The 288,358-nt window shown below is 41.0% G+C and overlaps 3 protein-coding genes and 1 long non-coding RNA gene across 19 annotated transcripts in view; 1 reads left to right on the top strand and 3 right to left on the bottom strand.

Annotated features, from left to right (window-relative positions):
* Window positions 1–3,472: 3,472 nt before the first annotated feature.
* On the bottom strand, window positions 3,473–51,882 carry mettl14 (methyltransferase 14, N6-adenosine-methyltransferase subunit). 2 transcript variants are annotated; one of them, XM_059646074.1, is made up of 12 exons: window positions 51,468–51,881; window positions 48,260–48,348; window positions 42,923–42,937; window positions 42,229–42,316; window positions 34,731–34,808; window positions 25,249–25,336; window positions 22,976–23,066; window positions 21,057–21,198; window positions 12,811–12,903; window positions 11,815–11,931; window positions 8,135–8,345; window positions 3,473–5,475 (listed from the first exon to the last, which is right to left on the bottom strand). In XM_059646074.1, exons 1-12 carry the CDS (start codon window positions 51,531–51,533, stop codon window positions 5,171–5,173), a joined length of 1,383 nt encoding a protein of 460 aa, XP_059502057.1. In that variant the 5' UTR covers window positions 51,534–51,881; the 3' UTR covers window positions 3,473–5,170. The 2 variants fall into 2 exon arrangements, with proteins under 2 accessions (XP_059502057.1, XP_059502061.1); XM_059646078.1 differs by lacking the exon at window positions 42,923–42,937 and having other exon boundaries at window positions 51,468–51,882.
* Window positions 51,883–90,679: 38,797 nt separating this feature from the next.
* On the bottom strand, window positions 90,680–103,531 carry LOC125459009 (uncharacterized). Its single transcript, XR_007248941.2, has 3 exons — window positions 103,352–103,531; window positions 95,601–95,899; window positions 90,680–91,275 (listed from the first exon to the last, which is right to left on the bottom strand). It is a non-coding gene; the product is annotated as an uncharacterized LOC125459009 (long non-coding RNA).
* Window positions 101,780–247,052, top strand: prss12 (serine protease 12). 3 transcript variants are annotated; one of them, XM_048544727.2, is made up of 13 exons: window positions 101,780–101,893; window positions 137,462–137,600; window positions 156,488–156,660; window positions 158,021–158,171; window positions 190,271–190,449; window positions 191,364–191,505; window positions 195,285–195,487; window positions 195,739–195,880; window positions 210,164–210,369; window positions 218,911–218,989; window positions 220,873–220,995; window positions 240,842–241,122; window positions 245,795–247,052. In XM_048544727.2, the coding sequence occupies exons 2-13, from the start codon at window positions 137,518–137,520 to the stop codon at window positions 246,100–246,102; spliced, it is 2,070 nt and encodes a 689-aa protein (XP_048400684.1). In that variant the 5' UTR covers window positions 101,780–101,893; window positions 137,462–137,517; the 3' UTR covers window positions 246,103–247,052. The 3 variants fall into 3 exon arrangements, with proteins under 3 accessions (XP_048400684.1, XP_048400592.1, XP_048400765.1); XM_048544635.2 differs by lacking the exon at window positions 101,780–101,893 and adding an exon at window positions 102,673–103,313; XM_048544808.2 differs by lacking the exon at window positions 101,780–101,893 and adding an exon at window positions 114,411–114,504.
* Window positions 247,053–281,016: 33,964 nt separating this feature from the next.
* Window positions 281,017–288,358, bottom strand: part of ndst3 (N-deacetylase/N-sulfotransferase (heparan glucosaminyl) 3) — a 989,735-nt gene continuing 982,393 nt past the window's right edge. For all 13 annotated transcript variants that reach the window (XM_048537072.2, XM_059646033.1, XM_048537017.2 and 10 more), the window contains 2 exons: window positions 288,034–288,136; window positions 281,017–283,798 (listed from right to left, as the gene is read on the bottom strand). In XM_048537072.2, the coding sequence (XP_048393029.1) occupies window positions 283,676–283,798; window positions 288,034–288,136 (226 nt within the window). In that variant the 3' untranslated portion in view covers window positions 281,017–283,675. The remainder of the gene's footprint in view (window positions 283,799–288,033; window positions 288,137–288,358) is intronic.

The raw sequence follows: 288,358 nt of genomic DNA, 5'->3' as shown, positions 1-288,358 counted from the left end.
TTAACATTCAGATAATCCCATTCCAACCTCACACACGTGCCAGTGATACCAACCTCAATCAACAGTGCTGTTTCCACAAAACGCCATCTATTCAGCTGTTACAAACACTTTACCCAAATACAGTACTACACAATCTCTGCACATTTTGTCTCTCTTCATGAATAGGTCACCTACAACATTTAGGAACAGCGCAGAACAGGTGAATGAGTCTTCATTTTCTATGCCTTTGGTATCCAAAACTGCTAAGTACATAGAGTATAACGTAATCCTTAATCTACCATACCATTGCCTACTTGCACCCTGTTCATCTTTCTTTGCATCACCAACAAATTTAGATATCTAGTTATTTCACTTCATCTGAAGCAAATAGTAAGCAGCTGACATTTGATGACATTGCTGACTAGCGATGATCCACTATTCAATGTCAACTTGAAAATGCTCCAGTTATGTCCACTTTCTGCTTCATGTATAACGTGAGAAAGAGAGCAGCTGTTCATTTGGAAAAGAGTAGAATATTATTTAAACAGTGAAACTGCAGAAAGCTGCAACAAAAATACTTGGGAGTACTTGTGCATGAAACAAAGTTAGCACACAGGTACAATATGTAATCAGGAAGGCTAATGGAATGGTGGGCCTGATGTCAAAGGTGGTAGAGTACAGGAGTAGGGGAGTCTTAAGACAACTGTACAAGGTGCTCATGAAAATTATAGAATCTCTACGGCATGGAAGCAGGCCATTTGGCCCCTCGAGTCACACAGACCCTCCAAAGAGCATCTCACCCAGACCCACCTTTTATTCCCTCCCTGCATTTCCCACCCTAGACACTATGGGCAACTTAGCATAGCCAATCCACCTAACTTGCACATCTTTAGGCTGTGGGAGGAAACCGGAGCACCCAGAGGAAACCAGCACAGACACAGTGAGAACATGCAAACTCCACATGGACAGGCAACCGAGGCTGGACTCGAACCTGGGTCCCTGATGCTGTTCGGCGGCCATGTTAACCACCGAACCACCATGTTGCCCCTGTGGGCTTGTTGAGCTGAATGGCCTGTTTCCACACTGTGGGGTTTCATGATGATGATGATGATGATGATGATGACCACATCTGGAGGACTGACTGCAGTTTTGGTCCCTTTCTAAATTTCATTGGAGGCAGTTCAGAGAAGATTGTTTAGGATGATCCCCAGTATGGAGGGACTTCTTTGTGAGCAAAGATTAAACAGTTTGGGACTCTTCTCACAAGTTTAGAAGAAGGAGAGGTGATCTCATTGAAACATACAAGATTCTTAAGAGGCTTGGCAGAGTAAATGCTGAGAGGATGTTTCCCCTCATGGGAGAGTCTAGGACCAGACGGCACAGTCACAGAATAAAGGGGTGTCAGTTTAAGACTAAGATGAGGAGGTTGTTTTTGGACCTTCTTGACATTGTGGGGCAGAGATGCTGTGTGTATTTAAGGCTGAGATAGATAGATTCTTGATCAATTGGGCAATCAAAAGATACAGGGAAAAGGCACAAAAGTGGACCTAAGGAATGTCAGATCAACCATGATTCAACTGAATGGCAGAGTAGGCTTCAGGAACCAAACAGCCTACTCCTGTTATGGTCTTAACATCCTTTATTCACCAAACAATGTAGCTACGGTCGTGATAAGGTCTTAAATTGGAGATTCCTATATTTAATGAGATGCGAATGAAAATTAAAGACAAATATTGGTGGAATCTACATTTTCCAATGCAATATTCAGAAAGTGAAACTGATGATCAGTGGCAAGAGATTGGAAAATATACCCATAAATGAACTTAATGGAGATGGGTCACTAGCTGTATGATGCCAAAATTATTTAAAGAACATAGAACATAGAACAGTACAGCACAGAACAGGCCCTTCAGCCCACAATGTTGTGCCGACCATTGATCCTCATGTATGCACCCTCAAATTTCTGTGACCATATACATGTCCAGCAGTCTCTTAAATGACCCCAATGACCTTGCTTCCACAACTGCTGCTGGCAACGCATTCCATGCTCCCACAACTCTCTGCGCAAAGAACCCGCCTCTGACATCCCCTCGATACTTTCCACCAACCAGCTTAAAACTATGACCCCTCGTGCTAGCCATTTCTGCCCTGGGAAATAGTCTCTGGCTATCAACTCTATCCACGCCTCTCACTATCCTGTATACCTCAACCAGGTCCCCTCTCCTCCTCCCTTTCTCCAATGAAAAGAGACCGAGCTCAGTCAACCTCTCTTCCTAAGATAAGCCCTCCAGTCCAGGCAGCACCCCGGCAAACCCCCCCCGAACCCCCCCCAAAGCATCCACATCCTTCCTACAAGAGGGCGCCCAGAACTGGACGCAGCACTCCAAGTGCGGTCCAACCAAAGTCCCATAGAGCTGCAACAAGATCTCACGACTCTTAAACTCAATCCCCCTGTTAATGAAAGCCAAAACACCATATGCTTTCTTAACAACCCCGTCCACCTGGGTGGCCATCCTAAGGGATCCATGTATCTGCACACCAAGATCCATGTATCTGCACACCAAGATAACTAAATATTTTGTCAGGAATGTGTTCTGAGGGAAAATGTGGATAGTGGGTCTATGCTGGTTTGTCCCATATATAGGGAATGTGTCTACATTGAGGTCGTCTTACTCAGAATCATGAAGCTGGGGTGTGGGGAAAGACAGGACTGTTTGAGTACAGTCGAGCACATCTGACTGTGTTAATCACAAAAAATAGCCTCTAGGTTTGAGTCCTGTCATGGTCAGCGAAGATCAGTGATCGTGCCCTGATTCCCTGCGTAGGAGAAAGCCTTCCTGATCTTCAACAAAAAAAAACAGAATTTTCAATTGAAGATTCCAGTGTATCAGAACTCCCCTCCAGTCTCAGCGATGAACAACAGACACTATACCCAGACATCACCGAGACACAGAAAGCGTCTTTTCTGTTTCAGTAGTGCACTCTCAGTGCCACGATCAAACAAACGGGAAGATTGTTTCTCTGAAAAAGAACTTCAGAGATAGAGATAACAAGGTGTAGAGCTGGATGAACACAGCAGGCCAAGCAGCATCAGAGGAGCAGGAAGGCTGACGGTTCGGACCTAGACCCCTCTTCAGAGACTGAGTCAGATTTACATTATTTCACACCTGGAGCCTGACTTGCAGTTTAACATTGATAATGGGATTCTCCAAATCTGCAGTTCCAAGATAATAAAATGTGAGGGGATGGTTCGTTTGAGTCAGTTTTCCATTTAGCTGGCAGATACTCCCCACTGTTGCGGGGATAAATAAATAAAAGCATTAACAGTAACACATCAAGATTAACTGGCTGAAAATATTTTTTCAATGGACATTTCATAAGAGTATTGCAGTCAATTTCTTCAGATATTATGGTATCTGGAACAAAGCCAGAGGATTCTGTAGGAAACTACCTCAAATTTTTAAAAACAATTTATTTAGTTTTTAAAAACATGCACTAGGTATTTGTCACCTGAAGATCAGGAACAAAACTGTCAATCAAATACTTGAACACTTGAAAAAAAATCTGTAACTTGGCAGTGTGGTAAACAATTGATCTGGTTAGAGTATGTGAAATAGCAGTTCATCACAAACTGATATGCCATAAATTCATTCTGGACTGCAAGTAAATACAATGTTTCAAGTATCTTTCAACAATCAAATTTAAATAACAAAGCTAACAATTCCACAATAGACAAAACATTAACTAAAATAAAGCACATGAAATTTATTTTATCCTTGACCAAAAGAGTCTCAGATACCAAAACTGCCTGATTGATCAGATGGCATACAAGGGGGAGCCTCATACAGATGTGGTGTCATCGCTTTACAAAATTTGAGGACATCAAACAGATTGCTCAGTTTTAACTTGACAGTTCTTGAAAATATTCATTTTCACTTAGTTTTTTTTAAAAATATTCAAAAAGGTAAAACCTTTGTATTTAAAATAAAAAGCTCGATCGATACTAAAATGCTTTAACAGGTTTTTACAAACTTGTGGCTGTCAGAATGATTTACTTCAGAAGCAAAATTAATTGAATTTGATAAATTACTGAGCCAAATGGCCTCAAAAGCTATGTGGTTATGTATTACTCATTTAGAATATTTTCCACTCAGTAATTTGCTTTTTTTTATCAATTGCTCTATAATGATCAACTGGATTTTAATTTGTCACCAGAGTTACACTCATCCTGCAATTTCTTTCTAGACATTGTACTTTGGGATCATTTTCAATGGAAGATATTACCATGAAACAGTTAACAACAAATTGTAATGGAAAATGCAACAGAATTAAAAGTTTATGATAATGAACAAATAGAATATTCCACTTTTGTTTGTGTCTTTAATGGAATTAAATTATATGAAATTTAACAATGCTTAAATTTTTAAGTCTGTTTATAAGTTGATGCTCTGAAAATGAAAGCACTACAACGTAAGGCACAAACTTCTCAATATCATCCATCTCATCTGAACCTGGCAGGGCAGTATCCAAAATCTGTTGAGAGCTGACGACAGCTTTTATAATGTGATCATAATTTTTCTGACATATTGTTAAGGTAATGGGTTAAAATAATTTTGACACCTATGAACAGAACAGAGAAGACTGGGGACATGGTCTTGGCTCCAACCTGATCAGGCAGAAGCTGACAGTGTCCGTTACTTGCCCATAGATAATCAATTACAATAGTTCTGAGAGGAGCTGCACCAACTGGCTGGGAAACTGACACTACAGTTACGCCATCTAATAAGATCAAGCCAAACTGACAAGGGCAAAACACAAATATCTTCAAAACAATGAACTCAAAACATTATTTTTAGCTTCTGGACTTTAAGTTTGTTTGACATTTTACAGCTTTAAAAGACTTGCAATGAGTTTTAAATTGGAAAACAATTTAAATTACTGCATCAGATTTAAAGACAGCTATACCGTACTTTGAGTATTACAATACATTTTTCGTGATGAACGTGCACAAACTGTTGCTTGTGTACACATTACCTGTGTAAGTTTTGTTCTTATGCAGGTATTACTCCCTGGTTAAATAGTATGTATCAAGTAGTAAAAAAAAATTGGAGAGCAGTAATTAATTCAGATTGTGATTCTGAAATCCTGCTTCCACTGTCATTTCAACTGAATCCCCTTTTGGCTACTGCCATCACCGAGCAAATCCTCTATGGGCACCTCCACGTCCTCGGAATCCCCCTCTTTCTCCTCTGAAATTTCCTCTGTTTCTTTCTCTTCCTCTATCTCCACGTGCAGCCGAAGGTCCACCTCTTCCTCCACCTCGAGAGGCTCCACCTCCCCTATCTGATTTGGATTTTGGAGGTGGTGACTTGGGGCGAAGTCTCTCAATCTCCTCTGTACAACCAGTCAGGTGCACATTAGTACCAGTGAAGTATGAGCTATAGACTTCAGCATTAAAGTTACTGTTTGTAAGACTAGGACCCACAGTCAGCCATCCTAAAAACAAGGGGAAAAATTAAAGTAAATGCAAACTTATCCCTAAAATGCAAAAAAACTAAAGTTTAAATCAATTATAAATACCAGAGTCAAATAAAAATAGTGTTTTAAAATGTCCAGGAATGAGAAAATATCTAGTTAATTGATCTTTAAAAGTTATGGACATAACTTTGAGACAAGGGAACCAACAGATAACAATCCAGAGTTTTAGAGGTAACATCAACATTTAACACAATCACAAGTCCTCTCTGTAACAAAAACAAAAGCTGCTGGAAAAGCTCAGCAGGTCTGGCAGCATCTGTGAAGAAAACAAAAATTAGGAGTTAACATTTTGGGTCTGCTGACCCTTCCTCAGTTCCCTGTCTCTGATCTTTACTGAGATATGCAAAAACTAATTGTGACAGAAACAGCATACATAATTCCAGATCCTAAATTACAAAATTGAATAGCATGAAGTTAGACAAAAGGCTTGTTCGCCCAGAGTTAAGACTGGCCAATGCAGTTCTGACAAAAAGTTCACCATGCTTAGAAAGGTACACTAAAATAATTCACTGGAACAGGTACTAGAAGTTATGTTAAATTTATAAAGCAAACACTTTAAAAGAAATAGGACAATTGGAACTGCCAATGTGGTATACTGTATCCATTGTACCCACTGTGGCTTCCTCTACATTGGGGAAACCAAGCAGAGGCTTGGGGACCGCTTTGAAGAACACCTCCGCTCGGTTCGCAGTAAACAACTGCACCTCCCAGTCGCGAACCATTTCCACTCCCCCTCCCATTCTTTAGATGACATGTCCATCATGGGCCTCTTGCAGTACCACAATGATGCCACCCGAAGGTTGCAGGAACAGCAACTCATATTCCGCTTGGGAACCCTGCAGCCCAATGGCATCAATGTGGACTTCACCAGCTTCAAAATCGCCCCTTCCCCCACCGCATCCCAAAACCAGCCCAGTTCGTCCCCTCCCCCCACTGCACCACACAACCAGCTCAGCTCTTCCCCTCCCCCCACTGCATCCCAAAACCAGCCCAGCCTGTCTCTGCCTCCCTAACCTGTTCTTCCTCTCACCCATCCCTTCCTCCCACCCCAAGCCACACCTCCATTTCCTACCTACTAACCTCATCCCACCTCCTTTGACCTGTCCGTCTTCCCTGGACTGACCTATCCCCTTCCTACCTCCCCACCTATACTCTCCTCTCCACCTATCTTCTTTTCTCTCCATCTTCAGTCCGCCTCCCCCTCTCTCCCTATTTATTCCAGAACCCTCACCCCATCCCCCTCTCTGATGAAGGGTCTAGGCCCGAAACATCAGCTTTTGTGCTCCTGAGATGCTGCTTGGCCTGCTGTGTTCATCCAGCTCCACACTTTGTTATCTTGGATTCTCCAGCATCTGCAGTTCCCATTATCACAGATACAATTTATCTTACTACTAGTTTGGCAGGTTAAAGGAGTATATTGGCTTCTCAGATTAAAATATGCTTAATCAAAAGGTACTGGACTGCTATCAGCAATACTATGACTGTCCTAATAGAAAGGTTGAGCAACTGGACAAAAATCTCGCAAATGAGGCAGTGTGTGAAAAAATAGGTAAAGTTGTTTCCAGGAAAAGTAAATGGCAGAGCATTACTTAAATGGAGAATGACTGGAATTCCAGATGCAGATAGATCTTGTTGTTCTAGTCCACCAGTTCAAAAAGTTGGTACACTGGAATGGCAAATAATTAAGGCAGCAAATGGGATGTTATCTTGATTACGGGAAGAATTCAACACAACAGTAAGAATATCATATTTTGTTAATATAGGAAATTGGCGAGCCCACACCTCAAATATATTTTGCAGCTTCACCCTACTTATTTAAAAAGATTGTGAAAGGCATTGGAAGTGATTTAGAGGAGATTAACTAGATTGATACCAGAATCAATGGATTGTTTAATGCGGGCAAGTTTTGAAAATAAATGTATTTTTGTCCAACATTTATCCCTTACTTAACATCACAAGTAGGGATTATCTGTTACGTTGTTGTTTAAGGGAGGTTGTTGAGTGCATATTGGCTGCTGTGTTTCCTACACAGCAAAAGCAACTATATTTTAAAAAATACTTGATTAGTTGTAAAGTGCTTTGAGATGTTCAGCAATCAAGAAAAGTGAGATATAAATAGAATTCGCTCTTTAGCTTTTGAATTTCCAACCCCTCCATCCATTTAACAGGTAATATCCACAAACTTTGTAATAGCTTCAATTATTGCAAGTCTTATTGGGCAGCATTTAATACCAATGCTATAACATTATCAGAATTATGAATAGGAAATAAATTTAATTCAAAGTCAAATTTGATTAAAGTACGTGGACTTCAAGCAGTGCTGTCGGATGTCTGAGAAGTTAGTTCATTTTTAACCTGATGATTAGGTAAAATGCAAGATCAAAATTGCTGCTTGAGTGGAGATCAACCATACAGAACACACCAGACCCTGGATCTGGAACTTCTTTGACCTGTTTGGTTCTACTGAATGAGCTGTTGCAGATACCCAGGAAAAATAATCTTTGAATGCAACAGTTTTTTCACCAACTATCTTAAAAACTATATAAAGCAACAGAATGAGCTCGATATTTCAGCACAAATATTTTGCCTTCAAAAGAAATTTTAACAACGTCCACACCTGGTCTTATTGTGCTATCCCTTCCAAAAATATGCAACCTTCTTCGTCCCAGACAGAAGTGTTCAATAATATGAAATATTTCCACTGGCTTTTCAAGGTTTCCAATCTCTGGCTCTTCTGTAATAATCAGATCAATGTCCACATTTGCATGAATAAAATCACCATCGGTACTTCTACGTACTGTTCCTCTGATCCCCATCAGGCAGTGTTCCTGAAAAATAAAATTCTCAATACATTAGAAGTTAGACATTTGTCAATGAAATATATTAGTGAGTTTATGCTGTAACAATGCTGCATATGGGTTTTGGGTATATTGAATTTTGTTGTCAAAATGGTTGTCTGTCTCCACAAATAAAATATTTCATAATTGACATATGTCTCAGCCATGAAAGTTTGTAAAGACCAACATTTCTCAGAACTTAGAAATGCAAGTACATCAGGGGTATACAGTCCATTCTGTTTGGTTTGGTTTGGTTTGATTTGATTTAGGCTTTATTGTCACATGTACTCAAGTACAAGAGTACCGGGAAAAGTATGTAATGTTCCCATATATGGTGCATCTTGAATACAAAGGTACTTAGGTTCAAAACTTGGGTACTAGCAGCAACATAAATGGACATATACTACAACTTCAGCCAATATATCCTTCCCGGATTTTCAATATTGCAGCACAGGAATACACTCCAGACAGAGCTCCTTTGTTTCACCAGTTCCTTTTCCTTTCTTCTTTTTCCCACTCTTTTCTGCAGTTTTTCTTCCATCATGCTATGCCCCAACTTTTAACTTCATAAACTACCCTACCCAGATGGAATGGAGAATGGTGGCAAGTTGGAGTCCAGCCTGGTGCAAGAGACAAGTTGGAGACCACGCTAGCACGGGAGGCAAGACCTGGGAGGGAGTCGCAGCTGGCGTCCGGAGTGGGAACAGGCAGAGACCAGTCTGACACGGGAGGTGATCCTGGAGGTGAGTCAAGGATTGCGGCCCGGAGCAGGAGGCAGTCCGAGCCCAAGTCGGCCTGGGAGAGGAGTCCAGAGGCGAGTCCAGGCAAGAAGCCGGCAGCAGGAGGTATCGAGGCCTCGTGTTCGGAAGGTTGGCAGGCACAGACTCTGAAAAAGACTATAACTTGAGTACTTTTAACGATGCTTTCAATTCTTATTCTGGACTTCGAGTAAGTCGAGTACTTTTTAAAACTTTGTATTCTAATGCTAAACATTTCTTTTTTAAAAACTCTTTCAATTCTGTAACAACAGTTAAAGTATCTGTACCTATGTCCCCTGTACGTAAAATCACATCAAAGAGGCAACATTACAAACTTTTTACTGCACTCATTTGAGTGCACACGACAATAACGCCTATTCTATTCTATTCCTGGAGTATGGTGCCTAGAATTCAAAGCTGTATGCAAAACAGCTCATAAGCAAGGCTGTGTATGACGAAAACATAATTTATTCCTGAGAAAGCAAAGGAAGTCCATCTAAAGCATTCAAATTAAGTCTTGACCTTGCCTTCCATGTCAGTATGAAGAGACACGGAATGCAACAATTTAATGATTTTATTAATTATGAAATACATAGTCCCTGATCTTCTCGTCAACACTGGAAAGGGTGCACCTGCTGCTGACCTATCATTTGACCTTGGAGTTTTTACAACTTTATGCCACCTCTGGCAAGAAATAAGTCGCAACGTAACTGCAAAGCCACACCAATTTTCTTCACAAACTGAAAACACTTCCCTCAAGTTCTGTCTTCAGTTCATTGACGTACATTGTTTCAATATGGTCATCACCTTCGACACCAAGCTTCCCTCACTGGCCACAGTTGGCGGGGTAGGGAGCAGATTTGAGAGTGCCAGGGCAACGGTGGAGTTGAACATTGCTGCAACTGGCCTGTGCTTTGATTTGCCAGCTAATTCATTGAACAGTCATGTTCTTTAGTAGAACTCTTCAGAAGAAGGGTAAAGCCTAAGAAAATCAGTGTACAAATCAAAGTGAGCATATACTACGAAATCCAGATTTCTTTATTTTCTATGACAGTGGAATCAGAAAGCTGGAAAACAAAGTAGCAGTCCAAGCAGGGGAAGTTTTGCAACCGGAAGTTTAATCTTCCAGTATAAATAGTGCTCGTGCACGAGTCACGGCTTCCTCTGTAGGCTGCTGCACATCAGTGCTTCATGCTAAGTAACTCACTGCTGTCCATTCCGGAGAATCTGGTCAGTATGTTGTAAGAATTCATCATGAAAAATTCTGCATTAGAATGATTTAAAGCACTGATTTTAATAATAATTAGCAGTCATCTACATACAGAAAACAGTTTCTGCAATGAGATATGCTTTTCACAAACACGTTAACTGAAGCAGCAAACTACTTTTACGTAGGTTATATATTCCAAACCAAAGTTAAAAGTATATTGTGAATTCTATGAATACACCAATAAAGAATTCATTTATCAAGCAATGTAAATTGATGTTAATATTTAACAAATCTAATATCATGTACCAAAAGCAGAAAAACTGCTTTGATTATTAAAATTTATTTTTCATTCATCAGCATACTGCAGTGAACACTTTCAACTAGAGTGTCATCTGTGTCAATTAGCTGACCTTTTGGTTTCATTGAAATCTAGTGAACTATGCTGACCATTAACAATACCTTATTTACAAGTAAAGATTTTGTTCGTGGTTTTTCTGAACAGAAAAACTTTTTGCCATATCACAATCGGGTTGATATTTTGTCTGTTGTGAAATTTTTTGTCCTTACAATCAGTTTGAAGTTTGATTTTATCCAAAATCGGTTTCCTGTCAGCATATAACAAGATCAGAGCCAACTGGCAGCCAACCTTTGTTATCCTGGGTCTTTTTCCCATGCTCCTTGTGATGGTTATAAGCAACGACATGTTCCTACATACCCACCCCACCCCACACCCTGCCCCCCCCCCAACCACACAGTAAACTTTTCTATTCTTCACTACCAAAATCCCAGCTGAAATCAATAGCTATTCATGAAGGAAACTGCAATTGTAAGTTCACAATCCAAAACCAATAGTCATGCACCGTTTCTTAGTTAGAAAACTGCATGAGATTTTTTTGCTTAAAAAAAAGGAAAGACATTTTACAATTAAACAATTTTTATAGACCGAAATCTAGTTCTTGCAATGCAGCAACACTTAGTAGTAGGATTCATGCAGAGTCAGACTTTTCTTTTAAAAAAGTACAATTCCAAAGCTAGTAGTTGAACTTTAATTGTAATGAACTTTAATTGAAGTTCAGAGGTATTACACAAGGTGTTATTAAGCTACAGCAGGAGGCAAAGGTTGAGGAACATGTTTGAATTTTACTGACCCTCTTTTATTCAATACTGGGTAGTCACTTTCAAGGCCTTTTCCATCCTTCCCACTTTGCATTTCAGTTAGCACAATGGCACAAGTGAATAACTCTATTCACAAAGCTATAATAGAGCTTCATAGAGCAAATTAGGAAAATGAACAGTGCCTTCCATATTATCTCACACCAAAGGCTATAGGAATTGGTGAGGAATTAGTTACCCATTCTGAACTGCAATTCTCTATGAAATTCAATTGAATAACAGAAGAAAAAACAGGTGCTTTTTTTGTATGACTGCATGGGTTCTGAGCAAACTCAATGAAAGAGTTTGGGCTTGCTCCCAAGTCAGACAAGACACTTGCCTTTGTTCGTTGGAAGACTGCCTTTGGGTCCAGGGTTTTCGTTTTTCCAGGATTATTCTTATTGGTTTTGATCCAACAAATATCTTCACAACGCCTGAAACCCCACTTGCGTAGGCACTAGAATCAATAAAGTGTGACTAATGCATAAAAATATAAAATCTCTAAAATCAGGGCTGGTAATCATAAACTACATACTCGAGTACATTTTGATTTCACTTTAAACTCAGGAACTTGCCAGTTTAATAAAATAAGACACCGTTCAATAATTAATTTAGCTATAATGTTGATAAAATTTATTGTTAATTGCCTCATATAGTCACAACAATAACAAAAAGCAGTTATATTCAAAACACAAGTATAATTTCACTACAATAAAAGTATAGAATAATGAAAATGATCTGGGGAGAAAGGAAAAACTGGCTTAAAAACTTCAAACTATGTAAGAATATTAATGAAAATTCTTATTAAAAGCAGTTCAAAAAATGTTAACAATTGCAAAACATGCTTCAGGGTTTATGAAAGGAAGGAGTCCTTAGGGCTAATAATTAAAGTGTGCAAACTTCTAACAAATGTTTGAATAGTGGAATGTTATTCCTTGCAGTATTAATAGCAGATTTTCAGAAAAGGAATTCTGTCCACTGAAGAGGACGTATTGCTGCTATTTATTAATAAAGTTGACGAGATATGAACTATCTTGATGGAAAAATTTGGCAGAAGAGGATTGCTTTTAATATCCAAATTAATTGAAAATGCAGAATAGTATGTTCCTGCTATCTTGATTTAAAAAAAACAAATCTGTTGATGAAAATGTTAGACAAAGAACAGCATACTAGATAGATTAGGGCGAATTGTGCACTCAGCTCAAAACTCAATACACTCCATCCATTGATGGCAAACAATTGGTCAGCAGTAAACCAGACATGTTTATCATCTGAATAGACTATTCAGTAAATGAAGGATCTTTCTGCTATAGATTGCTGTTGCTTTACAACTTACCACTCTTCCAAGGTCAAGTCCATCCCCAGAACCACACCATAAGAAGACAAATGACCTTGGAGCGGCAATTTCTTCAATTTCGAGCTTCATGATCTATAGGAGGAAAAAAGATTGCTATGAAGATGTTTCTTCTCGAGTTAAAAATAACTACTTGCAAGTAGTTTCTTCAATGTCAGAAACTAATTCTTCATTATTCATGAATACATTTTTAATTTATTTCCTTGCTGGGTACAGACTTGAACTCACCTCCTAGCCTTTTGTGGACTATTTGGTTACTTTTCTATAACCTGTTTCCAGTGAGTTATGATTTCCACTCAAGAGCATTTCTTTAATGTTAGCTTGTAGCAAAAATCATTTATTACAACACATGAGGGCAAAGGTATCTTTGCACAATGGTATCCAATATTGAAGTCTGATGTTTATAACTGTATGAGAGAAAGACAAAAATGTGCTAAAGTAAACATGTAACTTGACAGGTGTCAATCATGAGGTTAAGACAAAAAGAACCTCTTGATGTTCCCCTTGACTGTTTCCCATCAGTTTGCTGGAAACTCAGTGTTCTAGGATCAACAGTTTCACATTCTGCTTCCACGTTCCTTTGCCGTCGCGCTGGTCATCCTGTAGGTGACAATCGGCCAGGAGAAAGCAGTGTTCCGAGAAGAACGCCGGCTTGACATCAGTGGATCTGATTGAGAACGCTAGTTACTCAGCATAACTTAGCTTATTTTATTGCTACAAATCTTTCAGTTTACCATTGCATTAAAAAACCCATTAACATTACTAAACGATATTAGAACTCTTCTTTACCCTCATTTCATTTGTCGTGCCTCAATATTTTTATATGTATGTTATTTGTTCTCAAAGCAAATGCTAACAGCAAATAAGTGTGTGTGTAGGTTGCGCTAATTTCACTTCAAAACAGTATCAATTTGCAAAGGACTATTTTAACGAAAAACCTTTCCATATTCAAAACATACTTTAATATGAAAATTCCACTGAGGGTTTCTACGTGATGTGGCAGGGGCCAAACTCGTGACATGGCTGTAATCAGCATAGAAGCAGGAAATGTGGCCCACATATGTTCACCACCTGCAGCACTTCACTCGAGGTACAAAATGAAATAATTGTCTTTATGCCTTGAGGGACAAAGTCTACCTTGTTTCAATTACAGCACTGTCACAAAAGAGTGCTGCAAAATAAATATGTTGGACCGCCCTGCCAACTTCTAATTGCCATTCCATTCTAGTGGATAAACTAGAACAGAAAAGTCAAACACAGACCAATTTACAGTTCAGTGAAACCACGTCTCAAAAGGTCAGATGTTCTTGCTTTGACAACAGCATCTTTATCAGACTGCCAACCAGAACAGTTTCAGAGGAAGTATAAAACAGTGTTGCAACTCTGTCCCCAAGGACATTAAAAATCCAGCACCATGCCACATCAAGGAATTCTTGGACATTATTATAGTGAAGCTAGTAGAACTGCCAAGTTGCACAACAGGCACCTTTTTCCAGTTTAGTCATGCATGAGAATACAAAACTAATCTTAACTGAAACAGCCTGGCTTCTCAACCCACTGCCGTTCTCCAGTAAAGATTTTCCCTGACTCTAGTGTCTGCAGATTCAATCCACCACAAACAAATGGCAAAAATTTTCTCCCCAACAATATGGCTCTCAGGTAGCTGAACAGCTTCAGTCTACGTGATATAATCAGAGCCTTCAGACCTACAGAAAGTGGCAAGGTAGGGCACGCAGGGGTCCTTGTCCCTGCAATAAATTGATACCTAAAGCCTGAAGAAAGCTACTTTCCTCACCAGTTGATGTAAACGTTTGCTTTTAACCAGGAAGTCAGAGTCTTAAGTTGTGAATCAGTCCTTCTACATTTCCTGCATCAAGTGACAGTGCCTAAAGAAGAGATTAAGGAGCACCAAGTCCTGGCAAGCCAAAAGAATCATCTCAGCTAATTGTGGGGTCAGGGACTGTTGAACTAACCTTTCAGCTTTTCCTATTACTCATAACACCAATGTAGGTCTTCCTGTATATGTTTCTATAAACATGCATGTTTTTCTTTTGACTGAGGGGGAGGGGAGAAATGGAAGAAAAAATTATAAAGGGCTTACAGTTTAAATCAGGAGTGTTATATGCTAACAGTTCATAGTTGTTTACTTGTAGTAAGAATCTATTTGCTTTAATAAATAGTAATTCCTGCTAAGTACAGAAACTGGAATGGTGTACTCTTTCAACATGGACAGGTAAACTGGGCACTTTTGTATGCTTTGATAAGATCTTTAACTTGAGATGACTCCAGAACAGGAGGACTTGATTGCCAGTGCACCAACCAAAAACAAGACATGCTATAAAACTCACTAATTTTAGCGTTTACAAGCTAAGGCTAAGCAGATTTGCTTCCTGCTCGAGTGCAAAGTGAATATATTAACATGCAACTGCAAAGCTCATTTTCAAATATTAAGTGAAGGTTTTAGTGTGGAAGATTAGGTGAATGTAGACACCTAAACATATCAGATACATATTTTCTTATCAGCTCTGATTAAATAGGAAAAATACTGCTATTTGTTTTCCTGAATATTACTGTTTATAGTTCTTCTGATTCTTGGAAAATTCAAGTATCTCCTCAATTGTCACATGGGCTGTATGTGGAACTTCTGTTTACATCTTTGCATCCATATTTCAAAAAACCTCTATTTTCTCCTAAAGATCTTTATATACTGCCCAGTTTCTGAAGCATATGGAAAGCAGGTAAAACGTAGCATTTTCATTTTTAAACCTTGTCACAAGATCGTGCTTGATTGATGCTAACACATCCTTCACTTCCATAAAATTCATTCAGCTATCTCTGTCCTTCTTCTAACTTCTGCATCACAAACATAAAACTGCTGTATTCCAGAGTTAAATTAACCAAGGCGGGATTTTATGTAATAAGAGCTTGATGCTTATGCTTTAGCACACTAATAAGATTTATGCTATTCTACACTGCTGTTTTGATATTACCATTAAAAGCAGGTAACAAGGAATGATGTGGACATGTGCCTGTTTGCTTGATACTTTTTTTATAATTTAAAAAAATTTCTTCTTTAAAGTTCTGCTAGTACAATATTTCAAAACCAACTGAATTTCAAAGTCACTGACTCAAGTGTCAGTTTGTGTTTAGGTACAAACTAGTAACCTTGCTCTCTTCCATTTACCATTAATGTAAATCATTGGTAAAGCTACAGGAATTTGTCAAGCAGTTGCCAAATGAACCAGTAGGTTCAGTTTACCAACGCTTCAGGTAGATTTGTGCTTCCGCCCCCACCACCCCCCTACCTTTGAACTTGGATGTTGATTTAAATCAAAGAATAAGGAAAGTAATTTTTTTTTTAAAATCAGGAAAGTAAAGCAGCAAGTGAATTAATAAGAATATTGCAGCAGCGCGACTACACACAAATGTTGGTTTCACCAGAATGCAGTGGAATTTGTGGTGTGATCATTCAGAGAGATGGGGATAGTTTATGATAAAAATAACTAAAAATAAGAGCTAAAGTAGTTTAGATGAGTAAGTAACAGTAGAAACCTTAAGAATACAAGTTTTATAGATTAAACAAGATTGACTAAAAAGCAAACTACAAATAGTAATATCAAAACACAAAACGCTAATTAAATAATACATGATACAGATGCAGGCAATTGATATTCTGCAACTGCAGTACTTAATGAATGCTAGTGTGGTCTACAATGACCACATCCGACATGAAACATTTGAAATTCAGGGAATTTTGGTTCAGAATGATAGGTTAGGGTCTGAGCTTTGCATACTGCAATGCTGTATGGAAGGACAAGGTGATGGCTATCTAGACATTTTATTCTAAGATGCAGTCACTCTCCTTCAATCAAATACATCAGATATGGTCAGGAATAAGGTGGTGTGACTACGACTGAATTCGATATGGGGACCCAGAAAGCAGGACTAGAGGAGCCCTAAACTTGCTCGACAGGTGCAAGGTTTGTGCAGCCTATGTGGTTAAGCATAAGGGACTCACGAAGCGTGAGTAAACATATCACAGCATTATTATGCAGAGAGCATTCCAGTACAGAGGTAAAAAGGAATGCAGTAACATTTAACATCGTACTTATGAAAGCAGATTCTGCTGTCTTCAAGAGAGATTGTCTGCCCACAGCCTATGTTGGCTGTTCAGTTCCAAGGCTAAGGACTTCTTGGGACTAGAAAGAAACTTGGCATGGGAGGAGAAGGTCCAACAATTGTGGCCCATGTACTGTTGACAGAGATATAATTAAGATGGAAGTTCTTCTGAGGGAACATGAGTGGCTAGGGGCTAAATTAGAAAGTAGAACTACAGAAGTTCTCTGGGTTATTATGTGAGCCATGAGAAAATTGAAAAAGGACCAATTAAATTTAATGGTTGAAAGCACTGCTCAAAGATTGGTGTGGGAGAAATGGGTTTCAATTCATGGGGCACCGAGATTTAGGAAAGGGAAGCTGTTCTATTCTGTTAGCTTTACTTGAATTATACTGGGTTCCATGTCCTCATCAATTGAATAACTAAGACAACAGATAGGACTTTACACTAAATAGTGGAGGAGAAAGTTTTAGTGTGTGGAAATTTAGAAAGATAAAAAAAGAAATAACAAGGTAATAGTGCAGGATAACACTATGGTAATGGTAACAAGGAATAAACAGGAGTATATATAAATAACAGTATGTCAAAAAATAGGGTCAGAATTGGCAAAATGGTTAAACAAATTTCTAGGCTCTTACTTGAATGTACACTGCATTCAAAATTAGAATAGTTGAAGGCACGAATCAAAACAAGTATGATCTGCCAGCTGCTACGGAAATACAGTTACAAGGTGACCAAGGCACATTTAGTGACACGTGGCATTTCAGAAAAACAGGCAGAAAGAAAAAATGTTGTGGTCTCTCTTGTAGTAAATATAGGATCAATAGGGTAGTGAGAAATTACTGTAGCTTGCAAGACTGGGGTAGAACCTTTGTGAGTCAAAATTTAAAAAAAATCACAGCCAAAATAAATCACCGATAAGAGGAGCTGAAATACTCCCAAATAATTGTGACACAGTAAGACAGAAAATCAAGAAACAAATGAGGTATTGCAATAATCCTGGGTGGTTTTATTCTTTACACTGATTGAGAAATAAAGCTGGTAGGGGTAACCTTGAAGACAAGTTCAATCAATATATTGTTCTAAGAAACAGTGTTTCAAGAAACTAACCAGGAAACAGGATAATTTAATTTGATAATATTTAATGAGGCAGAATTGATTATCTGATCAAATAGCAAAGTATCCTTTAAGGAAGAGTGACTATAAAACAATGAATTTCACTTCAATATGAGAACAAAAATCTTTGTTCTAAAACTAGTGACTAAATTTAAAGGTAATTATAAATTAAAAAAAGATGAACTTGGCTAAAATCGGCTGGGAAAACAGTTTACAAAACAAAAGCTGCTTAGATAAGAAGTGACAGATTCAAAGCAGCAATTTCATAATTCTCAGCAAATACATATTAAAAAGAGAAAATCTCCAGAAGGATGAATCATCCATGGTGAACTAAAGACGTTAAGTATAATATTTAATTGAAAAAGAATGTTTACAATGATGTGAAGCTTAGTGATAGCTCAAAGTTTTGAAGAAAAGAAATAGAATCCAGCCAAGTATAACAGAGAGAGAGAAAATAATAAGAAACATAAATCTTCTGGCTTTGTTTTTGTAAGTATATAAAATAAGTAGTGTAGTCAATGTAAATGTTAGTCCCAGACTGAAGAGCACAGCCCAAATGGAGTCACAGAAATGGAGAAGGGGGTTGAGAAACATAAAAACTATCATACAGTAGATGGCTTTAAATAGTGATAGAGAAAATGGTGCAGCTCCTATTCCAGTGACATGGCACACAAAAGCAGATGAGTGAGCTTGGAATTTGTGCTACAAGCCGCAGTCTCGCATTGGTGCTGCTCAGCTGAAAAGCCTGACATGGATGCAGTTTTTAAACAGTCATGCATATCTGACACCTTGCATTCAAACCGCTTGAAGAATCCTGCGATCTGTAGACTTTAATGAAAGCCTCGCCCAAGGAGATGCAAGGCAATCAATAGGATTCTCTCACAGAGGAAGCTGACAGAGGGAATTTTCTGAGACCTTGAAGTCTCAAGGTGATTAAAGAGCTCTGAAACTTCCTGGAATTGCTCTTTCCCAGCTCCTCCTTCAATCAAACTCTCCATCCCTGGCTTGCCCATCTCCCCAAATGGATCACTGTTCTACATTGTTCCCGATTGTTTGCTCCCCTTGCCTCTTCCTTCCTTGGTTTGGAGGCTCAGCAAGCAGCTGCTATTCCACAACACTCACTTAGTCTGCCATAGGGCTGGACATTTCACTGTTTTGCAGCTCAATAGCCTTTGAACAGAGAAATTTAAAATTAAAAAAGGTGGGCAGAGAAGGAGAAAAGGCTTCACCTGACAGGGATAAGGAAGTGGCGGTGAGTAGGTCTAAAAATCACAAAATAAATGTAGGGAACACCTGGAGGTTTGCACAGCCAAAACAAAGAGTTAAAGGGAATAAAGCTCATGGTATATCTCCAATCCACTTACAGGACAATTTACACCAGTAACTATCACTGTAATGCAAGAATACTATATATTCAGGGTATGGGCTAGGCTAAACCGCTTGAGATTTTTGGTTAGCAGTCTGAGCTTCTGTGGATGCTGAGGACATCCCTACCTTGCCTTTTTTCACTTTACCCTCTCAGACAGAGATATTGTTTCTGTCTTGCCTTGCCATGGTTGTCAGAGGCCTCAGTCAAGACAACAGGGAAAAGTGTTTGCACAGGGAGTCCAGGCATTCTTGGTCAAGGTCAAAAATGAAAATTGTTGCAGAAACTCAACAGGTTTGACAGCATCAGTGGAGGGAAAGCAGAGTTAATGTTTTGGGTACAGTGGCCCTTCTTCAGGTCAAGGACAGCCTCTGATATCACTCGAGGGGTGTGGGCACAGTGAACCAGCCAGTCAACGTAGGGATCCTCTCCTCATTAAGGATAAGAATTTGAGCAGACCACCACCCATTTTAACTCTTTCTGCACTATTTCTAGTAGGAACAGATTTCCTCAGGAATAACGGGGGAGCAGCTACTAAATGAGGAAAAAGTGGGTGGAGCAGCTGTTACTTTTGGTGCAAGTGAGGCTGGCTCACATTGTTCTCACCCCTGGACTTGTATCACAGGCTGCCCCTGACCCGAAGAAGAGTCACTGGACCCAAAATATTAACTCTGGTGCTAATGAGGTTGCACTGCGATGAGTGATTAGGCAGGAAAGAGAGCAGTGTTAATGGTGTTGGAAGTTGCGTGGGTGAGAGCAAGTGATGTTGCAGGCAGTGGGAGGTTACAGTATGAACATTGGTGGGGAAAGTCAGCGTGGTTGCAGAAATAGAGTGAGCGAATGTTATGGAAAGAAGATGGCAGCAATGTGGAGAAAGTCGTTGATCTTCTTATATTGCTGGGCATGCCCCCAGGCAGTGGAGAGAGCTTTAACTTAAGTGGCGACCCTGGAGTAGACCGCATGCACAATATTGCCTTTTCTGAAAGGTTTTAAGAAATTGGAGGCATAGTTTCAGGATAAGGGCCATCTGTTTCCAGTTAAGATGAGGAGCAATTATTTTCTAAGAGGGTTGTGTATCATTAGAATTCTGAACCCAAGAGGGCTATGGAGGCTGAGACATTGTATATATTCAAAGTGGACGGAGACAGATTCTTAAGCTTTTGAATTTCAAGGGTCATGAGCAGCAGGAAAGTGAGTTGAGGCCAACATCATATCAGACACAACTTTAAGTTGGCAAAAGGTTGTTCAAACTCCTGCTCCTATTTCTTGTGCATTCTTTTAAACAGAAATTAAACTATTTCCTGTTTATGCATCTTGTGATTTATATGCATGTGCTTCAATACAGGTCAACTTATTTCTTCATCCTATCAGATTTTGTTATGCTGTTTCAACTAAACTACTTCTTAAAGTTAACCTGGTATACAACAATACTTTAACACACATATTTACTAATGAACAAGTCTTAATGGTTTGAAATGGCTTTATGTCCAAGTAATTAACTGCAAGTTAATTCAGAATACACAACCTTCCCCAACTCAGTCTTATTTTACTTAAAAACATTTTCAAATGATAACCTGCTCTACAAAGATCATAAACAAAACAAAACATCAACAAATCTAGGCAACTTACATCATCCCATGTCCAGCATTTCTCAACAGCTGTTACTCCAGTTTCTCTGTAGTATTCTTCCAAAGGTGGCTCCACCAAAATAACGTCAAACTTGCACTTCAGCTCTCTGATATCAAATGTCTCTAGGTCAGCTGGTAAATACCTATTTACAAGCAAAATTGTCAACTTAATTCTAAGTTCATCTGTTGGTGGTACAGTGTATTTCCCCAGTGTAAACATCACAAATTTGGTCAGAATTGGAATGGACTTGCAGGATTTCTGTGCAAACATACCACCTGGTGTACAATGCACATACTTGAAAAGTTTAATCTTTTAGCCTCAAAATTTCAGATAGGCTGGGGGGGGGGGGGGGGGGGGGGGGGGAAGGAGGAGGAGAGAAAGAGGCTGGTGTGGTTAAAAACAGAACTATTGCAATGAACAATTAAAATTAAAAGAAAAAATAAGGATCTAAATTTAGCAGTCAACTGTGAAACAAAATCCGTTTGAATCTGGTACAAGTCAAGGAGATTTTCAGTTTTTCAGCAAAATTGCAAATAAGCAAGCTGCCAATCACATTTATTTATTCCAGACTGCAAAACAGGAGTTAACACGGATAGAATTTTTTTCACTTTAATTTTTAAAGTTGCAGAATAAATTATGAGAACATACTCAAGGAATTGAAGTGAAGGTCCAAGTATCTACCAGCTACACAAAATAATGCCTCCAATGTGTGGAATTCAACAGTGGAGAAAGTTGACATTCAGCAAGTCTAAAATTACTCTTTCAGATCACGTGATGCCATTTAGCTAACAATGAGCATAACACTGTTAAACATCCAGTTAAGCCTCATTTCACAAGATGTAATATTTTTCATAAGGGATTTAATGGCAAATTAATAACACAGGTTGTCAGTTCAATGATTTTTCACTAATAGCACTGTTGAGTGCTGCTTTTACTGAAGCATGGGATTATGACATCCTGAGGATGTTAAAGGAACTTTATAAATGTAAAGCTTTTTTTCTTTTAACAACCCAAAGTGCAAGTTGAAAATATTAAGTCCACAAGACATTGGAACAGAAGTAGGCCAGTTACTGAATCTGCTCTGCTATTCAAGAAATCATGGGTTACCTGAATCCTCAACTTCACTTTCCTGCCTTTCCCCATAACCTTCAATTTCCTATCTGATGAAAAATCTGTCTATCTCAACCTTGAACGTATTTAACAATACAGCCTTAACAGTTCTGTGGCAAAGAATTTGACAGATTCATTACACTCGGGGAAGAAATTCCTCCGTCTGTCTTAAATGGATGACCTCTTATTCTGAGAATGTGCCCTCTGGTCCTAGCCTCTCCCCACCAGGGGAAACAATTTTTCTGCATCCACTCTGTCATATCCTTTAAGAATCTTGTATGTTTCAATAAGGTTGCTTCTCATTTTTCTATATTCCAACAAATACAGGCACAATCTACTCAACATTCCTCAAAAGACAAACCCTGCATATATGGTAGCTGCCTAGTGAACCTCCTCTGGACTGTCTCCAATGCCAGTGTATCGTTCCTCAAGTAAAATACAGGGATGTGCTATCACATGACATTTAAACCTAGACGGTACAGTAGAATAAATACGGGGGACACAAATTTCCATTTCAGAAACTACTCCGCAGCAAAAGACCTTGTAACTTTTCATGTTTGAGTACAGAGATGATGTATTTTAACTGCACAAGAACTTTAACTCATTTCCCTACAGCTCTAAATGCATGGTAATTTGGACAGTGCCAATATTTGTGTGGATCATGTTGTGATTTTCACAACTCTGCAGCCTGAAGATCTCATGACTTCTTCACAGCAAAATCCTTATTTCAGCCTAAAATGGGAGCACTTTTCTTCACTTGTATTTTACATGAGATCAATCACATCAGAATTCCACAAAGCAGTACTCACATGGGGGGAGTGTTGGTTTGGGAAATTAGGTCATCCTTCAGTCTGATCAGTTCACGGAGTTTAGGATACTCTTCAAATCTGTCTGCCAGGCCTGTTGTGTTTTTTACGAAATTAAAAAAGAGTGAAACTTTTCCTAATGAATTATAGGTACTGACGTTCTAAAAATTCTTCATCAAATACACACCTGAAAATTAATATCATATGAAGTTCATTTCATACAACAGTAAAAGTAGGTTGAAATTTGAGTTGACACAAACTGAATGTTGGTAGGCTTCTCTGTTTAGAGCTGTTCCCTACAGTTCACGTAACATGTGTGTTTTCTATTGGTGTTATCCAAAAAAAAATCACACCCAGAAAGGATCATATTTAGCAAATCTTGGAGTGTTCAGCTCAGAACACTCTGTCCTTTTAGATGTTAGATCGCAGCTGATTTCTTTTTTCATTCATTCATGGAATGTGGGCTGGTTGGGCCAGCATTTATTGCCCATCCCTACGTGTCCTTGAGAAGATGGTGGCGTGCTGCCTTCTTGAACTGATAGTCAATTTTATGTAGGTTGATCCACAATGCCATTAGTTCTAGGAATTTGACTCAGCAACACTAAAGAAACAACAATATATTTCCAAGTTAGGATGGTGAACATAGTTTGGAGAAGAATTTGCTCAGTGTTGTTCTGATGTATCTAATGTTCCTACCCTTCTAGATGGAAGTGGTTGTGGATTTGGAAAGTGCTGCCTTAATGAATCTTATACTGCAGAAATTGAACATCTTGTAAATGATACACACTGCTGCTACTGTACAAATGCTGCCATGTGGAAAAAAGGTCCAAATCTGATCCGAGTCTTGTTGCATTTGGGCATGGATCTCTTCAGCATCTCAGTGATGAATGGTGCTGAACATTGTGGAATCACCAGTGAATATTTCACTTCTGACCTTTTTATGGAGGGGTCATTGATGAAGAAGTCGAATATGGTTTGACCTAGGACACTACCCTACGAAACAGTCATGGTGAACCCCCATTAGTACCTGCTTAAAACAGTAAACTGCTGGATCAGCAGTTTTGATCATGTCAGTAACTGGTCCTATGTGTCAACCTTAGCATTTCCAAATGTATTGACTGTGTAAATATTTACTTGTTGGACAGAACCTGACGACTAGAGACAAACGGAGATGCAAAAAGCCAGAGTTCAAAGGGAACAATCTTTTATTAAAACAAAGAAATCTACAGCACAGGAGCAGGCCCTTCGGCCCTCCAAGCCTGTGCCGATCAAGATCCTCTGCCTAACCTGTCATCTATTTTGCTCCCGAGATGCTGCTGGGCCTGCTGTGTTCATCCAGCCTCACATTTTGTTGTCTTGGATTCTCCAGCATCTGTAGTTCCCATTGTCACTCATCTATTTTCTAACGGTCTGTGTCCATTTGCTCCCTGCCCATCCATGTACCTGTCCGAATATATCTTAAAAGACGCTAACTTTTCTGCGTCTACCACCTCCGCTGGCAACGCGTTCCAGGCGCCCACCACCCTGTGTAAAGAACTTTCCACGCATATCTCCCTTAAACTTTCCTCCTCTCACTTTGAACTCATGACCCCTAGTAATAGAGTCCCCCACTCTGGGGAAAATGCTTTTTGCTATCCACCCTGTTTATACCCCTCATGATTTTGTAGACCTCAATCAGGTCCCCTCTCAATCTCCGTCTTTCTAATGAAAATTGAAATAACAAAAAAATGAGAAAGGGTACTGATTGGTTGGCAAGTTGTCTCTTGATTAGTCAAGTCTTAAGAGATGTAGATTGCTTAAGAGAGGTAATTTCCCCCAAGCATTTACTAAAATAATAAATGTGTAATATCTGGACAAATTCCTTTGCCTGAACAGGGCAGGTCTCAGCATATGGCTGTTGCTTTCAGCAAACCTAAGTGACAACCATACTTATGAGCTCCAACAGTTAAACTGATTGTTGCCTAATTCTTCGCAATTGGAGATTGTCCACAAGAACTGCAACAATCACAGAATAATATTTAATGCAGTCTTTATATACTGAATTTTGAAATCTATGGCTGTTTGAGTGCAGTCAATAGTGAGTTCAATGGTGGTGCTGAACTTATGGTCCCTGCTTGCGCGAGTCATACCCTTCTCCATCCCAAAAACCGGCTCTGTTGACATCCGAAGCAGGCATTCCACATCACCAAAGTTTGGGGAATTGGAAAGCCTACAAAATTAAACTCATAACTTTAATTTACAACCGCACAAACTGTAGGACTATTGCTTTAACTTACCAACATCACGAATAAAGTTTTGGGGTCTATGACCTGTGTCCACAAAATGCTGGCAGTAGTCATTATGTGGATTGAGGCTTTGTGTACCCTGATAGAAAAATGAAATGGATTAAATAATTTATACAAAAGGGAAATGCTGCAAAGCTGAAAGTAAAACCAAAACAACATGGATAACTATCTTAATAAAAGTCTACCAGAAAAACAATAAATTTAAGCAACATTAAAGACATGAGATAGCAGGGCTAAATTTGGAAATACTGCAATTATTTTTCAAAATAAAACCAGTATGGAAAGCATGTTCAGATCTAAATCAACACTTTATGATATTATCCATATAAGGCAACAATACCAGAGTATCGTTGCACATCAGTCACTGACAGTAAATATGCAGGTGCAGGGGGGAGTGAATGAGGCAAACAGTATCAAGGCCTTCACAGCAAGAGGATTCAAGTACAGGAGCAGAATGTTTCTGCTCCAGCTGTACAGGGCCTTGGTGAGACCAGATCTGCGATACTGCATACAGTGCTGGTCTCCTTATCTGAGCAAGTATATTCCAGCTATGGAGTAAGTGCAACAAATGTTTGCCAAACCGATTCCTGGGATGGCTGGACTGATGTCTAGAGAGACTTGACCAGTAAGGATTTTATTCACTGAAGTTTGCAAGAATGAAGGGAAAATCTCATACCTGACTAAATGCAGGGAGAATATTCCCAATGACCAGGGAGTCCTGAAGCAGAGATCACAGTTGAACGACACAGGGTAGGCCAATTAAGACTATGATGAGAAATTTGGTCACCCAGAGAATCTGTCCCAGCTAAATTACAATTGCACTTTAAACTGCAACTGTCCCGCCTTTGCCCGTCACAGTAATAGAAATTAGAGAGAAGGAACAGGTCATACAGTCCACTGAGCCTCTCCATTATCCAGCACAATGAAGGCTTCTATTCCAATTCAACTCTTTTGTTCCTTCCAGTTCCCTAATCTCTCGTTTCCCAAAACATCAAAAACCTGTCTCCGATGTAAATACATTCAACGACAGTGGATTCACAGCTCTCTGTCGGAGTGTTCCACAGATTCAAAACACCAAGTGAACAACTGTGCCCTCACCTCAGTCCAAGATAATGATTTCTAATTCCAAGACTGCAGCTATTTGTTCTTGATTTTATAATCAGTGGGAATAACCAGCATCTACCCTGTCAATTCCTTTGAGAATGTTATATGTCCTTGTTTATCAAGATCAAAACCATATGCAATATTCAAGGCTGTGATCTAAGCAAAAAGTTTGCACGTTTTCACAGACATTTTCATTCGAACCCTTTGATAAAAGGTCAATCTTCTTAGTTGCTTACTGTACCTGACTGCAAACCTTACGTTCCTTTTATTAGTAGACCCAAGTTCCTTTGCAAATCAATTTTTCCAATTTCCTTTAAAAACAAACATTCTGCTTTTCTGTCCTTTCATTCAAAAGTAATATCCTCACCCATCCACCATGGTAGTTCCACCTGCCGCCTTTTTGTCAACTCATTTGACTTATACAATTCTCTATACAGTTTCACTGCTCACAGCATATATTCCTTTTAGAGACTATTTATACAATCAACCTTTGACATCTTATCACTCATACATCTATCAGTGGCCTTGCTCAAGGTTCTTGTTTGTGGCTGAGGTACGTCACTTTTGAATCTTAGTTTAGTATTCAAACACTCACAGCCTGCATTCCTACTAAGTTTTGCACTGTAAGCAAACATGGATACAATACTCTTAGCTTCTTTGTTAAAGTTGTTAACATAGTTTATAAATTGCTGCAACCTATGGGCTAAACATCCACTATTTCCAGCCCATATCTTAGAAATTTCCTTCCATCTCTCGGTTTTGCTTTCCATACAATCAATTAATCTATGAGCCATGCTAAAATACTAACTTGTGTAACAATTTATTAAAAGGCACTTGAAAATCCCAGTCCACTGCATCAACAAGTTCCTCATTATCTACCCTAATAACTACCTCCTCAAAGACATGGAAGAAACAAGATTTTCCTTTGATAAAACTATCTTGATTTAGTCTAGTCATACAATTTTTGAATGTATTGACCAGGCTTCCTCAATAAAACATTTTCCAGAGTGGAGGTTGAGAGGCGACCTGATTGAAGTTTATAAAATAATGAAACGTATAGATGGAGTTCATGGTAGTTGTCTTTTCCCTAGGATGGGGGATTTCAAGACTGGGGGCACATTTTTAAGGAGAGGAGAGAGAATTACAAAAGACACGAGGGGCATTTTTTAAAATACAGACACTCGTTCACATGTGGAAAGAACTTCCTGAAGAACTGTTGGATGTGGGTACAATTACAACATTTAAAAGACATTCAAATAAGTACATGATTAGGAAAATTTGAGGAATTTGGACCAGGAGCAGGCAGATGGGACCAGTTTAGTTTAGGATTACATTCAGCATGGACTCATTCAACCGAAGTGTCCATTTCCGTGTTGTTAGAATCTCAGACTGATGATAGGTTAATTGGTCTGTACTGCCCCATTCTGTTTCCCTCCTTTCCTGAAAGTGTGTCACATTTTCTCATTTCCAATATGCTAGGGCCATTTCAGCATTTTTGGAAATTCATACACTAGTATATCCATTCCTTCTTTAGAACCATATGATTTCGGTTATTGGGTCCTGACACTTAGATGGGTTTAAGCGTCCCAAGTTTCTCCAGTATCCATTCTCTGATTCAGTTTCCTCAGATTTATTTTGTACGTTACCCTCCCTTTCAGGTATGCGATTAGCAGGTTTTTTTTCCCCACAGTGAAGATAGATGCAAAATATTTGATCAATGTTTGTGTCATTTTCTCATCCCCCAAATAATTTACCCCACCTCTGCCCCTGTTAGCCAACCTGTTTTTCACATGCTTTTAAATGCTTCATCTTCCTCTTACATTGCCCCCCACCCTCCCTCCACCTTTTAAAATTAACTTTCTGGTAGCCCCTTGCTGTTTTCTGAAACAGTCCCAAATCTCATGTAACATTATAAGGGCTCCTTTAATCTAATACTATTATTATCCTCAGTAAGCCACGGATGGATTTTTCTTGTTTTTTTCAAACAAAAAAACTGTTGAACATTGCAAGCTGTAAAACCAAAATGTTTTTCACTATTTAGTAAATAAGTTCCTTTTAGAGACTATTTAGCCACTCAACCCTTGCCATTTCACCGCCCATACATTTGTCATTGGCTTTGCTTATCATTCTGGTTGTGACTGAGGTCTGTCATGTTTGAAATTTAATATGGTTTTCAACTACATTATGCTTATTACTGAAGATCTGGTAAGTCTAGTTGAGAGAAAAGCACATTTAGCATTAATCCGAAGTTTCAAAAGGAAATTGGATAATTAGCTGAAGAGAACATATTTGCAGGGCTGGAAGGGGAGGGTGAGAGTGTGGGACTAGCCAAATTGCTCTTGTGGAAAGATATGCCTCTTTTAGTGCTATAACTATTCTGGTGATTTTGAAAATGACTTGGAGTTATTTTTAAAAATTATACAGTCAACTTTTATGAATATGCCCGGAGGTATTTTCAGCTGAAGTTAACTGCTCCTAATTTTGCTTCCTAAAACACTGCAATCTGTAAATTTTCCGTGCCACTTTTCCAGTGTTATTAGGGATCTGCACTTACAGTAGGTAACTTTCTTTGGGTATTCTATGTTACTCTATTCTATGCTATTCTATGTCCTCCATTCACGAAAGTGTTGGCACAAGCATTACTTGTCATTGTTAAGGAAGAAAAGCACCGAAACAATACCTCCAACAGTTTTCTCACACATTCCAAGCAACCTTGAATTAACGTGAATTTATCTTTATAAACAGAGATTACAAAGGATTTCTGAAGATAAAAGACTTAGATAAGTGTATCAATCTAAATCACATCTCTGAAAAGAATTCTATTAAGCAGCCACCTGGGGGAAACAAAATATTGAAAATCTGAAAATACTGCTCAATTTACATGTCCACTATCTGCATTAAAACTAAATACACTTACAATCAAACCACCATTGGATTACAATGAAGACACAATTACCTAAAGCAAATTCAAGTTTAGTGTGATTATGAATTAATTTGTTATTAGTTCTCCCACATATTTATAAAACAACATTACGAGTATGTGCTGAACCAACATGCACTGACAAACCTAACCCTATGTATAGAGCTAGGTGCTGACTATCATAAACATCTTTAAGTAAGCAAGTGAAAATAAATAGTCATTTCCTCAGGAGATCCTCAGTATCTCCCTTTTGGCAGGTTATATTTGCAGGTATTTAACAATCAGGATTAATAGCTCTTCCTTAACATCATTTTCTAGACTGGCAGGATAGAATGAGAATCACAATATCAGCTGGTGGGGATCTTGGTCAGATGGGTCAATGGGGCGAGTAGTGGCAGGTGGAGTCCCAGGTAGACAGGATAGTGAAGAAGGCATTTGCAATGTTTGCCTTTATTGGTCACTGCATTAAGTATAGGAGTTGGGAAGTCATGTTGCAACTGTACAGTCATTGGTCAGGCCACTTTTGGAATACTGCATGCAATTCTGGTCTCCCTGCCATAGGGAAGATGTTGTGAAACTTGAAAGGGTTCAGCAAAGATTTACAATGACGTTGCCAAGGTTGAAGGGTTTGAGCTATAGGGAGAAGCTGAATAAGCTGGGGCTACATTCTCTGGAATGTTGGATGCTGAGGGGTGGCCTTATAGAGGTCTATTAAATATTGTGGGATATGGACAGGGTGAATAGCCAAAAGTTTTTTTCCCCCCCAGGGCAGGAGTTCAAAACTAGAGGACATAGGTTTAAGATGAGAGGTGAAAGATTTAAAAGGGACTCAAGGGGCAACTTTCTCCCTACACAGAAGGTGGTGCATGTATGAAACCAGCTGCTCGAGGAAATGGAGAGGCTGGTACAATTACAACATTTAAAAGGCTCTGATGAAGGGTCTAGGCCCGAAACGTCAGCTTTTGTGCTCCTGAGATGCTGCTTGGCCTGCTGTGTTCATCCAGCCTCACATTTTATTATCTTGGAATCTCCAGCATCTGCAGTTCCCATTATCTCTAAAAGGCATCTTGATGGGTATATGAATAGGAAGAGTTTAGAAGGATATGGGTCAAATGTTAGCAAATGGGACTAGATTAATTCAGAAAATCTGGTCAGAATGCATGAGTTGGACCGAAGTGTCTGTTTCTGTGCTGTCTATGACAGAGTCTATGACTCTTTGCTTTGTTCATGTGCAGTCTGGCAAAAGAACTTGTCTTAGACATAGAATCTGAAGACTGAACAGCATTCTTTGGCACTAAGATCAGAGAAGGAAAAGTTAGTAAGACACAGAACTAAAAGCTCTTTATTTGCTTACTGGCAGTAATTATAACACATGTTAAGATGGTAAAGAAATTGCGGTAGGCATATACGAACATAATTCAGAATTCTCAACAAAACTTTACTTCATTGACAAAGAAAACTAGCCACGACTACTTAATGAAGAATGACATCAAATTAAAAGAAAAACCTTAAAATGCTACAAAGATTAGTGGTAGGCCAGAAGATTGGGAAGAGTTTAGAAACCAGAGGATGACAAAAAAAAGAAAATTAAGAGTATGAGAGAAAAATAGCAAGACATATAAAAATAGATACTAAAATCGTTCACAAATATATGGAAAAAAGATTGGGAATGAGAAATTAAGAATGGGAAACAAGAAACAGGAGAGATTTTGAACAAGTATATCATATCCATCTTCACAATATAATACACAAAAAGCAATCAAAGATGGTAGAAAATTCAAGGTGCAAACAAAAAAGGAGAAAGAACTTTAAAAAGTCACAATCACCATTGAGAATTACATAACTAACACAGTCAAGATAAATGTGTTTCATGCACCCAGATTATTCTGCACTGGACTTGGAATCTGCCTTCTGATTTCTCCCAAACTGACCTCATGTTTTCTTATATTAAACTCCATTTGCCAAGTTTTTGTTTACTCACTGAACTGATCTTTATCCCTTTGCAGATTCTTTATGCCCTCATTACATCCTATCTATTTTGTATCAGCAGCAAATTTGTATACATTACATTCTGCACTGTCCCCGAAGTCATTATAAAACATAGAAAGTAAATGAGGCTCTAAGACACATCCATGTAGCATTCCCCTCATTACATCTTCCCATTAATCCTGTGTGTCAACCAATCCTCAATCAACACTAATACATTATTCCCAATACCATGAGCTCCCATTTCATGCAATAATCTTTCTGCGGCACCTTAATGTCTTCTGAAAATCAAAATACACTTCATCTATCAGTTTGTCTTTATCAATTCTGCTTGTTATAGTAAAGACTTTAACAAATTTGTCGAACACGATTTCCCTTTTACAAAACATTTTCACTCGGATTATGTTAAGTTTTTCCAAAAATGTTCCGCTATTTGTTCCTTTATAATGAACAAGACTTTTCTCAACGACAGATATTAGGCTAACTGACGGACAGTTTCTGCTCTCAGTCTCTCTCCCTTCTTGCGTAGGGAATCACATTAGCAGTTTTTCAATTCATTGGAACCCTCCAATAATCTAATGAGTTCTGGTATATATTATCCAAAGCCTCAATTTCTGCAGCCACTTCCTTTAAAACCCTTGGCTGTAAGGCCTCCAAGATGTGGTGACTTGTCCACCTTTAGTCCCATTAGTTGTCGAATATTTTGTTTCTCACACTACTGTTACAAGATCTTTCCTCCCATTAGCACCTTATTTGTCATCTTTGGGGTTTGTATCTTCCACTATTAAGCCCAATGCAAAATATTAGTTTAAATTACCTGCCATTTCCTTGTTATCCAACCACAATTCATCAGTTTCATGCTCAAAATCTCCCGCACTTTCTTTAGCTATTCTCCTTTCACATACCCATACGAACTCTTGGCTTTATCAATTTTCTCCCTCCACAGGCAGCCCCCAGGTTGCAAACGGATTCCACTCTGTAGTCCATTTGTAAGTCTAACTGTGCGTAAGTCAGTACATAATGCAGGAAAATGTAAAACAGCTGTTCATTAGTACAAGAAATGCTCATATGCTTGGTCTTTAAAAATTACAAATGGCCCCATGCGGGGGTATAAGTATGAGCATTCATAAATCAGGGATCCCCTGTATTAGCTTTTTAGTCATATGCTGCTGGTTTTTAAATTTTAAAAATAGTCAATCTTCTGGTCTACCACTGGCTTTCATCAATTTGTTCCCTCTAGTTTTTGATTAGATACTCTCCTTGATCACCTTTATCTTTCAAACAAAAAACCTTCATTCTCATCAAGTCCCCTTTCTTGACGGTAATAATTTTTTGCTGAGCATTACGAAATATCTGCTTTGATATCTGTCACTGCTCATTCACTGAGATTCCCCTTAGTCTCTTTTCCCAACTCGTTTTAGACAGGTTTCATCATAGATCAGAATGAAGCAGTGAAATGAGCCTAATAGATAATGTTATCATCCCAGTTGACGTTATCACTTGTTAAGTCAGATAGATCCCTGACTGAAATCTGGTCTCATAGGCCATACTTTGCTGCACTTGTTGGTTTTAACGAGGCAGTCTTTTGCTGAAATACAAGGACACAATGCTGTAAACTTGTGCTTAACAATGACACAAATATATTATGCAAAAGAAATGAAAAAAATAGAATAAACCAAATTTTACATAGAACATAATTTTAAAGATCTTGAAAAACACAGCAAAATACAATCCTGTTAATCCTGATGAAGGGTCTAGGCCCGAAACGTCAGCTTTTGTGCTACTGAGATGCTGCTTGGCCTGCTGTGTTCATCCAGCCTCACATTTTATTATCTTGGAATTCTCCAGCATCTGCAGTTCCCATTATCCCTGTTAATCCCAACACCACTCCTTTCCGGTACTGACTCCAGAGCGAACTGCCTTCTCTAATCTATCAGCAGGGTTCGTCTTCACTGTACCTTCAACTGCCAGTCTTGAGAGAGTCGTCACACAACTAAGCTTGCCCTCCCACTCTTCAAATAACCCTTCCAAAAAGAGTTTTAACCAAAAGGTTCTGGTATAGAACTTCAAAACTAATGCCTGTACATTGAGGCAACCTATTTCTTAACATTTTGGAACTATTTCCTTTCTTTATGGCCAACTATTTTTCACATCCAGGTTCAAGTCAAGCACCAGTAGAACAAACAAAGAAAGGCTTTCTTCAAGCTATAGTAGTTTCCCACTCATTGGCCCCTTAATCAAAAACTATTCCAAAACTTCCTACCTGAAGCCTAATGTACTATATTCTTTTATGAGGACTCAAAATTGTTCCAATGTTAACAAATTCTCACAGGTCAAATCCCATGGTGAGAAATCACCATAACAACAGAATTAGTGAACAACTTCTCTCACACAAAAAACTCAAGCCATTAGTTCAAAATCCAAATCCAACAATAAATGATAATAAAACAATATGATCAAAATTCAAATCCCACAGCTCAAAAACTCTGCATCCCTCCAAATCTAGCCTCATTTGTATCTCAACTTTCTTTTCTTGCCACTGTGCTGTCGTGAACTTGGGCTGTAAAGTCAAATTCCATAACCTAAACTCTCATCATGCAAGACACTACTTAAAAGCTACCTCAGACTAATGGCTCAAGTGCCATTTATTTTCTAAATTTGTTCCTGTAAGAATGTCCTTTGTAACTTACAGATATAGGTGCCTCAAGAATGCAAATGACTGTCACAATAATTGGTGTTTTTATGTTTGAACAAGTGTCATGAAACCTAATAAAAATCACGTCTTTATATGGCTTCAATATTATTGTAGCAGAGGTTGAAAAATGAGGACAAAATGCACTGTGTCTGTTACTCCACTTCAGTCTGTCTGGAGAAGAAATTATGTTTTTGTATAATGAAACAGCTCCATGGCAACTTTTGTTCAAAATATTTAAAATTGAGATGTCAAAGCAGCTGAACTGATTTTGAGAAGACAAATCAGAGTTAGCGTTTCGGGTCCAAAACATTAACTCTTGATAGATGCTGCCACACTTGCTGAGCTTTTCCAGAAACTTGTTTTTGTTTCTGATTTACAGCATCTGCAATTCTTTCTAGTTTTTAAATTTTGAATTGATTTTGTATGATTTTCACTTTAAAAAAATTATGTTCAGAATTGGTACATATTTGTCACCAAATCGCCAAAGCAGCACTATAAAGGTTACATGTCATCCTACAATCACCATTCTCACAGCAGCTGGGATTAAAGATATACATGTTGGGTTGCCTGTATGACTCTCACCTTGTGAATACATATTCAAAACACCACAGAATACCAATATAGCAAAAATGGCTTTAAGCCATTACACACTTGTAAAAATAGGCAGGGAAAAGTATTATTTAAATTCACAAGTGTTTTCAGAATTTTGATAGCTTATAGCTTAAATTATTGCATAAAGCTCAAATAAAGTAACTGAAATAGATTTACCTTTAAGAATGTGCTGGAATCCTTATAAATTTCCTCATTATATTGCATTTCTGTTTCTTCTTCTTCCACCACTTCATCCTGTCAAAATAATTTTTGTGAACATCAAAACATGAAGATTCTAGAAACAGCTTACCCTTTAAAGATTTACTGCATTCATTCCTGCACAGTTGGAAACTGATTAGAATACAGTATCTTACTTTCATAGACTGTTTATAATAATTTGATCAAGATTCAATGCTGTCTTTGTTTTCATTTTTAAAGTAAAAATTCTTTGGATTGGGTTAAATATCACAATTCTGATCCCAAAGAACATTTCAAAAGTCACTCCATAACTATTTGGTCATGTCACTGATGAAGTGCAGACATGTGCATTCAGAGAGCACTAATGGCAAACCACAACTAGCTGAACCCAGGAAATACACTTGCCAGCGAGGTTATCACAACATTAATCCACCTGAGCTCCTTGACATAGGGAAGTCTTAAAGGGGATGCAGCTCAATAGTCTGGTCAGTTTTATGGTTCATTTAGATCAGCACTTTCCTAAAGTTGCTGACTCGCCACTGATGTAATCAAGTGATGCAATTTGGGCCACAAGTACAAATCTCAGTAGAAAATATCTTGCACACTCAAACCCCAGAAGATGTTTCACATATGCTTAATTGTTTAACTTCTATCATTAATTTGTAAAGAAGAAAATTATGCATTCATTAATAATATTTTTAAATACTCTGCTTCTAATCTTTTGTGCATTTGCTTCTTTTTGAACAACAGGTATTCATTTATTTAAATACGCATGCATATTGTAAGAGGAACAAATGGCCAACAGTCCCTAATAACTTATTTCATCAAATGCAAATACTTATTTCTGTGTTGACAGTCAGCAGATACAGAAGTGACTAACCCATTAAAGAGCAATGATTTAACAGTCTCAAATATATTTTATCCAAATCTGAAGACCAAAAAGAGAACCCAGAGACTGAAAGAAAACCTGAAAATAAATTACCTATTCTCTAAGTAGATATTATATATTAACAACTGTTGGTTTAATTATTTTAACCCAACAATAAATTTCAATAGCTTAATTATAAGCAATGTCCTTGCGAGCTGATTCAAGAATGTTCTATTTTCATGTCACAACATTGATGGGAAGAGGGTGCGAGAAATCAATCTTCGCCATTCCATGAGCCATCACAAACATATAAATGACCACTTAACCACCGAGACAAAGAAAATTCAAACCAGGTTCCATGAATCATCAAGAGAACCAAACTTAGGATATACCCTCATTAAATCCAAATGAGCACATATTCATTCACAAATTGGAAAAAAAAAAGACATTTCTGCAGAATAATTCTGAATAGAGAAAACAAGCAAAAGGGAACAAATTCTGTGGATCAAACATCTGAATCTCAAAAGGTGGAATGAGGTGACTTTCTCAATTCTTTTGAGTTTGGAGATAGCACACTGTTGATCGTGAAGATTCTCCATTTAGTAGGTGGTCAGTTGGCTCTAGATCTTTGCTCAAGTTAGAAATTCTTCTTTTTGAGAGTCTTTGAGTACTGTTTCTTTTCCATTCAGAGTTACATGTTCTTGTGTTACCTGTAACTGAACATCCACTTCCCCGATCAAACTTCTATTCTCTCACCTACATTTCCCAAGAAAACATATTGTTCTTGCACTTAGAAGAATACAATTTATTGAACTGTTGTACAATACACATGCCACACATGTGTTAGAGAACTGCCCGTTTAAATAGGTCAGTTGATTGGACAGATATAGAATCATGTGAAATTATGAGAGGCATAGATAGTTGGAATGTCAAATACTAGAGGGCGTATTTTAAGGTGATGGAGAGAAGATTAAAGGAGATGGGCAAGGAAAGATTTTTTGAAAATAAGAAACTGGTGGTAGGTATCTGGGATATGTTACCAAGCATGGTGACAGAAGCAGACATAAGACCATAAGAAATAGGAGTGGAAGTAAGGCCATTCGGCCCATCAAGTCCACTCCACCATTTAAATCATGGCTGATGGGCATTCCAACTCCACTTCCCTGCACTCTCCCTGTAGCCCTTGATTCCTTCTGAGATCAAGAATTTGTCGATCTCTGCCTTGAAGGCATTCAACGTCCCAGCCTCCACTGCACTCCGTGGCACTGAATTCCACAAGCCCACGACTCTCTGGCTGAAGAAATGTCGTCTCATTTCAGTCTCACATGAAAGCAACATTTAAAAGGCATCCAGATAGACACATTAACAGGCAGGAAATAGAAGGATACGGACCACATGTCGGCAGCTGGGATTAGTTAGAATGGGGTCATGGTTGAGACAGACAATATGGATTGAAGGGCCTGATCCTGTGCTGTTCTGTTCTATGTTCTAATGTAATGGAGATTGAGGTAATCTAGAAAGACAGAATGTACAAGTTATCATGTTGTGCTATGAAGAATATTTTGGTCATACATAGGCAATGGAAAATATTTGCTGAAATAATGCAAGAATGACAGACATTAGTCACAGGTCAAGAATAGAAAATCAAACTTCATTATATAAGGCCAAAAGCACATTCTACAGTAAAATATTTTATTTATAGATCATCTACATTAAAACAAGCCAAATCATTTCACCAGGTGCATTATGCAACCCAGTGACATAGAACAATAAGGGAATATTAGGCCAGATCACCAAAAACTTTGTCAAATTGGTGGATTAAAAAATGTCTTAAAGCCAGTGAGTGAGGGAGGGCCAAATAAGTGTCAGGAAGGAATTCTACAGCTTGGGGTCAAGGCAACTGATGGCCCATCAACAAATTGTACAGTAATCAAAATCAGGGATGGTCAAGTAGCCAGGATTGCTGTAGATTGGGGCATGGTGGAGATTATCGTGACAGGAGGGGATAAGAGCTTGAAAAAAAAAGGATTTTAAAACCAACTGTTCTTGACTGGAAACTAAAAGTAGGGCAGCAAGCACAGGGAAACAGGGGAATCAGGCTGGTAACAAGTTAAGACATGGATAGCAAAATTCTGAATAACCTTAAGTTGGAGCAAGGTAGAATGTGGGACAGCAGCTAGGACTGCATTGCAATAGTACAGTCTAGAAGTATGAATCAAGGGTTCAGCTGAAACAGGGAAAAGTCAGGTGATATTACCCAGATGGAAACAGTTTTAGCAACAGCAGAAACATGAGGTCAAATTTGAAACTGAAGCTATGACCGGACTAGTTTAATCTCAAGGCTAATATGAGGGAGGAGAATGGAGTTGATAACTAGGGAGTGAAGTTTGAAGCAGCAAGTATAAACTGCAACCATCAGTTTTCTCAAAATTCAATAGAAAATTTATGCTTATTCAGTACTAGATATCAGACAAGCAGTCTGGCAATTCAACAGTGGAGAATTTAAAAGAGATAGTGATGCAATACAGCTGGAACTCTTCAGTATAAGATCACAGCGACACATTTAGCAGGGGTGACGCGACTGTTTTCCTTATCCTACTTTGCCAATGACCACTACAAAATTTTAATTTTAAAAGAGATGATAACACCAAATATCTGCACGCACACATTATACTATATACAGTTCAGTACTACCAGAAACAAGTCAGCCAGGCTCCTTAATTTTGCAAATAACTGATTTACTGCCACAATAAATTATTCAGGGAAAGATTATTAAAAAAAATTGAAGAGGTACAAATGTATTCAATTACTCTTCAAAATTAATAGATAATGTTTTCCTGCCTGGAAAAAAAAGCATAAAACTGTGCAGAGATGTTATCTTAAAAGTACTTTGCCCAAGTAACAGTGAAACTTGGAAAGACGTGGTTCATAAAATGTTAGTTTACAGCCCAAGCCACTTGACAACACAAACTTTTGGAGCTGGCTTTTCTTCCTGGATCAGTTTGGCTGATTGAGTTCTATTTTCCTTCAGATAGTGGTACAGGATCAGTCTTCCTCTTGAAGAATCCTTCGGTTGCAATGAGGAAGTCTTCCAGAGGGTTTTCAAACTTTGATTAGATGCCTTTTGGAGAGAGAAACAGGGGAAAAAGGCTTCTGTCGACATGGCAAGTTCTCACAGTTTGTATTCAAAAATCAGTATTTTTACACCCATAAACTGATCTCTTCGTGAAACTGTGCAGACTTTGTGTCGATGCCAAGCAGCTTATTCTTTGAGGGGTAGTAGGAACTGCCGATGCTGGAGTCTGAGATAACACAGTGTGGAGCTAGAGGGACACAGCAGGCCACGTAGCATCAGAGGAGCAGGAAAGTTGACGTTTCTGGTCAGGACTCTTCTTCAGAAAAAGAAAGGGTCAGGACCCTTTCTGAAGAAGGGTCCCAATCCAAAACGACAGCTTTCCTGCTCCTCTGATGCTGCATGATCCTCCAGCTCCACAGCTTATTTTTTGCATTGCTAGTCTCCTTTGCTTATAAAAGGTGCTCTTTCCAAAAGATTCAAGGTACATGCCCAACTAATGACATAATAAATTAATATTTTAGATAATATCTTTATAACAATATGGAGTCTATTGCTGTGCTTTTGGACGTTAATAACCGAGGAGCAGCATAGACGAGAGATAACCACTTTGACTGGGACAGCACCAAGATTCTGGGACAAGCACCAGAATTCCTAGAAACAAGGCACTCCACGAAGCAGGTTATTAATACACACATGGAACTCGACCCCATATATATTCCACTCAAAGGAAACCTGGAAGTGAGGCAATCCATCTCAACGGACCCCAGAGTTTAAAAACCAGGCAGGAAATCACACCGAAACTTCATCGGAGGCTACGCTGAGGATGTTACCCAGCAAGATAACGAAACGTGTTAGGGAAAGATTGTGTATTGAAATATATTAAAGGCTGCAGGTGATTTGACAAGAAGGGAATGCTCACCTTCATCGTGGTTACCTAGTTGGAAGAACTGAAATACAGAAACTCCAGAAAAGATAAGAATTATTAGGGAGATGAAAACACATTGAAGGTCTTTGGAGATGGGACCCTACAGCAAGAGTCTGTTCGAAGCCTGCTTGATGAGCTCCTTTTTTTTTCATGAGCACTGTTCGCTAGCCAGCATTTACTGCTCATCCCTAGTTGCCCACGAATGGGTGATGATGAGCTGGTCTTCTACACAAACCACCATAAACATTTGCTCTCTATACAACCAATGTACTGCAACAAGGCTCTTTCAACAGAACCTTCCAAATCTACATGCTTTTTTTGCATAGAAGCAGAAGAAAAGTAGGCACTAAGCACTGCACCAGTCGCCAGTTGACCTTCAATACCATCACGAGTAGGAAATATGTAATTAGAATCATAGAATTTTACAATACAGAAGGAGGTTATTTGACCCACTGTATTTATAGTGGCTCCCAAGAACTATCCAGTTAGTCCCATTCTTCAGCCCTATTTCTGTAGGCCTCCAAATTCATCACTTTCAAATGTACATTCAGCTGTCTTTTGAATCATCCTCTGGAACCTTCCTCTATCACACTCCAGACAGCACATTCCAAATCCCTAACAACTGAGTAAAGAAGTTTTGCTTCATCGCATTCCCAGCTCCCTTGCTGACAGTGGTGATCCCAAGTTAGTGATACATTAACTTGTGGGAATAGAATATCATTCTTTACCATTCCAAAATTGTTCATAATTTTTAACACCCCAAATCAGGTCACCCTTTAATGCCCCAATGAAAACAAGCCCAATTTCTCTAATCTTTCCTTTTACCTAAAATCCCTCATCCCAGGTATCATTCTAGTATGTCTCTTTGAACTAACCTCAAAGTTGTACCATTGACCATAAGACCTTATGACACAGGAGTGGAAGTACGACCATTCAGCAAATCCAGTCCACTCTGCCATTTAATCATGGCTGATGGGCATTTCAACTCCACTTACCTGCACTGTCCCCGTAGCCTTTAATTCCTTGCGAGATCAAGAATTTATCAATCTCTGCCTTGAAGACATTTAACGTCCCAGCCTCCGGTGCACTCCGTGGCAATGAATTCCACAGGACCACCACTCTCTGGCTGAAGAAATGTCTCCTCATTTCTATTCTAAATTGACCACCTCTAAGTCTAAGGCTGTGCCCACAGGTCCTAGTCTCCCCGCCTAACGGAAACAACATTCCAGCGTCCACCCTTTCTAAGCCATGCATTATCTTGTAAGTTTCTATTAGATCTCCCCTCAAACTTCTAAACTCTAATGAACACAATCCCAGGATCCTCAGCCGTTCATCGTATGTTAGGCCTACCATTCCAGGGATCATCCGTGTGAATATCCGGTGGACATGCTCCAGGGCCAGTATGTCCTTCCGGAGGTGTGGGGCCCAAAATTGGACACAGTATTCTAAATGGGGCCTAACTAGAGCTTTATAAAGTCTCAGAAGCACAGCACCGAGCCTGTGCTGTCCCTTTAAGTGTCTTCTACAATATATATTAAGTCATATTTGCCTATATTGAAATTCATCTGTCAAGTGCCTGCCCATTTGGCCAACTTCTCAATGTCTCTCTGTAGCAACTCAGTGTTATCCTCACAATTCTCCCTATCTCATATCATCTACAAGTTTAAAGATTTTGCCCTCAACACCATCTCCAATCATTTAGATGAATAAATTCCAGAATAGAACAGAATCCCTACAGTGTGGAAGCAGGTCATTCAGCTCATCAAGTCAACACCAACCCTCTGAAAAGGATCCCACTCAAGCACACCCTCCTGCACTATTTCTGTAACATTGCATTTCTCATGGATAACCCAGCTAGCCTGCACATCCCTGGACACAACAGGGCAATTTAGCATGGCCAATTCACCTAACCTGCACATCTTTGACCTGTGGGAGGAAACTCTCACAGACGGGGGAAGAATGTACAAACAGATAAATCAGAAAAGGCAAGGGTCCCAACCTGTGGGGAAATGGCATTTTCAATTTGTCTTCAGTTTTAGTCCCTCTATACCTACCCTCCGTTTCCTATCTCTTAGCCAACTTCTAATCCACGCTGCCAAGGACTCATCAATACTAAATGTTTCTAATTTGCTAACCGATGTGCCATGTGGCATCATATCATCATCATCATCATCATCGCTGGATCAGCAATCCTGGACTTCCTAACTGCAGACCACAGCAGCATACCGTCTCAAGTTATGAGCAACAGATACTGGAATAGCCAGAAAAAACTGAACTCGCAGGAACAAATAGTTTTAAAAACAATACATTCCGTTTAGGTTAACAGATTGCAAACAAATGCAACTCTCAAAAAACAAACAGTATATTAGATTCCTATCGCAGTTTTAGCAGAATTTTAAATTTGCAGAGGAAGTCTTTATTCAGATAAACATTCAGTGAGAAGTTTCAGATGCTAAATTATAAATCATGTTTTGTTATAAATATTTTATAGCTTACATTCAATGTTTCCTTAATATGGAAGAGGCCAGGTAAAATAAATTGAATAGTCTGTGTTCATTTTAGCCAGGAGGATGGAAATGAAAACAAGATATTGCAGTGCTATATTTACTTTGTATTCTTCAAATTCTTCTTCACTAGCTTCCCCATCTTCTTGAAATTTACGCTTGGCGGTCGGTGCAGACGTGTCATATGTTGCCCTAGAAGCATCAAACAAAACAAGCTATGTTTAAAAATATATCAGTTGAAATAAATTATAAATGTAAGAATATTCCACTTACATGCACATGCAAAATATACTACAGAGGTAGTAATCAGTACAAGTGACCCAAATAGCTTTGCTAAGACTGTAAATTTTGCAAATGAATCACCTTTCTTATCCCTCCCTTACAAATTAATTTACACAAGTGAGCTACACTATCAAATATTTATCACACTCTGTAAATTAAAGCATGAAGCATAAAATAATCGTGCTACAACAAATTACGGAGTTTAAACTACTGGGGACAAATGGAGCTTTAATATGGGATGAAAAGCATTAATTCATATATAAAATACAATTACTGAGTAGGGCGGGGATAGAGGATACTTAACAATGCTCCACTTAAATTAAATTTAATAAATGCTATGATTTTCAGAACTCTGTCACAATCCAAAAATGCACTTGCAATTTGTTCAACCAAAAGCTTAATCTTAAATTGACTATGGATTTTTAAACTGATAATCCCGCCACAGGAGTTTCCCAATATTAAAGCTGCAGTCTCCATCATTCCATTGGAGAAATAAATTTTTCTAGAAGTACTCACCAAAAGAGTCTGCTCCTTTAAAAAAAGGAAACAAATATGTATCATAATCTAATATTGTTGTGTTTTGACTAAATTGGACTTCTCACTAAAAAGTGCAACTTTCAACTAGAAATTTCATAAACAAATATCTGCACACAAAGTTGGTGCATATTCTTGATGCACAATGACTGTAAAATAGGGAAATAGGAAAGGAAGCTTAATCCCAAATCTTTTATTAAGTGATCAAGATTTTTCTTTTTACACAAAAAGCTGATGGTGACAGAACTGTACTGAATTGTATAAAACACATTCAATTTGATAACTCGCTGCAAACATTTAGTATGTTAACTGCAGTTCCTAAAAAAAACTGTTTTGTTCCATAGGTAAATACGAAATGCTCAACGTCAAATGTAAGGCATTTTTAAGTGTAGCAGAAGAAATAGCATTTAGTCCTCCAAATACTACTACAAAAAAAGATGCAACATGCTCAGGAAAAATGATCCTCGCCTCCCTGACCTGAGTGTTTTTTTCATTCATGGTGTTAACTGGAGTGCTTTTCCTTGGTAAATACGAAATTGACCAAATTTAATAAAAATTATTGGGGGAATGCTATTTTAGTTCAACTGCAAAGGGACATAAATAATTGCACCATGTCAGATAAAGCAGCAAGTATATTTTGGAGCACGGAGGTAACGTGTATCATTAGAAAACAAAATATTTAGGTTTTATTTTAAACATAGTCACCAATCACTAATAGATCATAGCAAACAGCATCTCAACCCCGATCTCAATAAAGCTACCAGCAATATACCTATCTCACATTTTCTATACTTTACTCAGTCTCAAAACACAACTGTAGCTAAAATTTTGAGGTTGTCAAAACACATGACAATTTCAAACTTAACTTGCACAAAACCCATATAAAGAGAACAACACCTATCATTCTCGACTAGATATAGACACATTTAACTTCATTCCTTTGGGATTAATTACAATGCAGCATGATTTCCAGCCTCTTTATAAAACACTTTTAAACCAAGGGTAACCACACAAATGGTGGAGTCCTGATTTATACGATTAAGAACAAAAGGGAGAAGAACAATTATTCTTGCTTAAATATCATTCATTATTTAATTGCTGCTTCTTGTGTTAGTTCAGTCATTCACACTAGCAGCATTCCAAGCCCAACTAATGACTTTTGCTTACTGGTGCACTTAGACTGCACGCCATGTAGCATGTCATCATGCTATCCAAGCGTAACATGCACCGCAGATGCAGACAAATCCAATCTTTAATTTCACCGCATTTATTTTCCACATAATCTTGTAGTCATTAATCAGCAAAGAGTGACAAAAAGCAGAATTCTGCACAAGGTTATTCACTCTTTTTGGACAAATAGCAGCTCCGATGCTTCTCCTAGTCTATCTGCAAGCATAAACTTCTGAATCAAGTCTGACAACGTAAATGATATTAACAAAATTTGCTTACAACCCTACAGGAAACAATAAACATTTAAAACTGTAATAAACAGCACAAAAAAAAGAAAGAATAACAAAAGCACATCCTGGTTTGAATAAGTTATACTGGATTGGCAACGTTAACTGTTTGTCTCTCCACAAATGCTGTCAGACTCGACTTTCCCCAGCACTTCATTTTGAAGGTCCCAGAGAGCAATGTTATTTTGTTACATAAAAGTTGCATGTGAGTAGGTTTCAACAACATCCAATGTTAAAAAATACTGGGTATGCCAAACATTTAACATCAGCCGTGTTATCCAAAGATTTATATTCACTCCGAATATTGGCGCAAAAGTCATTATAGACCATTTTTGCCGAAATTGAGAGGTTTTCTACAGGTTGATCATCAACTTACATTTATATCAATACACTTCAGATAGACTGCCATCAAAAAAAGTTCAGACATCCTACAGTATGGCATTGTAGGAGATTATCTGCTACCTAATTGAAAATAAAATTGATAGTGAGAAGCCACAAGATTTGCCACTTGCTGTTGAGACACAAATACCTCTAGCAGCAACTACACAATGTCGTCAACTCTCTACCCAGAAAATATATTTACAATACACAAGAATTGTAGTTATAAATTCTTGTGACCTGAAATGACTTTTGACAAATCTGAACTAATGTATTAAGCTGCCAGTATATATTTAGTTCAAATAAGTTAGATTAGACTCAGTGCTATTATTTCATAGCTACTAAAATAAGAATTAATAGCTATTTAATGACAACATCAGGGTGGAGTGAGCAGTAAGTGCAATTTAATTAATATAGATAAATTTGATTTTATCCCTCCAGAAGTAGATTGTTTGGTCATGATTAATCGAAAAGGCAACTTTAGTCAAAAATTATTTTAGCACTGTCAGGAATTGCTATTATTGCTCTTATGAACTCTTTAGCTTCAGTCCAGCTTATCCCCATCAGCTCTTTACATCAAACAGCGCTTACCAGCTTCATGATAAATGTAATTTTGATCTATACCTTTTCTTCAATCTGTTCAACCTCTATGTATCTAAAAACAGATAGTTTTCAGTTATAAAAGTACTCACTATACTATTTCAAATGAGTGCAACGTTTGAAACTTGTGAGAATTTAAGAACAAAATACTGACAATCAAGTCAGTTTAGCAATTAGTCCGACTATACAAAGAAAATAGGTAACACTTTTCAGGTCAACTCCATTACGTGTTGGAGAGGAACAGGATTCGTCAATCCACTTACTGAGGAAATAATATTTTAACAAATTCTGTCAGTATATCAAGGGATAAATTTCCATCCAATAATGCAAGTCTTTTCACCACCCCCTTCACAATTAAAAACTGCTACCAGGGGACTCGGGCCCAATCCAGTCCCTAAAATGACTGTTCAAAAATCTTTCCTATGGGCAGCAGATGTGAGGGGAGGAAGGAGCAGATGCTGAAACAGTCAATGTCATGGTATACAGAAGTAGGTGTTTTAGAGATGTGCAATTGAAAAGTTCATCATATATTGGGCTGAGCCAGTATCAACTCAGTGTCTTGTTAAGGAGAGTCAACAGAACAAAACTGCTCATAATTTAATTGCACATAGTTTCACCATATCATTAAATGGTAAAAACAAGATGCATTAACTAATGCTGGCATTTGCATTAAGTGCATGCATATGTACAGTGGCGTTTGTAATTTAATAGAAAACAAAGTAGTCCAAGTGTAGCCTGGCTGTGTGCATATTGACACAATATAAATTTACAAGCCAATGGACTGGGATTTGCTGTGCTAAGTGGAGTAGCTCAGTATATCATTGTATAACATTAGAATGGAGAATATTGCATCAACTCCAACTGTTGTACTGGTGCCAACATATTGTTGTTCAAAATTAGATTGTCACCCAAATGGGAATGAATAGAATCTCTGTAGTTAAAACAGAATGCAACTCAGAAAATCTACACCACGTGATTTATTTTATTTTGCACCAGCATAGCTACAAATTCACTCAAAACAATATTTAGGACAGAGGCCACAGATCCCAGAGGCCACAAGTTTCAATCATTGGAAAATAAATATCATCCTTGTATATTAGCGATATTCTTGAGGTATAATAGAGGAAGTCCCAATTATTAAAAGAGGTAGATAAAATTCAAATATTTAAAAGAAAGGCACAACCTTCAGTTTTAGACAACCAAATATTTTATATGTCAGTTGTAGGAAAATAAGTACTAAATTATACAGATTAAATTGGTCAATTTCTCTGTTTCTTCACTTAAAAGTGTTTACAATTATAGAAACAGTAGAATAAGTTGACTCGATGAGTTTAGTTTATTACAAGATCAGTTTTAAAAATGTATGCCTTCCACTGCAAGAAAAAGGACTCCTTTAAAGACATGGCTTTGATTTTCTATCTCTGCAGGCCATAAAATATCAAAACAGACTTCAGTTCCAAAAGAACAGAGACAGATACCATAACTCTCAGCATTTCATAAAATAGCAATTTCATCATAACAGCTTTTCTCTCACACACCTAGCTCTTGGAATCAGCTGTATCACAAATGCCCAGAAAATGCTTTGAATTTTTACTTCATTCCACAGGTTAGAACCTGTAATTCTTACATAAAGATGAATATTCAAAACTGTAACAAGTTTTGCTGTAACTGTTGCTTTGTTCAGCCAACATTGCATCCTTAAAATCAATATTCAATTTGCCTCAAGCTTAGATTGTTTTCAATATTATTGTCTAGCTTTATCTGAAAGTAAAGTTTATTTATACGGAGCAGATCCTGTACTTCATACACTTGCATGGATTAGAGAACATTTGGAGCACGAATAGAAATAATTAAAATATGAAACATTGTTGTTATAATAAAATTATATAACTATACACAAGAACATTTTGCAAAAAAACCTTGAGTTTGATATACAAGCTAAAATAAAACTTGGAAATGTACTTTTTAAAGAGCCCTTTTAAACTACACACCTGGGATCAATAATGGTGGACTGATATGCAGCCAGCCACAAGAATTATATAGTTAACTGTGCCTCAGTGCCTTTGTTCTTAAAATGGCAGAGAGAAGATAGGAGAATTACTTTATTCTTCCAAAAACTGAAGGTATTTAATTGATTGGAAAAAAAAGTTCTCAGCAACTCCAAAGGATCAGATGACTATGTGTAAAATAATGCTGTGCAAACTAGAGTTAAGAAACATATAGTAAAGCCCAGCTAACCTGAGTTAGAAAGCCAGCCTGTGCCAGTGTGTACGCAAAAACACTTTAACCAGACTTAAAACTGACAGGTTAAGCAACACAAAATAAGAATTTTAGAATACATATCTGGGTTTCTGAAAGTTGGCAGAACAAGATTAATTCAATTACTTAATTAAAACAAATATTCTGGATCAGAATAAAATACCATAGGAGGCACATTAAAGCTGCAAGTCTTTACTTATATAATTAGTGATCTTAGCGGGAGACTTTCCCAAAGAAGGGAAGAAATACAGCAAATGTGCAAGAGGGGCATAACAAAGGGAACGCTACTTTGATTTTGTTGTTTGTCTCTCATGGCTAAAACAACTGAAAGGAGCACCAGCTGAGGAATAAAGGAATATCATCAAAAACAATTAAAAACACCTATATATCCCGCTTAAAAATTACACGGTATTTATCCAAGATGGTACAAGATAACACATTCAGTTGCTTTCTGGAATTAGTCTTTGAATATTCCATTGCAAAAAGGTTTTGCATTCAGATGAGGAAGAGGGAGTTTACAGCTTCACAGTATCTACAAAGTGTTTAACCAACTACCACAATCTCCTATTTTATCTTATTTGATGCAAAATAAGAAGGTTCAAACAACAGTTGCCTTCAAACTAACCTGCAAGTTTCCCTGGTTTCAGCGATCTCCCTCTGTTCTTCCTTACTGTTCAGGACTGCTCCAATATTGTCTGCGCTTTCAGCTCCTAGCTAAGAAGCAGAAAACTTTGTAAAATTTCACATTAGATTGCACAAAAAAAATCAAAATTCAGCAAAACACATTTTAAAAAGGACAGTCTACAGTAATATTGTATGAAATTTTAATTTATCACTAAACTGCAATACTTTTTTGGCACAATAGTACAGTGACTGGATTAACAGACTAGACATAAGAGGTCTGAACTAATGATCCTAAGATATCTTGAAATCCCATTATAGCAGCTGGAAAATTTTACAGCGTTTAGTAAAGTTCTATGCATAAAACATCTTTGTTTTTAATACAACCCAAGACACTTCATTGGGCACTGCATAAAACAAAGTATGATACACAGCTATGTCGGGAACCTGGCCAAAGAGTAAATAAGGAATATCTGAAATGGGAGAGACATGCTGACATTAATGGAGAAAGTTCCAGAGTTTAGGGCCTTGGCAACGGAATGCATGGCTATCAATGGAGTTTTTTTTCTTTATTCATTTATTCGTTCATGGGATGAGGGCATCTCTGGCTAGGACACTAGGTCAGTATTTACTGCCCATCCCTAATTTCCCAGAGGGCAGTTAAGAATCAACAGCATTGCTGTGGATATGGAATCACATGTAAGCTAGACCAGGTCAGGGTGGTAGTTTCCTTTCCTAAAGGACTTTAGTGAACTGGATTTTTTTTTCCTGACAAATGACAGTGGATTCACAGTCATCTTTAGATTCTTAATTCCAGATATTTATTCAATTCAAATTCCACCATCTGTCATGGTGGGATTTGAATGCAGCTTCCCTATACCATTACCAGGGTCTTTGGATTAACAGTCTAGCAATAATACCACTGCAGGAGTGATTAAAAATGAGATGTACAAAAGGCCAGGAGAGTAATGCAGATAACTCAAAGGGTTATGGATCGGATGAAGAGAAGGCAGAAAGAGCCAAGGCCATTCAGCGATAACAAGGATGAACACTGTAAAAGTTGGTTTAACTAGGAGCCAATGTTGGTTGGCAATGACAGGGTGATCAACAAGATGTCATACTAACTGGGAAATCTGATGACATTCAAAATTCTGCAGACACTTTACAGAAAGAACTTACAAGAGAGAATAGTCAAGCCTACTGATAACAAAGAAACGAGCACAGTTTCAGCAGATGTGAGTGGGGGAAGGGGCAGATGCTGAAACAGTCAATATCATGGAATACGGAAGTAGGTGTTTTAGAGATGTGCAATTAAAAAGTTCATCATGGGTTTAAACAAACCAAGGACAAAAACAGTTATCAGCGAGAGCAATGGTGTGTTTGGATTGGGAACGGAGTTTGTAGTCAGGACAGAAGACCTTAGTTTAAGTATCCCACATACTTCACTGGAGGAATTTCCTGTTTATCCAGGACTGGATGTTGAAGGAGCAGCTCACAGTAGATAGTCATAAGAGATGATGGAAGATAGAGCTGAGTATAGGAGCGGAAGCGAAACATTTATGTGCTTTCACATTATATCATCAAGAGGCAGCAGCCAGTACAAAGGGGAACAAAGAAGGATCATTAAGGAACACCAGCAGTAATGATTGGAGCAGGAAGAGAAACCATTCGAGTGGTTCCTTAGGTGCGATTAAGAATGAAACCAAATGACAGCAGGCACCACTCAACTGGATGACTTATCAAAAGCAGCAGATAGATTGATTCAAATTGAAAAAAGTACAGAGGAATTGAGCAGGTTTGGCAGCATCTGTAGAGATAGGAGTTGCACAAAAACACAGAAGGTGCATAAGGGAAGTCATTCAACCCCTCAAGCATGTTTCGTCATTCAACGTGATTACGGCTGGTCATCAAGTTCATTACCATAATCCCATCTTTCCCCCCATTTTCCTCGATTCCTTCAGCTACAAGCGCTATTTCTACCTCCTTCTAGAAAATACAATGTTTTGGCCTCAAACACTTTATGGTAGTGAATTCCACAGGCTCACCACTCCCTGGGTGCATTTGTAAAGGTTGGTGAGGGTCCTTAAGGACTTGCCAAATTCCCTTAGCCTCCTGAGGAAGTCCATCAACAAGTTTGCTGACACCACCACCATATTAGGCTGAATATCAAAAAACAATGAGATACAATACAGGAAAGGAACACAGTAATCAGTGACATGGTGCAAAGATAATCTTTCCCTTACTGTCAGCAAAACTAAAGAGCTGATCATTGACTTCAGAAAGCAAGGAGAACACATCTACATCAATGGAGGTGGGTAACAGCATCAACTTCCTAGGAGAGAACATAACCAACAATCCATCTTGGACTGCATGAATTCATGCAGCAGTCAAGGTGGCAAAACACCTCTTCTTCCTCAGAAGGCTAAGGGAATTCAGCAAGTCCTTAAGGACCTTCACCAACCTTTACAAATGCACCACAGAAAACATTCTATCTGAACGCATCATGGCTTAGCACATCAACTGCTGTGCCTAGAACTGTAAGAAACTACACTAAGTTGTGAATACAGGTCAGGCCATCACACAAGCCAACCTTCCATCCACTGACTCCATCTACTCGCAATGCCGCAGAAAAGCAGCCAACATCAAACACCCCTCCTACACCAGTTATACTCTCTTCCAACCTCAGAAGATACAACACATTAAACATATATATCAACAGGTTCAAGAACAGCATTTTTCCCCTGTCTTTATTACACAGGTGAATGGAACTCAAACTTCAAATCTAGTGTTAACCTTACTTTTGCACACCTTCTTTGCAGCTGTAACTTTGCATTCCTCATTCTGTTCAATCACCCTATGACCCTTGTATCTTTTAATGTTGTGATCTGCCGTAAGACACGAAAAACAAAATTTTTCACCTGTACTTAGATAGATATGACAATAATGAAATAAAAAACGGGTAGGTTCAATCGAAATTTCCGAAAGGGAGATGGACGGTTACGTGGAGGGTTACAGACAGAACAAAGAAGCCAGGTGAATCGCTCTTTTTGAGATTTAGTGCAAACACCGTGGAATGAACGACCTCCTGTGCCGGCCTCACCGAAGCCCGGCCTCAGATGTACCTAAACTGATCGCTCCTTTTAAACCAGGCGCTGGATCTGAAGTGCTCCCGGGAATACTGTCACCGGGGGTGTGAAGACAATGGCTCTCACCTGCTGGGCTAACAGTTCACGCCGCCGTTTCTGCCGCTCTCGGATCTCCTGCAAACGGCTGTCCATAGTCGGTAGCCCGCACACCCCACCCCCTCACCGGATCTGACCTTCCGTCCGCGCGACCAAGTTTCTACATCACTTCCAGCGGTGCACGCCACGACGTAACACCGCAGAGCGGGGCGGCCGTGGCGGTAAGCGCAGGGGCGGGTCTCGGTAAAACAGGGGCAGGGCCGAGTCGTTGTGGGTGGTACCACTTATAGGCAGAGATAATGGGAACTGCAGATGCTGGAGAATCCAAGACAATAAAATGTGAGGCTGGATGAACACAGCAGGCTAAGCAGCATCGCAGGAGCACAAAAGCTGACGTTTCGGGCCTAGACCCTTCATCAGAGACCCTCTTATCCACTTATAGGCAGACCGCGTATGTGTAAACGGTGCCGAGTCTGTTCGTGCGGAGCGGAGCGTGTGTGGGCGTGGTCGGGTGTGTGTGTGTGGTTGTCTGTGTGGGCGTAGTCGAGTATGTGTCGGCGCAGCAGGGTGTGTGGGCGTGGGTGCCTATGTGGGCGTGGTCGAGTATGTGTCAGCTCCCCCGGGTATGTGTGGGCGTGGCGGTATATGTGTCGGCGGAGCCGTGTCCGCAGATGGGTTTGTGAGCTGGAATGGATGCTGTTAAGGGCAACGCTTCCAATTCCCCAGTCCCCAACACCTCATTTTCACCATGGACGTCCAGTCCCTATACACCTGCATTCCCTATGCAGATGACCTTAAGACCCTCCGCATCTTCCTGTCCCGTAGACCGGACCAGTCCCCCTCCACCGAAACCCTCAGCTGCCTAGCCGAACTCGACCTCAGCCTCAACAACTTCTCTTTCGATTCCTCCCACTTCTTACAGAATAAGGGGGTGCCCATACACCTGCCTCTTTGTAGGTTATGTGGAACAGTCCCCCTTTCGCACCTACACTGGCCCAAAACCCCACCTTTTCCTCCGTTACATTGATGACTGTATCGACACTGCCTCATGCTACCCAGAGGAGCTCGAACAGTTTATCCATTTCCCCAACACCTGCCACCCCAACCTCAAGTTCACCTGGACCATCTCCAACACATCCCTTACCTTCCTGGACCTTTCTGTCTCCATCTCAGGCAACCACCTACAAACCGATGTCCATTTCAAGCCCACTGACTCCCACAGCTACCTGGAATACACTTCCTCCCACCCGCCTTCCTGCAAAAATTTCATCCCCTATTCCCAATTGCTTCGCCTCCGCCGCATCTGCTCCCAGGATGAGGCATTCCACTCCTGCACATCCCAGATGTCCTTGTTCTTCAAGGTCTGCAACTTCTCTCCCGGAGTGGTCGAAAATGCCCTCAACCGTGCCTCCCGCATTTCCTGCACCTCATCCCCCACACCTTGCCCTTGCAATAACCGCCATAAGACAATCCCCCTAGTCCTCACGTACCACCCCACCAACCTCTGGATACAGCACATCATCCTCCAACACTTCCGCCATCTACAATCCGACCCCACCCACTAAAGACATTTTTTCCACCCCACCCTTGTCTGCCTTCTGGAGAGACCACGACCCCCTTGTCCGCTCCACACTCCCCTCCAACCCCACCACACCAGACACTTGCCCCTGCAACCGCAGGAAGTGCTACACCTACCCTCACACCATCTCCCTCACGCCCATTCCAGGCCCCAAGAAGACTTTCCACATCAAGCAGACGCTCACCTGCACATCCGCCAATGTGGTATACTGCATCCACTGTACCCGTTGTGGCTTCCTCTACATTGGGGAAACCAAGTGGAGGCTTGGAGACTGCTTTGCATAACACCTCCGCTCGGTTCGCAGGAAACAACTGCACCTCCCAGTCACGAACCATTTTAACTCCCCCTCCCATTCCTTAAGTCGACATGTCCATCCTGGGCCTCGTGCAGTGCCATAATGATGCCACCCGTAGGTTGCAGGAACAGCAACTCATATTCCGCTTGGGAACCCAATGGCATCAATGTGGATTTCACCAGCTTCAAAATCTCCAATTCCCCCACTGCATCCCAAAACCAGCCAAGCTCTTCCCCGCCTGCCTAACCTGTTCTTCCTCTCACCTATCCCCTCCTCCCACCTCAAGCCGCACCTCCATTTCCTGCCTACTAACCTCATCCCAACCCCTTGACCTGTCCGTCCTCCCTGGACTGACCTATCCCCTTCCTACCTTCCCACCCATACTTTCTTCTCTACCTATCTTATCCTCTATCCATCTTCAGTCCGCCTTGCCCTCTCTCCCTATTTATTTCAGAATCCTCTCCCCATCCCCCTCTCTGATGAAGGGTCCAGGCCCGAAACATCAGCTTTTGTGCTCCTAAGATGCTGCTTGGCCTGCTGTGTTCATCCAGCCCCACACTTTGTTATCTTATATCAGTGATTATTGTAGATCTGCGTGTAGAGTATTTCAATGAGTTTCACAACATGAAATGAGCTTGTCTGTATTTTAATAAAGTTCAGTCTCATATACAATAAACATATAGCAAACAACAACAAATAGTTAATTGTAGGTCTCAATAAACCTCCAGTTTGACCTCACCTGGGGCATTGTGGATCACTCTGAACACTACATTTCAAGAAAGAGGCCTTAAAAAGGGTAAACTAAGCTTTACCTGTTTGCTGGGAAGGTTGGAGGATTTTGGTTTTGAGAAAAACTTGGTGCAGTTATGATGGTCCTCCCCAATAGAGATGATTATGATCTTAGGGGTTTTCAAGATGATGTGACGCTTGTTAAAATTGAACAACAAAAAACCTTCTCAGCTTGGTGACTGTGGTGCGCTTAATATCATTTCCAAAAGAACTAAAAAGAAAGAGGAGAGTATTTTCACATATAGTTGCCAAGATGTGAAATGTTTCACCTGAACATTTGATGCAGGCTTGCTCCTAATCAAACTTTCAAAAACTATCTCATAAACAAAAAAAAATTGAAGATGAGATAAAAGGTAATGAACAGAAAGTGAGGACCTATTTCAACAACCAACACAGACACAACATGTTAAACGACCTGTTTTTATGTTGCTATTTCTTGTGGGTTTTTGTTTGCAGTTTTAAGATACTGGTATCCAATGTTTTAACACATGCCACTGTTCATTTTTCATTACCTTATCGTTATTTTAAGTAAATGAGAATTTATTCTAATTGAACAAGTTGGGTGCAACATAGCAGTTAAGAGTGCAGTAGTGATGGGATGAGGAGATTGGCTTATGATGTGCGGGGCATGCATGTGGAATACAGTGAAACTGTGTTTTGTTCTCTTTCGTAAGTGAATAACCACCATCATAAAGATTGTGTCAGTAGGAATAAAGCATAGATTGCATAGGTTGTCAGTCAAGAGTCACACATCTGAATAAAATGTATTTGTTTTATTCTATGTAATCCCAAAGTTGTGTTGTTTTATAAGTGAATGGATCCTGTGGATCCAAAGTGATATTATCAATCACGTGGCGATCATAAGGTAATTAAATGTGAGAAAAGTAGCAAAAAAAAATTGTTTATACCTGCTCTTCCTGGGTTCATTCTGGCCACCATGATTTTTTGTACTGACTTAATTTTTGTCATGTCTCTGACCAGACTTACCACAGTTGAACTGTAATAAGTTTGTTCTCAGTCCTAATTCTTTGCTCCACTCCAGAAGTAGTGAGCAAGCACCCTCTGTCATTCAGAGTTTCATATGTTTGAGGTCCAGACATATCACCTGTATCATCAAGCGTCCCCTGCTTGTCTTATTAACCTCACCCATGTCTGGTTTGTCAGTGTAGCTGAGAGCCTTACTCCATATGGAATTCTGCACTGCTCCTGGAAGTGTGAAATGAGGAATATGCTGTTTTACAGCCATCAAATTGAGCTCCTTGCTTTGGAAGTCCATTTGCTTACCAAAACCAAAAAAAAAGTTCCAGGATAAAGATTATATTTTGTTTAAAGGAAAACTTGAAAACTTTCAAATGTACTAATAAATGAAACTTCTTGTTCAACAAACCAGATACTATTTTGTATAGTTGTACATTCCCTATGCGTAACAGATAATTATTGAGAATAGATAGCCTAAAAATGTTAAATCAGCAGTCATGGTATGTCTTGAATGAATAAAACACTTACACTCCCACAGCTCATCATTTGCCCAGTCAATCAACTAAATTCCTATTTTTAAAGCTATTTGATGTTTTCTTCTTGAGTACTCAGTCAAATTCTCCCGCTGTTATATAGTGCTGATGTTACATGTTTTCTAAAGTTCATGGCCCAATGGATTTAACTTTTATCTCCAAAGGATTTCTAATATCACACCAAGAGCATTGAAGGTGTAGCCTATTTATAGTTGCCTTACACAGGAGACCAGGCAGTGTAGGAGTAGCATAATAATAATATTGTTTAGCCTGTTTCTTGAGAGCAGTAAACTATTTTGTCAACTGTACAATGGCACTTGGTCTGCTAACATCAATGTTCTGGTAAAATGCAAATAGATCAACATTTGTGTGTCTGTTATTCTTCGAGTGGCTTATTTTATTTTCTGATCCATCAAAGCTTTAATGAATGCTTCCTTGGCTGAAGGCAGTGCCAAGAACACTCCATCCACACCATCCATGTAGGTGGCTAGTTTGCAACCTATTATAATCCAAGGACTGGATTTTTATAAGAGCATGTGATGTAGAAGCAAAAGCAGGACATTCAGCCTTTCAAATCTGCTTCACCATTCAATGAGATCATGAGTATCTCATAAGTCTCAACTTCACTTTCCTGCCTTTTCCCCGCAACCCTTGATTCCCTTACTGATTAAAAATCCACCTCAGCCTTAAGTAAACTTAATTACAGAGCCTCATTTACCCTCTGTAGAAAAGAATTCCATAGATTCACTACTCAGAGGAGAAATTCCTACCTACTTCTACCTTAAAATATGTAACCCTGAGATTCTGAAATTATGTCCTCTGGTTCTAGATTCTCCCACAAGGGGAAACAACCTTTCTATATCTACCCTGACAAGTCCCCTAATAATTTTTGTATGTTTCGATAGGGGCACTCCTCATTCTTTTAAATTCTGAGTATAGGCCCAACCTACTCAACCTTTTCTCAAAAGATAGTCCCTTCATACCTGATATCAGCCTGGTGAACTTCCTCAGGTCTGCTCCAAAAAGAGGCCCAAAACCATTCACAATATTTCAACTGTGGTCTGACTTGTGCCTTGAATATCTTTTTCTAGCAAAAGCTCCCTAATTTTACAGTCCATTTCTTTTTAAATAAGGGCGAACATTACATTTGCCTTTCATACTACCTTGGATGTTAACTTTAACTTTCCTCAATCAGTTTTTGACCTACAGAAATTCAGCAAACCACTGCTGTTTACTAGCCTTCAGAGATAAATTAAAATATTGAAATAAAAACAGAAAGTGCTGGAGAAACTCAGCAAGTCTGGCAGCATCTATGGAGGAAGAAACAAAGTTAATGTCTTGAGTTCGGTGCGGCACTGCTTTGGAACTGAATAGAGATAATGGTGACAGTTTTTATGTTATGGCAAAGAAGAAGGAGGAGCAAGTGCAATAGATATTCAGGTGCCAGAGCAAGTGACAAGAAGAGTGATGATGATAGTGAAGGAGTGATTGAGATGCAGATGGATGTTAACTATAGGTGCAAGTGGTGGAAAATAGGTAAGCTCTGCTTAGACACAACTCATAGCTACAAGACACCTAGGGGAGCAGTTTATTCAAAATAGGCACAATTTTCGTGCCCTGAAGTGTTGAACTCAATGGTAAGTTATTAAGCCTGTGAGGATCCAAAGTGGAAAATGAGGAGTTGTTCCTTTAGCTTGCATTGAACGTTGTCAGAATTTTAGCAAACCTAAGATGGAAATGTTAGCATGAGAGCAAGATGGTGTGCTGAAAGAAGAAGCAACTGGAAAGTTAGAATCATTTTTACGGACAGAGTAGAGGCGTTCAGCAAAACTACCAGCCAATGTTTGTTTGGTCTTGACAAAATAGGGGAGACTTGGCTAAAAGAAGAACGAGTCAAATTCTGCTGTTCTGGAAGGTGTGTTTGGCGACTTGGATAGTGAGGAGGGAGGAGGTAAAAGGAGTGATTGCGTAGAAAGGTACCATGGGGGTGAGGAACTGGTAGAAGTGATGGAGGAGTAGACCAGTGTGTCATGAAAGGAACAGTTCCTGGGGAGAGAAAGATGTTGCCTTGGTTGTTCAGTCCTTTGACTATAGGAGTCAGGAAGTCATGATGAGGTGCTACAGGACATTGTTGAGGCTTCTTCTGGAGTTCTGTGTCCTGTTCTAGTCATCATGTAAAGGATGCTAGAGAGCTAGAGAGGGTTCGGAAGAGATTTACTGCGATGTTGCCAAATATGGAAGGTTTGAGTTATTAAAAAAAGGGTGGATAGGCTGGGACTTTTTCTGTGGAGCTTAGCAGGTTGAGAGGTGATCTTATGGAGATTGATAAAATCATGAGATGTATAGATAGGCTTAATGGTATGTGCCCCCACCGCATCCCAAAATCAGCCCAGTTCATCCCCTCCCCCCCTGCATCCCAAAACCAGCCCAGCCTGTCTCTGCTTCCCTAACCTGTTCTTCCTCTCACCCATCCCTTCCTCCCACCCCAAGCCGCACCTCCATTTCCTACCTACTAACCTCATCCCACCTCCTTGACCTGTCCGTCTTCCCTGGACTGACCTATCCCCTCCCCACCTTCCCACCTATACTCTCCTCTCCACCTATCTTCTTTTCTCTCCATCTTCGGTCCGCCTCCCCCTCTGTCCCTATTTATTGCAGAACCCTCACCCCATCCCCCTCTCTGATGAAGGGTCTAGGCCCGAAACGTCAGCTTTTGTGCTCCTGAGATGCTGCTTGGCCTGCTGTGTTCATCCAGCTTCACACTTTATTCCATCATTGTTTTTGACATTGACCAGAAAGGTTACATATTTTTCACTGGCTCTTGTGGGGATTTCCACCACTCCCCCTCTTTTCCACCTCTACAAGTAATACCATCAGTCGATTTTCTATCAAAGCTAATGCACACTTTCTCACATGTTTATGTATATTCTACAAAATACCAAGTTAGCCACTTATAATAGTCCTGCTGATGTATGCGGTCAATGAGCCTGGTGGGCTCTGTTGGTTGGATGCAGCTATCAGGTTAAACAGAAAGCAGCACCAATTTAATACCCTGCCCATAGCACAATGAATGGGGGTGCATTAACAACAGGCTGTGCCCATTTTCAGGGACACTGTATGTTTTCCTTTCCCAATGTAGTAGTGAACGTTGAATAGCATATATGTTGAACTTATAATCCACTTGTTAAAACTAAACTTTATTATTTGTAAATGATGCTGTCATAAGTGATTGATTTTGAACTCCACCATTATATATTGAATAATTGTGATCAAAGTTGTCTGTTATGATATGTTGTTTACGCAACTTGAAACACTAAATAATTCACATTCTGTAAGGATCTAATTTGGCCTGTACTTAATACCAGACCTTGGCCTGACATCCAATACAACTCTCATACGTCAATGCCAAATAGACATGTGGGCTCCATTGAGAATCATGCACTCTTCTAAAAATAGCTGCATGTCTATTCGCAATGTTTCTTTGCTGGCTCACAGCCCTCAATAGTTTTTTCATTAACTTGGCTGCTGAGATAAAATAAAATCTTTTCTTTTAAAATGCATGCATACATGACATTTACACTTAGAGAATGCATTTTCTAGCTTTTTTAAAAAAATTCTCATCCTGTTTAAATACATAGACAGTAGGAACTGCTGATGCTGGAGAATCTGAGATAACACGGTGTGAAGCTGGATGAACACAGCAGGCCAAGCAGCATCGGAGGAGCAGGAAAGTTTGACATTTCGGGTTGGGGCCCTCCTTCAGAAAAGGGGAAGGGGATTCTGAAATAAATAGGGAGACAGAGGGAGGCAGATAGAAGATGGATAAAGGAGAAGATGGGGGAGAGGAGGCAGACAGGTCAAAGAGGTGGGGTTAGACCCAATGAAGGTGAATGTAGGTGACGAGTTAGGGAGGGGATAGATCAGTCCAGGGAGGACGGACAGGTCAAGGGTGTGGGATGAGGTTAGTGGGTAGGGAGTGGGGCTTGAGGTGGGAGGAATGGTTAGGGAGGCGGGTACTATCTGGGCTGGTTTTGGGATATGGTCAGGGGAGGGGAGATTTTGAAGCTTGTGAAGTCCACATTGATACCGTTTGGGCTGCAGATTCCCAAGCGAAATATGAGGTGCTTTTCCTGCATCTTTTGGGTGGCGTCATTGTGGCAATGCAGGAGGCCAGGATGGACATGTCGTCTGAGGAGTGAGGGGTGGGAGGTGGTTGTTGAAATGGTTCGCAACTGGGAGGTATAGTTATTTGTTGCGAACTGAGCATAGGTGTTCCGCAAAGGGGTCCCCATGCCTCCGCTAAGTTTCCCTGATGTAGAGGAGGCCATAATGGGAACAGCGGAAACAGTATGTCACATTAACAGATGTGCAGTTGAACATCTGTTTGATGTGAAAAGTCTTTTTAGGGCCTGGGATGGGGATGAGGGGGTAGGTATGGGGCCGGTGTAGTACTTGCTTCGGTTGCAGGGAAAAGTGCCGGGGATGGTGGGGCTGGCGGGGAGTGTGGAACGGACAAGGGAGTCATGGAGAGAGTGGTCCATCCGGAAAGCACATAAGGGTGGGAAAGGAAAAATGTCTTTGGTGGTGGGGTCAGATTGCAGATGGCGGAAATGTTGGAGGATGATGCGTTGAATTTGAAGGTTGGTGGGGTGGTACGTGAGGTTGAGGGGAATTCTGTTTTGGTTATTATTGCGGATAGAGGGTGTGAGGGATGAGTTGTGGGAAACATGGTCGAGGGCATTTTCGATCACTGTGGAGGGGAAGTTGCAGTTCTTGAAAAAAGAGGGCACCTGGGATGTTCGGGACTGGAATGCCTCATCTTGGGAGCAGATGTGGCAGAGACGAAGGAATTGGGAATACGGGATGGCCTTTTTACTGGAAGGTGAGTGAGAGAAGGAATATTCTAGGTAGTTGTGGGAGTCGGTAGGCTTAAAATGGATATCAATTTCCAGGTGGATGCCGGAGATGGAGACAGAGAGGTCCAGGAAGGAAAGAGAGGTGTCAGAGGTGTTCCAGGTAAACTTAAGGTTAGGGTGGGAGGTGTTAGTGAAGTGGATGAATAGTTAGAGATCCTCGTGGGAACATGAGGCAGCGCTGAAATAGTCATCAATGTAATGGAGGAAGAGATGGGGGATAGGGTCAGTGTAGGTACAGAAGTGGGATTGTTCCACGTACCCTACAAAGAGACAGGCATAGATTGGACCCATGCGGGTACCTATGGTCACCCCCTTCGTCTGTAGGAAGTGGGAGGAATTAAACGGGAAGTTGTTGAGGGGACAATGAGTTTGGATAAGTGGATGAGGGTGTCAGTGGCAGGGGACTGGTCGGGTCTGCGGGATAGGAAGAAGCAGAGGGATTTTAGGCCATCAGCAGGCCTGGGAGGATGGTAAAGACTCGGCAGGGCTGGGTGTTATTGTCTTGTCTCGAGATGCTGGCTGTGAAGGTGATGGGCGGAGCGACGTCGACCTGTTTAAATATATGGTTGCAGTTTGGTTTAAAGACATCAACAGCTTGATTTTATTCTAGATCATCACAGTTAATTAAGTGATACAAGTAAAGGCCCACTTACAATTGCACATGTTTGGTTTTTCTTTTTCTCTGTAAATGGAGAAATTTCAAAATCAGACATTTGCTCTACATGCAGTTTTGTTCAATAGTGGACCATGCTCCATTTTTACACTCAAGGCATAATATGCATGTTCTTAACATATGCGGAGCAGGTAGATCATGATATAGGTAATATCATCAAATCAGTGATACCAATCAGTGTGCAATAATGATTTAGTATCAAAGTTAATGCATACAGCCAATGGAGAGTATTAGCTGATGCAGAAGTAATTATAATAAGCCAGCAGTAAAACATTAGCTGATGGATAACCATCTTTAACTTTTAATGTAAGCTTCTCTAATGAATATTATTTGGGCTCCTGCATCAAATTAGAGAATTACATGACTATCCTACGATTGTCCTATTTTCAAAACAGTTTATCCTATTTCAGCTCCTCAACATCAGTTAAATAATACAAACTTGGAAGGGGAAAATAAATCAGCATTGTTTTCCAATTTTATTTCTGGATCTGTTTTGCCTGTACATGTTGGTGTATTATATGAGGCTAGAATATTTCCGTGAAACATGTTTCTAAGCAGAGAAAATTGAAAACAGATGATGTGCACTGGTAAATCTCTGAAATATCCATTTGTTTAAATTTAATTGAAACTAATATTGCTGTAATGTCTACTCTGATAGACAAAATGAAATCCTGGAAAAACATGATTGTTTTAAATTCAGGTAGTAGGCTTACATTGCTCTATGGTCCTGGATTTCATCTTCTTCACTGTCAACGTATATGAATAATATAACCTAACGCTGCATAGGATAAGCACCTATATGTAAATAGATAACATGAGCAGCAGTTTTGTAGTCTTGCCTTGCTGGCGTTCTCTCAAACTTAAAGCATGCACCCTCCAGCAACCTATATTTCAGTGGGTCCCATAAACTGTCATTCATATACACTTGATTTTTCTTGAAGATGTGGTACCAGTAAGCAATTCACAGCAGGTAGTACCGCATGAGATCACAGCAGTCCGTTTGAATTTTGAATTCTCTTCTGGGAAAACTTCCTATCTGGAAGACCATAACAAATTTGTGCATCTATCATAGCAATGTAATAAATTGGATTATAATCAACAAAGTAACAGGAGGCCTGACACAACTTTACTCGCTGCCTCACAATATCTTATCTGGTACCTGGAAGCTGTGTTGCTCCACTTACAGCTATGACAAATGGGAAAACACTATGAAAATCTAGTTTGTAATTACAAACAATTAGAGAACTACAGTTTTGTTTTTACATGGATTTAATTTTATGGTCATTTGTGATACTCAGAATATTTACCTCTAAATGAAGTTTACTAAATATAATGGTCACCTCTCTTCACACAGTGTTAACTGAGCGTCTGCTGACTGGGAGTCTTGCACCGTTCAAAGTATTACTGTTCAGATAAGATATTGTCAATGTTACAACTACCCTGACTAAAAGAAAGGGCTTGTTAGAATCATCGAGGAGTAGAATAGAATAGTTTTCATCAAAATTCTGAAAAACAAGGGCAGGGAATATATTTTTTGTGGTGACATCAAACTAGAGGTGACAATAATGCTGGATGATGTTCTGTGGAATGCAGAGGCTAGTAGGATGGAACCTAAAATGCACTTTGAACAATGAACATCAACTAGCCACAAAACGACATGACCCACTATCACTCGTATCCTTACATACAGATAAGGAAGGACACCACTTTGATTGGGACAACACATCCATCCTAGGACAAGCCAAACAGAGACATGCACGAGAATTCCTAGAAGCATGGCATTCCAACCGGAACTCCATCAACAAACACATTGATTTGGAGCCAATCTACCATCCCCTGAGAAAAAGAACAGGAAATGACATCACCAACCCAAGGAAACCTAACCAGATAAATAGAAAGCGGGACATAACACCAGCGCTTCGTCGGAGGCTCACTGATGATGTTACCTAGAATGGTGACGAAACATCTGAAAACTAACCTTCCAGCTCAGCGAGCAAACTCACATCCAGAATCTCAGAGAATGTTTTCTCTTCTCATCTCCATTCTAAGCTAGAGACCTGTTATTTTCAAACTGTGTCCCTTAGATTTAATCTGTCTGACAATGGGAAGCATCCTCACGGCATCAACAAAGTCAACCCGCTTCCGAATTTTAAATGTTTCAATAGTATCACTTTCAGTCTTCTAAACTTCAATGGATATGGGCTCAGGCTGGCTAACCTTGACTTATAAAATAACCGCCTAATTCTGGTAATCATATGAATTGACCTTCACTGAACTGCTTCAAATGAATTATATACTTTCTTATGTAAGGGGACCAAAACAGTACACAGTACTGTAGTTCTGCTCTCACCAATATTTTGTACAACTATAGCAAAACTTCCCTGTTTTATATTCTATTCCCTTTGCATAAATGACTACATTCCATTTGCTTTCTGATTACTCTCTGGAGTCACATACAAATTTTTTTGTGATTCATATACTAAGACACCCTGATATCTCAAGACAACAGAGTATTGCAATCTTCCTTGATGTAAGTAACATACCGCATTTTTATTCTTCATGCTAAAGAGGACAAGTTCACATTTTGCCACATTGTATCCCATCTGCCAGATTTTTTTTCCCCATTACGTAAAGGACTTATATCTCTTTGCAAACTTCTTATGTCCTTGTCACAACTTATTCTCCTATTTGTCTTTGTGTTATCTACAAATTTATTACATCTTAACATGTGGTTCTTTCATCCATTTCGTTGGTATTGATTGTAAGTAGTTGACAACCCAGTATTGACCCCTGTGAAATTCCATTAGTTATAACTTTCCAACCTAATAATGGTCGCTACGGTCTGTTTTCTGGTAACTAACCAATCCTTTATTTCACCTCGATTTTACTCACATTTTATATAATCATCTTGATGTGATACCTCATCAAATGCCTATTAAAAAACTAACGACAACACATCTATAAGTTCCCTTTTATCCACATTGCTTGTTATTTCCTCAAAGAATTCTAATCAATTAGATAAACATGGTTTTCCTATCACAAAACTACGTTGACTTTGCATGATCACTCTACGACTTTCTCAATGGTCTCTATTGATTCTACTATTTGCCATTTGATAGATATTACATTAACTTATCTGTAAGTTTCACATTTTCTTTCTCACTCCTTACCCAAATAGAGGAGTTTATGTCCATTTTGGAAAATCACAACGTATCTACTATCTTTACAGCCACTTCTCTTAAGAGCCTAGGATGCAGACCTCAAGTCCTGCAGACTTGTCAGTCTTTAGATCTCATAATTTTCTTATTACCTTTTCCCTGGTGATTGTAATTGTTATATGTTACTCCCCTGTCTCCGTTTTTAGTTTACTGGTACTTCTGGGATTTTTCTTGAGTCCTCTACAGTAAAGCCAGACATACAATGTCTGTTCAATTCATCTTCCGTTTCTTTATCTCTCATTATTAATTCCCCACAATCATTTCTTAGAGGACACTGAGAGACTTTGCTGAGCATTTTGGGAGAAGTTGGTGTAGTCAACCTGACCAATCAGTGGAGTGAGGAAGAACTCAGTGTCAAGGAACAGTAAGGCCAAAACATTACATTAATACAGTGTTTCCATCCAACCTTTCTCCTCTAATCAACAAAAAAAGGAGAGTCATTAAGAGAAACTGACGGGAATTTTATTGCAGCCAAGAGAATATTTTGTCGGCTTGTAAAGATTGCACTGTATTTTAAGGAACCTGTCAGTGTAGTTAGTCATTATAAGTACTGGCTTAGGTGGATACTGGGCTTCACTCAGATTCTTTAATCTTCCCTAGTGTAAAAGGGCAGAGAAGGCAGTTAGGGCAATGTGTGCACCTCCTGCCACATGTAGGAGGTCAGGAAGCAGTCTAGTGTCCCTGACAACTATGTCTGCAGGAAGTGTGACTGGCTGCAGATCCTCACACACAACATAGATAATGGGAACTGCAGATGCTGGAGAATCCAAGATAAAAAAGCGTGAAGCTGGATGAACACAGTAGGACAAGCAGCATCTTAGGAGCACAAAAGCTAATGTTTCGGGCCTATACACTTCATCAGAGAGGGGTTGGGGAGAGGGTTCTGAAATAAATAGGGAGAGAGGGGGAGGCAGACTGAAGATGGATAGAGGAGAAGATAGGTGGAGAGGAGAGTTTAGGTGGGGAGGTGGGGAGGGGATAGGTCCGTCCAGGGAGGACGGACAGGTCAAGGAGGCGGGATGAGGTTAGTAGGTAGGAAATGGAGGTGCGGCTTGAGGTGGGAGGAGAGGATAGATGAGAGGAAGGACAGGTTAAGCAGGCGGGGACGAGCTGGGCTGGTTTTGGGATGCAGTGAGGGGAGGAGACGAGCTAGGCTGGTTTTGGGATGCACTGGGGGAAGGGGAGATTTTGAAGCTTGTGAAGTCCACATTGATACCATTGGGCTGCAGGGTTCCCAAGCGGAATATGAGTTGCTGTTCCTATAACCTTCAGATTGGCATCATTGTGGCACTGCAGGAGGCCCAGGATGGACATGTCATCTAAGGAATGGGAGGGGGAGTTAAAATGGTTCATGACTGGGAGGAGCAGTTGTTTATTGCGAACCGAGCGGAGGCATTCTGCAAAGCGGTCCCCAAGCCTCTGCTTGGTTTCCCCAATGTAGAGGAAGCCACACCAGGTACAGTGGATACAGTATACCACATTGGCAGATATGCAGGTGAACATCTGCTTAATATGGAAAGTCATCTTGGGGCCTGGGATGGGGGTGAGGGAGGAAGTGTGGGGGCAAGTGTAGCACTTCCTGCAGTTGCAGGAGAAGGTGCCGGGTGTGGTGGGGTTGGAGGGGAGTGTGGAGTGGACAAGGGAGTCACGGAGAGAGTGGTCTCTCCGGAAAGCAGACAAGGGTGGAGATGGAAAAATGTCTTGGGTGGTGGGGTCAGATTGTAGATGGCGGAAGTGTCGGAGGATGATGCGTTGTATCTGGATAACCCACATTGGACAATGAGGGAGGTTGTGAATTTAGTCAACAGGCAAAAAGAAATATATGTAAAGTTATGGAAGCTAAAACCAGGCAGGGCTTGTGAGGAATATGAAGAAAGCACGAAAGTACACAAGCAAGGAATTAGGAGAGCAAGAAGGAGCCATGAAATGACCTTAGCAAATTGGATTCGGGCAATCCCAAAGCATTCTATGGAATCATTAAATAAACAAGAGGATAACTAGGGAGAAGGAAGGTCCACTCAAAGATGAAGGAGGAAACTTGTGCTTGGAGGCAGAGAATGTAGTTGAGATCCTAAATGAATACTTTGTATCGGTATTTACCCACGAATAAGGTATGGAGGATAGTGACATTTGCAAGGAGCATGTTAATATGCTTGGGCATTTTGAGATTAAGAAAGAAATGGTATTGGATCTCTTCAAGAGCATTAAGGTGGATAAGTCCCCAGGGCCCGATGGTATCTGCCCCAGGTTCTTGAGACATGCAAAAGAAGAGATTGCTGAGTCCTTGACTAAGACCTTTGTATCCTTGCCAGCTACTAGAGAGGTCCCGGAGGACTGGCAAGTAGCTAATGTTGTTCTGCAGTTCAAGAAGGGAAGTATGGGTAAGCCAGGAAACTACAGACCAGTGAGTCTCACATCAGTGGTTGGGAAGCTATTGGAGAGAATTCGTGGGGTAGGACTTATGCACATTTGGAAAAGCATGACCTAATTAGGGACAGTCAGTGTGGCTTTGTGCAGGCAGGTCTGGTCTTGCCAACTTGATTGAATTTTTCGAGAAGCTGACAAAGGTGATCAATGAGGGTTGAGCAGCAGATGTTATCTACATTGATTTTAGTCAGGCTTTCAACAGGGTCCCTCATGGTAGGCTCATCCACAAGATTAAGATGCGTGGGACCCATGATGACTTGGCTGCATGAATTTGGAATTGGCCCACAGATGGCAGAGGGTAGTGGTGGAAGGGTTTTTTTCAGGCTAAAGGTCTGTGACTAGTGATGTTCCACAGGAACACCATTTGTGATATATATAAATGACTGAGATGAAAATGCAGATGGGTAGGTTAGTAAGTTTGCAGACGATACAAAGATTGGTGGAGTTGTGGATAGTATAGAACATTGTCAAAGGATACACAGGTATATAGATCAGTTGCAGATATGGGCGGAGAAATGGCAGACAGAATTTAATCTGGGTAAGTGTGAGGTGCTGCACTTTGGGAGACCAAATGTTAGGGAAACGTATACAGTTAATGGTAGGACTCTAACAGCATTGATGTATCGAAGTATCTTGGGGTTCAAGTCCAAAGCTCCCTCAAAATAGCCACACATGTGGATAGGGTGGTAAAGAAGGCATAAGGCATGCTTGCCTTTATTGGTCGAGGAATTGAGTACAAGAGTCAGAATTTCATATTGCAGCTTTATAAGCTTTTGGTTAGGTCCCATTTAGAGTACTGCATTCAGTTCTGGCCATTGCATTACAGGAAAGATATGAAGGATTTGGGGAGGGTTCAGAAGAGGTTAACCAGGACACTTCCCCGGGTTAGAGGTATGAGCTACAAGGAGAGGCCAAAAAAACTTGGGGAACTTTCTCCTGAGGGTTGCAGGCTGAGGGGAGACTTGATATAAGTCCATAAAATTATGAGACCCATAAATAGCATTGATGGTTGGATTTTTTTTTCCCCAGAGTTGAGGGGAGGCAATGGCCTAGTGATATTATCACTGGACTATTAATTCAGAGACCCAGAAAATGTTTTGAGGACCTCGGTTTGAATCCTGCCATCACAGATGGTGGAATTTGAATTCAATAAAAATATCTGGAATTAAGAATCTGATGATGACCATGAATCCATTACTGATTGTCAGGAAGAACGTACCTGGTTCACTAATGTCCTTTAGGGAAGGGAACTGCTATCCTTACCTGACCTGGCCTACATGTGACTCTAGCAATATGGTTGACTCTGAACTGCCCTATGGGCAAGAAATGCTGCATGGTCAGTGAGAACCTCATCCCATTAATCAGTAAAGGAAATGACAAGTGTCTAACACTAGGGAGCATTCATTTAAGGTTTGAGGGGGAAAGTTCAAAAGAGACCTGAGGGGCAAGTTTTTTTACACAGGGTGGTAGGAGTCTGGAATGCACTGCCAAGGGTGGTGGTGGAGGCAAATACAATATGGGCATTTAAGGGACTTTCAGATAAGCACATGAGTATGCCATGTGTAGAGGCATATGGACCAAGGGCAGGCAAAAAGGATCAGCTTCTTTTAATGTTGTGTTTGGCACAAAATCATGGACCAAAGGGCCTGTTCCTGTGCTGTACAGTTCTATGTTCTATGTTGACCCACATTCAGTTTAATTATAACTTACTTACTTGTTAAAAACACTTACCTTTTGTTTATATATTTTTAGTTTTCATATTCCAATTTCTTCTTAATTAATTTTTATCATTCGCTTCATCGTAATAATTTTATCCTCGATGGAATATATCTTTGCTGAAAGCTACAAAAACCTCTTTAAATTTCTGGCACTGTATCTCTACTGTACTACCTTTTATGCTAATTTCTGACATCACTTTAGCACATGTGGTCTTCATACCCTTACAATTGGGTTTTTTTTTCATTTAAAACATCAGTATTAGACCCATGCTTCAATCTGAAACATCGTCAAACTGACGGCATAATTTCAATAATGTTATGATTCCTTTAAGCAAGAAACCTCCCTTTCTATAAGGACATTAATTGATCATAGCCATGTATTTGGAATAGACTGAAATCTGGTTGGGTCTAAAATGTGCTGCCTAAGAAATTGTCCTGAGTATACTCTCATGATCTCGTCTTTCAGGCTAGTTTTGTTGGTTTGATTCATACGGTCTATATATAAATTAAAAGTGCCCATAATATTACCATAACTTTCTCATACAGTTCCATTATTTCTTAATTTTAAAAAAACTGAAAGAACGGTGGATGCTGTAAATCAGGAACAAAAACAAAGTTGCTGGAAAAGCTCAGCAGTTCTGGCAGCATCTGTGAAGGAAAAAAACAGAGTTAATGTTTTGGGTCCCGTGACCCTTCCTCAGTTCTGCCAGATGCTGCTAGACCTGCTGAGCTTTTCCAGCAACTTTGTTTTTGTTACCATTATTTCATTCTGTACTTACTGTTTCACCATGCAGTTATTGTTAGTGAATGAATTAACCATGCTCTTAAGTGACTTCTGATTTTTTTTTCCCTATCTTCATTCTTGATCTTCACAATGAAGGTCATTTCTCACTACAAATGCAACAAGGTCATCCTTAATTAACAGAACCAAAAAGCCACTTTTTTTGTGGCTTCCTCTCCTTTCAAAATCTGAAATGACCTTGAAAAGCCAGGCCCCAGCCTCATCACTGTGCAACCACTAGTTGTGTGCTACCAACCAGGTTGTACAAGCCTTTACCTATTTTTCTAATCAACCTGTTCAGAGACATTATTATATACCTTTGGACCAAGTGGAACTTGAAACTGGGCCTCCCAGTCAAGGGATAGGAATGCTACCATTGTACCATATGAAGACCCCTAAAAGGAGGCGTTTAGACTCAGGAACTGAAAGCTGTCAAAGAGTTAGAGTTTGACAGAATAGTCATGAATGTAAGCGCAAAGGATTTGGGTAGGGGAAGAAAACAGAGTTAACATCGGAAGAGTTCAGTTTGACAGGGCAAGAACAGGATGAAATGATCGAGCTGCCTTGGTCATCCTGTTTCTAAACCTTGGATGGAAGTAGATGTAGGCTGTGTGGTTTTGGGATTCAAAAGGCCATAGAAGGAAAATCTACAGATTTTAGTCAGCGACCATCTAACTGGCAGCAATCCAAGGCAGGATTTTCATCAAGTGAGGGCTGTAAATCCCATTACCAGATATTAATCCTCTCGGATGTGTTCCCTGCAAACCCTTTGGGTGACAGGCCAGAAACGCCACCATCTGAAAATTCCTGCCCCATGATTTGTGCCCTTGTTTGACTAACCTGTGAAATCACTACAATAGAAAGATATTTACTGAATCATATTTCCTTTCTTGCCCTTGGCAATGCTATATTGAGCAATAGGCACAAATCAAAACACGAACATTTAGAAATACCAAATAATCCCACGACCAAGGAATGCTCATCTTGCCACTCGGCACCTAGCTCGTATTTCAACGCTTTCTAACGGGATTTTATGAATGGTTTTAAGCTGCAGCAAGTTAAAATATAACTGAAATACAAATTAAAAGGCAATATATCTTGGTGTTAACAATCTGGAAAACAGATCGGGAAGATCTAAAACGCTCAGAAAATCATAACAAACCTGATCAACTGACTTCAGTTTCTCCACAGGTTCAGTTTCAAGCGGGAGTATTTCCAGGCCTCTTTTCATTTACTTTACAGGACACATAATATATTCATGCAGTATCCATTGAAATTATAATGTCTACTACTGAAATGTTGCATATAAATTAGTTTTGATTAGTTCTTTCTGTGCAATAAAACAAACTTGGAAAATCAGAAAACATAGAAATAATGATGAACTTGAAAAACAATGTAAGCTTCTCAATGTGTCCTCATTTTCCCTGAGTATGATTCTCTCCACGACCTTTCACATTTTTTCGTTGTCATCCAGTTTTTATGGGGGCATCATTTTACTTCAGTTATGCAGTGGAAACACCAAAGCCATTGTTTTTGATTCCAGTTACAAACTTTGCACCATGCCTACAGATTCTATCCCTTTCTCAGACTCTGCTCAGATTTGACTAAGCCATTTAACTCCAAGATGTGTTTTCAGCTCCAGATCCTACCCATCACATTAATAGCTTTCCATCTTGGAAATCCTGCTCTGTCAATCTGTTTCCCAATTTTCTCCTAATAACTGGCACCTTCATACGAATAACCAAAAGTTGTTGAAAACTGCTGTCCCATCTTCTAATTGATATAGTTTAGCTCAACCAACAGCCTGTTGCAAATATCCTATCAAACCATCCTTGTTTTCCTTTACAGCTGTACTCGCCAATTAACATCACCTCCTGGTTCTCGTCACCGCAGTTCAAAAATTTGCATCCTCATACTTAAATTCTTTCATGGCGTCACCTCTCCTTATCTCTGAAATCGTCAACAGTCCTCCAACCTTATATATTTCTAATGTTTGAATGGATGCCTGTGGTGTATCCCTCGCTTTCCTTGCCTACTGTAGGTAGTCCTTCGCACAGCTGTCTATACCAAATATGTTGCAACTTGCCTCCATAAAACTCTCACTTCCTTTGTTTCCTTTAAGATACCCGTGAATGCTCATGTCATTGAACGAAATTTTAGCAACACTACTAATATCTCTGTTAACTTGACATTGAATATTCTCTAAATCCACTTTTGTGGAGCTCCACAGAATCCATAGAATGCCTATAGTAAGAAAACAGGCCTATCAGCCCAACAAGTCCACCCCGCTCATCAGAATGTTTCTTTCAATGTTAAGGGCACTATATTAATTTTCACTGTTGTTAACTTTCCCACTTGGCATCATATTCTTCCATTTCTTTCTGTAGGGCTCAGGGTATAAGTAGGCCATTTTGGACTTAGATGAGGAGAAGTTTCTTCACACTGAGGATTGTGAACCTGTGAAATTCTCTATAACAGAACGCTATGGAGGTGGAGTCACTGAATACTTTTAAGAAAGAAATGTTTAGATTTCTTAAGGCTAAAGGTTTCAAGGAGTTTGGGGAGAGCAGGGGAGTATGGCATTGAGATCGAAGATCAGCCACGATCATGTTGAATGGGACATTCCTGCTCCTGTTGTCTAATGATTCCATGAAGGCTTCGTATTAATTTTTTGAGGACTTGAGCTTTGAAGGATTGTGGATAAATAGATTTATTTCAAATTCTTTGGAGAATATACCACAGGGTTCCACATAATTACTGATCTTGTCAACTTGAACTCACCTCAGGCAAAACGCATGGTTAGTTATATTTCTGGGAGAGAGCTGGTTTTGCTTGGAGACTGTTTGGATTTTCAGCTGGGGAAGTGGAAGACCACTGAAATAGGGAAATTTCTGAACTCAGCTCTTCTGTTTCTGAAATAGAAAACTTGCCTTAGTTTCACTGTGGTCACTGGTCCAGCTGCTTCACATGAGGAGGCTCTTGTCTGTTGATATTTCCTGAACAATTGCATTTGTAAAGAACCTCAGTGACAAATGCATTTCTTCAGCAACAATTGTCTGTGTGTGCCATAACATCAAATCAACAGCCATCTGAGTATGTCAAACCTGATCCAGTTTGCCCTCAAAAGCTAAGCCTTATTGATCAAATTATCTGTTGACTTGTAATTAATTGTGCAAAAAGAAATTTGATTTTGTTTCTGTTTCTATTGTGTATGCTTGTATGTTTGTGAGTATATTCTGAGAAATCTAAAGGTTATACTTTCATATGCAAACTATGTATGTTAACTTTTGACAGTGACAAATTTCCAACATTTCAAGTGATATTGTAATCTCTTTGGATACCCCTGCATTGCAGATTAAAAAAAGTGGCTCATAAGGCTCTAGGACCTATGTCCAATAACGCATAGACAAAGAGTTGCAAACGGTCTTTAGCACCTTTCCTTGCATATTCCAGGCAGGGAAACAGACATGTCTGCAAAAGGTCACTTTTTGCCAAGAGGAGGGATGTTAACACCATAAGATGTAGTAGTAATAGTTGGCTAATCAGCCCATCTAGTCTACTCCACCATTCAAGCATGGTTGATATATTTCTCAACCCTGTTCTTCTGCCCTCCTCCTGTAACCTTTGATTCCCTAACTAATCAAGATGTTATTGAGTATTAAATGCACTCAATATTTCAGCTTCCATAGCTTTCTGCAGCAAAGAATTCCAAAGATTCACCACCCTCTGGGTGAAGAAATTACTCCTTATCTCAGTTTAAAGGGGTCATCCTTTCACTTTGAAGCTTTGCCATAGGGTCCTAGTCTCTCCTACTGGTGGAAACATCTTCTCTACATCCACTCCACCCAAATCTCTCAGTATTCTGCAAGTCCCAATGAGATTTTCCTTCATCCTTCTAAATTCCTCCAAATACAGACCTAGAATCCTTTACTCCTCCTCATATGACACCCTTCATTCCCAGGATCATTCTTGTTCAAGCCGCTTCATAACCTCTCCTTGATAAGTTTCTCCCTGTTTGAAGTTTCCCTGACACTTTATATCTGTGACCTTCCATGTTCTTCACACAGGATTTTGACAGTTAGTGAATATATATCCACAGTTCTTTTTTTCTTTCTAGCAGTCCTCTTCTTAAAAAAAAACTAAAATCTTGGAGTTAAAAGTAAAGAAAAGTCTATAAATACTTCAGTGTTCTGAATCATTGCCTTGCTAACTGTGCTGTATATTGGTGAATGTAAATTTTAAGTTACGGCTCTGCCAGTGCCTTAGTGCATGAGCAAGGTGCCTCCACAGCCACCAGGTTGGCAAAACTACAAGACGTTTAAGACAAAAACAAAGTACTGTGGTTGCTGGAAACCAGAGTTAAGAACAGTAAAGAGTCGAAAATGCAGCAGGCCAGGCAGCATCTCTAGAGAAAAAGAGACTTAATTTTTCATGTCAATGTCCTTTCAGTTCTGATGCTACTTGGCCTATTGAGGTTTTTCTAGTTTTTTCTTTTACTTCTTATACCAAAGAAGCTTGGTTTACTCTGGACATCAATTTACCTGGGCTTAACCAACTGGAAACAGTCTGTTTAGCCCAATTAATCCATGCTGGTGTTTGGTAAAATTTACACTCAAATCAGTGTAACTGCACTGATTTAGGAACTCCTCCTCCAACATTACCCTCCCAGAAAACACCCAGCAAAATCCTATTGTGGAACTTATCTCAAGGATGGAGTCACCGTAAAACAGGTTGTAGCACAGGATCCAATCTTCCTTTCTTACAATGCACCAATATTAATCAAATTAATCAAGGGGAGGTGATGGCCTCGTGATATTATCACTCAACTGTTAATCCAGAGATCCAGGAATGTTCTACGGATTCCAAGTTTGAATCCTGCTGCAGCAGATGGTGGAGTGTGAATTCCATTTTTTTTAAAAACGATTTTGGAATTAAGAGTCTAATGATGAACCAATTTTCAATTTCAGAAAAACCCATCTGGTTCACTAATGTCTTTTATGGAAGGAAACCACTATCCTTGCCTGAGATAATAGGAACTGCAGATGCTGGAGAATCCAAGATAACAAGATGTGGAGCTGGATGAACGCAGCCGGCCAAGCAGCATCTTAGGAGCAGGAAAGCTGATGTTTCGGGCCTAGACCCTTCACCCATTTCTGATGAAGGGTCTAGGCCCGAAACATCGGCTTTCCTGCTCCTGAGGTGCTACTTGGCCTGATGTGTTCATCCAGCTCCACATCTTGCTGTCCCACCATCCTATTTGGGACTCTAGGCCTGCAGCAGTGTGGCTGACCAGGCAAATGCCCTCTTCCTGTGAATGAATATACACGTGCAAAAATCTTTCCTTTCATGAAAAGCCATCCCAATGGTGATTCAAAATAAGCTCTTCAATCAAAATAGTGTAAAAGAAAAGATATATCCCAATCCCGAACCCACAAGTTGGAACATCCCTAGGAAATTAGTGGGACTTTCATACTGGGCCTGGAGAGAGCTGGACTATATCCCATGGCCAACACAGAATGACCTGACACTGTGATCAGAGCCACCTTCTGGTTTATGCCCTAAAACGTCAACAGACCAGTCAATCATATCATTTGCACTGACCCACAATGGCACTACAGCCTCTGATTTAAAGACAATCAGCCAGGAATTTGTGGAATTCAGTTACAATGTGTGGATCAGAACCCACAATTTTAGCTGAGAATATTAGAAAATCCATCCAACAGACTAATTTAACCCTAACTGAGAGACATACTGCAAACGGTATGGACTTCAGAGAACGATTTATTAAATCTATAATGGCATTCTACAGAAAGAGGAAAAGAAACACCTAATGTTATATTGCACTATTCACAACCCCATTACATTCCAAAGTATTTCACAATTGCTGAATTACCTTGAAGTGAAGTCATTTTTTGTAAAGAACTGAATTATATCCCCATGGTGAAAACAGAATTTAGGCAGAATTTAAAACTCACAGCAGAGAACAGCTAGTTATGCTTGGACAATGTTAATAACACTGTTAGGTGGCCTATAAATATATGGGGTCTATAGCACAGCTTTGCTACAATTTCATTGCAACTAATGCTGAATGATAATCAACTTTGTTTTGAAGTATGCATATGAAGACTCCTGTCTCTTATATGTTAGAAGCAGGATGTTTTCAAAGCATTGCCTATGGATTAGATTAATTTACAAGTGAAAGTAATTAAATATGAGGACATGAATTGTGTCATTATGGTTTAATAGCTGCTTGAGTTTATTGATGGAACAAAAGAACATGGGGAAAGAATTAGGCCATTCAGCCCACTGACTCTGCTGTGCATTTAATACCATCATAGCTGATTGAAGTCTTCAACACTTTTTACCCAAATGATCCCATCAGCCTTCAAGCTATTGGTAATAAAACATTTATCAACTTCTAATTTAAATGTACTCAAAGATTGTGTTCCTACAGGTCTTTGGGGTAGAGAATTCCGAAAATTCAACACCCTCTGAGCAAATATGTTTTTCATCATCTCGATCCTAAATGTCCCTTAATTTTAAATTATGCTTCCTTGTTCTAGATTTCCATTAAGTGGAAATATCTTACCTGCATTAACCCTGTATATATCTCTTTTAAGTAGTTTATAGGTTTCAATAAGATCATTTCTCATTCTTTGAAATTCTAGAGAAACCAGTTCTAATTTGCCTAGTATCTCTTCAGGGGACAGTTCCATGAACAATTCTGGGTGAACCTTATTTAAAGTCCCTCTATAGCAATAATATCTTAGCTAAGATAAGGAGACCAAAACTGCACACTGTACTCCAGGTGCAGTCTAAACAAATTCATGTACAATTGAAGCAAGACGTCACCACTCCTGTACTCAGATCCTTTTATGATAAATGCTAATATTCTGTTAGCCTTCCTAATAGCTTGCTGCTCATGTGTGTTAGTCTTCAGTGACTTAGTTAGCATGCAAGTATAGCAAATAATCAAGAAGGCGTTGTTATAATAATTGGTCAGAACCAAAGATACGTTGGACAATTTAATTTGAAATACCTGAAATACCCAAATGTGTTTTTTAAAAGAGGGCTGATATAGCCAGAAGTGGCTGTGTATGTAGATTAAGTGGCTGTCTATAGAGATAGAGAGACAGATAGAGAGAGAGAGAGAGAGAGAGAGAGAGAGAGAGAGAGAGAGAGAGACCGACCAATGGAATATCACACTTAAAGAAGCAAAGAGATTTTGAAACAACAACCCTTTAAAGGGGGAAGAGGCAAGTCAAAACAGCTTGATTGTAAACTCTTGACAACAAAGATAACGAGGGGCTGATGATCCCTCTCAACAGTGAGTTGTCTTCTGTGTAGTCAGTCCCAAATTGTGTTTATCTCCATTCACTTTTACACAATTATGAAGTCAGTTTCAACAATACTGGAGGGTGCTAGTGTGATTGATGTTCTGGTCTGTGTGTGCTAATGGCTCTGAGGTTCTTGTGTGCGTGACTGGGCTAAGGTACCTTTGTGTACTGGCCCAGATTCAAGTGTTAGCATGCTGAAAAGGTCATTGTTGAAGAACCATACCTTAGTTACCCTTGTGCAGTGAGTAAATGGACTCTGTCAATTTGAGTGCTAGAAATCAGCCAGCTAGCAAGCAAGACAAAAAGGAAACAGCGCCACAAAAGGACTTTGTCTCAACCTGAATGCAGGAATTCAGCCCTGGTCAGAAGGAATCCGAACAAAGGAATCTCAATCAAGCTGCAAAACTAAGAATCTTCAAACAGATTGTTCAACTATCAATGTCAATACCAATAACAACCTCGACTGTGACAGCCATAATGATCAAAAATAAAACTTTTGCAAATAATTGAGGGACTGATCCATGTTTTTGTTTGTTTTAAAACTTCATTTTTGTTAAGACAACCAATCTCCTACATCTAATCTGTGCGTATGTTTATAATTTTACTTAGTCTTCTTGCATTTAGTCATTAATAAACTCAGACTTTGTTAATTCAAAAAGCAACCCAGTTAAATTGATTCCTTTTAAAACATAAATTAATTTGGGACTGGGAAAAAGGTATCCATATGTGAAGGGAACCATTTTTAAATTAGCCTTGTCATAACCAAACAAGGGGATGGGGGAATAAAGAAGCATAGCCTGTTCATCTCTCCTCAGCCCAGAGCTTAAAAATTTGATGTATTGTCTACAGAAGTTGTCTGCAGTTTCAGCAGAATACTGTTTCCAAATGTTATATTTCAACAACTTCATTTGCCCATAAATTGAAAACAGTAAACATACTTTGATAAAAATCATATGTATTTATGTTATTTGATTACTTTTAAATGATGACTATGTTAAAGCAATAAACAAAATTAAAACATATTCTTTCCTGCTGTTTCTGTGGCATTCTAAATGTTCTCACGAAATTAATGAAAAGACACCAAATTGCTCATGGAAGCTAAATGACGAATGTCTGACAGCTCCTTTCAAACACAATGTTTTCTATAGCTGGGTTATCCATGTTGGCTGAAAATTGGGTATATTTCAAAGGATGTTTTGTGTGGAGAAATTGCAAATTCTTCCACCCTATTGGGCAATGCAAGAAAATTGAAAACTTTTAACATTGACACTACTTTGCATCAAAAAGCCAAAAGCTCAAAAGAAGAGACAACGAGAGAAAAAGAATAAAGTGCACGAGGCTTCAAAGGTTATTTGTTTGGTCTAACATATAGCCCTCAGAGATAATGGGAACTGCAGATGCTGGAGAATCCAACATAACAAAGTGTGAAGCTGGATGAAGACAGCAGGCCCAGCAGCATCTCAGGAGCACAAAAGCTGACGTTTCGGGCCTAGACCCTTCATCAGAGAGGGGGATGGGGAGAGGGTTCTGGAATAAATAGGGAGAGAGGGGGAGGCGAACCAAAGATGGAGAGAAAAGAAGATAGGTGGAGAGGAGAGTATAGGTGGGGAGGGAGGGAGGGGATAGGTCAGTCCAGGGAAGATGGACAGGTCAAGGAGGCAGGATGAGGTTAGTAGGTAGGAAATGGAGAGGAAATGGAGGTGCAGCTTGAGGTGGGAGGAAGGGATAGGTGAGAGGAAGAACAGGTTAGGGAGGCGGGGACGAGCTGGGCTGGTTTTGGGTTGCAGTGGGGGAAGGGGAGATTTTGAAGCTTGTGAAGTCCACATTGATACCATTGGGCTGCAGGGTTCGCAATAAACAACTGCACCTCCCAGTCGCGAACCATTTTAACTCCCCCTCCCATTCCTCAGATGACATGTCCATCATGGGCCTCCTGCAGTGCCACAATGATGCCACCCGAAGATTGCAGGAACAGCAACTGATATTCCGCTTAGGAACCCTGCAGCCCAATGGTATCAATGTGGACTTCACAAGCTTCAAAATCTTCCCTTCCCCCATGCATCCCAAAACCAGCCCAGCTCGTCCCCTCCCCTCACTGCATCCCAAAACCAGCCCAGCCTGTCCCCGCCTCCCTAACCTGTTCTTCCTCTCACCTATCTCTTCCTCCCACCTCAAGCCGCACCTCCATTTCCTACCTACTAACCTCATCCCGCCTCCTTGATCTGTCCATCTTCCCTGGACTGACCTATCCCCTCCCCACCTCCCCACCTATACTCTCCTCTCCACCTTTCTTCTTTTCTCTCCATCTTCGGTCCGCCTCCCCCTCTCTCCCTATTTAATCCAGAATCCTCTCCCCATCCCCCTCTCTGATGTAGAGTCTAGGCCCGAAACGTCAGCTTTTGTGCTCCTGAGATGCTGCTTGGCCTGCTGTGTTCATCCAGCTCCACACTTTGTTATATAGCCCTCTGGTTTGCCTGCACTACTGGCAAAGAAGATGAGTGTATAAAACTGATACTTCACCCAACCACAATGTTGCCATAACACGACCCTTTCAATATTATTTTTCGAGAAGAATGCTTTCCAGCAATGAAAATAGAAAGCAGCCTGCAAAAGGTCATGTCACAATATAAAACACAATTCCAAGTTAATTGGTATTAGGTGACAATAAACATTTTAAGGTGCTCTAATAATAGACTTTGTTTCCGAAAGAAATGTTTGCATCAAAAGTCAATGCAGTGGGGTGTTATGTTGAATTTTAAAACTAAAATTCCAGGTTGTGTTACTGCTTAGTTATTTGCCTTGCATAGGTTCTAATCAATCTTCCTGCTGTATTTACATTGTTTAATGTTGTGCTGTCTGGAATTGAAAAGAAATACATGGCATTACTGTCAAAGAACTACTTTATTCCCAACAACATAAGATTTACTATAAGTTAAAAGATGTCTAGTGACTGGACCATATTGAGGGTTACAGGTTTTAGATTTGCTCCCAGAAAATAGTTTGTATATTTATGGTCAGGATAATGCAAATTTGTTGTAGCATCCAGTTATTCACAGAGAGTAACATGCAATAGCTTTTCATCTTCTGGTTTAGCAGAATATATGCCATGCATATACCCTATAAGGACAAAGTTCTGCCTACCATATACAATCATATCTCAAATAACGCAAGGTCTGGTCTATTTTTTCAAAGATTTTAACACAAAAGTATAAGAAATTATCCATTAGACTCATTGCAAAAATGTTTAATTTCTCATGTTTAATTATATAACTCCAAGGGTAACAAAAGCCCATAAGAGACAAAGCATTCTTTCCACAATATGGTCAGGCCACATTTGGAAAATTGTTAGCAGATTTGGGCCCTGTACATGAGCTAGTGTGTACTGGTGTTGGAAGGGATCTGGAGGATGTTTACAAGAATGATCCTGGGAATAGAAAATTGGTTGAGGACTCAGGGTCTGAACTGGATGAACTTTAGAAGGTTGAGAGGGTTATTGAAAAGAAACTTACAGAATACTGAGGGTCCTGGATAGACAGGATGTGGAGAAGATGTTTCCAATAATAGGAAAAATGAGGAATTGAGGGCACAGCTTCAGTGAAGGGACAATCCTTTAGAACTGAGATGAGGAGTAATTTCTTCGCTGGAACTCATTTCTGTAGAATGCTGTGGAGGTCAAATCATTGAGTACATTTACGGCAAAGATTGACAGGTTCTTGTTTAGTATGGGGATCAACAGTTATGGGAAGAATGGAGGAGAATGGGTTTGAGAAACATATCAGTCATGATCAAATGGTGGAGCAGACTGGATGGGCCGAATGTTTTATTTCTGCTCCTGTGTCTCATGGCCTATAGCGAATGCACAAAATTCATTTTCCTTATGATACAAGCTGTCAATATCAAGACACTTGACCAGATTTTTGAGTAGGATTGATTACAATCTCTTTTAAACATGGAATTGTGGTTATTTTTCACAATTAAACATATCAGTTAAGCTGCATTTTGAAACTGAATTGATTAAATGTCAGTTCAAACAAGTAAGGTTTTGACAGGCCTGACAACCTATCGCCAAAAATTATGTACAACACTTTCCACTCATTTCCATTTCCTATCTATTTCCTGTGCCTGATAAATACTCAATTTAGTTGATAGTCTTGTTGCTGATGGCAGTTCCAATTTCAGCACTAATATTGTGATATAAATGTAATATTAGCCATCTCTGGGAGCACAAAGACCTATCTAATAGGAAGGATAATGTCACCCTCTATAAAAGCTGCAGCTCGAGGACAAGATCATATTCTGTTCTGGCTGCTGAGCTGCTCAGTCTGATGATAACATGTCTTTTAGGTTGATGATGAGTGTAATGCTGTTACCATCATTGTGAAAGATATGGTAAATGCATAAATACTTAACATCCTTAACTGAACTGGCTCAGTGAATGTATCTAGTCATAGGGTGAGCTATGTAGAGCAGGAGATTCTCAGGTTTTACCTCCAGTTAATTTATCTCTAGTTGATATCAACACCTTGAGAGAAGGTTAGATTGCTACGGCTTCTGCAAAGCCTTTGCATGAGAGAGGGAGAAATTAGATGAGGATCCCATTCCTGTTGTTCCTTGTTGCAATTCCACTAAAAGTGCATGTGATTCTAAGTTAGACATTTACAGCACAACTGGAGGTCATTCTGCCAGCTCTTTACTAAATCAATCAAAAATTAATCTGTTTACCTCGGTATGGCCCTCTTTCTTCCACTGCTTCAATGTTTACTTCCCTCTTGTTTAATTTCCCTTAAACAAACTGCGTTGGCTTTTGTCTGGAAATGCAGCCTGCTGCAAAGCATTTGGCACTTCAAAATTTATTCATATAAAAAAAGTCCTATTGGCTCTCCTCTTAGCTTAGTGGATAATACAAAATTGTTACCATTGTATCAGCGGATTAAGCAAAACAATATGTACAGGTGGATAAGAGCTTTTAAAGGTGAACCCACAAGTGAAGCTCTTAGAGAGGATATTCTCCCAGAGGAATATAAAAATGCACAACTTTCCGTAATACATACTTATACTGAGGAACACAGTGCTATGCAGACAGCTGGTGATTATCAGTTAATCCACAACTTCTTTCCAATACCCTCATAAATTCAAAAGAAATAGAAAATGAGGGAGCGATGGAAGGTAAGCAGCTAATGTAAAGAAAATGATCGTTGGGAATGTCCCAAAGTCTTCTCCTCAGGACAGGAAGGAAAGTTTTGGAGCAGGAGATGAAAATCAGAAGCTATAGTGTTTCCATTGTAAAAAGGTGGAACGTATTTACTCAGAATATTGGAAGTAAAAAGGATAATCTATGGGATTTGTTGGAGTGTATAAGAATGAGTTTAAAAAATTAAACTCAGAAAGGGAAAAAAAGCCACGGATCAGATTGTAGCTTTAACTACAGTTAAGAGACTAGAGTTAGACACCACCATGAGTGTAGAAGAAATATATAGGGTAGATGTGAAACATGAAGAGATTTACCTAAATGGAATATAACCTCATTTTATTCAAAGGAACCATCCAAGACCATGACTCTCCTTTAAAAGAAGGATTTAGTTTTCCCTTCACTGAAAATTCAATGGAAGTCAAAGTGTTGGTAAATGGGATAGGAGGAGAGTATATCTCAATTCAATTGTACAATGTCCAATTGGAGTGTGACTTGTTGTCACAACAATAAGTCGTTCATGTATGACCTCTGCATGAAGTTTTTTTTTTGGGAGGTGATTTGGCAGGAGTGAATGTTATAACTTCACCTATAATCACAGAAAGTACAGTTTATTCTTTATTTTATTCATGTTGTTGGAGGTGGGTGTCGCTGGCTGATCAATATTTACTGCCTGTCCCTAGTTGCCCTTGAGAAGGTGGTGGTGAGCTGTGTTCTTGAACCACTGCAGTCCACCTTCTGTGGATTGACCCACAATGCCATTTGGGAGGGAATTCCAGAATTTTGACCCAGCAACAATGAAGGAACGCTCATATATTTCCAAGTCAGGATGATGAGTGGCCTGGAGGGGACTTGATGGTGGTGGTGTTCCCATATATCTGCTGCCCTTGTCCTTCTAGATGGAAGTGGTCATGGGTTTGGAAGATGCTGTCTGAGGATCTTTGGTGAATTTCCACAGTGCATCTTGCAATTAGTACACACTGCTACTACTGTGCGTTGGTGGTGAAGGGGGTAAATGTTTGTGAATGTATTGCCAATCAAGTGGGCTGCTTTGTGCTGGATGGTGTCAAGCTTCTTGAGTGATGTTGGGGCTGCACTCATCCAGGCAAGTAGGGAATATTCCATCACACTTCTGATTTGTGCCTTGTAGATAGTGGAAATTCTTTTGGGAGTCAGGAGGTGAGTTACTTGCCACAGTATTCCCAGCTTCTAACCTGCTGTTGTAGCCACTGCATTTAGGTCTTGAGTCCAGTTGAGTTTCTGATCAATGATAACTCTCAGGATGTTGTCAATGGGGGATTCAGTGTTGGTAACACCATTGAATGTCAAGGACAGTGATTATATTGTGTGATGGTCATGGCCTGGCATTTGTGTAGCATAAGTGTTACTTGCTACTTGTCAGCCCAAGTCTGGATATTGTTCAGAACTTTTTGCATTTGGACACGGACTGCTTCAGTGTCTGAGGAGTCGCAAATGTTGCTGAACATTGTGCAATCATTGCTAAACATTCCCACTTTGGGTTTTATGATGAATGGAAGATCATTGATGAAGCAGGTGAAGATTGTTAGGCCGAGGACACTACCTTGAGGAACTCCTGCAGAGATGTGCTGGAGCTGAGAAGACTGACCTTCAACAACCACGACCAACTTCCTACGTAACAGATATGACTCCAACCACCAGAGAGTTTCCCCCAATTCCCATTGATTCCAGTTTTGCTAGAGGTCCTTGATACTACAATCGGTTGAATGCAGTTTTGATGTCAATGGCTGTCACTCTCATCTCACCTCTAGAATTCTGCTCTTTTGCCCATGTCTGAACCAAGGCTGTAATGAGGTCAGGAGCTGAGTGGCCCTGGCGGAACCCAAACTGGGTATCACTGAGCAGCTTATTGTTGAGCTGGTGCTGCTTGATAGCACTGTTAATGACACCTTCCATCACTTTACTGATGATCGAGAGTATACTGACGGAGCGTTAATTGGCCGGGTTGGATTTGTCCTGCTTTTCATGTACAGGACATAATTGGGCAATTTTCTACATTGCAGAGTAGATGCCAGTGTTGTAACTGAACTGGAACAGCTTGGCTATGGAATGGCAACTTTTGGAGCACAAGATTTCAGTACTATTACCAGAATGTTGTCAGGGCCCGTAACCTTTGCAGTATCCAGTGCCTCCAACTGTTTCTTGATATCACATGAAGTGAATCAAATTGGCTGAAGACTGGTAACTGTAATGCAGGGGACCACTGGAGGAGGCCAAGATGGTTCATTCACTCAACATTTTTGGCTGAAGATGCTGTGAATGCTTCAGCCCTATCTTTGACACTGATGTGCTGGGCTCTTCACTCCTTGAGGATGGGAATATTTGTGGGGCCTCCTCCTCCAGTCAGTTGTTTAATCATCACAACGGGATGTGGCAGGACTGCAGAGCTTGGATCTGATCCGTTGGTTGTGGGATCACTTAGCTCTGTCTGTCACTTGCTGCTTCTGCTGCTTGGCATGCAAGTAGTCCTGTTTAGTTGCTTCACCAGGTTGACACCTCATCATCAGGTATGCCTGGTGCTGCTTCTGGCATGCTATACTGCACTCTCCATTGAACCAGAGCTAATCCCTGGCTTGATGATAACGGTTCAGTGGTGGATATGCCAGACCATGTGTTTGCAGATTGTGCTGGAGTACAGTTCTACTGCTGTTGATGGCCCACAGATGCATCTGCACCTGGCAGATTGGTGAGGATATGGTCAAGTATTTTTTTCCCTCTTGTTGGTTCCCTGCCACCTACCCAGATCCAGTCTGGCAGCTATGTCTTTTAGGACCCGAGCAACTCGACCAGTGGTACTGCTGCCGAGCCACTGTAGGGGTTGGACACAGAAATCGCCCACCCAGAGTACATTTTATGCCATTGCCATCCTCAGTGCGTCCTCTAAGTGTTGATCAACATGGAGGAATACTGATTCATCATCCGAAGGGGAACAGTATATAGTAACTAGCAGGAGGTTTCCTTGCCCATGTTTAACCTGAAGACATGAGACTTCATGGGTTCTAGAGTCAATGTTGAGGAGTTTCAGGACAACACCCTCCTGACCACATACCACATGCTGCCACCTCTGCTTGGCCTATCCTGCCGGGGATACAAGCCATATCCAGGGATGGTGATGGTGGTTTCTGTGATATTGTCTGTAAGGATTATTTGTGAGTATGACTGTGCCAGGTTGTTGCCTGTCTAGACTGTGAGACAACTCTCCTGATTTTGACACTCGCCCCCAGGTATAAGCGGGGAGGACCTTACAGGCATGAAAGAACTGTTTCTGCTGTTGTCTTTTCCGGTGCCTAGGATGATGCCAGGTGATCTATCCTGTTTCATTTCTTCAAGACTTTGCAGTGATCGGTACAGTTGGATGGCTTGCTAGGCAATTTCAGAGGGCAGTTGAGAGTCAACCATATTGCTGTGGGTTGGGAGTCACATGTAGGCCACACCAGGTAAGAATGGCAGATTTCCTTCCCTGAAGGACATTGGTGAACCAGATGGGCTTCTCCTGACAATTGATAATAATTTCATGGCCATCAATAGTTTCTTAATTGAATTCAAATATCACCAGGGATTCAAACCTGTATCCCCAGATCATTATCTGGGCCTCTGGATTAATAGTCTAGCGATAATACCACCAAGCCATCACCTTCCCTTTAGTTGAAACCAAAAGGATGGTACAGTTGCAGGGACAGGTTGATTGTGTATGGTGATAGAGCACAGATAAACAAAATCCACCATCAGCAGTTACAATAATATTGCACACAGCTATAATGAATAACTACAAAACAAATCAAGTTTGTGGCAGTTCCCAATAAAGTAATTAATTACTTTTGAGAGGTGATGTCCGAGTGGCATTATCACTAAACCATTAATACAGAGGCCCTGGAAATGATCTGGGCACCTGGGTTCAAATCCTGCCATGGCAGGTGGTTTAATTTGAATTCAATTTTTTAAAAATGTGGAATTAAGCATCTAGTGATGAGCATGAAACCATATCGATTGCTGGGGAAAAGTTCACCTGGTTCACGAATAAGACAGTAAAAACTGCTGATTCTGGAGTCAGAGATAACACAGTGTGGAGCTGGAGGAATTGACTAGGCAGCTTCAGCAGGCCTGGCAGTATCTGTCGGGAGAAAGCAGAGTTAACATTTTGAAACTACTGACTCTTCATCAGCTGGAAGAAAGTGGTATTTATGCTGAAAACAAGGTTGAGAAGGATGGGGGGGAGAGGTGAGCAGATAGATGAGGATGGAACCTAGCAATACAGGGAAAGCAGATGACGGGATGATTAATTGTTAGCCAGAGCAAAACAGTGGCTGAATAAATGATAGTGAGAGCTGTGAGAAGGAGAGAATGGTAGGCTGAACTAAAAAGCAACCCAGGGTATGGAAACGGGTAAAAAAAATTTGGAAGGATGGAATCAGACTCTAAATTTATTGAACTCAGTGCTGAGCCCTAAATGCTGCAGGATCTCCAAGTGGAAAATGAAAAGTTGCTATTTGAGCATGTGCTAAGGCTCACTGGAGCACTGCAGCTGGTTTTCAACAGAAATATTGGTGTGGGAAAACGGTGGTGTGTTGAAGTGACAGGCAGCTGGAAGCTCGGGGCCATTTTTATGGACAGGATGTAGGTATTCTGCGAAGCAGTTTCCAGTTTGTGTTTCATCTCCCCAGTGTACAGGAGACCACGCTGTCAACTGCCAATACGGTTGACGAGATTGAATGAAGTACAGGTAAATCCTTGCAGGCATATCTGGGGCCTTGGATAGAGAGGAGGTAAACAAGCAGGTCTTACACCTTCTGTGATCATATAGGAAAGTGCCGTGGGGCTGTGGGGAGGTTTGGGGAATGAAGGAAGAGTGGACCAGGGTGTCCTGGAGGAAATGGCACCTCGGAATGCTGACAAGGGAGGAGTGGGGAGTGTGTGTCTGGCCTTGGCGTCTCATGAGAAGTGATGGAAAGGGCAGCTTACAATCCTTTAGATGCAGATTTGGTGGAGTGATAAATGAGGACCGGGGGGGGGGCCCTATCATTGTTGTGGGAGGGAAGAAATGAGGGAGAGGACCAAAGTGTGGGAGATGAATTAGACATAGCTAAGGGCCCTGGCAACCAAAGCAGTAATGAATCTTTGGTTAAGGAAAATGATGGACTTTTCTGAGGCCTCTCCCCCCCAACAACTCCTCACAACCTTGGAAGATGACATCATCAGAACAGATGCAATGGAGATGGAGAAATTTGGAAAATGGAATGGACTCCTTTCAGGGAGCAGGGTATGAGGATGTATAGTCAAGCTAACTGTGGGATTGATGAGTTTGTAGTAGATATTGATGGCCAGCCCATCCCAGAAACAAAAACAGAGGTATTGAGGAAGGGAAGGGATGTGTCAGAAATGGACCAAGTGAAGATGAGAGCAGGGTGGAAATTGGGAACGAAATTGATAAATTTTTCCAATGAGAGAGGAAAGCAGTGCTGATGATGTCATTGATGTATGGAGAAACAGTTATGGGTGGGGTCCAAATACAATTTGAATGATGAGTGTTCCACACACCCCAAAAGAGGAGTTCATAACTGCGGGCCCATGCAAGTATCTGAGGCCACCCCCTTCAACCTGAAGACATTGAGAAGAATTAAAGCAGAAGCTGTTCAAATGAGGATCTGCTTGGCCATGTGGGAGGGGGTGATGGTGGTAGTTGGTGAGGTCAGTTCAGGCCTTTTCTTCAGGAAGAAGCGGAGACCCCTGGGGACCATCCTGATGGGGGATACATCTGTAAAGGGATTGCACATCCATAGTGAAGAGGAGGTAGCTGGAACCCGCAAACTGGAAATTCTGAAACTGTCGTAAAGTGTCAGAAGAATCATGGAAGTAAGTGGGGAGGGAATGGACCAGGGGAGAAAAAAATCAAGTCCAGGTAGGAAGGAGAGGCAAAGAAATGGGCACGGAGATGAAGGTGATGGAAGGACGTCAATGTCAGGTCAAACCTAAAATCATTGAGGTGGGGGTACAGACGGATAAATTTAAGACCTTTGCTAAGTGCAGACAATTCAGCATCAGAGAGCAGAAGGTCAGAAGAGATTGTAAATATATGACAAGAGGTGATTTCAGGAGAAAGAATGGAAATTAGAGGTAAGGACAGGAAGGGAGCTTCAGAGGGGAGTGGGTATCTCCAAGTTATTGCAGCTTGTGTTCCTCAATGCCTGAAAGGAAGAGAAAATGTTTCTTGTTAGAATGTTGAATGAGTGGAGAATGAAGTGGAATTGGGGTGTAGGACAGCTCTGAGACAGTGTGAGGTTGTGCTGATAGAGAGAGATGTGGAGAGTGTGCATATGGTGACTCTTGGCACTGAGTGTGGATCTTAATATGCTGTGAGAGCAGTTGTGAGAGGAGTGTTGTACATCACAGAGATACCTATGACCCTGGATGGATTCAAAACACAAAGGAAGCAACTCCAGTTGGAATCCGTCTCGGGTGTGTCCGAGCCAGAGGCCTTCACTAAGGAATGAGATGTGGTTCTGGAAAACGAGTTTTGGCAAAATCTTTGCTAAACGCTTGGAGGGAAAATAAAAATAATGATGGTGAACAAGAAGAAAAGTAAGGAAAGGAATCTTATTGGAGGGAAGAGCATTGTTTCAAGGAGGGCATACCTGAAAGAGATACGGTAGTGAATTAAACATGAAGATAAAGCAAAGAACTGCAGGTGTTAGAGAGAAGACAGAGTAAATGTTCTCTCCACAGTTGCTGCCAGACCCGCTGAGCTTTGTCAGTACTGCTGTTTGTTGTTTCAGACCTCCAGCATCCATAGTTGTTTGCTTTATACTCATCAATTGAGCCCAGATAAACAAGATCAGCTGGAAACAGTAACTCAGTCCAGAGAATGACATGGAGGTGCCGGTGTTGGACTGGTGTGGACCAAGATCAGAGATCACACGATACCAGGTTATGGTTTATTTCAAAATACAAGCTTTTGAAGCCTGATGAAGGGGCTACACTCTGAAAGCTTATGTTTTCAAATAAACCTGTTGGAAAAGAATCTGGCGTTGTGTGATTTCTGACCTAGTCCAGAGAATGCTAGAGAACCACTTGATTGCATGTAGTCAAAACAATTGCAGTTCACCAATAATATTGGTTCCTAAACCAATTGGATAAACTAGGCTATGTATAGAATCTCGAAAAGTGAATGCTGTCATGAAAACAGGTTTGTACTCTATTCCACAGTTCAAAAACTGCATTGATAGGGTTGGCAATACCTTAATCCTTTCCAGGATTGAGCTGTTGAAGGGGTACTGAAAGGTGCCATTAAAATAATGTCAACTTTTGGCACATGGAATGCACTATACCAATGTCAGGTGATGCTATGTGGGCTAAAGAATGTCCTGGCAATATTCCAGAAGCTTACGAATCAAGACATGGCTGGAACTGGTAGGTATTCAGTGTATTTGGATGATGGTGTCTGTTACAGTAGCACTTGGGAAGAGTGTATAAGACAAATTAAAGAGTCTTTTAAGCAATTATAGTTGGCTGGTTCAGTGATAAATTTAGCCAAAAATGAATTCAACAAAGCAAGAGCGACTTAGTTGGGATGTGTTGTTAGATGAGGGCAGGTGTTGGCAAGGACAGCGAAAGTGAACACTTTTTGTAAAATGTCGATTCCTAAAGCTAATTGTGGAATTAAGAAGTGTTTATGCATATATGGATTTTGCTAGAATTTTGTGTGTAATTTCACTATGATTGCTGCACCTTTAATAAATTAATAAATAAACAAGCAAGTCTGATATTTTCAGCAGAATGCTACCTAGTACTGGAGAAGCTAAAGGCATTTTTAGTAAATGAACTAGTTTTGGACTGCTCCTGATTTTTCCGGACCTCTCAAAATAGCAATTGAGACCAGTGATCTGAGAGTAGGTGCTGTCTTGTTACAGAATGATGAGTTGGGAATAGTGGATCACTTCTCTAAGAAACGAAACTAGTATCAGAAGAAGCACCTTACCATGGGAAAAGAGATTGTGAATTGTTGTTAGCTATTCAGTGCTTGAAGTCTATATTGGACATGAGAGCAAGGATATGCTCATTTAGATCATAATCCATGAGCTTTCATTAAGTTTAAAAATCAGAGTCGTCGCCTTTTGTTGCAACTGTTTCCTGTACAGGTTGTTATACAGGGCGTTCTCCTGTAATGCATGTTCTGGCAATGTGAAATGGCTGTAATGTGATTGACGGATAGAGGAATGGTATTTGTAAAACATGAAATTTGTATTGGCTATTACACGATTCCAACATCGACATCACATGATTGGTCTGTGGGCTTTGTGGCGGCAAATCTGTGAGGTCACAGGCAAAGGAACTTGAGGAGATGGAGCACCTTCTAAGTGTCTGGATAGAAGAGCAAATTAAGATGTGATCTGGGACCACCTTTCTCCCCATAAAACAGCAAGTCATATTGTTTTATGAAGATCTGACTAAACAAGCCAAATATCCTGCAGATGTGCCTACCATTAGTGCTAGCAGTGGCTGGCTTGGTGGTTTTAAGAACCGCTCTGCTTTTCATTACATAGAGTTCTGTAGCGAAGCTGCAGGAGCACATGATAGCATTCTTGCCCATAGTACAAAGAAAATGAAGAAGTCTAAAACTTACATCAAATTTTCTTTATACTGGAAGTGAATGTCATCAACAACCTACATTCCTATGAATGAAGTGCACGTTCCATATCTTTTTATTGTTGATGTTTTTGAAAACATTTTTAGAAAGTATTGCAAGGAAAAAAATGTGGATTTCAAGATTCTCCTCATCCTGGATAATGCACCAAGCCATCCTTCCACCATTGGTGAGCTTTCTGAAAACATCAAAGTACTATTTCTACTCCAGAACACAAACTGTCTCCTTCAACCCATGGGCCAGGGTGCAATAGCAGCTGTTAAAGCTTATTATTTAAGGCTTACATTAAAGAGGATGATTGCAGCCACTGAGGAGAATAAGGACAACATTCTTCAATTTTGAAAGAGATTTAACATCATGAATGCAATAGACATTATCGTGGAGCCCTGGGATGATGTTAGTAAGGATTACTTGCATGAAGTTTGATGGAAGCTTCTCCCAGAATTTTTTCAAGATTTAAAAAGCTTTGATATGTCAGAGGAGCTCCCAAGAATCAAAAAACATTGTGTTGATCTTGCAAAGCAAGCTGGATTTGAAGAAGAGGAGAGTGAGGGCGTTGAATAACTGCTGGAGTCCCACTGTGAAGACTTCTCTACAGCTGATCTACAACAACTTGTCGTTGAGGGGAAAGTGGAAGCTGGAGATGGAGAAGATGAAGTCTAGGATGCAGCAGCATGAGATCTTTCCACTTCTGTTTTGCCTTTTATCCTGAGGGCAATTGAGAAGCATCTGCAATGATAACAGGACAATGATTACAATTCAGAATGCAGCAGGGCAGCAGTTCATGAAGTAAGATCTATTTTGGCAATTTATGAACTGCTTCTCGGTAACTAAGGAAAAAAACAAAGCAGCAAAAACTAGATGTCTTTCTTAAGCCAATCCCCAAAGAAATGGTCAGAAGGCCATGAACCACAGCCATCCAATTCTGGGTTAATTATTTTTTGCCCTGACCCTGCAACCACAACTGCACCTGAAGGTGGTGATGATGATGATGATGATGATGATGATGATGACAGCCCTCAGCCCCTGCATTGACAACAGAGCTACTTCCAGAACCTTCTCTCCCAACTTTACATTTTTCAAGACAAGGTAATAAATTTACTGCTGTTTCATTGTTACGTGTGAATTAAACATTTATTCAAACCGTGTTATCCTTTCTATTATGCTTTTGAGTGATTTTAGAATCATTTTGAGTGATTTTTTTTGGTCTGCCCCAAACCCCCTTTTCCTAAAGGCCGTGTTACTTCTATAGCGCAATTTTCGATAACGCGTCGCTTCAGAGGAATGCATTTATTGCATTATAGCTGAACCCCCTTCAGTGACAAATGGAGCATTTGTAATGAGATTGTAAGTGCTGCATGAGTATTGATGCCTTGTGCTCCTAGCCTCACATTACCTAAGAAAGACATTATTGCATTATGAGATCCTGTTAGCAAATACTCACTGTTCATGGTGAGAGGACTAAGTTCCATGCTCTGTGCAGCCCGTGACATCTTAGACCATAAGACCATGAGACATAGAAGAAGAATTAGATCATTCGGCCCATTATGTCTGCTCCATCATTCTATTATACCTGGTGTATTTCTCAACTCCATACTCCTGCCTTCTCCCTGCAACCTTTCTAATTCCCTTACTAATCAAGAACCTTTCTATCTCTGTCTTAAATACACTCTATGACTTGGCCCCCACAGCTTTCTGTGGCAGTGAGTCCCATATGATCACTACCCTCTAGCTGAAAAGATCCTTCCCCATCTTGCATCAGCTTTTTGCTTTGCGGCTGACTGGTGCCACATTTAAGATTATCTGTCATTACTTTTGCTTTGTAGAGATGCCTATCTTCAATTGGCAATAATGAATGACATAGTCAAGATTATAGCCAGCATTTGAACATCACACAGTTGGACACTGCAGGCATTTCACATTCATGATGCTATGATTGCAAATGATTTCAACCTGTAGCCTGCAAATGCCAGTTTAAGGGGCCTTAAAGGACCTTCCATTGCTGACTCGTGCATCCCGCATGTTGGAACAGAAGTAAAAACACTGAATCTGCCCGCTCCAGGTGTGGTCACTGCTATTGTCCATTTGCAGCTTGCATTTAGAAACCAAGCGAATATGGCAGGGAATGCAGATCACGCTTTGCACAGTTAAGTCCAAGACTCAGCCTGATAATCAACAATCCCCCGAATGTCCATGTCCGTTTATTCATGGCATTCCCTGGACTGCCCATGATGCTGATCCCCACTTGTTTTTCCCCGGAGCGTAGGAGGCTGAGGGGCTACCGCACAGAGATTTATGAAATCATGAGGCGCACAGATAAAGTGAATAACCAAAGTTATTTTTCCATGGGGTGCGGGAGTCCAAAACTAGAGGGCATACGTTTAAGGTGAGAGGGGAAATATTTAAAAGGGGCCTGAGGGGCAACTTTTTTCTAAGGAGGTGAAAAGTCAGTGAACGATAACAGAGTGAGTCAGTAGCCCTGAGATGCAGCCCTATCCAGCTCATGGGATGGGTGCCTGTTCCTGTGAGCATGTCCATGCAGTGTCATTGAACTTCAAAATGCTGGTGCACATCAAAGTGCAGCATGGTTGTGCAACAACATATCTGAAGTGGATCAGAGATGTGCCATGATGATGATGATGATGATGGGAGGCTGGTATGAGTCAGTTGCCAATTTCTGCGGACATGGCTCTGCACATGAAGTGTAGTCGGAGATATAGGTGCCAGGTTTCAATGATGGAGATGCAAGCAGTCAGATGGAGGCATAGAAATATTGAAGATAGGAGCAGGAGGAGGCCATTCAGCCCTTCAAGTCTACTCCACCATTCATCACGATTGTAGCTGATTGTCCAACTCAATAGCATAATCCTGCTTTCTCCCCATAACGTTTGATCCCATTAGCCCCAAGTTCTATATCTAGCCACCTCTTGAACACAGTCAATGTTTTGGCATCAACTACTTCCTGTGGTGATGAATTCCACAGACTCACCACTCTTTGGCTGAAGAAATGTCTCCTCATCTCCGTCCTAAATGGTCTACCCCAAATTCTCATACTGTGAGCCTTGGTTCTGCACAGTCCCACCATTGGGAACATCCTCCCTGCACCTACGCTGTCCAGCCCTGTTAGCCTTTTATAAGTCTCTGTGAGATTCCCCTCATTCATCTGAACAGCAGTGAAAAACAATCTTAGTCAATCTCTCCTCATATGTCACCAGATAACTGCTCTGACCTCCGTGTTGGGGATTATCACTATCTCATTTCCAATTTAATTGATGAAAATAGGCCTCTCACCACTGACCAGTGAGAATCCTGCCTTGTCAGCCAATACTTTTTTGAAAAATGGGGCTTCTTGCTTTTGACACTAAGAAGGTCCTGACTGGCCATCTAACTTGATTTTCCCAACATTCTCATCATTGCCCATACTGTTCAGGGCCTGAGAAGATTCTGCTGAAAGGTTATTTCTGCAGCGCAGCACTCACAGTATCACTGTCACAAGACTAACTTTTGAGTGCGATGTTGTCTGTAGTCAAATAACTTGCCGAAATTCACAGTTAAATCTCATATATAAATGATAGCTAATGTGACCAGATTCTGTAAGTCAGCAACTGACTGTGATTCTTCTCACTGTTGGATGCTTTCACAATTGGTACAGTTTAATGGAAGTTGTTTCCAATACTGTCCAAGCAACATTGTGAGCTGCTTCTGACACAGAGCATGTCTGCCAGACAGCACGCAATTGCTGTTTTGATTAGAAAGTCAATTCCTGGTGCAAGGAAGGTACAGAATTGTGTAGCTTCTGCTGAATTGCATCACCAGAGAATTGAGGGATCAGTACAAGCAACTCAGTTTATCCATACTACGCAGCGCATTTGTTTATTGCACATGAGGGAACATGCAAGTGACTAAAACATGTGTTTTGTACTCACAGAAGACACAACATGGAGCTGGAAGAAGACAGCAGGCTAGGCAGCAGCACAGGAGCAGGAAAGTTGACTTTTCATGGCTCAAAACGTTAACTTTCCTGCTCCTCTGATGCTGCCTGGCCTGCTGTGTTTCTCCAGCTCCACACTGTTTTATCTCTGACTCCAGCATCAGCAATTCTTACAATCTCTGTTTTGAATTCACACTTATGTTTTGTATGCTTAGTTTGTTTTGCTACTCTTTGTAGTGCTGAATGTTATATATGAGGTAGCAATATATTACTTGAGATGAACAACACCTCACCACTTAACAAAATTTATTAACTACATAGATTGTTTTCAGGGTTGGGTGTAGCATAGAGTGCATTCCTCTTGGCAAAATGTCTTGGGTTGGGCACAGGTTACACCTGTAGTTTGAGTGGGTTGAATACATGTCTATGCAATGTTTCGCTTTGGCAACACGTCTCTTATAATGAATAGTGAAAGTAGTAATTAGTGCCTGAAGCAAAGTTAAAAATTCTTGTTTGTAAAATAATAAAACTGTCATCTTACTAATTGACCATACTGAATGCAAGAGCAGCAACTTGTTTTATTATTTAGTACTTCTTACAGAGAAATAAAAAATGAATTTCACCACCTCAGGACCTCCCACAATGCTTTACAACCAATTAAGCACTTTTAAAAAAAAATATTTTCTACACACATAAGATCATGCCAGGAGCTGGAGCTCCTCAAGTCTGCTCTGCCAATCAATAAAATCATTGCTCATCTGATTGTTTCACATTCCTGCTGAACATTGATAACCTTTCACCCCTCTCTTATCAAGAGTGTTTCCAGCTCTGCTTTAAAAGTATTGAAAGACTCTGCTTTCTTTTGTGGGAGATTCCAAAGATTCACAGCACTTGATGAGAAAGCAAAACTCTCCTCTGTCAGCCATGCCTGTTTTTCTTTAATCCTCAGTTCTATATTCTTCACAGGAGGAAACAGTTTTTCCACACGCACCCTGTTAAGACCCTCAGGGGTTTGCATGTTTTAATCAGGTTGTCTCCTACTCTTTGAAACTGGTGGTCACAAGCCTGGCCTGTCCAAATTTTCCTCATAGGCAGTTCTGGGGTTTAGTCTCTGAAACCTTACCTGAACTTCATGGGACGTGGACTCAGTGGCTTATTGCCCGTCCTGAATTATCTTGGAGAAGGTGGAGTTGAGCTGTGTTCTTGAACCAGACTCCATGTGATGGAGGCAGACACGGTATTGTCAGGAACAGTGTTCCAGGACATTGACCAGTCAGGAAGGTGTGTGACTTGGAAGGGAAGTTGCAGGTGATCGTGTTTCCATGCATCTATTGCCTTTGTCCTTCCGGGTGGTAGCAGCTGTAGGATTGGAAGATGTTATCAAAGGATATTGGTGAGCTACTTCCTTTTGAAGCGTTGTCACTATGGTAATGAAAGAAAGGCTTAGCCAATTTGTGCACTGCAAAATACCAAAAACAGTAACGAAATAACTGACCTTTTAATGTCTTTCAGTTGAAGGATAAATATCAACAAGATTACCAGCGAGAACTTTCCAACTCTTAGAAATGCTCTTCTAAAATCTTTGAGACAATGAAATTGGCCTCCATTTGAGCACTCACCCAAGTGATATCCTCGCCAATAATGGACCCAGTTAGACCAGTTAGTGAAGGGTATGGTAGAGATTAATACCAATAGCACCAATTCAAACCTCATTCTGGCTATCAAACTTTGTAGTTTCAGAAGCCATGATCAACCACCCTATTGCAGAGAAGGGTGTAAAAGGAGATATAGTCTTATATTGATTAGCCACTGCCATTTTCAAGCTATGCAGAACCCATGGACTGTTATTACAGCTGTTATCATGTGAAAGGAGCAGGAGGGTGGGGCAGTAGCATGCATCCATACTCCACTATAATCAAATACATTAGTGTAGATTTAGTTGTAAAATGTTTGATCTTTGAAATCACTTACAGCTTGGACATATTCAAACAGTGAGAATTCTACTGCTATTAAACCAACTCTAAAAGTGAAATGTTCCCTCAATACTCCATGCGAGTGTCAGCCTGAATTTCAAGCTCAGATTCTTCCCATGAGAACTGTTGTCATCACTTAATTCAAACATGAAGCTCTGAGCTAAAAAGCTAATTCTAAATAAGCCAGAAGAAGCTTGGAGTGCTTTGCAATGGGAGGAATTGAGTAGGTGAACAGCTAATTTGGGAATAGGGATGCTGAAATTGCTTCTGAAGATAATGCACAAGCAGAAGATTCAACAAGAGATTTTTGAAACCAGAGAAGGGGATGATAGAACAGAAGGGAGTGACTTGTGATTTCAGAAATGGAATGAAAAAGCAAAACAAATTGGCCACAATGATAAACTGTAGGGGAGAAGCACAGTGTTAGTGTCTTGGGTGTGTGCAAGCAGGTGGGACAGGATAAGATTATTTAAGGTACTAAGAATATAGAACATAGAACGTTGCAGCGCCCTTCAGCCCTCGATGTTGTGCCGACCTGTGAAACCAATCTGAAGCCCATCCAACCTAAACTATTCCATTATCATCCACATGTTTATCCAATGACCAATTAAATGCCTTTATGTTGGCGAGTCTACCACTGTTGCAGGCAGGGCATTTCACATCCTTACTCGTCTCTGAATAAAGAATCTACCTCTAACATCTGTCCTATATTCATCACCCCTCAATTTAAGGCTATGTCCTCTCGTGCTAGCCATCTCCATCTGAGGAAAAAGATTCTCTTGTCCACCCTATCTAATCCTCAATCATCTCTATTAAATCACCTCTTAACCTTCTTGTCTCTAATGAAAACAGCTTCAAGTCTCTCATCCTTTCCTCATAAAACCTTCCCTCCATACCAGGCAACATCCTGGTAAATCTCCCCTGCACCCTTTCCAATGCTTCCACATCCTTCCTCTAAAGCGGCAACCAGAACTATACGCAATACTCCAAGTGTGGCCGCACCAGAATTTTGTACAGCTGCAACATGACCTCATGGCTCCAAAACTCAATCCTCTATCCATAAATCCTAACACATCTTACGCCTTCTTAACAACCCTGTCAATCTGGGTGGCAACTTGCAGGGATCTATGCACATGGACACCGAGATCTCTCTGCTCACCTACACTACCAAGAATCTTAGCATTAGCCCAGTACTCTGTATTCCTGTTACTCCTTCCAAAGTGAGTCACCTCACAATTTTCCACATTAAACTCCATTTGCCACCTCTCAGCTCAGCTCTGCAACTTATCTATGTCCCTCTGTAACCTGCAACATCCTTCCACACTATCCACAACTCCACAGACTTTATTGTCATCCTCAAATTTACTAACCCATCCTTCTACACACTCATCCAGGTCATTTATAATAATGACAAACAGCAATGGTCCCAAAACAGATCCTTGCGGTACACCACTAGTAACTGAACTCTAGGATGAACATTTCCCATCAACCACCACCCTCTGTCTTCTGACAGCTAGCCAGTTTCGGATCCAAACTGATACGTTGCCCTCAATCTCATGCCTCTGCGTTTTTTGCAATAGCCTACCATGGGGAGCCTTATCAAATGCTTTACTGAAATCCATATACACCACATCAACTGCTTTACCCTCATCCACCTGTTTGGTCACCTTCTGAAAGAACTCAATAAGGTTTGTGAGGAACGACCTACCCTTCACAAAACCATGTTGACTATCCCTAATCACATTATTCCTTTCTAGATGATTATAAATCCTATCTCTTATAATCCTTTCCAACATTTTACCACAATCAAAGTAAGGCTCACTGGTCTGTAATTACAAGGGTTGTCTCTACTCCCCTTCTTGTACAAGGGGACCACATTTGCTATCCACCAGTCATCTGGCACTATTCCTGTAGACAATGACGACATAAAGATCAAAGCCAAAGGCTCTGCAATCTTCTCCCTAGCTTCCCAGAGAATCCTAGGATAAATCCCATCCAGCCCAGGGGACTTATCTATTTTCACACTTTCCAGAATTGCTAACACCTCCTCCTTGGGAACCTCAGTCCCGTCTAGTCTAATAGTCTGCATCTCAGCATTGTCCTGGACAACACTGTCTTTTTCCTCTGTGAATACTGACGAAAAATACTCATGTAGCGCCTCCCCTATCTCTTTGGACTCCACCCCCAACTTCCCACCACTGAAGTTGACTGGCCCTAATCTTACTCTAGTCATTCTTCAATACCTGACATACCAATAGAAAGCTTTAGAGTTCTCCTTGATCCTACCTGCCAAAGACTTCTTATGTCCCCTCCTGGCTCTTCTTAGATCTCTCTTTAGGTACTTCCGAGCTAACTTGTAACTCTCAAGCACCCTAACTGAGCCTTCATGCCTCATCTTTACATAAGCCCCCTTCTTCCTCTTGACAAGAGATTCAACTTCTATAGTAAACCACGGTTCCCTCGCTTGACCACTTTCTCCCTGCCTGACAGGTACATACTTATCAAGGACACGCAGTAGCTGTTCCTTGAACAAGCTCCACATTTCAATTGTGCCCAGCACCTGCAGTTTCCTTCCCCATCCTGTGCATCCTAAATCTTTCCTAATTGCCTCATAATTGCCTTTTCCCCAGCTTTAACTCTTGCCCTGCGGTATACACCTATCCCTTTCCATCGCTAAAATAAACATAACCGAATTGTGGTCACTATCACCAAAGTGTTCACCTGCCTTCAAATCTAACACCTGACCTGGTTCATTACTCAGTACCAAATCCAATGTGGCCTCGCCTTTTGTTGTCCTATCTACATACTGTGTCAGGAAACCCTCCTGCACACATTGGACAAAAACTGATTCATCTAAAGTACTCAAACAATAGCATTTCCAGTCACTATCTGGAAAGTTAAAGCCCCCATAACAACTACCCTGTTACTTTTGCTCCTATCCTGAATCATCTTTGCAATCCATTCCTCTGTATCTCTGGAACTTTTCGGAGGCCTATAGAAAACTCCCAACAAAGTGACCTCTCCTTTCCTGTTTCTAACCTCAGCCCATACCACCTCAGTAGACGAGTCCTCATCAAACGTCCTTTCTACCACCGTAATACTGTCCTTGACTAACAATGCCACACCTTCCCCCTTTTTTACCACCTTCCCTGATCTTACTGAAATGTCTCAACCCCAGAACCTGCAACAACCATTCCTGTCCCTGCTCTATCCATGTCTCCAAAATGGCCACAACATCGAAGTCCCAGGTACCAACCCATGCTGCAGGTTCACCCACTTTATTCCGGATGCTCCTGGTGTTGAAGTAGACACACTTCAATCCACCTTCCTGCCTGCCAGTGCATTCCTGAGACCTTGAAACCTTGTTCTTGACCTCACTACTTTCAACCTCCTGTAGACTGGAGCTACAACTCAGGTTCCTGTCCCCCTGCTGAATTAGTTTAAACCCTCCCAAACTCATACAGTGCATTGAAAACAGAAGATCAGAATCTTGAACTTCTCAATCAGTCTGTTTCTGCCGTTTGGGGGTGAAAAGGTAATGGAAGTGTGGCATTTAGAGTGATGAGGGTTTGATTCATCATTCCCCACTTTCCAACTGTGACAAAATAACACTGGTCAGTTTTACTATAAATCCATAGCTAAAATAGATCGTTCTATTTGGTTACACAGACATTGCTGCAAAGGAGAGAATCACAGAATCGCAGAACTGTTATGGTACAGATGGAGACCATTCAGCCCATTATGTCAGCACTGGCTCTCTGTGTGAAGATTATGGTCTGTGCCTTGTCCCTGGTTCTGAGGTTTGATCCCTACGGCTCTGTATGTTTATTTTCCCTCATGTGGTAAATTCAAGTTTCTTTTTTAAATCATTTATCATCTTCATTTCCAACATCTGGGCTGGCGAAAAAAAGTGGCAGAGGCCTGAGCAGATCAGCCGTGATCTTACTGAATGGAGGGTAAGTGTTTTAAACACAGATCTCCATTTCTAATCTCAGATTGTGATACCATATCATGTGCCTGTATTTTTAGTTTGGGAAGAATGTAAACCAAACTTGGCTAGTTAACAAAGTGTGAAGCTGGATGAACACAGCAGGCCAAGCAGCATCTCAGGAGCACAAAAGCTGACGTTTCGGGCCTAGACCCTACATCAGAGAGGGGGATGGGGAGAGGGTTCTGGAATAAATAGGGAGAGAGGGGGAGACGGACTGGAGATGGAGAGAAAAGAAGATAGGTGGAGAGGAGAGTATAGGTGGGGAGGTAGGGAGGGGATAGGTCAGTCCAGGGAAGATGGACAGGTCACGGAGACTGGATGAGGTGGTAGGTAGGAAATGGAGGTGCAGCTTGAGGTGGGAGGAGGGGATGGGTGAGAGGAAGAACAGGTTAGGGAAGCGGAGACAGGCTGGGCTGGTTTTGGGATGCAGTGGGGGGAGGGGGGTGAGCTGGGCTGGCTTTGGGATGCAGTAGGGGAAGGGGAGATTTTGAAGCTTGTGAAGTCCACATTGATACCATTGGGCTGCAGGGTTCCCAAACGGAATATGAGTTGCTGTTCCTGCAACCTTCGGGTGGCATCATTGTGGCACTGCAGGAGGCCCATGATGGACGTCGTCTGAGGAATGGGAGGGGGAGTGGAAATGGTTCGCGACTGGGAGGTGCAGTTGTTTGTTGCGAACCGAGCGGAGGTGTTCTGGCTGAGTGAAGTCTGTCACCTTTATTGTAAATCATGCTTCTCTTCAGGCAAAGGCGTGAGATCTGCCTTCAGACTGGAGAACTGCGGAAATAACAATGGCACCTCCCAGACTAACTGCTACTGGCTGCTTTCTCTTCGTATTCTTAATACTGAAGCTCCGTTCAGCAAAGCCTATCTCCTGCTGCGCACAACTGTTCTCAACTCGGCCCTTTCATTACTTTAAGAAATGAAAATCTGGAACCCTGCTCCAAGACACTGCTGATGCAAGGTCAACTGAAAATTTCACGCCTGAGATTGCAACTTTTTTGTTTTGTTAGCTTAGACTATCAGGAGCTGATACAGACAAGACGGGTAAATTGCGTTGTCATCGAATTGAATGGTGAAATTGGCTTGTGAATTTGAAAAGCCCATGCTTTCTTATGTTCCCATAAATACTGCTTGTGCACACTGTAATAGAGCAATTCCTGGTATAATAAAAATATTCAGTCATTAGCACCTCCAAAACTATTTATATCTGACTGTCAACATCTCAAGTCAATCACTTCTGATTACAAAGAGGGCGGAATATATAGGTCCATTCTTTTCCTTCGCTTACACAAAAATAACTCTTGTTTACTCAGTTATAAATAGTACTACTGAATTGCCCGAAACAATTGGGCGCGCTGGAAGAAAAACTATTACCTTAGAAAGAGATGACCTGTCATTTGACATGTGAAGAGCATTTATATTAATAGGCAGCAGGAACACCTAGACACTGTGAGTTACTTTATTCGTTTATTCTGATTAATAGACGCTACCAGAATGTATTTTTGCCGAGTGTTGACCCTCTGGTAACTGATCAGATCTGTATGTGTAATATTGACCCGAACTCGGCTCAGTGAGCAGTCCAGCAGTACAGAGCGGTCAGCGTTGCTTAGTAATGTGAGTGTACTAGATTCAATTGTGAAGAGCTCGCGGGAAAAAAAAGAGACCACTTTGAACAAAGAAAGCTTGAAAGGAACAGACAGGTCCTTTTGTCCCTTTGTAAATTGCATTGTTTTATGAGACTTATAAAATGTTAACGGCTTTTAAGACGGTGCAGTTGGAAGTAAGTCTGGAGTGCGCTGTTTTACCTTGATAACAGTTCTCTTCTGCAAAGTAGATATTCTAATACACTCACAACCAGACAACCCCGGGAGATCAAGGCATCAGTATTATCTTTGCCAGTCACAAAAAGAATATTGTCCTTAGTCGGGAAATTTCTGCCACTTTTCAATGTTCTACTGTCCAGTGAAACTTCTTGGTTGGTGGCTGGGGACACGTTTTCGTTCGCTGTCCTGCAGGACTGCAGCTCGTCCCAGTATGAAAATCTTTACACTTGAAAACCTGGTCAGATAGCTGAAGGCGGGGCCACAAACGGGAGAACAGCCCCCTTTTAATGTTAGCTCCCAACCGCCCTCACCCAACCCGCCCCCCCCCAAAAAAAACAAAACTCGACCCTTTTGGCAAGATCCTGGAAATCTCACCGACTGTGTGAAAACAAAACACAACTTCCCTGCAATCTGTCTCATCCTTTCTCACGCATAAGGTCCCCTCCCCTCCCGTCTGCCGCTGTCAGTGTCACTTCAGGCGGAGGGAACATGTTATTGAGCCAGTGCTTCAATGTTGACAGGTCTGGTAGCACTTGGCTGGGTCACTTCTCTCGAGTGGTGTTATTTCCTCTCCTATTTCTCAGCACCTCTCTCTCTTTCACACACACACGCACATATTTATAACGGTGTTTAATCAGCCATTCCTCAGAAAGCCCGCCTTCCCTATCGAACCTCTTCTCCCATTCTGGGGGATGGATGGTGCAGGATGGAGCTGGCCATGAGGACCACGGGCAGTATACTAGCTGTAGCTGCTCTCCTGGCCAGTAGCGGGCTCTGGCGCTTGGGTAGCCCGGCTCGCTCGGCCAGCGCCCCCGGCGGCTGCCTGCGAGGCACCTTGGCTGACTCGAAACGGCCTCACGGTGTCACCGAGTCCGGCCACAGGTGCCTACACTGGAGCCGGATCCCCAAGATCGCCGAGAGGTTCCCTAACAAAGGGCTGGGAGATCACAACTTCTGCCGTAATCCCGACGGACGGAGGAAACCCTGGTGCTTTATCAGAAATCAGCGCGGACGGATCGACTGGGCTTATTGCAACTGCAGACACGGTGGGTATCTGCACATTGAAACAAGGTGAGAAACTCACTTTCAAAAACTGCTTCCCGGACAGTGTGAGTCACTGAAATGTGCGCTGACACAGCGAAGCTGTTTCGAGTAGATTATTCCCAATGGACAGAGATGGGCACGTTCACATTGTTAAGGCGTCTTGTGTAATTTGGAATAGCTGACACCAGTGGTGGGTGAAGATGAGCCATAACCCGTTCAGATGGTTTACATCCCGCTGTAAAGCTAACACCTGCGAGCAGTCACTGACAATACACAAAGGGAACATAATAGACTCGTGTCAGCCCCACGGGACCCATAAAAATACTTGGACATAGATAAGCGCCTTTTCTCGGTTTGCTAATGAAGTGTGGCTCTTAGCAAGGCAGTTGCGCGCTAAGCTATAATCTTTTCAAGTTACTTGCTGCTTGGACTGATTTTGGAGCTTTTTTTTCATAATCGCCGGTCAGTCAGAGGTATTGCTGGTTGCGATTTAATGGTACTTCTCAGAAAAGTGTTTCTCAGTCTTGAGATATCCAGTAATTTCTATCAAAACAGATTTCATTTTCTCCAGAAAAAAATGCGGATTGAGCAAATTCCTGTTTAATGTTAGTGGTAATCCTAGAAAATGAAATGTTCGCTCTTAATAGAAGCTATTAGCAGTTAGAATTGATTATAAAATATGCAAAATATTTATAAAAGAAACCAAGTTTCCGTTTATAGAACTTAATCGTGACTTACTTTTTAAAAGTAACATTAGGTTGTTCAAATGGAATGTGTCTTTGGCAGAACCTCATTTGTACCGTTTATAAATGCTATTTGGGCATGTATAGTATTTCTGACCAGACCTTTGGCCCTATAACCTGGTGCTGGTAGTTTGCTATCTTTTCTTCACACAGAAATCTATTCCTATCGTCTATTTAGTCATTTTTATTGTCTCAAATGCTTGAACATTAAATGTCAGCAAATACACAGAGAGCTTAAAATGACTGTCTTCTGTTTGAAAGCACTTTTAAAAGAATCTCTTCATTTTCTCAGACTTACTTTCTCCGAATTACGTTGCTCACGATCTGTGTTTGTGATCAAACCCACATAGGCATAAAGGGCAGTTGCCCATTATCTTACAAGATAAGGTGGCAGGGGATTCTTCTGTCAGTTGTACTATCCCATAAGCTTTATATAGAATGCCCAGCACAGAGCAAATCACTCAAAGCTGGTCCATGCCTGTCTTTATGCTCCACATAAACCTCTTTACATACCCTTTCATCCTATACAAATGACTCTTGATTCCTTTACCCTGCATGTGTTTTTCCAGCTTCCTTTTAAATGTATCCTGTTATTCACTTTAACAACTCGATTTGAGAACAAATTCCACAGACACTCCCTGTGCAAAATGCATGATCACAAATTCCCAATTGGACTTGTTTGTGCCTGTTTTATATTTATTGCCTTTGGCTGTGCTGAGTCAGCTCTATTTTACCATGCAACTCCAAGTACTCCACAATTTTGTCTTTAATAATGGATTCTAAAATCTTACCCATGACCAAGGTCAGGCTAACTGGTCTATAGTTTTCTGCATCCTGCCTCCCTCCGTTCTTCAACAGGGGTGTTACATTAGCCATTTCTCACTCCTCTGGAACCCACCAGACAACAACGATTTTTGAGAGATCACCACTGATGCCTCTACAATGGCCCCAGCTATCTCCTTTGGGAGTAGCCCATCCGGTCAGGGTGATTTCTCCACCTTCAGACCTTTCAGCTCCCCAGCACCGTCTCTTTTGAGATGGGCACTATACGCACCACTGCACCCTGACTGTCTTGAAGTTCTGGATGAGACACATTTCCTCCATCAATCCTTCTTAAGCGGTGTCATCTTTTCTATAGAAACATTCCTGATATTTAATTCATCTGAGCTCTAGTATTTGTATCCTTGTGAATTTTGTTTAAATCTCTTTCAGTTCTTCTTTCTCCTTTGCGCAATATTGAGATGATCTGTGCTCAATGCCTCTCACGTCAATTAGCCAAGGTCCTATATAAATTAAGATAACATCTCTGCTTGTCAATTCTATCCCTCTAACAATGAATCCAGTTTGATTGCCCATTCTAATTTTATTGCTGTAAGTTTTATTTCTAGTGAATTGTGCACCTGTACCCTGAGATCCCTTTGCTCTTCTGCCCCACTTATGATTGGTTGATTGATTTATTGTTGCCACGTGTACCAAGATACAATGAAAAGTGGTGTTTTGCATGGTCTACAGGCAGATTGTACCATACTAAGTGCATCAGGATAACAGAACAGAATGCAGAATACAATGAGTTTTGAAATGATTTGTAGCTCAGGTTGAGGTTCTGGATGTGAGTTTGCTCGCTGAGCTGGAAGGTTAGTTTTCAGACGTTTCGTCACCATTCTAGGTAACATCATCAGTGAGCCTCCGACGAAGCGCTGGTGTTATGTCCCGCTTTCTATTTATCTGGTTAGGTTTCCTTGGGTTGGTGATGTCATTTCCTGTTCTTTTTCTCATGGGATGGTAGATTGGCTCCAAGTCAATGTGTTTGTTGATGGAATTCCGGTCATGTCGTTTTCTGGCAGGAAGCTAGCCACCAGGATACATGAACATCAACTAGCCACAAAACAACATGACCCACTATCACTAGTATCCTTACATACAGATAAGGAAGGACACCACTTTGATTGGGACAACACATCCATCCTAGGACAAGCCAAACAGAGACATGCACGAGAATTCCTAGAAGCATGGCATTCCAACCGGAATTCCATCAACAAACACATTGACTTGGAGCCAATCTACCATCCCCTGAGAAAAAGAACAGGAAATGACATCACCAACCCAAGGAAACCTAACCAGATAAATAGAAAGCGGGACATAACACCAGCGCTTCGTCGGAGGCTCACTGATGATGTTACCTAGAATGGTGACGAAACGTCTGAAAACTAACCTTCCAGCTCAGCGAGCAAACTCACATCCAGCAGAATACAGTGTTGTGCTTGCAGCAAAGGTGCAGAGAGGGAGATCAGAATTGAGAGGTCCATTCAAAAACCTGATAACAGCAGTGAAGAAGCTATTCTTGAATCTGTTCATATGTGTATTCAAACTTTTATATCTTCTGCCCAATGGAATAGTGTAGAAGAGAGTATAACTAAGGTGGGAGGAACCTTGGAATATGTTGGTTATTTTTCTGAGTTAGTGGAAGGTTTGGATGGAGTCAATGGATGGAAGGCTGATTTGCGTGATGGACTGGGCTATGTTAATGACTCTCTGTAGTTCCTTGTGTTGGAAGGAGCAGTTGTGCTGCCACACAGCGATGCATCCAGATGAGATGCATTTAAGATGATAGGAGGGTAATTTTAACGCCAATCCCCAAACACCCCATGCATGTTAATTTGGAGTCAGTGAGAGGTTAAAGTGTTAGAAATGTGACCCAAACTCACCTGGAATCACTCTATTTCTAGTGTATATGTGACATGGGGAAAACAACCAATTTACTGTCAAACGATGAATCAACTGTTGCAAGAGAAAGTGTTAAAAGTTGGAACTTTTAAGGAGACTGCATCCACCTATTTTTGCTGTATATTTTTGGCCCATGTTGGCAATTTTCTCATTGTTAGCAGTGAAGTATGAGTGGGTCATAACGTGGGCACTAATGGAAGGAGACATGAAAGAGTGGCTCAGTATGCTTCCACTTTTCATTTGTGACCTCCTTTTCACATTATACCCCATGTCGTCCCCCACATTCTCCTGGTTGAGTCTACACCTCCACGGGTACACGTAGAACAGATCTTGGTGGAGCCAGAGCAAGAGAACATAGCATGCTAAAGGCCAAGGTGCTGCACTATAAAGAAGTGCTGTACACGTTGTTTAGCTCAGTTGATTGGATTGCTAGAATGTAATGTAGAATAGCACCAACCATTCAGACTTAATCCCCATATAGGTAATGGGGTGCCTCCTCACTTCGCCACATTGCCATACCATTGCTTCAGCCATGACAGGCAACACTTGGACAATGTCAACACTATGTGGAGATTTGGAGACAGTTTTTTGTATGTATGTGTGTGTGTGTGTGTGTGTGTGTGTGTGTGTGTGTGTGTGTGTGTGTGTGTTGGGGGATGATGGGGAGGTGATACAGCGGTGGTGCGTGTTGGTTTGGAGAGAAAGAAAGTGCTGTAAAGAGGAAAATTATTTGCACTCGAATTTGTATATGGTGTGCTACACAATGTTATGGTCACTAAGATTCTCTTTCATTTATAAAATGTTTGAATATTATTTCTTTCCACCACTTTCCCATGTTCCATTTTGCCTCCTGGCAGCCAGATGTCTTTTCACTTGTGGTTAATGGTAAGAAAATAGTTAATATTAAGCAAAAAGGTACTGTAATTGTTGGGATGCTTGGTTAATTGCAGGGTTGTTTTCAGTTGTGGGGCAGGGGCATAGGGGGAGCGGCTTTGCTTGTGGCCGTTGGAATTAAGTGAGCTTCTCAATAACAAAGGCTCCTCAGATATTCCAGGTGGTATTATGCATCACTGCGGGTGCCTCAGCTGCTTCACATTGTTTCTTTTCTGCCTCAGAATCACCTGGAGAAGCGCTGGACTCTGTAGTTACAAGACTAAGTGCTGTGCAGCGTTGCGCAGATTGTAACACATGGATAACTTGTTAATGATATATATATGGCTGATTAATGGCTCATTTTGTACTAGACTGAAATCTTATTATTTGGTTAATCAAAGGAGCCATCAGCTGTATTTTAAATCAGTAACTCCGTCATCAGGGAACCAATTGATGAACTTGATTACCAGTGCAAGAGTTCTAAGGGGATGGACTAACACATGCCAAAACAGCACAGCTGAAATCCGGACATCTTGTGCACACTTGCATTTGCACCTTTTTATTCTTTGCTCAACACTGCCAATGATAGAACATAAATGAATATTGCTGGATGCACTGGAGGTGCCTTAATTGGTATATGCATGCCAAGTGTCTGCAAACCAGAGGTGCTACAAGGAAAAACCAAATGGGCAAACTGCAGTGAGATGTAATTGACTAATTTAGAAAACAAACTTCTTTTAAAACTAATTTAGGCCATTAACTGCAAGATTCTGCAGTATATTTGGCAGGGCACTGGAAGGACTCAAATAGATAACAGAGTTAAGATGGTGACTTTGACAGCCACTGGTGAAACGTGGCCTCAATATTCATATCACAACAAATTTGGATCAGGTGGCTGCAAACATCTACCAATTTCTGAGTCTCCTGGGACTCCTGTGTTTCAACATGTTACAGAAGATTATTCTCTCCCTGTCGCCCTTGAGTTGTGGATAAGGTTTCCTGCAGGCTGCACCTTCGTTTTGTCAAGCTGCAGATTTCTGAGGGATAAATTGGTGCTGCTCCTGCTTGTGCTGCTGACTCATGTCTCGATCATCTTGCATCTCATCAGTAGAAATTATACAGCATTAGTGGCATTCATGCTAATCTGACAGAACAAAATAAGGGGTAGATGAAGAGAAACTTGACTCAGAGGATTGTGGATCCTTTGGATCTTTGTCATGCAGTGGGCTGTGGATAATAGTCGTTGAGTACATTGAAGGGTAAGATGGATAGATGTTTGGTCTTCCAGGGAAAGAAGGGAAAAGAAAAGTGAATGAGCAAATGGAATTAGGGCCAAGGTCAACCATGATCTTATTAAAAGTAACAGCAAGATCAAGAGGGGCTGTGTGCTCTATTTCTGCTATGTTCGAATCAGCAAGAGCATAAGAAAATAGCAACATGAGTAAGTCATTCTGCTCCATGGGCCTGCTCTGCTACTGTGGATCATGATTGATGATTTAACTCAATGCCATATTCCTGCACTATTCCCGTGTCCTGTGCAATCATTCGTAACTAGAAATATTTCAATCTGTCTCTTGAACTTATTGATTGAACTTCCACAATTGTCTGGCGTAAAGAATTTTAAAGATTCACCACATTCTGAGTAAAAATATTCCTCTTTATCTCAGTCCCAAATGGCTCGTCTTTATTCTGAGACTGTGTTCCATGGTTCTAGACCCCACAGTTCAGGGAAACATTCTTCCAGCTGCTTTAAAAATGTGTATGAGTTTCCATGACATCACATCTCAATCTTTTAAACATTGGAGAATACAGGCCCAGACTCCATGATCTCTCTTACCATCTCAGGAAACAACCTGATGAATGAAAGTATACCCGTCCTTAGGGAAGGGACTATGATTTCACGTAATAATACCAGGCACTGCCTCAGTAGTGTTCTATATAACTGAAGCAAGACTTCTTTGAGACTGTACTCAAATCAACTGGCAATGAAGGCTAACACATCATTTACCTTTCATATTGCTTGGCCTACCTACATGTTAGCTTTCAGTGACTTATAAAGAACACCTAAGTCCCTTTGGACATCAACACTTTCCGATCTTTCAACATTTAGGAAAGAGCATCTTTGCTTTTTCTACCAAAGTGGTCAACCTCACACTTATCCACATTATAATTCATCTGCCATGATTTTGCCTACCCACATGCTGTGTATGTCCCCTTAATACTTCTTTGTAAACATTTCCGCATAACACATATTACCACCAAGTTTTGATTCATCTGCAAACACAGAAATATTATAATTGACTTCCACATCAAAGACATTGATATAGACTGTGAACAAATGGGGCCCAAGCAGTACCACACTAGTTAGAACCTGCCAATTTGATTTGTTTATTCCTACTTGCTACTTTCATCCATTAATCAATCCTCAATATATGCTGGTATATTATCCCCAAACCCATGCCCCTTCATTTTGTTTGCTAACCTCTTGTTAGGGATTTTATTAAAAGTTTTCTGAAAACCCAAGCACAGCATATCCACTGCTTCCCCTTACCGACTGTGCTAGTAACACCCTTCAGGTTTGTCAACCATGATTTCCCTTTCATAAGTCCATGACGATTCTATCCAGTCAGATCATTTCTACATATTCAATAATCAATTGTAATAGATTCTAATAGTTTTCCTACTGTTGATGTCAAGCTAACAGGTCTGTAATTCTCTGTTTTCTCTTTACCTCCTTTCTTAAACACTGGAGATCCAGTTATCACCTTCTAACTTATAAACACCATTTTACAATTAATAGAACTTTGAAAGATAATCACCAATACATTCACTATTCCTGTAGCCATCTCTTTCAAGACTCTAGGACAAAGGTCATTGTGTCTCAGGGATTTTGTCAACTTTCAATCCTATTTAATTATTTAATACTACATTTATTTATACTAATGCTCATTTCTTTCAGTTTCATATTCTTGCTAGACCCTTGGGTCTTAACTATTTCAGGGAGATTCATTGTGCCTTTCTCTGTGAAGACAGGCAGATAGTCATTATACAGCTTATCTGCCATTTCTTTATTTTGCTTGATAAATTCTCTTGTCTCTGTAATGGATCCAACACTTGTCTTTGCTAATCTTTCCTTTTTATGAATCTGTAGAGGATTTTACCATGCATTTTTATGATTTTTTGCTATTTTATAGCGATATTCTATTCTGTCTTTCTTTATCACTCTGTTGGGACTTCTTTGTGCGTTCAAAAATTCTCCCAATCATCAGGCTGATATTTTTTTCTCCCTGCGACTTTATAAGCATTCTCCTTTAACCTGTTAGTCATAGCTCTGTCACTTACACTAATGGGTATTTTGCCATAAAGAATGTATAATTTTTGAAAGACAAGCATTAGCTTTTTAAATACAAGCCATTGCCTGTCTACTATTAAGCCTTTGAATATATTTTCTTTTTCACCACAGCTAATTTCTACCTCATATTTTCACAACTTCCTTTGATTAAATTTTCAACTTGGATTTCAAACAGAATGATAGGTTTTCCAAACCTAATGGAAAATTGTACCATGTTATGATCACCAGATGGCATGGGATGACTATTCCATGCAGCTGAGATGTCTTATCATTCCTTAAGCCTGTTCTTACTTCAATTTGGAAATAAGGAAGCCGAAAGTAAAAATATCCAGGAGTCAGTTCCAATGAATGTGTATGACTGCCTCCCTTAGGTTCATTTTTTTACCTCCTGCTCCTTTTGACGCTGTTGACTGTTTGTCTGTGGTTCCTTCTCTTATCTTTTCCTCTAAGCGATGCTGACTGCCTGTTGTGGGGCCCTCATCTCCTTGTTCCTCTATGTAATTCTACCTGGCTGTCTTGGGGTCCTTCTCTCACCTTTGTTTTGGCTGCTGCTGACTGCCTGTCTCAGTGTCTTCAAAGTGACCTCTCAACAAAAATACTGTATACAAAGCCTTTCACAGAAACACATAAGAAAGCATCTGTAAGATTTCAGTTCTTCCTTGCCATCTCTTTAACCTGTATAATTCATTTTGTTTACACTTAAAGTACCAGGAATCTGCAGATCCACAGTTAAATTACAAAGGCATGTTAATATTATTGTAACTGGGCAATTAACATATTGAAATTGACAAACCACCTTTCTTGTGATTGCTTGTCCCCAGTTGGTACTTAATTGTGAAAGTCAGACAAACTTTCTGGCACAATGTCAATTTCCAAATTTAACTCTCCACCAATCGTTCCCAAATCAACATGCTCTTCTACTTTAAAATTCAACCCTATTTTTCTAAACCAGAAAATATGCACCTGATACTGTAAATTATCTTTAAATCATAAACAGAATGTGAAATGCAGAGAGGGAAAGAAAGATTATATTAAGTGAGAGAAATAATTAAAGGCCGATGAGCAAATAAAAAAAACTCTTTAAAGTGTTCAAACATTAATGAATTCTGCAGAAGTAAGACTCCACAATACATAATTAAATTGTCAGAGTCAAAAATCACTGTTCACTAGTGATTAAAACTCATTGCATAATAGAGACTAGCATGACAAGATGTGAAGAGCATTACACCATTGTATTGATTATCAATGTACCCAAAATAATGTTAAAGATCCTCGCAGATAGGTTGAAAGAGAAAATGAGCCACTAAATGCCACCATAGTCTTACCAGACCATGAAGCTGCTCTGTCATTCGAGAAAAAAAACTGGTGGTGGTTTAATATGGGAGTTACCACACCTCAGGCGAGGAGAGAGGTTGAGAAGGAGAGTGCGTCAGTGCAGGAGCTGAACCCACACTCTCAGAATCACTCTGCTTCACAGACCAGTTGTGCAAGCCAACTGATTCCTAAATAACTAAATTAGCTGCGCTCAATCAGAGTTTGGAAGGGTTACTGAACTAAAGAGGCCATGGAAGTAATGAGTGTGTTCAGTGAAAGAAGCATTGCATACCAACCAGAACTGTACACATGCTTTATGGATTTTGAAAAAGCTTTCAACTTGCTGAACAGTGCTAGAGGGGGTCAAAATTGACCCGATAATTGTGGACAATAATTTTAGCTCTCTACCTAGGACAGACTGCTCCAATCGTAACAATATTCATTGAACTTGAAAACATAACAAAAATGTCAGAACTTCAAGAGTTATGGATTCAAAGTGTTAACTCTGCATTTTCTCTCCACAGATGATGCCAAACCTGCTAAGTTTCTCCTGCTCTTTCTATTTTTGTTCATTTCATATCTCCAGCATCCACATTTCTTTGCTTTACTTTGCTGAACCATGTGTAATTGGACACAGGGTGAGACAAGGCTGTCTACTATCACCATTGCTTGTTAATATTTATGAAAAAACTATGATATAAGATGTACTAGACAAAGTACAGAAGTCAGTGAAATTTACACACAACTAGTGGTTAGTAGCTGGCACAGCAGAACATCTAAACATACTAATAGAACAAATGAAGTGGTGAACACTTATGAAAGGATCATTAACTCTTAAAACAAGAAAGTTATGAAGGTTGAAAGATGAATTTGTAGGAATGCAAAGTTCATGGTAAATGGTCAAACGCTGGGTCAGGTAAAAGAATAAATTCACTCCCGCTCTGGAGGACTGATTTCTCATTACAGAAAGGTGACTGGTGGTGACTTTTCCCATTTCTTATGCTTTGGGGTAGTCATTTATAAAGGACACTCAAGGTGACCTCAGCCCTTGGGAATTGAACCCATGCTGTTGGAACTACCCTGCAAACAGCAAACTGACTTCTACTGAGCCTAAGGTCCCAATTTAAATACCTGGGAAGTTTGATGAAAGTGAGACATTTTATTTAATACCTCAAAGAAGGAAAGAGAGGTCAGTGGACAGATGGGAGGGAATTCCAGAACATATGGCTGAGGCAACAGAAAGTATGGTCACTGGTAGTGGAGTGAATAAAATTGGAATTTTCACACAGCCAGAATTAAATAAGCCAAAGGAATTTCAAAACATGGTTGAGAATTTTAAAATCAAGTGAGTTATTAAACAGAGCCATGGTAGGTTAATAAGCACAGGACTTGATGAGCATTAAAACAGTTGAGTTTTGGATGACTTTGAGTTTACAAAAAATCATATGTGGGAAACCTGTCGAGAATGGAATAGTCAAATCCGGCAGTAATGAGGACACAACTGAGGGTTTCACGAGTAAATGAGCTGCAACACTTGGATACCTCACCAAGAGTCAAGGATAAATCAGAAATAGGAGGAAGCCAGCGAGAGATACTTGGATCACACAAAAGGTAGCAACGCGAAAAAAGAAGAGAATGCATTGTATTATTAACTGTAGTTTACATATGCCAAGCTACAGTCAGCTACAAACATGACATTGCAACCTTTTAAAATTCATTTTGAGTACAAAAATATGTTGAGTTGAATACAGGTAACAAGGTGTAGAGCTGGAGGAACACTGCAGGCCAAGCAGCATCAGAGGAGCAGGAAAGCTGATGTTTCGGGCCTAGACCCTTCTTCAGATTTCTGTGTTCATCCAGCTCGACAGCCTTGTTACCTCAGATTCTCCAGCAACTGCAGTTCCTACTATTTCTTGAGTTGAATACAAGCCACATTTCAAAATAAGTTATCCAATAAGTAATGTATTAACACTGGTGGACAAACACTGGTGTACTGTATATGCGTTCCAAATAAATTTTACAAGAGATGTCAATTCAAGGATTTCTTTTACAATTTGTGCCAGGTACTGGATAAAGAAACTTCATTCAATGTATAGATTCAGTCCAATTCCTTCGACAGACTGATAGAGCATGATTCATACCAATCCCTTCCAGAGACAGATATAGCAAGATTCAGATCAACTTCAAGTATGTATCAGTATAGCGTGATTTGCATGAAACATTCCTGCAACCATCTTTGCGAATCACAGCATTTGTGCCAGCTGTGAAGATTTTAAAGGTTTTTTTGGCTTTGTGCCCATTAAGTTTTATGTTGGGGCTGTTTCAAATTAACATAGTTTGACATAGTCTGGAATAAATTTGAGCTAAAATTTGAAATTGATACATTTGTTGGTTCGACACATTCCAAATCATTGTGTTTCTTTTTATGTAGTAAAATGTTAATTCTCTTCATAACAATTTGATAAAAACATTTCATATTAATATTGTGTGTGTGTGTATATATATCCGTTGTAGCTATGGTAAAGTAAATAGTACTGTGTATGGTTTCCAACAGATTAAAAACATTCAAATAAGAAAGCAAGTTATCTTTTAATCTGGAATGGAAAAAAAGAAAAAACACATGTTTAGAACTTGCATTTGTAAGTGAATATGATATTTCATTTCAGTAACAACAAAGCATGAAATGTTTTACATAACAATTTAAATGAAAAAGAATGTGTGGGAGTTTGGAGAAACTTATATTCAATACACCAGAAGAAAATAAATACATTAGTGCAATAATATGTTTCACTCCTTCTCATATATTGAAAAAGAGAACATCGAGCATTAGGCTGGGATAGACGTAAGAGCAAAACAATTGCAAGTGTTTCTCAAATTCAAAAGTTCAATATGAATATTCTGAAAAAAGAAACACAGCCCCTCAATGCATTCAATAAGAAAATCAGAAAAATGTTTTGCATGTTTTGTTTTTTCATTGACACTTTTACGTTTAAAAAATTACTTAAAGGATGTTTAGTTTATCATTGTTGATGCCTGTGAAATATTAACTATTGCTGCTTAAAACAACCTGGCAATCTTAATACTATAGTGAAGTCAAAATCAAAAATTGCCTTGTAGTATTGAAACTTATAAAAGATATTCTTGAAAATTTGTATTACCCATATTTTAAAGTGAAAGGCATGTGTGATATTTTTGTACAAATGCATTTGTAGCGAGAAAGGCCAGTTGAGATAACAGGTTAAATAGTTACTTTTTAAGTACAGAGATCTGAAATTGAGTCTAGCCTAAATTAATACAATGAAAGTCTCCCCTGCTTACTGGCTTAAAGGATAAGTACTGAACTTAGTTTGAGAAGTCTCCATTTAGTCCCAGCAAATCCTTGTGTATTCAATAATGTTGTCAACTATCCAGCGCAATTGACTTGGAATTGATAATTTCAGACAGACCATAGTTGCAATTGCCGCAGAGAAATTAGGTATCATATTAATGTATCTGGAAAAATGTGGGCCCTGAAATATAATGGAAAAAGTGGCTACATGTTTGTTATGAACAGGTGAGCAAGATTAAATTGAACTATTTCATTTTTTCATGTCTTGTATGCAAAGGTTTACTATTCTGTATTGAACAAGTTGTGACATGTTTTCCCCAAACCCTCTGCTTTGAGTCTAATTTTTTTTTAACTAACCTACAACAAACTCTCTGTAGGTTTAAATAAAAATCATGGCTTATTCATGCATTCAAACCTGGGGGTGATTGTCACAATACACACACACACACAAGCATTTAAGGAAGAAAACGGAGTTTACAATGAAGAAGTGACTTAAAAAGGAAAACTATGGATATTTATTCACAAGATTGTCAGTTTTAGTCATTTAGTATGCAGCTAGATTCCATGAGCCAAGACAGGAGTAACAGGAATAATTTTAAACTTACAAGGGCACAGCAAATGACATTGGCATACAGACACTTGAAACAATCTTCAAGTGACGACAGTCTTCTGCAAAAAGAATATGTTTCTAGGAAGCTTAAACTTGGAGCAGGCTTCAGAGGCTGGAGTCCTACTTTTTGTTGATGCTCATGTTGACTAAACTCTCTTGAATGATACAAAGCAGACTGAAGCAAGTCTTCAGAAATGTATACGTAAAACTTCTCGAAGACCAGAGGAGTTTTTGTCATGTGATGACTATTCAGGAGTCACCTTTAGGGATAAGCGAGCCTATTATTACCTCCACATGTGTAGTAGGTACAGTATAGAGGTGGTGATGTGCCGGTAATATCACTAGATGAGTAAAGCAGAACTCACTACGATAATATCTTCAAGGCATGGAATAAAATCATACTTGGCAGACTTTAATTGAATTCAATTTACTTTTAAAAAGAGATAGCATAATGGTGACCATGTAATCACTGTTGATCATGATGGAAATCGTCTGGTTCACTAATAGCCTTTAGGGAAGGAAATCTGCCGTCCTTACTTGATCTACCCTATATGTGATTCCTTTGCTTTTAACTACCCTCTAGGCATTTTCTGATAGGTGTTAATGGGTTGCCCACATTCTTTGAATGAATAAAAGGAAGGGTTCAATGTTTGTGGTCAAAATCCACAGTTTATGGTTGGGATAGATGCGTCACTATTTCCTGTGCAGATATAATGAAGTATAATAGCTCCTGTTGTTACCAGCCTCTCAAGGAGAAACATAACATCTATTGTTATTTTGAGCTTGCTGATAGCAATATCCGCAAAATGCAAAGGTATGAGATTCCCGGGAATGGTATCTAAGGTGTACCTGGGTTGGAAATTTCCAGAATGGTAGTTAACTTGCATCATGTCATCAGTGATCATCATGTTTTGGTTCAGCAATATTCATTTTAAAAGTAAGCGAGAATGTCTGCCTTTTAAGCAATTTATAATATCTTTCTTGCCTTGTCAATCATAGAATCCCTACAATGTGGAAGCAGGCCATTCAGCTAATTGAGTCCACAACAACTCACTGAAGAGAATCCTGCCCAGACCAACAACCCTATCCTATCCCTTTCTTCCCATGGCTAATCCACCTAACCTGCACATCCCTGAACACTATGGGGCAAATCAGCATTGCCGATCCACCTAACCTGCACATCTTTGCACCGTGGGGGGAAACCAGAGTACCTGGTAGAAACCCAAACAGACCTGGGGAGAATGTGCGAACTCCACACGTCTGAGGTTTGAATCGAACAAGAGTCCCTGGTGCTGTGAGGCTAACCACTGAGCCACAATGTCATGCATAATAGTATTCTAATTCATACATAGAAATTCATGACATTGAGCAATGAATACCACAAACTACGAAACTCTTCGTCAAAAAGTGTAGATGCTTGCGTTGTGGAAACATATTCAAATATTTTTGTATATAGTTCCTGATACTCAAATACTTTTAAGTTATTTTCAAAACAGAAGATGATTTATATAGCCCAAGATTTTGCTGAAGCAAGGCTTTTACTGGCATCTGCTGTTTGTTAGACTTGCCTCTGCTCACTTTAGTCTAACATATTTTTGCCTATCAAATTGGTGAAAATGTGAGGTGATAGTGGTGTAGCGAGGAAAGCAGAACATCTGGAATGTGAGTGAGCAGGACAAGCAACAGAACATTAACCATTCATGTTTGAGGTGGGAAATAATCCAAGAAAGGACTGAGATGACCATGCACATTAGATTGAATGATTCAATATCAGAAAAAAAGAGGTATTAAAAAACCTGATAAAGAAAGATGAAAAATTGACAGGATGGAAAAGTAAGAAGAGTCTCCTTTTTAAGTCTGAGATTTTTAAAATCTCCCACAAAAATTAATACCTGAAGGAATGCGACTCCACATTTTTAATATTAATTTTCGGAGACAGATAGGTTTATTGGCAGGGATTAAACTGAACATATTAAAAAACAACTTTGTGCATTTGGTACGATAAGACTTCACTTTCTGCCTGGAATTAGTTCGTTTCTGCCTTGAAAATACTGCAGCTTCCTGACATTCAATACATTTCTAGGTGAGGAAGATAATGAGGTGCTGTTTTTTTTTCATAAAACTCATGACTGAACAGCACAATTCAGATATTGACTTTCAGATATTGACATTTAAATGTGCAGCCTAAAATTGTTATTTAGTCATATAGAATGTTGAGCAGCTTTAGCCTCACTGTTAGTTTGAAACCAAAATTTGGCCCAATCGTTATGAATTTTCCAAAAAGAAAATTTGTTTATTAATTTGACTATTTGATTTTACTCATGTCATCAACATCAATTATGGTAATTTCCCTGCAAACTTGTGGTAAAAGCCGAAGGTCTCCTCACATTGAGTAAATATAACAAATTACTTTAAGTCCTATGGACCAATGAAATAGTCAGAGTGTGCCAAACATATTATCTATTGGCTACTATTTGTTAATCTTAGAAAGCAGTAGAAACTAGCTGTATTGTAAAGTCCAGACTGTGCTGTGAGGGTAGATAAAGCAACATGTGCAGTTTACAGGGCTGGCTTGCTTTTTAAATCACAGCAAGCTACTCGAGGGTATGGCTTGAGGGGGTGCTTTGCACAATATGCATGGCTGACCATGGCTCTCACTCTTACCACCATATTTGAAAGACAATTAACCTGTTTGGCCACATTGTGAATGTACCATTAGTGCCATCAAGTCCTGGAGTGGGATTTGAAACCAGAGACAATGGAACAGGAAAAAAGATAGAAGTTGCTGGAAAAGCTTAGCAGGTCTGGCAGCCTCTGTGAAGCGAAATCAGAGTTAACATTTCGGGCCCAGTGACCCTTCCTCAGAACTGATGGAACAAACTCTGGGAAACCACCCACTGCAACACAAGAGCTTTGCACAACGTCAGAGGAAAGTTTGAAGTGTTAGTGCTCGGTAGTTGATCCTTGTGACATTTGATTCCATACTAGCTGTCTTAAGTCTGAAGATTCAAGCTTCATTGCTGGATTTATACTGGTAGGATAAGAACTTCTCCTTTGGTTACAAACTGGGCAGAACCTGTATTAGCTTCAGAAGTTTGAATGCTCAGTTTTCTGTTCAAACCTGTTCACATGTTGCGAAATTGATGCATTCCATGAACTGCCACAACTGGCTGGTGTTTCAAAATGTGACATAGATAAGAAATGTTTATTAATTTTTATTTTGATATGCCTAAGCACGGAACTTTACACAGTTTTATTAGTTCAGCAGTAAGTGGATTTAATTTAAAAATCAACTTTTTTAATCCCTTTTAATTCACCACCTGTGTGTAACCCACTTTAATCATTGAAAATCATATTATTTTAATAAAAGAGCTATTTATTAGATATTTTGGTGTAAAAAAGTCATTTCCATTCCTTAAATATATAAAAAATTAAAAGTCCACTTGTGTATGAAGAAGAAGCTCAATTTTAAGAATGTTTTCAGATACCTAGAAATGAGTGCATTTAGCATAAACTTGTCTCGATGATTAGTTTGAACAGCATTGTGAGCTATGGCTAGGTTTTTGGGCGGGACTAGCCTTTGACACACTATATTTTAAAATAGTAAAAAAGATCCTTTGTATTGGATGCAATTTGAGCTAAACGTTTTTGTGAAAATAACAATTAGGATTTGCAATATACTGCATTACAGGATGGTGGATATGGGAAATTGGATTTAAAGCTGATGGAGAAACAAATATGAAGTTATGGCAAAAGAGTCTGGGAGTGGGATGATCTGAATGGCTCTGCAGAAGGAATCAGTATGAATTCAATGGGCTGAATGACTTTGTTCTGATGTGCCTCATTGCCAATGGTTATCTTGGCTCAGATGATGGAACTATTCCCTCTGAGCTTGATTTAAGTTCCATCTCAAAATATGTGCCCAGCAATCTACTGAGGACACACTCAGCTTTGAGGAGATATTAAGCCAAAGCCCGAGCTGTCCTATCAGAGGGACATGAAACATTCTACAATGCCAGTTTGAAAAAGAGCCGGCCAAAATTTATCAGGCCAGGCAGCACCAGAGGAGCAAGAAAACTGATGTTTCGGGTCTGAACTCTTCTTCTGAAGAAGGGTCCAGACTCGAAACGTCAGCTTTCCTGCTTCTCTGATGCTGCCTGGCCTGCTGTGTTCATCCAGCTCCACACCTTGTTATCTCAGACGCCAGCATCAGCAGTTCCTACTATCTCTGGCCAAAATTTATCCCTTGGTTTACAGCTCAGATGGCGATCAATGGCTTGTGAGTCCAGTTGGGATTGGCCCAACATGGAAGTGAGTGAGATTACATGTAGAAATCCCCAGCATGGAGCACCTGCAGGCTATGGCAGGACAGTAATGCTTAACTTTACTTTTTTATTTTCCGAATCTATACTATGAAGAACTGTAAAATAGAACTTTCAGGCTTTTAAAAATTTATTTCTCTATTTTTGTACCTAATCTATTCTAGTACCTAAGATTTGTGACTGGTACTTTGTTCCTAAAATGGTACCGTGTGTTGTACACTTGACATTGTACACTTTTCACTGTATTCCTTTTGTACTTGAGTACACATGACAATAAAGCCTAATTCTAATTCTAATATCACAAAAACATATCATCAAAAATAAATAACAAAGTATCATTATCACATTACTGGTTGTGGGACCTCACTATGCCCAAATTGGCACGCCGTATATCCAACATTGCAAAAGTGATAAAAGATTGATTTTGAGACAGTAGGAACTGCCGATGCTGGAAGCTGAGATAACAAAGTGTAGAGCTGGATGAACACAGTGGGCCAAGCAGCATCTGAGGGGCAGGAAAGCTGATGTTTTGAGTCCAGACCCTTCTTCAGAAAAAAAATTTTTCTCCGTTTCTGGCTAAGTCCAAGTTGTGCTGAAATTTTTGGAGGGTTTTTCACTCTGAAACCTAGCATGTTAGCTTACTTTGTCTCACTAATGTCGCTGCATTATCTACCTACCCTGCCTCTGTTGCACCTCTCACATATGATTTCCACCCCATGTCACCATGCAGCAACTCAACTCAGTGGAATTTTGTCCAAACAACAACAACAACATGTATGCCATCTTCAAAAGCCCATTGTGCACTTGGATGAGGACTGGCATTCCAAAATCACCCTGCTAGTAGATGTGCAGAATCAGAACATGATGAGGAAGGGAAAGATGGGGTGTTGTAGAGGAGAAATATTGCCTTCCCAGAGGACTATCAGAGGCTGTGCCATCAGGCACTGTCAATCTGGTCTGAAGTTGCCATCTATTCGTTGCCATCTCCAGGTGTAGAGGAATGGCCAAAAATGCAGGAAAAGAGGTCAATGACATTTTCCATTCTGCCAGGGTTAATGTCGTACTCCAACTCATGGTCTTATCTCTGCTGCTGCACCCACCTCCCACCAAGCGTCATGCTCTTCCACTATCACTATTGCATACACCACTTTCCTTCACTCACTGTTGCCTCCCCACTTCTTCAAACTCCTCCATCACTAATACAGCATGTCCTCTGTGCTACCTCCTCAGGCCTTTGGAACACCTCACCACCTTTACCCACCTATACCAGTGCCAACAGCTGAGCCATCCATGGTAGTCTCGGCCAAATGACGTATTTTGCTTGTTACACGAGAAGACAGCCCATAAAAGAGTAGAGGGGATGCATATGGGAAAAGAATGCCACAAATCCATGTTCCACATGGAGATAATCCAGGCCCTTTCAGGAAAAGACTGGGAGTGCTCATGTGGGAATGCATCCATGTCCGGTAAAACTGAGTAAGGACAACTCATTATTCCACTCAGACTCACAGTGACTTCTCTGTCACTATCAATCATTATGCATGTACCTAGCCACTGGCAAAGATGCCGTTTGTCTCTTTTTTTTCTTGCAAGTTCCACTAACCTTCCCATGACCTCTGCAGAGAAATGGCCAGCCTCACCAGAAGCCCCATCTTCAACCTCCGAGAACAACAGTATGGAAGCCTCAGAGGACGCACTAGCAAGGCTGCCTCTTGTACCTTCCCACCAGCCCAGACACTGGGTATGGGTACACAATCTGGTGAGCACTTCACAGTGACAGCTCTACAACTGATCATGGAAGAAACACTCCAGGCCGCTGGCACTAGCAGGACTTTATATCCTGAGCTTGATGGGGATCTGGAATCCACTCACTGGAAGGATGATTAAGTTGGGAACCCTCACAGCATTTTAAAAATACTTGAATGAACACTTGAATATACTGAAATCCTGGGCATGGCCACCTGCTGGAAAATGGGCCTGATGTAGATTTAGAGTAGTTTTTTATCAATGGGTCAAAGGACCTCTTTTGTACTGCATAATTCTGCTAGAGACTAGGCACATGGACAGCCACAGGCAGTAAAACCCAGTGCATCCTGAGATTATCTCATTACCCCCATGGACGAGTTGGGGTCTGCCATGGAAAGCCAGGACCAGCACTCTAGGATCTGCTGGAGAGGCACATATACTTGCACTCCATCTCCCAAGTGTTGAAGGCATGGTGACAGGTAGACAGGGAACCTGGCAACACACTCCTGGTACTCTTTCCTAACAAGAAACCAGGGTGACATCATGAGGAACCCACCCGGAGTTAGAAGCCACGCACGGGCCCCTTCCCACTCAGAGCACTGTAGAGGTGACCAGGCCCTTCAGTTCCTCTTTGCCTGTCACCCCCTTCCAGCCCTTGTAATTTCGACTCGAGGAGGGTCAAGATGTGACCTTTTGCATGTCTGGCCTGTCCAGGCACGAGTGTCCCTGGGGTTGCTCCAATAAACCTCGAAGGCCGTGGGCTTGACTTCTAAGCAGGCTCCCTCCAACCCAGCTGCAGAACCGGAGAATATACTGAGAAGGAGAGAGAGGAAGAAAAAGAAGAAACCCCATTGAGGTCACTTTAGTGACATGGGTGAGAAAAGGCTTATATTTCACTAATACCTTCTGCATAAATGTTCTTGGTGTTAACTGTCATGTGGTTGTGAATATCTCTGTTGGTCGCAACTTAGTACTTTTTGTCAACATTTTATAACCAGAGATGAAGTTCCATGGATGGAGGTCTGTGCTGTTAGCTTATTGCACCATGTGGAAGGAGGAAGAACAATGTTTACACATGACATTTGGACATGGTGACATTGTAGCCTATTTTTGTTCAACATCCCTAATGTTTGGTTCCCTCTGTGCACCAAGGTATAAATGTCAAAGAGTGGCTGTGTCAGAGAGGTTCATCACACAGCGGGGGTCAATGCTGCATGATAACCAAGGAGTAGGCAGCCAGAATGCCAGATGTTGCATGGCCCCATGATCAATGTTCTTTCCCTTTCCCTTTGATCTGTGTTTGTTGCAGTTCCTCTCTCGTAAGCTGAGTTTCTAATTCACACACTCTAAGAGCCAATACTTTCTAACCTTCTTCACAAAGCCCCTTGTTTATGAGGTGACCTTGTCAGATCTAGTAACTTATTGACCCCTCCCTCAGTCTGCACACACCTCACCCCCTCACTTTGTTCTTCTGACTTGAACTTCCCACCTTCTGCTTTATCATGACATTGCAAATTCTACGGGACCCTTCACAATTGTACTGTGCTCTTTCCCAGAGGCTTCAGCTCCCTTTGTCCTGAAGTCTAACCTACTGACCTCTAGTCCTGTGTTAACAGACATATGCCCCCACCCCCAACCCCAACTGCACCAACATCCCTCCTTATCCTCCGCAGGCACACACAGTGGATTGACAATGGCCTATGCCCTTGACCAAAATGACTGGACAACCCTGGGCACAACATGGGTTGATACCTAAGTGGTTCATCTCCCTGGCTGTGCTGACCTTAACCCCCTGGACGTGCTGCCACAGAGCCAATAGGCTGACTGTGGATCAGTCCCTGGACTGCACAGGCACAGGCCTCCTGACTTCTAAAATTCTGAGTGTGACCAATTTCATGGATTGCTATAGGAGGATATCCTTGACTTCATGAGCCAGCACTGCCTGACTGACAGGTGCCTCCATATTGACTTCATAGAGTATCCCTTGGAGTTGGATACTTACTGTGGACTTGCTGCACAAAGATTGTGTTTGTCATGTAAGCTGCTTGCAAATGAAGTAGGTCAGAGATGATGCAAGACATTGCCCTCTACACTGATGATTGCTGACCAGCAAGGTATGCTATCTATTTCTATGAGTGTGCTAATTGATAAGGCTAGACAAGGCAAGGAAATGCAAGGCAAGGAAATGCAAGACAGAGATGTTATAATCACTCAGCTAAGCACGAAGTGAGTGAATGCTCAGAGACCAAGTGAGCAGCCCTAAGATGCAACTCGGTCCAAAGTGGGAACTGGGTGCCTGCCTCTGTGCACAAACTGTTCCTGTGGTAACAATGGTAGTTGCTGGAGCCCCTACGATGCAAGCCTATGCTTCCAAAATACACTACCAGTGCATAGTGGAAGTGTTATGATGCGTTGGCAGATGTTGGATGCCACTGTCTGTGCATATAGGGTGAATGTGGCCAGTGCCCATGTGGTGTCCCTACATTGGTGCCCAATGTCTAACATGGAGATTGTTCAGAGTGAAAATGTGCCTTCACTAGGGTTTGCACTCTGGTATGCTTGTCGAATTTTCCTGACATCGAATTTGTTTCGTGAGTTTGGTTAGATGAGAGTCTGAGTATTAATGAGGCAAGTTGTGGCATTACGGAGTGGTTAACAACGGTTAATCACCAACTGACATCTCACCAGTGCCAAATGAGAATCTCACAATGATATTTGTGAAAAGCAGACAACATGGAGCAAGATGAGCTGGACATCGAGGTGGGCCATCCTGCACTTGTTGCCTGATATTGCCTCAAATCACACCATGCCCATATTGCACACAGCCCCATAAGACAGTGCCCTGCATTTTTAAAATGTTTCTTTAGTTGTAATGCAACAATAATAGCATGAATGATTCAATTGAAATGCAAGATGTTTTTGGCTATTTAATGATTCCATGATTAAAATTCCTCAAATATCTGCACTGCTTTCATCAATTTTGGGTGAACTATGTTGAAAATAGCAGCGCAGCTCAAGGGAAAGCCCAAACCACAGCATTAGTCTCATTGCTGTTTATAACGTCTCCTGTCAGACATATCTACACTCCACAACCTGACCTCTTAAGTATCCCTGAATTTAGTCATTCCACAATCGCCAGCTGTTGCTTCAGATACCAAAGAAGGTAAGCTTTGAAAACCTTTGCTGAATTTCTACAACACTCTATTCACCTTTACTCTTTTAAAATAAGGGGAACTTAGCTGCTTGGATACAGAATTGGCTGGCCAACAGAAGACAGCGAGTGGTAGTAGAAGGAAAATATTCTGCCTGGAAGTCAGTGGTGAGTGGGGTTCCACAGGGCTCTGTCCTTGGGCCTCTACTGTTTGTAATTTTTATTAATGACTTGGATGAGGGGATTGAAGGATGGGTCAGCGCGTTTGCAGACGACACAAAGGTCGGAGGTGCCGTTGACAGTGTAGAGGGCTGTTGTAGGCTGCAGCGGGACATTGACAGGATGCAGAGATGGGCTGAGAGGTGGCAGATAGAGTTCAACCTGGATAAATGCGAGGTGATGCATTTTGGAAGGTCGAATTTGAAAGCTGAGTACAGGATTAAGGATAGAATTCTTGGCAGCGTGGAGGAACAGAGGGATCTTGGTGTGCAGATACATAGATCCCTTAAAATGGCCACCCAAGTGGACAGGGTTGTTAAGAAAGCATATGGTGTTTTGGCTTTCATTAACAGGGGGATTGAGTTTAAGAGTCGTGAGATCTTGTTGCAGCTCTATAAAACTTTGGTTAGACCGCACTTGGAATACTGCGTCCAGTTCTGGTCGCCGTATTATAGGAAAGATGTGGATGCTTTGGAGAGGGTTCAGAGGAGGTTTACCAGGATGCTGCCTGGACTGGAGGGCTTATCTTATGAAGAGAGGTTGACTGAGCTCGGTCTCTTTTCATTGGAGAAAAGGAGGAGGAGAGGCGACCTAATTGAGGTATACAAGATAATGAGAGGCATAGATAGAGTTGATAGCCAGAGACTATTTCCCAGGGCAGAAATGGCTAGCACGAGGGGTCATAGTTTTAAGCTGGTTGGTGGAAAGTATAGAGGGGATGTCAGAGGCAGGTTCTTTACGCAGAGAGTTGTGAGAGCATGGAATGCGTTGCCAGCAGCAGTTGTGGAAGCAAGGTCATTGCGGTCATTTAAGAGACTGCTGGACATGTATATGGTCACAGAAATTTGAGGGTGCATACATGAGGATCAATGGTCGGCACAACATTGTGGGCTGAAGGGCCTGTTCTGTGCTGTACTGTTCTATGTTCTATGTTCTAAAATGCTCCTTAAAACCTCTCTAACCAATTGGTTTTCACCTACTATTTTATCACACCAAATGGCTCAATGTCAAGCAGCATTAGAGGAGCAGGAAAGCTGACATTTCGGGTTGGGACCATTCTTCAGAAAGGTGAGAGGGGAAAGGGTTTCTGAAATAAATAGAGAGTGGGAAGGCGGTGATAGCAGATGGATAGAGGAGCAGATAGGTGGAGAGAAAATGGACAGGTCAAGGAAGTGGGGATGAAGCTAGTAAAAGTGAGTGTAGGTAGGAAATGGGGATGGGGATGAGGTGGGAGGAGCTAATAGGTGGGAGAGAAGATGGTCGGGTCAAGGAGGCCGGGATGAGGCAGGGTGCCGGTCTTGGGATGAGGTCAGGAGTGGGGAGTTTTTGCAGCTAGTAAAGTCCACATTGAGACCATTGGGTTGTAGGCTTCCAAGGTGGAATATGAGGTCCTGTTCCTCCAGTTTCTGGGTGGTATTGTTGTGACCTTGGAGGAGGCCTGGGATGGATATGTCATCTAGGGAGTGGGAGGGGATGTTGAAGTGGTTCACGACTGGGAGGTGTTGTCATTTGTCACGATTGAACACAGGGGCTCCACAATGCGGTCTCCGAGCCTCTACTTGGTTTCCCCAGTGTAGAGGAGGCCACATTGGAAACAGCAGATAAAATAGACCACATTAGCAGATGTGTGGGTGAACATCTGTTTGACATGGAAGGTTTTTTTGGGGCCTGGAAAGGAGGTAAGGGGGGAGGTGTAGGGGCAGGTGTAGCACTTCCTGCAGTTGCAGAGATAGGTGCTGGAGGATGGTGGGACTTGGTGGAGCGTGGACCGGGCAAGGGAGTCACAAAGTGAGCGGTGCCTGCAGAAGGCAGATAAGGATGGGGTGGGAAATATATCCTTTGTAGTGGGGTCAGATTGCAGGTGGGGGAAGTGATGGAGAATGATGCGTTGAATCCGAAGGTTGGTGGGGTGATATGTGAGGCTAAGGGGTCCCTCCTCACTGACCAATCCCCATCCCCACTCCCTGCCTACACCCACCTTTACTAGCTTCAACCCCGCCTCCTTGACCTGTCTGTCTTCTTTTCCACCTACCCTCTCCACTATCCACCTGCTATCACCGCCTCCCCCTCTCTCTATTTATTTCAGGGCCCTCTTACCCTCCCCCATTTCTGAAGAAGGGTCCGGACCCGAAACATCAGCTTTCCTGCTTCTCTGATGCTGCCTGGCCTGCTATCTTCCTCCAGCTCCACACCTTGTTATCTCAGATTCTCCAGCATCAGCAGTTCCTACTATCTCTGGATCAATGTCAAATTTTGTTTTGTAATGCTCCTTTGAAGGAACGGCTACTGTTGAAGAAAAAATAACCCTTTTACCAAAGGTTTATAGCGCAGAATGGAGAGAGATTTCATGGCTGGAAGAAGACCCAATGATTTTTCTTTGTATCATGTTTCCAGCCCCAAGCTGTTTAGTTGCTTGAGAACCAATCAGGCAAAAGGTTTTCTCATTGATAATTGGTCACTAGTTCATAGAATAGGCAACTTCTTGTTGCTAACCAAAGCTGCATCTGTACACAGCCCTTCGGTTCCATTCTGTCTGCAAACACTGCTGTAACTCACAACTATACAAACAGCATTCACAGATTGTCAAATTAACTGCTTTCAAGCCATAGTGAAAGCCTTGATTTTTCGAAACAATTTTTAAAAAAATTTTAGTTCACAATTTTAAGAAGCACAACAGTAAGAAGACAACAGCTTTTACAAGGGATTTGTGGTATTCTTGAGCTTAGCAAACAACAACGTACAGGGCTAATGGGAACTACGGATGCTGGAGAATCCAAGATAACGAAATGTGTAGCTGGATGAACACAGCAGGCCAAGCTGCACCTCAGGAGCACAAAAGCTGACGTTTTGGGCTTAGACCCTTCATCAGAAAGGGGGGATTGGGAGAAGGTTCTGAAATAAATAGGGAGAGAGGAGGAGGCAGACTGAAGATGAAGAGAAAAGAAGATAGGTGGAGAAGAGAGTATAGGTGGGGAGGTAGGGAGGGGATAGGTCGGTCCAGGGAGGACTGACAGGTCAAGGGGGCGGGATGAGGTTAGTTGGTCGGAAATAGAGATGCGGCTTGAGGTGGGAGTTGGGGATAGGTGAGAGGAAGAACAGGTTAGGGAGGCAGGGACGATCTGGACTGGTTTTGGGATGCAGTGGGGGGGAGGGGAGATTTTGAAGCTTGTGAAGTCCACATTGATACCATTGGGCTGCAGCATTCCCAAGCGGAATATGAGTTGCTGTTCCTGCAACCTTCGGGTGACGTCATTATGGCACTGCCGGAGGCCCAGGATGGACATGTCGTCTAAGGAATGGGACGGGCAGTTAAAATGGTTCGCGACTGGGAGGTGCAGTTGTTTATTGCGAACCGGGTGGAGGTGTTTGGCAAAGCGGTCCTCAAGCCTCTGCTTGGTTTCCCCAATGTAGAGGAAGCCACAGTGGGTACAGTGGATGCAGTATACCACATTGGCGGATGTGCAGGTAAACATCTGCTTGATGTGGAAAGTCATCTTGGGGCCTGGGATGGGGGTGAGGGAGGAGGTGTGGGGGCAAGTGTAGCTCTTCCTGCAGTTGCAGGGAAAAGTGTTGGGTGTGCCTACCTCCCACCTATAGCCTCCTCTCTACTTATCCTCTCCTCTATCCATCTTTGGTCCACATCCCCCTCTCTTCCCTATTTATTTCAGAATCCTCTCCCCATCCCCCTTTTCTGATGAATGGTCTAGGTGCAAAACATCAGCTTTCCTGCTCCTAAGATGCTGCTTGGCCTGTTGTGTTCATCCAGCTCCACACTTTGTTAACAATGTACAGGACATCCACTTAGTGTCACATCAGTGTCATTCTTAAATTGCTACCCAGACTTGAGATGCATTACCACTGATTTGTATTCATGTCACTGCACATTGCAATGTTCTTGTGTAATTCCAATGAAGCTATGAGAACTGGGTTTCAACCAAGGAGGCATAGAATCGATACTGCTGATACTGTACTGTGTTAGGAGGCTTTGAAGAATCCATGGTTGTATCGTGATCAAGAAAGGCAAACATCAAAGTTCAAACATAGAATTGGTCAATGCTCACTGTTGGTTGTTTGCGAGGTATGAAAAAGTGCTAAGTTTCTTGATGCCATTGTAAGTGGGAAGGCTTGTTATGTTAATGATAAAGTAGCTGAATCTTGTCTTACACGCTAAGTGAAATTGCTGGAGAATGTTGTTGCTTCATATAACGCTTTGTTTCCTGAGAATACCCCAATCAACATCATAAACCAAGGACTTCTTGTATGTCTTCATCCAATCAAAATAAAGAACCCTCACTGAGCTAAGCAGAGTTTATGGGCAGAAACCTCAAGACAGCTTGGTGCTTTTAAAAGGGTGGGTAAGGGGCTTTGAATTGGCATGAGACTAACTTTCAGAAACAGAGAGGTTGTTTCCCCTTATGGGAGTCTGGGACTGGAAAGCATAATCTCAGAGTAAGAGCTCGCCCATGTAAGACAGAGTTGAGTCTGTCTCTGACAGCTTTGCTAGATGTTCTTGTATCTGTGCTTCTCCAACAACTCACTCGGGGTGCAGAGTATCATCAGCTGTTGTGGGCTCGGTCAAAGTTGTTCTCCATTTGTCCTTTGTGTCAGAGGCCTTGTCTGTAACTTCCCATGCTAACTGTTGATTAATGTCAGAGCTGTGCTCACCAGAATGTTATTCTGTACCCGCTCAAGACAGATTACTCACTGTGCTGGTGAAGGGTGGGGATGACTGCGTTGCCAATGCATCATTGTCAGAAAAGGTGGTTAAGGCAGTGCTAATGATGGGACTGGGAAATGGGGTTCATTTTACTCTTTCTGAACTGAGAGTGGGATCCCAAAGCTACAGAGAGGAATGCAGAGATTTGTTAGCGTCACATGTTGCAAGCTAGAGAAAGATATCTTGAAGATATTACAGTTTCATGTGCAGCAGTAAATCACAGAGTGAGGGATTTATGACTAGATGTTGTGTTTACTAATTTCTACTTCAGCACATGCACAGAGCCTTGTCTTTCTTGTCAGCTTTGCTGCCTGTCCTCCAAGTTGGTTCTGTTCTTTAGGTCAAACATTTCCCCCATCCCTAACATCTGTGTTTGTTCAAGTTTATACTGCTTATATCCTTCAATGTAATGCAAAAAACATCAAGAGATATTAACATGGTTACTTCAGCATTTTCCCTGCAGCCATTGATACAGATAGAGGTATCTATCCCCAGAGTTGTAATGTCTGGCTAAGCATTATTGGCAAGTGATTTAGGGCATCTGAGGAGTTAAGGGTTCTGAGTGAATGGTGCTCTGTTGGTCAAAGAGCTAGACTTGGTGAAAGATAATAAATCATTAAATGATGGGTGTGTTTGAAATATCACTGGGATATTTCAATTGAAGCAATCTTCTTTGGTTATGCTCTTGAGTATACAATGCTTCAATTAGTCTTTCAGATGTGTTAGCTTTTCTGGTTGAGATGCAAGTCAATGACTTGCAGTTTCCTGAGCTGCTGAATGTTGTACCTCCTTTTCTCTTGTTTTCCTTCCTCTAAATGTACTGCAAAGAATTAGTCATCAGAGATAATGGGAACTGCAGATGCTGGAGAATCTGAGATAACAAAGTGTGAAGCTGGATGAACGCAGCAGGCCAAGCAGCATCTTAGGAGCACAAAAGCTGATGTTTCAGGCCTAGACCCACTTAGTCATGTCTGTATGTTATTTACCTGCTGCACAGTGGTGTTTTAAATATAGCAAGGAGGTAGAAATCCTGGAAGGTCCCAGCAATGGTGAGTGGTTCTGCTGCTGCTGACAGCAAGACAACATGGTGCCATAGAAGCTTTAGTGAGTCCATGATAGAACAAACAGTAGATAGTTGCATAAGATAACCTACCTGAGCTCATGGAGAGAAACCCTCCATGAAATTCCCTGAAATTTCCATAGCCAATTTTTGGCAAAATGACTTGCCTTCCCTCTCAGACAGCCTGCAGGAGAACATTTAAGGTCATGGGTTGTGGAAGCATGGAGCCACTTTCTGTTTGGTGTCAGATGTCTCCAGGTATGAGGGCAGCTGGCTAACAGAGGTTTAGTGATGTTCCTGACTTTCAGAGAATGAAGTGCTGTGCAGGGACTTATTAAATATGCTGTGGCTTTATGTCCTTTATGCAACTTATGTTTATTTATATTTATCTGTCCATGCATGGATACCAGATGTTGTTGTCTGATACACTTCGTACTTTTGATCAGCACTCACAGCCTTAACGTTTTGTCCTCTTGCAAAATCTAGACTGACGTAAGTATATTGGTAATGACAGTTACCACAATCCTCAGTGTGTATGCAACTTTATCATGCATTGCTCCATTTAAAAAATGCTTTTACATCTCACCCTTCTGCTTACATTGCTCAGACTAACTCCTCTATTGTGTGTGCCTCCTGGAAACTTGCCAATTTCCTCAGCAAGCTGGTGCTCAGGCATTGCTTTTCTATAATTTGAAAGCTAGAAATAGGAAATATTTTAACCACCTCAGGGGTGAGATTTTCCCAACTCTTCTCCTGGTCAAATAGCAGGACCATTTGCAGTTTGAGAATCAGACGGCAGTTGGAATGGTCTTTGCCTACTCTCTTCAAATGAGTCTGTCTGTTCACTGGCCATTCAGAGAGTGTAGGTGTCCTGACATGTCCATGCCATCAAAGGAAAGGTTTCTGACTAATTGGCCATGACATGGATTAGTTTGACATATCAGCCCTCGGATTTTGGAACCTGTCACAACTATAGATATGTGGGTTATGTGGGAAGGCTGTACCCCCAGGTCTCCAACTCATAACTGGAGATCCTGCTGCAGAATCTGGAGGACTGCAGTGAGATGAGCTCTCCAAATGTTAGGAGGAAGAGAACAATTTCTCCAAGGGAACATGGATGGTCAAAAATCTAGCAGCCAGAGTGTGTCCACTTCAACCTGGAGACGATATCGCTAGAGGATCCAAGACTCAGAAGGCTGTCCAGAACACTTTCCGGTGTCTGAACCCAAACTCTAACTTTTACAGTTGTCCTGCACAGGCCAGCTGTCCTCAGAAAGACACACCTTGCAGCTCCAATCATTCTTCTTTCTGCTGGTACCTCACCTCTCCATCTGAAAATTCACATTCATCTTGCAGCTTTTTGTCCTCCCACACCCATGATTCACAGGCTCAAGTATCTGTTATGCCCTCACCTTTATTAATTTTCTAACATGACGACTGACTTTCGGACTTCCTTCCTCGCAGAAGGAGAAAGCATACAACGTCTGGGTGAGGCAGAAAAACAGGCAGCTGTTGGTCCTCCAATGATCAACACTTTGTTGATCACCTGACCCACTGGGACCAAGGCCTTGTCCCAAGCAGCAATCTACTGGAAGTATCTGAGGCTCCTGAGACACTGGTACACAGGCATATCAAGAGGGTTGCTCCTCCCGTTTCAAAGCTTTGCTGAGTTGGGCAGGGGATGGAGTCTCACTTCCTTGTAGCTTGTTCTCAATTGTGATTCCCTCTGCCCTGAGTAGGGACATACAGCTGAGGAGAAAGCAGCTGGTCCCACTACTAATATTGCTCCTGTTGTTACTGGGGCTCTCGGTGATGGTTTGGCTTGTGGGTCTTGCTCTTCAGTGAGGGCTGAAGGTGGCATGACATCAGCGGCTGCTAAGCTGCGGTGAAAACTTGCACCAGGCAATGTTGGCTGAAGGAAAGTGAAGTGCTGGACAAATGAAGAGTAGCCCGAGCATTCAGTCATGTCTATCAAATAGTGAAAGCTCTCTCTAGGAGAAGAATGATTTTGGACAGTGCCTCTCTCCTGGCTATGGCTGCAGTTCTTCAGTTTCATTGATATTGGCTTCTTAGCTAGTCATTTTTACCTAAGAAGTTTCTGCCGCACAGATCCTGACGAGCTGCTGATAGGTGAATGATGATCTGAATGTTACATTCAAATTAAAAGTTTAAATTAATGTTTTTAATGATTGAATTATTTGCCTGACAGAACCTAAAGGGTTTCCCTGCTCTTATCCAATCATGCTCGAGTGAAACCCAGTGTTGGCAGAGAGGTATCAGAATCCTGACTCACCTTTTGAACTTTAACTCCCTGCATGCCCACAAACTGACCTCCACTTGCCTGGGAAAAATGTCCCCTCGGGTATCTGAAGGTTGATCTCACCATAAACCCTGGTGGTTACCCATCAGCTGGAACTAGTTGTAAGGGTTCATAGGGAGATTGCAGGTTGAGTCAGTAGTCAGGAAGGCAAATGCAATGTTGGCATTTATTTTGAGAGGACTTGAATATAAAAGCAGGGATGTACTACTGAGACTTTATAAGGCTTTGGTCAGGCCACCTTTGGAGTATTGCATGCAGTTTTGGGCCCCATAGCTCAGGAAGGATGTACTCGTCCTGGAGCGGATTCAGAGGAAGTCCACGAGAATGGCCCCAGGAATGGAAAGCTTAACATATGAAAATGTTTGAGGACTTTGGGACTATGCTCATTGGAGCTTAGACGGATGAGGGGGGATCCAATTGAAACTTTCAGAATACTGAATGGACTGGACAAAGAGGATGTTGAGAAGCTGCTTCCGTTGGTAGGAAAGTCTAGGGCCCGAAGGCACAGCCTTAGAGTAAAGGGAAGACCTTTTAGAATGGAGATAAGGAGAAACTACTTCAGCCAGAGAGTGGTGAATCTATGGAATTCACTGCCACAGAATGCTGTGGAGGCCAGGTCATTGAGTACATTTAAGACTGAGATAGATGGATTCTTGATTATCAAGGAGATGATGGGTTACAGGGAGAAAGCATGAGAATAGGGTTGAGGAACTTATCAGCCATGATTGAATGGTGGCACAGACTCAGTGGGCCGATTGGCCTAATTTCTGCTCTAGTGTCTTATGATCTTATGACCTTCTTGCTGTAGTAAGGCCTTGAAGGAATTCAAAACAAAGGATTTTGTTTTGGTTGAGACTATATGCTGTACTGATGAGCCAAATAGATACAGACAAAGAGGGCTTTTGGATACAGGCACTGCTGAATAAACTAAGTGAGCTTTGATTATTTCCTAGGGCCAAAGGTATCAAAGGAAAAGGGAACAGGGTGCTGAGTTGGATGATAAGCCAACATAGAACATAAAACAATACAGCCCTTTGGCCCTCAATGTTGCGCCAACCTGTGATTAATCTAAGCCCATCCCCCTACACTATCCCATCATCATCCATATACTTTTCCAGGACTATTTAAATGCCCCTAATGTGGCTGAGTTAACTACATTGGCAGGCAGGGTGTTCCACACCCTTACCACTCTCTGAATAAAGAACCTGCCTCTGACATCTGTCTTAAATCTATCACCCCTCAATTTTTAGCCATGCCCCCTCGTACAAGCTGACGTCATCATTCTCGGAAAAAGACTCTCACTGTCCACCCTATCTAATCCTCTGATCATCTTGTATGTCTCTATTAAATCCCCTCTTAGCCTCCTTCACTCCAATGAGAAGAGACCCAAGTCCCTCAGCCTTTTTTCATAGGGCCTTCGTTCCAGACCAGGCAACATCCTGGCAAATCCCCTCTGCACCTTCTCCAATGCTTCCACATCCTTCCTGTAATGGGGTGACCAGAACTGCATGCGGTTTTCCAAGTGAGGCCGCACTAGCGTTTTGTACAGTTGCAGCATGACATCACAGGTCCGGAACTCAATCCCTCCACCAATAAAACCTACCACACCATATGCTTTCTTAACAGCACTATCAACCTGGGTGGCAACTTTCAGCGATCTATGTACATACACACCACGATCCCTCTGCACATCCATACTACCAAGACTCTTTCCATTTACTCAGTATTCTGCCTTCCTATTATTCTTCCCAAAGTGAATCACCTCACATTTATCTTCATTGAACTCCATTTGCCACCTTTCAGCCCAATTCTGCAGTTTATCCAAGTCTCCCTGCAACCTGCAACATTCTTCCAAACTGTCCACCATTCCACACCTTTAGTGTCATCTGCAAACTTACTAACCCAAATGGTCTTCTCCTCCTCCTATTTTCCATAAGGAAGTGATGGATACAAGCGTTACAACATTTAAAAGACGCTTAGAAAAGTGTGTGCTTAGGAAACAAAATATGACCCAGGAGTGGGCAGGTGGGATTGTTTAGTTTGGGATTATGTTTGGCATGGACTGGTTGGACAAAGGGTCTCTTTCCGTGCTGCATGACTCAATGACTCTAACTGTGAGCAGTACCTTTAATTCCATGGGTCTTTCCTTCTCTAATTAGATGTAACATTTTCCTGTAAAAGCAAAAATTCAGAGTGGATTGAGACCTGGGATTTGGCGCAGGAAATCTCTTTCTTGCTCCGTATTCATTTATCGATGATGGCATGTGTAACGTAATTTGTACTTTGCAATATCCTTGCAAATATTTACTTATTTATGACAGGACCTCTATTTGTTTGCATTTGTGGAAATGTTGCTGTGCCTGTGGTCCAGAACCTGCTGAGGGTTGTGTGTACTAAAGGATTCTGCAGCTCCTTTACAGCTAAGCACTCCAATTCATTACGTTTTCTGCTATTTCCTGTGTCAGATGATCCAGTGCAGGGAAAGTTCCATTGTATATTGTTTATAATTACCATTTTCCTCTTTGCCTACATAGCAGCAGTAGTTATAGTCCAAACATAGTGTGTATGAAACATTTTAGGATTGCCTGATGAGTTAAAAGAGGGACCTAACAAGTAAAATTCTTAGATTTTGCTTCTTCACTTTAAGTTGCACTCCTTGTATTGAACTTCACAGTGAGCCTTCCAAGTCATGCAAGATGATTGATTTTGTGTATAGCTACATTATCTGCCTTCTTGAGGATGGTGGAGAGAATAGGATCCATACCCCCAAAGTGTATTAATATCTCTAAATTCCGTGATGCATTTACCAGCAGCTGCAAAGCCACACCACTCCTACTGTACAGGACAAAGTTCTAGGATTATTTTCTTCTTTCAAAAATTGAAGAGGTTAAATGCTTCATGAGGAAAGTTCTGAAGAAGAGTCACTGGATCTGAAACATTAACTCTGATTTCTCTCCTCAGATGCTGCCAGCCCTGCTGAGCTTTTCTAGCAATTTCTGTTTTTGTTTCTGATTTCCATCATCTGCAGTTTTTTGCTTTTTGTTAAATGTTTAACTTTAGATAAGTGAAAAAGATCATTTATGGAAATACATTGTGTTTGGGTACTATTTACATACATTTTACAGAAGAAATTCCAATTCTGATGGTAAGTATTTATGAATGATCTATGTTCTTGTAGATTTGCGGAGATTTTGTGAGAATGGTTCTAAAACAAAACTTTCACAATCTTGTGATCAGAGATAATGGGAACTGCAGATGCTGGAGAATCCAAGATAACAAAGTGTGAAGCTGGATGAACACAGCAGGCCAAGCAGCATCTCAGGAGCACAAAAGCTGATGTTTCAGGCCTAGAGAAGGGTCTGTTTAAATGCCCCTAATGTGGCTGAGTTAACTACATTGGTAGGCAGGGTGCTCTACGCCCTTACCACTCTCTGAGTAAAGAACCTGCCTCTGACATCTGTCTTAAATCTATCACCCCTCAGGCCTAGAGAACAGTCTAGGCCCGAAACATCAGCTTTTGTGCTCCTAAGATGCTGCTTGGCCTGCTGTGTTCATCGAGCTTCACACTTTGTTATTTCACAATCTTGTCTTTGTCAAATTTATGTTTGCAACATCACTGTTCATTTTTGCCATTATGCATCCAATCATTAATGAATATTTTGTTTCACCAGGTTTAATTAGATTGCAAGGAGGTGCACATCCACATGAAGGTAGAGTTGAAATTTACATGAATGGAATATGGGGACTGATATGCAGCAGGAACTGGGACAATCAAGATGCATCAGTTGTTTGCCGACAGCTTGGATATGGGTAGGTCTTGGAAACTTGGAGTTTTAGAATTAGGGTTTTTTTGAGTTTGGTCTCACAGAGGTGTAAAATTTCCTAGCTAGCTCAAGTGACAATATCACTTGTAAGTTAAGTATTACAGAATAGACCAAAGTCACTTTCAACACTGTGTATATTGAGACCAGTTCATCTAACATTTAAAGTATTGCAGAACTTGGAAATTTCATGCTCATCTTTGTAAGCTATTTCCTTTCAGTCCTGCACATATAGTGCTTTGTTCAGGCCTTTTTTCTGCTTATTGGTCTTGCATGTTCCCCCATTCTCAATTGAAGATGCTAGATCATGTGGTAATATTCAGACCTTTCCTACCACATTCAGTTAATTATCCTCCATGCGTGAATTGAGGTAGCAAATTTGGTTGTCTGATTAATCATGGAAGGCATCACAGTGTCCACATGCTAGTATTGTTCACTGTGGTGCACTGGATCGAATCCAGGAGAAGTCCAGGTGGCAGATTTTTCCTACCCATACCTCATGGAAACAGAAACCAGCTCTGTAGTGCCAGTTGAGATTTGGACTCAAGCCTCAGATGCTTTTTAATTTTTATGGCTCAGTACTCTGATGGTTTGGCATTTGCCCAATAAGCCATCGGGGGAGCATCTGGACAAGAGGGAGATCAGATTGCTGACAGCTCAAAGAGTGGGATTAGTGCTGCTTCTTAATCAAGTTTCAAAGCAGTCAGGAATATACTGTCCTTACAATCCTCTTTCCCTCTGATCCTCAATGACTCAACTAATAATGGCACCACTTGTCATGTTAGAAACCTCAGGTGCAAAAGCCAGATAAAGTTTCATTTACCCATAGCACATGATAACAACTGGACAGTTCACCTAGAAGCATATGTTTTTAAAATTGCCTGAAACAGTTTATTTCTTAGCATAAGAAGATGGTCTGGAAATTCAGCTCAATAAAGTCAGGAAGTTTCTGTTTCCCGAGTGCTGTTTTATGCACAATATGATATTCATGTTTCATGCACACAGTTTTGTGTGAACTGTGCTGAATGCCATTTTTGATAAAAGCCAGGGGAATTCTTTAATCGTCGTAAAAAGGCATCCTTTATTTATGGATGTCAGAATCAAGCATTAGACCATTAATATGACTAAGTGTCTAACATCTGTTTTGGATACTTTTTGTGACTTTGGTTTGCGTGTAAGATCTTTGTGCAAAACATCGATAAACAGCATAGGAGGGAGAAAAAGTTAACACCTCATTCACCACTGCTGTAAAATAGTTCTCCAATCACAATCTTGATTTTAATTTGTGGGCCTGTCTGATTGCCACATCACCTTAGCTTGGCCTAACAACTAGTGCCCTTGGCCTGAAGCATCTAGTGCACCAGTCCAGGGTCCAGGACAGAGGGACGTACACCATATTTCAATAAGTAGCCAATGGCACTCTCAGGACTGATGGCTATACACCGGGGACAATAACTGAGGTTTAGGGCTCTATGATGCCCCTGTGCTAGAGCTGGGAGGTGACACAGGTCAAGGACAACACAGACAACTGCTGCTCTTCCCAAGCTCCAGCCCGAGCCCTATCTGTAGCCCCAGCACCCTGATTACACTCTGAGGCTGCCACTGGACACAGGCATCCAATCTGTAAAACAAACCCCACCACCGGCCTCTATCTTCTACCATCAAGCCAATTTTGCATCCAGTTGTCTATTTATCCCTGGATCCCATGCGATCTAATTTTACTCACCAGTCTACCATGCAAAATGCATTTGCACTCAATGAGGCAACAATGTTTCTTCACCTCACAGCCATCATAAATGTTGATGGAAGAAAAATCAGATGGCTTCCATTTGGAGAGGGCGCTTGCTCCTTCACATTGCACCCCCCCCCCCCCACCACCCCGAGGCATTGAAAGCAAGGTATTGCCACAGTTTCTGACATGCCTAAGTGTCCAATTACAATTAAAGGGCAGCACAAGTATATTCGTAGAGTTGTTCGAAAGCCCACTTTATCAACTCACATGAATGAGATAGTTGAGCTCAGATTACGGGCTTGGATCTTTTAGTCTAAGCAGGATACTCGTCAAAAGGCCAAAGAGCCAACGATAGCAGCTGTCAGTAAATTATATGTCAGCTCACAGTATGGAGCCAATTCTGGGCTATGGATTTTTTTTAAATCAGTGAGTGTCAGGAATGCATTTACCTTTGTAACAATCAGAATCTTTAGGAAAGGCTTGTGCTTGCATCTATTTCAATGAATGCAATATAACTGCAATGAACTGCTTGATACTTGTCTGTAATGAGTCACGTATCTCCATTTCTCACCCGTTCAGTCTTTCCATGTAAGGTTAGAAAAATAAATATGGCTGTGAGCCATCTGTTGTTATTTATTTGATAATACATAAGCTGAATAATAGGATATTGTAATCTATTTAATGTATAACATCAGTGAGGCAATTATTCTACTTAAGAAGGGTTAAAAATTTAATCACGTGTTGGTTTATGTTGGTCCTATTTTAAAAATGCTTTTGGACAGCTGCTGGTTAGAGCTAATATTTGATGTTGTTAATTAGATAATTAAATCAATTTGCTCAATTATGCACTTTACATAGGTAATTTCAGTCTGTTTGTGTCTGGTAGACAAGGACATATGGACCCTAGACTAATCTAAACAGTAGTTGCTCCTTTGCTTATACTAATCCTGCATGATGAACCCAATCCATATGAATTGATCACAGGAGCGCATTTCACAAATTTAAATATTAGTTAGATGACAGTAGATCTGTGTAACAACACCAATAACTTTTATTTACATAGCACCTTTAACATATTTCCTTGGATCTTCCAAGGAGCAGCAATCATCACCAGATCGTCACTTCACTCAAATGTTTCTCCATGTTGGTGTGACTCCGCATATCTTGCTGGGTCCTTCAAACTTGGCTCCTTGAGAAAGGCAGAGTGCAGTGTACACGATAAAACTCCGTGGGTTCACGTTAGAGTCAGGGGCAAGACAAGCCAGACTCACTACTTATGACACTAGTTGCCTCCAAATGCCATGTTTACTTCTCCAGTGTGAATTCTTGTGAATGGGTAAACGGATAAATGAGTGAATGCATATCATTGGTTGGGTGGGCAGGTGGGTGAGGAGGCAGGTGGACGGAGTCGTAGATGAATACGGAGGGTAAATGGACTGGTAAGTCAACAAGAGCTTTGGTTGTACGGTAGGGTGTGTCTGCAGTCTAGTCAATATAGAGTTGATCAGGGTAGGTTCGGGACCTTTAGGTGAATTGTGGAGTCTGTCACCCCAGCAAACTGAGGCATATAAATAACAAATGGGACAGAACAGTGACGCTTCGCCTGAGATGCACTGACAATGTTACCCAGCAGGGTAAAAAAAAGTTTGCAACCAAACCCTCCAGCTCGCTGGTGGAATCTAGTCAGATTATGTTCAGAAAGTAGTTGGGTTGAGTTTGGGGTTGGGGTTTTTGTGGATTTGAGAGGGTAGAACTATAGACAAATTAGTTGGAGGTTAGTTGGGGGTTCAGTGAGGTTAAACAGGTTAATTGAGTCTGGTTGGTGAGGTATTTAGGGCTCAGGGATAGTCAGTACATTGAGGTAGTTGGGACTGCCAGTGTGAGCAGTTGGCATGACAATTCTGTAGTTACCCAAGAGTTAGACAGTGTTTTAATCAGTTTATTATTTCCTGGATAATACAGTTCAGTTATGAAGAACCATCTGAAGTCTGTAAAACAGAGTTGGAGATTTGTTCAGAATCTCCAAATGAACAGAGGAATTGCCCATCAGAAGTTCAGACATCCCAGGAAATTCCCACCGAGGTCAGCATATTGGGATCCTGATGTAAATTTGGGGTTGCATGTTCACTGACAATTTAGAGTACAGGATGTCATAACAAACCAAATGTGCCGGTGTTCCTTACAGGGGCATTAGAATACAAAAATGTGACACCAAGCCACATCATGAGACTTGGCCCAGATATTCCAGTGACCAATTCATTGTCGGAGCAGTGTAGATTGCGTATGCATTTTGGGGACTATGTAGAATTACCAATGATGCTGACTCCATGGGAATTGTCCTGGATATCAAATTTACCATTGAACAATCCCCCTTTGTCTAGAACAGTCTGACAAAGCCCTTTCAAGTTGGTGTCTTAGGTGGGTTCTGACTTATTAAGCTTGATTGTTACTCATGAGTGATTTAAAAAATGGACTATGGGAGACCAGCCAGGAATGCATTGGAATAGTCAATAAAGGTAACAAAGGCATGAATGGGGGTTCAGCAACACCATTTAGGCTGAGACGGGGGAAACATTGGTTGATATTATCGCAACTGGCAATAGGTGACCTTAGTAATGGAGCAGATTTGTGTTCAGAACTCATCTTGGAATCAAATATGACACCAAGATTACTAACATAATAATAAAATGTGAGGCTGGATGAACACAGCAGGCCCAGCAGCATCTCAGGAGCACAAAAGCTGACGTTTTGGGCCTAGACCCTTTATCAGAGGCTCTGATGAAGGGTCTAGGCCCGAAACGTCAGCTTTTGTGCTCCTGAGATGCTGCTGGGCCTGCTGTGTTCATCCAGCCTCACATTTTATTATCTTGGATTCTCCAGCATCTGCAGTTCCCATTATCACTGATACAATTTCAACCAAGATTAGTATCAGTTTGGTTCAACCACATGCAATTGCCAGATAAAGGAAATGAGTCATTAGATAGGAAATGGAGATTGAATTATTGATTGATGATCATGGCTTCAGACTTCCCAGTATTTAAATGGGAGAAGATTCTGCTCTCCCAGTACTGGATAGTCAATAAGCAGTTTAGCAACAACTTAACAACAAATGAAGCAGTGACAATAAAGTTAACATTTATAGAGCTCCTTTATTGTTAAACTATCCCAAGGGAAATAAGCGTATGATAAATATTTGTGTAATCAAAGCGACTCAGTAGTCTACTATGATGAAAGCTATGTGCTCTGATTTCTTACGGCTACAATCTATCTTGCATCTCAGCAGATTATTAAAAACATTTGTGGCAGAAGTTAAAAATACATCTACATCTAGATTTTAGAATTAATACTGTTAGCTCTTATTAAATTATGGACAGTAATTGAATTTCAGCATTTGTGCTATCAGCCAAAACTTCATTGGATTTTATTTGTAATTCAATGCAGGCATGCAGTGCTTTTATGTACTTGTTGAGGTGATATGCTTCCAATTACTTTGTGTTGTTGCTGATGGATTAATCTGTTTCTTATCCAGAATATTAAAACAAGCTGTCAGTCATCCCAAGCTAAGCTAGAGGAAGGACGGAGGGCAATGCGGACGCTATTACTTAGAATTTATACATATTAAATTATATTCATTTGGTTATCAGAGCAAAACAAATTTTTGTGCTCTGTTCTCTAGCATGCAATGCTGCCTGTGCATTTTATTTTTAGATTGGCACGAACATATAAAACAGCTTGTGCAAGCATTGCACAACAGTGTGTCATTGTTCAAAAGTCTGCTATACACGTAAATGTGAATAATGTTAAATAGATAGGCGCTGTCTTTGAGCAAACACATGCCAAGATAGCTGCATCTCAGGCTGCAGAATAGATATGCCTTTTTCCAAGTAGTTTAATAATCAATTATGTCATCTTTGTCTTTCTCATAATAGTGATTAGGGACCATACAATAAACAATACAGTCCTGTGTTTTTATATTTGAATTACTAACACATTTATTGTGATGGCATTGAGCTAATGTTCAACGCCATAAAATAAGAGCAGTCCCAGGTGATCTGAATATGTTAAGTTGGGGGAAGCTGAACAGAGCCCGCGGAGCCTTATGCAAAAATGAATGCTGAGTAGAGCTTTAAATCCTCTCGCTTTTGCCAGTTACTAGGGATGTTGGTGGTGATCTGTGATGGAACCTTATGCCTGTTTGCTTAGTTACAGGCATTAAGTTAGGTGCAAAAAAAGGGGACAAACAGTGTGCTAGAGTATTGGTGAAGACTGGACCTATATGAAAACAAACCAAACAGAAACTCCTGTGATAATGGGAACTGCAGATGCTGGAGAATCCAAGATAATAAAATGTGAGGCTGGATGAACACAGCAGGCCCAGCAGCATCTCAGGAGCATAAAAGCTGATGTTTTGGGCCTAGACCCTTCATCAGCGAGGGGGATTGGGTGAGGGTTCTGGAATAAATAGGGAGAGAGGGGGAGGCGGACCGAAGATGGAGAGAAAAGAAGATAGGTGGAGAGAGTATAGGTGGGGAGGTAGGGAGGGGATAGGTCAGTCCAGGGAAGATGGACTGTGTCTTTGTGGCACCAGAAGTGGGGGTTGGGGGGTGTGAGGAGGGCTGCATACACATCCTGTAGGCAACTTTGCTGAAAGTGAATTGGGCTTTGCTTAACAAATGGAAGAACTTTGACGGAGTGAAAAGCAGGAGTGATTAAATGAACAGCAGAAACATGACCACATACTGCCAGCTGAAAATGTGGCACCAATGTTTGTGATCTGAAATTCTTGAATTTGATGTGGAGTCTAGAAATTTGTCAATATTAATGGTAAAAATATTTCAGGCAATGAAAAGTGAACTTGCATTAATATTGAACTGTTCCTATCTTAAGAATATCCCCAAACAGTTCACAGCCAATGATGCACTGACTAAGATTGACAAATGCAATTAACATGTTTATAACAACAGACTGACCATTGAGTGCAAAATCCCATTGATTCTGCAGAACCTTTGTAAGTTCAACTCATTGCTTTTGCTTACAGTGCAGCTAGGAGAAAACAAAAATCTGCTCAGATTTCAGTACGCAGCTATTATCCAGCAAGTTGTCTTTATTACCTCCAAACTTCTCTTTTCCAAAGCATTCCTGGATAACATCCATAATTTTACTATCCATATACTTGAGCCATCCAAAACTCTGTTGCTCATGCTATAATCTACACCAAGCCCCACTCACCTATCACTCCTGCGCTTGCCAACCTACACTGGCTCCAGGACAAACAACATCTAGATTTTAAAATTCTCATCCTTGTTTTCAAATCCCTTGATTAACTCATCAGTCCCCATTTCTGCAATCTCATTCATCCTTACAACCCTCTCAATACCTGTGCTCACCTTATTCTGACCACTTAAGCATGCCTGATTCCAAATGCTCCATCATTGGTGGCCATAGATTAATTGACCAAGACTTAAGCTCTGGAATTCCCTCCCTAAACCACTCAACCTCTCTTTCCTCCTGTAAGACACTACTTTAAACTTAATTCTGTGATCAAGATTTTGGATGTATAACTTAACATCTCCTTATTTGACTCGGTGTTAGATGTTGTTTATAATGTTCATATGCAGGGCGTTGAGCTATTTTATTACAGCAAAGGTAATATATAAATAAAGTCATTATTGTTATTGTAATACATCCTTCTGTGTTTTGGATGTCCTATTTTAAAATGTACTTTTCTTTCTAGTTGCTTAATAAATATAGTGCTGTGGCTCCCAGTTCAAAAAAAAGTGATTGTCTGGCAACAAAATTCTAATTCTGGCATTGTGTGAAACAGCAAACCATTGCATGACTCCTTGAAGCAAGATGACACTTCCAGTGTCCATTAATTTCCAGTCAGTATCACTGTTCACCAAGGTTCAACTTTCATGAATGACCAACTATCACATCCTTGGCACGATTCAGTTACATCCATTTTGCATAATCGATCAGATTACTAATTCCTGGATACTTATTTGCTACTTGAAGTATTTTCCTCTTATTTAATACAAAATACATTGAAAGCAAATAAACCGCAGTTTTCATGTCACAGCAGAGCGCTGTTAAATCAAGAGTTATGGAGGTGAAACCATGAATAGAATCTAATGCTGCAGCAGCAATTGTTTAATATTATTCCTTATTATATTGAATGCATTTAAGGATGCACAGCTTTGTTGTATGAGAGGAGAATTGAGAACAGTATGGCAACAAAAGTACCTTTAAATGTACAAAGTGTGATTAACAAAAGAAAAATTAATGGTGGAAAAGCAGTTTTCAAGACGATACTAACCTTGAAAAGTAATCTGGAATAGTAAAACTCTTCAATTTCAGTGGGCACATGTTAGTTTGCGCAGCCTTGCAATAAAATCTCCGATCTGCCAAACATTCAAATGAATAAGTGTATGGCTGTCAGATTTCGGTAATTGAATTTGATCAGTAGAATTCACTGGGGATACAAACCCACAGATATAATATAAACATTTTCTCAAAAAATTGCACACCTTTTAAACATATCCTGTAATGATGGTAGAGAAATAAATGTAGCAATATATTGTTTGCTGATTCCATATGCTGAAGATTCCTCATGGATTGTTGTTGGCTGTGTCTTGATTCAAGGATGATATCAACGCAGGGTCAGAAATCTCTGCCATGGCTCCGCATATGACTGAACAGGCCAAATCTTGACCCAATGGCTGTTAGTAATAGCACATTACTTGAAAGCAAATGTTTAACATTGTTGTTCAAGATTATATGTGACAAATTGCCTCCTTGCTGCCTTCAGTTCTTTGTAGAAAATTTGCCAAACTAAAACTCATTCTACACTAGCAAGGAGGTTGATTAACTCAGTTGTTTGGAGAGCTGATTTTCCACACCAGCCACGTTACAGTCATAGAGTCTTACAGCACAGAGACAGGCCCTTTGGCCCAAACTAGTCCACACTGACCAAAATGTCCATCCAAGCTAACCGCATTCCCCTGCTCTGGGCCTATATCCTTCTTAACCTTTTCTATCCAGGCATTCATTCAAATACCTTTCAAATGTTGTTAATGTACCTGCCTCAACCACTTCCATTGGCAGATCATTCAAAATGCGTCCCACCCTGTGTAAAAACGTTGCCCCTCAGGTTCCCATGTATTCTTTCCCCTCTTACCTTAAATTGATCCCTCTCGTCCTCGATTCCCCACCCCTGGGAAAAAGACTGAGTGCATTCACCACGTACATTCCTCTCATGATCTTATATACTTCTATAAGATTCCCAACCTCAGTCTCCTGTGCTCTAAAGAAAAAAGTCCTAGTTTGTCCAACTGAACCATATAACTCAGTCCCTTGAATCCTGGCAACATCCTTGTAAATTTTTTCTGCACTCTTTCCAGTTTAATAACATCCTTGCTATAGAAGATGTGCAAAACTGAACATAATACTCCAAGTGTCATCTCACCAACATCCTGTGCAACTGCAACATAACTTCCTAATGTCTATACTCAATGCCCTGACTGATGAAGGCCTGGTAAACCAAAAGCCTTCTTCACTGCCCTGTCTACTTGTGACTCCACTTTCAGAGAACCATGTACCTGAACTCCAAGGTCCCTGTGTTCCACTACATTCCTTAAGGCCTTAACATTTACCATGAAACTCCTACCTTGATTTGACTTTCCAAAATACAAGACCTCACATTTGTCTATACTAAACTCCATTTGCCTTTTAGAACATAGAACATAGAACAGTACAGCACAGAACAGGCCCTTCAGCCCACAATGTTGTGCCGACCATTGATCCTCATGGATGCACCCTCAAATTTCTGTGACCATATGCATGTCCAGCAGTCTCTTAAATGACCCCAATGACCTTGCTTCCACAACTGCTGCTGGCAACGCATTCCATGCTCTCACAACTCTCTGCGTAAAGCCCCACTGATCATGATCCTGCTGCAATTTCTGATAACCTTCTTCACTGTCCCACGATACCACCTATTTTAGTGTCATCTACAAACTTACTAATCATGCCTTGTACGTTCTCATCCAAATCATTGATACAGATAACAGACAGCAATGGGCTCAGCTTCGACCCCTGAAGCACACCACTAAGTTATAGGACTCCAGTCAGACAAGCATCCTTCCAGCATTACCCTCTGCTTCCTACAATCAAGCCAATTATATATCCCATTTGCCAACTCTCCCTAGGTTCCAGGCGGTCTAACCTTTCAGAGCAGCCTACCATGTAGAACCATACCAAAGGCCTTACTGAAATCCATATAGACTATGTCTACCGCCCTGCCCTCATCAACCTCCCTGGTCACTTCACCAAATAACTCTAACAAATTTATGAGGCGTGAACTCCCACTCACGAAGATCAAACCCTATCTTTCCAAATGCATGTATATTGTATCTCTCAGATTCTTCTCAAATAACTTAACTACCACAGATGTTGAGTTTACTGGTCTCTAGTTCCCAGGGTTTTCTTTGCAGCCCTTCTTTAATCAGGGTGCAACATTTGCTACCCTCCACTATTCTGGGACCTCACCTGTGGCTAACGATAATACAAATATATCAGCCAGGGCCCTCGCAATTTCTTCTTTAGCCTCTTGCTGGCTTCTTGGATTTATCTGGTCTGGACTAGGACATTTATCCATCCTCATAAATTTTAATACTTCCAACACTTCCTCTACTGTGATATGGACTGTCCCCAAGATATCGCCACTAACTTCCCCAAGTTCCTAGGTCTTTGTGTGTTTCTCCATGGTAAACACAGAGCAGAAATGTTCATTGAGGACCTCACCCATCTCCTGTGGTTTCACACATATATGCTCACTTTGGGGTCCTATTCAGTCTCCAGTTATTCTTTTTCCTTTAATATATTTAAAGAATCTCTTTAGATTCACCCTAATCTTCTCAGCCAAAGCTATTTCATGTACCCTTTTCACCCTTCTGATTCCCTTCTTCAGTTAGCTCCTGTATCCCCTATAAACCTCCAAGGATTCTCTTGATCCCAGCTGCCTGACCCTGAGCCATGCCTCCCTCTTTTTTCTGGTCAAAGCCTCAGTATCACATGTCATCCAGGGGTTCCCTTCTGTTGCCAACCCCTTGACCTTCATCCTCACAGGAACATATAGTTCTTTACAGATTCTCCTCCTCAACCTCTCCCCTTGTCTGAGATGCAGTGACCCTCAGGTTAAACCACCATCCAGTCATCTCCTACTAATGCAAGAGCAGCCATCTGGTTAGACTATGGTAACTTTACTTTTACACCAGAGAAGTGAGTAATACACATCCTCTTATAAAAAATTGGAAAGCTTTCACCCCTCCAAGAAACTTTTAATACTCAATGCAGTGAAAATACAGGAATATAAATCAAAGAAAAGTTTCAAGCAAATAAAAACAAAATACTGTGGATGCTGGAGATGTGAAATAAAAAGAGAAAGGGCTGGAGAAACTCACTAGGTCTGGCAGCATTTGTTGAGAGACCGCCCAATGGACTCAAAATGTAAATTCTCTTTCTCTCTCCACAGATGTTGCCAATCTTATTAAGTTTGTTCAATCCTTTCTGTTTTTAACTCCAAGAAAATGTTCATCAGAGAGCAAAGACATTCGAGCACGAGCCAAAGAGATATGTCCATCATCAATTTTAGTAAACATCTATCAAGGAAAAGGCAACACTTGCTTCAAGAATATAACCATAATGATCAGTGTCAAATGAATCTGCAAAATAGTTCTCGTCAAATAATTTAGGGTTATTATCAAGAAGGTATTTAGATGTATAACATCTAACATTCTAATAACAAGGAGAGTGCAAATATGAAATGGTATTCTTGATGAGGGAAGACCAGAAATGAGGTTAGAACTCCATTTGGTAGAGGGAATACAATTAGATGACCTTTTGAAGCCACCAGTTCCATTTGAACACAGCATAGGTATGACAATTGACAAATTAATCCATGATGATGCAAATAAGATAGAATATCATTCATGAAATATGTAATAGGATATATTGCAGAAAATACTGTTAAGTGATTTTGGCAGCTCCACATAGTGACATTAATCCATTAGAATTAAGTACTATAATTTGTGCTAAAATATTCAACAGAAGAATGTCATATGAGTATATCCAATTGCAACTTATACAAGGCTGTGGACTTCTAGAAAATCTTTTGTGCAGTATTATTGATCAACTTTCAGTTCTTTTTATATTTTAAAAGCTAAATTTTTGTACAGAGCACCTGAGTGAAATGGGTAATTTGTGGACATTCAAAAATCTTCGATGAAAAGTAAGGGAAAAACCTTACACATTCCGAGGGCTTTTCAGTCACCCCTCTCTAATCCAGCCTCGCTCTTGCTGGGGCCTTACAGTTCGCTTCCACATTTACCTTTCTCAGCAAACTAGTGACAATTTCTTTGTGTTCTGCAGCAGTCCCAAAGTGGGCATTGCTCCTGCACTAGACCATTGCAAACTAGTGATTTGCTGGCAGCTGGCTGAATAGGAACTTTCTCTCCAGATGCAGACAGAAACCTCACCATGAGACAATTAGCGTCCTGAAAGTTATTAAATTTCTGTGGGTTGACAGGACTGGTGGGAGTTACATCCGCTTCTGTTCATTTCACCTGCTCACCCATCGTAAAATTCTACCCCAAAGGTGCGTTACAGCCTAAAACTATTGTTTAGTAAAGATTTTGCATTGTGAATGGTGGTGAGACTAACAACTTTCAGTACTAAAGCGGATGCTCATTCCAGTTGTACACTTATCCAAAGTTACACATGGAAATCTGTAAGTTGGGGTCCCAGTTGTGGAGTAAAGATTAAATATACGAGTAACTGATGACCATGTGTGTAAATTTGGAACTCTGAGCAAATAAGGTCTCATCCAGGGCCACAACATCTGGATTATTGTGTTTAGTTTAATAAAACCAATGTTCACTCACTTTAGTGTAGACCTGATCTTAATGTAACAGTCACCTTGCTATTCCATCATCTGGAGTGTTGCAGTGCTTTATGATAGATCTGGCATCGAATTCCAGGTAAGGGCATGAAGTTTTTGTACTTAGCCACTAATTATCAATTAAGCATGCTGAAAAAAATGTTACGGCTAGCAGATGTATATCTCAATGATGTTTTATTAATTGATAGTCATGACTGACCTCCCTGGATTTGAGAATTTAAGTTAGTTAGTATGGAATTTCATTTCTTAAGAATTCACTAGTTTTGGAGATCTAAAAATAAAAGTGCAGGCGTATAGGGACCAGGGAAAAACATCCATGGCATTTCCTGTCCTGCTCGCACATGTTATAAAACCCAGGTATGCTCGATCTGATGTCTGCTGACAGAAAATTCTGTTCAGAATCTTGAAAAAATGCTGTAGGCAACTGCAAACAGACTGAATGGTGCGTGTCATTCCGTCCTCGCTCAGTGCAAACCCCAAGCCATGTCATTGTCAGTATTAGTAGGCTCTGCATTAGGTCAATTGTACAGTTAGATGCGTCTGTGATGGCTAGATTGGTGAGGATGTGGTCAATTAGTTTAGTTCCTTATGCTCTTGGACTGATTGTTGCAGACCCCATTTGACATGTCCTTTAGGACTCAGTCAATATTTGTGCTACAAAGTAATTCTTGCTAATGGACATTCAAGTCTCCAGTGCGGTTTATGTTCGATGTTCTTGCTGCCCTCAGTGTTTCTTTCAAGTGATGTGCAACATGGAGGTGGACCAATGCATTAGTTGAGGGAAGATGGCAATCAGCAGGAGGTTTTCTTGCTTATGTTTAACGCAGGGGTCTGGAATTAATGTTGGAGGCTCTTGAAGCCAATTCTGGCAATGCAGACATTTGCTATGTCTGACCTATTGTTGCAACAGGACAATCCCTCAGAAAGTAATGCATGAGTCTAAACACTAGTTGTAAGGTTTGCTCTGGTGAATATGACTATGTTAGCAAAACTAGTGTGTGTGACACGTCCAGGTATTAATGCGAAGGGTTTTTTAGCATCAACTGGCTCAGGTTGCCTTTGCCATTTCCCGTGTCTAGGTTGATGCTGGATGCTCCATCTGGTTTTAATTTTGTTTGACTTTTCCGTAGCATTAATGCAACTGAACACCTTGCTCGACTATTTCAGAGTAAGTGAAACCACGTGTAGTTCAGCGCATGTAAAGACATTGATGAGCCAAATGGCTTTTAACAACAATCTAACTTACTTTCTCCAGATTTAACTGTTCCTGAAATTTAAATTCTCCTTGCTGCAGTAGTGGGATTTGAACTTCTTTCAATGCAGCATTATTCCAGGCCTCTGGATCATTAGTCCAGTATATTTACGCTGTATTACAACTTCCTTTAATAGCTCCGATTTCATTTTCTCATAGACAGTAACTAATTAACTGTTTGCTTAACTAAGAGATCAACAGACACCTCACCGTTACAGTGTTGAGTTGTTGGCATTGGGCACATGGTCACAAATCTTCCCTCAATGGCTGTTCTATCAATACTGTGGCTTTAAAAGGTGTGCTTTGTCTTTTTCTTGAAGAGAGGTTTTAAGACAGAGGTGAGAGCTGCCTATTCAAAGCCAATAAAGTAAACAGCCTGTGAGGCTTTGGGATTCTTTTTAGAAGTTGGAACAATAGGAGCAGCATGAATGGATAGAATCAGGTTCCCACAGAACCAGGGTTTTAATTTAGCTTTCAGCAGTTATTGGGATTTTAAAGCTGGTTGTGGAAGTTACTGTACATGTCTCCTGACCACAGCAAAAAGCTTGTGCCCTCTCTGCTGCCAGAATCACAGTTAAGACAAACTGTTTTTCTGACTTTGCCTTTGCCAAGGGGGTGTTTACGGGATGTTACTGTCTTGGAACAGTTACTGTTTGGTAGCTTAGTAATCTGTAATTTTTCCAACAGAGTTAAAGTTGTATCAATTCTTCTTTCTTTTGTTTGTATTTTAATTGTAGACAAATAATGAAGCGTATTTTGCTTAAACCTGAGTAGTGTAAACAATCAAATAACATCTGAAACACAGCACCTTACACTCACCTTTAAATAAGATAACAGTTAAAGTCTAGATGAGCTCCTTGATAGACTTAAAGAGGGTTTGGCCTGGTCCATAACTGTGAACACGACGAAAATACACAGATGGACTGACAGCTGAGAAAAGAATTTCGAATGTAAAATCTGTGAGGCAGTAACCGTAGAAAATCAGTGAGAAAGTCCCAATACAGATAGAGTCAGTTACGTTACTATCTAAATCAAACAAGATAATCTATCGGTGTAGGAATGCATAAAACCTTCACTGTTTAAGAAGAAGTTTCACCAATTGTGAAACATTAGTTTACGTAAACCTTAAAACCCAACAAGATCAAAAATTTATGCTTTGTCAAATAAATCAACTTACTAACTCTTATCGAGACTCATCTCATACCAGTTCACCTTGAAAAAGTTGACCGAGTATTCTTGAACAATTCAGTTATATTATTGCAACCCTTTCTAAAAGTAGAAATTGTTGTATTCCAGAAAGCGAATTGTTGAAGAATTGAACTGGATCCAGTTTTTACATGTTTTATATTTATTTACAGAGCTGCACATTATATGCATGCCTCTCTTAACTCAACCACTGTTTTTGTTTTTGAATTTATAGGAAATGCAGTGAATCCAGTTCATATCTATCATCTACATGCAGTTAAATACATTTCATTTATTTTGAGGACACCTCTGGCAAGATCACCTTTTGTTATCCATCTTTAATTGCTCTCAAGAAGTGATGATGAGCTATTTTGTTGAGTTGTTAATCTACTTGATGTAGGAACACTCACAATGCTATTAGAAAGGGATCATCAAGATTTTGATCCAGTGACATTGAAGGAATAGTGATATAGTTCCACACGAGGAAAATGCATGGCTTGGAGGGAAGCTTGCAGCTGGTGGTTTGCCAATGAATTAAGTACACAATTTCCAGATACAAAACAATTGAATCAAATCCCATTGAATTAACAAGCTGTTTTTGCTCATGGGTGTGATGACCCAGTATCAATGAAGCCAAGAATTCATTTACACTTTGCTCTTCCATTAATTCATTACATAGAGCATAGATGCAGAACTTTCTAAAATCCTGATTTTCTTCTTTTGCTGGTCCTTTCTTAATTGATGGCATACATCACTCATTTGCAGAATGTGCTGGCCTTTTAGTTTACATTTCATCACTTTGACGCTTCTGCTGGAAAGGAATCAATTAAAGATCCTGTGAATCTTATAGGGTAGCAGGGTGTTTCACATTCTGAGATAGCAGTAAACCAACTAAGAATGAAATCAAGATAATAAAGTGTGGAGCTGGATGAACACAGCAGGCCAAGCAGCATCTCAGGAGCACAAAAGCTGACATTTCGGGTTGATTATTTCAGTATTTCATGCCATTTTTCTCGTATTCCCTAAGAAAGCTAAAACACAACATTCTTGTAAAAAGAGTTAATTCTGGCAACTATTCAGTACTTGTTTAATAAAACTGTAACAATTTTTCAAAAATTGCAGATTATTGTGAAGCACAGTTGATGACCCACAAATCCTGAGTTACACCCTTCCCCATTGCTCCTGAATTTACACAGCTTTCTTGTTAGCTATAACATAATGATCCATACCAATAACAGGCACAGGCCCAATGGTACAATTTTAGTATGTTAATAAAGTGGGAAGAGATTGAATGGTGACTTGCTCAGGGATGTCACAGAGGTGTCCAAGCACTGTGATATAATGGCCTGGCCTAGGCCACTGTTGACATAGCACCCATAGGAATCTCTGGAAATTGCCAAAAATCATAGAAGAATCATAGAATCCCTACAGTACAGAAGCATGCCATTCAGCTCATTGAGTCTACAATGACCCTCTGAAGAACATCCCACTTGGATACACCCTCTACCCTTAGCCTGTAATCCTACATTTCCCATGGCTAACCCACCTTCACACCCCTGGACACTATGGGCAATTTAGCATGGCCAATTCACATAGCCTGCACACCTTTGGACAATGGGAGGAAACTGGAGCATCTGAAGGGAACCAATGCAGACATGGGGAGAATGTGCAAACTCCATACAGACAGTCACCTGTTGGTGGAATCAAACCCAGGTCCCTGGAGCTGTGTGGCAGTAGTGTTAACTAATGAGCCACCATGATGCCCAACAGCTAAAAGATCATTGAGCTGTCTTTTATTAGTTCCACTGTCTCCAGAGTGTTGACATTTAATTGGGACATATTGGTTGTCTGTCTGTGTTGGCAAAACATTCCAAACTACCTCACAATACTAAAGCTGTTCCTAATTCTCCATTCATTTCAACTGGCACGGGGCATCCTTGGACTGTGAGAATAACTTAGGAGAAGAAATTCTGCTGTTTCTATGGATGTGGAGGAAGTAATGAGGGTGCCGCACACTTGTAAACAATACATTTTAATTAGTTAATGTTAAATGTTGGAACATTGTTCCTAATTGTTCAATATCAGTAGATGCTAAATTTGATCATTTGTAAATGGTAGCTACCATTTAGTAATCAGTTTACTTCCTGCAGCATATTGGAACAATTGAAAGTTCAAAACTGTTGGATTTAGTAGACTGTATTAAGTGTTATGCTGGAGGGTGAAGCATTTAATGTCATTTTCTGATCCATAAGAATGATTATTATAACTTAGTCACTGTGTGATTTTTGTGTTATGGTCTTGATACAAATAGTACCAGCACACTGTCATCAGTGGAATATGCAATCTGCATCACACATGTGGCTTTACAAGTTGTTTAATAATAGCTTGCTTCTCAATTTATATTCAGTAACAACACAAAATGCTGAAAATGTGCAATACGTGAGGCTAAAAAGAGAAATCCTAGATCATTTTTATTTGTTATGTTATCATTTATGCTACTTCTCAGCAATTCAACATACTGTTATAATTTCCACAGTCATGTGTACATGAAGCTATATGTACTTCTTCAAATTTTTCAGTCTTGTAAGTTAATATTCTGTTGGCTTAAGCTGTTATACTAAACCTTGCTTAATAAAAAATACAATGTTAAATCATTCATAGGTTGAGAAATGCAACCAAGTAATTAAAACTTTCAAGCTTTCCTTATAAAACAAATTCTGAAACTCAAAAGGAGGAGCCCAGAAAGTTTTAAACATTTTAATTAGGGTCTAAAACCAGCCGGTATTTGATAGAAACAGGTATGCTGAGATCTGTCTGCTGTTGCCCTTAGTTCCCGACCCCATCAATGTTTCCAGGGCCAGGGAAGTGTCCCCAGTTTAAGCATCTATGAAGGCTGTCCATGACAGTTCAGGATATGACACTGAAAAAAAAGGGCCATATCGCGGTGGTGGGTCGGATGGAGTGGTTGTGGATAGATAGTTTCCACAGTGCAATGAAATTAAATACATGTCATAGGATCCCTATGGTGTGGAAAGAGGCCATTCAGCCCATCGAGTCCATTCAGATTCTCTGAAGAGCATCCCAGCCAGACACACTCCCCTACCTTATCCCTGTAACACAGCATTTCCCATGGCTAATCGACCTAGCATGCACATTCTTGGACACTATGGGCAATTTAGCATGGCCGTTCCACTTAACCCACACATCTCTGGACTGTGGGAGGAAACGAAAGCACCCAGACGAAACGCATGTAGATGGAATGTCCAAACTCGACACAGACAGTCACCTGAGGGTGGAGTCAAACCTGGGTCCCTGCTAACCACTGAACCACCATGCTGCCCATGTCATGTTAGCTGACCTTGTAAAGGGGAAAAATTTACATTGTTTTCTTCCTCCAACCAAACACATAGCCTTTGTCTCAGGCCTGGAGCCTTATGGTGACTCCTATGTTAGTTATTCAGCAACCTGGTAAATTAGGCTGTCTCTGGCAGGGATCTGTGTAACAAGGTCCTTGAGATTTTCTGGCATATCTATGAAGACTGTATTTATCAGCCCTCTGGCACACTTATGCTGAGAGATTCAAGGAGTTTCAAAACCCTTTTGGAAATATTACTCCAAAGTAAAATTTATGTATAATCTTAAAGGATTCAGCTAAAATACGTTGAGAGGCATATGCCATCTTCTGTTATTAGAATGTTTTTCCATGGTTTTGAATGTATTTTTAATTCTATCACTTTCCATTTTATTTAGTGAGAGTGGAAATGCTGGGCAAATACCTATTTCTGGATTATTACTAGCTCATTGGAGTAATGTTCAGTGCCGAGGTAATGAACACAGTTTATTTGAGTGTGTGAAGGAGACTAGACAGCGTGGGAACTGCCTTCATAAACGGGCAGCATCAGTTGTTTGCAATCCTCCAAAAGGTAACGAAATAAGTTGTCAACTCTTTAGTCTTCTGTCACAATAAACTCTAGGAAAAATACCCTATTGTGCTGGAGATAATGGGAACTGCAGATGCTGGAGAATCCAAGATAATAAAGTGTGAAGCTGGATGAACACAGCAGGCCAAGCAGCATCTCAGGAGCACAAAAGCTGATGTTTCGGGCCTAGAACCTTCATCAGAGAGGTGGATGGGGAGAGGGTTCTGGAATAAATAGGGAGAGAGGGGGAGGCGGACCGAAGATGGAGAGAAAAGAAGATAGGTGGAGAGGAGAGTATAGGTGGGGAGGGAGGGAGGGGATAGGTCAGTCCATGTGAGACGGACAAGTCAAGGAGGTGGGATGAGGTTAGTAGGTAGGAAATGGAGGTGCGGCTCCACCGCATCCCAAAACCAGCCCAGTTCGTCCCCTCCCCCACTGCATCACACAACCAGCCCAGCTCTTCCCCTCCCCCCACTGCATCCCAAAACCAGCCCAGCCTGTCTCTGCCTCCCTAACCTGTTCTTCCTCTCACCCATCCCTTCCTCCCACCTCAAGCCGCACCTCCATTTCCTACCTACTAACCTCATCCCACCTCCTTGACCTGTCCGTCTTCCCTGGATTGACCTATCCCCTCCCTATCTCCCCACCTATACTCCCCTCTCTACCTATCTTCTTTTCTCTCCATCTTCGGTCCGCCTCCCCCTCTCACCCTATTTATTCCAGCTCCCTCTCCCCATCCCCCTCTCTGATGAAGGGTCTAGCCCCAAAACACCAGCTTTTGTGCTCCTGAGATGCTGTTTGACCTGTTGTGTTCATCCAGCTTTACACCCTATTGTGCTGTAATGTTTCAATGAGCCAAAGAACAAATAGACCTAAATTACAATCTAATACTTGGGTTTGTCCATGTGAGGGATAATTGTATTGGGAATTAGAAACATTTTTCCATGTACACCCAGTGACAGCCTTAAGCATTTTTCCCCCGAACACTATCAGAACAGCTAACGCGCACACTTTAAAATTTAGATAAATTTGATCTTTCCTAAAACTAGACATTATGCTTGGTTTCATGTTCAGTTCCTGATTATTTCCAATTGTAAGATAAATCAGTTAGGATCATCAGTCAATTTGGTGATAAAATCTGGGAAATTTTTGGACATTTAAATTTTTATGCAACTTCATTATGCCCTTAATTGTGGAATAAATGATTCAAAATGCTATAGTTACTTACTGACAATCCTTGCATAAAGAAACACATTCATTAACTTGAGCATATGTGTTTGCATAGAAGTATATTGCTTAATTTGTTTGTAAATGACAATGCCACAGAAGCTATTTATCCATGCACTGGTCTGTTTAATTTTAGTACCTGCCTTTGTTCCAATTCGATTGGTTGGAGGTAGTTCTGAATATGAAGGCCGCGTGGAAGTCTATCGTTCAGGTCAGTGGGGAACGGTGTGTGATGACCACTGGGACGAAGCTGATGCTGAAGTTGTCTGCAGGCAACTAGGCATAAGGTCAGTATGATGAAGCTATTTCTTTATAATGAGAAATGCAAGGAAAGCTGTAGAGAAAATCAGTGACTATCTCAACATTGAAACTAATATTTACAGTTATTAGACTGGAAGTAGCAGGATACATGCAGTGGTAATTCAACGCTTATAATTTTTAAATACTTGGCACACAGAATGAAAATGTTAGATTGACAAATTATACATTTGGAATGTAGTGTGTTGCTTCCACATTGCATGTGTTGTATGATTTTCCTTGTAATGTTATCTTATCTATTTTACTTACTATTCAGCATTTTAAATAATTCCGTAGTAGAAGGCAACTAATTTGCTCTACAATATGTATTGCGCAGTTTTTCCCATAATATTTTCTTATCCATTTTTCCTACTAGTAACTAATTCCAAAGTGAGGACATAGAATAATGCCAGTGAGTAGAACCAATGAAAGGCCACTTTTGTCTCTTAGTAATGGAAAACAATGCTGGTGGTCGATCTTTTGTCCATAATAAATCCCCCCTGGATTTTCCTTCTGTTCAGTGAGGTGCTTAGTGCTTATCTGAACTGCCTCCACAGCTTTCTTATTGCCACCAAACACTAAATTTAGCCTTTTAATATTCATTTTGGAACTCATCGGTAAACAGCATCAGTTGAAACTTTATTGATCAAACATCTTGAAGGATATCAAGTGCTGGAGAAACTCAGCAGGTCTGGCAGCATCTTTGCAGAGAGAAACAAAGTTAAAATTTTGGTGTCCAATATGACTCTTCAATCTGGCTTCAGATTTTCAGTATCTGCTGTATTTTGCTTCTGTAGACTTGAAGGATAAATTTTCTTGATCCTTGATCCCAGAAGATAGCCATTTTCCTGGGTGTAAAAAAGGCAGACGTATGTTTTACTGGGCCACTGCTCTTTTTATATTGCACTTGGCTTTCCATGTTCCTGGACATGAAGGAAGGTGAAATATGTGGTGCTAGGTCTATGTTTGCAGGGGATACAGAACAGAGAACTATGTAGGTGAATTACGAGACCCTTTGCTTTATATTCCTCCAGGATCATTGACTGGGCACTCACAAGGCAATGAGCACTCAGAGAAACACAATAAGGAGGCAACATCTATAATTTAATTTCTTGCCCCTTCAATCAGTGCTGTGTGAAGCTTGGAACCATAGCTACGCTAATTGTTTCCATATCGACAACTTTCGGCAAAATGAGAGACCTGTTTTTTTCACATAGCAGGATTCCATAAAATCCAAGCAATATTTTATCAGTGACCTTAATGGTTTGTGCACAGCATTTCTATTGTTTTGTGAATTGCAAGGGTTTTCACTCAATGAATTCATAGGTGATCTGTGATCATCAAAATAGTATCATTGCTGCTTTTCAGGCAGCAATTATACTGTCTCAATTTCATGGTGGTAGAAATTTTCAACCTACATTAAAGTGCAATGTTAGCTCATGGGTTCTGGAGGCCTGGCTTATGAAATTTCTGAGATAGTCATCAAGAGTAAAAGAGCATAGTTACAAAAGGTTCATGTTGGCACCGGTGTTATCATTGAACACATGACAGGTATCCCAAACCACACGTAAGAATCTTTGTCGGATCTAAATCATCCAATAATTCAGTTTAGCAAAGTCTTCAAGTTAATTGCTGTGGACCCTGTTGAGATTTCCTGTCCAGTAAAGCCTAATCATCGAATAAGCAGAAGGGGAACACACTCCACTGGAGGCGAGCAAGGCTTGCAGTTTCTTAACTACTGCTCCCTTCTTTCACAGACTGTGCCTTTAGACTGCAAGATATTCATAGGGCAAGAACAATCTTTGTTGGTTTACAGTATATAGTAAACAAATATAGGAGCTTCAAAGTAACAACAATATATAATACATTATAACATAATAAAACAGCTCCATGCAATTCACATGAGCATTATAAAACAAAATATGTTAAAAAAAAATTAAAAATGAAGAGAGATTAAAGCAGACGACCAAAAGCCTGGTCACAGAAATAGATTTCAAGGAGAGTTTTAACAATGGCAAGTGAGGTAGAGGGGCAGGAATGTGTGCAAAAGGGATTTATGGGCTTAAGGTCTCGATAAGCAAAAATGATGGAGTGATGAAAATCAGGAATCTCCGAGGGTCAAAATCAGAAGGCCAGACAGTCCTCAGGGGATGCAGGGCTGGATTGCCAAGTTAGGGAGAGATGTGGCCATGGTGAAATTGAAATTGAGGAGATTTTAAAATCAAGCACTTGGGAGACGAATCCACAAACCAACGTAGGCTAGTGAGAACAGTGTTGATCGCTGAACTGGCTTTAGTGTGAATTAAAACATGGGCAGCAGAGTTTTGGATGATCTAAAGTTAACACAGGGTAGATGCCAGCCAGTGGTGCTTGGAAATAGTTGAGTCCAGAGTTAACAAAGGCATGGGAGAGGATTTCAACAACAGGTCAGCTAAGGTAGAAGCAATCTTGGGCTGTACTGTGGTTCAGTAGTTAGTACTACTGTCTCACAGAGCCAGAGAGCAGGGTTCGATTCCACACTGGGGTGACTGTCTGTGTGAATTTTCACATTCTCCCTCTGTCTGAATGGGTTTCCTCAAGGTGCTATGGTTTCCTCCCACAGTCCAAAGATGTGCAGGTTGCTGGATCAAAATCCTGGAATTCACTCCCTAATAGCATTGTGTATCAACCCACAGCAGGAGGGCTGCAGCGGTTCAAGAAGGCAGATCATCCCCACCTTCTCAAGGGCAACTAGGGATGGGCAAGAAATGCTGGCCAGCAAGCAACGCCCACATCTCACACATGAATGGAAAAAGAAAAGGTTGGGTGGATTGTCTATGCTAAATTGTCTGTGGGGGGACGCATTGGGTCCAGGGATGTACAGGCCAGGTGGATTAGCCGGAGTTACAGGGAGAGGGTCAGAATTGACCCAAAGGGCCGAATAGCCTGCTTCCACACTCTAGGGATCCTATGATATGAACTGCTTACAAACTATGTTAAAGACTCGGATGAACTGTTAAGACAGCAGTCAAAAAAATAGCAGATGCACTATGAAGTGGCAAAATGTGAGCCTCACTGCTTTGGCTGAAAGAATGGGTCTTTTGAATTCTCCAGCATACAGTCAAGGCCTTTATTGCCTGAAAAAGCTTCCATACACTTTCTACTGTCTCTCTCTGACAAAAACTTTCTTCCCTTGCCAATAATTCCATCGCTCTATTGAATTAGACTGCTCACAATCTTGGTATCATAGTTGACCCTGAGATGAGGTCATGACACATAACATTCCATCATTTTAAATGCCCAGCTCCAGGCTCATGGGATCGTTAGAATCTCTACAATGCAGAAGCAGACCATTCAGCTCATTGAGTCCACAAATCTCTGAAGAGCATCCTGCCCAGACTCACCCTCCCAACCAGTCCCTGTAACCCTGTATTTCCCATGGTAAATCCACCTAGCCAACATACCCCTGGACACAATGGATAATTTAGCATGGCCAATCTACCTAACCTGGACCTCTTTACACAGTGGAAGGAAACTGGACCACCGGGAAGGAATCCATGCAAACATGGAGAGAATGTGCAAACTCCACATAAACCGTCACCCAAGGCTGGAATCAAACCCGGGTCCCTGGCATTGTGAGGCAGCAGCACTGAGCTACAATGCCTCCTGTTGAAGCCCCAGTTCTGACTGCTGTAGCACTCCACTAGTTGCAGTTTGTCAACCTGAAAATAACTCATTCGTCCTGACTCTCTGCTTTCCATTCTCTATCCATGCTACTGTGTTTCTCCAACATCATGAGATCTTATGCGGTATAATAGCCTTTTATGTGATATCTTACCAATAGTCTTGTGGATAACCAATTACATTGCATCTTCTGTTTACCCTAATCCACTCTTCTTATTATTTTCTCAAAGAGCTCTAATAAATCAGTCAGACATGTTTTCCCCTTTTCAAAACCACATTGATTTTGTCTAATTACATTATGCTTTTCTAAATGTCCTGCTATTTGCCCTTTATTGGTACAAATTCCAATAAAGATGTTAGGTTGATTGGCCTATAGCTGCCTGCTTTCTGTCTCACATTCATTGGTCCAACAAGAAGAGGATTATGTCTTGAACAAAGTGTGGTGTATTGTATGCTAGTGCCTAGTTTCTGGATACATTAAAATGATGGCCTATTGTTACAAAGGCTATGAAGAGGACCTGAATGTTAAACAGTTGTGTCTCACAATCTACTTGACATCATAATAGTGGATGATGCTCATTGCACACCTCCATTTTACAATTTTTAAACTCTTTCTGACTCGTTCACCAGCCTTACTTCATGTACTTTCCCCAATTTTAGTATACCTTTCTGTGCATAGTTACATTTATCACCAGTCCATCACCCCCACCCAAGTCAGTGACTTTATAATTCAGGCCATCTGGAGGTTTCACTATTTTGCTCAATTACATTCTCTTTGGTGGAGGAAGACTGGCAGTTTTCTGAGCGGAAGACTTTGATTCTCTTCCTGACAGACTGAAGTCTGTAGGTTGCTTGGAACTGGAGGTCCTTTAATCTCTTGGCATTCCTTCATGGGGGTGTCTTCTTTACTGAAGCAGACAATTTCTTCCTTATCCAAAGATAACACAGTGTGGAGCTGGAAGAACATTGCAAGGGAGGCAGCATCAGAGGAGCAGGAAAGTTGATGTTTCAGGCCAGGACCCTCCTTCAGAAATAGGGAGGGATAGAGAGCTCAGAAATAAATAGAGAGAGGAGGGGTGGGGCTGGGGAAGGTAGGTGAGACGATGATAGGTGAGTGCAGGGAGGCAGTGGTAGGGTGTTGTATTTACATTGAATTTGCCTGCAGATGTGTGCTGAACTATATAGATTTGTTTTTAATGCAACTTATTAATTGGTTTGGACATTCTCATTCTCCATCAGTCATTTCATTTGTCCATTTACCTCTTCCTTAGTTCCATTATTTGAGGTTTGCTTTTTGCTTGGCATGAATTCTGTCACGGTTTCTGAGGATTCTTCTGGTAGAGGTAGAACATTTTCATCTTCAACCTGTCTCTTTTGAGTCACCCCAGCATCCAACATTAGATCTGAATTGGCCATAGCTCTTTGTTTGCTAAGTTGTGTCACATTTTAAGGTGCATGAATTATCTGTTTATACATTAGCTCAAGTTGGGCTAAACACTCCTTGACTATCCCACTGCTTGTGTTTTCTAGCAGATCTTATATTCTGAAGATTATAAGAATGATTCTAGTATTCCGAACTCCCTTCAGTTTGATAGCAGTGAAAAATATTTTTGCTCAATCAGTATAGTCACAGGATCACATCTGTTTGTCTGAATAAAATTAATAGCTTAAGCAAACTCAGCTAATCTTAATAGATTCTGCTTTCGGACATAATGGGAACTGCAGATGCTGGAGAATCCAAGATAACAAAGTGTGGAGCTGGATGAACACAGCAGGCCAAGCAGCATCTGAGGAGCACAGAAGCTGATGTTTTGGGCCTTGACCATTCATCAGAAAAGGAGGATGGGGAGAGAGCTCTGAAATAAATAGGGAGAGAGGGGGAGGTGGATTGAAGATGGCTAGAGGAGAAGATAGGTGGAGAGGAGACAGACAACAAGAGAGTTGCAGTGGGAGAGCGATCCCCTGAGGTTTGTCTGGAGGGAGGAGGGTAACTTCTTCATCCTAAGATGCTGCTTGGCCTGCTGTGTTCATCCAGCTCCACACTTTGTTATCTCAGATTCTCCAGCATCTGCAGCTCCCATTGTCTCTGATACAATTTTAACCTCGGTGCGAAATCTCTTCCAGGGATGCCTAACCTGAAGAAGTTACCCTCCTCCCTCCGGACAAACCTCAGGGGATCGCTCTCCCACTGCAACTCTCTTGTCTGTCTCCTCTCCACCTATCTTCTCCTCTAGCCATCTTCAATTCACCTCCCCCTCTCTCCCTATTTATTTCAGAGCTCTCTCCCCATCCCCCTTTTCTGATGAATGGTCAAGGCCCAAAACATCAGCTTCTGTGCTCCTCAGATGCTGCTTGTCCTGCTGGCTTCTGCTTTCTGTTTGGCACTGCCATGCGTCGAGGGAAATTTCCCAGCAATTTTTCTTTGACTAGCTGCACCTTGACACATTGTTCCTTGATTTTTAACTAGCTTAAATACTTCAGCTAATCAAAGAAAATTGAGATCAACATGTATGTTTCTAATCAAGAGTGATAATTATTGATTGTGAGGGGCTTATAGGCTTTCTACTATCTGGAATCCTTTATATATTGGACAGCTGCTCAGGGAATAACATTAGTTTTAAGCACTATGCTTCTTGGACAATGTAATGGTCTATTTATTGACGTTAGGTAGTACTTTTTAAGTCATAGCTCACTACCTGACACTCACCCCTTGTCCAAGTTGAAATTTGTGAGATGACCTTTGATATAAGTATCAACTTAGTGAAATGTATTATTTGGATCACTTTTTCCCACAGGAATATTTTAGGTTTTCCTTGCATTATAGGCTATTCCATATCATTAACCTCTTTGTAAGGGGAACTTGGTTTTGTTATGGGATTTCTTGGTTTTCTATGGCTGTGTCCTAACCCAGAAGTACATTTTCTGAAAGTAACCTACTGTATGGCAGATAAAACACTCACTTGTAATGGTTGGACGTGGTCTGTGCCTGTGAGGCTTGTTTGCTCCATAGTACTGACAAAGAATTTAGTATTTGATGACTGTTCTACATTCTGCTGGGTGGATACCAGCAGCAGTGTGTTGAGGCTCTTAATTGGAAATTGATTACAAAGGCCTCAATTGGTGGCAGTGTGGGAAAGCGATCCACAGGACATCCCACAATGTACCCATTGGGTGGATTTGGGAAGATAATGGTGTCTTCATTCCTCATGCATCACCAGTTTAAATGCCCCCCTGCCACAAAACTCACCAAATGGTGAGGGCACAAGATTCTGCCCAATGTTTCAATATTTAACTGATGTAAATTTCTGGATTTTCAACACTGGCCTCTGCACCAGCCTATTATGGATAATATGATTTTCATCTGCTGTAACTATTTATGGCCCAGTTAAATTTAAAATAAAGTGAGGCAATGTTTATCTGCATAAGTAATTGGTACACTTTACCACAATGCGGTCTTTGGGTGATGGTGGAATATTGTGATATTTGTTTCTGCTATTGTTCTCCTAGCTGTTTTCTTAAATGACTCGGAAACATGAGACAGTTTGTTGCTATGTCAGGAAAAGCACTTAGAATTGAAATGCTCCTCCATTGAAGCATTTAGATTTATCACTATTTCTGCATTGTTTCCTTTTAATTGCCAAGAGCAAACAAGCTAATTAACATATTTCAGTTAGAAGGCAATAGATTTTAATAATGTGAGGTTTTGAATAAGAAGATGATGAACAATGTGCATTTTGTTCACTAACAATATGCTTCTGACAATGTCAAGACACTCTGGTGCAAAACCACCTCGCATTAAACTCTGATGTCAGCAGGGGCAATATCTTGACACATATTTGATCTTCTCTTCTGCATGAAAATATTCCATTCTAATTCCTTTTTTATGTTTTTAGCACTAGTATGAATTGATTCAACAAATTATTGTATGTGTGAGATATATTTTCTATCACTCTTCCATTTTTGTCAAAAATCAATATTAGCAACTTCTCAGTGATAGCTCCTTCTTCTGCTTTTAGAATCCCAAAGTGTGGAAGCAGGCCATTCACCCCACTGAATCCACCCAAAGATCATCCCACCCCATCTCAGTAGCCCTACACATTGCAGGCAATTCAGCACAGACAATCCACCCAACACATACATCTTAAGACTCTGGGCGGAAACTCATGCAGACAATGTGCCAATTCCTCACAAATGGCCACCTGAGGTTGGAATTGAACCTGGGTCCCTGATGCTGTGAGGCAGCAGTGCTAACCTCTGAGTCACTGTAACACCCACTCATGATGTTTTGAAAGAAAGTCGGTGTTTTTTGTTATTGCACAATTTATTTGCGCTGATTTTGCAGAAGATGTCAGTGATAACTTATATTAAAATATCACATTGGTTTCAACCTTGTCATTTCATACAATCCAAATGACCTGGATGTCAGTCATGAGAAAATTGTTTGACTAAAAGCTAGAACTCAAACGCAGGAGAAGAGCAAGAGTTTACCCCTTAGCGTGATGAATTGACTGATTGCTTTCAATTTTAGACACAGATTCTGATGATGTTTTTGAAACTGATTCTGCAAAACTGGCTGTGAAAGTCAAAGTTCCAGTTCAGACATCTTAGAATTGTATCCTTACATTGGCCTGTAACAGACTGAACTGACCAATCATCAGGCATGCTTCAGTCTCCATCCCAAATTACCAGAAAATCTGTAGTTGGGGTTCATATCAGGGCAGAAGAATTTCAAACATTCAACCCATTAACTTTATAAATACAATCAACTTATTTTACTCACCCGAAGTGAATAATGGTTTGGTGATTGGGTGTCCTTTGTATTAGAACAGAACATTTGTTCCTCCAGCCCACAGCATGCCTGGTAATTATCCAAAGTGCAGACATTTAGCAGATGATATATTATCACATCTGTGCTGCCTATGCACTATAGTGTGCTGTCTGAACTGTTGTTCCCATCTGAATAACCTTAACTCTTTGATTACAAAGTACTGTTTTTCCTTCATGCCACATTCATTTGCGGAAATACTTTTGAACCAATGTGTGTATGAGTTTGCAGATGGATGTAGATTACTGGATCACTTATTTTCTTGAACCTAAATGCAATACCAATTATCTGGTTTGTTATTCAATCAATGGTATTCAGTCAACAGTCAAGGCACAAGGACTCTACCAGTTTGACATCCTTAACATTTGTAGAGTGATGTAAAAGAGCATCACTGGCTTTTAAGAGGTGACTTTGGTTGTATTGTCTCTTTTTCTGGTGCATTGTGGTGACAGTGGATTAAAATCTCTAGAAAGGACTCATCAGCCACCACTATTTTTTAGAGTGCACTATAATATTTGGTCTGCATCATATTGACTCGATGATAATCAGAATCCTTTGATATAGATTGAACCAGGATAGTACTTGTAAATCAAAGCACATTGTTAGCATGTGTGGCCCACAAACCAAGAACAATAAGTAAGCAAAATAGTGTCCCTGCAGGGATAGTTGGACACCACTCAGGAAAGGCCATGAATGTTTGATGAGGATTTTATTGACAGCAGGAGATTTACTTGTTTTGTGGATCCACAAAAATCTTTCTAACGTTGCCCTTGACTGCCCGCTGACAAACCACTAACCTTCCTGTTCACACCATCACTGTCAGCCTGACATACCCCTTTCATAGTCTTCTGCCTCATTGATTGCATGGAAGGGCAAGTCACTGAGTGCTGACAGCTCAATGCTTCCTTTTAAATAATAGCTGATTATGTAAATAGTCTAGGCTTATTGTGAGCTGCTTTGGACAGAGATTGGGAGCGCTGCCAGATTATTATGTATTCCAAAAGAAAAGAGCATCAGAGAATTAAAAAAAAGAGACAGAAGCAGGACTCTGCCACCATGTCGTCCAAAAAGTGCAACTTCCATCACATTTGGTTCTTCCTTTTCATTTCATTGTCAAAGTGGACCTCATTTTAAATTTCTGGTATTCTACATAGCATCCGCTTCATACTTCCTTGGTGGAAAAGCTGCGTAATGATTTGGTAGAAATGCCCATTTGTAAATCCACTAGGCAAAGTGCAAGTTTTTCCTTTCAATTAGTATGATATATCTTTAGTATTTAGTGTCATTTTATTTTGCAAGTTGTTTCAGCCAAGAATTCACAATGCTACACTTCTATGGTTCAGTACAATATTTTGAATTTGTGCATTGCTTAATTTTTCCTGGATAAGAAATGTCCAAAAGAACTTAACTCTTTCTTTGGAAGCCTCTGATTTACTTCGGGTAATTTAACTTACAGCCATGATTTTCAGAAATCAACCACAACCTTTAAGTCAGGACTTAATGTGTATTGTTGCCACAATGTTAATTTACAGCTGTAACTACAAGCCCAGTTGCCACTGATGTATGTTTACAGAATTCTCACCCTAAGTAGGTTACATAAAATTATTAGATTTTTAATTTTTAAAAAGTATGAACAGATATTGTGAGAACAGGAAATGAGGTTTGTGAACTGAGGCCACCATGTATAGATAGTTTCAAATATGACATATAGACATGCTGACATCAGTATAGGGTCAGGTTTTCTCATCACACCTTACAGATTCACAAAGGTTTGATGGTAAAGTCGTAGCACTGATAGTTGGACAAAGAGCATAACTGGTGCTGGGCTTGAGAAAGTTTGGGTGACTTAGAACAGGATGTCATCAATAAACATGTGAAACCTAACGCTGTATTTTCAAATGATGTCACAGAGGGACAGCATCCAGACGAGACTGGATAGATGCGAATAGAAACAGTTGACGCCGCTCCACTGGTGCTGGATAAATTCAACTTACTCATAGATAAAAATCATAAAATAGCCAAAGAAGAACATTCAGTGAATACCTCTGTACACTGTTCACCAAGCTCATTACCAACTGGGAAATGTCAGAAATGTGTAGTGGAACTTTAATGATGAGAATGTGACACTCCTAATTTCAGATGAAGACAAACATTTTGGTCCATTCTGATATTGAGATCATCTTTGCTGTATTCGCAGATACCAGCAATGTGAGTGCATTGAATGTCCTGGTTACTAATAATGGTGGTCTGAGTAGAGTAGTTTACTGCCAACAAACTTTCCTTTCCCAGTGAAGTCTAACAGCCTGGGTATTATCAATGGTGAGGATAGATCACAAGTAGGGTTTTAATAAGATGTGGCATTTGTTTCATAGAATCCCTAGACTGTGTATACAGGCCATTCAGCCCAACAAGTCCACACTACCCCTCTGAAGAGCATCCCACCCAGACCCATCCCCATCCCCGTACCCTTTCTGTATAACCCTGCATTTCCCATGTCTTATCCATCTAACTTACACACCTCCAGATATGATAAGTAAATTAGCGTGGTCAATCCACCTAACTTTGGACTGTGGGAGGAAACCACTGCTCCTGGAGGAAACTCATGCAGACATGGGCAGAACATGCAAACTCCACACAGACAATCACCCGAGGATGGAATCAAACCCAGGTCCCTGGCTCTGTGAAGCAGCAATGCTAACCACTGAGCCACTGTGTCACTCTTTTACATACCTGAACCCCTAGGTGTCTCTGCTCTACAACACTACCCTACCATTAACTGTTCAAGTCCTGCCCTTGTTTCATAGAATCCCTACAGTGTGGAGCAGACCATTTGGCCCAACAAGTTTTGTATAGCATAACAAGATGTAGTTTATTTCATGATAATGATAATTATGATTGCCATCAACTAGACAGGCATAAACAGATATTAGAAACCAGGTATGCCATGTCTATTTCCATGAGCATTTTGTGTAAAACTAACTGCTTCTCTACCCAAAGACTGTATATCATCAGGTTGGGTGGAGCTAATGCAAACTAAGTATTAACTATTTCAGAACCAATAACAGCTATCACCATGACTTGACTGTGCACAATGTCAGTTCCCCGATACAATGTTGCCCTCGATCAGAATCGGTTTGTAGACTGAAATGGTCCTACAGAGCTGAGCAGTTATGAGCAAACATTAGAAGCAGCTCTCTTTTTGGTTATCTGTGGTCGTCAAAAACCATTCCATTTGCTTTGTCTCTTGATGCATTCTGGTTTCTGACACCAACCTGCTGGATTCTGATCAGAAAAGGGCTACATAACTGTAGAGAAAAGAAACTTTTCTTGCCAAGTCCAGTTTGATTTTGTTTCACTCATTGGGTCAACATGTCTCTTTGCCTCCCATTTCATGGAGTGGGACTTGGAGCAGAAGTAATGGATTGCCATAGTAACAGAGGCAGGGAACATGGCAATTCATTTATTCAGAGTCATACAGTAGTACTCTGTGTTGATAGTTCAAACCAAATTGCAAATTAATTATGTTAAAAGAGGACTGAAGTAGGAGACATATCATTGAATTTCAGAAGTGGTTTAGTTTTAACTTTCTCAATTGACAAATGTTAACACATGGATTGGAAGTTTTCATAACCGAATGTGACTTTGTGGAATTTTAGGCAGAAAGAAAAGCCTTTGAAAACCATCCTTGTGTCTGCATTTAACCCGTGTTAAGAATGACTGACTACAAATGACATTGATACACTTTCTCTATTATTTTTATGATAGTTTTTGGCCTTCTATTTGTCTTCCTTTTTCAAAGTCAAGGCTTTGACCCTCTGCATTATTGCAATTCCAGGGATGCAGAGTACTCTGATGCCTTTGGTTAAGTAGCCATTCTACTGTTGCAAACCCGGATAGTGTGGAACAGCAGATTCTTTATCTAGTGAAGGTAGTGAAGAAGTAACAATTCTGTCGTCACTGATGCCTGCATGCTTACTTGCAGCAAAGATCTATGGTTCACGTGATGGGCGAAACAGCCCTGCACTAATGCTATAGAGGCTAACTCCAGTTTTCTTGTTGCAGAGATATCTAACTTTTTTTGTTTTTAGGTGCAGCTTTCAAAATGAATGGCATGTATGGCATGACTGTATTAAAAATACAAAACCTGAAATGCAGTGTGTTCAAACATTTCAATGCAGGAATTTCAAGCTCTAATGCACAAACATTTGCAGGTTTGTCCATTCACAATAACGCAAAGTCGCCTTGTGTACACAAAACAAAAACAAAAACAAAACCTCAATACTAAAAGTCAGATCTCTGCAGAAAAAAAATGACCTTTAACCCTTTTATCAACATCCTTCCACCCTTTAATTCTTACTGTTTCAGGAGTTTGAAGCTGGAAGCTCCAGTTTCAGCTTTTGAAACCTTTAATGCTGCTTGAATAATTGGTGAAAGATAACTGCTGTCTTCAGGGTCTTAATTTACTGATTAAGGAAAGTCTTCCAGAAATGAGAGGTGTCTTTTCTGCCATGAAACTAGTAACAAACATTTTTCATTCCAATTGACTTAAAGCTATTTCTAGCTGTGGCAAATGATGGAATTTGAATTCAATAAAAATCTGGAATTAAGAGTCTAATGATGATCATGAATTCATTGTCAATTGCCATCTGGTTCAATAATGTTCTTTGAGGAAGGAAACTGCAGTCTTTAACTGGTTTTCCCTACATGTGACTCCAAACTCACAACAACGTGGTTGACTCTTATTAGCCCTCTGGGCAATTATACATTGAGCAATAAATGTGGGTCCAGCCAAAGATGCCCACATCCAAAGTTGGGGGCCCTTCTAACACATTGGTAGTGGCCCTACCTCTGAGTTAGAAGGCTCCAGATTCAGGTCCTGTCTAATCTAGAGCTGTAATAATGTCTCTGAGCAGCTTGATTTGGAAGATATTTAAAAGCCACTCTATTAAAGATACCTGAATGTGAACATGCAATTTTCTGAAGAAGGGTCCCGACCCAAAATGTCAACTTTCCTGCTCCTCTGATGCTCCTTGACCTGCTGTGTTCATCCAGTTTCACACTGTATTATCTCCGGCTCCACTGTCTGCAGTTCTTACTATTTCTGAGCAATTCCTTCCAATAGCTTTGAAAGTGCAAGTAATGTGTGTGGTATTGTGGTAAATGTCACTCTACAAAAGCTTAATTTTTAAAGTATGTTTTCTTTAACTAATAACTTGATCACCACAACTGGGACATCCACTGAAGTTAGGAAAAAGAAATTGAACCTCAATAAGATGCGTTGATGTTCCCTACCAGCTCATACACTTAGCTGTTTGCCCCTGTCACAACATAGGTTTTTCTACTTAGCAAGCAGCACATCTGTTATAATATTAATATGCTAACAAATCCAAGAAGGGGCTGAAGCTAAAGCCAGCTTTGCGTGCTTCTCTTAGTTTATACATCTGGGAAGAGCCAACAGAGACTTTGGAGTTCAGATTAAAGGAGCTTGTGGGACACATTTGGCACACAGGCAATATGTTGGATGCTTTTGCATTAACAGTTTAGCTCAGACCAGGAACTGAATTAATTACGAGGTTGAGTTGCATTAATTTGATTTTTATTTTCATGGGTTTGGAAAGTTGAAGTGTGAACAAATTGAGATATTTATAATTGCTAAAAATCTTTATTTTAGATGAAAAGAAACAATTTCCTCCTAAGAATCCAGAACAGAAAGCACAATCTGAAAATTAGAACAAAGTCATTCAGTAATTAAATCAAGAATCATTTTATCACACAAAGGCCTGGAAATCTTTATCCCAGAAAGATGCTGATGCTGTGTCATTTGACATTTTCAAGACCAAGAATAACAAACTTCTATTACATGAGAATATGATGAATGGAAGTTATAAGAGTTGAGGTACAAATGAACTGAGATCAAATTGAATGGTGCAACAAGCTTGAGGGTCTGAATGAACTACAGCATTCCCATGTTGCTATCATCAAACTTTGGATCTTCTCAATTCTTAGGTCCTCATTTTGTTAACCTGATGAATCTCTGAGCTGTTTTGTTCCTTTTAAAAAAGCAGGCCCTCTTTGCCATATTTAGCACATGTTGCAGACTGGCAGACATTAATGTAAAAGAAACTGGACTAACTTACATGCCGTTGAGGCCTTTCTGGTATCGACTTCCGCAGGAAGACATCTCCGATTACAATAACGTAGGTTTATTGCAGCTGCAATTCAAAGAAGACCATTTCTTAAACCCTTCACTATTGATGTGCCATTATGCACAATTTTACTTTTGATTACTCAGATATATCCAAGGGATCGGTTAAAGTGTGTTTGCTTCAATGCAAGGAGTATCAGGAATAAAAGTGATGAACTTAGAGCATGGATCAGTACCTGGTGCTATGATGTTGTGGCCATAACAGAGACATGGGTTTCTCATGGGCAGGAATGGTTGCTGGATGTTCCAGGGTTTAGAACATTTAAAAAGAATAGGGAGGGGGGAAAAAGAGGAGGGGGTGTAGCACTACTAATCAGAGAGGGTATCACAGCTACAGAAGCTTCCATTGTCGAGGAAGATCTGCCTACTGAGTCAGTATGGGTGGAAATTAGGAACAGCAAGGGAGCAGTCACCTCGTTAGGGGTTTACTACAGGCCCCCCAATAGCAGCAGGGAGATTGAAGAAAGCATAGGTCGGCAGATTTTGGAAAAGTGTGGACGCAGTAGGGTTGTTGTAATGGGTGACTTTAACTTTCCTAATATTGATTGGAACCTCCTTCGAGCAGAAGATTTGAATGGAGCTGTTTTTGTAAGGTGTGTTCAGGAGGGTTTCCTAACGCAGTACGTTGACAGGCCGACGAGGGGAGAGGCCATTCTAGACTTGGTGCTCGGAAACGAGCCGGGGCAGGTATCAGATCTTGTGGTGGGGGAGCATTTTGGTGATAGTGACCATAACTGCCTCACATTTTACATAGCTATGGAGAAGGAGAGGATTAGGCAGAATGGGAGGATATTTAATTGGGGAAGAGGAAACTATGATGCGATTAGACATGAGTTAGGAAGCATGGACTGGGAGCAGTTGTTCCATGGTAAGGGAACTATAGACATGTGGAGATGGTTTAAGGAACAGTTGTTGGGAGTGATGAGTAAATATGTCCCTCTGAGACAGGCAAGAAGGGGTAAGATTAAGGAACCTTGGATGATGAGAGCGGTGGAGCTTCTAGTGAAAAGGAAGAAGGTAGCTTACATAAGGTGGAGGAAGCTAGGGTCAAGTTCAGCTAGAGAGGATTACATGCAGGCAAGGAAGGAGCTCAAAAATGGTCTGAGGAGAGCCAGGAGGGGGCACGAGAAAGGCTTGGCAGAAGGAATCCGGGAAAACACAAAGGCATTTTACACTTACGTGAGGAATAAGAGAATGGTCAAAGAAAGAGTAGGGCCGATCAGGGATAGCATAGGGAACTTGTGTGTGGAGCCTGAGGAGGTAGGGGAAGCCCTAAATGAGTTTTTTGCTTCTGTCTTTACGAAAGAAACGAACTTTGTAGTGAATGAAACCTTTGAAGAGCAGGTGTGCATGCTGGAATGGATAGAGATAGACGAAGCTGATGTGCTGAAAATTTTGTCAAACATTAAGATTGACAAGTCGCCAGGCCCGGATCAGATTTGTCCTCGGCTGCTTTGGGAAGCGAGAAATGCAATTGCTTCGCCACTTGCGAAGATCTTTGCATCCTCGCTCTCCACTGGAGTCGTACCTGAGGACTGGAGAGAGGCAAATGTAATTCCTCTCTTCAAGAAAGGAAATAGGGAAATCCCCGGCAATTATAGACCGGTAAGTCTCACGTCTGTCGTCTGCAAGGTGTTAGAAAGGATTCTGAGGGATAAGATTTATGACCATCTGGAAGAGCATGGCTTGATCAAATACAGTCAACACGGCTTTGTGAGGGGTAGGTCATGCCTTACAAACCTTATCGAGTTTTTTGAGGATGTGACTAGAAAGGTTGATGAGGGTCGAGCTGTGGATGTGGTGTATATGGACTTCAGTAAGGCATTTGATAAGGTTCCCCATGGAAGGCTCATTCAGAAGGTCAGGAGGAATGGGATACAGGGGAACTTAGCTGCTTGGATACAGAATTGGCTGGCCAACAGAAGACAGCGAGTGGTAGTAGAAGGAAAATATTCTGCCTGGAAGTCAGTGGTGAGTGGGGTTCCACAGGGCTCTGTCCTTGGGCCTCTACTGTTTGTAATTTTTATTAATGACTTGGACGAGGGAATTGAAGGATGGGTCAGCAAGTTTGCAGACGACACAAAGGTCAGAGGTGTCGTTGACAGTGTAGAGGGCTGTTGTAGGCTGCAGCGGGACATTGACAGGATGCAGAGATGGGCTGAGAGGTGGCAGATGGAGTTCAACCTGGATAAATGCGAGGTGATGCATTTTGGAAGGTCGAATTTGAAAGCTGAGTACAGGATTAAGGATAGGATTCTTGGCAGCGTGGAGGAACAGAGGGATCTTGGTGTGCAGATACATAGATCCCTTAAAATGGCCACCCAAGTGGACAGGGTTGTTAAGAAAGCATATGGTGTTTTGGCTTTCATTAACAGGGGGATTGAGTTTAAGAGTCGTGAGATCTTGTTGCAGCTCTATAAAACTTTGGTTAGACCGCACTTGGAATACTGCATCCAGTTCTGGGCGCCCTATTATAGGAAAGATGTGGATGCTTTGGAGAGGGTTCAGAGGAGGTTTACCAGGATGCTGCCTGGACTGGAGGGCTTATCTTATGAAGAGAGGTTGACTGAGCTCGGTCTCTTTTCATTGGAGAAAAGGAGGAGGAGAGGTGACCTAATTGAGGTATACAAGATAATGAGAGGCATGGATAGAGTTGATAGCCAGAGACTATTTCCCAGGGCAGAAATGGCTAGCACGAGGGGTCATAGTTTTAAGCTGGTTGGTGGAAAGTATAGAGGGGATGTCAGAGGCAGGTTCTTTACGCAGAGAGTTGTGGGAGCATGGAATGCGTTGCCAGCAGCAGTTGTGGAAGCAAGGTCATTGGGGTCATTTAAGAGACTGCTGGACATGCATATGGTCACAGAAATTTGAGGCTGCATACATGAGGATCAATGGTCGGCACAACATTGTGGGCTGAAGGGCCTGTTCTGTGCTGTACTGTTCTATGTTCTATGTTCTATAATGCATCCATTACTTACAAAGGAATTTGCAATTTATTCATAATAGTACATTTCTTCGTTAAAATATTATCTTATGCACAATTTAATGATATCTTGATAGGATATCTTTTCCATATCATCTTGTTGCTTCAGTCATAGTCAATACAAAGATATCATATTAAGAACTTTCTGTCAATATGTTTTAAAAACTAGACTCAAGCCAGCAAATGAACAGCTGCTGGAACTCATGTGACTTTAGATATTTGATCTACAGACAGTACCAAGTCTCAGGTGAAAAAATGGACCTAGTTAAAAATGGACATTCAACAGCTATCAAAATAATTCTGACGTCCTTCTTTTAGGATAGCCCAACACAAAATGGCAATAGAATTTCAAGACTGCCTACCTACCTCCTTCATGCAGGACACAAGGGAAGGTCAAACCTCAACTTTTAGGGATAAAGTCAACAGATACTATTAACCTTTGATTGTTTTCTGATAGTTTTCCCCAGCCAAGCCAGGCTGGGAGAATCTCAAAGGTGATAACTCATAGCACAGATTGTTGCAACACAAACGCATTATTCGTACTTTGAAAAAGAACTTGAATCTAGAAAATAATTAGAACCGATGGAGATTTTTTTTTACAAAAATCATCAAACAGTTGCTTTCCTGTTAGAAGCTATCAAAACTAGCAATTCCACCAGACTTCGAGACCAGTTTTGTGATGTCAGGCAGCAAAGTATGTAATCTCTTCCAGTTTGAAATTCACCTGAGAACCTACCTCTTAAAAAAGTAGACAACAAGGAACCTTACAGCCTGCTGAGAATCCTTCCCTTTACCCTAATTTCAACAGTAAGTCAGCAAAACCAGGCAAGAAGTCAGGATAATAAAATGTGAGGCTGGATGAACACAGCAGGCCCAGCAGCATCTCAGGAGCACAAAAGCTGACGTTTCGGGCCTAGACCCTTCATCAGAGAGGGGGATGGGGTGAGGGTTCTGGAATAAATAGGGAGAGAGGGAGGCGGACCGAAGATGGAGAGAAAAGAAGATGGGTGGAGAGGAGAGTATAGGTGGGGAGGTAGGGAGGGGATAGGTCAGTCCAGGGAAGACGGACAGGTCAAGGAGGTGGGATGAGGATAGTAGGTAGATGGGGGTGCAGCTTGGGGTGGGAGGAAGGGATGGGTGAGAGGAAGAACAGGTTAGGGAAGCAGAGACAGGTTGGACTGGTTTTGGGATGCAGTGGGTGGAGGGGAAGAGCTGGGCTGTTTGTGTGGTGCAGTGGGGGGAGGGGACGAACTGGGCTGGTTTTGGGATGCGGTGGGGGAAGGGGAGATTTTGAAGCTGGTGAAGTCCACATTGATACCATTGGGCTGCAGGGTTCCCAAGCGGAATATGAGTTGCTGTTCCTGCAAACTTCGGGTGGCATCATTGTGGCACTGCAGGAGGCCCATGATGGACATGTCATCTAAAGAATGGGAGGAGGAGTGGAAATGGTTTGCGACTGGGAGGTGCAGTTGTTTATTGCGAACTGAGCGGAGGTGTTCTGCAAAGCGGTCCCCAAGCCTCCGCTTGGTTTCCCCAATGTAGAGGAAGCCACACCGGGTACAATGGATGCAGTATATCACATTGGGAGATGTGCAGGTGAACCTCTGCTTAATATGGAAAGTCATCTTGGGGCCTGGGATAGGGGTGAGGGAGGAGTTGTGGGGGCAAGTGTAGCATTTCCTGAGGTTGCAGGGGAAGGTGCTGGGTGTGGTGGGGTTGGAGGGCAGTGTGGAATGAACAAGGGAGTCATGGAGAGAGTGGTCTCTCCCGAAAGCAGACAGGGGTGGGGATGGAAAAATGTCTTGAGTGGTTGGGTCAGATTGTAGATGGCGGAAGTGTCGGAGGATGATGCGTTGTATCCAGAGGTTGGTGGGGTGGTGTGTGAGAACGAGGGGGATCCTCTTTGGGCGGTTGCGGCGGGGGCGGGGTGTGAGGGATGTGTTGCGGGAAATGCGGGAGACGCGGTCAAGGGCGTTTTCGACCACTGTGGGGGGAAGTTGCAGTCCTTGAAGAACTTGGACATCTGGGATGTGTGGGAGTGGAATGCCTCATCGTGGGAGCAAATGCGGCGGAGGTGGAGGAATTGAAAATAGGGGATGGAATTTTTGCAGGAGGGTGGGTTGGAGGAGGTGTATTCTAGGTAGCTGTAGGAGTCGGTGGGCTTGAAATGGACATCAGTTACAAGCTGGTTGCCTGAGATGGAGTCTGAGTGGTCCAGGAAGGTGAGGGATGTGCTGGAGATGGCCCAGGTGAACTGAAGGTTGGGGTGGATGGTGTTGGTGAAGTGGATGAACTGTTCGAGCTCCTCTCGGGAGCAAGAGGTGGCGCCGATACAGTCATCAATGTAACGGAGGAAGAGGTGGGGTTTGGGGCCTGTGTAGGTGCGGAAGACGGACTGTTCTACGTAACCTACAAAGAGGCAGGCATAGCTGGGGCCCATGCAGGTACCCATGGCCACCCCCTTAGTCTGTAGGAAGTGGGAGGAGTCAAAAGAGAAGTTGTTGAGGGTGACCTTTTGGGAAATTGTAGATTATAAACCAGAGACTAAGCAGACTGGGTTCAAACCATAATACCTTTAACTGAAACCAATTTTTGTGTGTGTGAGTGCATGTAAGATTGAATGGATAACATTGCACTATTTTCAGGGTAGGTGTGTGAGAATGAATAGCCGTCTTTATTTGAAACGTATAAAAAATTGCAGTTGGAACTATTTAATTGGGTCCAACAAGCAAAAAGTAAGAAATCACATGTCTCTTTTAATTCCAAAGCATATTGATCATGGGCAGAAAGATACATTCTGTCCATAATAGTTGCATTCCTTGACATTTACAGGTAAAGGAAAACTTGTCGGGGCTTGAGCAATATTAGCGGAGGTAATGCACTCAAAATTTGTCCCCAGAGTATCATAGGTTTTGGTGGTTTCAGAGCCTGGAGACTATATGAAAAATAGTATTGTATCAGCTCCCAATGACTTGTACCTCAGTGCACATTCATTGTCATTTAGAAAGGGCAATAGCAGCAGTATCCTGTGTGTATGCCAAATGTGTGCTGAGTGGGGAGTTTGTAATAGCAACCAGTGTTTAACACTGATGTGCTGTGTAAACTTCTACTCTGTACGTTGTATATTCTGTTAACACCATGACCAAAACATATCTTCAAAAGCACTGGCTAAACAAATCACCAAGTAATTTTTAAGTGACATAGTTTTGAATTTCTGCAGTTAGTGAAAGCACTGTATGGAGGTGCTCATAACAACTTGTTTCAGTCAGAAGTTAGTGGTGCTAGACCCTTGGAAGGAGTGGTGTGGATTTAAAGGTGGAAGGGAAATTTGTTCATTACCTTTGCAGCTACATGGCAGTGCCTCTCGACATGATGATTGAACAATGAAGAGAAATTATTCAGAGGCAGACGGCAGAGAGAACCCTCAACAAAAATCAGAGGCTCTTTAGGGAACACTTCTTCTTGTTCTACCTCAGCTAAGAGCAGAGGCTATGCTCCATCAAGCAGTTCGACACTGAACTGTGCCACCTCTTTGGACAAGACTGGAAGATTCAGAGTGGGGCAGAGATGGCACTGGCAGTGACATCTATCTCATTTTGTCCCTCAGTTTCGAGGTGCAAAGATCCTTCCAGTCTGTAGCCAGTGACATCACCAATTTTTCAGTTTGTTGTGAGTCACTGTTTCAGGAGGAACGATGGGGCCTTATACACAAGGAATAAGGGCATTGTTCCCGATTCTGGAAGGAAAGAGAAGCAGGAGGTGCAAGCGTGTGTTTTTGCTACGTTAATGGGACTCTTCATGGAGCAGGAAGTTATTGACCTACACTACGTGGCTACATTTCAGCACCTTCTCCTGAAAAGGCCTTATCCAAATTTAAATGCTAATGTTTCAACAGAGCCTGCAGTGCTGAATGAAAGGAAATGATGTTTATACCAAGCACTGTTTAAATAACTGGTGAAAATGTAACCAGAATGGTACAACTTGGGTCTTTTGCCTGTGCGGTCGGTGCTAATTATGCGGGCAAATAGAACCAAAGAATTCTGTTGAGAGCAAGTTAAATTTATTTAATATGTCATTGAAAGAGAAATAATCATGAGGGTTTCATAAATTTCAATAGCGTTTGGATTAAAGTTTGGATAACGATGAGAGGTCTTGGCAAAAATAATGAAAAAGAATGTTGGAGAAACACAGCATCTGTGAAGATAGAAGAATCATCGTATGGGACTTGGAACATGAACTTTGTTTCTCCCTTCACAGATGCTGTCAGACCTGTTGAGTTTCCCCAGCAACTTCTGTTTTTATTTCACGCATCTGCAGTACTTTCATTTTATTGGAGCATTTGGAAGTTTAGAGGGAGAGAAAGGAAAACGAAGTAACAAGTGAAAGGGAAACACATTATGGAAGTGTGGCACATCATGCAATCATAGGAAAGAAATAAGACAGACTCTAGTCCTTTGAGGTGGTGAATTGATCTACGTGAGGTGGATATGATTTATATTGCATTTTAGGGCATCCATGCCAGAGAGTAAAGAATGTACATCTGTAACAACTGTGAAGTAAAAGTTGAATTGACTTTCACAGCCATTGGAGTGGGTGAACTCTGTTTATACTTCAAATCTGTTGAATTCCTCATTTAAAATAGATGGTATTGCCCAACCCCCACCACCAGCACCCCGAGTTTGAAAAGCCCAGGGAAATGCAGCTTTGTTAGCCAAGATCCCCAAAGGAAACCTTTGCCTTTTACTTCATATTGAATGGTTAAACCAAGATTGGAAAACTACATTAAAAAGGTACTTACATTTATTCACAAATTTGGATCTAAATACCCTTTAACAATTTATATTTTTATAGTCTCCTCCATTTGTTGCCTAATACTCTGATCATGTAGTTTCTCTATAGTGGGAAACAGGCCATTCAGACCAACAAGTCCACACCTACTGTCTGAAGAGCATCCCACCCAGACTCACCCCCCACCCTATCCCTGTAACTCTGTATTCCCCATGGCTAATCTACCTAACCTCCACAGCCCTGGAGACTCTGGGCAATTTAACATGGCCAATCTAAGTAACCTGTACACCTTTGGACTGTGGGAGGAAACCAGAGCACCCAGCAGAAACCCACGCAGACACAGGGAGAATATGCAAACTCCACACAGACAGTCACCCAATGCCAGAATTGAACTTGGGTCCCTGGTGCTGTGAGATAACAGTGCTAACCACTGAACCACCGTGCTGCACAGTTTGCATAGTTAATCTTATTAATTTTAACAAATGTAAGTTGTGAAAATTAGGAGGACATCTGTAATCCATCCTTCAGCTAATGAACCAAAGAAGTTTTCCTTTCTCTCTGCTGGGAGTTATCTGTTGAAAATCAAATGGCAAAACTGATCTCTGCCATTACACCCTTCATTTTGATCTGAATGTCCCTCACTAAAGGTATGATAGAGTCAGTATTTAACTAAAACTGCAGTTCTCGTTATTCATGCTCTGTAATGTTGTAAAAGTATGTTCAAACAGTTTCATTCTGACGAAGAAGCATATGTAAGAATTGTGGATTGTAAGACAATGAAAACATTTCCATTTACATTGCAATGATAATAGCTCAGTATAGGGTCTGGCCCAATTTTCTTGCTTCACAGCTATATCCTTTAATATCTTACATCTTTAAGTGTTTAAGAAACTTCCTCAACTGTGATAAATAATTCAGTTTCAATAGCTACTTGTGGTTACACATTTTGCATTCTACTCAACTGTTCTGGGGTCGAGTGTTCTCCTAACATCCCATTTCCAGCTTTTGGGTATTAACCCAAGCTTACATTCCTAAGAGATATTCACTAGTCAGAGGAAATAATCTTACACTATTTATTCTCTCAAATCTTTCCACATTCCTATTCAATCCCCACAAACCTTCTCTGCTCCAGTGCTGACAGGCCTGGATTTTCAATTTTCTCTGCTTAACCATACACTGTCAACATGGTGTCATTTAATAAAAATTCAGTTTGTAACTTTCTCATGCCTTTAATACTGTATCCATAGCAGTGTTTCTTACATTTCACACAGTACACCAGTCTTAACAATGAGCTTCTAAGTCCACTTTGTCATAAAAACCAGGTTTTATTCATCTGTCTCCTGCTCCTAATAGGCCCACTGCTCCAAAGTTTCAAATTTATCTTCATGTTTAAATCCCAGCATTGTTCTGTTCCTCTGCCTTTAACATCCTAAGCAGTCCAGAACCCCTTCAAACAATCCGTTTCACTCATTTTAACTCATTGTAGATAGCTCAGCCTCTCTCCCATTCTTCAGATCATTGTGGCCATCTCTTCAGCCCACAGACCCTACTCTTCAGAACATCACCTTTGAACACGTTTGCTCTGCCACCTTCCTCATTATAGAAACCTACCTCGTTGTCCATCTTTCACCTTTCTTTATTCAGCAGCAACTTAGTGAAGCTCTGGGGATTTTGCTTTCTGTGTAAAAGGTGCAAAATGAATGCAGATTTTTGTAGTTGAATCCTTGTTCAAACAATAATTGTATAAAAATGTTTTGATTTACACAGAACTTTGATATTTGGAGAAAACAATTGGATAAGGCTGGGGACAGGTAGTGTGATCATAGTGCATGATTAAGCCTTGCTTGAAAGATGGAACAAACAAATTTTCTGCTTCCTGCTCATTCAGATGATTACAACATGCAGGCAGTATTAAGCACTGTATTGAGTGCCTGTAAGCCTGAGTTAACAGATTGCTGTGATGAATTCAAGCTCATGTTTTATTAAAAGGGCAGCCTTTTAGAGGGAAGTGCATTTTCGATGGAGAAGGTGATGGAATGCATTGCCCAGGTGACTTTAACTTGGAAATATAGGAATTTGACAGCTTGACATAAAGCAGATTTCATTGTTCTTTAACACAACATTGGAAGCTTTGATGCTGGTGGTGAATAGAAGGGGAGATGTTCGTTACCCACTGGAGACTAGGTAGATCTCCAAATACACTCAGGCAAGACAATAGGAGGTTAATTCCAGGAGTGTAATCCTGAGCATCAGGATATGGTACTGTGGACCCAACCAAACCCCTTCAAAATATATTAGAAGGGAATCTAGACCCCAACTTTTTCTTGCTTCAAAGGTAAGTGTAAGGTGTTACGTTCCAGATGCAATTCAATTGATCAAACTACTCTACTTTAGTTTTAAGCTACAGTTAATTTACTGACAAAATACATACAAAAGGAAATAATTTTCTTGACAACATAGAAATGCTTATAAAGTGCTACTAATTAACTGCTCAACCATAGTAATATCCAATAAACATGCCCTTGGCAAAGGCAAATTCAGGAAAATAGATTGTCTCACATGCAATTCTAGCAGCAGGAAGAGAACCTAAGCTTTGAGCTGTAACAGAGAGGACAAATGTCTACCTAGCAAATGGAATTGTTTGCAGTTGCAGTCCATATATCTGCATTTTGCAAAAGTGTGCAATTAGTGACATTCTGCACCCATCATGAAGCCTGCTATCTTGGTAAAGCCACAAGCATGTTGTTCCCGAGATAGTAGAAACTGCCAATGCTGGAGAATCTGAGATAACAAGGTGTAGAGCTGGATGAACACAACAGGCCAAGCAACATCAGAGGAGCAGGAAGGCTGATGTTTCAGGCCTAGACCCTTCTTCAGAAAAGCTCCCACTTCTCTTTGGAAAGTGATCATCCAATATATACCTCTCTCCTGCTAGATCATCGAGGTCACTTCTGGAGCAGTTGAGATGTTAAGGATTTCACCTGCTCCAGCCTAGAAGGATTGTGACACAAACAAGCGGATGGTCACAGTATGTCGATCTGCAAAAGCTGACAGTGTTCAGTCAATTCATCTTTCATAAAATAGTGACATCTCACGTCATTTCTCAGTAGGGTTGAGGCAAGAGAATTATTTCTCTAAGGCCTTGGGTAGATATAGCCTTGTACTAATAGCTATTAAGCTTGTCCTTCCCTCCTGTCTTTGAGCACCATATTCTCCTATATTGGCTGTGCTCAATTTTACTGTTGAATTTGCAGATAGTCCAGATGGCTCTACAACACTCATAACTGGAAACAAGTGTTCTGAGCTGTAGCCTTGAAGTGAAAGCAAAGTTGTTCATCATGCACATCACTCCCTATAGACCTCACCAATTTTAAGTAGCAGTCTAATCACCAAACATTTCAACTGATCTTGTAGCAGCCAGGAGAAATCAATAAGCAAGTAATCAAAACATAATTGATAATACCTTTAAATAGCACAAAGGTCAGGGGTCCTTCATGCTATTGAACGTGTGTACTGTTACATGAGATGAGAAGATTGGCTGAAATGTAATGGTCAAAAAAAAAGCACAAAGGAATTAAGTCAGTATAACACACTGGTTGACACCATGATCTACCAAATCTGTAAAGATTCTGGCAGCTCCCCAACAACCTCACCAACCTGGCAACACCATGATTGCAGCTGAATGAACCCAAAAGGGCACATACAGTGCTGAAGCTATGGGCTCATTGGAGGCTCAGTGACTTGACCCAACCTGGTCTGATATGGATCAATTTGCTTTGAGAATATTGGTTGTGATTCATTAATCTATGTCTAATAATGGTCTTTGTAGGGAAACATTTTGTTCCCCTTTTTAATGAATGTGGCCAATTTTGAGTCTGTTGACTGCCGAGGCTTTAACTTGTAGGTTTTCTCAACAGTTCTCTCTGCCACTGCTACCTCTTGAAAGCTACTCCATAAACCCCATTCCTTTTACCAAACTTTTTGCTGTTGTCCTATAATTTCTTTACCTGGCTCAACTTCAGATTCTATCAGCTGTAGCTCCTGGTAAGTATCTTGAGGCATTTGTTTTTATGACAAACACTATGTAAATACATTCATTTAAATTAAAGAGTTTAAATGACCAGTTTCACTTGTAGTAGGAAAATAGCATCATTTTCTACACACTTTTATTTATTTGACAATAAATGTGTTTAATTTTCATTGATGCAGTTTGATTTGATTTGATTTATTGTCATGACATGTACCTAAGTACAGTGACAGGTTTTGTATTGTGAGCAGTACAGGCAGATCATAGCAAACAAGGACATTCAGATCATAGGGTGCTTAGACAGAGCGAGGCATACAAAGTTACTGTTGTACAGGAGGTGCACAAAGCAAGATCGACCATTAGCAAGATCTTGTTGTTTGAAGTTAGAGAGGTTACAGCAGTTATGAAATGTTGTTCAGTGAAAGACGACCAGAAGGCGTAATACAGGAACTTTCTGTTCTGTCTATGCATCTACTGCCTACTTGATGGTCCTTGTTCCCATGTTTGCTATTCCTTGGGACAATGTATAAATTGTCTTGGGGAGTTTGTTCAAACGTTGAATGCAGCAGCAGACACTTCTGAATTATTAACTCAGAGATTTGTGAATTCAGCTCCCAGCTGTGACTAATTTGAAACTGACCTTGTTTCTGTGTTGAATTTTAGCAATTCTCAGCTGATCTGTTAAAAGGAGTGCTACACACTGGAGCAGTAGTTGGTTCTGTCTTTGGGGACAGGGTGGGGGATGTTGAAGGATATTCTCAGAGGCCTGCCTTACTGAACCACATCATGTGAATAATCAAGTGGATCATGAATGGTGCCTGTGAATTATAAATTCAGCTTTAGCAATAGGAGGCCATGTGTGCAGCAGGGTGAGATACAGAGCTGTCTTTTCAACCACTTGCCCCTAAAGTTCAAGATTAGTGCATCTGGAGGTAAGAATAGTTCACAGTTCAGTCAGTTCCTAATGAACGAAATAACCAGCCTTCACATACAGCACTAATGTTTAACGATGCAAATGAATAGAAAAATGTTTGTTACTGATTTTTTTTTAAACCATACACACACACACATATAAATATCATTGAAGTAATGGTATAATTCTGATTCCGTTGTGTCAGCTGAATACTTTAACAGAACAGGCAATGGCAGTGAATTGCACTCAGGAAAATAAGGGTTTTATCTTCTAACTTTTCCATCTGTTCGGAATGGAAGTTAATGTTTCTTGGGAAAAATATTTCCTTAAAGGAAAAAACGTAGCTGTACATCTGAGTACTCCCCAAGGACGGTCTTTTCTTTAAATTTAACATTATAAAAAGTATCAGGTTTCACAGGAAATTCCAGCCTTAAGTTTGTAATACAGCATTTTATCAATTTCCTTTTGAGAATTCACGTATACATTTTGACTGGAGATTCAATGGGGCAGATTTTGACTCTGTGATAGTGTACAAAAGGTGATAGCAAATCTTTTTATTTGTTTAATTGATAATGTCCCAGCTAATTGTTTTTCCCATTTTGAAAACAATTTCCAGTTCATATATTTTGGAAAGTGATACTAAGTGCCTCTGCAATCTCTTGCTCACTTCCCTCCAGTATTCTAGGACCAGTACCACGTATGCTTGGTGATATTTCAGGAGGTGTAAACGGGGAATGTGTACAAATCTGGACGGAAATAAATCCCTTCCCTATCCAACTACTGAGGTATAAGTCATAAATACCCATATCACAGGCTTAGGAACCTTTTTTTCATTTTTCAGACTCCACCATCATAGTTAACTCCATTTACTGACGGGAAAGGGCTCATAGTGCACCGTAGACTAGCAGGAACTATCACACTGAGAACAGGTTTAGAGCAAGTGGTCTTATCAGAAAGATTTGATACTTCTGAAGGATTCTTTCCTTATTTTCATCCTGTCTATTCTGACAGTAGTGGGCTTCCTCTTACTGGTAGGAATCCTGCCAAAAGCCTGTTTTACACATGATAAAAAGTAACTCCCTTCAACAAAAAATGGGCAGGACTTTAGACACCAAATCGTCTGTTCAGAAGATAAATGATGTACAAATCTTCATTCAAAAAGGATCTGAGTGCTATTGCCAAGACGTTTTGTCTCAATCACATGGAGCACCGGATACAATGGCACCTGGAGTAGCTTATGCAGTTCTTTTCCCCTTGACTAAGGACGGATATGCTTGCTAAAGAGGGAGAGCAGCAGACGGCTTCCTGGGATAGTGAGGCTTTCTTCAGAAGAAATGTTGAGGTTCTGGTGTTTAAAAGAATGAGTGGCAACCTCATAGAATTTATTAAATTCTTAAAAGGGGAAGGTAAAGTTGCTGCAGTCCTACTGGAATATGGGGCTGCACTCTTATTAGAGAGAAACAACATGTGGTGATTTATCCTGCAGGTTATCATGCCTCAGGTGAGGGGAGAGGCTGAGAAGGAGAATCCTTCATAGGAGCCTGAGCCTGTACCGGGATTGAATGCACGATATTGGTGTCACTCTGCCTTGCGAACCTGCTGTCTGTTCATGGGATGTGGATGTTGCTGGTTGGGCCAGTATTTGTTGCAACTTGAACTGACTAGCTTGCTAGGGCCTGTTAAGATCCTGCTTTTGCGCCTGGTGTTGAATGTAGGTCAGACCAGGTAAGGATAGTGTACTTCCTTCCCTAAAGGATATCTGTGAACGAGATGGGCTTTTGCAACAATCCGTAGTGGTTATATAGTCGCTGTTGTGCTAGCTTTTAATTCCTACTTTTCATTGATTCATATGTCACCAGCTACCATGGTTAGATTTGAACCACTGTCCCAGACCAATAGATTGGGTCTCTGGATTACTAGTCCAGTGATAATACGGTTATGCCACAGCTTCCTCGAAACAGTGTCACAGGATTCTCGCTGGGCAGTGGCAAGTTTTCAGTTGATGGTGATTAACGGTCTTTTAAGAATGGTGTCTGCAACAGGAATGTTGTTCGATTCCAGGATATTTGATCAATTACGAGTTTTTCCAGGAAAGGTGTGTGGTACAATGGGCTGGAAATCAGATGAAATGCATGCTCTTGGGCAAAAATAGCAATTCATGCAATAGGTTTGGCTAGATTCAGCAAGAAAACCCACTCTGTCTCATGACAAGAATCTTTCATATCGACTCAATGCATTAAGTCAAAAGTCACTGAGTCAATAAACAGTAAGATTTAGCTAAACATGTTTTGGAGTTATAAAATTACATACTGAGACAAATTTATATCAGTTTGAAACAACTTGAGGGTTAATTAGGTTTGGATGCCAGTTCAGTTTGCAACTCTTCTAAATGTGTGTTGTGCAGAATTATAGGTTTACAGTGGGTGAGAGTTATTGAAGTTATTAAGAGTAATAGGAGGTCTTGCAGCACATTCATAGTAACCCTATTTTTGAGCCACAAGCTCCCTGTTCAAGGCCTGTTTTGGGACCTGGTGGCTTTAAAAAGTGTGTTTATTACACAGCGAAGCAAGATTGAGCATCCACTTGAAAAACCTGGAGGAAAAGTTCTAGGTCAGGCAAGTGATAGAAAGAAAATTGGAGTCTCTACATCATCATTCATAGCTACAACATATATTTAAAAGGGTATGTTACCCCAGCCACTCAGACTCCTTTGGTGGGGTAGGGGAGGGGGTGACTGTGCAGTTGAGTAGATGGCTGACATCGCCATCTTGATGCCAAAAGCAAAGGGTTGGTTTTACCGTTTTAACTCTGGTGGATTTGGGGTCTGCCCCCTTGCCCATCCTGTGGTAGAGGCTGTGGCACTGTGGCCCTGCCTTAGACAGAGAGCCAAAGCAGAAGTTATAATTGATATGATTTGATTGGATTTGGTTTGATTTGATTTATTGTTGGCATGTGTACCAAGATACAGTGAGAAGTATTGTTTTGAGTGTTATCCAGACAAATCATACCTTACTTAAGTATATATCAGGGTAATAGAATAAAATACAGAATATAGTGTTGCAGCTACCGAGATTGTATAAAGAAAGGTCAACTCTATTATATGAAAGGTCTGTTTGTAAGTCTGATATTTGTGGGGAAGAAGCTGTTCTTGAAGGGTCAAACAATCTCTGGAGTCATAAAACACTTAAAGCCAAATACTCAAATATGTTAAAAAGCAAAATACTTCCAATAGTGAAAAACAATCAAGAAACAAATACTCAGCAGATGTGGCAGCATCGGTGGAGGAAGAAACAGAATGAGTATTGTCAGGTCCATGACTTTTCATCAGAATGCTGATCCCAGAGATGAAATGTTGAACTTTTGTCCTCTGTCCATTGATACTGTCAGACCCACTCAAACAATTGTTATTTTATTTCATAATGCTCTCTGAATCTCGCTGATGTATTACTATCTAAGAATACTCCACTGTCTAATGCTGCATAATTCTAGTGTTGTCTAGTGGATGAATAATCATCTATTTCCAATGAAAGCCCTTTCATTTAGACAGGTAATTTTGCGATGGAAAACAACATGAATTAATATTGATACAGCAGAATCAGTTCCTAATACGGTTTTGAACATGGATTGTAAAATCTAATAATACCCAGTGCTGATTTCAATAATGCCACATGATAACAGCAGTGAGTCTACACAATAGTTTGTATCATTTATAGACCCGTCAGACCTAAACATAAGATATTATTTTTCTGCAGGTGCCATAATATTTTATGACATGATATTTCCAATTTTTAATATAATTATTTTCCTGAATTTCTTACACTAAAATTCCATGAAATTCCCAGGTGTTCTCTCAGATTCCTACATTAACTGCAGGGATGTCTTCAAAAATAATGTATATAGCACTGTGATGAAGGGTCTAGGCCCGAAACGTCAGCTTTTGTGCTCCTGAGATGCTGCTTGGCCTGCTGTGTTCATCCAGCCTCACATTTTATTATATAGCACTGTCACTGCTTTTGATCTGAAGGCTGCTGGCGACTACTGGTGGGAGATCCTGGAGCGATGGTAAAACTCTATGAGCCCTTCAATGGCACAGAACCCTTTCTAACTGAGAGGAGAAGCAGATAACCCTTTGGGGTGATAGGCGATAACCTGGCGATAGGTTTTCGCTAATTGTACTCTGTAAGTCAGTTCAAAGGGAAGCCCAATGTGAATGTCCAGCCTTTTAATCTTTTATCAATGTAGATAGTGAAGTTTGTGGCATTTGTTTATCCCAAACTATTCGCAGCATATCTGAGATCAAGGGCTTCCAATCAGCCATGCAAAAACAGCACAAGACATTGAATCTCCATCAGTATTGTCTATAATACAATACGTGGCACAATTTCAAATCTTTGCATTTGACCACAATCTTTGAGCCTCAGATGCATTTTTTTTGTTTGGAACAGCTCCTTGATGTCCTCAGTACTTCATCACTGTCTCAGTTTGCACCAATTCTACACCCAAAATGGATCACAGTCTTTAGCTTTTAATTAACAGCTGTATGATTAGAGTGGAGACCAGCAGAAGTTGGTCCATGACTGTAATGTTCTGTTGTCCCTCAGGGTAACTGGTAGCAGATAAAACTAATAGCGAAACACAGCATGGGTTTTAAATGCTTATTTGCCATTTTTTCCTCCACTCCACAGTAGTTCAGCCAAGGCACAACCACTGGCCTATTTTGGAGAAGGTTCTGGTCCGATATTACTGGATGATGTGCAGTGCACAGGGAATGAACTATCTATAGATCAGTGTCCCAAGAGCTTGTGGGGTGACCACAACTGTGGGCACAAGGAAGATGCAGGTGTTTCCTGCAATCCTCTCAAAAGTAAGTACGGAAGATCAAACAATTTTTACCTTCATTAATTGTAGTAAGTGTATATCGAAGTGAAGAGGTACGGCATTGTACAGCAGTTTAAAGCTTCATTTCAATTAATAAATTATAACTTTTTTGGCATAGATTAAAGAACAAAATCAATACTTATGGTACAATAATAACGTTTTAATGGTAATCAGGGAAAATTGTGCCTCAGCATCCTACAGATTTTTCCTTGATTTCTGCACATTAAGACTGAAACAAGTTTGGAAGATTGAAGAATGATGTTTTATAAACTCGGTTTTATTCCTGTATTTTGCACTTTCAAACGGAGAAACTGAGAGTTCTGAGAGGAACAGTCCCTGAGCAGCTTTCAGAATGAGTTAATGTAGAGGCGCATTCTGATTCTCAGTACACAATGCCAGATTATTTATAGTGTTTCTCTTGTGTGTTTGCATTGGAAAGGTACAGTTGCTCTTATTTTTGTTCTTGTGCAGTCAGTGGAGACGGAATAGATGTGCTTGAGTTTTATTCATCAAAAACATGCACAGCATCAATTGTCCAAAAACTAAGTAATAAAAGTTCTCAAATGTAATAGATAGGCCTTATATGCTTGCAGCATCTGTTTCCAATGGTCATTTGGAGACCTCTCAGACTGAAGTAATGAAATGCATAAACTGCAACAATTCGTGTTTCATGGAGGAGAAAATTACAGTTTTATAGTTTGCAGCACTGCATGAGTTTGCTTGTAATATTTTAATATCAAGCATGTTGGACTACAGTTGTCTTAAACTAATAATTATTAGCATAAGTTTAAACAAATTTTATTTTTCTATTTAATTAAGTTACACTTAGAAACAACTGGATGCTTTGATCTTTCTTGTAGTGTATCAGATATCCTGACTACAGCCCTTTGTCTTGTTCAGATGGTGCCGTGCGCCTGGTTGGAGGAAAGGGTAGCCATGAAGGACGACTTGAGGTGTATTACGGTGGCCAGTGGGGAACTGTCTGTGATGATGGATGGACAGAGCAGAATGCTCAAGTTGTTTGTAGGCAACTGGGATTCAGGTACTGAAGAAGCTTTCTATCTTCAGCTTGTCCATCAAATCAAAGAAACCTGAGAGTGAGAAATCACAGATATAATTAAAGCCATGTTGAGGCTATGACATTTTTTTAAACTAATTCAGTGTGAAATCACCATATGTTTTCCTGCATGATGCATTGCAGAGGCCATCAGAGGGAGGATCTCTTCAAAGGAATGTTAGATTTGAAAGGACCATGATGATTAAAATAAGTTAACTGCAACAGCTAAGGTTACTGAATTAATTATAATTGATCCAGTTATTTTTATTGCAGGTTTGGGTCAAATATTGTGGGAAGTGCAGAGCAACAGTCACACGTTTTTGGGATTTTTAATGACTGGTGATGTGACTTATGTGGTGATCTGGGTGATCTTGTGTTTTGATGAGGGATGAGTGTGGCTATATATGTGACTAATGTGGGGCATCAGTATCATTTTAAGGTGCATAAAATGCAATTAAGAATTCCAAAAGTAAAGTAGCCAAACTGAAATTTTCAAAAGATATTTGGAAAGATGATGCACAGAAGATAATTGCACAAGATTAAGGCTCATGGGTTGAGGGTGATAAATTAGTCATGGGCTAATTTTTGGCTTCCAATTTCCACCCTGCCCTCACTTTCATCTGGTCCATCTCTGACTCCTCCCTTCCCTTCCTTGACATCTCTGTTTCCATTTCTAGGGATAGGTTGGCCATAAATGTCCATTATAAACTCACTGACTCCCACAGCTACCTGGACTATACATCTGAAATGCCTCTGAAATGTCCACCTTCTTCAACCGAGGATTCCCCAGCACTGTTGTCGACAGGGCCCTCAACCAAGTCCGACCCAGCTCCCTCACTTCCGCCCTCACCCCTTCTCTTCTCTCCTGCAACAGCAATAGTGTTCCCCTTGTCCTTACCTAACATCGCACAAGCATTCACATCCAGAACATCATCAGTCGTCATTTCCACCACCTCCAGTGAGATGCCACCACCAGACACATATTCCTCTCCCTGCCCTTTTCTGCCTTCTTCAGGGATCGTTCCCTCTAGGATATCCCGGTTCACTCTTCCTTCACTCCCAAAACTCCCTATAGCCGCATGACACAGTTCCCCTGCAACTGTTGAAGATGTAACACCTACCTATTTACCACCTCCCTCCCCAGAATCCAAGGCCCCAAATATACCTTCCAGGGGAAGCAGAACCTTACCTCCATTTCCCAGAACCTAATCTACTGCATTTGCTGCTCACAACTTGGTCTCCTCTACATTGGGGAAACAATGTGTAGACTGAGTGACTGCTTAGCAGAACCTCTACGTTCTGCTCGCAAAAAAGACCATGAACAACCTGTTGCCTACCACTTTAATGCACCACCCTATTCCCTGTTCAAAATGTTCCAGCAAAGCTCATCGCGAGCTGGAAAAACAACACCCCATTTTCCGCTTGGGGACCCTGCAGTCCTCTGGACTCAACCTCAAGTTCAATCGTTTTAGGGCTTGTGCTCTCCCATGTCTTAGCCCCTATCCCACAACCATGTGTTGTTATCACATAGCCTGCCTGTACTCACTACTTGTTGTTAGTCATTAATTGTCTCCATTAACAGCAATTCACCCTCCCAGCCTGATCGTTACCATCTCAATTGTCTGTCCAACTGTCCTTCTCTGTCTTTGGGCTCTATCCCCACCTATCGTTTATTCGTTACCCCCTCTCCCCACCCTATCTTCTGCATATAAACCAACATTTTCTTAGCTACCATCAGTTCTGAGGAATGAACACCGGACCTGAAACATTAACATTGACTCTGATTTCTCCTCACGGATGCTGCCAGACCTGCTGAGCTTTTTCTGCAATTTCTGTTTTTGTTATTAGTCATGGATGTAGAATTAGTTAACAGGCAGGAAACAGAAAGGAATGGGCCACTGCTAGGTTGGTGGGTTCTAAGTACCTGAACATTTGAAAGATCAATGTCTCTTAATTATTTCCAAACTATATTAACTGTATCAGATGAGGGCATGAAGAATAATGAATTCAAAATTGCCCGTGTCACAAAGCTTAGTGGAAAATTAAGCTGTGTGGTTATAAAGAGATCACAGTGTAATGTAAGTGGAGGCAGTGAGGGGAAAGAAGTGAAAGATGTTATTAAGCGTGGAAAAATGTGTGCGAGGTTAATCGAGCTGACCAAATATTGGCATCTGTGATACTGGTGATCACTGCAGGTGGCTGATATGAATCAACCACTTGGCACTTCTGGCGGACGATTGTTGCCCAGTATGTCGGACTCCCCTATCATTGAAGTTGGAGATACTTGTGGAGCCTCCTCCTATGAGTCATTTAATTGTCCACCAGTATTCACAACTGAATTGACTGGACTGCAGAGATTAGACCCGATCCTTTGGTTGTGAAATCCATTAGCCCTGTCTTGCATTGCAGCTAATGCTGTCTGGCATGGAAGTAGCCCTCTTTTGCAGCTTCAGCAGGCTGAAAACTCATTTTTAGGTATTCCTTGTTCCCTTTTACACTCATCATTGAACAAGGTTAACCCCCTGGCTTGATGGTTATGGTAAGAGTGGAGGATATGTTGGGCTATGAGTTTACAGATTGTATTGGAGCACAGTTTTGCTGCTGCTCATTGAAGCCCAATTTCATGTTGCTTGTTCTGTTCAAAATCTCTCCCTTTTAGCATGATGGTAGCTCCATAGAACACAATGGAGATTGTGAAGGCAGGGCTGTTTCTCCATGAAGATTGTGATAGTCACAGTCATAGATATCACTTTGGATAGATACAGCTGTGTCAGGCAGATTGGTGAGGATGAGATTGAATATTCAAGACTCTCTTTATAGGAATCAACCAGCTCCATTATTAGTGGTGCTGCCAAACCACAGTTGGTGATTGACATTGAAGTTCCCCCAACCATTGTACATTCCACAGTCTTGCGGTGCTCAGTGTTTCCTCCAAGTTCTCAACATGGAATAGTACTGGCATCAGCAGAGGAGAAGTGGGTGACAGTATGTGGTGATCAGCAGAATGCTTTCTTCCCCATGTTTGCCCTGATGCCATGAGACTTCATGGTGTCCAGAGTCAATGCCAAGAAATTTCAAACAGCTCTCTCCTGATTGTAAACCACTGTGATGCTACTGCATCAGGGATGTGTTGTCTGCTACATTGCAAATATACATTCCCATGAAAACTGGTTCCAGCCATACCAGCTGAGCAAGAAGCTTTAGCATGACTCTTTAATGAGGTTTGAGTATCTATGAAGTTTTTGCTGGGGAGAAGAACGGATAGAATATTTCTTCTTGATATTTTCATGAGATGATTCCAGTATTTCTTGCTTAGTGTACTATAGGGTATACTCTCCTTCAGTGTGATCTTCTCCTCTGTTTGTTTCTAAAATTACATTGCAGCCTCTTATGAATATTGTTAGTTACTGACCTCCACAGTAAGCAAACAGAAAAACTTCTTCTGGTTTATCAAGCCAAATTTCAGTCTGGAATCTGGCTTGTCAAGTATTGGCATCAGCTAGAATCATAGCAAATGACAAACTAGGACCAAGGGCTAAATGACTGATTCCTATAGAGTGCACTTGTTGACTTCAGGCTACTAGTGGAAAACGTCATTCATGTAAAACTTACAGGGAACTGCACTCTAGGAATTCCAATATTTGCAGCTAATTGATGAAGGTCCTGTCAGTCAGGGAGTTAGAAAATTTCTTCAAATATTTCTATTTCTGGATCTTTTAACAGGCATTCGTTCCTTTAACTGTCGCTTTTCTCCCGCCTCACAGATATGCACAGAATCCCCTGGAAGGACAGTTTGAAGGAGGCTCTGGGCCCATTTACTTGGATGATGTCCACTGTTCAGGTCAGGAATCGTCATTGTCTTTTTGCTCAAGAAGTGAATGGGGAAAGCATGATTGCAGCCACCATGAGGACGTGACTGTCATTTGTACACACGATGCTGTGAATGACATCCAGGGAATTCATTTTGGTAAGCTATGTTCAGGACTTGTAGGACTTGCTTTGTCTTTCAGATGACAACAGTTCCATTGAGGCCTGGCATTTGTACACGTAAGGAATTGCTCTCAGTCAAGCTGGGGCAAAACTGAAGTGAAACAGTGTTCCAACCTGTTCTGATACGCATTGACAAATTCCACTGAGCAAATGTCCTGGTTCAGTTGGAATTTTGGACCAATAGTGCTTTAAAAAAAAAGGTTACTTATTATTTTTCCATCCACCCAGGTCCCCCTATCAGATTGATGGATGGAGAAAATAAGAAAGAGGGACGTGTTGAAATTTTTATCAATGGCCAGTGGGGAACTATTTGTGATGATGGATGGACTGATGAGGATGCCACTGTTGTCTGCCGTCAGCTGGGATATGAGTAAGTGAACGCTAGATTAGGTGTAGGTGCGGTGTAGCCTTCTGAATCATTTAAAACATTTATTCCCCGTCTAGCTGTTTAAGTAATAATTTCAAGCACAATGTTCCATCATTTAGATTACTGACAGCCAGATTCTTTGTTTTAGACATTATATTTTCCCTCCTTGGAATTCCAGGTGGGATATTCTAAGCGTTATACCTATTGGAAAATAGACTAACAGTGAACAAAAATTAGTGCCTATATAGACGGTTCATGAATATTTAGTACAGTATTGGTAAATGCTGAAATAATGCAATAACATACCTTTAACTTTAAATGTTATAAAACATATGGAAGCAGAGATTAAAGATTATTCCACTTGGATTTTCCATTAGAGTTCTCCCAATTGATCACCGTTTCTTCAGTAGAAGGTCAACTGATATCCGAGATAAATTACCTTTATGGTCTAGCTATCTAGTCATCAAGAAAGTTCTCTGTAGTATCTCGCCCAGAGTATTTAGTATAACCTGTTTATATTGTTTTCTGTGGTATTACAATTTAGAGATGGAGATTGCATTGTATTTCAGTAAAATACTTTGCTCCTGTCAAGTGTAATATTAACTCAATTTTATCAATAATGTTTCAGTACTGCTGAAAAAAAAATACCTTTATGCAAAGTTTAAGCCTTACAGTGTTGCCTGTCATAATCTTGTGCTCATCAGGACATTTCACAAGAATACAAATTTAAGTGAAAACCAACACTTATACTGCATAAGGAGAGAGTGCTAATTGGGTGACAAGTAGGTTCTAACTGGTAGGGAGTTGTCATGAAGAGTGCGCCCATTAATGCTGGTCGAGAGTTAACAGCAAGGCCTTGTTTGCACTTTGACCCACAAAGGTTGACTCTGGCTGGTTATGGAAATGTCTTGAGAAACAATCCAGTGAATGAGTATCAGCTGTTTTGTCGAGTTGAAACAGGCACAGAGTATGTACAAGATAATAAAATGTGAGGCTGGATGAACACAGCAGGCCAAGCAGCATCTCAGGAGCACAAAAGCTGACGTTTCGGGCCTAGACCCTTCATCAGAGAGGGGGATGGGGTGAGGGTTCTAGAATAAATAGGGAGAGAGGGAGGCAGACCGAAGATGGAGAGAAATGAAGATAGGTGGAGAGAGTATAGGTGGGGAGGTAGGGAGGGGATAGGTCAGTCCAGGGAAGACGGACAGGTCAATGAGGTGGGATGAGGTTAGTAGGTAGATGGGGGTGCGGTTTGGGGTGGGAGGAAGGGATGGGTGAGAGGAAGAACAGGTTTGGGAGGCAGAGACAGGTTGGACTGGTTTTGGGATGCAGTGGGTGGAGGGGAAGAGCTGGGCTGGTTGTGTGGTGCAGTGGGGGGAGGGGACGAACTGGGCTGGTTTTGGGATGCGGTGGGGGAAGGGGAGATTTTGAAACTGGTGAAGTCCACATTGATACCATTGGGCTGCAGGGTTCCCAGGCGGAATATGAGTTGCTGTTCCTGCAACCTACGGGTGGCATCATTGTGGCACTGCAGGAGGCCCATGATGGACATGTCATCTAAAGAATGGGAGGGGGAGTGGAAATGGTTTGCGACTGGGAGGTGCAGTTGTTTATTGCGAACTGAGCGGAGGTGTTCTGCAAAGCAGTCCCCAAGCCTCCGCTTGGTTTCCCCAATGTAGAGGAAGCCACACCGGGTACAGTGGATGCAGTATACCACATTGGCAGATGTGCAGGTGAACCTCTGCTTAGTGTGGAATGTCATCTTGGGGCCTGGGATAGGGGTGAGGGAGGAGGTGTGGGGGCAAGTGTAGCATTTCCTGCGATTGCAGGGGAAGGTGCCGGGCGTGGTGTGGTTGGAGGGCAGTGTGGAGCGAACAAGGGAGTCATGGAGAGAGTGGTCTCTCCAGAAAGCAGACAGGGGTGGGGATGGAAAAATGTCTTGGGTGGTGGGGTCGGATTGTAGATGGCGGAAGTGTCGGAGGATGATGCGTTGTATCCAGAGGTTGGTGGGTTGGTGTGTGAGAACGAAGGGGATCCTCCTTGGGCGTTTGTGGCGGGGGCGGGATGTGAGGGATCTGTTGCGGGAAATGCGGGAGACGCGGTCAAGGGCGTTCTTGACCAATATGGGGGGAAAGTTGCAGTCCTTGAAGAACTTGGACATCTGGGATGTGCGGGAGTGGAATGTCTTATCGTGGGAGCAGATGCAGCGGAGGTGGAGGAATTGGGAATAGGTGTTGGAATTTTTGCAGGAGGGTGGGTGGGAGGAGGTGTATTCTAGGTAGCTGTGGGAGTCGGTGGGCTTGAAATGGACATCAGTTACAAGCTGGATGCCTGAGATGGAGACTGAGAGGTCCAGGAAGGTGAGGGATGTGCTGGAGATGGCCCAGGTGAACCGAAGGTTGGGGTGGAAGGTGTTGGTGAAGTGGATGAACTGTTCGAGCTCCTCTGGGGAGCAAGAGGTGGCGCCGATACAGTCATCAATGTAACGGAGGAAGAGTTAGGGTTTGGGGCCTGTGTAGGTGCGGAAGAGGGACTGTTCCACGTAACCTACAAAGAGGCAGGCATAGCTGGGGCCCATGCGGGTGCCTATGGCCACCCCCTTAGTCTCTAGGAAGTGGGAGGAGTCAAAAGAGAAGTTGTTGAGGGTGAGGACAAGTTCGGCTAGGCGGATGAGGGTGTCGGTGGAGGGGGACTGGTCGTGCCTGCGGGACAGGAAGAAGCGGAGGGCCTTGAGGCCATCTGCATGCGGAATGCAGGTGTGTAGGGACTGGACGTCCATGGTGAAGATGAGGCGTTGGGGGCCAGGAAATTGGAAGTCCTGGAGGAGGTGGAGGGCGTGGGTGGTGTCACGGACGTAGGTGGGGAGTTCCTGGACCAAAGGGGAGAAAATGGAGTCCAGATAGGTGGAGATGAGTTCGGTGGGGCAGGAGCAGGCTGAGACGATGGGTCGACCAGGGCAGGCAGGTTTGTGGATTTTGGGAAGGAGATAGAAACGGGCCGTGCGGGGTTGGGGAACAATGAGGTTGGAGGCTGTGGGTGGGAGGTCCCCTGAGGTGATGAGGTCATGAATGGTGGTGGAGATGATGGTTTGGTGCTCGGGTGTGGGGTCATGATCGAGGGGGCGGTAGGAGGTGGTGTCGGAGAGTTGGCGTCTGGCCTCGGTGATGTAGAGGTCAGTGCGCCATACTACCACTGCGCCACCCTTGTCTGCGGGTTTGATGGTGAGGTTGGGGTTGGAGCGGAGGGAGCGGAGGGCTGCCCGTTCTGTGGGGGAGAGGTTGGAGTGGGTGAGAGGGGTGGAGAGGTTGAGGCGGTTGATATCTCGACGGCAGTTGGAGATGAAGAGGTCGAGGGAGGGTAGGAGGCCTGGGGGTGGTGTCCAGGAGGAGGACTTGTGTTGGAAGCGGGTGAAGGGGTCAGTGGAAGGAGGGTTAGGTTCCCGGTTGAAGAAGTAGGCGTGGAGGCGAAGGCGGCGGAAAAACTGCTCTATGTCCAATCGTGACTGTTATTCGTTGATGTGTGGTTGTAGGGGGACAAAGGTGAGCCCCTTACTAAGGACTGACCGTTTGTCCTCAGTCAGTGGGAGGTCTGGGGGGATGGTGAGGATGCGGCAGGGCTCAGTGTGGCTGTCTTCTCTGGGGTTGCTGGCTGTGGAGGTTGTGGGCGGAGCGATGAGGTCGTCGGCTGTGGGCGGAGTTCCGTCGACGTCGGCCGTGGGCAGGGTTCCGTCGGCGTCGGCCGTGGGCGGGGCAGTTGGAGCATCGGGGTGGGTGGCAGCAGCTGTGGGGAGGGTGGTGTGTGAGGCGTTGTCACTGGAAGTGGAGGTGGTGACTGCAGCAGCGGTCCCGGAAGTGGTGTGGCCGGCGGAGGCGGATATGACGTCATCGGTTAAAATAATGGGGAGGAGTTTGCAAGGAAGCAACCTCTTCACCTCTGGCCACTTTGCCAGGAGGGGCACTCAGGCAGACGGTTCTGTCTCAGTTGCGCCTGATTCCCAGAACAGAACGGTGCAATTTTCTGCACAATGATCAGCATTGTTTATTCAGATTTAGAACAGCTGTATTTATGGATGTGAAGGTGCAGACTGCAGGGAGTTTTCATACCAATGCAGAACTTCCACACCGACAAATGAAACATCCATCAAATCAGGCCAAATTCTTAGGTTTGATACACATTATTTTTTGAAGGAGTGACAACTTCCTGTGAGGAAAAAGAAATTACAGTATTCAGCTTCCCCTCGATAGTAGGATTTGCGAAGCTCTATGTGGTATTCATTGTCATTGGAACCCCACCCCGCCCCACAGTGTCAACCCTACTTAAAGATTAAGGATGTAACATGAAGGATTACCACGTGCAATTATAGTTATAATCCACGAAGAAATCACGTGGGAGCAATTCACTATTATGTCAAGTGACAAATTTTACAGCACAAAAGGTAATTTACAAGTGCATTCAGGTAACTACAGAGCAAAAGTCTTTCATAGGTGGCTCTTGCAGCTCCATAAAACAGCTGTAAAACCTGGTATATGAATAAGGAATATCATACTCGTCCAATGCACCACTGCAGCAACTCAATAATGCTGACTCGAATAGATGTTACATCCATGGTGCTCAGGCTTTCAGACATTATGCCATTGCCTAGCCAACCAGCCAGCACCAAATATGTGTTCTTTCCGTCACCTTCTACTGTTAACACTTACCTCATTTTACCTTTCCATACCTTCAATTCACAGCGTTGCTGCCACCTAGGCAAAGAGACCAAATTGCCACTCGCCACACATATCCTTTTTGCAGAGGTGTACCAGATGCCCCCAATCATTACTTTGAGAACCACAGGCCAATTTCTGCTCAGGCCTCCTATGTTCAAGTTTGCATTGAAAATCTGCTGACTTTTACATGTATGAGTTACAATGAATGTTGTCTCCTATAATTCCTTCAATATGTGTCTGAAGTGTCACATTATCTAAAGACAAGCCAAATTGCAATTCATTTTTATCACTTGCTGCAGGTATGACATTATGGCATAGCTTTTGTCACACATTAGCGCATCATTCTACTCCCTTCTATCTCAATTTCACTCACCGTTAATAGTTTTTTACTTATTTCCAAAACCCATTCTACTCAATCCCTCAAGGCCCTGTTCACCTCTGAAGTCTTGATGAACAGTATGACTAAGATTGACCACCTCCTGCCTCCTGTACCACCAACACCAGTCTGCAAATTTCCAATCGTACTGCCCTCACTGTTCACCCAGATTGAAAAAGGAACCTCTTTTATCTCTCCTACAGATTCATTTTACTTCTCACTTCTTGGACACAAAAACATTGTCACTGCTCACTTAAACAATGTGCCCTGTTCCTATGATTACATTTCAAATGAATTCTTGCACGGTATTTATTGCAGTTAACAGCATTATCACCCATTGGATAGAGAGCCAGCAAGAGCTGTGGGGGGAGGCCTGTCACATTATTCACAATTAAGCACTTGACTGGACACGGATGGGCTTTTTGAGTTCAAGGACCCCAGGTGAGAGTTGTTGACTGGGAGGAGATGGCTTTTGCTAGTGTTACATCCACTGATAACCATGGACCTAGGCACATAGGTGAGTGATGGTGAGATGTTGGATGCTTTGGAAAGGGTTTTTTTTATGGGAAGCCATCATGACTTTGGTCATTTTCTGACATCAAATCCTGACTAGAAGTCTATCTTGCCCCAAACTGATTTAGGAAGTTTGGTACACTAGTTGCAAAACTGAAAGTGCAGCTAGCACCTAAATTCTTGATAAGTGCTCCAGGGACACATCTGTACTGGGAGTGTAAATATGAAACATTATTCACATAGCTGTTTGATAAGTTTAGGATCAGGATTCATCAGAACTTGATGAATAAATTAAATCGGCCGTCAGCATAATTCCTCACTCCTTTATGGTTGTCCAATTGCAAAATCACTTTGAATATAAGATACAAAGTTGTGATCTTTGCAAGTGTAGGCTTGTTAGCCGGACTAACAACATGATGCACTTGTATGTACTGGGAGCTATATATATCAATCCACAAGGCCCCGTTCTTTGCGGCAAGAAGAATATGTACATACTCTGTGATAATGGTCACAGGGAAGCTCCAAATGCACACTTTGTAAGGTGCATGTCAAGTCCACCAGGAAAGTTAGCGTTGTCTGAGCAACAACAACAGAAATTGCTGGAGGAACGTGGCAGGTCTGACACTCAGTGGAGGGAAAGCAGAGTCAAAGTTTGGGCCCAGTGACCCTTCTTCAGTTCAGTCCCTGGACCTGAAATGTTGGCTCAGCTTTCAGGTGCTGCCAGAGCCGTTGAGTTTTTCCATAAATTTCTGTTTTCCTTTAAGATTTCCAGGATCTGTTTTTTTTGGTTATATGAGAGCATTCCTCACCATTGACCACCAAGTTGTAGGAATCTATCAGCACTACGCTTCATACACCATGGGAGTGATATGCTGCCACTGTCTTCTTTCAGGGTAAGAATCTACAGGATCCACTTGATATTGTGTGGTGAATGAAAGCTACTTGCTAGTTGAATGAGAAGAGGTTCTTGTCTTATATAATATGTAGTTTGTTGCATTCAGTCCAAAAAGTAAATACTTCACTGATATGATAGACTATGTTTCAGAGATTATAAGGAGGGATTGGATGGTATGATTTATCCCTTTGAGATCCTAAGCCATTCTCTCAACTAATCTGTAGAAGGCACTCCTCAGTATGAGCCCTTACACTGTTATGCAACATGAATGATGAAAAACAAACGGCAGATGGAGGCCAGCACAATAGTGGAATAGTGAAAGCTCAGCAAATGGAAGAAGAGCTTGAGGAGAAAGAAATGCAAGAGACAAATGAAAATTCAGTTACAGCCACAACTCAGCTTGAAATCCAGCTGGCAGAAGTGCTCGGAGTACAGTCAGAGAGTGAGGAGCTCAAGTCAAAGCTTAAACATGCTTAAGAAAGAGGAAAATTACATGCAGTAATCTAAATCTTACAGTATGTTCCAAGAAGGAATACAGAACCTTGGTTCAAAATCTAAAAGAACAGATATAATCAATTAATAGATCAGAGTAAAAAGATTGAAAATAGTCCTGTGCACTCAAATTTATGGGTTGCATTCAAGTTGTCAATAGTACCTTGCCCAAAGTCATCAAACCTGACTGGGGTTCCTCAGAGCCTCATCACCAAATGTTTTGGAAGTCTGCAAATGCCAGCCAGTTTATAGTCACTCACAAAGGGTGGATCTTCACAGTTTGTTTCATCGATTACTTTTTCACACAACAGAATATAAATTAGGGATTATGGTTGGCACGGGCTGGTTGAACCAAATGGTCTGCCTCTGTGCTCCGTGGCTCTATGACTTTAAAAGTCCAGGTTTAACACTCACAACATTGGAGAGAAGTGTTTTCCTGCCCAGGGATTTCCCTTTTTCTGAACAATATCAGCTAAAATATTTTAAATCCGCGCACAGCAGGAAATTCCACCAGCTTTCTGCAGAATTAAGTTAATATTGGGCAATCACAGCTTCTCCAGAAGTGAGCTGAAAGATGCTGTAATTATTTCAACATTTCCTAAATGCCATTTAGCATAACTCTGGGTGGCCTCTTCACAAAAACCCCAGTGTACTATCTGGCAAATATACTCTGATCCGGGTGGCCACTGCTGTTGTGAATCTCATAGGTTCTTTTATAAATATAGTCCATAGTGATATTTTTCCACATGAAGGTTAAAGATGTCAGTACTTGAAAGATGAATATCCAAAGTCAGCAAGAAACACTGCCAACCCTGACAGAACAATGCCAGAAGAAAAGTAATGTTTGTTCAAATCTACACTGATTTAAAATGTGTCTTAATTTTTCTCCCCTGTTCAGATCTGCCACAGCGAAAGAGATATTTAAACTTCACACGACCAGCCAGTGTGTGTGTGAATATCAGTAAAATTCCAGTTAGAAGCCCAATCAGTGGATATGTTCCAACTAGTGACTAAGACAAGATTGTACAAATTAATTTAAACTAGGAAACTTGCAAACACACTTCCTACTGCTTCATTTTGCACTTGGTCCAACTGCTGACTGTGGTGTCATGGATTGCCGCAAAATAAAGGCACCAGTGAGTTTACTTATAATTCATTGTGCTTAGCATAATCTGCATATGAATGGAATACAAATCGTTCCTGTGCATATACACCATGGAATTATTGTGAGGTTGATGGAGTTATTGTGGTTTCCTGATACAATGAATGCCTCTAAATATTTGAAGGATGGGGATGTGTGAATATTGGATGATGTTATAACTACTGCCTTGAGTTGTGCAATGCCGGAGTTTGAAGTGAAGGTCGGGCACAAAAGAGATTGTGATTGTCTTTCTCCAGAAATGTAGACATCAAAGGGAATCCTTTGGGTTTCATTGTGTTCCGTTTATAATATACTGTGTTTTGTAGAAATTCCATTGAACAGTATTGAGAAATTGTACAATACAGAAAGCAAATTATTTGAATTTCTGAGCTGGATGATCACTGCAGGCCAAACAGCATCAAAGGAGCAGGAACGCTAATGATTCGGGCCTAGACCCTTCCTCAGAACATCAGCAACTCCAGCATCTGCAGTTCCGGCTTTACTTGAATTTCTGTTCAGTTTATGGAACCTCCCAGCCACAGCCTCCAACCTCATCGTTTCCCCAACCCAGCACCGCCCATTTCTATCTCCTTCCCAAAATCCACAAACCCAGCTGTCCCAGCCGACCCATTGTCTCTGCCTGCTCCTGTCCCATTGAACTCTATCTCCACTTACCATGACTCTGTATTGTCCCCCTGGTCCAGGAACCCCCTAGCTATGTCTGGGACACCACCCACTCATTCTTCCTCATCCAAGGCTTCCAATTCCCTGGCTCCCAACACCTCAACTTCACTATGGACATCCAATCCCTGCACGCCTGCATCCCGTGCCCAGGTGGCCTAAAAGCCTTCCACTTCTTCCTCTCCCGCAGCCCCAACCAGTCTCTGTCCACCGACACCCTCATCCGCTTAACAAACTCATCCTCACCTTTAACAACTTCTCCTTTAACTCCTCCCACTTCCTACAGACTAAGGGAGTGGCCATGGGTACCTGCATGGGCTGGAGCTACGCCTGCCTTTTGTAGGTTATGTGGAACTGTCCCCCTTCCACTGTTACACTGGCACTATGCCCTACCTCTTCCTCCGCTACATCAATGAATGTAACAGCGCTGTTCGTGCTCCCAGTTCATCAACTTTATTAACACCTTTAACCCCAACCTCAAATTCACCTGGACCATCTCTGTTACCTCTGTCTCCTTCCTGGACCTCTCTGTTTCTATCTCTGGTGACTGCCTCGAAACTGACATCCCACTGTCACAACTGCCTAGACTATACCTCCTCTCACCCACCTTCCTGAAAGAATGCGATCCCTTACTCCCAATTCCTCTGCCTCCACCGCCACTGCTCCCAAGATGGGGTGTTCCACTCCCACACATGCCAGATATCCTTCTATTTCAAGGACCGTAGCTTCACCCCTCTGGCGATCAAAAATGCCCTCAACCGCATCTCTTGCGTTTCCTGTACCTCTGCGCTCATATCCCTTCCCCCCAACAAAAATAAAGGCAGAAGCCCCCTTGTCCTCACATAACACCCCATTAACCTCTGCATCCAGAGTATGATTGTCTGCCACTTCCACGACCTACAATCTGACCCCACAACCAAAGATATATTTCCCTTCCCACCCCTATCTGCCTTTCAAGGGGACTGCTCGCTTCGCAAATCCTTCATTCGCTCGACACTCCCCACTAGCCCCACCACCCCGGGCACTTTTCCCTACAATCGCAGGAACTGCTATGCCTGCCCCTACACCTACCCCCTGAGCTCCATTCAAGGCCCTAAACAAACCTTCCACATTAGACAGAGGTTCACCTGCATATCCATCAACTTGGTCTCATGTATCCGCTGCTACCGATGTGGCCTCCTCTACAGTGTTGAGACCAAGTAGAGGCTCGGAGATCATTTTGTAGAGCATCTGAGCTCTGTTTGCGACAAATGACAACACTTTCTGGTCACCAGCCATTTTAACTCCCACTCCCACTTGCTGGGTGATATGTCCATCCTAGGCCTCCTCTAGTGTCACAGTGCCGCCACCTGCAAACTAGAGAAGGAACATGTCATATTCCACCTCGGGAACCTACAGCCCGATGGCCTAAACATGGAATTCACCAGTTTTAAAATTTTCCCACCCCTGGCCCCACCCTTCTTCTTTCTAACCGTGCCTCCTTGACCTGACACAACCTGTTCATGTTCTCTCTACCCTATCCGCCTGACCTATCCCACCGCCCAATCCCCACCATTCCCTGCCTGCATTCACCTATCATCATCCCACCTACCTTCCCCAGCTCCACCCCTCCTCTCTCTATTTACTTCCCAGCTCCCTTCCCCCTCCCCCATTTCTGAAGTTGGGTCCCGACCCGAAACATCAACTTTCCAGCTCCTCTGCTGCCTGACCTGCTGTGTTCCTCCAGCTCTACGCTGTGTTGTCTCTGAAACCAGCATCTACAGTTGTTGCTATCTCTTAGTTTACCAGGTCGTCACATTATAGTCAATGCTCAGAATGTGAGGCATATATTGTCGTTGGATCAAAAATGTGGTGCCAATTTTTGACTACTAAAGTGCCTCAATTTATGCAATGGTTGACTTGAGTTCCTTCATGGTAGTGCCCAAGCACAGCCAAGAATTTAATCTTGGCCACCTTTACAGGCCAAAGCTGTTAAGGTGCATAGTTTATGGGAATCTTTGCCTGCCTGGTGTGCATATCAGGAAATAATGAATCTAGAACATAGAACATAGAACATTACAGCGCAGTACAGGCCCTTCGGCCCTCAATGTTGTGCCTACGTGTGAAACCAAACTGAAGCCCATCTAACCTACACTGTTCCATTATTATCCATATGTTTATGCAATGTCCTTTTAATGCCCTTTAACTTGGCGAGTCTACTACTGTTGCAGGCACGGCATTCCACGCCCTTACTACTCTCTGAGTGAGGAACCTACCTCTGCCCTAGATCTATCACCCCTCCATCTAGATCAGTGTCCCCTCGTGCTAGCCATCTCCATCTGAGGAAAAAGGCTCTCCATGTCCACCGTATCTAATCCTCTGATCATCTTGTATGTCTCTATTAGGTCACCTCTTAGCCTTCTTCTCTCTAACAAAAACAGCCTCAAGTCCCTCAGCCTTTCCTCATAAGACCTCCCCCCCCCATACCAGGCAACATCCTGGTAAATCTCCCCTGCACCCTTTCCAATGCGTCCACATCCTTCCTATAATGCGGCGACCAGAACTGTATGCAGTACTCCAAGTACGGCCGCACCAGAGTCTGCTGCCCAATATGTTGTGCCCATTTTAAACTATTAATGAAAAATGATAAGAAGCCTGAAGCTACATTTAGTGGTCTCTGCTTTTGCTCCAGAAACATGAATTTGTTTTTGGAAAAGAATACAGAAAGAAATGCCAAACATGAAAGGATCTGTTGATTCATTTATTTTTCATTTTATTCTTTTGGGCATTACAATCCATAAATTTACTGCCTCGCCTAAACTTATTTAAAACTTGAAGAAAGAGCCCAAACTCAAATTCAGATTGATAACAAAATAAAAGGTAAAACCACTATAGCCCTGCTCTCTCATTAGATTAGATTAGATTCCCTACAGTGTGGAAACAGGCCCTTCGGCCCAACAAGTCCACACCGCCCCTTGAAGCATCCCACCCAGAACCATCCCCCTATAACCCACACATCCCTGAACACTATGGGCAATTTAGCATGGCCAATCCACCTAACCTGCACATCTTTGGACTGTGGGAGGAAACCGGAGCACCTGAAGGAAACCCACACAGACACGGGGGGAAATGTGCAAACTCTGAACAGACAGTTGCCCGAGTCTGGAATTGAACGCAGGTCCCTGGTGCTGTGAGGCTGCAGTGCTAACCACATTAGAAAGAAATGACTGGTGGTGGTTTAACCTGAGGATCACTGTGCTTCAGGCAAGGAAAGAGGTTGAGAAGGAAAGACTTTCATGTTAATCTCGGCTACTAGCAGGAATTGAATCTGTAGCAAATATGTTGTTCTACATTCACAAACAAGCCATTAGCCAAACAAACTAATGCCCTGAATGATAACACCTTGGACAAATTTGTGTTAGATTGTTTGAATGTGTTATCTTTTATCTGTCTGCAAAGAAATGGAATATGATCTGAATTAAAGAAATCTCAATGATTTTTAAACTTTTCTTCCCTTGCTTATGTGGAACATTCTGCACCAAACCTCTTCAAAAGGTGAAAGCAAGAAACCTTCTCTTGAGATTCAATAATACTTCTTATGTCCAATCATTTGTGAGGGCAGCTTAACATCAGTGGTATTAAGGTGTGGAGCTGGATGAACCCAGCAGGCCAGGCAGCATTAGAGGAGCAGGAAAGCTGATGTTTCAGGTCTGCACCCTTCTGCAGAAATGGGGGAGGGGAAGGGGACTCTGAAATAAATAGAGAGGGGGGAAGCGGTGATAGAAGGTGGATGATGGACCAGGTAGTTGGAGAGAAAACAGACTGGTCAAGGAGGCAGGGATGAAGCTAGAAAAGGTGAGTGTAGGTATAGAGTTGGGATGGGGGTTAGTCAGTGAGGTGGGAGGAGCAGATAGGGAAGATGGACAGATTAAGGAGGCAGGAATGAGGGGGGTTACTGGTCTTGGGATGAGGTCGGGGTGGGGAGATTTTGAATCTAGTAAAGTCCACATTGAGACCATTGGGTTGTAGGCTTCCAAGGCGGAATATGAGGTGCGGTTCCTCCAGTTTTCGGATGGCATCATTGTGACACTGGAGGAGGCCCAGCATCGACAATTCATCCAAGGAGTGGGAGGGGGAATTGAAGTGGTTCTTGACTGGGAGGTGTTGTCATTTGTCGCAAACCGAACATAGGTGCTCTACAAAGTGGTCTCCAAGCCTCCGCTTGGTCTCCCACAAACCCCATCACCCCCGGCACCTTTCCCTGCAATGGCAGGAGGTGCTACACCTGTCCCTACACCTCCCCCCTCACCGCCATCCCAGGGCCCAAGAAAAACTTCAACATTAAACAGATGTTCACCTGCACATCTGCTAATGTGGTATATGGTATCCGCTGTTCCCGATGTGGCCCCCTCTACATTGGGGAAATCAAGTGAATGTTTAGAGACTGCTTTGTGGAGACCCTACGCTCAGTTCACGACAAATGGCAATACGTCCCAATCACAAACCACTTAACTCCCCCTCCAACTCTCTGGGCAATAAGCCCATCCTGGGCCTCCTCCAGTGTCACAACAATGCTACTTGAAAACTTAAGGAACAACACCATATTTTCTGCCTTGGAACTCTACAACCCAATGGTCTCAATGTAGGCTTTACGAGCTTCAAAATCTCCCCACTCCCGACCTCATCCCAAGACCCGCACCCCCGTCTCATCCCCGCCTGCTTGGCCTGTCCTTCTTCTCGCCCACCTATCCGCTCCTCCCACCTCACTGACCAACCCCCAACCCCACTTCCTACCTACACTCGCCTCTACTGGCGTCATCCCTGCCTCCTTGACTTGTCCATCTTCCTTCACATCTACCTACCCCTCCCTCCTCACTGACCAACCTCCATCCCAACTCCCTACCGACACTCACCTTTTACTAGCTTTATTCTGGCCTCTTTGACCTGCCCATCTTCGCTCCACCTATCTGCTCCACTGTCCATCATCTATCACTGCCTCCCCTCTCTCTAATAATTTCAAAGCCCCCTTCCCCTCCCTCATATCTGAAGAAGGGCCCAGGCCCGAAACATCAGCTTTCCTGCTCCTCTGATGCTGCCTGGCCTGCTGTGTTCATCCAGCTCCACACCTTGTCATCTCAGACTCCAGCATCAGCAGTTCCTACTATCTGTCAGTAGTATTAACCTAAATGCCACCTATTCACAGATTATCAATTTTCGCCATAGATTAAATCTGGACTACACTATGTGGGGGTTCCATGTCCTCTCACTCTTTGGCAATAATACTGAGAGCTCCAATACCTTACCTAACATCGTAGTTTATGGGTTGCCATATGAACATCAAAGTAGTCAATCAGGGAAGAATGGCTAAAGTATTTAAAGTTTTAAATGTAGGTTCAAATTGGGACAGTTGCCTTGAAAAGAATTGTGTTAGAAATGTGTTAACAATCAAGGATGTTGTAAGGTTTGATGCTTACTGAGAAACACCTGTGCTTTCTTTAAGGGGCCCAGCTAAGGCAAGATCACTGGCTTACTTTGGAGATGGAGTGGGGCCAATACACATGGATAATGTGAAGTGTACTGGTTCTGAAGAAAGTTTGTCAGATTGCATCAAGCAAGACATTGGAACACACAACTGTCGACACAGTGAGGATGCAAGCGTGATCTGTGACTTTCGGGGCAAAAAACCAGGAAATCTAGGATTCATAGGTGAATGTTTCTGCCAACTATTAACAAGACTAGTTGTCTATATATCTATTGTGGAGGAAGGCTTCTTCTGAGCCATAAATTTTGTTAAATTCTGAATTCTTTTTCATAAATGAATTGTCATTGGCTGTGGAGGTCACCTTCCCCTGATATCTGACCTGGACTGTAAATATGCACAACTGGAAGAAAAGCTGCTTTTACTTGAAAGTCCTAGTTTTATGAGGCCTCCCTGTCATTTCCAAACTGAGACCTAAATGACAAATTACCTGACCATAAATTACAGATGACTTCACCTTGTGCCAACTTTGAAATATCTAAGTTCGTGTTGATGGCACACGGAGAATTTGTTAAAGGTGTCATAGTCATCTATGACCATGTGGCTAATCAGTCATGATAGATGGATGACTCATGGTATCTTTACCTGAAAATCACCAAACGTCAGGTGAGGTGGATGGTTGATTTCCTCATTCTGGGCAGGAATTGAACTCATGCTGTTGGCATCACTCTGTATTGCAGCTGCCAAGTCAACTGAGCTACCTGACCCACCAAGAAAGACTCAAGTAATTCTTCACTGAATTTTGCAGCTTTCTGGTCACCTGGCCTGCGCAGATCTGCTTGTTTGTGTAAAATAGGAACTGAAGAATGTGTGGCAAAACAGGAATGAGCTCCTTAAAAGTGAGAATCACTTGTTCAGCTTTGGTGATAAATTAGTACCTTGCTTGTTCTATTGTTCTGTATTTTTTCACAAGATTTTCCCTTTTGTTTTGCCATGATTTTGTGCTTTACAAGAGTTTTATCTTTAAACTTCTTCTTAATAACTCTCTCATTTGCAATGCAACAGCGCTGCTTTTTAAAACTATTTGTTCTTGAGATGTATACATTGCTGGATAAACAATGCACTTCCAAAATCAATGGCTGCTGGAAGATCATCACCCATAGATTGTTGACAGCACTTTGCACTGGAGGACCAACAAATTGTAGTTATATCAAAGAGTGTCATTCAACGGGTTACTGGTCCTCCAGCAATAGTTGATGTGTGCGCTCGCATCTCTGGACACAGTTCATAGAACTCTGAGTTCAAAGTGACAGAGCTGTTCAGGATAGACTTCAACAAAAATCTTTGCATTGCTTTTCACAGTGTCGTCCATGCACGTATCTCCATACCTTGTTGTGACATGTGCTGGTTTAGACAATCCTCCGTGAGCATGCCAGAGCATACCTGACTCAGTGTCTCCACTTCATGAGGGAAGTTGCTGTAAATTATATTGGAGATTGACTAGTGACACCTTAGCAGAGATTTCAAAAGTGGAGTTTTGAGGATGGAACCAGAGTATTGAATAAGCCATTGAAGGTGATTGTAATCTCTTGTCTTAATTACCATTGCAATGAAATATTATCACCAATGCACTAATTGTTTCCATCAAAACTCTGTGATGAAGATCGCCTGGCCCAGGATATTTAGCACCCTTAACTCTGGCTAGGTATTCATGTACGAACCCTTTACTCATAATATTTTTAGCCCTTCACATATCTAAGTCCCTTGATTGTTGAGTACTTCTGGGAGGTTTGCTGTATCTTCCACTGTGAAGAGAGACGCAAATGACTGTTTAGATTTTATACTATTTCCAAATTCTCGATTTAGTAAATATAGTTATCCCTACCTGTGATAAGCTCACATTTATCCTTGCTGATCTTTCTGTTTTCGCATATTAATTGAACCTTTTATAGTCCTTCTATATGTTCCTCACTAGCTTGTATTTATATCTCTTTTCCTTTTCCTCATCAGTTTCTTGCTGTTTTGCTGAACCCTAAATTGCTCCCCATCCTCAGGCTTAGCACTATTTCTGATATCCTGGCAAGCAGAAACATTACCTCTGAAAATCTGGAGTTTGAGATAGATGTTTGGGATTCAAGAATCATTGTTTAGTCTTTCCAAATCTCTGTAACAGATAGGCTCACCTTGCAAAATGAAGTTTCAGTCGATTAAGTACATTCTTCTTGTCTTGCTGTATAATTCCTGTACTGATGCTCTGACCAGGAAACTGAACAGGACGTCATTGGTATAAAGAGAACCAATTAACTTGCAATTAATGTTGAATTTGCATAACATATTATTATAAATCAAGCATTCCCTTGAGGGCAGAAATGCCTTTGTACGATAATAGTCTCATAGGCCTGAATGTCTGCATATAAAATTATACACCCTTAAATATCAATGATTTCAGCTTCTATTGAGCCTATCTATCTCATATCCCTGCTGCCCGAGATCCTCCATCACCTTCAACATCAGAATGTCGTTCCCTGAGTATTTCTATCAGTGATCTCCTCCTCATCTAAGGAGATAGGTGGCTGTTCCATTTTCCCATCTTCTAAAGTTTTTACCCATCATAGAGCTAGGTTGCATTGTGTGCAATATCCGTTATGCTGGAGCCTCTGTCTGGTGACTACTGGAGGGCTCCTCTTGAGCAGGTCAGAGTTGCGACCTGGGCAGCATTGTAATGCTATTTGGTACAATCCTGTGGGTTTTGCACTCGGCTCAAAGGCAATACCTTCTGAAAGAGCTACTTGTCACCCATAAGCCAACCCTGGAAGCAACGTGGGGGACTGAACATTTGCCAAATCCTGTTCAGAATGCAAGCTTTGTGACTTCTCTCTGGATAACCGGGGCAAACCTGCAGGAACTGTTGTCTATTGTAATGAATGAGTTGAACATTATGGAGTGAATTGTCTTTGTTTAGGAATCTGGTTGAGCAGTGCCAATGAGCTCTGAGTACCATATGCATGCAGTCAATAGCTCCTTGTACCTGAGGGAACTCAGTGATGGTTACAAACCTGACAGCTCGGGTACCCTGGCTGTCTGGGTCCATGGTGAATTGAACAATCTGTGCTGCTTACTTGTGAAGGATATCAGTGGGCTGCTAATTTGGAAATGCTGTACGTGTTCCCAGCTGAGGTTAGATAAGCTGGTGATGAGGGCATTCAATACAATTGTGATCTTCACAGAGAGATCTGGGTGTTCAGATTCTTAGTACCCTGAAGGTGGCAACGCAGGTTGATAGAGTGGTCAAGAAGGCATGCAGCGTGCTTTCATTCATTGTACGGGTTATTGAGTAAAAGAGTTGGCAGGTCACGTTACAGTTGTATAGGACTTTGGTTCGACGACATTTTGAATACTGCGTACACTTCTGGTCGCCACATTACCAAAAGGATGTGGATGCTTTGGAGAGGGTGCAGAGGAGGTTCACCAGGATGTTGCCTGGTATGGAGGATATGAAGAGAGCTGGGTATGAAGAGAGCTTGAGTAGATTAGGATTATTTACATTAGACGGAGGTTGAGGGGGGACCTGACTGAGGTCTGCAAAATCATGAGATAACAAGGATAGATAGCAAGAAGCTTTTTCGCAGAGTGGGGGAATCAATTACCAGGGGTCACAAGGGAAAAGTTTAAGGGAGATATGCGTGGAAAGTTCTTTACGCAGAGGGTGGTGGGTGCCTGGAACGCGTTGCCAGCAGAGGTGGTAGAGGCAGGCATGGTAGCGTCATTTAATATGTATCTAGACAGATACATGAATGGGCAGGGAGCAGAGGGATACAGACCCTTGGAAAATAGGCAACAGGTTTAGATAGAGGTTCTGGATCAGCACAAGGTTGGAGGGCAGAAGGGCCTGTTGCTGTGCTGTCATTTTCTCTGTTCTTTGTTCTTTGTTCAGTGCAGCTGTCACAATGCTTCTGTCCATACTACACGACTCCAGAGCTTGCTGCAAAATTTGACAGATGCAGGCCATAGCATCCCTAGTCATATGCAGACGTCACCTACTTTTTACTCGTCTGCAGGTAGCCGTCAAACCTCTGGTACACATCTTGGCAATACCTTGCCCAGTAGTGCTGAAGAACCGAGTTCTACACATTAGGATCATTCACCCACAGATATAGGCCACTCAGCTTCATGTCCCTGATTCAGCTTCTCCTCCTCTTCCTCAGGCACAGCAAAACTGGTACAGCTGCAGGGTTAAGTTGTTTAAATATCTGACGAAGAAATACCGATCTGTGAAGAGACATCAGGAGTAAGACATTAAATTTCTTTTTGAGATCATGACATAATCAAGCTACACGTTAAACTCCTGTCAGGCCGCTCATGTGTTAGACAAAAACCTGCCCTGCAGCCACCTCTGTCTAGTGAGATGTATCCTCCATATCCAATGGCTTTTTCTTCTCTTCTTCATTTTGCCAGGAGCCAGGTCTTTGGAATACATTGCTTTCCATGTAGTAGCACCAAACTCAATTGGACTCCTAGTGGCCATCATTATCTTCTGTGATATAAGCCTACAATTTTGGAATCTGTAGCCAGGACACGAACAACAGAGAACTACACGAAGATGCTTACCTTAATCCACAATTCAAAGTTAAGGGTTTTCATACTTCAACATCAGTATATCAACAGATTGGGAATAAAAATTTGTTTACACAGATTAAAAATGGGTTGCATACAACTTCGAGGAAGCCAACGCTGAGGTCTAATGACCAAGCTCACAGATTTAAGACATGGTCAAGAAGAATTGTCATGGCTGAGAATTCCAGGATATGATAAAGAAGAAAATGCCTGTTTCAAAAGAGCAATTGTTTTCCATGAAGGACATTCATGAGATTAACGGTCCCCTGGGTGATGTCTTGAGGAAACTATTTGATTTGACTGGGAAGAATTCCTCTGCAAAACTAAATCAGGAGATTAAGATTCAGGAACAATGTTGTCTGTGAAAGACTTCCAAGAGATAACAGGTAGAGCTAACTTACAGACTATGCAGAAACAAGAAAATAATCAACATCAAAGTTTTCCAGCCAAATACCAACTAATCTTGAAGCCCTTCAAGAATGCTTTCTGGAAGATCTGGGAAAGCTCCAGATCACCTAATTTTTTGAAGTCAGAGACTTACATGGCGATGAAATGAGGATAAATAGTAATTATATACATTAAGGTAATGTCACACCTCACTGGAGTAATACACTGGAAATCAAACCGTACTATGTTTGCATTCATCACTTTAAAAAGTGTGCAAAATTCCTGAGTTTTCAGGTTTTTGATTTTCAGACCCAGGTTGACAGAAAGCACAGTCCAGGTTTCTGTACTTAACAACAATTTGTTACAATTAAATATACTTTAGCTGCAAGTAAACATTTTGAACCGTGAGCCTATAACTCCACTGGTTAAAACTCTAACCCTCTTATGATTTCACACACACACACACACACACACACACACACACACACATACACAAAATAGATTTTGTGCAAGAAAAACTGGGCAACCAACCTCACTTCTTGAGCTGATCAGAATGCTATGTGTCAGTCTTATTTTTTCAGATGCTTTCACTTGTGTTCAGAGATATGGGGTGGCTGGTTCACACTTATCAAAAGCCTCTGATTTTTAAGTAAAAGTCACAACTTACAATAATGCTGAAGGGAAAATAAATTGGTTTTCTTCAGGCTTAAAGTTGATTTTAGTGCAGAGAACAGAGTGTGCTCCTAAGCTGGTAGAGGTCTGATAGTATCTTATTCAGCCTGAGAATCAATCACATAATTGTTGACAACACAGGACCTTTGTCATTGATAACTGATCATTGGTCCACAGACCAATCAGCTACTTGTGGCCTGCCAAATCTCCATTTGTACATGGAGGTTCAGGTTTAGCTACATTTCAACAACTGCTTGAACAGGAAGCTGTCGAAATGGCACTTACAATGAGAGTCAGGTCACTTGCTTTTAAACATTGCTGTAATCCTGTTCTGTTCACATTGTGGTGCAGAATCAAAACAAAATAATGTAGATTTACACTATAAATGCTAACTTCACGAAAAGTGCTTGGCGAGAGACATTGTATAAGTTATTGGTTCTAAAAATGTTCAAGTTGGAGATGGCATTAATCTATAACCAATATGATGGTGTCACTTGAGTGTAGAATATCAGAATATCTTAGGATTTTTTTGAGTGAGGACCTATATCTACAGGTCTTCCAATAGTCTTAGTAACAATGTCTATACTGTAATTTGTACCAGATTGCTACCATGAAATAAATTGATCTTACATAAGATGAATCTTTTCTCATTCAAAAACATTGATGATTTTCCTTGGTCATGGTAAACTAACCAAGCCCTTAGAACCAACCAAGAATGGTAATGGCAATGTATTCCAATAATCCAATAGTAATTGGCATCGTAGCACATAAAATACCCTATACTTTCCTGGCTTTGCCATAAATATCAGACCCAAATGTACAGATTTTAAAACAGAGCTCTTTTCTGACATTTGCTAATGTACTTTAAATTGTGGACACATTAAGAACTAAGGTTTTCAATTAATCCTTTTAATCAGGAAAGAAATATTAGAATTTCAGCTCGGTTCCAATATTCTGCTGTCTTTCCAGCTTTGTTTGTTTTTGACAAAAATAACAGACTTAGCCTCAGCTGATCCTCCAACTCAATACCTTGCCCCGGTTTCTCCCCACACGCTTTGATCCCTTTAGCACTAAGAAGTACATTTAATTCCTTCTTGAAAACATACAATGTTTTGGCCTCAACTATCTTCTGTGGCAGAGAATTCCACAGGTGCACCACTCCCTGGGTGAAGCAGTTTATCCTCAACGCACTCCTAAATGGCCTACTCCATATTCTTAGACTATGATCCTAAGTTTGGGTCTCCAATGCCACACCCCCATGATTCATTGGGATCATCCGTATTGTGTTTACCCTGTCTAATCTTGTTAGAATTTTACAAGTTTCTATGAGTTCTCCACTCTTCATTCTTCTAAACACCAATGGATATAATCCTAAATGATCTACCTCTGTGACTATGGCCATAGACTGATTTGTAAAGAGCTTCCAAATGATGATCTGGAGGCTGTGGTAATTCTAATTTTCAAAATGTTTGAAAAATCTTGAAAGAGTTCTTCATGTTGAGGTGTCCTTCCTCTCTCTCTCTCTGCATTACCTGCATTGGCAGTCTGACATTTTTTTTCACTGTTGGAGGATCGTTGGTCAACCATCCCCAGTTTAAGGCCTCCAATTAAAAATTAAAGCTTCAACATTTGTTTTGCTGTGTGTGCATGAGAAGCAATTAGAGAATTTTGTAGTTTTATTAGGTCTTGTTATGAGTCAGTAAGACAAAACCTTTTGGCATTATTTATTGGCTATACTTGGTAATTAGCAACTTTATATTACTCCTGTAGTAATATAAACATTTCTAATATCTTAAATCACACCATGTGATTATAGTTATAATTCCATGTGCTTTTATTGGTCCTAATGTCCTATTTTTAATCTGATGTTAAAACTGCACATTGTTACAGTCAAAATCATGTACTAAATTATTATGTTTATGAACAAGAAGCTTTTGGATTTGATTTTGAATTTGTGCTGAGGTTAAGGTTCTTAGCTGAAACAGCAGTTAAGTTACTGCCATGAATTTTGTCTGATTAGAATTTTAACAATAGTTTTAGCAGTTTACTGTTTTCTGATTCTCCATTCTCCACAGCAGTACCTCTTCCAATCAAAGTACAATTTCTAACTAGTCAACACCCTCTTCTTATAAATTATAAGTTGTTGCTCCTGTTGGATTTGGTATTCTTGAAACTCTGTCCTGATCAGTGCAATTCAAAACGCTGCAACCACATGTCCTTATTTCCAGCAGGACTCAAGTTTTGAACTGCATTCAAGATGGCGGCAGCAATGTAGGAGGTGTCCAGGGTCTGTACCCATATGCTCCCACTCCCACCCACCTGACTGACCGCAATTTTCTTTATTTTTTGCTTTGGTTTGTTTCTTCGTTTTTCTTGTATCGAAGTTCACCTCTCTTTCGTATTTCTGCGGCTGCGGTGGAGGAAGGAGTTTGTGGGGGCCTGAGCAGCAGCAGCGTGCTGAACCCGGATGTCTATTCCTCGTGGCCATAGTGGCCGTGGCTTCTGTGCAGTCTTCATCATCTGTAGGTCCCTCCTAGTGGTTTCAGTGGTGGCTACGGTGGTGTTGGTTTATTGCTTCTGGTTCATTCTTCCTGGCTGTGGCGGCAATATGGCAGCTTTGGGCAGCAACTGAAGTGGTGACTGGTTTGTGCAACGGCTTCAGTGTTGGCAACTGGTGGGTCCAGTTTGTCTCTCCTTGCTATGGTGGTGATGTTAAGGCTTTGGCAGTGGCAGCTTAGTGGGCCCAGTCCAGAAATCGTTGCTTTGGTAGCCTCAGGGCCAGCTTCAGTAGCAGTGTCCTGTAGCCATTTCAGAAACCCAGTGGATGTGGAGGGAAGAAAAGATTAACTTTGACCTAACCTTGTCACAATTATTTCTTTTTATTGTTACAGTAACTAAAATGGTGAAAAATTGTGGCGACCTTTGCACAACACACTGCATTTTCAGAAATACAAGTGACAATAAATTATTATTCTATTCTCCCAAGTGACCAACAAATGAACATTATTATAGGGATTTTTAACATTTTTCAACTCTTTGATGAGCAGCATTCCAAAATGTATAACTTCAGGTGCTATTGCTTTTAATTTCTTTAGGGCCCACGTCTCCTCTCTGTGGCTTACGATTACTGAACCAAAGGCAGAAACGGATCATTGGTGGGAAAAATTCTTTAAGGTCAGTAAGTATATTTTGGTCAAAAAGACATTTCTTCCCCTAGGAAATCATTAACTGGGTAACTTTAATGTAAACTACCATTCCTGTCAGACCGCATTAACTAAGGGTGTTAGACAATACGCAAAAATTGTTGGTTTGCTATCTCAGTTCACCTAGTCACCTTGTAAAGCATGGGTTAAGTTGTGCAAAGATTCATCACGATACTTGTGACAACTGATGTACAATGAAAACGACTCATCTAAAACTTGTTGGTATAACTTGATCTGATATTGAAAAGGTTACCAGTACTGTGAACCATTAAGGTGAACAATTTCAAATACGTAATGAATATTTTCAGAGCAACTATCATTGGAAATATTCGCTTTGAATTCAATTCCCTTGTTACACAGTGAAGCTGAGGCTGACATGAAAGTTGCTGCCAATGACACTGTCAATGATATTTTTGTGGCAGAAACAACAGTTAAGACCCAGTGAGATAACAAGGTATAGAGCTGGATGAACACAGCAGGCCAAGCAGCATCAGAGGAGCAGGAAGGCTGATGTTTCGGGCCTAGGCCCTTCTTCAGAAATCATTTCTGAAGAAGGGTCTAGGCCCGAAATATCAGCCTTCCTACTCCTCTGATGCTACTTGGCCTGCTGTGTTCATCCAGCTCTACGCCTTGTTATCTCAGATTCCCCAGCATCTGCAGTTCCTGCTATCTCTGAAACAGTTAAGATCCAGTGTTCTGAATTCAATGGAAAAATCAAAGCAAGCATTTGCCTCTGATACCTATGTTGTGATATCTCTGGGCAGTTTGTGTCTGCTACGATCAAGTGTAAAGAGGAGCAGATATAATTCTGCTGGCCTTCAGGGATGAATAACCTTGCATTTAGTGCACTGAACACTGCCCCATGGAATAGTTTTGCTCTCTGCTTTTGGAGACAAGACTGTCACCAATGGATAAACATAAATATATTTTGCTGAATGCCAGAAGTAACATTTTGTTCCCAGGGTAGGTAGAGGTCTCAGTGAAGCCATGTAGGATAATCAGGTTGTTTAAATAGTATATGTCCCTTTGGAATTGTTCCTAACCTTGAGGCAAATCTTGTGTCTCTTTGGGAACAAAGAAAAATGGCATGCACCATGTTTAAATAAGTTGTTTTGAATTTGCCAAAAAGGTTTAAGCACCATTCTGCAGACTTGTGCAGATTATCTGAACTTACAGTACCAAGGGAATGCTGCCCCAGTCAGAGGTGCTGCCTTTTGGATCAAGCCAAGCTTCATCTGCTGTCTAAGGTGGATTTAAAAGATCCCATGGAATTATTTCAAAAGAAAAGTGTGTGAGATTTCCCCTGGCTGAAACTTATCCCCCAGACAACATCAATAAATATTGAATTATCTCCTCATTACCTTGTTGTTGTTTGTTGGACCATATGTGTACAAATTGACTGGCCTCTGTTCTCCGATATTACAGAGATGACAAAAATATTTTTTTGATTCAAAGTGTTTTGGTCTATTTTGTGACTGTAAAAAGGGCTTTGGAACTCAAGTTCCTTTTCTTTAGTTCTTGGAATCGACCTAAGATTTCAAAGCGCTGACAGCATATTGTGGATTGCTACTGCAATGCAAATGGCTTGAGAGTTGAAAAACAATACGTCGTGTAATAAACATTATTGTATGTAGCTCCCCAGTTTAGTAGATAATGAAAGTATATTTGAGACACAGTAAACCTCTGGCTTTTAGCTGCCAAAACAGCAACAGGCAAGTTCTTAAAAGATATCTGCCAGGTCACGATTTTCTGCTGGTCTGTGTATTGTGCAAGCTCCTTAACTGTATTTGTTAGACCTCTGCTTATGTGCGCTGAATAATGTCTTTTTAATGTTTGGCTTCCTGCCTTACACAGGGGCGGGTGGCCTTGGCAAGCAGCCATCCGGCTGAGAACATCCCATGGAGATGGGAGATTACTGTGCGGTGCCACTCTCATTGACAGCTGTTGGGTCCTCACTGCAGCTCACTGCTTTAAAAGGTCAGTCTTTTTAATTGGAACAATTTAATTAACATAATTGAAAAAAGATCATTTACTTTTTCCCTGGAGGATTACATCATAGCCTAATGCCGTTTTACTACAGTTGGTTTCTAATGGCTTGATGCAGGTCACTTATTTATGATTAATTCTTGCAGATGGAACTCAAGCAATCTGTCAGATAATTCAGAGTTAATTGAGTTTTTAGTCATGACAGACTGAAGATTTTGCATTTTTTTGAGTTTTCTCAAAGACTTTGCTTGCAACCTTCTTTTCAAGCTGGTAGATATTTTGTAATATAACTGGCCAATAATGGATATGCCTTCTCACTCAATTGAAAACAGCTATAATGAGGATGAGTTGTGTGGACTGTGTGACTCAGCACTGAGGGCTTAATCTGATTCACAATTGAAAGAATGCTGAGTGTATCCAGTAGATACTTTCACATTACTTGATGGCCATAATTGAAGTAGAGACCTTTAGGGCAGACATCATAACTTTTTTACATGTACATCTGTTCACAGGGATTCTAAAAAGTTGGGAAAAATTGCATATGATTGCATTGGATGAAAAGTGGGGAAAGTTGTTGTCGGAAAAAGGAAGCTACTGACTATGTTTGGAGTACAACCACAGAACTCCTGTCTGGCTGAACTCCATGTAAAACCAGCTGGCAAGTTACGCCAGGTCTGTTCACTGTAAAGACATTGGTGTCAGTCTGAAAGCTGCAGTGTAACTGTGTCTGAAACAATAAAAGCTAACTGTTTGGCTGAACTAGATGTATAGAACAGTTGGGAGCAAAATGAAGCATTTCAAGTGGGAGAAACAGAGTTAATTGATATCTTATTAGTAGCTGTTTGTCAGTAAAAAGGCAATTTGAGAGGATGTGTGTCAGGATTTGCCTGGCCATAGACAATGGGGACAAACCACTATAATTTATATATCTCCCTTCTTGAAGATAGCTACAGTTATCTCATTAATAGAATCACAAGGGAGTTGTTTTTCTTCCTAAATCTCTGGGATAAGTTCATGGAGTCTTGATGTGAGCAGTAGTCAAGCAGCTTTAAGACCTTGGCTGAAATGCCATTAGAATCACAGGCTACTGAGGATCATGCTCTAGAGTTCTGAAAATCCAATAAACTTCTTCACATTTCTGGAATTGTTTCATTATGGTGTAATTGGAACTGTCTGGAGTTAGAGATCTGAAATCAAAGCCTGCAAAATTAGGCCGTCTGACAGCCACCAAACCAGTGTAGTTGACAGTAGTCATTCACTGCATCAAAGATCAACTCCTATCTGGTGTGAGTATTAAAATACCATTGAGATAGAAAACACTTGTATTTCAATTGCTACTGTGCCAAAACAAAGCTGACAACGGTAGACATTACACAGCCTACAACTTGTGAGTGACATTCTACAAAAGATTTACAGGCTACTCTCAATCTCTTCAATTCTACATACAAACAACTCTGTCCTTGAACACTGGCAAAACAACATCCATATATCAGCCCAGGCCTAGTGAACCAAATATTTCACCTCCCATAGATGTTAGACTCAAAATGCTAGAGCTTTATTGAGTGTAGTCCTTACAGTTCTCCAAGAGGCTGGTGGTTTCAATGCATTACTGACTGTAGTTACAGTAGCATTGCTTCTGAGATAATACATTTACCTTTCTTCTTTTGCCAGTGATTGGGCTTTCTATTAGCCTTGCAGCTTGATCCTTGTGTGATATATTTATTTCTGTCTGTGAACTGATGTGGCCGTCCACCGTTCTTGCATTTGAAATTTAAAAATTAAAATTAAATTTAAAGTTAAATTAAAATTTTACATTTTTCTGGTTTTATTTTTAACTCTTGTTGAAGGAATATCAGCAGGTCACTTGGCTCCTACCTCAGGCTATGAAAATCAATAGGTTAAGGATTTGACCTCAGGTGGAGGTGAATGCTGGAACTTTTCAAAAACTTTGTCTGAGTTTTCATGGTTAAAAGCTATTACCTCTCTCTCTCTTCTGCCCACATCAGGATATAGCTGAACCTTTCCTCCTTGCTGGTATTTTCTTATTCTTTCATGTGATGTAGATATCACTAGTAAGCTCAGCACTTTTTGCTCATATCTAATTACCTTTGAACTTCAGTGGTTAATGGGGCATTTCAGAGAGGAGTTAAAAGTCAGCCATTTGCTGTGCATCTGGAGTCAGGTCTAGGCTGGACCAGGTAACGACAGCAGATTTCACCCCTTAGGAACAGTTGTGAACAAGATGGATAATCACCATGTTGGAAAAAAAAGACACAGTAATAATGCCAAATGTGTCATACTGGTCAGAGTCATCTTGTACACTTCAAAATAAAGGACCAGTACAGTAACTTTCAAGAATTATTGTTTTGTTTTCTCTTTAGGATATAGTAGTTTCTTCACCATAATGAGTGTGACTAGTTTTTAGTGCCACTTTTCTTCATTAATTGAATCTGAATTTCATTAGTGGGTGTGATGCGATTTGAGGTGCCTTATTGGCGTTCTTTGCTACTATTAGCTTGCTGACATTACCAACAGCTGCATTGCCCTCTGAAGGCTTTTTTGAGAGTCAGTCTGCACCTTTATAGAGTCATATGGTTCAATTTATCAAAGGATTCCAGGATTTCATCAGCCTCCCAAATAATTACGGAATTGAGCAGTGTGTTTATTCTGTAAGGGTAGCTTTTCCAGTTTTGAACAGTTCATTTAGTTTTATCTACCTCTAATACAAGTTGACTTTTTTCAAGCTAATTCCATGTTAAAAACTATTCAGTGTCTGAATCTTAAAACTAGACATTTGCTGCCACCATGTTTTAACTTCTGCCTCCCAAAAACTTTAAAACATCATAGACTCAAAATGTTGGAACTTTGTTGAGTTTAATTCATTCAATTCACTTTGTGGCAGGAAGACTGAATTGCTTTTCAGTGACTGGCTGCAGACTAATGGTAATTGTGGCATCCTGGATGTTAATTTTCAAAACAATTAATGCCTAGTTCTTCCCTAATTCTTTACAAATTATATCAATAAAGATGATACTGCATGTTGAGGGAATGGTTTAACATAGAAACATAATAAATTGGAGCAGGAATAGGCCATTTGGTGGTTCATGGCTACTCTACCATTCAATGTGATAGAGACATAGAACTGTACCTCATGGAATCAGACCCTTCAGTTCGACTCATCCATGCTGACCAGGTATCCAAAATTAATCTAGTCCCATTTGCTAGCGTTTGGCCCATATATCTCTAAAACCTTCCTATTCATATACCCATCCAAATGCCGTTTAAATATTCTAATTGTACCAGCCTCCACCTCCACTTCCTCTGGCAGCTCATTCCATATACACACTCCCCTCTGCGTGAAGAAGATACTCATTAGGTTCCTTTTAAATCTCCCCCCTCTCACTTTAAACCTATGCCATCTAGTTTTGGACTCTCTTACCCTAGGGAAAAGATCATGATTTTATAAAACTCTATAAGGTCACCCCCAGCCTCCAAATCAATAAGGAAAATAGCCCCAGTATATTCAGCCTCTGCCTTTAGCTCAAACCATCCAACCCTGACAAAATCCTTGCAAATAAAACCAGAAGAACTACAGACGCTGCATATCAGAAGCAAAAACAGAAATTGTTGGAAGAGGTCAGCAGGTCAAGCAGTATATGTGTAAAGAAATCAGAGTTAATATTTTGGGTCCGGTGGCCCTTGCACAGAACTCTGAGGAGTTTCACAAGTTTCACAACATCCTTCCGATAGCAGGGAGACCAGAATTGAATGTAGTATTCCAAAAATGGCTTAACCAATGTTCTATACAGCTGCAACATGACCTCACAACTCCTGTACCCAATGCACTGACCAACAAATGCAAGTGTATCAAATACCTTCTTCACTATCTTTTTACCTGTGACCCTACTTTTAAGATACTATGAACCTGTACTCCAATGTGTCTTTGTTCAGCAACACACCCCAGGATCTTACCATTAAGTGTATAAGTCCTGCCTTGAATTGCCTTTCCAAAATGCAGCACCTCACATGTTTCTAAATTAAACTCTATCTGGCACTCCTCGACCTACTGCCCCATCTGATCGAGGTCCAGTTATACTCTGAGGTAATCTTCTTGGCTGTTCACTACATCAGCAATTTTGGTGTCATCTGCAGATTTACTAACCCCACTTCCTATGTTCACATCAAAACCATTTATATAAATGACATAAGGTAGTGGACCCAGCATTGATCATTGTGGCACACCGCTGGCCCCAGGCCTCCTGTCTGAAAAGCAACTTTTCAACACCATCCACTGTCTTGTACCTTCAATGATCATGGGTGATTATAAAATTCAACAACTTGGTCTGCCATCTTCCCGTGGTCACTTTTACCCGAAGAACTGTGTCAAACGCCTTCTTGAAATCATTCACTGTTTTGGCCTCAACTGCTTTCTGTGGCAGAAACTTCTACTCACCGGCGTCTGGGTGAAGAAATTCTTCCTCATCTCAGTCCTAAATGGCCTACCTTAATAAAGAATAGACCATCCTAAGCTCTGTAGCAGCGGCATAAGAATGTAAGTGTAAGGAAGTCCTGGTATGGAACACTTTATAGGACCTAACTGGAGTACTGCTTCCAGCTTGAGGGAGCCACAGTTTAGCAAAGATGTGAACGTATTAGACAGTGCGCAGAAAAGATTCGTGAGAATGGTTCTAGGATTGAGGAACTTCAATTACCTAGAAATTTTGGGGAAGCTGAGGCTGTCTCCCTTAGAGGAGATTGATAGGAGATTTGATAGAGGTAGTCAAAATCATGACAGACTAGACAGGGAAATGACACCTCATTGGTAGAAGTACTGAAAATAATAAAAGGAACAAATGGAATGTAACTGGCAAAATAAGCAATAGTGGCATGAGGAAAATCTTACTTTATGCAATGAGTGGTTAGGAGTTGGAGTGCACTGTCTCAGAGTGCGGGGAGTCAGGGTCAATTGAGGCATTCAACACAGTACTGGAATTATCTGAAAAAGAAAAATAAGTTAGGGCTACTGACAGAATACAGGAAAGCAGCACCATAAGAGCTAGCACATTCACAACAAGCCAAATGGTTTCCTTCTGGACATTAAAGTTCCATGATTCTGAAATGTAGCAATACTTTGGGAAGAATCTTACAATTTTTGGATCATTGTATCAAACTTTTTAGATATTTTCTCATGACGAGGCTTTGTGGATTTACTCACTAACTATCTACCCTGTGTGGAATTCCTCTGACCCAATTCTAGCCCTATCTTACCACACACTATTCATGGATTAACTCACCACTTCCCAGATATCCTGCATTGGACTGGGATCCTTGTCACTGGCTACAGACATATCCTGAATGAATCAGAAAGTGTCATGAGGGTTCTCAGAGGTTGGTACATGTCACGTGTCAGTGTTCATAGACATGACGTGAGTGTGGGCGATGCCCATGGTGTGTGCCCTGAGATATTGTTGCGTGGTTGCTAACATGGAGATAATTCAGAGCAAGGGATGAGCTAAAGGTGCCAAGCACCTGCTCTGAATTCCATGTCAAATTCTCATTGGTGAACTTGCTTGGCATATTTGATAAATTAGATAGTTTGAATGTTAATAAGGTGAGTTGTGCTGTTAGTAAGGCATTTAACAGGCAATAATCCCCCTTAAGTGGCAACTCACAATTGTCTAGTGAGAAACTCACCTCGCCACTTGGCAGATAGCTAACAAGATGCAGCAAGACACTCGTGATGTCAAGAGACAAAAAAAAACTGCTGATACTGGAATCCAGGTAGACAAACAAAAGGCTTGAAGAACAGAGCAAGCCAGGGAGCATCTGAAGTGGAGGAGCAGTCAACGTTTTGGGGATTACCCATCTTCAAGAATCGGAGTATGGGGAGTCAGGATCAATTGAGGCATTCCTGATGTCATGATAGGCCTTGCGCATTTCTACCACAAACCTTGCTACAGCCAACTTTTCTCAGACTGTGATAGAATTTTGTCCAACAACTCTGTCTCTGGGCATTCTTCTCCTTTGTATATGGTGCTCTTAAAGAGATCAGTTGTCAGCAATGGTTGAAATAAAGGCAAGGGCTGAAGTACATAATCAGATTTTAGAATTTGGAATTTGAGTCAAGCTTTCACTTGCTTGTTGCATGGACCTCACCGGCTATTTACAGACCTCCTAAAAAGGCAGGAGGCCAGCAAAGTTCAAGTGAATGGGTCACTGCAAGACTTTTAAACCCAGTTTCCAACAGGTGGCAGGGCAAGTGTCAGGCTGCAATTAAAATCAGAGTTAGTGCAATTCTTAACTGCCCAGTCCATTACAGAATTAGCAGCAGTAGGTCACTGTATGTTTGGCCTTCTAATTATGCTTCTTCATTATAAGCTAAAGTATCTATGATGAATCTACTGTCATTTCTTTCCAGTTCTGCACAAAGTATGAAATTTCTGTCGAGATATTTGGGTATTTTGGTGACTGCAAAAGACACAAAGTGCAAATAAATCATGACGTGTAACTGCATATCCTTGTATTGCAAGCAGCATGTATTTTATGTATTATGGGGCTTGGAATGAAGTAGCAGAGATCAGACTTCACTTTACAAACTGCGATGTAAAAGGAACATCATGTGTCCAGCACAGATACAGAAAAACAGTGGGGGAATTCTTTGTTCGAATGACTTTTGTAAAAGCCAAATGCGGCACCTTTTAGCAAGTTGACCAGTGTTTTTCAGGGCAGGACAGTGGCTTCAATATTCACAATCCTGCAGAGATTGTATTGGAGGTGGGACTGAGAACAAAATCGGAGAATCATTGTGTCAGGGTAGGCAGCAGTGCAATCCCTCTTTGGCGTGATTTAGCTTGAGGAAAGGTCTGATTAATTCTAACTACCTACATGTATGCAGCTAAATAAGATTAATTAAGACCCCATTGGGAACACATTTGTGATGGCACAAAACAATTGGGTCTCCTGCTAAGGCCAAAGCCGTTCTTGCCTGTATGCAGCCTCCTGATAACAGGCCTAGGAGTTAGTGAGGCTTCATATCATTTCTTTCTGTACCCCTCCCCCAAGGAGCTGTGAGTGCCAGCAGGCAACAGTTGCCACTTCAACAGTCCTGGAGATAGGGCCCATCTTGATAGCATGGAAACTGTAATTTGATTTATTTTTGCACTCTTTAAGCTCTTCAGAGAATGCCTCCATTTTAATATGCCCTCAGGATCCCCTCCTCTGCTGGTGGCGCCAGTTGCTGGACAATGCTGTAGGCCCTCCTTTTGTCACTCGCTATCCTAGTTAGGGATATGCATTTGGGTCAGCATGGACAAGATGGGCCGAATGTTCCCCTCCTGTGCTATTTCATTTCAATGGTTCTATGATAACTTATTAATGGGCGCTTCCAGGTAGGTTGCAATTGGCATTCCTTCCCACAATTACCTGGATTCCCGACCCAGAGTTGTCATTGGGGTTCCCTGTGGCCTCAGCAAAGTTCAGCCCAATGTGAAAATTTCACAATTTCACTGTCGTGGCACAGAGCCTCAGCTGCAGAGAATACTACGTCAAAAAAAATATGAAGAATGTGTACTTGAATCCCTAATCCAGTCTCACGGTCTCACTCTGCAAACCCAGACTCAGAAGGCTGAATCGTATCCATCTCTGTCTAAGTATGAGTTGCATTGAGCTTCAGTCTGGAACTGCCCTACATGAATCCTGACATTTGCCCTGAGTGTGGCAGATAGAGAAAATTAGCATACTGCTTTGCAGAGAGCAAGCTGGTACAGGGGGTGGTGCAGGTGTGGGATGACCACTACCCATTGGACTGGCAGTGGAGGCCACAACACCATGCCGTGCCAACCTGGTGTGAGTTTGCTTCCTAGACAGTGCAGTCTTCTTCATCTAGAAAAATCCACCGCAATTTGGGAAGAGGGTCAATGATCTTTTCTGTTGTTCCAGCATAAGTGCCACCACCTTCTCTCTGATAGCCCACACTCAATTCTCTCTTGGCTCATGCACCCATCTCCCATCAGGTTCATGCTCTACCACTCAGTATAGCCCACAACATGCTGTAACTCATCCTGATATCATTAATCCTCCATGCCCTGTACTGTGTCTACTCACTCACTCACTCAGGATATCTCCACATTTGGGCCAAAAATAACATCTATGTCATAATTTTTATCTCCCTTAATATCTGTCTCATTTTTTCATGCTAGGAGGAAACCATACCATAAGAGGGCAGAAAGATATCCGATTCCTCGCCCCTAATGTGGGCATTGCCCTAACTGACCCGGTGATGAACTGGTCCTGTCCACAATTCAGGAGCGTGTCCCTGAGCGCACAGTGTCCTTGCAGCACCATTGATAGTTGCCAGTGCATGGTGAAGTGATGGCTTTATGGTATTATCACTTGTTCTAGAGACCCTGCTCATGTCCTGGAGACCTAGGGTCAAATTGTGCCATGTTAGAATTTGAATTCAACAACTACCTGGAATTAGGAATCTAATTCCATTGTCAGTTGTTTTTAAAAAAACCCATCTGGGTTACGAATGTCCTTTAAAGCAGGAAATTGCTGACGTACACATGACTCCAGGCCCACAGCAATGGTGACATGAGTCAATGGCTCCTGACCCACTGCCTGCTATTCTAACATGGGTCTTTTCTTTGTCTCACTTCTTTCTAGCTTTATCCATCAAACCATCCTCGGCCAGCCTTTATAATTTTTCTCTGAAACAATGAAAAATTTCTTCCTGCCAATTATTTCAGTATAATGGTGGGCATAAATTCTCACAATCCTTAGTTTAAAATTAGTAATAGGATGAATTGTACCCAAAGTATGATATTCAATTGATCTAGCCTACGATCTTCGTTATTTTTTTCGCATTTTGGAAACCATTCTTGAACGCTGTTCATCCAGTCCTGGCCTCCAGATTAGCTGGCTGAGATCAGGTACATGTGTCAGAAACTGAAGGGTGAATATGCATGGTTCACTCGGTATCCAACTGTGTTAATGCGGACTCATGCTGTGCTGTCAGTCTGCCTAATGGGGAAGATTTCAAAAATAAACTCTATTCTGTTGCCAGAGTTGGAGGAAGAATATTATAATTTGCAAACATAATTGTATGAACATAAAATGGCAATCTCTGTTTAATCATAATTCATCAGTCATTAATCAGCTCCTCCACATGTTGGCTCCAACATTGCAGTTTTATGGCATGTGAGAGAGGATAAAGAAGAAAAGGAACATTTTCAAGCGACTGCGACTGCTTTCATTTATTTATGTAGCTCTCATTGTTCAGAATATATTGTGTTTTAACTTTTAGAGGAAGACTTTACTTCTGATTAGCACTGCAGCTTCACAGCACCAGGGACCTGAGTTCGATTCCAGCCTCGGGTGACTGTCTGTGTGGCATTTGCACATTCTCCCTGTGTCTGCGTGGGTTTCTTCCGGGTGCTCCAGTTTCCTCCCACAGTCCAAAGATGTGCAGGTTAGGTGGATTGGCCATGCTAAATTGCCCATAGTGTTCAGGGGTGTGCGGGTTATAGGGGGATGGGTCTGGGTGGGATGCTTCAAGGGGTGGTGTGGACTTGTTGGGCCAAAAGGCCTGCTTCCACACTGTAGGGAATCTAATCTAATCTAAATTTAATGAGGCAATATTGGAACATGCTGCTTTATTTCTTTGAGCATGTGTAACGTTCTTGCTAGAATCACAAAATCAAAGAAAGGCTACGGAACAGGAGATGGCCACTGTAGTCCGCTGTATCTGTGCTGGCTCTCTGGAGGAGCAATTCACCATGATCTACTCCCCTCCTTTTCCCTGTAGTCCTTCACATTCCTTCTTTTCAGATAACAATGCGTTATTCTCCTGAATCCTCAATTGAACCTGACTCCACCAGACTGTGCACTTCAGATCCTAACCACTCACTGAGTGAAAAAAATAATTGCCTCATGTCACCATTTTTTTCGTGTCAATTGCCCTTAAATCTATCGCTGGTTTGCAATCCTTTCACCAGTGGGTACGGTTTGCCCCACCTACTCTATCAGGAACCTTTATGATTTTGATTGAAGTGGGCCCCTGATTAATGAATCTTCCTACGCTCTATTGAATACAGATAAATCACAGAGAATGCTGCAGAAACTGGCCAGATCTCATGATATATGTGGATGCATCTTGTGAATAGCTAAATCAGTTGAACCATTCTCAACCTTGTAGGACAGATCAGCCAGTTGCAGCCTAGTGAACAGCATTGCACTACAGCAAATATGACCAAAACTGAATATAATACTGCAGGTGTGGTCTCACCAAGGCCCTGTATATCTGAAGTAAAACATCCCTCCTTCTGAACTGAAATCCTTTTTACAACAGAAGCCAGCTCCCATTTGCTTTCCTAGTTAATTACTGCACCTTGTTGTCTACATTCATTGACTGGAGTCTCTTTGCATCTCTACACTTCCCAGGATATCACCATTTAAATAATGCTCTTCCTTTCTATTTTTCGTACTGCAGTGTATAACTTCACGTTGTACTGCACCTGCGATAATGGGACCTGCAGATGCTGGAGAATCCAAGATAATAAAATGTGAGGCTAGATGAACACAGCAGGCCCAGCAGCATCAAAAGCACGACAATATCATCAAAAGTACGACAAAGTGCTTCCTGAGATTTTGCTGGAGCACAGGCTCATCGACCTTTGCCTTCAACTCAGATGCTAGGCCCATGGAGTGATATCAATGCAGGGCCCAATGTGTAGCTGACTTTTTGTGTTCTTTTGTGAGTGATGTGCAAATGTACCTGTTTGGTCCAAAATATGCATCACATATGCTGGCTGGACAATGTGATGTGAGAAGAGAATGAACCCACTTGCTTTTGGAGCACCTGCTCCTGAGATGCTGCTGGGCCTGCTGTGTTCATCCAGCCTCACATTTTATTATCTTGGATTCTCCAGCATCTGCAGGTCCCATTATCGCAGGTGCAGTACAATGTGAAGTTATACATTGCAGTACGAAAAACAGAAAGGAAGAGCATTATTTACACCAGCTTTCTTCTCAGATGGAGCACTACCAAAACACACTGACAGCTCAGCAAGTACCACAGAGGGTATTTGGGTTGAATAGCAGCATTAATGATTCCACCTTCATGCTCTACAGCTTCAAAACACAGAATTGTTGTGTCTTCAACTGAACCTACCCGTGGTGACTTCCAGTTGCTGACTGCCTAGTGTCAGTCTATCCACCATAGAGGAATAAGGCAATTTACTTTCACAGACAAACTACCCTCTTTTAATGAAATAACCTGAGACCTGGAATTTTGATGTGATAATCATGCTTAGTACAGAACATGCTAATCTGCTAAAGTATGATCATGGCTAGAAAAGCAATGTCCTGGCTCAGAACTTTACAATCAAGTAATCTTTCTCTTTTTTCTCTTCTCCCAATATACCGATATATATAATTTGGAAACATTTGGTATATAAAATAAGAGTTGTATGAACACTGTGAAGCAGGACACATAAAATAACCCACTTTTTGAGTATCAAGGCACAAATTGAGACAATGAAAGTTACAAAATATATCAAAAGCAAATAGAAACTCACATTTTATGCAACATGGCTAGTCTCAGATCTGTTATTTGTCAAGATCATGAAACTTGAAGTTGCCCGTGTAATCAGATCTGAGTTACATAAAGAGGTTAGAGAAATTGAAATTGTGTCAGTGATAATGGGAACTGCAGATGCTGGAGAATCCAAGATAATAAAATGTGAGGCTAGATGAACACAGCAGGCCAAGCAGCCAGCCCCAGTTCGTCCCCTCCCCCCACTGCACCACGCAACCAGCCCAGCTCTTCCCCTCCACCCACTGCATCCCAAAACCAGTCCAACCTGTCTCTGCCTCCCTAACCTGTTCTTCCTCCTCTCACCCATCCCTTCCTCCCACCCCAAGCCGCACCTCCATCTCCTACCTACCAACCTCATCCCACCTCCTTGACCTGCCCATCTTCCCTGGACTGACCTATCCCCTCCCTACCTCCCCACCTATACTCTCCTCTCCACCTATCTTCTTTTCTCTCCATCTTCGATCCGCCTCCCCCTCTCTCCCTATTTATTCCAGAACCCTCACCCCATCCCCCTCTCTGATGAAGGGTCTAGGCCCGAAACGTCAGCTTTTGTGCTCCTGAGATGCTGCTTGGCCTGCTGTGTTCATCCAGCCTCACATTTTATTATCAGAGAAATTGAAATTGTTCTCTTTGGAGCACTGAAGACGAAAGGAAGATGTAATTCGAGAGTTAATGAATTAGGAAGCACTTTGTTGCAGAGGTAAGTAAAATCTGTTTCCACTGAAAAGTGACTCAGTAACCAAAGGATACACATTTGAATTGATTGGCAAGGGAATCAGAGGGAAGAAGAGGAGAATTTTCTTAGGCACAGAGTTGTTATGATCGAAAATGCACAGCTTGAAAGAATGCTGGAAGCAGATCCAATAACAACTCTCAAAGGGAATTGAATAGATACTTCAAAAGGAAACATTAGCAGGAATATCGTGAAAGAGCAAGAGAGTTGTACTAAATAATCAGACAGTTCTTTCAAAAAGCGAACCTAACAGAGCCTCAATGGACAGAATATTATCACAGTATGCTATGTGATTACCTGAAACTAGAAACAAGGGAACAATCAGAATAACAAACATGTAAAACAAATCTTTGGAGGCTGAATAAAGGATGTAGTTTATGTCAGCTCACCGTACTACCATCAGTATTAGCTGTTTATTATGTCAAGTAAATGTTTTTTATTCACTTTTAAGGCATGCACATCAGCAGTGGAGGGAATGGATACTTGTGGGTGTAATGCCAGTCAAGTGTGCTGCTTTGTCCTGGATGGTGTCAAGCTTCTTGAGTGCTGTTGGAGCTGTATCATCCAGGCAAGTGGGGTGCATTCCATAACACTCCTGACTTGTGCCTTGTAGATGGTGGACAGGCTTTGAGGAGTCAGGAGGTGAGTTAATCACCAAAGTATTCCTAGCTTCTAACCTGCTCTTGTAGCCACAATGCTTATGTGGTGACTCCAGTTTGGTATCTGGTCAATATTGATAGGATGTTGATAGTGAGGCGTTCAGTGATGGTAACACCATTGGATGACATGGGACAGAGGTTGGATTGTCTCTTATTGGAGATTGTCACTTACTGGCATTTGTGTGGTGTGAATGTTTTTGCCATTTGGTAACAAAGCTTGGATATCATCCAGATGTTGTTGCATTTGAACACAGACCTCTTCAGTATCTGAGGAGTCATGAATGATGCCAAGTATTTTGCAATTATCAGTGAATATCCTCACTTCTGACCTTATGACGGAGGGAAGGTCCTGATGAAGTAGCTAAAGTTAGTTGGGCCGGGGACACTACACTGTGGAACTCCGGCAGACGTGTCACGAGGCTAAGATAACTGACATCTAACAACCACAGCCATCTCCTTATGTGCTAAGTTTGATTCCAACCCCAGTGGAGAGTTTGCCCCAATACCTCTTAATTCCAGTTTTGCTAGGGATCCTTGATGCCACACTCAGTTAAATGTGGCATTAGTGCCAAAGGCTATCACTCTCACCTCACCACCTCACCTCTGGAATTCAGCTCCTTTGTCCGTGTTTGAAACAAGGCTGTAATGAGGTCAGGAGCAGAACCCAAACTGGGCGTCACTGAGCAGGTTATTGCTGAGCATGTTCTGCTTGACAGCACTGTTGATGACACCTTCCATCACTTTACTGATGATCGAGAGGAGACTGATGGGGCAGTTATTGTCCGCAATGGATTTGACCTCCTATTTGTGTACAGGATATACCTGGTCAACTTTCCACGTTGCTGGGTATATGTCAGAGTTGTAACTTCACTGGGAGAGTTTGGCTCTGGGAGCTGCAAATTCTGGAGCCCAAGTCTTCAATACCATTGCTGGAATGTTGTCAGGCTCCAAAGCTTTAACCCACAGCCTCCAACCATTTCTTGCTGTCACGTACAGTGAATTGAACTGGCTGAAGATCGGCATCTGTGATGCTGGGGATCACTAGAGGGGGCCAAGATCGATTCTCCACTTGGAACTGCTGGCTGAAAATTACTGTGAATGCTTCAGCCTTGGCTTTAATACAAATGTACCAGGCTTTTCCATCATTCGGGATGGATATTTGTAGCGCCATCTCCTCCAGTGAGTTGTTTAATTGTCCATCACCATTCACAACTGGATGTGGCAGAAGTACAGATCTTAGATCGAATCCTTTGGTTGTAGGATCACTTAGCTCTGTCCATCATTGATTGCTTACATTGTTTAGCATATAAATAGTCCTGTTTGGTCGCTTCACCAGGTTGACATCTTATGCTTAGGAATGCTTTGTGCTGTTCCTGGCATGCCTCCTGCGCTCTCCATTGAACCACGGTTGGTCCTCTGGCTTGATGGTAAGGGTTGAGGGGGGTGATATGCCAGGCCATGTGGCTGTAGATTATATTGGAGTACAATTCTGCTGCTATTGATGGCCAAAAGTGGATCATGGTTGCCCAGTCTTGGGTTGCTTGATCAGTTCAAAGTCTGTCCCATTTAGCACAGTGATAGTGCCTCATAACATGGAGGGTGTTTTCAATGTGAAGGCTGGACTTTGTCTCCATAAGGATGATGCGGCAGAAACTCTGACTGATATTGCCATGGACAGATGAATCTGCAGCTGGCTGATTGCTAAGGATGAGATCAAGTAAGACTTTCTTTCTTGTTGGAATCTTGTTGAACGTTATCATTTTCAATCTTTAAGTAGATTTAGCCTAATTAAATTTCAAACAATCCTGAAGGAGGGTAATACCAGAAACGTTGACATCTCCTTTCCTCCGGATGCTGTCTGGCTTGCTTTGATCTTCCAGCCTCCTGTCTGTCTACGTTGGATTGCAGCATCTGCAGTTGTTTTGTCCCTAACTGTATAATCATGAATGGTTTTACTCATCTGGTATCAGTTGGGATCCACGATCACCTGTATGCTTCTATTCTCATTCAGCAAAATTAAGAATAGGTCAGTCTTCTGTCTGCTCAATCCTAGTTCATGGTTGATCAGTACTTTAGAACTTCAATTCTAATGACCAATCTTAGCTCTATCAATATCCCTTATTAATCTATTTTGGTTTTACATATCTTAATGCGTCCAAAATTAGCAAGAGTGCCACAGTAGTTTGATCAGATTAATTTTTTGAGGGAGAATTACAACAAATTTAGGTAGTTGCTCGAACTCGCAGTCAGTGCACTGTGTTTCAATTGTCTGATTACATAAAGATTGATGAAAAGCTAGTTGTGAAGCGGGCATAAGGAAGCTAAAACAGATATAAATAGGTTACGTGACAAATGACAAGTATATGACAAATATTAATATAAAAGTAAGAGAATGTAAAATTGTCCATTTTGATATGAGGACTAAAAAAGAAGCATATTATTTAAATGATGAGCAATTTCAGAGCTCTGGCATGCAGAGGAATCTGATTGCCCTAAAGAATGAATTGCAGAAGATTAATTCACAAATAAAGTAAGTAAATAGAAAAGCAAACAAGCATTATTGTTGCTTGTGAGATGATTGAATACAAAAGTAAAGAGGTTATGCTTCAGTTATACAGGGCGTTAGTGAGACCACTTCTGGAATACTGTGTCTGGTATTGACCTCATAATTAAAGGAATGATGCAAACATTTTAGGAGCTCACATAAGGTTTACCACCTTAATACCTGCAATGGGTAGGCTGTCTCATATGGGAGGGCTGGACAAGCTAGGCTTGTTTCTGCCCAGCTCTAGAAATGTAAGCAATGATTTTACTGACATTTACAAAATCCTGAGCTATGTTGATACTCTGCATGTGGAAAGGATGTTTCATCTTATGGGAGAATATAGGACTAGGGGATCACTGTTTAAAGACAATTGGTTGCCTGTTTAAGACCGAGATACATAGAATTTCTTTTGTGAAAGGTTATTATGGATCTTTACAATGCTACCTCAAAAGGCAATGGAAGGAGAGTCTTTAAGTATGTTTAAGACAGAGGAAGACAAGATTCTTGATAGGCATGATCTTATTGAATGGCAGAACAAGCTTGAGGAGCAAAATGGCCTACTCCTGCTCTTATTTCCTATGTTTGTATAGTTTATGAAGATTAGCAAATCATGTGACAAGCAGAGTGTATGTCTTGAAGGGATGCATTTTTGATTGTGGGATTGATTTGTTTTGGGGATTGGAGTGTGGGGTTAGGGGGATTCCACATGGATTCAGAATTTGGCAGGCACATGGATGCAATACCTCAATTATGCCTGAATGAGGAAGTCCCAGGCATTTTGAGCAACCATTTGTAAAGTTTCTTGCATCATGCCTCTCTTCCTACTATACATCATGTTGTCCTCTTCAGTACACTCAACATCTTCTTCCTCCTGGATTGCCGGTACTCACTGCTGCGATATGTTGTGCAAGGCAGAGTTGACCACTGTCATTCTGAATGTCTGGTGTTTACTGGAGGTGCCCCAGATGTGTTGAGGCAGTGAATTGTTCTGACAGCAAGCTCAATGCCAGCTCTGGTAATCTATCTTTGACTTGATCTTTCTTTGAAATCACTATCCAATGGGCATCACCAGAAATACCGTCTCTGGATAGCCCTTGTTTCTATCAGTTGACTCAAATTTGAGGTTTGAAAAGGAGTGGCATGGTGGCTCAGTGGTTAGTACTGCTGCCACACAGTGCCGGGGTCCTGGGTTCGATTCCACCCTCGGATGACTATCCGTGCAGAGTTTGCACATTCTCCCTGTGTCTGCATGGGTTTCCTCTGTTCTGGTTTCCTCTCACAGCCCAAAGATGTGTAGACTAGGTGGCTTGGCCATACTAAATTGCCTTTAGAGTTCAGGGAAATGTGGATTATTGGTAGGTGGGATGTCCACAAGTGTGGACTTGTTAGGCCGAAGGTCCTGTTTCCACGCTGTAGGGATTCTATGAATTCAGGAAGCTTTGACTCATGCAGAATTGTAGATTCCTGAGAATCTTGCACAGGCAGCCAGAGGTGATCTACTCCTGGCTGCACATGGGTGATGGAGTGAAAATCATTATAATTGATTCATTCTCCAGGATGATCTGACGATGCTCTGCTTGCTACACGTACCAGTTGATGATTCCTTAAACCAGCCAGAGCCAGAAAGCAGACGCATTCAGAACTAATTTGTTGAAAAGTCGACCGAAGTGCCGGTGCTGGCCATTGTGGCAGCAGTTATCTGTGAGATGCACGTGTGGGTGGGTTGAATGACTCTGAAAAAACAACCTCCATGTCTCTGGAGGAGCCAAAAATGAAAAAGATTAACGAAGGTGATAATGCTCACAGCTCCTGGTAAAGAGCACCTATGTGTTCAACTCAGCAGTAAGTCTTCTTCCAGCAACCTGCAGAAGTTAGTGACCACCATAAGCTTCTTGGGATGCTGTAGCATGGTCGTGTCTAGGAAGCTTATCTTCTGCCCATAAAGTCTGTGTTGGGAACACTGCATCCCGTGAGTTGTACCCATACTCTGCTGTGGAGCAGCGGGTAGGCAATGAGAAGGCTGCTGGTGCTGTTACATATAGAAGTTGTTGATCAGATAGTATGAACGAAACAGCCTCCAAACACAGTGGTGTAAATCATCTCTGCAACATTGAAAACACACTGTCAGAACTAGTTATCTGAACTATAGCCTTTCACCTAGGTAAGATCACTGCATTTAAAGAATTTTTTTTTGCCCATCAGTTATTCAGCCCTTAAATCCCATTGTACTCTTGCATTAGTTTCCCTGACAAATTCCACAAAACCATGTACTGCAAGTTACATTTGAAACCCATAGTTAAAAGAAAGCTGCAATTGAAAGTTTTACAAATGATAGTTGACAAGCCACTTCTCCCAGAGAAGCTTTCTTTAAACAACAGAGGAATTCAGTAGGCCTTTGTTGGCTCCCGTTGATATCTTAGTTTGTTGGATAGTTGGTTTGTAATGTAGAGAGATACTGATAGTGTTGGTTTAATTCCTAACTCTTGTCTGAGGAAGGGCCACTGCACCTGAAATGTTATCTCTACTTTTTGTCCACAGATTCTGCCAGATATGCTGAGATTTTCCAGCAATTTTTGTTCCTGTTTGTGATTCCCAGCATCCATTTTTTTGGTTCAATTTTTGCCTGGGTTAAGGTTACTGTAAAGGACTCCTCTTCTTACCTTTTCCCCTTGTCCGAGGGATAGTGACTATCAGATTAAATCACCACCCGTTGTCTTGTGCTCTTGAGAGAGTAGTCCTATGGTCCAGTGGAGCTATGGTGAATTTGCCAACCCTTTAAACTGGCTGTCCTCTCTCAAAGCCATTTACTTCTTCTGATAAAATCTCCGCAGTCATTTAGAAACCTTACATTTTATAAGAAATGAATATAATTAGGAATCAAAATCTTATTTGTACTAGATACAAAAAGGATACTAATTTTATTTCCAATTTTCAGTCCTAGATGTTTCATCTAGAGGCATTGTGATCTCAAAAGTATTTTATTCTTCTCTTTATTATTAACATTTATAACTTAGATTTTGACAATCTGTTACATTGGCCTTTTGCTGTGTAATTCAGATAGTAAAACTAAGTTTATTTTTATACTTGGAAATGATGCTTTCCCTCACTATTCAAATTGTAACAGTAAAAGAGATATAGATAATAATACTGATATTTTAAGATACTTGTTATTTTGCCTCAGTGAAAACATTGCTAGCCTTTTAAGTCTTTTGGCAATGATTTCATTTTGAAACATAATTTAGACAAGAATCCTTTTGAAATTGAAAGTAGAATGATCCTTTGATAATTCTGTTGGCTTGGATTTAGTCCAATTAAATTTGTACTGACAGCCTCTTAAATTCATTCCAGCTCCAGCAACCATAGAATTAGAATCAAATTAGAACATTTTGAAAAAAAAGTATAATACTCAAACTGTGATATTCCATGTGCTTTCCTCTCTACTTTCTTCTCTATACCCTGCTTAATTTGCCTGATTTAAAGCCCACTGAGTTCTGACACACAACCTTCTCATGTTCCTGCTTCTAAATTGAGGGATTGTGCAAAATATCCAGTGTGAACAAGAAAACATGAGTACAAATATAAAAGAAAGATAGCTTCTCAAACAGACTCCTGAAAAGGCATAATAAATTGTCAAATTCAGGCAGGGAAATTTTTTTTTAAGAAGTATAACTGAAATCCAGGCTCTGCTCAAAATTTCTCTTTTTTTGTCTTAAATTAATCTTTATGGGGGTGGGATATACGTCCTTAATCCTTCTGTTGTTCATGAAAGTTCAAATGGAGTTCAGAGCTCCAATGAAGATAATTGGAGGGAAGGACACTTTGTCATTCTGTAGTTGCAACTGAATGGATGAACATCCTGGTTTCCCTCAATGAGCTATATGTCATAAGTCCTTTTATCCTGATAGCAAAAAAAAGGCTATAATTTTAAGGAGTTGGTTGCAGCAATGTGTAAGATCAGAACTGCTGCACAAACATCAGTCTCCTGTGACCTACATAGCACCGACAGGAAAACCATCCTGATTGAGTGATAATATCAGTTTATGAGAGACATGATCAATGGAAGAAATGGTTCATTAGGCCAACTGGCCTTTCCTTGTCACATTTTTTTTTTCTATTGTCATTCAGCAATGTTTTCCAATATGATCCTTCTAGGAAACACATTTTGTTTTACTATCATTCATCAACATTATTCTTTTAACTTATTAAATATTAAGTTATTGTGATTCATTAAGCTGAAGAGCATCCATGATGGGCATTCCATCAAGTGAAACTTTTTTCTTAAATTTATACTTTCTCTTTGACAGGTATGGCAACAGCACAAAAAATTATATTGTGCGTGTTGGTGATTACCACACATTAGTATCTGAGGAATATGAGGAACGTTTTGATGTGAAGCGGATTATTATCCATAAGGACTATAAGCCTGATGCTAATGATTATGACATTGCATTGGTGAAGCTAGAAGGACAGCAGGAACGTTGCATCAAATTCAGTGCCCATGTTCTGCCAGTATGCCTACCACACAGGAGAGAGCAGATACAAAAAAGAGGTTCAAACTGCTACATTACTGGATGGGGTGACACAGGTATCAAATGAATATTGTGCATCTATATCCCAAGCTGTAGCTATGAAGGACAATTCAATGTATAAACATTGAACTTGGGTACTTTAAGACCTTGTTTAATTGTTACTGGCTAAATAGGATTTTCAAAAACACGTCAGTTTTATTTAGTCGGTATTTTTATGAGTCTCTAATTAAGCAGGTACTCAGTTGTCAGAATGCCATCAAATTAAACTGGAGATAGGAAGACCCATTCTCACAGCTGCTGTGGAACCTTGTATGCCAAGAGTAATTATCTGGAAGTTTCCCATGGTTTTCTAGCTAGTAGTCAGCAAATGATAGAAACATTGCATCACAATATCTGCAATATGGTGTCAGCATTTCCACTAACACAAATGACATTCACATCACATAAGTGTCAGAAAAAATCCAGTCCATGAAAGATAGTGGATCTAATCATTGACCCTTGACATTAAATAGGATGACTATTCCTGACCCCCTCCCATCAATATCCTGGAGGTTATCATTGACCCGAAACCAAACGGGACCAGCCATGTGAATACTGTGGCTACAAGAGCTGGGCAGAGATGATGCACTCTGAGGTGAGTTACTCACCTCCTGACTCCCTAACACATGAATACTATCTAGAAGATCTAAGTCAGGAGTTTGATGGAATACTGCCCTGGGTAAGTATAACTTTAACAATAAAATCGTAGAATCCCTATAGTGCAGAAAGAGGACATTCAGCCGATCAAGTCTGCACCAATCCTCCAAAGAACCTTCCACTCAGCTCCAGCACTCCCACCCTTTCCATATAACCCTGCATTTACCATGGCTAATCCACCTAATCTATGCTTCCCTGCACACTACAGGGCAATTTAGTATGGTCAATCCACCTAACCTGTGGAAAGAAACTGGAGCACCCAGCAGAAACCCATGCAGACATGGGGAGAACATGCAATTCCACCCAAGTTAGTCACTCAAGGCTGGAATCAAACCCAGATTCGGGCACTGTGAGGCATCAGTGCTAGCCATTGAGCCAACATGATGCCCAAAGACAATCGACACCATCCAATTATAGTCAGCAAGGTATTTGTTGAAGGCCAGTACCAAACAGTGAATGTAAATAGATTTAAAAGCAAGCATATATATTTCTATAAAAGAACTGATGGTAATAGATGGAGAAGGTTGGGGTGAAATGGGCCGAGGATGGGTCAGATCATTTTATTTCTTTCCAAATGCATTGATACTTTAATTGTACAAATTAAACTGTATAACGTTTTGGGGGTGAAATTAAATCCTGTTGCAGACTAGATACAGGTAACAATATCAGTGCAGCAATAGGTTAGGACTGGTCCACAATTGATGCAGAACTAGAAAAATGTGAATGTCTATATTAAACTAAATATTAATGTCATAATATTAAATGTCTATATTAAACACGGGGCTGTTGCATCACGGACAACTGCCGTCAGCTCGATTCATGGAGGTGGTAAGGGGCAACTGTGAAGGAGTATTGATCAGGAGGAGGGGGAGACAGTTGAAGAAAATGGGGTCCAATCAGTAGAGAACTGAACTGACTTCAGGACAAGCAGTGGAGAGGAGGGGAGCATCACTGTTCCTCCTGACTCACATTCAGATAAATACCTTTTTGAGAAAATGTCTTTTTGGTGACAGATTTCACTAGTGAGCGACATGCATTAACAGCCTCATTAATATGTAATCTCACCTCATTGATATGCCATTTCCCATTCTCCCATCTGCTGCATAGGAACTAGACAGTGAGAATTTCCAGTGTGAAAGTGAAACGGTAACCTGGCAACTTTGGTTTGACATTTGCTCCTCTGGTCCTCCATATTGGATACCAAGTGCCAATACGAAGGCATGTTCCACAGTGACCACATACATGCTCTTCCACCAGGACCTCACAAGTACCCAGTGGCAAAAGGGGGTGCCGCTTTCACTTTGTCCACGATTTCTGAAGAAGCATGCAGGGCCTATGGGAGGTGGGAGAATACAATGAGTTGGATGCTACTGGGGCTTGGTACAGAGGTAATATGGCAAGTTTGGGACAGAAGCTGAAGAAAACCCAATAGGTCTTGTGGAGAGAATCCCTGTATCAACCTCACAAAACATTGACACTTTGCTACTTCCAGATTGATGCCACGCTTTAGTTTCTAAATTTTGTCAGTTGGTAGCAATAATTTATGGGTCAAAAATATAATGTCCCAAAGAGTTCTGCCAATTGTCTGCCATATCTCCAGCAGAAAATTGGCAAGAATCCTGTGCCATTTCTGCAGGATATCCATTAATGTTCTGGCAGAGTTATAGCAGGGAGTAAACTCATTGAAATTATACCTTATATCAGGGTGAGAGCGAGCCAGTAAAGCTCCATGAAAAATGCCCCTTGTTCAATATCTAATTGAAGAACACATCATTTCTCAGTGGAAGTTGTTTTTTGAGGATAAACATGCTGGGGAAGAGAAATAGTTCCCCAGTTTTTATTGCCTAGTGTAAGAGTTAACCAGTTCCTGGTAAGGTATAATATAGCTGCGATTCAAAGTCAAGTTCTGTCCACGCTGATCCGACAAGGGTGTTAGAATTCTTTAGCAGCAATGAAGCAATATTGTGGACTTGCCTATGAAGATATTGTCTGTTCAATATCACGAGCGAAAGCAATTTTTTTTAAGGCTTTCACAAAACCACTTGCAATATCAGAGTTTCTCTGTAGTGAGATCAGTGGCAACCACCTAAAAAATACTGCACATGATTTGAAAGTACTTGTTTATGCTATTCCTGCAGAGATGCTGTCAATTTCCTTCGAGTTATGCCAGGAGATCGCGGTTTGCGTGGGGTGTGGGCAGGTGATCCTTTTTAATTCAGGATCATTGAATTTACACGAACCTATTTCCTAACCCAATCTCAAAAGACGCGCTTACGTGTTTTCCAATATTTGGAAATGTGATTTTCATGCCCTAATCTCTCATCAGTTCATGTGGCTGTTTGTTTTCAACAAAACAAACGATGAAGCAACATTGGTTCTGATGTTTATTGGGGGCTGTATGGTGTACCATTGAAAAGTGATGGAAAACATTTTCAACTTCCATGGAAATGGTGCAGACATCTGAAAAGCCCAATTTGCACTGTTTCTCTCTGAGTGAAACAAAATCTCTTCTGTATGATTTAAAATCACCATAGTCTTACCAAAGGGCTTCTCTCCTATTAGAGAGTGATGACTGATGGTGGTTTAACCTGAGGATCAACATCTCTCAGGTGAGGGAAGTGATTGAGAGGGACAGTCCTTCATGGCAACATCAGCTGGTGGAGGGAGTGCATCACTTTACTTTGCAAGCCAATGATCCAGTCAGCTTATCTAACCAACACCCCTTTGCTACCAACTAAACCATTTAAATAAACAGAAATACTTAGAAATAATGGACAGGTCCTCCAATGTGACATATGCAAGTTGAGTTAGGGCAGTATGTCTCATTCACAAGTTTTACTGTATTTTTTACTTCTGGGATATTAACCTGTTAGGACACCATCCAGGATTGAAAATATATTGAATGTGTGTAATACTTAAAATTTTATACGTTAGATTTTGCAGTGTGCTTATTTTGTTTTGTCATAAGACACAGAGTCATACAGCATGGAGACAAATCCTTCAGTCCAACTAGTCCACACAAACCATGTTCCCAAACTAAACTAATCTCACCAGCCCGTACTTGGTCCATATGCCTCCATCCGTAATCATTCCTTACCTCTTCAAGCATAAGTAAATCCTATCTTTCAAAGTCATTTCCAACAAATTACTCACCACCAATCTCAGACTCACAAGTCATTAGTTCCCAGGCTTCTTCATACAGCCTTTCCTAAATAAAGGCACAACATTAGCCACCCTCCAACTCTCCAGCACCTCATCGCTGGTTATAGATGATACAAATATTTCTGCTGGGGGCCCTGCAATTTCCTCAATAACTTCCTACAATGTCCTGGATATTTATCCACCTTTATATTTTCTAAGACCTCCAGCACTAATTCTTCTGTAATGTGAACTGTTTTCAAAACATCAATATTTATTTCCCTGATTTCTCTAGCCTGCATTTCTTTCTGTACAGTGAAAACTCATGCAAAGTATTCATTCCTCATTACATATTTGCTCCTCAGTTTCATTCTATCTATGGGGGGACAGGGGTTGGTGCTAGAGTAAAATCCCATTGAGGGATCTAATTTCAGCCCATATATTTTTACTGGACGATCCCTCGGAAATATCCTTTCTAATTGTGGCAGTAATGTTTTCCTTATTCAAAGACACCAGTCCCACTCCTATCATACATCCCTTTCTATCCTTCCTATAGCATCTAAAACCCAGAATACTGAGCTGCCAGTCCTGTCCTTCCCTCAGCAAAGTTTCTGTCCTAGTTATGATGTCCCAGGCCAATGTTCTGATACATGCCCTGAGTTCATCAGCATTACTTTTAAGACCCCTTAGACTGAAATAAGTGCAGTTTAATTCATCAGAGTTACCTCATTCTCTGACTTGATCTTGTCTGTCTTTCCTAATTGGTTTGCTGTTTTCTGATTCAGAACTATTGAGGTCTACCTCAGTCTGGAATATCCACAAAATGTTTGGTGCAGGTATGGTGTTTGCAAAACTTAACAAAGGAGCAATTATTATTTTCTCATTCTGCTGTAGGAAGAGCTTATTCCAAGACCCTGCAGCAAGCTGCTATCCCATTGCTTCCGAGAAGGCATTGTGAGGAGCGCTACAAGCAGAGGTTCACTGGAAGGATGATCTGTGCGGGAAACTTACTGGATCACAAACGAGTTGACAGTTGTCAAGGAGATAGTGGTGGACCATTGGTGTGTGAAAGAGCAAGGGGACACTGGGTTGTATTTGGTGTGACCTCCTGGGGACATGGCTGCGGTGTGAAGGGTACACCAGGTGTCTACACAAAAGTCTCTACGTTTATACCTTGGATTAAACGTGTGACTAAACAGTAAGCAACTGGGAACCACAGACATGCCAGGAGATTGGTGCTGACTCCTGACTCAGCACATAATGGAGTTATCCAAATTCAATCTGCAACTAATTTATTGCAATGTCAAGAGCACTTCCAGTACCAAAAGACAAATACAATACAAAAAATGAGGCCCAGCAAGGGGCTTCTACAATTATAAATTACAGCAACAAAAGAACTTTCATTAAAAGGGCTGATGAACATGTTTAGGAGCACTCTGCACCAACAACTTTTACTTTGTTTAAATGTATTGTACAATGTAAAATGTATAGATCATTTCGATTTCCTTCTGTTCTGGTTTTCTGCATTTTCCTGACCTGGAAATGCGTTGTCAGAAACAATGGTGCTTATTTATTTATAGTCTTTTTGCATTCTTGGTCACTCGATGGTACCCCACTATGGGCAGGAGCTGTAATACTACAGACTGAGGGACTTCATGTTAAGGTCAGTGTAATGCCCGGGTTAACTTCAAAAGTACATCAGGGCGACTATATTCTGTGCAATAAAGAGAAAACTGCCTTGCCTCCATTCACCATTGCACTACAAGGAGCAGGACAATGAATAAACATGGGACCTTTGACTTGTTAGAAAGGATTATTCTTTTAGGATAACAAATGAACCAGTGAAATTTGTGCCAATACTTCAATTAATGCTGACAGTATTTATATCTGAAACAATTGAAAGAATTGCACTACCTTGTAATATGGGATTTTTAAAACTCATTTTAACAAAAAAGCACAAGCCTCAGGAGCAACAATTAGCTGGAAATGAGCATGAACCAAAATGTTCAGTCAAGTAGTTGCCTGCCCTGAGATTCTGTTGATTTCATGAAAAGTTTTATAAACCTCTTCTGTGAACTACTTGGTATGAAAAATAAGATATTAGTTCATGGTCATAAACAAACTGCAAATAAAGATGTTTGTTCAACTATAATGGAGCTAACTGTGTTGTGAATGAGATAAGGAATCATGCCTTCTGAAAACAGACACAATTGTCTGAATGGGTTAATCCAAATTTTGTATCACTACACTGCTAAGATGGTTCAAGAATGGCAAACCTTACATAACTAATCTGTGTAGTCTAGATAAGGCAGCATAAAGCTTCTGAAACTATCCCCATAATTTTCAGTTTGTCTCATATTATCACCGGTGGTGAAAATGCTTTAAGTAAATATGTAAGATTGCAAAAAACAACAATAATAACTGCTCAATTGCCATGAAGGTCCAACTGGTTTGCCAATGGAGGTGCAGCTAGGGACTGCACTATTTTTCCTCCTGGACCTACAGCTCAGATTACTAAGTCTTTACAACACTCTATTGTCCAGTTGGCTTCCAATGTGTCTCCACACACCCTTATTCATTACAGCTTACCTCCATGACCTTTTATCTTTTTCTGTGCTTGTCTAGCACTGCTTCTATACTGTCCATTTCAACAACTCATTTGGTTTGATTAACCTAGCCCTTTGGTGATGATCACTAAAGAGGTCCACAATAACCATCAAAGAAACTTGAGAGCTGGCCCTGTTCCTACTCCCCTCTTTGGCATCCAGTTTCACAATTGCTCCCTCAGTATGGAAATGGGTTCAGTATTTGCCCAAAGACTATAATTGGCTTGTCAAAAGGCAAACTGATATTGCTGAACTTCTGCAATTCCATATGACAACACTATAGCTTTATAGGGTTTGACATAATCAGGGACATTAGAACCCCATGATTGTTCATATTTTGTTTTGAGCTGTCTTGTCTATTGTATTGCTCCCGAGGAGCTGTTCGTTGAGTGAGTCTCAAACGTACGATTGTCTGCTTTCAAGTACCACCCTAGAGATTACCCTCTTGTTGGGAAGGATAGGTAGACCTGCACTGGGGGTGCACACAGCTTCAAACTGACACATCTTATAATGGAAGTTCAACCAACCCCCGTTTCTGTGGCACAGAGTTTGACTCAGGCACATTCACGGTATTCAGGGTGATCTGTTGATGATTGGCCAATCAGACTAGGATCATTCCCACTCGGTTTTTCCAATCTCCCCTTTTTTAACAGCAAAAGCACAAGAAAAATCGTACAACCAACCACTTTTGCCCAATTACAATATTTAGGCAAGGTTTTTTATCGATTATTTCTGTGAAAGTTTTGGCAAAAAGTTGGAAGAGCATGGAAGAATCTAGGCAGACAATTCCCTCACTGCCATTGCTACACTATGCCAGCTATTGTACAAAAACCCGAACAAAAATGATGTGTGCGCATGCTTGATGAATCTACATGTCCAGTGGCAACAAGTCCTTAATGTGTTAATTGGAACCTGCAGGTGTCTTGCCTCAGTGAGAGAAAGAACAACCGAAGCAGGAAAATAAGGCCTGCACTTTTAGAGCAATTTATTTTTTTCCCCGAAGCAGCAAAATTAACCGGTTTTGTTTTGCAGATTTCTTGAGAATTCGACATTGTTGCGCTTCCAAAATCCGAATGACGTGACATTTCAGTGTCAGAACGCTTTCAATGAGATTTGTCCTCCATACTCCTTGTTGAACTCTAATTAGTCAATGCTTATCCCTTATTTAATTGAACCCCTGTTGCTGGCAACAACTTCAGGGGCTAATTTCAATTTATCACAAATTATGGATTGCTGGCATTCTTTGTGAAAGCTTCTTCCGCCAATATTTGTGCTGCACAGGCACAAGCTTCAATAATTGCTGTACTAAGTCATACAAACCAAATTAAAAAGCTTTCTTTGTAATTTTATTATTGCACATGTGTCTTTTATTTTCCATACAGTGCTGAACTGGATTTCATTGTAGAGTTTTCCTTAGCATTGCAATTTAGAAGCTTTGTTATTAAAACAAAGGACTAACAATTTGACTTCAGTGGAAAAATAGTTTGGAAAGTTGTAAAGTAAGCCAATGAATCAGTACCATGCCTTTTACGCTATTGACAAAGATCAAAATAAGTGCAAATATTTACTTTTATTGTGATCTCCATTTTGAATAAAAATCTATTTAAGAGTACAACTGTGTTGATTTTAAATAAAAGTAATATAGAAAAAGGACACCCCAATGTGCTTATCAGGCAATGAAACACTTTTGAAATGTAGGAGACAAGGCAACCAATTTTCGTGAAGAAAGGAGCCAGCAATGTACTGGTGAGCAGGTAAATGGTTTTGGTGATGTTCTTTGAGTGAGAGATATTGTCCAGGATAGTGGATGTCACAATTTGATGCAATACTTGCATTCCTTTTGTAGAATGCTGCCACCAATCCTAATTTCATAGAATAGAATACAATAGAATCCCTATGGTGTGTTAACAGGCCCTTTGGCCCAACAAGTCCACACTGCCCCTCAGAGTATCCCACCCATACCCATCCCCATCACCCTATAGCTCACGTAATCTACATATTCTGGAACACTACAGGCAATTTAGCATGGCCAACCCACCCAGTCTGCACATCTTTTGGATTGTAGGAGGAAACTGAAGCACCCAGAGGAAACCCACGCAGACATGGGGAGAATGTGCAAACTCCACACAGACAGTTGCCTGAGGGTGGAATCAAACCCAGGTCCCTGGTGCTGTGAGGATTTGCGCTAACCACTGAGTCACCAGTTCAATGCCACATAAAGGCTCTCTGGTAATCTGTGTTGAAAATGGACCAAGTGTAAGTTCAAGTTGAAGAGACAGTTACTTTCCACAACAAAAGTAGGGTTTGTTACACCTTATTAACTATATACAGGTTGCTTGGCACCGATTGAAACATGAGGAGTAAAAGACATAACTATCTTCAACTACAACTGCAGATCCAATGGCTGTGTTAAATATCAGATTTGGTGGAACTTCAGTTTAAGCTCCAATTAAGCATTTCATGTCTATTGTCTTATATGACGGTGGCAGGGAGGAGATATTGTTGTGGAACTCATGGTGGTCCTATCGCTAGAATGGGGGCATAGCTTTAAATTGAGGGGTGAAAGATATAGGACAGATGTCAGAGGTGGTTTCTTTACTCAGAGGGTAGTAAGGGAATGGAACGCTTTGCCTGCAACGGTAGTAGATTCGACAACTTTAGGTACATTTAAGTCGTCATTGGATAAGCATATGGACGTACATGGAATAGTGTAGGTTAGATGGGCTTGAGATCAGTATGACAGGTCGGCACAACATCGAGGGCCGAAGGGGCTGTACTGTGCTGTAATGTTCTATGTTCTACGAACACACAGTGCTTAGATGAGAGGAATAATGAACAAATGAAGCTGTATTCTTCAACAAGGAAACTCCATGGGACTTTTCAGTTTTTCGGGGGCCGAGTGGAAAATACTGAAGACAGTTGGAAGTAAAACTGGGAAATGGGTACAGTGTTGTAAAAAGTGTTCCTTGTACCTGACCGGATCTTCCAGCACACTTCTTGAATGACTGAGTCAAAAGCTTTGCTCAGGTCAGTGAGGGCCATGAAGAGGAGCTGGGGTTGTTCCTGGAATTTCTCTTGGAGTTGACAAGCAATGAAAGTCTTGACCATAGTTCCACAGTGAAGCCACACTGGCTTTCAGAGGAGACTTTTTCTCTAGACTGGGAGAAGGCGCCTAGTGAGTGTTTGGATGATGTTCTTCCTCCTGATGAGAGTCGGGAGCTTCCTTGGCACTTCCCACAGTCCATTTTCTCTTTTTATGTGAAGACAGAGGCAAAGGCAGAACGTAAGTGTTTGTGTGAAGAATTGGTCGAATCAGATTTCAGACGTCTTCACATCCCACCTGACCCAATCTGAGTAATTTTTGAGCATTTAAAGATCTCACCAGCGCAGCTCTGTATGCAGTTTAGATAACAAAGCGTGGAGCTGGATGAACACAGCAGCTAAGCAGCATCTTAGGAACACAAAAACTTTCATCAGAAGGGGTATGGGCCTGAAACGTCAGCTTTTGTGCTCCTGAGATGCTGCTTGGCCTGCTGTGTTCATGCAGTTCCACACTTTGTTATCTCGGATTCTCCAGCATCTGCAGTTTCCATTATCTCTGTATGCAGCTTATCGTGTTAAGGTAGTGATTGTCTTGATTGACTGTCACTGATTCAAGCAAGACCAGAGATCACTAAAGGGTTAGAACAGAAATTTATCTTCTAAATTTAGGAACAGAGGCAATTCACAGGGATAGAGCAAAGCAATTTGTATTCCGAGGACAAGGCTGGCAGTCTATATAGTGCACTAGTTAACCATTTAAGACTAATACTTAATCTTTCTGCCACTGTGTTGTCAATATGTTGGATGGTTAGAGCAAATCAATGTTGTTACACACGCTCACTGACTTTCACATTCACAGACCAATGCGTATCCCTTGAATATTTTCAATAGTTGTATTTCAACAACCATCATGCACATAATTAATTAAATAACCACGTAATTAATAGATAGCTATTGTGTAATTTTATGATTAGGAGATGAGGTATCACCTTGAATAAGTACTTAAGATTAATATGAAAACAAAGTGTAACAAAAATCAGACACATTTATAATCAAATGAACTGAACAGATTCTAAATTTGACATTATCCATCTGCCAGGATTATGTACTTTCAAATGGATTTGACATACTTTGATGCTGTGTTGAATGAAGTTTTCTGGAAGGAGAATGAGATTCATTTTCATCCCAAACACAAAAAATATTTTCTAATCAACATGTTCAGAGATGTTACCACATACCTCTGAAGCTGGTAGGGACTTAAACTCAGGCCTCCTGAACTAGAGTTAGGGACACTACACATTGCACCACAAAATCTTACCCCTAAACACTAAATGATGCAAACGATACTTGGTAATGCAAGAAGGCTGCAGGGTAAATGCCACTAGGTTGTATGTCGTGGCTAGTCCAGATCTGAAGTATTGGTCAAATGGAAGAAGTTCATCTAAGCTCCAAGAAAACAACAGCCCAGGGAGATAGGAGCTGAAATTAGTTCAGGTACGTCTTTCAAGCACAATTGTGACAAAACCTGGTTGATAAGTAATATATTTTACTTATCTACTACACTATTAAATATACTATTTCAAACAGAGTCATCGAGTTGTACAGCTCCGAAACAGACCCTTCAGGCCAAGTTGTCCATGCCGACAAAATATTCCAAATTAATCTAGTCCCATTTCCCAGCATTTGATCCCTCTAAGGACTTCCTATTCCTGTACCCATCCAAAGTTTATAATTGTACCAGCCTCTAGCCCTTCCTCCAGCACCTCATTCGATACATGCACCACCCTCTGCATGAAAATGTTGCCCATTAGGTCCCTTTTAAATCTTCCCTGTCTCACCTTAAACCTATATCCCCTGGTTTTGGACTCCCCTACACTGATAAATTGACCTTGGTTATTCAACCTCTCAGTATCCCAATGATCGATGAATTATAACTAGAGGACTTGCACCTTTCACTTAATGTATACTCTATCACTGACGACGTATTTTAAAAATGAAATTTGTCATTTCATATTTGACCTAGATCCTGTCACAACATTCCATTTATTTCATTCATGAGAACTCTTTTTTTTTAAAAAAAGTCGCCCATAGGAAGCAGGTGTCGCCTGGCTGTGTCAACATTTCTTGCACCTCCCTAGCTGCCTTTGAGAAGGTGGTGATGAGCTGCCTTACTGCTGCAGTCCATGTGTTGTAGGTAGACCCACAATGCTTGTTAGGGAGGCAGTTTCAATATTTTGATCCAGTGACACTGAAGGGAATGGTAATATATTTGCAAGTCAGGATGATGAGTGGTTTGGAGGGGAACTTGCAGATGGTGATATTCCCCTCCAAGAAAGTTGGGATCGAGTAGTATGCCAGAGGGCAGTGTTCCAATTTTTGTTCAGGAAATTGCTGACCATTAACACTGGGACCTGATAACCAAATTTAGAAACATTTTCCCAATTGCACTATGGTGCCTTCAGTTACCAAAGTGTTAAGGTATGTAAATATCTCCCCAAATAATGGACACACCTCTCCTCAAATTTGCTTTTCTCTTTTAGGACTCAATTCAAAATGAATAGCTTTGACCACACTTTTGGTTTTGTGTCAAACTTTGTTGCTAATGCAGGAACACCATGGTGTTTCAATACATTAAGGATGCTATGTAAATCCAAGTTCATGTGGCTTTAATATTATCATGGTTCATATTTAATGCTATAGTTCCTTCTTCTGTAAACAACAAAGGAATCACATTTCCACTTCAATGAATGTTACCCATCTTCTTGTATAGTTACATTGGATTAATAATTAGTTAGTAGGAGGCCACAATTCACAAAAAGTACATCTTAACATTGCAGCACTGATAAATACAGTCTGCTCACAGATATGTCATGTGCTGCCCTCGGGCTAGATCACATTAGTCGATGTAATTGCCTGGCTGTTTCATTTAAGTCCTTGTCACTTTTAAATTGTTTCACAGATGAAGTAAACCTGCAACGAATCCAGATATTGCCAACAGATAAATGCTACTCCTATAGTTTCAATTTGATGAGATGGAACTAAATTCTCTAACATGTTAACTGTTTACAGCCAGGTTTTCAAAACATTGCTTGGGGAACAGTGATTATGTTAGCAAATTTAGTAACCCAGATGCTTGTGCTAAGTCTCCAAACCCCATTACAACATGTGGGGAATATTAATGGAATTAAACAAATCATAAAATCCTGACAGTGCAGAAAGATCTCAAGGCTTTACCCACTCTCCAAAGACCACCTCCCACACTCCATTCAGCAATAATCAAGAAAAATATTTTAATATTGATGATTGTGATCATGACACTACTGGATTACCACGTGTCAATTCACCAATATTATTCAGCAAAGCAAATCTCCCTTCCTCACTTTGTTGGGCATATATGCGACTCAAAACTCAGCTACATGATTGATCCTAAAAAGGTCTTTGAAATAGCGTCGGAAGCCACTCAGTTGTACGACACAGCTATGTCAAGACATAAGCTGAAGGAATACACCTCATTTTTCACAAAGGTATTTTAAGCCTCCAGGACTCAACATTATGTCAAATACTTCAGAGTGTGATGTCTGCCTTCTATATTACAAGCACACCACAAACCATCAGCTACATCCTGTTTGTCTTTCAGCAGTGTGGACTCATTCCCCCTTTTCCCATCTATCATTTACACCTATTTTATATCCCTACCTCTCTTTTGCTATCAATAGTTCACTCTCATCTTTTGCTCTAGATAACTTCATCTGTTCCACTCGCTACTTCTCCCTCTCCAGCAACACCATGATTTTTTTTAAAGTCTAGCCCCTTTTAATTATGAAGGTAGGACTTAAAATCTGCTTCTCTTTCCAGGTGCTGTCAGACCTGCTGAGCTTCTCCAGCATTTACTCTTTTATTTCATATTTCCATCATTCACAGTATGTTGCTTTTATAAAATGGTTGTAATTGCTGGAGGCCAGTCCTCTCAGCTCAAGGACATCGCTGTAAGAGTTTTTCAGGTAGGTCTAGCTATCTTCACCTGCATCGCCATTGATCTTCCTTCCATCAGAAAGTCAGAAGTGGGGAGATTCACTGATGATTGTGCATATTCAGCATAATTCACCACTGTTTAAATACTGAAGCAGTCTACATTCAAATGCAGCAAGGCCTGGACAATACCTAGGCTGGGCCGACAAATGACAAGTAACATTCATGCCACTCAAGTACCAGGCAATGACCATAAGCAAGAAGAAAGAATATAACCATTGCCTCTTGACATTCAATAGCAATAACGTCACGAATCTCCCACTTTCCACATGCTGGGATTACCATTGACCGGAAACTGAAATGGACTTGCCGCATAACTACTGTGGCTACAAAACCAATTCAGTGATCAGGAATTCTGCACCAAATAACTTAACTCCTGACTCCCCATCATCTACAAGGCACAGGTCACGTGTGTGATGGAATATTCCCCACCTGCCCCGATGAGTGCAGCTCCAACAACATTGAAGAACATTGACAGTGCCTACTTAACTGGCACCACAAATATTCAGTCTCTCCACCATTAATGCTCAGAAGCAGAAGTATGCACCATTTATAAGATACATTGCAAACATTTGCCACAGATCCTTGGACAGCACTTTCTAATATACAACCACTTCCATCTCGAAGGATAAGGGCACCAGAAACACGGGAACACCACCATCTGCAAGCTCTCTTCCAAGCTACTCTCCATCCTGACTTGGAAATATACCACATTTCCTTCAATGTTGTTGGATCAAAACCCAGGAACCTCCTCCCTAACAGTTTTACAGGTCTTTCCACAACAAATAGACTACAATTGATCAAGGCAGCTCAGGACAATCTTTTCAAGATCAGTTAGAGGTGAGCAATTAATGATGGCCCAGACAGTAAAGCTCTTATCTCCGAAAGGAATGATAAAGTAAAACAGAAGCAATATGCCATAGACCCACAGCTCCACCTGCCTGTGCTATATTCATATCTCCTAATTACATTCATACTTAAAAAATGAGTGATCTCTGTGATATACACATCAAATAACTGAGCAGGCACTGAACTCTGGGTTAGAGAACTCCAAAGATTCAAAATATTTTCACTGAAAACATTTCTTCATATCTCAGTCCTAAATGAGTGACCCTTTGTTTGAGCCTGTGTTCGAGATGCTCCAGGCAAGTGTGTGGTGTTGTGTTCAATTGCTGAGCATGTGATTATGTAAGGTCAGAAATCACACAAAACCAGGTTAAAGTCCAACAGGTTTGTAACTATAACCTGGCATCGTGTGATTTCTGATCTTGTCCATTCCAATCCAATTTTGATTGTGTATATCTAGTAGCTAATCTTAGCTCACTGTGCTTGATTGGTTAAGTATCAGTTTTGGCTCAGGAAAAGATAAACAGACACCAGAGATGCTAAGAGAAGAGAGCAGAAAGCATGGGCTTAGATATTTTAAATTACTGCAAATACAACTATGAATTGGAGTAGCACAGTGGTTTTGCTGGTATTGTAAAGGTTTCCTCTCCTGTGTCTACATTCTGTAAAGTTAAAGTAGTTGCATGGAGTTTGCAAGGTGAAGGCTGTTTTACAGACGAAGGACATTTAAATGTTTCCAGATGAAAATTGAAATGCTACTTCTGCATTTCATAGTTTTGCCGATGAGTGTGAAAATTTTGAAGATAGATCTTTCCAATATTTCTAATGAGGTCTGGACTCCTCTCCTGGTTCTCTTACACCTCGAACATCAGCTGTACACTCACTGCTCACACAATGGGATCTGCTAGCCTCCCTTGTTGTGGGCTGGAATAGCCTGAACTCTGGATTCCAGAACCTGCTTACCTTGCCCAATTGGACAGAGAACACAAAGGCAGCCTATTAATTGATCAGCACCTATAAGAATGTGCCAGTGGACACAATAATGGAATGCATGACATTGTGATTGAGAAATATGGTTGATGTCTGAACATGTTATGAATCCTTAAGATTCTGCCTATTAGCCTTGTTTACATCACTTACAATTCTTTTAAGCGTCAGGGAATTTAGGTTTAGTGCATTCAATCTCTCTTTAAAGGACAATCATCTTATTTCAGGAACCAGTCTCATGAAACTTTATGCACCATCTTTTGGGCAACAGTAGTCTTCCTTCGGCAAACTGCACATGATATGCTAGATGTGACTTCATCAATATTCTTAATGATTTGTCTCTTTACAGTTGTATCCAATCCGTTTGTAATATACGATATTGTATAATATTCATATAATACATGATCACATACCATTTGCCTACCTATATGCTTGCTGTATCTGCATTTTTTTTGTTACTCTTGTCTAAGGACTCCCCAATACTTTGCCAATCTGTCACCATTCAAAAATTATTCTGCGTTTACAAGTTGATTTTTAAAAAATTTTGTAGCCAAAATGGATAACTTCACACATCACGACATTATATTCCATCTGCCATCTTCTGGTCAACTCACCCAACCTCTCTGTGTATCTCTCTCAGATTCTGCACACACTTCTCATGTTCTACTTCCCATTTAATACTGTATTTTCAGCAAACTTAACTAAGTTTTATTCAGTCCCATGATCTAAGCCAGAAATATGGATAGTAAGTAGCTGAGGTCCAAACAAAATTTGAAAACTACTCATTTATTCCTGCTCCCTGTTTACTGTCCAGTAATCAATCCTCAATGCACACTAGTATTTAACCCCCATCTCAAGAGTATCAATTTTGCATTATAAACTCTTGTGGGGTTACTTATCAAATATTTTCGGAAAACCCAATTACATTACGTGTCCCAATCCCTCCTTATTCATCTTTATGGCTACATCTTCAAATTTGTTAAACAGAATTGCCTTTCTCTGAATTCATGTTCACTCCATTTAATCAAATTACAATTTTCTAACTATCGCGTGTCTATTTCTCTAACAATAGATCTCAGTATTCTGCCAACCACTGATGTTAGGCTAATTGGTTTGCAGACCATATGAGATGCTAAGAATTGGGCATGAATAAAATCCATACAACTATACTGTTTGGCATAGGCTGTTACACTTCCAAATTTGTCAACGTTGTGCCAATGTTATTGCCCTATAACTGGCATAACATGCAAAAATGTTTGTGCACCAATTGAGCCTTAGTGTACAAACTCAAGAAATGAAGTTCACGGAAAGTACTGCTGGTCTTTCAAAATGGTGCAATATTGGTACTTGGCCCCTCATTTCTGGCAGGTGCACAACCTTTTAGGAGAGGTAAGAGAAAACAAATTTTAAAAAATCATGGGCCAATTTTAGAAAAAGTTACGACAGAATTATTGAATTCCGAAAGCAACCGTCCAAGTTACAGAAGCTGGTAGTGAAAAGAGGTACAACTCCTAATGCCAATCTGTCTTCTGCATGGAACTATATTGACCACTCAGAATTCACACTGCACCTCTTTTCAAATTCTTGTAGCTAACCCGATCATACATCGCAACATCTTGCGCCAGATGTTGACAGCTCTCTAATGCTCAATATGTCTTCTAGGTGACATGTTGTTTTTTAGAACATGCCCAGAGGATTCTTCACAACTGCAGTGACCAGACAGTGACGGTTTACCATTGGTAAGCCTTTATCAGGGGACAGCTGTCTGTTGGCACTGAACGTTTGCTGTAGGAACATCAGACATTAAATGATATTCCACTGATGGAATGGGGTGAGAGAAAAATTGGCTCCACTTCAAGACTGAAAAGCAGGCAAGAACGACATTTTCTAATTTTACATTGAATACTGCGTGCTTGCATTTCTGAATTTTTGGCAACTAGTGGTTCTGGTTCCCATCTTGGAAATAAGGTAACACAATGGTTCAATCATAACTGCATATCTTGCCTTGTCCTGATGGAAAACAGCTGGAAAATCTTATATAGTGACAATTCCATTGCTTGGCTAAATAGACAATAAATCATTGCAACCTGTGAGGTCATCAGTGACAAATGTTTTCACATGGCAATCGTTATTTTACTGGGTAAAGCCTACCAGACATAAGAGCAATAATGTTGGTGTTCACTGGGGCATTCAGTCTACATTTCCTATATTTCCACTTTTGGTAGTTTTTCTACTTATGATATCACTAGACAGTTGCAATGTATTTCAGATGGACCAGCTGAAGTGCTGTGTACTGTGGAAATTCATACAAATTGAATGCAGGGAACAGAAATATCTGAATGTTTATCTTTCAAGAAAAATAAGACAGATTCTACAACTAAACCATTGCCTGGAGTGTAGTGGGATTTGCCTTGGAGCCAGAAGCCACTGCAGATCACTTGGTTAAGTGAAGATTTACTTTCGTTGCTAAGTGTAAGAGTCTTACACAAATAGATTTCTATTAGCTTCAAGCAAGTTTGAAATAGTAAGGCTACAACATAAAGCTTCCCCTAACATGATGTAAAGTACAAAATTGAGTTGAGACTAAAGGATAGCTGTTTAGAGCATTTTTACCCAGGATGTTTTTATGTTCTTGGCTCCTTTTGCTATTTGCACATGTGGAGTAGAAAGCTCATTCACAGAAATTGGCCCAACTGCTCATTAAATGAGGAGCTTGAAACATAGACTATGGTTTTCTCATGGGTTTGCTGTGCAAGAAAGGAACAAGATGATTGGATTCAGAAATATTAAAATAAAGGCTCATTTCTTCACTATTGGCAATTGAGGCAGAACAAAGAACAGAACCACATAGTAGAATGATAATAATTTGAAAGGAGGAGCCTAAAAGGATATAATCTGAGTAGGATTACGGGAGAGTACTTTGATACAGATTGTGAAGGCTGATTAAAAAAAATCTTATTGAATCTGAGCCCAGCATTTAGTTTCAAACTGTTGAACTCTGAGTTTAAGTTGATATACCCTCTGAGAACTAGCCTTCACAGTGCATCAGTGTCCGTTGTTCAATCTCTTGGTTTGATTTAGATTGGCCTGTGCTGCACCGTTCAATGTGAAGCCAAAATAAACAATGGTTTCAACTTAGGCTTTCAGTTCAAAATTGTCTTCTTTACTTAAGACCAAGTTGAAAAAAGGGTCTATTAAAAATGTCATCGATCGGACAGCACTGACTGTGGACCTTGACTGTGCGTTATGCACAGCAGGGTGTTACCAGCTGTAGTAAAGCATGAATAACAGCTGGGCATAAGATTCCTATGGATTACTATTGGAATATCTGCATGACACAATTACTCTTGGTTACATATTGACTGTGTTATTAGAATTAAAACAGGAAGTTGTGGAGAAACTCGGCAGACCTGGCAGCATCTGATGAGAAGGAAGTAGTTCCAAATTCCACATTTCTCTGGCAGCATTTTTCATGGCATCTAAACACCTCACCTCAGAGAGGGGGGAGTTGTTTCAAAAGTCAGGCAACTCAGTGGTGAAATTGAAGCTAGATCTTTCAGCTTCACAAGCTACATGCCTTTTCCAGCACTTCTTGTAGGCCAGGATGAGCAGGAATACTGCCTTTGGCTTCTCAGTGAAGACTTCAGTGTCCCTTCAGCATCTCCCTCTCCCTCCAGATTTTCAATCTCTCTGCTCCCTTCACTGTTGTGACATTCACATTCCACCCCTGAGTTATGCTTTCAAACTTATCTCCTTCATGTCATGGTTGAAAGCAAATGGTTCTTTACTTCTGGCCTCCTGCAATTGTGTTTCCTTCCAACTGTCAATTGACCAACTGTTGGTCTCGAAACAAACATGAAATATGGTGATGAGACCCTGCCATTAAGTACGATTTTGAGAAGAATGAGCTCATTTTTTTTTCTTTTAAATAACTTGCTAACCTTGTTCTATTGCTAGATAATAGCTATCTACAGTTTAACTATAAATACAAACCATATTCTTGAAAAAAAAGCCTGAGAATGTGTTAATTGCTTTTTTGTTAAGAAGTGACAAGTGTGATGAATAGCTTTACTTATGTGAAACGATGAAGATACAGAGCACAAATACAGCTATATATCATCATTGTTTTATATAAGGAAGATTATGTACATGATGCACATTACATTATTACATTGCTATACCTGTAACTTCCTGAGTAAACTTGGCACTCTGCTTAATTAATTATTTTAAGGATTTATTACAGCTTTACATGCACAAAAAAACAAGAGTTTAATCTGCCTCCTTTCAGCACTGCTGCCAACCAATTAGGAAGAAAGAGAAGAACCTTAAGAGGATGATTTTTTGCAATCTTGTTGCTGCTTCTTTCTAAATTGGCCTTCATAAATTACAGCATTCACCCGGTTCAATACAATACAACACAATGCAGCACAGGAACAGACCATTCAGCCCACTGATCCACAGAATCCCAACAGTGTGGAAGCAGGCCATTCTGCCCAATGAGTCTACACCGACCCTCCAAAGAGCACCCACTAAGACACATCGCCCTACCCTAACCCTATAACCCTCTATTTACCATGGCTAACACACCTCGCCTACACATCCCTGAACACTGTGGGCAATTTAGCATGGCCAATCCACCTAACCTGCACATCTTTTGGCTGTGGGAGGAAACCAGAGCACCTGGCTGAAAACCACGCAGACACAGGGAGAATGTGCAAACTCCACACAGTCACTGGCACCGTGAGCCAGTAGTGCTAACAACTGAGCCACTTGTGCTGCCCTGCAGAACACCACTAGTTACAAAAAAAACACCTTCCACTATTATTTAATTATATATTCCATGTTAAGCAGATGTTCATCTGCCAGTTTGGTAAACTGTATCCACTGCATCTGGTGTGGCTTTCTCTACATTGTGGAAACCAAGTGGAGGCTTGGGGACCGCTTTGCAGAACACCGCTCGGTTCGCAATAAATAACTGCACATCCCTGTTGCAAACCATTTTAACTCCCCCCCCCCATTCCTTAGATGACATGTCCATCCTGGGCCTCCTGCAGTGCCACAATGATGCCACCCGACGGTTGCAGGAACAGCAACTCATATTCCGCTTGGGCACCCTGCAGCCCAATGATATCAATGTGGACTTCACAAGCTTAAAAATCTCCCCTTCCCCCACTGCATCCCAAAACCAGCCCAGCTCGTCCCCTCCCCCCACTGTATCACAAAACCAGCCCAGCTTATCCCCGCCTCCCTAACCTGTTCTTCCTCTCAGCTATCCCCTCCTCCCACCTCAAGCCGCACCTCCATTTCCTACCTACTAACCTCATCCTGCCTCCTTGACCTGTCTGTCCTCCCTGGACTGACCTATCCCCTCCCCACCTCTCCACCTATCTTCTCCTCTATCCATCTTCGGTCCGCCTCCCCCTCTATCCCTATTTATTTCAGAACCCACTCCCCATCCCCCTCTCTGGTGAAGGGTCTCGGCCCGAAATGTCAGCTTTTGAGCTCCTAAGATGCTGCTTGGCCTGCTGTGTTCATCCAGTTTCACACTTTGTTACCTTCCACTACTACTATCTGTCTTCTGTGACCAAACCAGTTTCCTATCCATCTAACCAGCTCACCATGGATCCCATGACACTCTCCCTTTGGTACCAGCCTACCATGAGTTACGTTATCAAATGACTTATTAAAATCTGTGTAGACAATATCCACTGCCCTTCTCTCTTCAATCATTCTAGTCACCATCTCAAAAAACTCAATCAGGTTGGCGAGACAGGACTTTCCCTGCACAAACCCATGCTGTCTATCACAAACAAGTCCATTTGAATGTGAATAAATCCTGTTTCGTAGTATCTTCTCCTACAGCTTCCCCGCCAGTGATGTCAGTCTCACCAGCCTGCAATTACTTGGATTATCACTGTTTCCTTCTTAAACAACGGAACAACATTGGCTATTCTCCAGTCCTCCGGCACATTCCCTGAGGCCAAAGAGGATACAAAGATATCTGTGAAGGCAACAAAGTGTGGGGCTGGATGAACACCTCAGGCCAAACAGCACCTTAGGAGCATAAAAGCTGATGTTTTGGGCCTAGACCCTTAATCAGAAAAGAGGGATGGGGAGAGGATTCTGAAATAAATAGGGAGAGAGGGGGAGGTGGACTGAAGACGGATAGAGGGAAGATAGGTGGAGAGGAGAATATGAGTGGGGAGGTAGGGAGGGGATAGGTCAGTCTGGGGAGGACGGACTAGTCAAGGGGGCGGGATGAGGTTATTAGGTAGGAAGTGGAGGTGCAGCTTAAGGTGGGAGGAGGGGATAGGTGAGAGGAAGAACAGGTTAGGGAGGCAGGGACGAGATGGGCTCGTTTTGGGATACTGCATCCACTGTACCCGGTGTGGCTTCCTCTACATTGAGGAAACCAAGTGGAGGCTTGGGAACTGCGTTGCAGAGCACCTACGCTTGGTTCGCAATAAATAACTGCACTTCCCAGTCGCGAACCATTTCAACTCCCCCTCCCATTCCTTAGACGACATGTCCATCCTGGGCCTCCTGCAGTGCCATAATGATGCCACCCGTAGGTTGCAGGAACAGCAACTCATATTCCGCTTGGAAACCCTGCAGCCTCATGATATCAATGTGGATTTCACAAGCTTCAAAATCTCCCCTTCCCCCACTGCATCCCAAAACCAGCCCAGCTCGTCCCCGCCTCCCTAACCTGTTCTTCCTCTCACCTATACCCTCCTCCCACCTTAAGCTGCACCTCCATTTCCTACCTACTAACCTCATCCCGCTCCCCCCCCCCCCTGAACTGTTTGTCCTCCCCGGAATGACCTATCCCCTCCCCACCTCCCCACCCATACTCTCCTCTCCACCTATCTTCTCCTCTACCCATCTTCAATCCGCCTCCCCCTCTCTCCCTATTCATTTCAGAATCATCTCCCCATCCCCCTTTTCTGATGAAGGGTCTCAGCCTGAAACATCAGCTTTTATGCTCCTAAGATGCTGCTTGGCCTACTGCATTCATCCAGTCCCACACTTTGTCATCTTGGATTCTCCAGCGTCTGCAGTTCTCATCATATCTGTTAAAGCCTCAGCTATTTCCTCCCTTGCATCCCACAGTACATCAAGATATATCACATCTGGCCCTGGGGCACTTCAAGACACTTACCACTTCCTCCTTCATTATGTTTACTTGCCCGAGAACATTCACACACCTTTCCCAAACTTCAACATCCCTCACGCCCCCCTCATTCGTAAATACCAATGTAAAGTACTCATTAAAGATCTTACCCATTTCCTCTGGCTCCACACATAATCTCCCCAGTTTGTCCTTGAATTGGGCTGTTCTTCCTTTAGCTACTCTCTTGCTCCTAACACATGCATAAAATGCTTCAGGATTCTCCTTAACCCTGCTGGCAAAGGACATTTCATAGCCTCTTTTAGCCCTCCTAACTCCCCATTTGAGCTCCTTCCTACTTTCTCTATATTTGTCAAGCACTTAGACTATTTTTATTTGCATAGATCTTATGTTTGCATCCGATTTTTTGACTAAGCTGATAGCTTCCCTTGTCATCTAAGATTCCTGAGTCCTGTCATTCCTGCCCTTCATTTCCATAGGAACATGCATGTTCTGCTTTCTAATCCACTGATTTTTTTTAAAGACTCCCATATGTCAGATGTGGATTTACCCTCAAATAATCACTCACAATCCACATTCTCCATTTCTTCCCTAGTTCGATGATAGCTGGTCTACCTACAGTTGTCCTCCCTCAATACAGCTGTGAAATGCACCCTGACCCCCACCCATTTAGCTTCCTCCTCTGCCTTGTCTAAAACATCAATATCCCAGAACATCAGGCTGCCAATACTGTCCCTCTTTCAACCATTTCTCTGTGAAAGCAACAACAACATAATTTCATGCACCAATCCAGGCTCTAAGATCATCCATTTCATCTATTAGACTTTTTGCACAGAAACAGATACATTCCAAGCCTCCAGTTCCACTAATCTCAGCCACCTCACTGCGAAGAGTGTGATCCAACTGAGTTGCTACACTCCTTTTGAGCCTCCTCCTCCCCAGTTGCCAACATGACACTCTCATCATCTATTAGCTGTCACCTTCCTTCACATCACCAACAATATGACAAATGATCCATCTGGCAATGGAGCATGGCCCCAAAGCTGTAAAAGGATGTGGATTTGTAAGGTTACAGCATAATTCAAAAATAGGAATATATAGAATGCTTTGTAATTTATGAACAAGCAGACACCACAGTATGTCACTCCAGATCAACAGAACAACATCAACACTTTGTACCTCCATCTATAGAATTAGATGTCTTTTGCTGCTGTAATGTGCCTCCTAAACATGCCCATCAGTCAGTGTGAAATGCATTTTTTGAAAGAATGTCTCACATTCTTTAACATAGGATTGCAATATGGATAAAGGCTTAGGAGAATGGGTTTTTTTCTCCATTACATTTAGTTAGCCTCCCAGACAAGCTGCTCTCCTGCCCAGGGCTGTGCAGGTACCTGGTGTCTGGAGTCCTTTGAGTGCCAGTAATCTGGGGTATTTCTTCATCAACCAGCCACAGAGCTGATGCAGTGGGGTGGTCATCAGCTTGTGGATTCACACTCTCTAAACATAACATTAGGGTAGCACGGTGTCTCAGTGGTGAGCACTGCAGCCTCACAGCGCCAGAGACCCAGGTTCGATTCCAGCCTCAGGTAACTGTCTGTGTGGAGTTTGCACATTCTTCCCGTGTCTGCATGGGTTTCCTCCGGGTGCTCCGGTTTCTCCCCACAGTTCAAAGATGTGCAGGCTAGGTGGATCGGCCATGCTAAATTGCCCCTAGTGTTCAGGTGTGTGTGGGTTATAGAGGGATGGGGTTGGGTCTGGGTGGGATGCTCCAAGGGGCAATGTGGACTTGTTGGACCGAAGGGCCTGTTTCCACACTGCAGGGAATCTAATTTAATAACGCTCCAACCAAAGTGTTGATATACAGATTGGTGGGTATAAGAGCATAGCGTTGATGATGGCTCCTCTGAGGAGATGGCATTGTTGTCTTCTCCAGTTATCTGGCTTCTGGGGGAGCTGGGAAGGTGGCGCTGCAGCTGCAAGTCAAAACAGAGAGAAAAGGCACGACAGCCATGGTTAGACTCTGTGTGCATGGAACAGCAGGGTTATTATGGGAGTCGCACTGTGATGAAGAATTGTACTTACTTAGGTGGGACATGGATGTCTCTGCATCCTGTGGGATTGGATCTGCTCTTCTCTGCAAGGATAATATGTCTTTCTTCATATAAGACCAGAAAAAATAGGAACAGGAGGAGGCTGTTCAGCCTATCAAACCTGTTTCACAATTCGATAGGATTGTGGCTGATCCAACATTCCTCACATTTAATCTCCTGTTATTTCCCCATCACCCTTGTTTTCCCTATTGGTCAAGAATCTATCTATCTCAGCCTTAAATATAAACAAGGACTCCATCCCCAATTGGTGAGGAGCTTGATGTGCAGCACCCCATCCATTTCTGCTTTCTAGGCCCTGTTATGGACTGTCGTCTCCTGCAATGAGAAAAGGGGAGAGAAGTCAATGCAAGCTGATACTGTCGTTAGTGGTGAGATGATCTGAGATGGTAAGGAGGTAGTGCAGAGGCCATGCTGGATTAGTGATTGTGAGATGGTGGGAATGGGGAAGGTTGTAAGTGAGAGGGAGCGAGGGAGATGTTACAGATGATAGTGACAGTTACAGATCATGAGCCTTAGTGGGATATTTGTGCAATAGCAGAGATAAAGTGAGGTCATGGAGTCATAGAGCTGTTCAGCATGGAAATGGGCCCTTCAGTCCAACTCGTTCATGCCGACCAGATATCCTAAATTAATCAAGTCCCATTTGCTAGCATTTGGCCCATAAGCTCTTCTTATTCATACACCCATCCAGATGCCTTTTAAATCTTATCATTGTACCAGCCTCCATCACATCCTCTGGCAGCTCATTCCATACATGCACCACCCTCTGAACGAATAAGTTGCTGTTTAGAGTCCCCTTTAAATCTTTCCCCTCTTACCTTAAACCTATGCTCTCTAGTTTTGGACTCCGCTACCATGGGGGAAAGATCCTTGTCTATTTACCCTACCTATGCCCCTCATGATGGTATAAACCGTTATAAGGTCACCCCTCAGTCTCTGGCAAAAAATAGCCCCAGCCTGTTCACTCTCTCTCTGTAACACTCCAACCTTGGCAACATCCTTGTAAATCTTTTCTGAACCTTTTCAAGTTTCACAACATCTTTCCTACAGCTAGAAGAGCAGGGCTGCATGCAATACTACAAAGGTCGCCGAACCAATATCCTGTCCAGCTGCAAAGTGGACTCTCAACTCCTGTACTCAATGCATTGACCACTGAAGGCAAGCATACCAAACACCTCCTTCACTTTCCAGACTATCTGGCACACCACTTTCATGGAACTATGAACCTGCACTCCAAGGTCTCTTTGTTCAACAAAGCTCCCTATTACCATTATCTCACCGTTAAGTGTATAAGTCCTGCCTTGATTGGCCTTTCCAAAATGAAGCCCTTCACATTTATCTGAGCTAAATTTTATCTGCCACTCATCAGCCCATTTGTCAACCTACTCATGACACCTTGGCATGGAATGGATTTCAAGGTGGGGGAGAAGGAAACAAGAAACCAGGAGTAGCGGATTGTATTGTGAGTCCTGGATCCAGTAACTTGTATTGTCTGCCATGGACTGGTATATGTGCTCTGGGCAGGAGGAGAAGAGGCAGTAGGAAGGGGGGTGCCTGATAGTTGGCCTCCACATCAGTGCTAGACAGAACTAGTAATCTGACTTAAAAGGAAATCAGAAGGTGCTGAAGAAACTAGGCAGGTCTGGCAGTTTCTGTGGAGAGAGAAACTGAATTAATATTTCGGGCTCAATGACCCTTCTGCTGCTGATGAGGCCATTTTGGAAGTCAAGACCTAAATTAGAAATGTAATATTCTCTAGATTACTGCCTGACTCACAGGCAAAGAGGTATAGTGTGATCAAATAAGTGAATGTGTGACTTAAAAAAAAGCTGTTGGGGACAAATGAGTCCAGCTTCAGCACCAGCCCTGGGGAATGTGGGTGAGTTAATAATAGCTAATAATAAATGGTGGATGTAATGAATATATATATATATCTTACTTCTGTTTTCACTATGGAAGACACAAAAACAAATCCAGTATAATACCCCTAAGTGTGGGGTTTGAAGGAAAAGAGGAACTTGGTGAAATTATAACAAAGGAAGTGGTAATGAGTATACTGATGAAATGACAGTTTGTTAAATCTCTGGATCAGATGGACATCATCGTAGTGTCTTAAAAGAGGTTGGTAATGAGGTAATAGGTGCCTTGGTGTTAAATTACAAAATTCCCTAGATTCAGGAAATTATAGTCACTCTTGTTAGAAAGGGACAGGCAGCTATAGTCCATTTAGCTTGATATCTGTCATGTTGGAAATATTAGAATAGATTATTTAAGATTTTATATTGACAAACCTAGAAAAACTCAAGATAATAGAAGAATCAGCGTTGTTTTACCAAAGGAAAATCATATTTGACCAATTCAGAATTCTTTGAATGAGTAACATACACTGCGAATACAGGGAAGCCTGTAGAACTTCTGTGTTTGGATTTCCAGAGACATTTAACAAGGGGGCAAATCAACATTTAAGGCAGAAAATAAAAGCTCATGGAGTAGGGGTAACCAATGTGCATGGGTAGGAAATTGGTTGGCTGGCAGAGAACAGATAGTGTCTTTGATTGGCAGGATGTGATGAGATTTATCCCACAGGGGTCTGTACTGGGGTCCCAACTTTATACAATTTACATCATTGACTTCGATGAGGGGACTAAATACATGATGGTTAAACTCATAGATGGTACCAGCATTGGTAGGAAGGAATGTTGTGAGGAAGATAAAAGGAAATTGCCAAAAAAGATAGGTTAAATGAATACGTGAAAATCTGACAGAACGAATATAATGTGGAGAAGTTGTTCACTTTGGCAGGGAGAATAAACAAACAGTATTGCTTAAATGGAGAATGACTGCTGAATTCTACGGCTCAAGGAATGATTTTTCACTATGAGAGGATGTGAGCATAAAAGTGGACATGTTATCCATTGGTGAGACCACATTTCAAATACTGTCTGGAACTTTAGTCATCTGATTTAAGGTAGGATGTAAGTGCATTGAAGGTGGTTTAGAGGTGGTATATTAGATTGAAAATCAGAAGGAATCGTTTGATTCAGAAAGATTGGTTGGATAGACAGGACTTGTTTATATTGGAGTCTGGAAGATTGAGTGGCCTGACTTGATTGAAGTGTATAAGATCCTGAATGGTTTCGCCAAGGTGTTTGTGAACAGGATGTCTCTTCTTGTGGGGTAATCCAGATCTAGAGGGCACTGTTTAGAGATTTGTTTCATTCCAGCACAGGGATGAGGATAGTTTCCTTTCTCTGAGGATTATGTGATTTTGGGATGCTTTGTCTCAGAAGGTATTGAAGGTAAGGTCTTTCAATATTTGTAATTCGTAAGGTGGGGGTGGATAGATTCTTGTCAGGCAGTTGAATCAAGAGTTATTGGAAAAAGATGGGATTGTGGAATTCAAAACAGAAACAGAGCAGCTTTATTGAATTGCTCGAGGTGCCAACAGGTCTACTTCCCCTCCTGATTTATGTGTCTTTTTATGCATGTAAATACTTCCCAGTCCTGCAGATGAAACAAACTTACTGTGCCCATTTTGAGTTTGCTGCCAGCCATCTTTCATGCTTACCGCACATTTGAGATCTGATGACAGATGGGACCCGTTCCAGCTCATACTCCTAAGAGTGAGTTCCAGGATCCACTTGAAAGTTATACCCAAAATAACATCCATCCTTCTGGGTTAGCAGTCCCTGAGAACCCCATCAGCCTCCTATTTCCCAAGCAATCCTTATATTTGATAGCCAATATCCTCTGTTCCCACCCTTAGACTCTGGGACACCAGATTGTCATGCCTCCCTTCACTGTCCGCTGTGCCTCTATTTCACCTCCACCCCCACCCCCAGTAAAGCTAGGTGCTGTGAAAAACCCTCTTGCTGTGACCTGTGCCCTCCCATTCTATATCAGATCACACCCTTATGTTTGGAGATTCCTCCTACACCTATATTACACATTATGGCTCCAAGTCATTTCTCGCCTTCTCCAACTCAGCAAGGACTGTGCCATGTTAAGCAACCCTCCCTCCTCCTTGGTATTAGCTGCCCAACCCCCTGTTCTGAGGAGAGTCCCAGACAAGGATGGTCGAGCTCCCTGAATGATTCCTGTGCAGCTCCTTGACTCACTCACTTGTAATTCCTGGATTCGTTGTATTTAATATGACTGAGGCCCAATTCCTGTACTGGAAGGACATGGCTCCCTGGACTACGCGAAGCACCAGACTAGCTGAGGTCAATGGATTGAGATCAGATGATTCTTTTGACTGAATGTGGCCACATTCCCTAAATGACCATCATTCCCCTTCTCACTTTTGAAGCCCAATTTACTGCAACAGTTAAGTTACCCCTGACCTGCAAGGACTCTAACCTTTACCCACAAAGCCTCTGATGTCTGTTCACTCACAGCTAACTCTCACCGAGATAACTCTCATAGCCCACTGTTTTGTGATGCTGCTTATGTGGGTTTTTGAGTTATGAATTCTCCATCTCCAGGGAGTTGCTAACGCTCTTGTTGCAAAGCATCTCTTATCAGGTCTGAAATATCTTTACCATTCACTGTTCTCCCTCATTTCGGATTGCCCCAGGGGTTCCTTCTGTAGGGTTCATAAACCTTGAATTCTTACCTGCTGCTGTCTGTGTTGTATGAGCAGCAGCCTAGAGCTGAGTCTAAAGATCACACAGCAGCCACTCACGATACATTGTATGAGCAATCAAATCAAATCCACGCCACTGCTAAACATGTTGTATGAGTATGCCAGCTCACATTGCCGAATGAGCTGCTGCTCATGTTGTCTCAGTCCTTGAAGTGTAGGAAACTACACTTTAATGTGGCAGAGGAAAATTATTTCCTGGTCTAACTAGAAGATACTCTTGTGGTCAGCACGATATAAGTTTATTTCATTTTTTTTATTCATTCATGGGATGAGGGCATTACTGGCTAGGCAAGCATTTCTTGCCCATTCCTGACGGCAGCTAAGACTCAGCCACATTGCTGTGAGTCTTGAGTCACATGTAGACCAGACCAGGTAAGGATGGCAGTTTCCTTCCCTAAAGGACATTGATGAACCAGTTGGATTTTCTTCCAACAATGGATTCATGGTCATCATTCGACCCTTAATTCCAGATATTTATTGAATTCCAATTCCACCATCCGCTGTGGCAGGACTCGAACCTGTGTCTCTGCGTTAAAAGTCCAGCAATAATAGCACGAGGCCATTGCCTCTAGTTACAGAGTACATTATGGTTGACTCTTAATTCCCTTCTGGTCAATTAGGGATGGGCAATAAATGCTGGCCTGACTAGTGATGTCCATATCCTGTAAATGAATAAAAAAATTGATGTGATAAACATTTTGCAGAGACTTTGACAAGGATTGGATGGCAATCTCATTCTTTTGAGAATCTAAACTGTTCTGTCTACATACTTAATCATTTTAAAGGCCCTTTAAAGATCACCCCTCAATATTCCTTTCCTGTGAAGTATAATCTCAGAAATCTGGTATCCTTCTTGTTAACCTTATTTGCAATTTTCCAGGGGCTCTGTCTCTTTTTCAAAAAAAAATGCGCATACCACCACTTTGCACTCTGTGTTTTATTGAGAGTGGGTGGTTGTTTTCAACTGCATTTCCCCAGAACCAGTATAAACTCCCGTGCTATTCATCCTGTATGTCAATGGCTTTGATTTAAATATAATGGATTGAGAAGATTGCAGATGACGCAAATAGGCAGTGCTAAGTGAGGAAGAAAGCTCTAGATTACAGGGTGATATCAATGGATTAGTCAAATGATCAGAACTTTGGGAAATGGAACGTGATCCATAGAAGGTCGAGGTAGGATTTGGAAAAGGCAAAAAAGGCAAGGTGGAGAAATATTGAAAAATGTAGAGGAACAAGAGGTCTTTCAGTGCACATCCACAGATCTTTGAAGGTCAGTTTAAAGAGTTAGTTACAAAGGCATAAGAGGAAAGTTTGGATCGGCTGGGGTGGTTATCTTTAGAACAAAGAGGGTAAAGGGAAGTTTATATCGATTGGTGCGAAGGGGATCTCTTTTCTTTAACAGAGATAACGACTGAGAGTAGATTTAAAGTAACCTGTAAAAGGCGTGGGCAGGAGCAGACTTTTTTTTGATTCAGAGAGCAGTGGTAGTCTGGAACTCATTACATGAAAGGGGTATCGAGGGAAATGCAATCATCTTATGGAAAAATAATTTTGGGTATCCATTTGAAATATCTTTATGAACGTGCTATAGATTAGGAACTGGAAAATTGAATTATAATTGAACTATAAGCAGAAAGAGTCAAATCACCTCCGAGTGCACTACAGATTTTATTTTTCTGACTGCATTCTCAAACCAGGTACATCATTCTCTCTTTATATTGATCCCGAGTGTTGTGTAATTTAATAACCTAAGTCGTGACGCTAGTCTCCACTGGACAGATGGCCAAAATGTGAAACACACCTCCCATTTTGAGAATGTTAGTTAACAAGCTTTTAAAATTATTGACCCGATCATTAGCAATTTCTTTTGTTGCCTGCTGCATTTTGTGGATGTCAAACCTAAAAAAAAATTCTGTCAGTCTTTTCTGCAAGCTAGCATAAGGATGATAGGATAGGCCTGCTACCAGTACCATGGTCGAAAGTAGCAGCAAATTCTGGTGGGCAAGGTGGCAAATTTTCACATGAGTTTTAATTAAAATTTAAAATTTTTTTTGGCACTTCCAATGAATACTAAAGATTGAATGAGAGAGCAGGGAACCTTTACAATTCTAGACATTAAGGCAGCATTATTCTTCTATCATGTGATTTGCAGTATCCACAGGGAGAAATCTCTGAAACCCACAGTGGCAACAAATATGGCATAGCGGATGATTCAATTAGGTAGGTTGCAAAATTTCAGTTTCACAACAACAGGTTAAAAAGCAGTGATAAAGTTGATAGTGTATTGAAAATTATGCCAGAATCTGATAGGTTCATTCTTAAAGTACGTTTCTATGTCAGGAACATTCATTAACGTGAAACAACTTTTAACAGCGTTTTCCCTTCAAGCTAAGTTATCGTACATGAGAATTTTGTTACACCTAGTTCACAATCGATTAAAGGTTGATTGCACCACTAGGCTTTGACCAGTTGAAAGGTCAGCACTTCTCCTTATTTAACTCAATGACACAAGGGAGGCAAGCAGCAGAGTAGACTCTTGTGTGGCTTTGGGATTCGTAATGGTAATTCACTTATGAGTGAGGTTATGGAGTTGAATTGAGGCAAAGAGAAATGGGAAGGGACTGGTGCTCACAGTGAGTTAGGGGGATGTAGTCAGTCAAGGTAAGAAAATGAGGGGTACCAAATGTGGTAGTACTATTCAAATTATGTCAATCTCAGAGTGTTGGCTGGCAGAGCCCTTATCGCCCTTTGCTTTCATCTAAAACATTCCAATTACTCCCCACTGAGATTGCTGTCAGGCAATATCCTTTACCATGTATAGAAGTGTCAGCTCAATCTGCATGTTCGAAAACATTAATTTAATTTGTAGTTACACTTTGTCTTCCTCATTACTTTTTGACTGCTCTCCTAATCGCTTTGTATTCTTCCTTATCATGCTTTCCCCTGCTGTCCATGCACTTAATGTCCATTCTCTGCTCACCCTCATTTCTTTCCATTACATGAGTGTTTATATTTGTTAGTATTTGGTGTTTATTTTTTAGCAAATTATATTTCCCTGTTTACCATTGACACTGTTTTAGGTGTTTTTGATTGTTATTCTACATCCTTGTCTGACAATGGTGTTGCCTGTTTTATTTTCTGCTGCATTCTCAAACCTTCAGGATTATCTTTCTCTAATCTATTGCCTGTGTCTTTGTGATGTTATGTTCTTAAATTATTGTCACAAGCCATATTTCATCAAGATTATTATTGTATCACTATTGCCCTAGATTTACTTCTCTCATTTATCTGGAATATTCCCAATGTTAAATCCAATAACAAATAATCCCTTGTTAGCTTTCGTATTTACTGGGTTAGAAAAGAGTATTTTATAAATGTAAAAACAAATCATTTTTTAATCTACCTCTTCTAGAATCACAGAATCCCTACAGCATGAAAACAGGCTATTTGGCCCTTAAAGTCCATACTGACTGTCTAAGAAAGCATCCCACCCACCCACTATCCTATCCCCTGTAACCCTGCGTTTCCCCTGTCCAATCCACCAAACCTGCACATCTTTGGACTGTGGGAGGAAACAGGAGCACCAGGTGAAAACCCACACAGACAAGGGAGAATGTGCAAACTCTGCACTATCACCTGAGGTTGGAATCAAACCCATGTCCTGGGCACTGTGCGGCCATTATGCTAACCACTGAGCCACCATGCCACGCTGTTCTGGCAATTAATTTGCAGTTAGTTAAATTCCCCGCTATTACTCTGTTTTCATTCACTTCCCTAATCTGTTTTTTTACTTTCACACCACCCTCTTCCACTATTAGCTAGTCTGTAAATTACTTAACAGCCATTCATTATCATCCACCTCTATCCATCTGAATTCTACTTCTGTCTTGTTTTTAGAATTGATTTTCCCACCTCCTGTTCAAAGGGTTTTTGAGCTTGGTGACTGAACTTACGTGTTCTTTGTGGTTCAAGTACTTATTGAAGAAATCTACAAAAGAAGAGCTGTACTTTGCAGTTCAATAGTTTTCAACCAATCAAATGATAGTGTGAATTCAAATTATGGTAATTTGACTGATATTATACATTGCAATTTTTTTCAAAGCAGGTTAATAAAATGAGAAACAATAATTCAAATGGAACAGTTGATTTATTTATTTTACACAGGCTGTTTAGCATCAAACTAGATACAGGTTATTAAACTGTTGTACACAAATCAATAGATTACCAGAATGGACTTCCAAATAGTCTAATGTACACACACACCTATTTGCGCGACACTGATGGTCTCAACAGTACATTTTGATTTGATCCCAACTCCTCCAGCACACAGACATGACTGTGAATATACATTTTTTCTGTACAGCATATTTGTGTATATCAGATCTTACGTCCAAATATCTAACTGTCTTGAAAGGGCACTGAAGCTCAAAACTGGAAGGTATAACAAAACAAAAAAGCCACGATAAAGTGTAGAATTGAGGGTGTAGATTTTAAGAAAAAATATAACAAAGTAATTAATTAACTTGCCTGATATAAAATCCAACAACTTTGCTCTTACAAGTTTAAGTTTAGTAAATGACAACAACACATATGTCATTGTGAAAAACTGTCTAAATCACAAATCCATTTGGAACAATATCTGTACTTACTTCAGAGTTAAACAACATAAGGTTGAAAAGAGATAGCGATCAAGGTAAATATGAAGAAAAAGCCCACAGTTGTCACAGAAAATGAACAATCACAACAGCTCCACCAGCTTCTATGGTCAACTGAAGACAACAAGACATTCTGTAGTAAGTCACATATGCAATATATTGGGCTTGGGAATGCATGAAGTGACTGACAGATCCAACATGCGGATGTGTACTCAAAACTTATGTACTGATATTGGAATTAGAATTGGAACTATGAATTTTAGTGTCGTTCCACTTTCTCACCACCGAGTCCTACTGAGCCTTTTCATGTCAGATCCACTTTATGTTCGGTTCTATTGTTTGTACTTTCACCAATATGTCATGTTGTTGTCAATAAATGCGCTGCTGAACTATTGGCAATAGTAAGACAAGACCAGCACTGTTCTGTCCCTAGAACAAATCCAATAAGTCATTCTGCACTTATTTATTCTGACAGAAATTTGAAAACTGCCAAATATAACAAAGTCAAATTTACTACATTTAAAAAGTTTTGGTCAGCTTTTGACAAAAACCATCATAAGTGTAATTAACGAAAACATTGGCCATGCGGATATGCACAGCAACAAATTTATTGCAATATCAAATATGTTGGGCAGAATGAAATCTGCGCTGTAGGAGTATTAATAAGGGAATTGCATCTTGAAAAAAAAAGCAATCACTGCAATTGCTGATCCTGAAAGGGAGCAGCAAATTGGCAAATTATTACTCGCTGCCCTGACTTAACCCCTTCTTCTCCACATTTTGCAACACTATTATGATAACTCTCACGTTCTTTCTCTCCTTCTTGCCTCCTACAAGTTTTGGGCTTGAAATGAAGTTTGAGGGAGGTGTCACTGAATTGAAATACCCAGATTTATCTCAATATACTCTTTTCAACTATAATATTGTCTGTCACCGGGACCTTGACTCCACACCAATATTCACCAATGAAAACAATGATAGCATTTTATTTCCTTTGTAAACATTGATACACATTTCCTCAATTGCCACTAAGGTTGTTTATGGCATTCAGAAATATGGAAGTGACCTTTCAGTTTTAGAGAGCCTTGATCAGATCCCAGGTGGTGTATAGCCTTCAATTTTGGCACCAAACCTCACATTAGTCATACAAGCAGAATTTGCTGGGAAAACTCAGCATGTCAGGCTGCACAAACTGTTTAACCAACTAAACATTTGAAGTAATTCTTCTTTGTATGCTAGTTTTTCAGTATCTGTAGTATTTTGTATTGGGAAGGATATGTTGGCTTTGGAAGAGATTGAGCACAGCTTCACTAGAACTCTTCTTAGGGTTAAACAACCAAACTGATTATTGCACAGATTCAGTTTGTCCTGCTTTGAGGTTGAATTTTGATCTCATCAAGGTGCTTAAAATAACAAAAGGAAATGAAACAAAAACCAAAAACAAAAATGTTCGCCATGGATAAATACTTCCTCTACGGAGAAATCCAGAAGCGGGCATAATTTTACATTTATATGCAGGTGACTGAGGAGTGCCATCAATATACATACCTCCATACAAAGGCAATGGACGTTTTTTCCACAAGAGGCTGAGTAATGGGTCATTTGAAATTATTAAAACTGAAGTTGATATATATTTGGTAGATGAGGCTTTCAAGGGATATGGAACAAGGTTGCACAAAATGGAGTTGAGAAACAGGTTAGCCTTGATCTAATTGAATGACTGAACAGGTTCAAAATACTAATAGACCTGTTTCCAGATGTTTTAGAGTATGGTACGGTTTGCTTTGGAGGAAATGTTTGAACTATTAATAAATACAGAACTTTATACTTGGCCCTCACCAACATATGTTCCACAATTGTAAACTGATTCATCCCCATCTAATGCTGAAACTTGCCATCTCACCTTTGGTTGTGTCACTTTTGGTTGGCAGGCAAAGCTTTCATTTAAGATCTTTTTCCAAATAATTTTCAAAGAGTAGTTTGTTATATTCATTTGGTTAAAAACAAATTCCATGAGGTACTTACATATTAAAGAAGGTTGAAATAATTGTAAAATGATGAAAAGATAAAGATAAAACATAACAGTACAACAGTTTTATTCTTAGCATGGCAAGACTCATGTTCCGAATCAGAATGGTCATTTCTTCCCTTATAAGTCTTAAAGAAATCATTCGGATCTTCGCTATAAACAGAAGACAATAGAATGACACAAACCATAGTCGCATGGGCAGCCATATTCTGAAGATGATTGCTGGAAGATAGACACTGCAAGAAGAACTGTTTTTAAACCGTTACATTATTAGTGATTCATTGTAAGGCCAAAACCAGCAAATTACTGTTGCTCCTGTTATCAGATGAATGCTTAACCTATTTGTATGTCATACATACATAATATTAATGAACATAAACTAGCTTTAAATAGATATATTAATACTTCAACTAAACTGGCAGGCAAAATTAATGGCTTTTAAATCTCTGCTAATATAATTATTCTCCAGCTGAAAGAAATGCTGTAGCAAGTAACTTCCTGAAACAAAAACCAATAATATTATTTTGGTAATGGATTACAACTATAATAAATCAACATCATAACTGTATTCTAACTTTACATGAAGATAAAAATAGATAACAAAATATATTTAAAAATCTAACGTACACATATACTCCATGATTCTGAAAGGTATATTAAATTAAGCCCAAGGGTCACCAGAAAATGACAATGTAAATGAACTGCATCTTATCCACTTTTGAAATTACTATTACACCTTGACTGGCTGATCAAGATTTAGAGGCCTGTGATTATTTCTGACTTCATACCTCATATAGAGAGCTGAGCCCCCAAGGGGTATGAGTAAGTGATAGGATACAACTATTTTATTGCAACAATTTCTATGGAAGTGGACCCTCTCCTGGGGGGGGGCATAAAATTACTCCAAATGTGCTTCAGATCAGAAATATGCAGAATTATACATTAAAGTTGCTATAAAATGTAAGTTGCCATTGACATTAAAACTGAATAAGCTTCATTTAGTAACCATTCATCAAAGCTTTATGTTTTTAGATAGGCTACATCATTGCTAAATTTTCATTGTTTAGTGAAATCATGTTTTTAAAAAGTGCTTTTTTATAGATTAACTGACATTGGCTGGTGCATGCTTATTTGAGTCAGCAAATCCATCACATACCAATTTTACAACTTTAAGGTATTTTGCAGCTTTTATTTTCTTCAATATGAATAAGACAATAAATTAATATCAGACAATTAAGTTTAATGCTGTTAAAATAATGACTACATGAAAATTGGAAGGCTCAGTTTATAAGTATCAAAATATAAATGTAAAATTACTCTGAGGACAGTAATGCCAGACTGTAAATGTGCCACCTTGAGTTGTTGGTATTGGGCTTGATGTTATGAGAATTGTTCCAATGAATTTGTTCTGGTGCTTGGGGAATCTCACCCACTGGCACTGCAGATTGGAAAATTGTATGCAGCGTCCCTATGTTATTCTGATGTATATTTGAGCGGGTGGAACTCCCCACTCCTAATGCATATTTAAAAAGCAATCCAATATACGATAATGTGGTGCTTCACTAACAAAGGACTAAAATTGTGAGTTGAACAGTGCAACATTGGAGTAATAGAGGACTCATTAACAACAACTTTATTTTTGCTCATGGGATTTGAAGATCACTGGCAAAGCAGCATTTATTGCCCATTGCACATTGCCCTTGAGGAGGTGGCAATCAGCCACAATGATGTTTTCTTTCCGTGTTTGATAAAACTGAATGACTTGCTATACCTGCAGTTCCAAGCCAGTTCCAAAGAAGAGTGATAATCGACTCAAAACATTCACTCTGAATTTTAAGGTGATTTTTGGAAGGTGTAGGGGAGATGTCAGAGGTAGGTTCTTTACACAGTGAGTGGTGGGCGTGTGGAATGTGCTGCTAGCACTGCCAGTGGAGTCAGATACTTTAGAGGCTTTTGAGCAACTCTTGGATAGGCACATGGAGGATAGTAAAATTTAGGGTATGCAGGGTACTTTGATCTTAGTAGGATAATAGGTCAGCACAACATCATGGGCCAAAGGGCCTGTACTGTGCTGTACAGTTCTATGTTCTATGTTTCTCTCTCCCAACTGATGCTGCCAGACTGGTTGAGTTTTTCCAACACATTCTGTTTTTATCTCAGCTTTTTTATCTCATCTGCGCTACTTTGCTTTTATTTCTTTGGATCTGGAATCACATTTAGGCTAGGCCAGGCATGGGTGGCAGATGTCCTTCCCTAAAGGACATTTGTGAACCAGATGGGTTTTTAACAACAATCCAGCTACCTTATTATCATTATTAATAACATTAATATTTTTCCAGGTTTATTCATTGAATTTAAATTGAATTGAACTCATCTCCAGTGGTCTAGTGCAGACCTGTGGATTACTAGCCCAGAAGCGCTAGTGTCCCCATTGTCTGTTTGTTTTCCTATAGATTTCAACGTGTATTCTATTTGTTTACAGTGGGAGACCTTCACATTTCTATTTTGCTCCAGAAGATATTGTTGAAAGCAATGAAAAAATCCAAAAGGTTTGCAGCACTGATTCTATGGCTGCCTTATAAAATTTCGCTGTTAATCTTAACCCTACATTAACTGTACAAAATATCACTCCTGGTAACTTCAGTGTGCTCTCCTTGAACAACCAAAGTGTTGCATCACAAAATTCTGCAAGTGCTAAACTAAATATTATTGAGCAACAAAACAACATTCGGGAACAACATTAGGGATCAGCAAGATCACAGTTTGACCAGTAATTGATGCAAAACATATTGATATCATGTCAAAAAAAAATGACAAGTTTTCCTATTTATTGGTCAAACAATTTTTGCTAAATTAAAGCTTAAGCATTGTTCGAAACTCTTATCCTGTTACAGCCCCAACATATTTGTGTGGTTTGGAAAAACATGATTTTATTTGCTTCCTCTGCTATTCAGAACTGTTCTAGGTTTTTGGGAAGATTTGTAGCTCGGGTTGTTGGATGTAGTCTTTGACTTGCTGGCTGAGCTGCTAGGTTTGTTTGCAAACATTTTGTCACCATGTTAGGAAACGTTATCAGGGTGCCTCCGTTGAAGTGTTGGTGCTCTGTCCCACTTTTTATTTATGTGGCTCGGTTTGCTGGGGTGGGTGGCATCACTTCAGGTTTTGTTACTTAGTGGTTGGTATATGGGGTCCAGCTCTACAGGATTGTTAATGGAGTTCCGGCTTGAGTGCCAGGCCCCCAGGAATTCTCATGTGTCTTTGTTTGGCTTGTCCTTGGACGCCTATGTTGTCCCAATCGAAGTGGTGTCCCTCTTTGTCCATGTGTGCTGAAATGAGTGATAGTTGGTCATGTCTCTTGGTAGCTAGTTGGTATCTTGTAAATAACATTGGTTCGGTTACCTGTGGCTGTTGGATCCTTTATTCTCGTCAGTAACTGTCGTAGTGTGGCTGTCGGTTTGTGGGCTACCACGATTTCTAGGGGGCAGAATAATCTGGTGGTCATTTCTCAAATTTCAGATTATCTGCCCCCTCAGAATTGTGATGGCCCACAAATCAACAACTAGATTGTGACAGTTACTGACGAGAATGATGGATCCGACAGTCATAACTGACAGAACCAAGTAGATACTGTGCAAATACTGCCAAAATAAATTACACAGGGCAGGCTGGAAGGAAAATAGCCATCAGGATTCACGAACACCGACTGGCCACCAAGAGACATGACCAACTGCCACTCATTTCAATACAGATGGGCAAAGAGGGGCACCATAGCCATCCTAGGACAAGCCAAACAAAGACACATGAGAATTCCTGGGGGCCTGGCACTCAAGCCGGAACTCCATTAACAATGCTGTAGAGCTGGACCCCGTATACCAACCACTATGCAACAAAACCAGAAGTGACGCCACCCACCCCAGCAAATCGAGCCATATAAATAAACAAGGGGACTGAACTCTGACACTTCACCAGAGGCATACTGATGATGTTACCTAACATGCTGATGAAATGTTTGCAAACAAACTTAGCAGCATGGTGAGCAAGTCAACAACCGCATTCAGAACTGTATTTTATAAAATAATTTCAGAGACTGAACCAGATTAATTTAGTAGTTATCTTCTGGAGGGCAACAACCTGTAAAACGTTAAAGACTTGATATCTCTTATTCATCAATTATGTACATACCTGAAGAACAAAAAGCACATAACAATGATGATCAGCATCCATAGTTCACAGTCTACATCTATTCTGAGTGTTGTTGATTATTCCCATACCTATATAACCATTGGTTGTTTAAACTAGCATTCATGACAGACCAGGAATAGAGTAAGTACACAAAGGTAATGCAACTGCATATGTTTTGCTTTCAAGTTACTTAACTGAGAATTTGTTTCTGTAGCACTACGGGTGTGAGCCAGATAACAAAAGGACATTTCATGGTGGAAGCTTGAAAGTCAAAATATTTTCAAGGCAAGTTTCTTCTGTTTGGTTCAAATACCTTGGAATTTGTGGGAGAAATGAAATTGTGCAGCTGATGCTGGATTTCTTGCTGTTCGTGTAACACAACACTGGCACAAGTACATGGTATAATTGCTGCATTATTTCCCTGGAGTACAATAAGAGTGTGAAAATACCAACATCAGTTTAGGGACCACTTTGAAACATTAATCATAGATCTATGAATGGTTCTATGCTGTTCTTGTGTTAGCAGATCAGCATAGAACCATTCGTAGTCACAGATGAAACAGGTTATGGACCTTTGATCAAAGAAGTTTCTGGAGATATGTTTTTAAAAATGGGAGTGTTTCCCATATTTTTGTCCCATTTGTGTTTGAAGCTGGTACACCTCCAACTTATTGCTGTTCTAATCTGTCAGTTTTTGGATGTAATTGAATTGAAGTTGTCAGCACCGGACAGGAGCTGCATGGGTCCAAGTCGACAGGGACACATAGCGCAATTTAGACTCCAAGACTAATTTTGTCACTGTCCACCTGAATATCTCCAGTTCCTGCTCTAGTTCACCAACTGTGTGTGTTATAAATTGAAAGTTGCATTCCAATTCTAACCATCCTTAAAGGGGTCCTCAGCTGCTGTCAGATAAGGCTGGACTGAGTTTTGGAAACATTTTTCTGGCAGTTACTTGTTGTCGTTCCATCTGATACACTTTAAATTTTATATATTCATTGCAGTTTAACACTGATATTACCTGTTGCTCTGCAGTGTTGTCTTTCCAACATCTTCCATTGAAGATACTGCTGCTGAAGCCACTTGATAAGATGCTGTACAACCTGGTGTCTCATCTCCAGGTTGCCATGTAGCCAACTATAAGCATATTTTGCTTTGCCATTTTGGGGGATGCAATGATAAGTGACAATGCAGTATCTTTCCAGGACAGTTGTATTGCATGTCTTCTATATTTTTACCACAAGCAGAGAAAAATCTCCCTAAAACAGCTTTCACTTCTCACATTGCTTGTTAGTCAAGTAACTCTTCATCAAAGCAACAAAGTTTACCACTCCATGCCAAAGAGATATAGTTCTCCATTTCTTTTGTATCTGAATGAATCATATGTGCCCATTGTCCACATTTACATGTTGTAGGAGCAAGCACAATCTTCCTTTTTTTTCTGCAATGCTCACATTCACATCTTGTCCTTCTGTAAAGACATATAATTAAAATATATATCCAGCAACTTTTTGTATAATCCTTCACTTACATCTGAGAGAGAAAAGGGGATGGGTAACACATGTCACATATGTCTCAGAGAAGTGGTACAGTTATGTAGATGCTATATTGCAAATTCGATGTAGCTCATTTTTTTAGTTGTTTCTGTCCTGGCAGAGAAGGAAGTGTTACCAGCAGCTGCTACAAGTCTAGTAAGCTTGTCCTTATTTTGATGTTTTTGTTGAATCTTTATTTCAGATGGGACATTTTTTTATTCATGATTATATCACCAAATACTGTCCCTAAGTGAGAGTGGGACATTAAGGATCTTTAATGATATCTTGTTATCAGTAACACTTCCATCTCATACATTGTTCATTGAGACTTAGTAAATTAGCTTCTGAGGAGATTGCTGCATCAACAGTAAACATAGGAAAATGATTGTTATTACATAGGCAAATTATGTTGAGGGTTGTTTGTAATCAATGTAAACTGTCTTTACTGAATAAACAAACCAAAAGGATTGGAAACTCCAGAGATTTTAAAACACAGATCTATAATAGCAAGACTATGATTTCAGTTTAATTTATATGCATGGCAGTAAAAGTAACATAGTGCAATTTATTTCACTGCAGATACCAGACAGTTAACCAGCACTGTACAGGTTTCATTTACAAAAAAAACAGTCACATTTTTCTATCTTTACAATAAGTCATTCAATCCTCAGAAAGGAGGTGATGTGGGGGGTGGGGGGGACACAGACTGAACCCTCACAAAATATCACCAGTTAAACATATAATTCAGCCATAGGCTGTTGACCCACACTTTCTCGACTGCTGTCAGCTTCACAGTACCACATGCCAGCACATGGAAAGATTAAAGAATACTTTCTGTTTGTAGAGGTATAGTAGAAAGTTGTGGTTTTTTTTTTGGCAGTCACTCCCAGCTTAGGAGTGGGCTTGATGGGGGTGCTGTGTGTTGGGACTGATAATAGGACAACTGTGATTTGCTTCCAGTTTTCCAACAACTATCTCATCACTTTTTGTAGCTCCTCCCTTAACCAAGATGGCAACGGCAGACCCAGCCTATAGAACAGCTTGGACAGTTCAATATTGTGGTCCTTGTAGTATCGTGAGAGGAATGTTCTAGACTACAAAGGGTGAGAAAAGAACAAAAAAAATCATTAAAACAAAAGAAGTAGTTCATGTTTCAATGCATAAATATGTTATATCCATAAATATCTCATATCCAAAAATAGCAAGTGTATAAATACATGATTGAAATATCAGTGCTATCAAGTCCTTTGCATTCAGCAAAAGCTATAAAAGGCTTCATATTCCAGAAAATTAACAGATCTAATTTAAATGCACAATATGTGTTGGTTTTATTTTATTTTAAAGATGTCAATGCGGGTCTGGAAATTAGTAAGATTGACTGTTGTGCAAGACAACCAGGTAAACTTGGACAACGAGTAGCCCTGGAGACTGTGGACCAGCTGGGAAGAAACTGGGAGGGGAACACCAGCAGCAGACTGTAAGTAGGTCAGTGTGGTAGGAAATCAGGAATGGGATCTGATGAGTGGTCAGCAGCAGCTTGGTACTGGGATATGGAGGCAGGAGGAGTGCTCACACCAGCTCCATGTGCAGCTAAACAAAATATGTTATTTTTAATTATCTTTTCTTTCTGGTGACAACATCCATTTTTTAAAAAAAAATGTATGTTCACTTGGTTTTAGACTGCCCGCAGCCCATGAGTCGAGGGGGATTGGTTTTCCTTTCAACTTCCTGCCTCTTTTTAAGCTTAATTCAGGGAAAGTGAATGTCACTGACTGGAATTTTCTCCTGGCTGTCCTTGAGTATTTGGTGGTCATCTGTCTCCTTGATCCACTGCAGTCCATTTGCTGCATGTAGACCAAGTGCTTCCAAGTCAGGGTGGTGAGTGGCTTGGAGGTGAAGTGTTGAGGCGGTGGTGTTCCCATGTATCTTTTGCCTTTGTCCTTCTAGATGAAAGTGGACACGGGTTTAGAAAGTGCTGTTTAAGGAAACGTGGTGAATTTCAGCTGTGTATCTTGTACACAACACACACAGTTGCTACTGAGTGTCAGAGGTGGAGAAAGTGAAACGTTTGTGAACGTGGTGCCAATCAAGCGGGTTGGTTTGTCCTGGGTGGCATCAAGCTTGAGTGTTGTTACAGCCGCAACCATCCAAGCAATTGATTGAAAATAATGTTTGTAGTTTGACCTCCACTGTCATCCTAATAAAATGAACTGAATTCCCTGTCAGGTCCAGGATGAAGGTTACTGGGGACTCCTCTATTCTGAGGAAGGGTCACTGAAACCAAAATGTTAACTGATTTCTCTCCATAGATGCAACCAGACCTGATGAGCCTTTCCAACAACTTTTGTTTTTGTGTCTGACTTCCGGCATCTACAGTTCTTTCAGTTTTTATTAAGTAAACTAAAGACATGGATCAAGAGTCCAGATTATGTGAATTATATGCCCATTATGGCAGTTTAAGAACTTCAATTCACTCTGTTAAAAAAACACCCACGGCCATATAAAAATTATTATGAAAGGGGTGAACTATTTTAAAAATCTAACTGACTCACTCATGATCTTTCAGGAAGGAAATCTTACTCAGTCTTGCCCATTTGCAATTTGACTTGTACACTAACTGGTTGCATTGTTAAAATACAATTTGAAAACTGTGGAAACTGGAAATTATTATTCTCAATGAAGACCTTTGGCCTTGAAACATTGACTCTGCTTTCTCTTCACAGATACTGCCAGACCTGCTGAGCTTCTCCAGAAAATTCTGTTTTACTGGCATCATTCATTTTTGAGGGCAACTAGACGTGGGTAATTGCAGTCCTTGCATGAAACAACCAAATTCCAAGAATGAAAAATTAGCATAAGAATTGACACTAAGATAACAATGCAAAAGCAAAATACTGTGTTTGCTGGAAATCTCAAAACTCAAAGGAAATGTTGGAGATGCCCGTGTCCATTTTATTTCCATATTCTTAAAAACTGTGGACTGTGATGAAAAAAAAACTGTTTCGAAAAAAAAAGTGTTTCAAGCAGTGGTTGAAAGCAAGTAAGTTGATACCCATGACAAGCATTGTAGACAGAAAAGTGAAAGAACTGTGGATGCTGGAAATCAGAAACAAAAACAGAAATTGCTGGAAAAACTCAGCAGGTCTGGCAGCATCTGAGGAAGGGTCACTGGGCCCAAAATGTTAACTTTGTTTTCTCTCCACAGATGCTGCCAGACCTGCTGAGCTTTTCCAGCAATTTCTGTTAATGAATATAAATATCTATTTGAACAAGCAGAAATTGAAGTTCAGATGATTTGGAGACAAAGGTGTTTACTGATACTGCTCGTATTGATAACGAGAAGTTGTTTGGTCCGTGGACTAGTGACAGCTATAAGTGCCTGCCAACAGGTGGCTGAGCAGCACAAAGCTGTAAACAAGTTACAGGGGTGGAGAAAGAGAGGAGGAGAGAGAGATAGACAGAAAGGAGATAGAGAGAAAAAGAACTGAGCATATTGTCACTCAGCCCAGAAGCTGCCTGTTCTCTGCAGTCAAAAGTGCAGACATAAAACCTGAAGAAAATCAATAACATTTCTTGCAGCAAATGCTATAAGCTGCAGTTTTTGAATCAACAATTAGAGACATTTTCTAAGTGAATCGGTTACTCTGTAATTCTTACAAACCAGAGAAAAATATTTGAATAACAAGGGGTCTGGTCAGCTGAAGCAGGATCATCAGGAAGCAACAATCACTGAAGTGGCTTTCCAGTTTTCTATCTCTCTGAATAATATATTTTCCTATCTGTTTTTTCTTTGTTGTGTTTAAGGGGGAGTTTATATGGGAAATAGAGTTTTAATAATGCTAATTGTTTATATCTGTTTGCCTACAGCTATAGTCTAATTACTTGTCACAAATGATAATTCTTAGTTAGGACAGAAACCTCATCCATGTTTTCCACCAACTTTCGTCTAAAAGTCAGATATATTAGGGTACTATTCCTACTTTAAAAAAATAAACTTTAAACAAATGTACCAAATACTGATGCACACTTTCTCAACTGCTGTCAGCTTCACAGTACCACATGCCAGCACATGGGGAAAGATTAAAGAATACTTTCTGTTTTTAGAAGTGTGGTAGAAAGTTAAATTTTATTTTTGGCAGTCACACTCAGCTTAGGAGTTCATCCAGCTTACACTGTGTTATCTCAGATTCTCCAGCATCGGCAGTTCCTACTATCTCTGTAACAATTCTAACTCCACTGCGAAACCTCTTCTAAGGATGCCCACGTTAAAGAAGTTGAAACAGGGTCTTGACCCGAAATGTCAACTTTCCTGCTCCTCTGATGCTGCTTGGCCTGCTGTGTTCATCCAGCTTCACACTGTGTTATCTTAGATTCTCCAGCATCGGCAGTTCCTACTATCTCTGTAACAGCTTAGGAGTAGGCTTGATGGGGGTAGTGTGTGTTGGGACTGATAATAGGACAACTGTGATTTGCTTCCAGTTTTCCAACAACTATCTCATCAATTTTGTAGCTCTTCCCATAACCAAGATGGCTACAGCAGACCCAACCTATAGAACAGCTTGGGCAGTTCAATATTTTGGTTCTTGAAGTATTGTGAGAGGAATGTTCTAGACTCCAAAGGGTGAGAAAAGAACAAAACAGATGGAATAGCAAGGTTCAATTTACTGCATGTTACCCCTGTGGGTCAGAACATCATACTGAATGGCAGAGTGGGCTCAAGTGGTCACGTTCTTCTCTTGATGCTTTTTTTTATGTTCTAGAATTTGCATTCAGAGACAACTCATTCCAGATAATTGAATATCTGACCATGGAAGACTGATGTGATGAACAGATGCCTAGTTTAAATTAGGAGGAGGTCTGTAAAGTGAATGTACTCATTAAGTCACCTACAATACTGAATGAATGTTTAATAGTAAACACCTTCTCAAAGCTTACGGTATAACAGCCAGTATTGTACCAACCAATTTCTTCCAATATACAGATATAACCGTCCGTAAAAATATGCTTCATGATTTTCTGCTGTTTCAAAGTCTGCTCCTACTATGGCCAGGCATGATAAAATTAAACATTTTGAAAGCTGCAGGTACATTCAGAAACTCAGAATGGAAAAATTATGAGATCTTGCATGTGACACATCAGAAAATTGTACTTTGCTACCTATCACGTGCACTGGAGATGTGTAAGGCACCCCACAATGTGGAAAGAATTAGAAACTCTTCCCATGAGGATTCCTGGTATTCCCAAGGATCTGTGACATAAATTAAGATAATGATGCATTAAATGTGAAATAGGATTATATGTATGTGCGCTCTTTTTAAAACAGAAATACCTCTAAATCCATCGCTGGATACCTTCTGCCTTTGCTTTTCCCTAGACACTTTGTCTTCCCTCCTTCAAGCAACTGGCACCAGAAGCCCTTTTGCGGATCAAACCTGAAATACATAATTCATGCTTAATTGTTTGTTACGAACAATAGCACCATTTATAGAACACCTCTACAGAGTATTTTTATACTAACATCTAATAGGGAAAAAACAACAAATAAATCTACTTTGCAATTCAATCAATTGCTTCAAATCTCCATTTAGAATATGATATCACTCCTTACTACATTCTCATAGTTTGTATTTATCTTGTCAATAACAGAAAGACAC

Source organism: Stegostoma tigrinum, chromosome 1 (genome assembly GCF_030684315.1).
Source record: "Stegostoma tigrinum isolate sSteTig4 chromosome 1, sSteTig4.hap1, whole genome shotgun sequence".
NCBI classification, from domain to species: Eukaryota; Metazoa; Chordata; class Chondrichthyes; order Orectolobiformes; family Stegostomatidae; genus Stegostoma; species Stegostoma tigrinum.
Note: the sequence above shows the minus strand (reverse complement) of the source record. Positions and strands in the feature narration are given on the sequence as shown.

What these genes read in the sequence shown, in the direction of transcription:
- mettl14 (XM_059646074.1), bottom strand. Translation starts at nt 51,533, where the DNA reads ATGGACAGCCGTTTGCAGGAGATCCGAGAGCGGCAGAAACGGCGGCGT. An exon ending in AAACTTTATTCGTGATGTTG is followed by an intron (nt 23,067 to 25,248) that starts GTAAGTTAAAGC and finishes AAAACACAACAG; the next exon opens with GCCTGGCAGACAGATTTGAA. An exon ending in AATGCTGGACATGGGATGAT is followed by an intron (nt 12,904 to 21,056) that starts GTAAGTTGCCTA and finishes TTCCTCCTATAG; the next exon opens with ATCATGAAGCTCGAAATTGA.
- prss12 (XM_048544635.2), top strand. Translation starts at nt 102,974, where the DNA reads ATGGAGCTGGCCATGAGGACCACGGGCAGTATACTAGCTGTAGCTGCT. An exon ending in AGGAAATCTAGGATTCATAG is followed by an intron (nt 210,370 to 218,910) that starts GTGAATGTTTCT and finishes TAATTTCTTTAG; the next exon opens with GGCCCACGTCTCCTCTCTGT. An exon ending in GCAGCTCACTGCTTTAAAAG is followed by an intron (nt 220,996 to 240,841) that starts GTCAGTCTTTTT and finishes TCTCTTTGACAG; the next exon opens with GTATGGCAACAGCACAAAAA.